At 43.2% G+C, this 277028-nt stretch overlaps 2 protein-coding genes, 2 long non-coding RNA genes and 1 other non-coding gene across 28 annotated transcripts; 4 read left to right on the top strand and 1 right to left on the bottom strand.

Moving 5' to 3' along the window:
- Positions 1–869: 869 nt before the first annotated feature.
- LOC146354432 (uncharacterized) lies at positions 870–38530 on the top strand. Of its 2 annotated transcripts, none has more exons than XR_014788389.1 (3): positions 870–1171; positions 2825–2887; positions 3550–4803. It is a non-coding gene; the product is annotated as an uncharacterized LOC146354432 (long non-coding RNA). The 2 variants fall into 2 exon arrangements; XR_014788390.1 differs by lacking the exon at positions 3550–4803 and adding an exon at positions 36401–38530 and having other exon boundaries at positions 882–1171.
- Positions 38531–66291: 27761 nt separating this feature from the next.
- Positions 66292–66590, top strand: LOC146354433 (signal recognition particle RNA). Its single transcript, XR_014788683.1, has one exon.
- Positions 66591–94882: 28292 nt separating this feature from the next.
- Positions 94883–109236, bottom strand: LOC146354434 (uncharacterized). Its single transcript, XR_014788388.1, has 4 exons — positions 108258–109236; positions 103709–103853; positions 99598–99924; positions 94883–95567 (listed from the first exon to the last, which is right to left on the bottom strand). It is a non-coding gene; the product is annotated as an uncharacterized LOC146354434 (long non-coding RNA).
- On the top strand, positions 108396–225610 carry ACSL6 (acyl-CoA synthetase long chain family member 6). Of its 14 annotated transcripts, none has more exons than XM_084838875.1 (22): positions 108922–109011; positions 126853–127072; positions 168921–169141; positions 175263–175377; positions 178144–178208; positions 179088–179189; positions 179287–179386; positions 180897–181075; positions 183139–183171; positions 185501–185552; positions 189306–189379; positions 191630–191707; positions 196018–196152; positions 197913–198047; positions 202768–202863; positions 203765–203837; positions 204410–204498; positions 207248–207364; positions 208237–208380; positions 209957–210058; positions 212433–212504; positions 216564–225610. In XM_084838875.1, the coding sequence occupies exons 2-22, from the start codon at positions 126997–126999 to the stop codon at positions 216702–216704; spliced, it is 2199 nt and encodes a 732-aa protein (XP_084695001.1). In that variant the 5' UTR covers positions 108922–109011; positions 126853–126996; the 3' UTR covers positions 216705–225610. The 14 variants fall into 14 exon arrangements, with proteins under 14 accessions (XP_084694999.1, XP_084695002.1, XP_084695010.1 ...); XM_084838874.1 differs by lacking the exon at positions 191630–191707 and adding an exon at positions 191771–191848; XM_084838879.1 differs by lacking the exons at positions 126853–127072; positions 191630–191707 and adding exons at positions 135444–135561; positions 191771–191848.
- Positions 225611–236631: 11021 nt separating this feature from the next.
- Positions 236632–262171, top strand: MEIKIN (meiotic kinetochore factor). 10 transcript variants are annotated; one of them, XM_084838857.1, is made up of 15 exons: positions 236632–236935; positions 237833–238046; positions 241717–241807; positions 242115–242190; positions 245210–245270; positions 246722–246862; positions 247425–247550; positions 248959–248983; positions 249928–249989; positions 252690–252784; positions 254875–255057; positions 257567–257650; positions 259256–259381; positions 259817–259940; positions 260785–262171. In XM_084838857.1, the coding sequence occupies exons 2-15, from the start codon at positions 237872–237874 to the stop codon at positions 260829–260831; spliced, it is 1416 nt and encodes a 471-aa protein (XP_084694983.1). In that variant the 5' UTR covers positions 236632–236935; positions 237833–237871; the 3' UTR covers positions 260832–262171. The 10 variants fall into 10 exon arrangements, with proteins under 10 accessions (XP_084694983.1, XP_084694988.1, XP_084694989.1 ...); XM_084838862.1 differs by having other exon boundaries at positions 236632–237232; positions 260785–262144; XM_084838863.1 differs by having other exon boundaries at positions 236632–236901; positions 260785–262144.
- Positions 262172–277028: the final 14857 nt, after the last annotated feature.

The raw sequence follows: 277028 nt of genomic DNA on the forward strand, positions 1-277028 counted from the left end.
CTGAGTGTGTGCTCTCTAATTATCTAGTCCAACTGCCTGATGAATGCAGGATTTGCAATGCAGGATGCAACCACAACATATTCTGACCTTCCTTATAATGCTCGCTAAATTCATCTAAAAAATTTGCCACCATAATTGTACCCCTACATTAGGTCAATAACATATTACATGGTAAAATATTTAAAGCTATTAAGATGACAAAGAAGGCAATTACAAATGCCAACTCCTAAACTCATAAGAGCTTTATAATGAACCTACTTGTCAGAGAGATGTGCAGCATTGTGTAGCTTCTCCCGTTACAGCAACATCATGGTAGAAGCCATATTGGCAAGCTATCATCCAACTGTATGCAGCAGTTCAAAGAACAGCTACCTTTTTTCTTTTTTAGGATAGGAGCCAATAAACCTTCTGGTGTCTCCAGTGATTGAGAAAGGGGAAATCAGCAGTTTGGATGTTGGGGTTATTTGCTTTTAATCTAGACTAGATTTAATCTAAACTAGCCTCCAGTGAGAGACTTTTTTCAAACCTAATTGCCACACAGGGGGCATTTTCAGGAGAGTCACTGCATGTGAGAATGTGTGGGGAGGTAACCCTTCTATCTCCAGCTGTAAGTTCCCCCCAATCAGCTGTGGGGGTGCAGTGTTGACCAGCGGGCCTTGGGCTGGTTGGGGTCACCAGTATCCCACCCATATCTTAAGTAATGACCATGGAAACTTTGTTTAGAAATTTCATCTTGAGAGCCTGTTTACAATATAGGCCTGCCACAAAATGTGAGTGATTTTGCAGATGAAACAGAACTCACAATAGGTCCGTCAGCTGTCATGGGATCCTGGTTTCTTCCTGGTAATAAGAAAACACAACTTCATAACAACAATTATTCAATAAAAGTGAGCAGGAAGCAACGACAAGCAGCTATGACCACTTCTGTAACCTTCTCTTTGATTGTTACTTCCCTTCCCAGCCACAATTTTATTTCAAATTGGTATCTGAGGCAGGGTTGTAACAACACATCACATTGGTTTTAGTTTTGTGTTCTGTTTCAGACACACACACAGTTCACTTTTCAGATTCAACATGTTGGTTGAATTAACATGAAAGCAAGTTTAATTCACAAAAGATACAATAACGAAAGAGGCTGCATTTGTCTTGACACCTTTACCGTGATCACTAGGTAAGTTTGTTTCTATCTTTAATAGTACATGCAAATGCAATGCTTTTTTTTTTATTAGGAAGTGCAAGTTGAGCTTTCAATTGAAGCTTACATCAAGCCTGAATGGCAGTCATATAAAATACAGGCAACTGGTTTACTTGGTTTTTGCAGTTATATATGTGCATATATCCTGCTTGTGCTGTTAACTGGGGTGGGGTGGGGGGCTTTTGAAAAAGACACACATTTCAGATAAGATACCCACATGGGGGGTGGGGGCTGTCTGTTGACTTCAGCCTAACTTAAGTACCGCAAGAGTGGAGAAACAGCAGAGATGAATAATGTCTGGCATTTCAGAGTAGAAATCAAACCAGAGAATTCTTGAAGGACAAATGGGGGATCCAAGTATAAAAGGGAGGGCAGCGCTCTTGGCTAAGAAGTGAGGGCATTTATGTGTTTGCTCTGACGCACTTAAAAGCTGTTCAGTCGAAAGGAAGTTGACTTTGTTCAGGTGGAGTCGTGTCAAAAACTGGAAGATGTTGTGGATCAAACTGGCAGTTTTGGAGGCACTTTGAAAGAAATGGGAAACTACAGTTCCCATCATCCTTCACCATTGGCTATGTTGGCTAGGGCTGAAGTGAGCTGCACTCCCATAACATCTGGAAGGCCACAAGTTCCCCACCCCTGGCTTAGAGAGATCAACTTAATACTCCTGCATGTTTGGGAATTGGACTTTGATAATTGGATGAGTTCTTACATAGTTGTTTCCCTATCCTATCCTATCCTATCCTATCCTATCCTATCCTATCCTATCCTTAGCCACTACTTTCAAAGAAGCTAACAGCAGATCCATCAATAGGAATAAATCTATCTCTTCAGTGATGGTACAGTGCATATATTGTTTAATACTCCCCCTTCCCTCAGCAGTTGAAACTTCAGGGCAGTCTTTACAGCAGGGATGGGTAACCTTTTTATCCCTGAGGGCCACATTCCCTCAGTGGTAATCTTCCAGAAACTGCATGGGTAGGGGTTGCTACTGCTAGGCACTTAAAAAATTCAGGACCCAGGCCCAAAGGGTACAAATCTGCATAAAATCTGCATATGCTAAGTTATATCTACATACGCAAATTTAGAAATAATTACTAGAATTTATTTACATTTCACAGGTGGCAAAGCCAGCCAATCATCCAAGTATCTCAGATTAAATAAACGCTTCAATTATTTTGTACCCTGACCCAGATTGCCTCAAACCAACGGAGTCCCCCCCCCCGCCCCCCGTAAGCTCAATTATCATGAAAGGAACTATTTAGGGGCAGGGGCAGCATTTGGAAAGGTGAGAGTTGACTCTTCCCTCACCAGCTCCCCCTCTCCTCAAACATTGCCCCCTGTATGGCAATTAAGGCTTAAGCTGAGAAAAAAACTTTATTAGCACCAGTGAACACCCAGGGCTCTGTGGAATAGTTTTGGAGCCCTGGGAAACAGATTTGGGGCCAGGGGCCTATGCGCCCAGGCCTAGCAATACCACTGGGTGGGGCCAAGGTCCCCCTCTGCCCACATTCTCCCCACACTCACATATACCTCCACTAACTTTTTTCCACTCACACTTCCCCTCCCACTCACTCATCCATCCCCTGCGCATACTTACAGGTTTAACCCTTCCCTTCCCCACACAAACAGGATGAAGATTGTCCCAATCGGTTTCTTTTGGTCCCTAGAAGGGCTGCAGAAACAAGCACACAGGTATGCAGTACTGATTCCAATAGATGTGAATGCAGGAACTGTTCAGGTTGCTGACAGCCAAACTGCTGCTATTCAGCTCTCCCTTCACATACAGGAGTCAAAACAGCTTTCTTTTCTCTAGGGATATTTGCAAGTATACAGGATAGGTGCTAATGGCTAATCCTACATTCTTGGGGGCGGGGGGGGGGAACCCCACCTTCCACTTTGCCACATATAGGCCCTAGAGAGGACCTTACTTCCCTACCCCTATTCTGTTTCCAGCAGGGCAGCACAGGTAAACAGCTCTTATGGCCGCCTATGCCATGTGCATTGGATGATAAGGGCCAACCAACACACCTCAGTGCCAATGGTTGCTGCTAGTACAGCAGTGGAAGAGCTAAGTCCCAATGCCAGGGTATAGCAGTGGTGACCTTCCGCTCTAGTCACAACCCTAATGTACAGGATCAGAGGCTGAGCTGGCACAATGGTTTGCAGGATCAGGGCAGCAGGCTGACTTTGTCCTAGCTGATTTTGAAGTGATTAGGATTACAATCTATTGTAAACTGCCTTGAGGGTTTTTCAGTCCAATCTTCTACCAGTCTTCTAAACAAAGAAATAAGCGAGTAAGCTGTGATGTGAACCTTGCTGCTACAGTTTCTTTTCTTACTGCTTTTGAAAAACAGGTAAACAGGTAAACGGAAGGCTGAAATTAGTTAAACTACAAAAAAAGATGAAGATGAAGACGAAGAAGAAAGAACACCTTTGTGGGTTGAGAGAAACTAACAATGTTAACCACATAATATTGACTTCATAAGTAAAAGAAAAAAATTGTGGAGTCCAGGCTGTTGTGCTTGCGAACTTTTGATACTTGGAAATTTTGTTTTCGTAAAGCGAGTATTCTAAGAGAGCAGAAACACATCATTGCTATACTCATCACCGGAAGTCATGGAAATGTGTGTGTGTGTGTGTGTGTGTCTGTGTTTAACTGACTTCTAATTATAAATAATTCCATTCACTTTTACTCCTCTCGTGTGTTTAAATAAATGTAACAGGTTGGATCGCTGCCTTTGAAGAGTTTATACATCTTTTAAATAAATAAGTTAAATTAACTAAACTGTTAAACTTGCTTTAGTGACACTGAAAACAGTAGAACACCTTAGTCATAACTGCAGTCCCATTGATTTCAATGGGACTAAAGTGCCATTAACTTACAGAGCATCAGAACTCAACGGGATATTTTCAGAGTAGACATATACAGGATTGCATCATTACGCTGCAATCATATACCCATTTATCTGGGATTTAGGACACAATCCTATGCATGTTTAGACAGAAGAAAGTCCTACAACTCCCAGCATTCCCCAGCCAGCCAATAGCTGGCCAGGGAATGCTGGTAGTTGTAGGACTTTTTTTCGGTCTAAACATGCACAGGATTGCACCCTAAGTCTCAATGTACTCAGTGCAACTTACTTCTGAGTAGACATGCATAGGATTTTGTGGTTAGTCCGACTCCAATATCTTTACTTTTCTATTTTTTAAAATTAACATAAGTTTAAAATATGCTTTGTCAAACAAAACATAACTAATACTTGTACTATCTTTAGACATGTTTATGTGAACTGTATGAAGGCAAGGAAAACAAGACATGTTTAACATCATTATTCAACTTTATATTAGGTGAGAAAGCTATATTACAATTGATTAAAAAGAAAGAAAGAAATTTAGCAGGATACCTTCTTCAAGATATGTGATCTAAGAGTTGTCCAAAACACATGGAGGGCAACAGCAACAGTTGTGAGACTTTAAAAAATAATAGTCAAAGTCTTCATCACCCCCTGGTATCGTTGGCAGTGAAACAAAGCAAAACTCAATATAATCCTATGAACTCACAGAGTTCAATGGGACTTACCCCCAGGTAAGTGTTTATATGATTACAGCTTCAGGGCACAATCTATGCATGTTTATGCAGAAAAATGTCCTACAGCTTATGCTGGCTAAGGAATGCTGGGAGTTGTTGGATTTTTTTTGGTCCAAACATGCATGGGATTGCGTCCTTAGACATTCTGACTTGTCTTTAAACTGAGCTACTTTTTCAGCATGCCTTTTGTTTTCTCTTCTAAGGCCCCGTGTTCAGTCCGAGATAAAATCAAAGGCAGCTAACATGAAACAGAACAGAATAGCATAGAAGCCACACTGAAAAAAATGTCTGTTCTAAAAGTGGTTTATTTCCTGGCAGATGTTTTTGTCACCTTGTAGAAATAGAAAGGAGTGGTAGGTCACTGAGTCTGACGAAATCCAGGAATGGGTCAGTAAAGGAGAGTGATGGATTGCTCAGTGGTAGGCCACATGGAAAACATCCCAGATTCAACCCCATCGTCTCCAGGTAGGGCTGGAAATAACCCTGTTTGTGATCCTGATGAGCAGCTGCCAGTCAGTGTCGATCAGCCTTTCCCAACCTAGTGTTCTCCAGATGTGTTGTACAAATGTCAGCTTCCCAGCCAGCATGGTGGTTGTAGTCCAACACACTTGGAGGCACCAGGTTAGGGAAGACTGGTATCGACAATACTGAATTAGATGAAACAATGGTCTAAGTCTGTATAAGGCAGCGTCATACATGAATCAATGTGTCTATAGTGCAGAAGAAAGCACTTAAAGGCATTTCAGTTTCAATGAAGTTTAAAAACGTATTTGAATTTGTTTACAATCCAGTGATAATCGTATACCACCTGGAGGGTGCATGGAGGCCTACATATACATGTTTTGAGTAAGGCTCAAATGGTAAATGATCAGAGCAAGAGAAAATAAGACAAAGCATGTGTTTCTGTATAAATAGCATTTCTATTAAATTGTATGATAGGAGTTGTAAATATTGTTTAGCCAGCTAATACATAATATAAAGCCTTTTAAAAAACAAATGGGACTGGATCCAGATTTGGAGGGCACTTGGGGAGTGCAGTGGAAAGGAGAGGATGTAGAAGTCCCCTTCCTTTAGCGGTATCCTTCCACTGGTGTAACACCAGATCTGGATCCAACCCATGAGACGTTCCTATGGGAAGGCATAAGGAGAGGTTATGAGTGAAGGCAGAAAGGGGTGGTAGAAAAGGTGGGGAAAAGAAAAAAAACAACTAGCAAGGGTGTAAAAGGGAATCTTTCCTAAAGGCAGAGGGTTGTCATCACTCAGAGTCATCAGTACCTCTACTCACTATGATGCTCTTATAGTTCTGTCATCACTACCCACATCACATAGTTTGAAGGAAGTTCCTTTGCTCGCTAATGGGAAAGAAATACACATTTTCAAATAATCTTACCTTTTCACTTGTGAAGGCTAATTATGAAAAAGTTCCAGAACCCCTTGGTTACAGGAAATGGTTATCTATAATTATGGCCTCATGACAGCCGAGTAGTATTTAGTAGTATGTGTATGTTTTGTCCATTTTTCTTGGATTTTATCATGTGCTGCTGTCTGCCAGCAATAACAAAAATCTCCCCCCCCCCCCGAATATATATTCAAATATTTTCTGTCACATTATGTCAGGATGAGATTGGTGGTTGTGCTGGTGGTTATTTTTCTAATTAAAAAAGAGAAAATAACATGCATTTTTATATATAAACTAAAAAAAGCTTCACATCAAAACCTGAATATTCAAGCTCACACATTTAGAATTTCCCAGGTGATCAATTGTCAGAGACTCCCAGGGCCTGAAGAGAACTTTATAACCTGGGACTGTGTGTGCTGAGGCCTCATAGCTCTATTCTGGTACAGGCATGAAAAGCTGAGTGCAGTACAACCAATTGGCAGGCAACATGAAAACTGTAGCTTCGTCAGGCTTGCAAGAAAACTTGAATTAGGACTGAGCCAAAATGGCCCTGGCAAGAAGGATTATGGGCAAAAAAAGAGCACCCCTCCCCTAGCAACGTGAGGCTGTCTCCTTTTTCGCCCGTAATGCCTCTCAGAATGTCTCTAAATGACGGCATAGCTTGTAGCCCTGTTCAGGCCTTCAAAAAACAGTTAACAGCAATGCGTGCAGAGAGGGAGTATTTCAGCCCCGCCAGAATGCAGATTTTTCAGCGTTCCGGCTCGCATAGAGAACCCCCACAAATACATGAGGTGTCAGGAGCGCCCTAGCGGCCTCTTTCAGTCTACTCCAATAGCCAACTCAAGACACAGACAAAAGGATTCTTTTCAAGGCTTTAATCCTTTTACAACTTAATGACTCTTTCAGATGCTAATCACCAGTGACTAAGCAAGGAACAGCAGAGTAGCCTATGCTCCAGGTTAGGCAGTTGGTCCACATTTGAAGGAGAATCACTTTCAGACCCTGAACTTATGGGCTAGGGAGAGATCCTCCCTCTTTCCCTTGGGTCCACGGGACGCGACCATTGCTTGCGCGCCAAACAAGCACTACGCCTCCTTTCCGTGCCCCCCAGCTGTCATCGCTTCCGGCATCGGCGTTGAGTGTCCAGCAAGCCCCCCTCCAGCGCTCTCTCACTGCCAGGGTCACTATCTACCTCAGGAATGCCGGCAGGAGGAATCTCTGCCAGCTGCTGTGCCTGTGAGGGATGAGTGCTCCTCTCCCATGGATTGCTGTTCCTCCTCAGAATCAGAACTGCTCTGGGGTTCTATGGGCTCAGTTTCCACCCTGACATGAGGCTCCATGCTGCAGACAAGTCACTCTCCACAAGTACAGAGTGACAAACACAATAGAGGAGTGGGGCAGGGCTGGAGTGCTCCTCCTCATGCATTAACCCTTTTTTGAAGGCCTCAATAGAGCTTCTGTTGGAGCGCATTATGGCAAACAAAAATGGTGCCTGCTGGTCTGTTACTGTGGTTGCAAAAAAAGTGGTGGTGGTGGTGATGGTGGTGGTGGTGGCGACTAACGGGAGTGGCAATGACCTAAGTGATAGGCCAATTCCACCCCTCTTACTGGCCACACACAGAACACTTTGGCAAGATATATTCTGAACTGTGTGGTTCGAGTACTAAAACCATAAATGAATTGTATTGATCCCAATGAACTGTCTATTGCCTACTCTGTTTATTGGTTCTTGTAATATTTTTAATTAAAAATTAATAAAATCATTATTTAAAAAACCCACCCCTCTTTTAGCTTTGGTAAAACCATTAAGACAAATACACATAATATACATAGTGCAAAGAAATGGGGTTTTTTGAGTGCCAATCATTTTTATGTTAATCAACTGATGGATATGTACTCAAAAATGCTAATTTTGGCAACTGCTAACCTTTCCACGCTCTCCCCCTATCCCCACTTCCCTAAGCGGAATCCCCAACAGCTTTGCTGTTGGAAAGAAGGCGGTTAGAGATGGCGGAAAGCCTCTTCAACACAGGGGTGGGGCTGCGGTGCTTCTCATCAGCAGGAAGTGATGTTTGCACAGTCTTTTCCTGCTGGGGATTATGGAGCTTGACTACAAGCCCCATGATACCTGGCAAGAAATGGCACATAGGAGTCTCCATTGTGCTGCTCCCAACCATACTGTCTCCCAGGCTATGCCACTCCAGTAACTCATGCACAGGACAGTTTTCTGTTTTCATCTGTGAAATTTGAGAGGGAATTCTGGGCTGTGTTAGCCATATCCAAATCTAGGACTAAAGGGCCTGGAGAAACTGGAACTAGGAGCAGAAGCAGTGCGAAACCAGAGCCTGAAAGGCAGCAGGCTTCTAGTATTTATTCCAGGCCGGGCCAATCCAGAAGTTTCATGTTGTCTCCCAATGGTCAATGCTCATAAAAGAAGAGGGTAATGCCTTGTTCTCTGCTAAACCAGAGGGCATGACTAGATTTCATGGGCTTAAGTTAACAAGAGTAGATTTCAGATGAGCATCAGGAGAACCCTCTTGACATTAAGAGCAGTTTGACAATGGAACCAATTATCTAGAGAGGTGTTGGGCTCTCCCTCATGACAGCTCTTCAAGCAGAGGCATCTGCTGGGGATGCTTTTTAGCTCTAGAAATCTTGCATCGAGCTGAGAGTTGAACTAGATGGCCTACAAGGCCTGCTCCAACCATATGATTCTGTGTTCCGCACCCCTTTTAGTTTCTGTGCCAGAAGAGAGCTATGAGGCCTGAGCGCACACAGTCCCAAGTAGCCCATCAGGCCTAAGACTTTCAAGCCCTGAGAATCCCTGACATATCCACAGAGTACTGGAGGAAACCTCTGTACATCAGTTGCTGCTAAGCAGAGGCCTTACAGCTCCTTCACAGCCTGCTACCATCTTCCCTGAGCATCTCTGACATATCCACAGCGTATTCTGTACATAATTTGCTGCTAAGGAGCCTTCATAGCCTGCTACCATTTTCCCTCTTGCCCACAGTAAGGCTGTTTTGGCTTTGGGGAGTAGGAGGGAAGGCAGAGATGAGGAGCAATACCTAATTTGAGAAAGGGCCTACTCATGGGGGGGGGGGCAGAGTGCCCACCTCAAATTGAGACCATTTTATGTTAAGCAGGCATGTTTGCATATTTCAGCAGACTTTTGAAAAATCGCCCCTTTCTGAATTATAGCTGGTCAAGTATCCTGCTGCATTTTGGACTTCACATGGCCCACGCAGAGCTTATTCCATGTGGGAGCCTTTTTGTAGGAAGTGGCCCTGCAGGCAGTTGTGCCAATGTCAGCTATGGTAGCCTTCCCCAACCTGGTGCCATCCACACTTAACTCCCATCAGTCCCAGCCAGCGTGGCCAATTGTCAGGAATGCTGAGAATTGTAGTCCAAAACCGCTGGAAGGTTCCAGGTTGGGGAGGGCTGAGCTGTGGGATTGCAACAACCCCCTCCCCCAAAAAAGAGAAAGTTTACAGTGACATAGTGAAAGCTGCTGCTGCAGGCAGCATGGAGAGCTGCTTTACACAAATGCTTCATCATATACAGAAGCCTGTATGTGGTCACATTACAAGTGGTCACACCACCCACATCTGTGGTTTCATGTGTCAGGGGGCCTTCAGGCTGTTCATACTGCCATTTTTTTTCCACCAATGATATCATAGCTGTAGGAAAAAGTCTACACACAGTAGTAGATGAAAGATGTCTATTTTTCCACTTGTACACATTAGGGAAGATTCTTCACCCATGGCAGCATACATACCTCATGCGCACTTTCTCCTACCGAAAACGCCCAGTACTCAGAAACAGCTGCTCAGGCGGTTAACCTTCACTGTTAACTCTTCAAATTGCAGGTGGAGTGTTCCCCCACAAAAGATCTTTTCTTCCTACAGAAAAATAACATATCAAAAGACTAGGCTAAAATCTCTCTCCTTGACTTCTGGTTTTCTATGTGCAAGTGAGTTTTCTTTTAATAGAACAGTCAGTTCCTGAGTCAAAATGTCCTTTCCCCTCTCCCAGCTGCTATTAGCTCGGGTGGGTTAAAAAAAAAAAGCCAGTTATCCTTATTGTTTTTGTCAATTTCCCCCATTAGGACAAATGGCAGCTTGTTTTGCAGTGTGTGTGTGTGTGGGGGGGATGATTTTGATTGTGGAAATTGTGTGGGGAAAGATATCTTTCACCAGAACTGCTTCCCAGATCTAATGAGCCTCCTCTCTCTTCACCACCACCCCGCTGGCCCTGCCTCCAGCTGTTCTGAAGTAATGTCAGGAGATCTGATAGCCTGCATCTTGGCTAGTTTGATCTTGGTTAAAGTTTATTCAGGGAAACAACGCTTTTTTTAAAGAAAAGGCAAACTGCATCCATACTTTTCTACTTCTTAGCAACAGAGTTCTCAAATTACGAACCATCTATTAAAAGTATGGATGGATGGCTTGTCTATATGTGTACTTGTGTTCACTGCCCTCTGTTGGGAGGGATCAGAACTATTCAGGAATCCTTCAGGCCAAACTGCACATACATAGGGGATTTTTTATTAGATCTTTTAAAAAATACTTAAAAGCAGCCGTGTGGTGCAGGGAATTGGATTGGGGCCATGATGCTGAGTGACAAGGGTTTTCTCCCCTTTGCACAATTTCCCCCTCCCTAGTGGAAAAATGTGACTGTCTTTAACCCCTTTGCCCTGCCAATCTAGTTTGCCTCCCCCCACCTCCCACCCCCATGGCTGCTTTTTAAATCTTAATTTTTTAAAAAGATAGGAGATCAAATTACTTATCTCCCCATAAAGTGTAGTTTGGCCCTTCAATCCCTGTAACAGGAATAGATTTTGTCTATTTTACTGGTGGAAGTGTCTTTCGTATTTTAGCTGCGCTATAGTTATGAAACTGATCCATTATTATACATGGAGGGATGCAAAGGAATGAGCTCACATATCCGCTGAGTCCACTAAAATGAATGTGGTAGTCTTAACAAGTAAGGAAGCACTGAATGTTCCAGTGTGCACCGAAGTTCCAACTGTCATTGGATCTAGGAGTTTTACTCATAGGCTCCAACATTTCTTTGGCAATAAAATAATAGAATTAGAAGGTACCTCAAAAGCAGTGGTTCTGAACCTCAGGCCTGGAGGCCATACCTGGCCCTCCTGGTGTCCTAATCTGGCTCCCCAGGCTTCCCCAAATGGCCATGCCCCCTTTCCCCTGACCACAAATTGTTTGGTTGCTTCCTGGCTTTTGTGCAATCCCTCTGTTCATGCTAAAAAGTTGAAATGCCTCTTCTAGGATTTAGCTACTGGCAGGAAGAGCTTTAAGTGACAATATGCTGGTATTTTCGGCATTTTGGCCCTGCCTGTTTTGCCTTTGGCTCCGCCAAAGTGCATAAGAAGATAACATGAGCTCCAACTATTCTTCTCCCTAGTATCAATATAACCTATAACTTATAATCAATATAAAAATATAATACAAACCACAGAAAATATGGTGAGGAAAATAAATGCCTCAAACATGTAGAGATATAGAAGAGTAAGCCACAAGGTACAAGTATATTTATAGTAGACATATTCTTAAAAATCACCCTAAAAATGTATCTCACAATCAAGATAAAACTCCAGACTTGTACAAAATAATTTATTCAAAAACAGGTGTGTTAATTAGTTACAAAAGTTTCATAAATACATTATTTGTTGTTCTGTTTTGCCAATAACAAGCACCACTATATAAATAATCATTATTAATCATATAAATAATAACAACAGCAACAATAACTTATGTAAGTCCTTATCACTTTGAGTACATTTTTCAAAGTATTCAAATTCTAATCCTCAACATGAGACTTTCGTTGAAAGGTAAATATGTGATTAAAATATACATTAAACGTAGCGTGTTACATAAATATGTTCCTCTCAATCTTTTCCTCTCTCCCCACCCCCGCATAATATTTTTATAAGTCATGATTCACAAATGAGGCTCTGGGGTTTGAGTGCTTGTTATCAGGCTCCCTCAGACACCAGGGCAGTTGTGTACTAGGGGGACAGCATAGTGGCTTGGACCCAGGATCTGCCTTCCACAAGTGGAAAGGACCTTCTGTGAGAGAAAGGGCTTCAGTCACAGAAAGGGCTCCAGTCCTTCCACTCAGTCTTTGAGGAACCTCCCCTCGTCCTCACACCACAGCTCAGCCCATCCACCAGGGTCTCCTGACTCTCTATGTAGCTTTTTCAGGGAGCTGGAGGGACTGCCATGGAAGCCGGGGATGAGGGAGTCCACTTCTGCCAGCACAGTCGATCCAGCGTAAATCTGGAAACAACCCTACCAGGAGATTTTTAAAATACCATATTTTCTTTCCCTTGTCCCTTGTGATGAGGAAAAGAAGCCCTTGAGAAGGGTAGGATCCCAAAAGGGAGCCAAATATTTGCCTGGAACTGGCTCCACCCTTCTGTACCTTCTTTAGTGGTTTAGCAGGACAGAAGAGGAACAATTCTTTTCTCTTAGATTGTGACCCTGGGGAAGTACTTGCTATCCAGCAGCAGGGGGTGGGGGGTGTCCATGTCGAGTGTGATAAGAGGTTCCCAAACTCAAGGCTTTACCGTGGCCCCAAAGTATCTCTCTGGTGCCCATTTGAAAGAAATGCCAAACTTATGCTGAGTGTTAACTTCAGGAGAGGTTGTAGCCATAAAGGGCAATAGAGAACCAGGTTCAAAATGTGAAGACTTGAGTAGTAAGATTTCCTGAATGACTACACACACCTCATTTCCTTGGCAGAAATAAATATGTATTTATGATAAAAAGAAGTAAAATAAATAGATTATATTAAATAAATAATAGATAAATAAATAAATAAGTCCCATCTACACACATTTTTTAAAGTGTAGCTGGATCCTATACGTGTTTACTTAGAAGCGTGTCCCACTTTATTGAATGGGATTTACATCCAGGTAAGCATGCATAGGATTGCAGCCTTGAGTTGCATTAAAAAAAACAACAACAACACCACATTGTACTATTATAAGTTACAGAAGCGTCCTTTTTTGATAATAGGGTCCACAGGCATTCAGGTTTCTTCGCAACATGTGATCCAGTAAAAAGATAGCATGATCCTCTTGAGCATAGAGCCTTTGTGACAGTAGAAACTCACTGCCTTGCGTTGTTGCTTCCCAAATAGTTATGAACTTCGTTCAGAAAGTGGTTAAACTCTTCCAGGAGTTTGTTGGGGTTCATTGTTGCTATCGTACAATCCTTTTATGAAAAAGAAGAGGTTGTGCTGAAAAACCAAATTGTTTACAGTCTCTCACATCCTCTCTACCAAAAGAAACTGTATGGGCATATTCTCTTCTACAAAACACAGAAGCTGAGTGCAGTGGTGCCCCAGGTTTCTTGATTAGGTGGTTGCTGGAGCCTCTAAGAGCCAAAACAGACATTCCTTGAAATCTCTGTCTAGCAGCTGTGTCTTCTTTTTTAAAATTTTTTACCCAAGAGTAGGTACAGGGTCCCGATCTGGATTGGAACCATAGCTTGGAGGGTAGGGGAGTCCCTGCACTTACTGTAGACTCTAGTATAGAGTAAAATGAAAAAAATGATGTAGCTGCTAAACACAGATTTCAAGTAATGTCTGTTTTGATCCTAACATAGCCAACCTATAAGACTATAGTCTTGATCATTCATTTGAATAGCATAATGCACCTATCATTTAAAGAAATGTTTAAAAATGTACTTATTAGTCAAAAAACCACCTCCATCACAGCATATTGATATACCTTTTAATCAAGCTGATCTCCAAAAACCAGAACTTCATTTAAGCTCAGTAAACATGCATAAGATTGCTCTGTTAGCCATGGTAGCTGACTAACAGTAAAAAGGAAATGACAGCACATTCAAAAGGCATTTCTGTGGCCTTTAGGTTTTAATTAATACGAGTGGAACGTAACAGATGTAACTCCAGTAAAGTGATGTTTACTTTCAAAGATGGACATTGAAATCATTACACTGTGAGTTACGTGCTTGACGTGCAAAGCCAACTGCATCTCCCTCACCGTCCTCTCTTTGCACACAGATACTGATGCTAATCCTTTATCAGTGTTTTGCTTTATCATTTACCCAAACAATAAAGAAGTACACTTTATTAGTGTATTTCTTTGTCATTTACCAAAAGAGATGGAGTAAGCTCTACTGCATAATACGTTATGTGTCCCAATCCATCAAAGGAGGTCCACATGCAGAATTAGGTTTCTGCGCATGTGTCCGCTGTGAATGCACATATGGATCTGGAACCCAGGATGCACATCTCTATCCACATTGTATTGGTCACCCAGGCCTATGGAAAGATGCAGGATGCATCTTTAGATACAGTTGTGAATGTGTGTCTCCATCGTCTGGGACTACTGTTTGTTGCATATGACTACAGCTGAACCAGGACCATTATCATAAACATATATACCAGGGAACTAACAGGTTTTCCACTTTACAATAATCTTCCTGTCTGGTGCTGCTGTGCTTATTACTAAAATCCAATAGCAAAGAGCAGAAGCTGGATCCCAGGATAACACCAAGAGACAACTCATCCATAGTGTCCGTGATGGGACCAGGCCCTAATGGGACCTGGTCTAGCGATGAAGATGGCTGCATCAGTAACCCCCCAGCCCCTGTGCAGCTCAGATGTTCACACAAGTTTGGGGTTGGGATTTACAGAGCAACACACGAAAGCGGTGAATCTGTGGCATTCTCGGAGTTCCACTAGAGTTCCTGTGAACTATTGGAGAGGTTCCAGAGTCCCAGTGCTAGCACAAAATTGCAGCCAGTTTTTATTATTATTTAAGGTGGGGTGAGGGAAGTGCTAATAGAAATTCAGAGAAATTCAGTGTCTTTTCTTATAATAGTTCACTGATAAAGAGAGCTGAGTCGGTCAGCTCTGACTCACTTGCTCTGCTTAGGATGTTGAATTGCTGAAGCTGTGCAAACGCAGCTTCACAGTCACTGTAAATAGAGCAGCTCTTCATGATCAGATCGCCTTTTACGGAAGGCTTCACAATGCCAAATTGCAACAACTGAATGTGTGTGAATGATCATAGCTACGGTTCTGGATTTTGTGGCAATACAGCGATCCGCTAGTAGCTGCCATTGGGTTAAAGCTGATGACAGCTCTGTAAGCGAAAAGCTTAAATCTGTTTTATAATATCCTATTATTTAAAAGCAAACTAAAATATATCTACTTACTTTCTGGTCATGGAAGTAATGTTTTTCAGCAAATGTTTTCAGGTTTGCAAGCAGGGTTTCATACTCATGGGCCACAGATGTGGGAGCTTCGACATTCACTAAATCCAATGCCTTGATAAATTTATCCAAGTTATATTTTGCACACTCTTTCTGAAATGAGAATTTATTCAAGGTCACTTGTCAGATTTAGTATACATGTGAAAATGTACCGTGCTACACAATTCAGAGGCTACTGTAGAGTAACATGGTATTATATGCCACGGTTATTTAAGACAAGACACAATCTGGTATTCTTGCACAGCTTACATTCATTTCAACGGGGCTCCCACAGAAGAACTTTCAGGAAAGTCATACCTGCTGTTTTTACAAATCATATACATTCTTCCATAGGTATTCATATTTTTTTTTCTGACCCAGGTTCAATATGGCTTTTTAATACTCATCCATAAATGATGGACATCCACTCCCTGATCTATGCTGGAATTAATGGTGGGGGGTCTTCCATTGGCTCCAATGGGAGGCTTTATCTGTGTTTATTCATCTCCAAGGGCATGGTAGATGATACAGCAGATTTCCCCAACCTGGTGCCTTCCAGATGGGTTGGACTGCAATGCCCATAATTCCAAACCATTGTCCCTGCTGGCTGGGAATGATAGGAGTTGCAATCTAACACATCTGGAGGGCATCCGGTTAAGGAAGGCTGTAATGGAAGGTGTTTTGCATGCATTGGCATGAATGCTTCTCTTGTGAATAAAAAAGAAGTGAGACCTTAAAGGCACTTTCACCACATGGGAATAATTGTCCCTCTTTTCCCATCCCTGAACTGCCAAGTGGTGACAGGAATGAAATGGAGTTGCCAGGCCCTACATTTTAAAGCACAAATACCAAAAAGGAACTATCATATTTATTATATGAGTTTTATTGTTGTATGCCATCTTGGGAGGGCTCCTGCCCTGAAAGGCAGCCTAGGAATATTTTAAATAAATAAAATAAATACCAGCACAATCCTAATCCGTTGTCTGGAGGCTCAAAGGTTGGGCCCTTCAGCTACTGCAGCTGGAGCTGGTGTAGCTAATCCTCTGGGGCTTGGGGGGGGGCGGCATATAGAAAGCCTACTAAAAGCCATCTCCCAGTTTGGCTGGCCTGAGCTGGCAGGACTTCAGAAGTGGTGGATGATCCACCATTTCACACACCCTATTAGGATTATTCTCGATGATCTCAAATCGAAGACTGTAAGAGACTTACACAAAGACATGTGTGTAGAATTTATGATAGTCCTTGTGTACACATATACATATATGTGATTCACAGTTCATGGCAAATATAACACAGCACACAAAACAGTGTGCACTCTCTTAAACACTAAATTGCTTGATCTCTTTCATTAATGTTCAACATGCTATGGACTACAGTTGTTCCAGTTATTAGATGCTATGCTCTATGTATATATACGTAATAATGTATGTGATTCCCCCAATTAAATGCTGACACCAGTAGTCTGCTACACTCATCAGTGATATTATACCAGGCAAGTACATGCTGTTCAATTTTGTCATAACCTACACATAATAAAGATCCCTGATAAATGCTGTACTTGAAATTGTACAGAAAGCTCAAAAAATTGTCTGGAGATAATGTATAATATAATACCAGGTATACTGGGGGCTTAGTCCAGCACTTTGAAGACCCCTTGAAATAAGTTGGGCTTAACTTTGGTTGGATCATGTCTTATGTTTTTAAGGAAAATCTATTATTTTCAAGGATATGTTCCTAGTTCAAAACAACCCACTTCCAGAGATATCTCTTACATCAGGACATCCTAATGACATACCAGTGTTCTTCTCTTTCTCCCCACCAATTCCCTTTCAAGGTAAGAGTACTTCCCCTAGCATCCCAAACTCAGTTACTAGTAACTGTTTACATTTTTAATCAGGAAAGGCTGGTTTTGACGTCTTACCTCTATTATTTCAGGGATTTCTACTAATGTCTGCAAAGAGCAAATAACAAAATGTAGTTAGGTAGCAGAAATGCAAAAGTAGAAGATGAATCAGCAAAGGTTTGACATGTCCTGCTAGGTTTAGCTAACATCTTCAAGCGTTGTCTCCTCCATAAGAACACATCAGGTCCATGGATTCCAGCAGCCTCAGTGACTGCATGTTACTTGACAGGAATCCATTCATGAAAGCAGAAGGAGAGCTTTGCAGACACACAGCTCCATTTACCCAAGTATTACTGTCCTCGGCAAGCCCCTTGGCCTTATAGAATGATTTTCAGCACCCATTATTTCAGAACACAGCAGCTTTGAAGTGTCTCTGAATTTATTAAATTTTAACTAGAGAGATCAACTGAATATAGGTTCTATCGGAGAATAAACTTCGGGGTTCCACAGATCCATTTCTATGTATAAATCTTAGATGGTTTCCTTTACTCTCTCATGCCTTTCACTATTGCAATTTTTTCATAAAAGACAAAAGTTTTACAGCCTGAGTATGCATGTTTGCTCAAAAGCTGCAAATTCCACTGAATGCCATGGAGCCTAGGAGTGTCTTCCTGGTTATAAGTGTGCAAAGGACTGCAGCTTTAGTTTCTTACCATGTTGACATATCTGGGTATCACTTTATCAGCCTGCAAATAACAAAATACAGGTTGAAATTAGAAAATAGCAATCGAAATGTTTAAAGAAAGTAGTTAAAAGGTTAGAGAAACATGATTAGCTTCACATTATAGTTATGGCATACCTCTTTTTGTATGTGTTCCAAATGTTTCTGGATTTCATTCAGGACTGTCTGTTTTTTTGTTGGCATACAACTGGCATACACTCCAATGCAAAGGAAAATCAAACTGTGAGATAGCATTGTGGTGATAGTAAGGAGCGTCAACTTTCTTGTTCTGAACCTGGTAATACTTTGATGCTGTTATATTGCTCTTATATATACACATGATGCTAAAGGAAATGATTAATATCTCACCACAAAGTCAAGCAGCCCCACAGAGGTGGAGGGGGTGGGAAATTACCTTGAATAATGGAATCTCCTAGTAGCTTATCTGATGCTGAGATACATATGATTTTATATGAAGACTTTTAATTTTGAAGGAAAATGTAGACATATATGGGCACAATCCAGATAAAGATAAGCATTTTTCAGTTCCATTTATTTCATTGGGAGAATTAAACCTCCCCCTACAGTAATGAGGTTTAAAGTGATTAAATTCTACTTTTAGAATAATTTCCTTAATTGCCCAACATTTTATTAGCTAATAAGAAAAAAATAAACAACAAAATGAGAGGATTTGAGATTGTGAGGTCGCCTCTAATCAATGCCCAATGGTGGAACTCTTTCTAAGGAAGCAGTTTGCATTATTGGCTCATAGAGATATGAACTGGAGATGTGACATGTAGGCATAGTCCTATCTCATACTAGATAATTATAGGCATAATTATGGACATTTACACAGAAATGCCACTAACTCTGTTGCCCCAGATATCCCTTTAAGCACACACCAGAACATGTTGACAAGCCATATGGTGGCACATCTTGATCTTTCACCTTCACAATTTCCGACATTGTTTCTAAGAAGTCATAACTGGTTCAGGAGGTGTTTACTGTAGACTCTGTGTTGGATCCAGATTTAGTCAGAATAGGCCCATTGAAATCCTGTTGATGTCCCATTTATTTCAATAGGTCTACTATAAGGATGACTAAATCTGAATCTGATGACCTCTTTGTGCAGGAAATTTCCTGCAGCTGTGTTGCATTTCTTGAGACCAACCAGTATCTTCTATGTCTTTGATTGAATTAAATAGTAAATGCAGTACTAGCGATCTAACTTCATCATAGGGTCAGGGTTGGTTCACATGATCCAAGGCACTTCCATTCAATGGGGCCTGAGCTGTGTGTGTGCTCCCAATTGCATGGAGAATGTAACTTGTTACTCAATGCATCCTTAGGCACAGCTCCCATCAGTGATTCCCATGAGCAAAACAGCTTAAAAAGGTGCTTTTGTAAGGAGAAGTCTTAATTAGCTAAATGTCTGACAAATTAAATGTTGGGAATAATCACTCTTTTAGATAAATAACATTTTAGCATGGCTTACACTCTGATATTATACTTTGGCAACAACTAAGAGAGCAGTACTGTGGGCTAGATGCTCAAAGGACGGAGGCCTCTGTCCATCCTATGCGCCGCCAGGCTCTTGTCGGTAGGGTGTGAGGAGCAACAGAGGCTCTTCTTGCCTCTCCGTCCTCCTGTTACAAAAATTGTGTTCTTACCATGTTGGACCAGACCTCTGCCTCCTCTGGTTCTTGGTAAACAAATTGGATGAGTCTACCAGGGAAAGAACACAATTTTTGTAACACTCCGTTTGAGCATTTTTCATTAGATGGGCCTCTGAGCCCATTTAACTTGCTCTCACCTCTGAGGATGGGCACAAGAGCTGAGATGCCACTGGATTCAGCAGATCCACATCCTCTCTTCTCCCTGCCCACTGGCCTACCCCCAACACACCTATTTCCTCCCTTTCCAAGGTCAGGACTCTTTCTGTGGTGACTGGGAGGTGCTTTGGGACCCAGAGTCAGATCTCCTCCTCAAAGGTCAAAGCTCTGACTCCAGCTTCAGAAGGGGAGATGCTGTCTAGGAGCCATCGGATTGCTGTCTAAGAAACCTGTCTATGACTGCAGATGAATTTTCTACTTACTCCAACAATATTATTTTTAATTTATTTTTTAAACATTCTAACCAGTTCTTCACCCTGAGAGGGAGGCATACAATGAAAGTGCAATATACTAGGGATGTACGAAAGTGACTTACCTTTCACAGATTATGTTGATGGGGGGGGGAGGCGTTCCGTCCCTCCCCCCGGAATCCTGGCTGGGGGGGGAGGCGCTCCGTTCCTCCCCCTGGAATCCTTGAACGGCCGGCTGTGCTCCGTGGCAGCTCTGCGGAGCAGCCGGCCAGGCCTGGCCTGGCCTGGCCTGGCCAGGCCAGAGCTGTCCGCAGCCGGATTTCCAGCCATGGAGGGCTCTGGGTAAAAAAACAAAACAAAACAACCACGTACACAAATGGCGGCAGCTATGGCCGCCGCCATTTGCGTTCCTTCTTTTTGGCCGTCTTAATCTACATAAATATTTACGTAGACTATGACGGCAAAAATCAAGGGGAACACAAATAGCGTAGCGGGCGCTATTTGCATCCCTTTTTCATTCCCCGTTTTAGCCTACGTAAATCTTTACGTAGGCTAAAACGGCGAATCAAAAGGGGATGCATATAGCGCCCGCCTACACTATTTGCGTTCCCCTTGATTTTTGCCGTCATAGTCTACGTAAATATTTGCATAGATTAAGATGGTAAAAAGAAGGAATGCAAATGGCGGCTGTAGCCGACATTTGCATACGCTTTTTTTTTTTTTAAACCCACCCCCAACCATGATAGGCTACGTAAAGATTTACGTTGCCTATCACGTCTTTTTTTTCTTTTTTTTTAAACCTAGCCATGATAGGCTACGTAAATCTTTACGTTGTCTATCACGTCTCCCCCCCCCCCCTTTCACAAGCCTGGAAATGGCGGTGGCAGCAGCTGGTCGGAAGACCACCCACCGCCGAAGCCACCGCCGGAGCCGCCGCCGGAAGATCTGCCCCAGGTAAGCCTCGTCCCGGGGGGGATCCGCGGGGGGGCCAGGGGGGGCAGGCCATTCCGCCACGGATTTCAGGGGGCCAAAAATCGGATCTCACCGAGATCCGTGGCGGAATTCTCTGACATCCCTACAATATACTAAAACAATATAACACATCCACCTTCAAACAACAATAAGACTAAAATGTAACAAGACCATAAAACTACCAAGCAATAGTTCTGTATACTTAAGCGTGACTGCTCCAGAATTGATTGTTTGAGGACTGAAACCACAGTGAGTGAGTTTGTAGCATTTATGTTCAAATTATTTTTCTACAAAAGGAGGTGGTGATACGATTGAACCATAAAAGGAATAATTTCTAAAGGAAACATTGCTGGAGTGTGGATGAGTAGGATATATGTACTTTTGTCAATAGGTAAGGATAATCCAGTAGTTAAGAGTGCTTTGTTTCTCTATGCCTTGGATCTCCACATATAAAATAGCAACACTGTTCTTCACAATGGCCAGGACTGGCGTCAAGGGTAGGTATGGTTGAGTATCTGCTGTGGGCCCACGTCCCAGCAGGGGCCTACTGACAAGAGCCCCCTGGACTTGCTGCTCCTCTTCACCCTTGCAACCTTCATGCTCACCTGCCTCTTACTCTGACCTAGACAATGGTGGTTGTGAGGAGGAGGAATAGATGTTACTGCCTACTTGCTCACTAGCTTGCTGCCTGTCAAGCAAGCAAGCAAATGGTAGCAATGATGAGGAAGATGATGATAAGCTATAGCAGCTGGTGACAATGGTGGTGATAAGGTAGACTCACTGAGGGAGGGGACCCATTGAAGGTGTCTTGCCTAAGCATCTTCAAAAACTTTGAGGTGGTGCTAACAACAGCATAGGGAGCACTCCATCACTCAAAATTATAGTTGTTGGGTCTGCCATGGACAAATAGCCTTTTTACCTCCTGTGCAGTTTGGGTTCATGCTGCTTTCAGTATATCTGCTGTCTTCAATGTGTCCAGACTGAATGTACATTTTCTTTGTCCCTTTTTCTTCACTTGTTGGATTTTGCCAAGATAACTTGGGTGGCAGGGGTGTTTCCACCAGCAATTTACTCTGAGCCAGCTGCATGCTGAGGTTGTTAGGGATACATGACGCTGTGGCCATCCAGCAGCCACCCAGAGCTTATCGGAAAAACCGGATTGCCTGAGTCTGCTTAAAGTCTGATTCTTTTCCTCAAGTCATGTTCTCCCCGGAATAGTTGTTTTATGCCCCAACCCCTGCATTGACCTCGAGTATGCTAGCCCTGCCCAGGGGTGTGCCATTCACTGTGACCCTGGTCAAGGGGTGTTTCCTCACATTGTGCTGAACGAGGCTTGCCCTCTGTATGAACACAGAAATTACCTCAATTGACATGGAACATTTTAAAGCCCAATTCCTTAAGTGCAATCTCCATTTTGAGGCTCCAGTTCTTGCCTTAGGATGTAAGTACATCACAGCTTTCTTATAGAGATCCTGTGTGTTAAAATGGGGGCTGGTTTCTGTCTCTTTCCCACAACAAACACATTAGTGTGTCCTCAGAAGTAACTGCCATTGTGCTGAATGAGGTTTGTCTTTGAAGGCCAATGTCGGAACTTACAGAGATTCCCCCTCAATTGAAATGGCACATTTTAAAGCCTAATTCCTTAACTGTGGTTAAGTGCGATCTTAGGCTCTGATTCATTGCCTTAGGAAGTAAGTACTTCACAGCTTCATTATAGATATCCTGCGGGTTACAATAGGGGCTGGTTTCTGTCTTTGTGTTTACTGCTCACTTTCCCACAACAAACCCAGTACTTTCTACTCAGAAGTAACTCCCATTGTGGTCAGTGAGGTCCTGCAGGTTAAAATGGGGGCTGGTTTCTGTCTTTGTGTTCTCCCCCCCCTTTCCCAGCATAAGCATATGTGTGTCTACTCAGAAGTAACTCCCATTGTGCTCAATGAGGTTTTTTCAGGGGAAAGGAGAAGGAGGGAGAGGGGGGAAGCCCCTCTTATTGGCTGAGCAGCCCCTGCTGGTCAGATGAAGTTCACTCCAACCCCCACCCCACCAGGAAGTATGTTCTGTGAAGCAATTTTTACTGCTGTGGAGAACCTGCTCGTGGAACCCTGCTCACAGTAAAGCCGATTCCTTTTTAAAAAATCCAGTACTCCTCCATAAGCGTCTCCTTCTGTTGTTGTGGAAACATGGCCGAGGGCTGCATGGGTGGGATTTGCTTGCCTGTTGTCACCTATCTAGATCCCCATGAAATCGTGCACTCTCATGTTACTGAAACAATGCAATCTGCAGGAAAAGCAGTTTAAAATTATCTCAATAAAGCTGCAAGGCAGGACTCAGCTGGCCATGATAGATAGGGCAATCCTATGCATGTCTACTCAGAAGTAAGTCCCTTTATTTTCAATGCAGCTTACTCCCAAGTGGATGTATATTATTATTATAAACAGATTGGAAAATGACTAAAGCAAATTATAAATCCAGGAGAGTTTATCAGTCAGTGTATGAAATATGTTAAGACGATTATGATGACACACGCTGCATATACCATGCACACAGCATCCATGAGTGGAGGGAACCACATCGAGCACAACAGAGCCCTCTTTCCCCCCCTACCCCCTTGACATTTGGACCTGAGCACTCAGTGTGCCAGGCCTTCATAGGAAATGGAAGTGCTGTACATGAACGTCCCCATCCAGTTCTTCCCACTCTACACAATGATGAGTCATGTATTTTATTTGTTTAAAATAACATAACAAAACTCCCAGGGTGATTTATAATTAGGTAAGAAAAAAAAAGCACAGCAAATGAACAAGAAAGAGTTAAAACAACTGTAACATTCAGTGGAATGAATAAAAGAGACTCTGTTGCCAGATTACACTAGATGTTAAGCCCAGGCAAATAAAAATGCCTTTGTCTGGCACCCAGTTGGTGCCAGGTAAGCCTCCCTCTGGAGGGCACCCCCCAGAGTGGGTGCTATGACTGAGAAGGCCCCAATCACCAGCCACCAAACATCTGAAGGCTAGGGGACAAGGAGGAGGATCTCTGAAGATAACCACAGTAGGCAGGTTGTGGGGGCAGATGTCCTACTTTACAGAGAGCAGACCTCTGTTTTGGAGAGCTGGTAGTGGACAGTTCTCTGCTTGGAGGTGTCCTCCATTTAATGGGCTGTCCAGTCGGAGTCTGGTTTAAGGTCAATGAGAGAGAGCAGGCAGGGTCTTTGCCCATCAGCAGTTGTGACCTGGGCAGTGGACTGAGCAGACACACAGGTTATCTGGTCAGTCTTCTTGACTATGATGAGATGTATTGTATTTCTATTTAAATCACAATTATTATTTCTAAACTTGCACCTATACATATCAATTTGCATATGCAAATGTTATGCAAATTGGTGTCCTCCTTTGTCCTCTTTTTTGATGATGCATAAGTGGGCAGGTTAATTTACTGAATGGAAGGGTGGTCTGGATAAGGACGTGGAGGCATGCACAGGCCTTCCATTCTCCACAACAGTTAGGTGAGGCTTGTGCGCATACATGCTGAGAAGGGAATACAGGGCTGTGTTATGACTTGTGGCAATCTCTCATCATGCAATCAGTGCCCCCACAGTGGACTGGATAGAGGCCAATATGCTTAACAATGATATAGAACAATGCTTGTACATACAAATATTTTCAGCCTGAGGTAGTGGGAGATTTGATCATGAGACACCTAGAGAGCTGGGTTTGTGATGGGCGTGTAGAATTGCCTGCCTGGTGCAAAGGTTGCGCATATCACATGCCATCTAGATAGCTTGTATATAGTGCTGGGGTGAAGTCAATGGTGATGGTGCATGTTGGTACCAATTACATGGATAAATGTAGTCATGAAGTCCTGGAAGCAAAATTTAGGTTGTTAGGTAGGAGGTTGAAATCTAGGACCACCAAGGTAGTTTTCGCTCAAGTGCTACCTATTTAGGGATGTCAAAGAATTCTGCCATGGATCTCGGTGAGGCCGAATGCCAGTGCATTCGGCCCCCCAAAATCCATGGCGGAACGAAGCCCCCACACCCACACCCCGTGAAAGGCATGCGAAACGGGACACCTACCTGCTGCCGTTTGCGCTGACTTGCAAATGGTGGCTGCGTCCGCGGCCGCCATTCGCTTCATCACTATAGCCGTGATAGGCTACGTAAATACTTACGTAGCCTATCACAGCTAATGCAGGGACACCATTTGCATCCCTGCGGAAGCCGTGATAGGCTGTCTAAGTATTTACGTAGCCTATCACGGCAAAAAAAAAAGGGAACGCTAATGGCAGCTACGGCAGCTGCCATTTGCGTTCCCTTTTTTTTTCTTCTGCCGTAATAGGCTACGTAAATATTTACGTAACCTATCATGGCAAAAAAACAAAGGGAACGCAAATGGCAGCCGCCGTAGCCGCCGCCATTTGCGTTCGCTGGTTTTTTGTTTTGTTTTTTTGCCGTGATAGGCTACGTAAATATTTACATAGCCTATCATGGTAAAATACAGGGACGCAAATGGCGGTGGCTACAGCAGCTGCCATTTGCATCCCTGCAGGCTGCCCAGCGGCCGGATGTCCGGCTGCAGGCGGCCCTGGCCGGCGGCTCTGCGGAATCTCCGCAGAGCGGAGCCGGCTGGAGAGAATTTCGGGGGGAGGGACAGAGCGCCTCCCCCCCCCACTGCGAATGTCACCCTTCGAAAAGGTAAGTGACTTTCGTACATCCCTATACCTATTCCATGCACAAGGCTAGCTAGACAGGCAAAGATGAGGCGTATGACTCTCAATGCGTGGCTGAGAGTGTGGTGTAGAGGAGGAGTTCAGATTTGTTAGTCACTAGGGAACTAGGGAAGCCGAGCCTGTGCAAGAGGGGCAGCCTCCATTTGAAGCAAAATGGGACCAGACTACTGGTGCTTAACATTAAAATGGTGGCAGAGCAGCTTTTAAACTGAACCCTGGGGAAAAGCTGACAGGAACTGGGAAGCATCCAGTTCAGGTTGAATCACTCTTAGGAGAGGGAGGTGAAGATGTTTCAATTGCTCAAATGGGAACAGGGAGGAAATAAGCCATGATCATATGGTGAAACATGATAGCCTATCAAAGAGGCCTAAGGGCCATAGCAGAAGATGCACACACCAGAGACATCTGGGGAGAGACAAAATGCTAATGCTAGAAGCTTCTGAGCCACAATGGGAGAGTTGGAGTGCCTGATTTTAAAGGAGAACTTAGAATCTTAGGTATAGTGGGCTCAATGGAAACCTGGTGGAATAAAGAGAACCAGTGGCATACAGTTATCTCTGGATATAAACCCAATAGGAAAGACAGGGAAGAGGTACTGGAGAAGGTGTTGCTCTGTCTGTCGAAGAGGACATAGTGTAAAGTAGAGTAGAAAACCTAAAGGGGGCAGACTCCTCCACAGAAGCGCTGGGGGTGACAATACCAGGCTCCAAAGTAATGTAGTACTGGGGACATACTACTGTCCCCCAGAGCAGAATGGTGATCTTGAGATGGAAAATGAAATCATGGAAGCGTTCAAACGAGGAAATGTTTAATAATGGGTGACTTCAATTACCTCCACACTGAGTGGATAAATGCCTGTTCCAGTCCCAACAAAGGGGTTAAATTTCTCTAAGCCCTAAATCACTGTGCCCTAGAACAGTTAGTCATGGAACCAACCAGAGGGGAGGCGACCCTAGATTTAATCTTCAGTGGTGCCAACCAGGACCTAGTGTGAGATGTGAGTGTTGTTGAACCAACTGGAAACAGTGAGCACACACACAGCGCTATCAGCTTGAATAGATATTTAAATGGAAAACTGCCAAGGAAGTCCAACACAGTCACATTTGACTTCAAAAGAGGAAACTTTTCTACAATGGAGGAACTGGTGAAGAGGAAATTGAAAGGGAGAGTCAAGGGGGCTAAATCTCTTCAAAATGCTTGGAGGATACTCAAAACCACAATAGTAGAAAGAGAAGCTGAGCTGGAATATATACCATGGGTCAGAAACAATAGCACCAAGGGCCAATCTTCACATGCAGTTTAGTGAGGAGGGAAAGCAGTTCGAGGTTGTTTGCGACACATGATGTCATCAAGAATGTGCAGCAATGCCGCTGCTTCCTTCTGTAAACTCATTTTTGCAGAGTAGTTTTACTGCTTTTTTTTTTTTTAATGCAGCTCCTAAGCAGTTCAGCTGCAGTGTGCCTCATTCCTCTGGATTAAATCTGTCCTAATGGGTGTGTGAGGGGTGTGTTTTTCCTTGGCTATGACCTCGTTCAAGGGGTGGTGCCCTCCCCTTTTTCCACCATTGTTCTGATTTGCTGCCATTTCACAGTAACGTGTGGAGGAGACAGGCCTGGTTCCTTGCCCTGCAGAAGTTAATTGCTCTACCGGTGTTTCCTCCTCTCAGTAGTGCTCTCTGCTTTGCCATTCACTGTACTTCATGTCATCTTTCTTTGGTAGTAGACTGCAGTCCCAAGATAGCATGGCTTTGAAGTAACAACCCCTTTATTCCTTTTTTCCCCACTATCTCGCTATATCACATCTCCAACAGCTCAGCGTGGAGGCTCCATTCTCTGCACCGTCCTTAAACTATTCACCCCCCACCCCTCAAAACTGGTTGATCATTTTTTACTCTACAATCCCCCGAAATCCTGGAAAATCGCTAAATCACCAATGTTGAAATTGCTCTAGTACTCTTTATTGGGAACTTGCTGTCTGTATTCCTCCTTTCCTTTTGCATTTTCCTGGGCTTTGGTATGTTGTTTAGTGATCAAGTCCAGTGGGGCTTTCTCCTTCAGCTTTATTCTCTGCTGTTCCTTTCTATCCTGCAGTCTTTTCCAGCTTAATCCCCCCCAAATCTCCTGAAAGTGTTGAACCGGTAAATCACCCCTTGTGTCATAGCTAGATGTACGAAAGTCACTTACCTTTTCGCGGATTCTGTTCGTGGGGGGGGGAGGCGCTCCATCCCTCCCCCTGGAATCCTTGACGGGAGGGGAGGCGATCTGGTCCTCCCCCCCGGAATCCTCGACGGCCGGCTCTGCTTTGCGGCGGCTCCACAGAGCAGCCAGCCAGGGCCATCCACAGCCGGATTTCTGGCCGCAGACTGGCTGATGCGGACGCAAATGGTGGCTGCCGTAGTGGCCACCATTTGCGTCCAGCCAGGCAGCCATGATAGGCTACTTAAGTCTTTACGTAGCCTATCATGGCTGGGCAAAACAACAACAACAGCGTATGCAAATGGTGGCGGCTACGGCAGCCGCCATTTGCATTCCTTATTTTTCACCGTTTTAGCCTACGTAAATATTTACGTAGGCTAGAATGGCGAAAAATAAAGGAACGCAAATAGCGCCCTCTACGCTATTTGCGTTCCCCTTTTTTTCGCCATTTTATCTTATGTAAATATTTACGTAAGATAAATCAGTGGAAAATAGGGAACGCAAATGGTGGCCGCCATAGCCACCGCCATTTGTGTACGCTGTTTTTTTTTGGTTTTTTGGGGGGGGTTAGCCGTGATAGGCTACGTAAATTCTTATGTAGCCTATCACCGCTGCAAGGATGCTAATGGCGGTGGCAGCAGCCCAACCATGGCCAGCCAGGAGACCAGCTGCTGCCGCCACCGCCAGAACCGCTGCCGCCGCCACCAAATCCACCACATCCGCCCCAGGTAAGTGCCATCCCAAGGGGATTCTGTGGGGGGGGGGCAGGAGGCTGTTCTGCCACGGATTCTGGGGGGCTGGATTCTAAAGAATCCGGCCTCACTGGAATCCGTGGTGGAATTCTCTGCCATCCCTAGTCATAGCACGATGTTAAAATCAGACTATTTTAGGATCTCATTACAGTGTGCTTTGGATCAGAACAGCTGGTCCTTTCTCTATCCCACCACTTTTCATTTGAAATGCTTAAGAAAGTGGAGAACCAAAGGCAGAGAAAAATGGGAAACATCGAAGCACAACTGTACAAAATACTAGTGAAACCCTAAAGACAACCAAATTTGCAGTTCCGAAGCCCCTTGATAGTGATTTTACGCATAGGAATAGGTATGCGTATAGCGCTATAGTGATTTAGAGTATTCCATATGGGCGATATAGCAGTATAGCTCTATCTAGCTGTGGAAGTCTTGTGTGCAGAAAGAAGGCAGGCAAGTTGACCACTTGGTGACACACTTACATTGGGTGGGAATGTAGGAAATTTTGGGGTCAGAATGCTCTGCCGCTTCTTCTGGATGTGCCCAGGGAGCAAGGGGAGTGGGTAACATACCTCTCACAGGTGGTTGATGACATCATTTCAACTGGTGGGACTCTGCCCCCAAGCTAAGGTGGATAAAAGTGCAGTATGACCTACAAAAGCAGTTTTGTGGGAGGTGTATGGTCCACTTTTTCTTGGTTTGTGTGCCCCTGATGGAGCTAAGTCGATTTCAGGAAAAAGTGGATAGAAGCTGAAAACACATCTCAATATGTTCCCGTAAAGACTGGCCCCTAGCCAAGAAAGCTATTAGAGAAAAGAAGGTTTCCTTCAGAAAATGGAAGTCTTGTCCAAATGAGAACAAAAAGGAACACATACTTGCACAAAGGAAATGCAAGCAGACAATAAGAATTTTGAAATGCAAAAAAGAACTTTGAGAAGCATATTGCTAACAACATCAAGGTCAACAATAAATAATTATTTAAATATATCAGAAGCAGGAAACCAGCTAGGGAGGCAGTTGGACCATTAGATAACAACTAGGGATGTCAGAGAAATCCACAATGGAACCAAATGAGTTTGGCTTTTCATGAATCTGTCCTACAGATTCCACAGTGGACCAGCTTCTCCCCCTGTCGAGCGGATTCCACGGACTTGCAGATTGGTTTTCTATCCCAAATTTTGCGCATATTTTCTCATTGAAAAAATGCAAAATTAAAAAAAAACCCAGCCAAAATGCGCATTTCCTCCATAGGCCAAGGCATGTAAATGCAAATTTGGGGGCAATTTGCTCATTTTTGCATGTGCACAACTTCGGAAAACAAAACAAAACATCAGATTCTGTCAATGGGTGGGCGATGGAATGAAAGACACCTGAAAATCCACGAAACACAGACAGAATGGATTTTACACAATCCGTACATTCCTAGAATGGAGTTAAAGGAGTACTGAAAGAGGATAAGGAGATTGTAGAAAAGTTAAATGCATTATTTTCATCTGTCATCACTGCAACAGATGTAGGACAGATACGTGTGTCTGAACTGATATTTTCAGGAAGGGAGTCTGAGGAACTAAGACAAATAGTGGTAACAAAAGATGTTCTTGACCTTACTGAAAGCTCATAGATCATCAGGTCCAGATGAATTCAAATGTGAAACTGCTGGTCTTCTAACAAAAACATGTAACAAGTCCTCAAGATCAGCCTCTGTACCAGAGGACTGGAGAATGGCCAATGTAATGCCAATTTTTAAAAAGGGGGGATCTGAAAAAAATTACAAGCTGGTTAGCTTAACATCTGCTCCAGGTAAATTGATGGAAAGCATAAAGCATAAAGCATAAAGATAAAATTAGTAAGTGTATAGAAAGACAAGCCCTGCTGAAAAAGAGTCAATGTGTGTAGGGATGTACGAAAGTCACTTACCTTTTACGAAATTTGATTGGCGGTGGGGGGGAGGCGCTCCGTCCCTCCCCCCGAAATTCTGGCCGGGGGGGGAGCCGTCCCATCCCTCCCCCCTGAAGTTCTGGCTGGGGGGGAGGCGCCCCGTCCCTCCCGCCACGAATCCTGGCCGGCTGGGTCTGCAAATGGCGGCGGCCGTAGCTGCCGCCATTTGCGTCCCTGCAGTCAGCCGTGATAGGCTACGTAAATGTTTACGTAGCCTATCACGGCTGAGTTTAAAAAACAACAACAACAACACACGTACACAAATGGCGGCGCCCATGGGCGCCGCCATTTGCGTTCCTTATTTTGGTACATCTAGTCTACGTAAACATTTACGTAGACTACGGCGAAAATAAGGGGAACGCAAATAGCGTAGACGCTACGCTATTTGCGTTCCCCTTATTTTTGACGTAGTCTACGTAAATGTTTACGTAGACTAGACATGCCAAAATAAGGAACGCAAATGGCGGCATCCATGGGCGCCGCCATTTGCGTACGCGCGGGTTTTTGTGTTTTTTTTTAACTCAGCCATGATAGGCTATGTAAACATTTACGTAGCCTATCACGGTATTTTTTAAAAATCTAGCTGTGATAGGCTACGTAAATGTTTACATAGCCTATCACATGTTTTGTTTTGTTTTTTTTAACTTGGAAATTGCGGTGGCGGCAGCCAGTCGGAAGACCGGCCACTGCAGCCACCGCCGCTGAACCGCCGCCGAACCGCTGCTGCCAGGGAGATTCGCCCAAGGTAAGTCCCGTCCCGGGAGGGGGCGGGGGGGCAGACCGTTTCGCCACCAATTTTGGGGGCGTGAGATTTCATTTCATTTTCACTGAGATTCGTGGTGAAATGCTCTGACATCCCTAGGCTTCTGCAAAGTTAGGTCCTGCCTCACTAACCTTTTAGAGTTCTTTGAGACTGTCAGTAAACATGCGGACGGGGGTGATCAGTAGACATTGTTTACTTGGACTTCCAAAAGGCTTTTGACAAAGTCCCTCACCAAAGACTCCTGAGACAACTTAGCAGTCATGGAATAAGAGGAGAGGTCCTCTTATGGATTAGTAACTGCTGAAATAACAGAAATCAGAAAGTAGGAATAAATCATAAATTCTCCCACTGGAGGAATGTAAACCATGGGGTCCCACAAGGATTTGTCTTGGGACCAATGCTTTCAATTTGTTCATAAATGATCTGGAATTAGGAGTGAGCAGTGAGGTGGGCAACTTTGCTGATTACACCAAACTATTTAGGGTGGTTAAAAGGAATTGCGAAGAGCTCCAAAAGGATCTCTCCAAACTGGGAGAATGGGCATCAAAATGGCAAATGTGGTTCAATGTAAACAAGTTTAAGTGATGCACATTGAGCCAAAACATTGCAACCTCACATATACAGTGATGGGTTCTGAGCTAGCAGTGACTGACCAAGAAAGAAATTTTGGGATTGTGGTGGACAGCTTGATGAAAATGTTGACTCAGTGTGCAATTCCTGTGAAAAAGGCAAATTACCTGTTAGGAATAATTAGGAAAGGAATCAAAAAATAAAACTGCCGATATCATACTGCCCTTCTACAAAACTATGGTGTGACCACACTTGGAATACTGTGTACAGTACTGGTCAGGATACTGTAGAGTTGGAAATAGTGCAGAAAATGATCAAGAGGCTGGAGCAACTCCCCTATGAGGATAGGTTACAATGTCTGCGACTGTTTAGCTTAGAAAAAAAGGTGAGTAAGGGGAGATGTGATAGAGGTGTTCAGAGTTATGCATGGTGTGGAGAAAGTGGATAGGCTTTCTCTCACAAGAATACTAGAACCTCTCTCATAATACTAGAACCCAGGGTCATGCCACGAAGTTGATTGGTGGGAGATTCAGGATAGATAAAAGGAAGTACTATCAATGCCTACTAGTCTTGATGGCTATATGCTGCCTCCAGTATCAGAGGCAGTTTGCCATGTGCACCAGCTGCTTGGGAATAGGAGTGGGAAGATGCTGCTGCAGTCATGTCCTGCTGTGGGTTTCCAGGCATCTGGTTGGCTACTTTGTGAACAGAATGTTGGACTAGATGGATCTTTGGTCTGATCCAACATGGTTCTTCTTATGTTTTTATGGTGATATCTCTTATAAACAGCATTGCCTAATGGGAAAGGATCTTTCAGGTCAAAATAATGCCTACAAGGGGAGTGAAGAGAGAAAAACATTTTCAAAGGAACTGGTTCCTTTCCCCTTCTTCAGCAGGTTACATTCCAATGTTGGCAGATATAATTGTATTATAAACTCTGCAGTATTTGAGTTCAAATCTATTAAGCCAGGCTACTGGTGTTCTGGACAATGTAATCTCATAGGGCTTAATAGACTAGCACTGCAATGCTGTATATGTTTTCTCAGTAGTGAGCCCCACTGCTTTACTTCTGAGTGAACATGTATGACATCAGGCTGCCTGCCAATTTAAGAACAGGTTCCATTATATTCATGGTGTGTGGGTTTAACCAAATGCTTTCTATAATCCTTGAGTTTGATGACAAAATTAAATTCCTTGTTTGATACTAACAATGATCATGAATCCAATGATGGGAGGTGAATAAAGAAAGAAGTCACAGGAGTCACCGTTGGAAAAAACATAATGATTAAGTCATCATCTTTGGCAGTCAAATTTCCTTGAAGTGCTACTTATGGCAGCGTTATATTCCAGCCTCTACTGGAGGTTGGGGTGGAAGGAGACAGAGGGCGTGTGAGACAGTTTGATAAAATCAAGCAGTGGCATGGAACTTGTGATCTCATGAGATAGGCACAGCATGCCACAGAGTATCCTCTACCATCTTATTCATTGACTCATGAATCTACTTTCTACCATTCTTTCTCCTCACAATCAAGGCATGTTTGATCCAAGAGCATATTTGGATATTTGCACAGACCCCCTCCCTGCATATTGTACCCACCTTTTTAGGGAACCCAGTCCAGGGTTGTGCAAATTTTATGAATCTGTTTCATCATCCCTTTGGTGAAACACTGGGTTCACCGAACAGAATTTGTCTGCTCGGGGCAGGGTGGAGGAGTAGCTTTGGTTATTATTTTTTTTAAAGGCTAATTTTTAGACCTCATGACTGCAGAGAAAAACTTCAGTATGCTCCATGAAGTCTCAGAAAACAAGGGGAGGGTCTCAGATGGTTCTATGACTCTTTCACCTAGCACTTACTGCCGATCTGACCCTTGTGTGCCTGGCTGCTCATCTTCTGTGCTTTCTGGTCTCATGGTGCTGTTATTAGATGCCAGGTCAGTTTGGAATAAAACCATGCTCATCCATGATTTACTTGCAGACGAGGGAGTCGACCTGGCGTGCATTGCCGAGACCTGGCGTATGAGCTGGGTGGGATGGTGATTTGGTGAATTCAGCATCCTCAGCAAGGCTGCCTCTGCTCTGGCTTGAGACTTCATGGCCTCTATGACAACCATCAGGCTCTCTCAAGTTGTCATCATTCTAATGCACACAGAAGAACATGCCCTCTATTTAGCCTTTGTTCCAAGTAATATGATAGGTGGTCTGGTGGCAGGGAGGGGTAGGAGTGACCCCATTGTCATGATCAGAACACTTCCTGGTGAAGTTTGTACCCAGCAGCACCATAAGCGCGATCACTGGTAGGAAAATAGAACAGCCTTATGCCAGGTCAGACTATTTGTCCATCTGTTCTAGTCTTTCCCACCAGAAGCTACTTGATCCTTTTAGCTGGAGTTGTTAGGATACCATATTGAACCTTGTAACATCTGCATGCAAACCATTTTCTCTGCCATTGAGCAATGGGCTTTCCCACGATAAGTGGGGCGAACACTTTGCCCCCAAACATCGCTGTGAGAGGGGAAGTCCTTCTTTGTAGCCTGTAAACGGAGTGGTGAAGGGTGGGCTTAGCCCTGCTAAGCAAATCATTTGGTCTGGAATATGACATAGTGCAAGTTGTTACGGTGGGGGAAGAAAACAGAAAAGAACCATTCATAAATCAACCTCCATTTCAGCTAATATATGTTTTAAATTTGAAAGGCATACATGAAATGAAAACTCTGACAGCCTGGTCAGTCCTGTCCTTGCTCTTGGAAAGCTACAAAGTCTGCACCTTCGAGATATCCAGGCTCATGCAGATAGGGCCTTTTTGTTTTCTTCTGCACTTTCTAGCTGGGTTTTTGTCTTCCTTTTGCTGACTCCCTCCCATTGGAACCAATGGAAAAGTTTTAATCTAAGCCAACTCCAGGTCTGGCATAGGTTTCGTCTGGTTTGTGGGGGTGTCTGGGGGGCCAAGATAGCTACAAGGGGGCAGGGGGAGTAGCCTGAGGTTAGGTCTGCTCTTCCAAGAGGAGACCTTTCTTTTTAGAGGGAGAGATTCGATCAGTCCTATGGCTACTGAGACAGCATCCCAGGGACTGTAGGGTTGCAGCCTTACATTACTTAGGAAAATTATTTTAAACACTGAGTTGATATTTTAATTTGATTTGTCTTGGTTGCATCTATCTCTATAATGCAAAAGGGAGAGGCTATAATATTTTAACACAAGCACCCCTGCGTTCCCAAGGCCTCCAGTCATGACTCTTTGAGAAAATGACTGTGTGTGATCAGTATACAAACAGATCTATGTTGATAAATATAGCATTGGTGAGTCACTATTATTTTTGTTCTTCCCAGTTCCTCATGAGATTAGGAGGAACAGATCTGGAGTTATTTATAGCATTTTGGAACTGTGCCCCATAATCCAGGGAACAAAAGATTACTTCTCATCTAAGTTTATTTGTATAAACCATAGGTTATTACAAATAAAGATTACTTGGATTCCATTTAATAGTAATTTACTGAATTATTTTATACATGTATTGAAGCAAGCCTTTGTTATGCCTTTTACTATTTCTTATTATTCTGATATCTTCCCTTGATGTTTATTGTTAATTGATATACTCTGTTATTAAATTACATCACACATCAGGCTGTCCAGTGAATAATATAACAAAATTTTCTAAAGTAAAGGGTATACATAAATAAATTCAGCATAGAGCTAAGGCCCCCCCACTCCCACCATTTTCCTGCAATGCTTACTCCTTACAGAAGAATATGTTTTGAAAAACATTTAAATGTTTAAATATTTTTTAAAATCTCATCAAATTTCTTTTCCAGAAACATACTATTGAATAAATGCAAAAATAAAATAATTAGAACCTATAGATAAAAGAAGCCAGAAATAAAAAAAAAAGTTTCAAATCTCTACTTTTGATAATAGAAAAAATAGAATGTTTAAGGTTAGACTACATACTTCAGCTGAAGCATAAGCGGGGGGGGATCTGTGACCCCCCAGATGTTGTTGGATCTCAATTCCCATCAGAAAGTATAGCCAGTTAAATGTACGTATCATCAGTATTAAAGATTTAGCTACTGATGTAAATTTGTCTACTTTTATAGATAAGCTTTTGCATAAGATACTCCCTGATTACTCACTTGATATTGAGCAGGCATTCCATGTGTCAAATGCCAAAGGGACTGGTTATATGATTATAGTCCAATTTGCAAGAATCTCCACAAAAAATTATATCCTGCGTTTGGCAAGAGGGGGCGGAAATCTTTTTTGGAAACAAGATAAAGTTATGCTATTTCCGGATTACACCAAAGAAGTTGCTGATAAAAGAAGGCAATTTAGCAAGGCAAAAAATCTGGCAAAACAAATGAACTTGCAATATCACTTAAAATATCCTGCTACATTTTTCATTTTTTCTGAAGGTCAGATGAAGAAGTTTCTGAATCACAAAATGGCGGAGGCGTTGCTAAATGGAAAATTGCGTGAGATTTCTGTTCCAGTCCCATGAAGTGGAATCTACAAACATGTTTTGTTAACTGCGTATATTTAGTCTGTAAGATTCAGGCTAGGCCAGAGATCATATATATATATATCCGTCCTTTTTTTCTTCTCTCATTTTTTTTCTTTCTCTCTTTTCTTTAAATCCTTTCTTTTTAAAATGGATATGATATACTATTTTACTGTACTTAAATCTACTGTTTGAGGGTGTATAGAAATGTGCACACTCATTTATATATCTAGTACAAAATAGATTAGTGATTGTTGTAAGGTTGCTTTTAAGCTTTATTATTATATAACATTATAAAATTTATTATGATTTGTTATTATTATTATTTATCCTTTTTAATCTCCTTTCTTTTTTCTTACTGTTATTATCATTATTATGAGACTATGAGTTAGTAAAATTTTTGGGTGGTTAAATTGTTAAGCTTCACTATTATATGTTAACTGAAGAGCAATATATGGTTACTGGAAATGAATTGCAGGCCTGCTTCCTTGCTATAAGACTGATGATATGATATTGAAATGTAAGGTTGATTATTTATGCTGTACTGAATTATAATATTGCCAATGTTATAGATATAAGTTTTAAGTAGAATGGGATTTGAAGTTTCTGTGTAATGGAATTTAAATTTAATCCTTTTAAATAACTTTTAATATTTTTTCTTTTTTTTCATGCTTTCTTCTTCCTTCTTCTTCTGTTTTCTGTTTTCTTTCTTTTTTTCTTTTTCGTTATTGCTGTGTCCTCCTAAGAATACTGTATTGCTGGGAAACTGTAGTTACTGATTAGGTTGTTGGTACTGTTTATTTCATTTATAAAGATAAAAAATAGAATAAAAAGTATTTTAAAAGAAAAGAAAAGAAAGCATAGCCAGTTGTCAGGGATGATAGGAATTGTAGACTGTAGTGTCTTATGTTTTAAACTTAAGAACTCTTATATTATTCTTTATTATGATGTTATATTGTTTTAAGTTTTGTTTTGGAACTGCCCAGAGAGCTTTGTCTATTGGGAAGTATAGGTATGAATAAATAGTCCAACAACATCTGGAGATCTACAGAGTGAGTTAGCGTCTAGGTCTCTTTTATAGACAATGCTACCAGAAGACCTTTGTGTCTTCTTTACTGGAAGTCACTAAGGGCCAAACTAAACATTTTTGTAAACATGCATAACATGATTTTAACCTGAGGGGGGTAAAACAACAACAACACTTCTACTGATTCCAATGGAGGCATTTTTTTTCTTTTTTTATCCCCCCTCACCAGTTGTGTGTGTGGGGAAATTCAGGACAAAAATGGATGGGGGTAAGCTTAAACTGTCCCACCCACCCTCCTGGGCACCACATTCCTGAACCAAATTAGGGCTGTGCATGCTTAGACTAGAGTTTGTTTGTTTGTTTGCTTGTTTGTTTATTACATTTCTATACCACCCAGTAACCGATGCTCTCTGGGCAGTTCACAACATTTTATCACAGTCCCGATCTGAATCAGGGCCCACACATGCTTACCTTGGAATAAATAAGACAGGTTACAATAATATGTTTAATCCTAAGATTATTCCTTTGCAATATATCCCAAAAAAGCTAACAAGGCAGACAGTTCGAACAGATTGTTTGGATGACTCACTGACTGATTATCTACTCTGCTAAGCTTACTTTTCCAATTGGAAAACCCTTGACTGATAGATATTTAAAGCGATGCACCTGCCTTTCTTGTTTTGTTTTTGGGCTGAACATAATGTGGTGTTTGCCACATAGTTTTGCGTTACGTAGCTGATTTTTGCAAAATGGACACGCGGGTAAAGTGTGGAGTGAAGTAATTTAGCACTGATGACAAACTTACCAAGATGTGCTGAAGGATTATGAAATACTTTTCTTCTTGATAAACACTAATTGTTGGAAGGAAATGCATTCCTTTGTATTCCCTTTTTCATTCTCTGTTACAATCCTACATTAGAATGAAAATGGACTCAAAGGTAAACACAGATGTCCTTAACTCTTAGGCTTTCATCACACAAAGCTTTCATCCTGCGATTGCAATTGCTCCTTCACGGACGTTTGCGGGCTCTTTACATGACGCTGTGAACCTCCAGGGTGTCTCCTGCACTAAATGCCCTTTGTTCCATTTTTAAATAGGTTGCAGATAATGAGCTATCAAATACCCCGTTGTGTTCTGCTTGAGTTCCCTCCGTGAAAAAGAGGAAAAGTGGCAGAAAGAGGAACGAGATTAATGAAAGATAATGGAAGACTCAGATACAGGGAGAAGGGGGGGGAGGGGAAGGGAGAAAGGAAGCAGGTGAAAAAGGGAGTCGTTGTAATCCTGCATTTCAAATGGAAGCAGAAAGCCCCGTTTTAAATGCAGAATTTTAGGCTGGTGTAGCGATGCCTTTAGTCCTAGTGGGTTAACATTCAGCCACACTGTTTAAAATAGGTCCCACCAATTAAACAATTACACCATTGACTAATTACTCTATAAAATAAATAAACAGAATCCTGGAGCCCTAAAAATGTTTAGGCCTTTTAAAAATTGCAATGATTTTTATTTATTTTGAAAGGAAACTTTAGCTAGGCGAATTTCTTTCTGCTCCTATGCATTTTTTTTTTTAACATTTCTATGCCATACTCTCCTCTAAGGGGCTAAACAATGTTGTAGCCTCTCAGAAATCCCTTGATGTAGTAAGTTAGGCTGAGCAGGGGTTTTCCATGCCCAGCAGTCAAACAATTGTTCCACGCTGGCCCTAAAATGGGGGACGAGAGGAATCGAGGAATCTGATTCACCAATGTTGCCAGTAGAAGAATTTCTTTGTAAGCCCTGTTTTCCTAGAAAGCAGAAAACATTACATCCGCTTCTTGCATGATTACTGCCTTCCATTATAATACTGCATGGAGCTTATTTTTTAAAAAAAATAAGGCATGTATTCCATTAAATGACCTGCAATACAATAGCATAAAAGATAACTGGGTTGTGGATGCTCTGGGAGACAGTTGCTACAGTTCGGAGTTGTGGCAATCCTCTTCTGCTGCTCTGTCAGTTATACAAGGAAGAAGCGGTAAATGATGTCCCTTCAACTCTACACCCTGATGTGGCTGTTCAAAGTGTATGTATGGTATGGCCAGCTGTTAGAAGGGGCGATTCAAAGGTTATATGATGTATGAAGAGCGTTTCATCATACTGTGCACAAGGATCTTCAGGCTGCTCAAGAGAAAATGTAAGACCAAGGTTGGTTCCTGGGTGTAGCTTCCTATGTTCCTCGTTTATGGTGGCCACTTATGCATTGCTCACTATCCAAATTTCTCACTGACTTAATACAATTAAGGGTGCAATCCTATGCAAGTTTAGACAGAAAAAAAGCCCTAAAACTCCCAGTGCGAGTTTCTTCTGTCTACACATGCATAGGACTGTGACCCTCATAATTTTAGACATATTAGACTAGGGTGGCCACTTACATACATCATTTAAAAAGAAGAAATGCATCACCAAAAAAGGGGGTGCTGATTTGCATAAAAAGTGCATGTGTTAATGTATATGTTCAGATACAAATTTAGAAAAAAAAATGCATCTCATCATAGTGGAGAAGACAGTCACCAGATGACTTGTGTTCCTGCTCAGTCTGTTTTCCAGGTGCTAACAGATGATGGGCAGCTTGACGGCCCCTGTTCTCTCTTCTGATAGTTTCTTATGGTCCTTCACCTTTAACCCTGACTTGGACAGGACAGCTCTTCCAACAAAGGATGCCTACAAACAGAGGGCTGTCCTGTGACATTCCTTCAAATAGAGGACATGCTATTTGAGACCCAGCCACCATTGCAAACTGTGCAAGAAACAGGGAAGGAGCTACAAAGGACCAGCATCCCCGATAGATGAGGGAGGGAGTCACTCAGTGATTTCAGTTCAGGATAAATTCAGTATCTGGGCACTGGACAAGATGAGATGGCCTAATCAGGGGAGCAACATAATGTGGTACAGAAAGGAGTTCCAATTTTCCAGGAGCAAAGGCACAGCTTAAATACCATTTTGGACAATGGTGTCTTGATATGGTAACTTACAATTGCACACAAAGAACAATATTTTGTTTGCACTTGTATCTTGATCTTGATCCATTGTGACCATTGCATGTGGACTAATTCAAGTGACAAGAGAATTGCAGACCTTGACTGTCAAACGTAGATGTAGGGCTAAGTGTATTTCCAGCTCTAGGAGTTGAGAAGGCTAAAGCTGAGAAGAAGGCTAAAGCTGAGAACGAGCGGAGGTTAGCAAGGGATGCTAAAAGCAACAAAAAGGCTTTCTACAGATGTGTGCATAGTAAAAGACAGAAGAAGGAAATGGTTGTTCAGCTATTAAATAAGGATGGCAAAATGATAACAGATGACAAAGAAAAGGCAGAGGTGCTCAATTCCTACTTTGGCTCAGTCTTCTCCCAAAAGAGGGTCTATGAGCCCCCTGGCAAAAGTAAAGTACAGGCTGAAGGGGCAGGATTGCAGCTTGAGATCGATAGGCATGTGGTCAAGGAACACCTAATTACTTTGAATGAGTTCAAATCTCCAGGGCCAGATGAACTGCATCCTAGAGTAATAAAGGAACTGGAGGAAGAACTCTCAGAATGACTGTCTATTCTCTTTGAGAAATCATGGAGGACGGGGCAAGTGCCAGATGACTGGAGGAGGGCTAACATTGTCCCTATCTTCAAAAAGGGTAAAAAGGAGGAACCTGGGAACTACAGACCAGTCAGTCTGACATCAATCCCTGGGAAAATTCTGGAGCAGATGATAAAGGAATCCATCTGGAAGCACCTTGACAACAATGCCGTGATTACTCGAAGCCAACATGGATTTGTCAAGAACAAATCCTGCCAGACAAATCTGATCTCATTTTTTGATCACGTAACCTCCCTTGTGGACTGTGGGAGTGCTGTGGACATAATATACCTTGACTTCAGCAAAGCTTTCAACAAAGTGCCCCATGATATCCTGATTAGCAAACTAAAAGTGGGCTACACGAAACAACTATCAGGTGGATCCACAGTTGGCTACAGAATCAGACTCAAAAAGTACTTCTCAAACTGGGGAGAGGTAACGGGTGGGGTACCGCAGGGCTCAGTCCTGGGCCCAGTGCTCTTCTACATTTTTATTAATGACTTGGAGGAGGAGGTCCAGGGAATGCTTATCAAATTTGCAGATGACACAAAATTGGGTGGGATAGCTAATACCTTGGAAGACAGAAACAAAATTCAAAGTGATCTGGTTAGACTGGATTTCTGGGCAGAAGACAACAGAATGACATTTCATAGGGATAAATGCCAAGTTCTGCACCTAGGAAAAAGAAACCAAATGCACAGTTACAAGATGGGGAATATTTGGCTCAAAAATACTACAAGTGAGAAGGATCTTGGAATTGTTGTAGATCACAAGCTGAATATGAGCCCACAATGTGATGTGGCTGCAAAAAAGGCCAATGCTATTTTGGGCTGCATTAATAGAAGCATAGCTTCCAAATCCTGAGAAGTACTAGTTCCCCTCTACTCAGCACTGGTTAGGCCTCATCTGGAGTACTGTGTCCAGTTCTGGGCACCACACTTGAAGAAGGATGCGGACAAGTTGGAGAGGGTTCAGAGGAAGGCAACAAAGATGACCAGGGGACTGGAAACAAAGCCCTATGAAGAGAGACTGAAAGAACTGGGCATGTTTAGCTTGAGAAGAGAAGACTGAAGGGAGATATGATAGCGCTCTTCAAGTACTTGAAAGGCTATCACAGAGAAGAAGGCCAGGATCTCTTCTCCATCATCCCAGAGTGCAGGACATGGAATCATGCGCTCAAGTTACAGGAAGCCAGATTCCAGCTGAAAAACTTCCTGACTGTTAGAGCAATACGACAGTGGAACCAATGACCTAGGGAGGTAGTGGGCTGTCCCACACTGGAGACATTCAAGATGAAGCTGGACAGCCACCTGTCAGGGATGCTCTGACTTGGAGTCCTGCACTAAGCAGTGGGTTGGACTCGATGGTCTTGTAGGCCCCTTCCAACCCTACTATTCTATGAGAAGGTTTTAATGGTTCCTTTCTGGAAGGGGTCATTCATTTATGAGAACATTTGTGTTCTTGCTTTGCACACTTTGAAAACATTGCCCAAAGCAAAACACCTGCCTGGGGTTTACACCAGCCATGCAGTTCTCTACAGGCTTACTTGTCTGGGGGAAGTAGCAATAGCCATGGGTGAAGAATCAAATAGCACACACCAACATAATTTATATTTCTTCTAAGTGTACAACTTGCTTTGACCATAAGCATTTCATTCCTTTTGTATCTGTGCAAGTACTTGAGTCTAGAGATCTTACAGAAGAGAAAACAGAATGGGTCCAGAATTGCTAGGAAGTGAGTTGAAAAAGTCTTCCCCTCTTTTCTGGCACTTTGTATTTAAATAGCCAGATTTGTTTTAAAACATGGATAACGTATCACAAGGCTAAAAGAGATGACGCCGGAAGATGAGCCCCTCAGGTCGGAAGGTGTCCAATATGCTACTGGGGAAGAGCAGAGGGTATTTCCAAGTAGTGCCAGAAAGAGTGAAGTGGCTGGGCCAAACCCGAAAGGACACTCAGCTGTGGATGTGTCTGGCGGTGAAAAGAAAATCCGATGCTGTAAAGAACAATACTGTTTAGGAACCTGGAATGTCAGATCAATGAATCAAGGTAAGCTGGAGGTGGTCAAACATGAGATGGCAAGATTGAACATCGACATCTTGGGAATCAGCGAACTAAAATGGACAGGCATGGGCGAATTTAATTCAGGTGACCATCATATCTACTATTGTGGCCAAGAATCCCTTAGAAGAAATGGAGTAGCACTCATAGTCAACAAAAGGGTGGGAAAAGCAGTACTGGGGTACAATCTTAAAAATGATAGAATGATCTCAGTACGAATCCAAGGCAAACCATTCAACATCACAGTAATTCAAGTCTATGCCCCAACCACTGAGGCCGAAGAAGCTGAGGTTGATCGGTTCTATGAAGACCTACAACACCTTCTAGAACTAACACCAAAAAAAGATGTCCTCTTCATCATAGGGGATTGGAATGCTAAAGTAGGAAGTCAAGAAATCACCGGGATAACAGGCAGGCATGGCCTTGGTGTACAAAATGAAGCAGGACAAAAGCTAATAGAGTTTTGCCAAGAGAACATGCTGATCATAGCAAACACTCTTTTCCAACAGCACAAGAGGCGACTCTACACATGGACGTCACCAGATGGTCAATATCGAAATCAGATTGATTATGTCCTTTGCAGCCAAAGATGGAGAAGCTCCATACGGTCAGTAAAAACAAGACCTGGAGCTGACTGTGGCTCAGATCATGAGCTGCTTCTTGCAAAATTTCGGCTTAAATTGAAGAACGTCGGGAAAGCCACTAAACCGTTCAGGTATGACCTAAATCATATCCCTGATGAATATACAGTGGAGGTGAGGAATAGATTTCAGGGATTAGACCTGATAGACAGAGTGCCTGAGGAACTATGGACGGAGGTCCGTAACATTGTTCAGGAGGCAGCAACGAAATCCGTCCCAAAGAAAAAGAAATGCAAGAAAGCCAAGTGGCTGTCTGATGAGGCTTTACAAGTAGCTCACGAAAGAAGGGAAGCAAAAAGCAAGGGAGAAAGGGGAAGATATACCCAACTGAATGCAGAGTTCCAGAGAATAGCAAGGAGAGACAAGAAGGCCTTCTTCAATGAACAATGCAAAGAAATCGAGGAAAACAACAGAATGGGAAAGACTAGAGATCTCTTCAAGAAAATTGGAGATCTCAAGGGAACGTTTTGTGCAAAGACGGGCATGATAAAGGACAAAGAAGGCAGGGACCTAACAGAAGCAGATGAGATTAAGAAGAGGTGGCAAGAATACACAGAAGAACTATACAGGAAAGATCTGAATGTCCCTGATAGCCATGATAGTGCGGTCACTGAACTTGAGCCGGACATCCTAGAGAGTGAAGTCAAGTGGGCCTTAGGAAGCATTAGTAACAACAAAGCTAGCGGAGATGACAGTATTCCAGCCGAGCTATTTAAAATCCTAAAAGATGATGCTGTTAAAGTGCTGCATTCAATATGCCAACAAATCTGGAACACTCAACAGTGGCCACAAGACTGGAAAAGGTCAGTTTACATTCCAATTCCAAAGAAGGGCAACGCCAAAGAGTGTTCAAACTACCGCACAATTGTGCTCATTTCACATGCCAGCAAGGTGATGCTCAAAATCCTACAAGCTAGGCTTCAGCAGTATGCGAACCGAGAACTACCGGAAGTACAAGCTGGGTTTAGAAGAGGCAGAGGAACTAGAGATCAAATCGCCAACATTCGCTGCATCATGGAGAAAGCAAGAGAATTCCAGAAAAACGTCTATTTCTGCTTCATTGACTACGCTAAAGCCTTTGATTGTGTGGATCACAACAAACTGTGGCAAATTCTTAAAGTGATGGGAGTACCAGACCACCTTACCTGTCTCCTGAGAAACCTGTATGAGGGTCAAGAAGCAACAGTAAGAACCAGAGATGGAACAACCGATTGGTTCAAAATTGGGAAAGGAGTACGACAAGGCTGCATATTGTCACCCTGCTTATTTAACTTATATGCAGAATACATCATGAGAAATGCCGGGTTGGATGAATCAGAGGTCGGAATTAAGATTGCCGGGAGAATTATCAACAACCTTCGATATGCAGACGATACCACCCTAATGGCAGAAAGCGAAGAGGATCTCAAGAGCCTCTTGTTGAGGGTGAAAGAGGAGAGTGCAAAAGCTGGTTTGAAACTCAACATTAAAAAAACTAAGATCATGTCATCTGGCCCTATCACTTCCTGGCATATAGAAGGGGAAGAAATGGAAGCAGTGACAGATTTTACTTTCTTGGGCTCCAAGATCACCACAGACGGTGACTGTAGCCATGAAATTAAAAGACGCTTGCTCCTTGGGAGGAAAGCTATGGCAAACCTAGACAGCATAGTAAGAAGCAGAGACATCACCTTGCCGACAAAGGTCCGTCTAATCAAAGCTATGGTTTTCCCAGTAGTAATGTATGGCTGTGAGAGCTGGACTATAAGGAAGGCTGAGCGCCGAAGAATTGATGCTTTCGAGCTGTGGTGCTGGAGAAGACTCTTACGAGTCCCCTGGACTGCAAGGAGGTCAAATCAGTCCATCCTAAAGGAAATCAACCCTGAGTGCTCATTGGAAGGACAGATACTGAAGCTGAAGCTCCAATATTTTGGCCACCTAATGCGAAGAGAAAACTCCCTGGAAAAGACCCTGATGCTGGGAAAGACTGAAGGCAAAAGGAGAAGGGGACGGCAGAGGATGAGATGGCTAGATAGCATCACCGATGCAATGAATATGAACTTGAGCACGCTCCGGGAAAGAGCGCAGGACAGGAAGGCCTGGCGTGCTATGGTCCATGGGGTCACGAAGAGTCGGACACGACTGAACGACTGAACAACAACAAATCCTCTTGAGTCACAGTTTTTTTTCCAAAGTGCCAGGTTTCCTTAATAAAACTTTAAAAATGAAATAGAAATAAAACCTGGAACAGGAACCATGTCCAGTGGATGTGTGAACTAAGGAAATCTGTGTTCTCTGACGGCCACACTACTGAAATTAGATGTGACAGGTGCAGTGAAGTTTGTTCATTCACGGTCCCTGCGCCCTGCCTTGCCTTACTGCCTAATCCTCTATAGCTTCAGGCACTTTACTTCCCAGTCTGGCTTACTTCTGGGATCAAAGCGAAGATGGGCAAAAGTAGGGTTGCTACCTGAAGAACTGCAAAATGAGGAACACATTGAGAAACCATCATATGTGTACATTGCACATCTCAAAACATTAACAGGCCTTCACTAGAATATACCTTTCTTGTAGTTGCTTTTTACGAACTTAAGACTATAACATAGGAAAAGCTGTGCGAGATAAGCCCAAAGGCCTGTCTAGTCCAGCATCTGTTCCCAAAGTAGCCCATGGGAAGCCCACAAGCAGGACATGAGGGCATTAGCATCCTCTTGCTCGTGTTCCCCAGCAACTGGCATACAGATCAGAGACTCATGTTCCCCAGCAACTGGTACTGAGAAGCAAACTGCCTTCGATACTGGAGGTAATGTACATACAGCCTTTGTGACTAGTAGTATTGTCTATGCATTTGTCTAATCCCCGTTTAAAGCCATCCAAGTTGGTGGTCATCACTAAATCTTGTGGTAGCAAATTCCATAGTTTAGCTAGGTGCTGTGTGAAGCAGTCCTTCCTTTTATCTGTCCTGAATCTCTTACGATTCAGCTTCATGGGATGAACCCAGTTTCTAGTATTACGAGAGAGGGAGAAAAAGCTCGCCCTATTTACCATGCATAACTTTGTACTCTTCTATCATGTCCCCCCTTACTTGCCCCCCCTTTTTGGTAAGTTAAAGCGCCCCAGGCTTTGTAACCTTATACGGAAGTTGCTCCAGCACCATGATCATTTTAGTTGCCCTTTCATGCATTTTTCCCAGCTCTACAATATCCTTTTTGAGGTGTGCTGACCAGGACTGCACACAGTATTCAAAGTGGGGTTGTACCATAGATGTGTAGAAAGGCATTACAGTGCTGGCAGTTTCATTTATAACTAATGAACTTGGCTTTGCATGGGTGGGAATAGCCCTTATGCAGATGATGGCCATCTCTACACCAGCCTAAAATCCTGCATTTAAAATGGGGCTTTCTGCTTCCATTTTAAATGCAGAATCACAACGACTCCCTTTTTCACATGCTTCCTTTCCCCCTTCTCCTTTCCCCCTCCTTCTCCCCGTATCTGAGTCTTCCATGATCTTTCCTTGATCTCACTCCTCTTGCTGCTTTTCCTCTTTTCATGGAGGAAACTAACAGTAATTTGATAGCTCATTATCTGCGATCTATTTAAAAACGGAACAAAGGGCAGTTAGTGCAGGAGGATCATGGCAGGGTCACTGCAGCATGTAAAGATTCCGTAGACATCCATGAAGGAGCAATCTCAATTGCAGGATAAAAGCCCAGTGTGAAAGAGCCCTCAGTGAAGGCTGCAAGCAAAGGTACACAGCTGTCAGAGCTGGATACATTGTTGGTATCCTGCTGGCATCCTAAGGCACAGTCCCTTCCATGGTGCAGCTCCATATCCCCCTCAGGAAGAGGTCTTCCCACTCCATTCCCTTGAGGTCAATTGCTCCGCAGCAGTGGGGAGGAAACAGGCATGTAACTCTGCCCCTTAGCCTGCTAAAAAGTCCTTAATTTGATACAGCGAAGCCTTCAAGCAAACCTACACAGCTGTCAGAGATCTGGGCACATTGTGTCCACCCCATCTGAGTGAAGCCACACCCACTAGCAGCCCTGGGTATGTTCCCTGCCATATGTTGCACCCATATAGCCCACTATGGGAGGGGTCGTTCCACTCTCCCTTCCCTGGTGTTTTCCTTGAGTGGAGAGCCTGGGGCGAAACATATCAGATTATCCTGTGTCTCTTCAAATACTGAACCTTCACAAGTGTTCAGATTTGGTCCATTTTGGAGGAGTCCTGCTTTGATTTGGACATCTCCCGCATCTGTCCAAATCAGCCTGGATTAGCCCAATTCGGTTCAGGGCTTGCCCAAATCTGAAGTGTATCCCTCATTTGAAGTATGGAGGTAATTCCGTGGATGCCTTTATTGGGGATGGCATGATGTTTTATTGGGTGTGGGGGAAACTAACAGAGTGCTGCTGGTACCTTCTTCTCGGACTCCCCTAGCCCCACTCTTTGGTTCACTGGCAAGCTGGGCTACGTGAAGCTGGTTGGCAAATAGCTAGAGTGAAAGTGGCAGAAAAGCCATGGCAAATCCGTTTAAGCTTCCACAGAGCCTGTTTGCAGGCCGATGAGGTGATGGTAGGTGGTGAAGAGATCAGGCTGTGGAGCTCCTGCCATGGGAAGCTAGACTGGCTCCCTCTCTGTTGTACTTCGCCAGTAGGCAGAGACATTTGTATTCAAGCTGGCCTTTGGCACCTAAACTGGCCTGTTGACTTGGGCATGGATTTTGTTCTGTGATTGTTGTGGTTTTAATTGCATTTTTACTGTACTTGCTTTATTATTGTCTTAAGTTTTTATTTTAGTTTTTTTCAATAGTTCCTGTGATTGTAAGCTGCCTTGAGTGCCATTTTCTTGACAGAAAGATGGGGTACTAAGCAAATCCATCCATCACTACTCTTTTTACTCTCTGCTGTCATTGCATCAATGGGAGTGATCCAAAAGAGCAATTTGATAATGAGTTGTCTTGTGGCTCTATGGACCCTTGGTCTTATCCAGCAGGGCTCTTCTCATGCATTGGGAGAAGCAACTGGCTTAGGATTGGGTCCAGACTTAGTTATACTTAGAATAACTTGAGTGTATTGATTTCATAGTCCAAATATGACTAAGTATGGATCCAACCCATAGACTCTATTGCCATTGTTTCTAGCAGGATCAGGGACAATATTGCCCATGTTAAGCTTGTCCACAGCCCTTCTGAAAATGTATCCATGGATGGGATACAATTTCAAAACACCCAAATCTGTCTGCTCAGTATGGGAGTGCAGTTATTATCTGGATTTTAGCAGAATCAGTAAGGTTGCTAAGCAAGTGTGACACCAGTGTTTAATCTAGAAAATGAAAAGTGCTGGAAGTCAGTCTGAGAAATCCATCCTACTAATCCCAGGATGTGTGGAGACTCCTTGTAGTGGCATACAAAAGACAAACTCTGCACATAATAAAATTTGTAGTTATAGTTTATAACCAAACTATTTTTCTTCATCAGTAGTTTGCATGTTCTAGACTGAGGCTAAAGCTTAAATTTTAATTGAAATGAAACTGGAGTAAGACCCCTATTTAATAGTGAATGCACAGTGTGTTCTTTTGTGTTATATGTATTCCTACAATTCATTCTCTTTGCAACAAATTGTTAATGTTTGTCATTTTCAATGCTGTTTGAATTCCACCTATATCAGGGGAGGGTTATTTGTGGCCCTTCAGATGTTATCCTGCAGCAACTCCCATCATCCCTCACTATTGGCTATGTTGGCTAGGGCTGATGAGAGTTGCTGTCCAACAACATCTGGAGGGCCACAAGTTCCCCACCCCTGACCTATATCATTAATAAATGCATATCAGCAAAGGCAGATCAATTAGATGAGCTGCATTTTCATTCTACCATAAAATGCCTTCTATCCTCTTTGTCTCCCCTGTCTCTTGATGCTGTTGGCTGATGTGCTCTGAGGTTATATTTAGCTGGGGCAAACAGAGGTATAACAACTCTTCTGGCTGCCATTGGCTTAGCTGCTGTGATGTCACAGAACAGCAAGTAAATATGACTAGGCATCTATCTGAGCACTAAGTGGGGGATGGAAAGTTATAGAATTTGGATTCCAAGGCCTATGAACATTTTTTGTTAGAAGGTTACATTCCTATGCACACTTTCCTGGGTGTAAATCCAGTTGGGACATATTTCTGAGTAAACTTGCACAGGTTGCGCTGTACGCTACTTAGTTTATGGCAGCATGCCGTCGGCCCTTAAATGCTAATGCCAATTTTATTATTTTATTTTTTTAATTTCATTTCTATACCGCCCAGTAGCCGGAGCATTTGGCTTGAAACACAGATGTCACTTCCTGCTTTTTAGAAAGAGAAATAACGTAATCCAAAAGAGATTACACAAAGCAATCATTTTCCCCCTTATTAGCTACCTTGCCTCAGGAAGGATATTGCTGATTAGAGCTTCTGGAAAGGAACCTCAACCTGGTGCCTAGCCAGAACTGAGGACAATGAGAATTGGAGAAAGAATTGGGGAAAGCTGAACTAAATTTGTCTTAATTCAGCTTCTAAATTCATCTTAATTCAGCTACTAAATTCAGTACAGAAAAGGGCAACTAAAACGATCAAGGGGCTGGAGCATCTACCCTGTGAAGGAAGGCTACAACAGCTGGGATTGTTTAGCATGGAAAAAAGAGGGTAAGGGGAGACATGATAGAGGTGTACAAAATCATGCATGGTGTGGAGAATGTGGATAGCGAGACATTTTTCTCCCTCTCTCAAAATACTACAACCCAGGGTCATCCCATGAAGCTGATCAGTGGAAGATTCAGGACAGATAAAAGGAAGAACTTCTTCACATAGTGCATAGTCAAACTATGGAATTCACTACCACAAGGTGTGTGATGGCCACCAACTTGGATGGCTTTAAAAGGGGGACAAATTCATGGAGGAGAAGGCCATTGATGGTTACTAGTCTTGATGGCTATGTGCTACCTCCATTACCAGAGGCAGTACACCAGTTGCTGGGGAACATGGGTGGAAGGGTACTGTTGCACTCATGCCCTGCTTGTGGGTTCCTGGTCGACAGCTGGTTGGCCACTGTGCAAACAGAATGCTGGGTTAGATGGACCCTTGGTCTGATCCAGCATGGCTCTTCTTATGTTCTTAAATTGTCAAAGGCATGGCAGACAAATTATTTTAGAGTGTTACTGAAAAGCTGGCAATGATCTACTCTTTCTTTTGCAACACAGAAAGAAAAACGTAACCAAAAGTTTTACATTTTAAAGAGATAGTTTTTGCTCAGCATATCATCTATGCTGCAGGATGTGGTTGATGAAATCAAGATCATGGGGACATTAATAGAAAGAGCGCACACACGGAGTGATGCAACAACTGAATTATCTTGGAAAAAATACATTGCAAATTGGATAGACTTAGAAACAAGAATCCCATATAAGAGCAGCAGTCAAAGAAAACTGCAGGTGTGATGTCAGAATGACCCCTACGCTGAGAAATTTTCAAATGGGCATGCTTTGTAACTGGAAATAAGCTGCTACCCACAGACTGGGCACAGATTTAAAGGATGTTTTAGTAATATGTCATGGTGGTAACATTGGAAGCTACTTCATGCCAACTTGATCTAATAGTCCACCTGGCCAGCTTGATCTAATAGTCCACTCTGAGAAACAGCAGCTCCCCAGGATTTCAAGCAAAGGTCTTTCCCATCCTCTGGTCCTTTTAAACTGGAGATGCCCACAGATTGGACCTGGGACCTTCTGATGCAAAGCAGGTGCTCCACCACTGAACCACAATCCCTTCCCTCACGTCAGGGATCTGGGGCTTGATTCAGAAACTTCAGGCACAATTCCTATGTGTGTTTGGAAAGAAAATAGTCTTATTTTCCTAGTGAACCACTTAATCCCAAAAGAAACAGGAATCTGTAGCATCTGCATGCAGTATGATGTGTTCAGATTGGCCAAGCCTAGGAGGCTGACTTTCTGAGTCAGCAAGGCCATACTTCCTCCGAGAGTTCCCTCCAGTTCTTGGCTGGCTGGATCTTTATTATTTTATTTTGTCTTTGGTCAGAGAAGGCATATTCCCAGTTTGTTTCCTGGTCCAACTGCCCATGCCCCTAGCTGGGTCTTCTATCTGATACAAGTCATCTAGTCCAGGGGTGGGCAACTTGTGGCCCTCCAGATATTGATCGGGTGCAACTCCCATCAGCTCTAGCCAACATAGCCCATGGTGAGGGCTGATGGGAGTTGCAGTCCAACAACATCTGGAAGCCACCCGTTGCCCACCCGTGATCTAGCCTCAGGAAACAGGACTTCCCTGCTTTACATTACGTGTCCCTCTTCCTGACCTTTGCTTATGAAGTTGAATCATCTCTTGGAATGTCCCAGTTATTTATTTATTTATTTATTTATTTATTTATTTAATAAACCATGTATATACCATTTCCCTAATTAATGATCACAAACCAGTTAAAATAAAACTTTATCATATAAAGAGGGGAACACCATTTAAAATTTCAACCATAGCAGCAGCAAGAACAGTCTAAATTCAAATTAAAAATCTGTATCATACTCAGGGACGGCCAACATCTTTAGTCTTGTGGATCACTTAATTCTTCAGACAATAGCTTGACACTGGAAGTGCATTTTGCTGAACAACCGCATCCCTTCACCTGTGGTCAGATTCTACAGAAAGGTTGCCACCATATATCAAAACAATACATCATTATTTTGGATCATGCATCTAAACATGACAGAAGCATTGCATGCAAGCCGCCCAGAGAGTACCTTGACGTATGGAATATTTGTACATCACAATATTAAGACAGATGGGCAGCATGGGCAGACAGTATCTGGGGAGCCATAGGATGGTGCAAATCTCCTCCTCTGTGCCTGGAGACAGAGCTATGACTTAAGAGGAGGAGATACAACTGTGGGTCTTCCTCCCTTCCCTCCCCCCCGCCCGCGCCACCACTGCGAAAAGCTTATTTTACAAGCTTGCAAATCAACAATGGAAGAGACATCAGAGAGGGAGAAAAGGGGGAGTGCTGGTGGGCAGAGAAGGGAGGGAGGAGGAAAGGCCAGGATCTGCAGGATCCTAAAGCCTCTGTATTGCCCATCCCACCCACAAAGAAGTAAGTCAGCTAAACAAGCCAAGAGGCTCATCTAGCTGCAAATGTACAGAAAAGGAGGAAAGGGAAGCTCCTGCCAGCAGAGCACAGGATAGACAAAGGCTCCAATCTCCGGTCTATTGAGCGGCAATCCCTTCGGATTGTGCTCTTAGTTATAGCTGAAACTGTGGACAACATTTTAACAAAACCTTGATCAACATTTCAGAGGACACCAGATGTAGGATAAAATTATATCATGGGACAGATCCAGCTCATGGGTCACTCATGGGTTTTCCATCCTTTTCCTAAATACTAAATTCATTCATTCATTCATTTCATTTCTATACCGCCCAATAGCCGAAGCTCTCTGATGATATCTCATGATATGACGGAGGAGGAGAAAATACCCAAACGTACCGTGCTACTACAATAAAATATCCAAATTAACAACATTTGTGAACATGTTGGATGGTTGGATGAATGAAGGTTACCAAGCTGAAATCAAATGTGGACAAGATGGAGGTTCTATTGGTCAGCAGATCTACTGGTCCAGGGATAGGATGTCAGCCTTTTCTGGATGGGGTCCACTCCCCTTGAAAGATCAGGTTCATGCCTTGGAGATACTTTTGGACCCACCTTGCTACTAGATGCTCAGGTGATGGCTGTGGCCAGGAGTGCTTCTGCCTAACTTAGACTGGCGCGGCAAGTTGTGCCCATTCCTGGCAAGGTCAGATCTCGCCATAGTCATACATGCATTAGTTACACTGAAATGGGATTACTGCAAAACAGTCTGCGTGGGACTGCCTATGAAAACCAGCTGGAAACTTCAGCTGGAACAGAATGCCACTGGGGCCATTTCTGACTGGGGCCAAGTGCTGGGATGATGTAACCCCATTATCAGCTACTCTGGTTTCCAAGTGCAATTCAAGGTGCCGATTATTTTAAAGCCCTTTATAGCTTTGGACCAAGAGGCTTGACAGATTGTCTCCTCCCATATGAATCTGCTCATCAGTTAAAGCAGGTGAATCAGGTGAGGTATCCAGAGCACAGTCTTGTCCAGTTTTGTTAGATGAGTTTCAGTTGGTACAGCTTGAGGACATTGACAAAGTCCTTGGACACATTCATGCAACTGCTTCCATATCGGATCTTTGCCCCCCTTGGCTTATAAAATATGGCAGGGAGGGAACAGCTGGCTGGGCCAGGGAGGTGATTAATGCCTCTTTGCAATAGGGGATGGTCCTGGACCACCTCAAAGAGGCGGTGGTGAGACCACTCCTGAAGAAATCCTCCTTGGACCCAGAGGATCTCAGCAACTTTAGGGCTGTGGCAAATGTTACTTTCCTGGGCAAGGTCCTTCAGTGGGTGGTTGCCAACTAGGTCCAGATGCTCATGGATGAGACCAATTATCTGGAACCATTTTAGTTGGTTCAGGCCAGGTTTTGGCACAGAAACAGGCTTGGTCACCTTGTATGATGACCCATGTTGGGAGAGGTGCAGTGAGAGTGTGTCCCTGTTGATTCTACTTGATCTCTCACTGCCTTTCATTACCATCAACCATGGTATCCTTCTGAGGCAACTGTCTGTGTTGGGAGTGGGAGATACTGCATTGAAATGGTTTTGCTCCTATTTGGATCCTATTTTGCTCCAGAAGGTGGTGCTTGGAGATATTGCTCAGCCCCAGAATTCTCCAGTATGGGGTTCCTCAAAGGTTGGTTCAGTTTCCCATACTGTTTAACATCTACATGAAACTGTTGAGTGGGGTCATCAGGAGGTTTGAAGTGTGTTATCACCAGTATGCTGATGACACACAGTTCTATTTCTCCTTTTCATCATTATCAGGTGAGGGTATGGATATGCTAGATCAGTGCTTGGCTGTGACAATGGATGGGATGAGGACTAATAAACTGACAATCCAGACAAGATCGAGATGCTGTTAGTGGGTGGTTCTTCTGATCAGATGGAGGGTGTTCAACCTGTTATGGATGGGGTTGCACTCCCCCTGAAAGATCAGGTTCACAGCTTGGGGGTTCTCCTGGAGTATTTTATTTATTCGTGTTGGAAGCATCACAATTGAAAACATACTATAACACATAACATTTAAAGTATAAAATGTAGAAGCTAAAATATATAAAAATTAGACAACTCTTGCCCCCAGACTAGCAACATTAACTGTGTTCTGTCCTCATGTGTGCATTGGTCAGGGCACAAAGGGCAAGTGTACAGATGTGTTGTTGTCTGCAAGTCTCCGCAGTCGCATAGGGCAGAGATCTCCGGATAGCCCCATTTAGTCAAAGTATCTCTAGATCTTGTTGCGCCCATGCGCAGCCTATTCAATGATTTCCAAACTTCCCAGCTTTCATCGGAACCGGGTGCCAGCTCCTCTGCTGGTTCCATCCGGTGTTGATTCTTTGTAGCTTTCCATAAGTCCATTCTACTTTTGAATTCATCAAAGTCTTCCATCGATCTGAGGAAGCTTTTCCTGGATTTTAATCTCTGAGGAGCTGGTTGTAGGCCGTAAAGAGGATGTTGTTGGATATTGAGGATTTAAGCCTCTCTTTGTGTGCTGCTGCTTCTCTACGAACAGCAGGCGGGGCAATGCCAGCTATATGGTAGATCTTATCTAGAGAAGTAGGTTTTAGACATCCGGTAATTATTCTACTTGTTCCATTCAAAGCGACATCAACTTGCCCAGCATGTACTGATTTGTACCAAACTGGGCAGGCATATTCGCCGGCCGAGTGGCAGAGGGCTAATGCTGTAGTCTTAAGAATCCTTGGTTTAGAACCCCAAGTAGTGCTCGTTAATTTCCTAATGATGTTATTTCTTCTGCTGACCTTCAGTTCAGTGTTGATGCAGTGCTGTTTTTATGTTAAGGCCCTATCCAAAGTAACCCCTAAATATTTAGGGTTAGTGCAATGCTGAAATAACACTCCTTTCCATGTAATTTGCAGCTTCCTAGCAGCCTGCCTATTGCATAGATGGAAGGCACATGCCTGAGTTTTTGCTGGATTTGGCCTTAGCTGATTTTCACAGTAATATCGGTCCAGCTCTTCCAGAGCTTCCATTAATCATTGTTCTGCCTCCTCGAATGTTTTTCCTTGTGTGGCCACTGCCCGATCGTCAGTGTATATGTAATTATTAGTGCCTGCGGGAAGCGGTTGATCGTTAGTGTAGATATTGAAGAGAGTTGGAGCTAATACACTTCCCTGTGGTAGACCATTCCTATGATTCCTCCACCTACTTCGTCTTCCCTGGAATTCCATGAAAAACCTACAGTTCTGAAGCAGATTCCTAATAATGTTTGTAAGTTTAAAGTCTTTAGTTATATCGTATAACTAAAATGGAGTCATCTTTATCACTGGAGGCTCAGGTGGCCTCAGGGGCACAGAGCTGGTTACAAGCTTTGGTTGGTGGCCCAGCTACACCCCTATCTGGGCAGTAGTCTGGCCTCATTAGTTTATGCTGTGGTAACTTCCAAGTTGGATTACTACAACGCACTGTATGTGGGGCTGCCCTTGAAGATGGTTCAGAAGCTGCAGCTTGTGCAAAATGTAGCAGCCATATTGATTGTGGGGACCAAAAGATCTGCACATATAACACCAATTCTAGCCTGCTTGCACAGGCTGCCACTATGTTTCTGGGCCCAATTCAAGGTGCTGCTTTTGACCTATAAAGCCCGACACGGCTCAGGACTGAAATACCTGATGGAGCGCCTCTCCCGGTATGAACCTACCTCTACACTACAATAGTTGTCTGAGGCGCTCCTCCAGGGCCCTCCTCTGAGGGAAGTTCAGAGAGTGGCAGCAAGGGAGAGGGCCTTCTTGGTGGTGGTTCCCCCAGCTGTGGAATGCTCTCGCCACAGAGCCTGGTGCCAACATTGTCGTCCTTTCGGCACCAGGTTAAGACTTTCCTCTACTCTCAGGTATTTGACAACATATGATAAGGTTTTAACTGGTCCTGGGATTTTTATTGTTGAGTGTTTTAAATTGTTTTGTATGTAAATGGTTTTTATACTATGTTTTATATTGTATTTTTAAGGTTTTAATCTTTTGTAAACTACCCAGAGATTGGGTGGTATAGAAATGTAAATAATAATATTAACAATAATATATAGGCTACATCTTGTGTGTGCCATTGCTGTCTACTCTATGGTTGGTGGCAATGCATGAGAGGGCTTTTTCTGTGGTGGCACGCCCTATGTGGAACTCATCACTACAAGAGCCTAGATTTGTTCCTTCCTTACTTGTGTTACTCTGGCAGTTGAAGCTCGTTTTTTCTTCAGCAAGCCTTTGATTCTGCTGCTGTCTATGTTATATGCAGGGATGTGCAAGTGAGCAAAACTTGAGTTTACCAAAGTTCTCCAAATTCCATCTCGAAGCTCATTCCAAGATTGTGAGCTTTTTTTCTTTTTGCACTAAACTCTGTGTATAGTTTTGTGTGTTTTTTCAAATGTACACATCGATTTTGCACATCTTTGAAATGTACACATGCTTCTCCCATTGATTAAAGTGTATTTGCATGCATTTTTCAAAATTACACATTTTTAATGCTTGTTTTTAAATGTATGTATGCTGTCGAACACATTCTTTTTGGTCTACGAATCACATTGCGAGCTCGGAACTGTATGGACCTCTCAGATTGCTTCTGAGTCTGTGTTCTTTCCAGAAGGTAAATCCTGATCAAAAATGAACTGAAACTAATCTTCCATACAATTTCCCTAGTTTTATGTTTGCTCTGGGTTTCTGGGTTTTAAATTTTTCATTTGCTGATTTTCTGTTTGTTATTATTTTGGTTCTATTGGGCTTTTATTGTTTTAAAATAACATATTTGGACTTGTTATATTGTGAGCCACTCTATGAAGGCTTGGACCTTGAAGTGCAGAGTAAAAATGTTAGAGCGCAGTGCTATGCACGTTTAGACAGAATAAAGTCTTACTTGCAGCATGCCCAAGCCAGGACTTTTTCTGTCTAAATATGCATAGGATTGCGCCTTTAGAGAACTACATAAAATAAATCTTCATGAGGGATATGTGCACATATTTATAATACTTTGGATTTTCAGTTCATAAAATGTTAGTGTAGACTTCCTGACCCCATGGTCAGAGATTGCTTCCCACTGGAATTGTAAGTGTATCTAACGATGCAAATAGATCTCATTATAAGACTGTAGCTGTTTTTTCTAACAGGTTCCAAATCTGCAGACTGGCAGGATATGGCCACAATATTTCCCACAGCAGAGATTGTGAAATTTCTGCATAGAATCCATAGACCTCAGGTTTCTCAAGAAAAACACTTTAAGTGGCACACGGTACATTCCTGTTATTTGCCTGTGCCGGAAACCCAGATTTTGCAAGAAGGAGTGATAAGGTGGCATGGTCAAGGGGCAGCAAGAAGATTTTGCAAGAAGGAGTGATAAGGTGGCATGGGCAAGGGGCAGCGTAAACCACAACAGCAAGGTTACAAGAGGTGATGCTGTGACCTGTCTGGTTGCTTGGAACAATGTAATGGGAAACATGAAAAACACAGCATGGTTATGTAAATGACTCCAAAATGGGACTTAATGAGGAATAGGCATTTCTTCCACTTCTTTAACAACTATCTAGTTTTCAGATATTCCCTTTCCTCTCTAACACCGTCCTGTCCAGATAGGAGAGGACTTGAGCTAATTGATGTATCTGGAGTACACCTGAAAAAACTGTGGGTTTCAGAGCACAAGTCGCTAGTGAATTTTAGTAGGAGACATTATTTCAGGAATTTCTGCAGACATTTTTATAAGTATGCACAGGCCTCTTTGCAGTGTGCAATGATTTAAATGTTTTGTCTTTCTATGCTAGAATTCTATGTTATTTTAGTAATGTGCTGTCTTGTCTTGTATTATTTTACAGTCCCTTGAAGAAGGCCTTAAAATAAAAATGGGCTGAAACACATTGGGCTTTTTTTTACAAATAAAATCTTTGTTCCAGCATCTTGAGACTTTTCCATTCATGGCTGCTATGGGGAACCAACTTCATATCTGCCTCTCCCTCAAAGTGTAATGGGTTACAATCCATCAGGTGTAGCAGGGTTGAGCTTAGTGATGCCAGGGGGGCACCATGCCAGTCTCCTGGAGCATCTCTTTATAAGGAGTTAGAACTATCCCTTTAAAATGGTCTTAGCCGAGGCATGCATGCCATGTTCTTTCAATAAAGTTGTAGTCTCTTTCACCCCATTTATTAGGCCTGCCTCTTTCTTCCTGCCCTCCAGCAGGAACCAAGCAGAACCTGGTTCCTGCTGACAACAACGACTGTAATAGGGGTAAAAACAGCTGGATTTGAATGCAGAACTCCCATACCAAAGGCAACACCACCACAGAATCAGAGAAAACAGTATGCAGTTGAACCTCTGCTGTCCCTAGGGCTATAGCCCATGACACGCCTCCATCCTTCACTTGAAAAGGAACACCACATCTTAACCTTAAGAAGGGACAGTCTCCCTGACCTAAGGAACAAGCGGCAGGCCAACTCTGCATTCCCATTTTGCTTTTGGGCGAGTTTGGACATCACAATAAGCCATCCTGAAAATGTGTGATGCCGTGTTGGTTGTTCGCTCGCTCATCCACGTTACTCCTGACAGACAATCAGGCGCTCTGCAGCTTGGCGTGGCTTGCTTCCCCCTTAGTCCTTCTGCCCACCAGGGATGTACGAACTTGCTTGGGCTCACCGAGGGCAGGCGCTCGCAGAGTTCCTGCTGCTACCTACCCCCACAAGCTGGGCTGCACGAGACCTGGAGGGCTTGGTGAGCAGTCCAGGAATGTCGCACGGCTCCCGCTCTTTGAGGTGAACGCCATTTTTACACAAGATGGCAGCTCACATTGAGGTATGGGTACCTGCAGGGGTGTCTCTGCTGCTGCTGCCACCACTGTAGTGGACGGGGAAGGAGAGGATAGGTGCTCCCTTCTTCTCCCCCCATCCCTGCTGCAGCAGTGGTGGAGGCAGCGAGGGACAGGCTGGTCATTTTATGTAAGTGTAAAAGACATACGTGAGACAACCAGCCTGTCCTTCGCCGCTGCCCCTGCCATCACTGTAGTGGGAGGGGGGAGAAGAAAATAGGTGCTTCCGTCTTCCCTCCGCCACCACCTGCTAGAGCGGCGGCGGCGGCAAGGGACAAGCTGGTCATTTTATGTAAGTCTCTAACCCCTACATAAAATCACCAGCCTGTCCAGTGCCGCTGCTGCTGTAACAAGTAGGGGAGAAGTGCTCCCTTCTTTCTCGGCGACAGGCGGTTCGCTGAGGGGCTGGGTGCACGCATGCTTGCCTAACTCAGCACGTGGCGAGTCGGGCAAGAGCTCGGGGTCTCCAGACTAGCGTCCACGGGACCAAACCAGCAATTTTGCGCCAGGCTTGAGCTGCAACCGGACACCCGCGCCATCCCTACTGCCCACTTCCAGCACATGTCCCATGGGCCTTTGCAGCCCAACCTCAGCAGCCTGCTCTACTACTCCAGTAGTGAGTGTATTTGCAGAGTAGAGGTTTTTCTGTAACATTTTGTAGAATTTTACGGCGCTAAAGTGGAACAGTTACTGTGCTTTAGCAGATTTGCACAAATCTCCCCAAAAGTTAATAATAATTAAATAATGCAGTTAAATTTGCACAAATCTCCCTGAAGGTGAAAAAACCCACATGTTAAACTTGCACAAATTTTTCCTAAGATGGGAAAAAATGATGTTACTGTCTAGGGAATTGACAAAGTAAAGGCGTAAATTGACTATTGTCATTTCAAGATGTAATACAGAGGGGATATTGTTAGCGAGATCACAAGGAGTGGCCAGCAGGGTTTTTTGCTGCTCTTGCCAGGTGGCTCTCTCGGCATTTTAAACAACCCACACTGAAGTGATTGCCAGGTTCAGACATCACGACAAGCCACCCTGAGAACAAGCCACCCTAAACAACCGTACTACAAGCCATGGGTTCTCAGGGTGGCTTGGTTGTGGAAAACAACCCACGCCAGAAAAGCTGCACCTGATTTGGATGTCACATTAAGCCACCCTGCAACCACCTATGGTGACAACCCACCATGGCTTAGCATGATGTGCAAACCAGGTCATGGTTTCCCTTTCCTCTTCCTCACTATTTCAGAGAGTTGTGCCACTAGGTGATTTGAGACCCTGGACTTCATGGTTTTATGGGGGCAGGGGTGGTTTGGAGAGCCCTTGTCTATTACTTCAGTTAGGAGGCACACAATTAACATTTGTCTTTGCGCCCCGACCAACTACCATTCCATGCTTTACAATTGCTTCTAGATTCTTCTAGAACAACAACAGCAAAACTGTTTGCCAACCCTGATTTAAAATACTCTTGACCAGACTGGGCAATGGGAGAGTATTCACAGCTGAGTCTTTAAGGGTGGGATCCTACAAACATGTAGACTTTTTTCTGTCTAAATGTGCATAGGATTGGACCCTAAACGGCTGTATCAGCCTTTTTTTTTTTGTATGTATGTATGATTAACCTATGGTGATCTGACCAGAGCTGCCAAAAATAACAGTAATAATTACGGAACAAGTTGATGGGGATATAATCGTGTTCAGTTCAGCTGACCATGTCAAAACTCTCTGTCAGAAGAAAAAGGAATATCAATCTTTACTGAAAGTGAAGAATCGCTATTTGTTCATTATGAAGACTTGTATCCTGCCCTTCAGTAAAATTATCAGGGTGGTGCAGCAATGTCGCTGTTAAAATCAGAATATCCCTTCATACCCACACACCCCTTGTTATATGTGCTTCAGGCAGTTTCAGGTGCAAGTAGGTAATTTTAGACTCTGGACCAAATGGTCTTACGGGGGCCCCTTAGATGGCCGTGCGTATAACTTCAGCTGTGAAGCCCACACTGAGCATTTCTCTTCTTCCTCCTTCCTCACTGCCATTCCATGCTTTGCAAGTGAGTCTACGTTCCTCATACTACAGCAAACATGAAGATGCCAAACTGTTTGCCAAACCTGATTAAAAATAACAACAACAACAACAACACCACTCTGAGCATGTGCAGTTTCCCATTTCAAACTCATTTAAATCATAGCACCATCATGATGCAGGAACAAAATGGAATTTGCTTCTGCTGCCCTGATATCCTTATCCTCTACTGATCTCTAGGAGCTCATTTGGCAGCGGGCGAGGGAGGACTTGGCGACAGGGCCCTGGACTTTGCTCCAAGGTCCAGTCCTACCTGCACCACTGTCTATAGGTTTCTTTGCACCCTCACCTCTCTGTCCCCTCTTTTTTTCATGGAATCTCTACTTTTTACTCCGCTTCTGTCCCCTTCCCCACACTCAGGATCAATCTTTTGCAGAAAACATATCACTTTCAGTCAGCAACTGTATATTACAGGCGAGAGTTGTATCCAAACGGAAATGTGCAGATTAGCCAGGCAACACACTCTTATGCAGCCCACATGGCTCAGGTAAGATGTACTATGATCAGTGGTACTACTCATGAGCACATTTGTATTTTCATTGTCAAACTATCCCTCAAACTTGGGATATTTATCAAATCTATTGTTGTTTTCCAAGTCTGTACATGCTAGCCACACACACCTTTCAAATGGAAGCATAATGTCTTGGTCAGCTTTAGCCACATAGGCACCTAGGATGAATATTTGCACCAGTACTGAGGGTTGACGTGCACACTAGTTTTTCCTTGTTATCTCCCTCCTCACAAAAGTTGGATTCAGAGACATTCATCATCAAAAGAACCAGTCAGAAAGAATAATTGCTCATATTCATCCTGGGCCTTCATCTGGATAAAGTTGGCCAACTCACTCATGCTCGTCTTCTGCATGCTTCCTTATGCTGCCTCCATGCTGTCCTCGAAGGGCAGGGAGCAGCAATGCATATATGGAATGGAACAATTATTCAGATTCTGCATCTGACTAATTCTTCCATTCCTGCTACTCCTTCCCCAATCAATCCACCGCGATCATTGTAATCTTGCTGCCATCTAACAACAACCAAAAAAATTCCGGCAATACCTGACAGCAAAAGATTAAAAAAATAATTACAGCTATTCTTCCTACGTCATGTTCTTAATCTTCATCTATAGTATAAACTCTGATTTTCTCTCTCAGTATATGGTCTCTGTAGCTGAAATTCTAGTAATAGGGCTTGTGTTTTTCATTCAAGGAACAGAAGGAGTCATGACCACAATCCACCATGCCCTCTTCCCACACGACCTTGTTTGAGAATAGCACTCTATTGTACCACCTGCATGAGCATTAGAAAAATTTCCACTTTCATATGAGTCATGACCTGAATTTACCCAATCTGAGGTTGGTCATTCCTGATGATTAAAATTCTCTGCTTTGGCAGGTTCCTTACTGTCTTTTTGTATATTAAGAATTTTGGTTGGGGAAAAAGGTACCAAATACAATATTGTTTTTGGGGCCCAGAATTTCTACCTGTTTTGATTCTGTGAATATATATTTCTCTTTTAAGATTTCTTATATAGAACAGTCTGCCTCTTCTTTGACAGTATGACCCATTCTGTATTGTCTCCAGACTTTTAAACTGAGGTAAAATGCTGTCAGACAGGAGAAACTAGAACTGAGTCTATCCATTTAGTACCACTCAAGTGGAAGATTTACGTCTGCTGAGGAGGACATGACCATGAAGAAGGGCAGAGTCTTACGTTACAGCAGAAACATTTTGCTTGCATTTTTGTAAATAAGTTCTCTATGAGAAAAGAAGGGTAAAATATGTTGCAAAAATAAATATAAGTACCCCTCTAACAGCAATTTTGTAAATAAATGCCTTCTGCGGATTTATAGACAGTGTGCTCCTGGCCTCCAAACCTGGGCTTGGATCCAGAAACCTTGTTCTGCCAGGGGAAGGACACCAGTAGTGGAACGGGATTTCCACATCATCTCCTCCCCCCTGCAGCTCCCCCCCCGCACCCTCCAAATCTCCTCCTTTTCACGTACTTTGTTTAATTTTAAGAAGATGTCTGTAAAGTGAGCTTCTCTCCTGCACAGTTTTCTCCACATCCAATGTGAGATGCTTCCAAAGAAACTTTACATAGGGCAGAATCCAATGGGGCGCTTATATGCCTGCCCCACCAACCCCTGTCCACAAGTGGTGCCCACCACTTGTGGAATGGAGATTTAGTGCTTCCAGGGGCAACCAGAAATGAGCCAAAATGCTTGTTTCTGGAATGGGGCAGGTTGGTGGAGCTCACATCAGGGACTTCCGCTCACCCGTCCTGATCCAGAGACAAGCATTTCTGCTCATTTCTGGGCTTCCTCTGGGAAGTGTTAAATATCTGTTGCACAAGCAGCGGGTCCCACTTGTGCAACGGAATTGGCGGGATCCACCACATGTGCAACAAAACCTGCAGGGTGCAAAAGAATCGGTAGGGGCATAAGGGCCCCCCACTGGCTTATGCCCAAATTGCTGACCAGCTACTGGAGTGGGAACTGAGTTTCAGTTCCCCTACCCTGTGTCCTGCCTAACAGATTACTGGGTTTGGGCATGCCCCATTCCGGGCCAAACTAGATGTGACATTAAACATGTCTGCGTATTTAACATGTGTGGGGGGGTTGTTTTTTAAAAATGCAAATCGCATCAGCTGGGGACCGGGGAATTGCTGGGCTGGGCTGGGTCCCTGGCCCTGGATCTGTTTCTCAAAGCCCTCGAACTGTTTGATAGAGTCCTGAGCGGTTTCTTTCTCATCTTAATTGACGTGCAGGGAGTGAGGTGAGGGGATTTTCAGGATTTTACAGCTGGGAAGGGAAGGGTTAACTCTCCCCAGCAACAAACACACACACACACACACACACACACACACACACACTGAAATCTTCTTCTGCATGGCAATTAAGCTTTTTTTAAAAATCCAAATTAATCCCCTCCAAAAGCAAATTAATTAAATAATTTATTTCATTTGAGATTGTTTGGATGAGAAAGTAATTGGCTGGCTTTGCCTCCTGTGGAATGTAGATAAATCCTAGTAATTATTTCTAAATTTGCATATATATACACACACACGCATCCAGATTGTGCACAGGTTTGTCTCCTATGGACCTGGGCCCCAAACTTTTAAGAGTCTAGCAACAACACTGGCTGGAGGTATTATTTGTTTTGGGGGAAAACCCTCTGAGGGATTTCCTTCTAATGCAAATACTAACTTCAGAGGAGGGTTTTTCCTCAGGATTGCCACAGTGGAAGAAGCGATTTGGCTCAGATTCCAGAACTGCCTCCACACCTACTGCAATCCCAGTAATTTCCCCTGGCTGATGAAATCGGCTTTGAAGAAAACATGCATGTTAAATGCAAATACACCTTTCAGATGCAATCCTATGATCTCTGGGCCAGTAATATATATCAAATCTCCACGCAAGGGCAGAGGGGGGTCTGCCCTCAGGGGAGGAGATCTGACTTTGTGTCCCCCCTCCCAGCCCCCGTGGAAACATCTTGGCCCTTACCTCTCTGACATTGACACTGATGTCGGGGCCGGGGGGGGGGGAGCGGGCATGCTGGATATGTGTTAGCAGGAGGCCTGGGAGAAGCTGTGATCTAAAGGATCTATAGGTCTCCTAGCCCCTGGCCATGACCCCAAACCAGCCAGTAAATGACACCATCCCAGTGCCTGCATGGATTAATTCTGGTTTCAGTGGCAGGGAATTGGTAAAATGACAGGAAAACCCTGACCAGGGAGAGGGGGAAAGGAATAAAAACACTGTTCCTCCCTCAGTTCCCTCATGCTGGCATGAACCTCGCAAGGCTTTGGATATTTCTGACGCTCTGACGTTAGAGTACTCTGAGGTAAGGGTAGGATTGCACTGGCCATGGGGTGTCTCCACAAGAGACTTACTCCAAGCTGGCTGCGTTTGAATGTCTTTAGGGATACATGACGTTGTGGCCATCTCACAACCATGCTGGAGTTTCGCAGAGAAAAAAATGGTTCTTCTGAGACCACTTTTAGTCCGATTGCTTTCCTTAATTCAGCAGGCTTGCCTGCACTTCTGTTGTGGTGTGCATCACCCTCCACATTTATTCCAGCATGATAGCCCTGCCCAAAAGTGTGCCTTTCACCTCACTGACCCCAGTCAAGGGGTGCTTCCCTAGTCTTTTCCCCGCCTGTTTCCCTGCTGCTTCTGCCATTTCAGCGCTGGCCATCAGAGTTCTGCGCTACCTCATGACATTTACCTCACCTTGCCTTCCGCTAAACTGGTGGACATCCCCACAAAGTATAGGTGTGTTCCAGGCAGCTTCTACCTTCTTTTTAAAAATTTAAATGTTAAACCTAAATAGCACTTTTGTCAGCAGTACCTACACACACACCCCCATCTCACTACCTCACAATGCCACTATTTGTGGGCATAGCTATTGCTGGACAAATGTGTGATAGTGACCTAGTGACATCAAAAACCCCTTTGTAGAGCTGGGCACGGTGGCGCGAGCCTGTAATCCAGCTACTCGGGAGACTGAGGCCAGCGGATCGCTTGAGCTCAGGAGTTCTGGGCTGCAGTGGGCTATGCTGATCAGGTGTCCACACTAAGTTCGGCATCAATATGGTGATCCCCGGGGAGCCGGGAGCCACCAGGTTGCCTAAGGAGGGGTGAACTGGCCCAGGTCGGAGATGGAGCAGGTCAAAACTCCCCTGCTGATCAGTAGTGGGACAGCGCCTGTGAATAGCCACTGCAGCATAGCCTGAGCAAGACAGCGAGACCCGGGCTCTAAAAAAAACCCCAAACCTTTGTAGGTGTGATTTTTTTAACTTCTTCCTTTCTGGATGGGTGATTTCTTTCATGTCTCTATGCCTCTATCACACATTTGCTCTATCATGCAAGTGCTCTATCATGCAATTACGCTATCACGCGATAGTGCAATTGCGTGATAGAGCACTTGCATGATAGAGCAAATGCGTGATAGAGGCATAGAGACATAAAAAAAATCACCCATCCAGAAAGGAAGAAGTTCAAAAATCACGCCTACAAAAGTGTTTTCAATGTCACTAGGTCACTATCACACATTTGTCTAGCAACAGCTATACCCCCTATCTCTCACTATGTCACTATCGTGCATTAGCGCTATCACACAGTAGTGATAAAGTGAGATAGTGGTTTTAGAAGGGGAGAAATAAAAAGCAATTGGTGAAATAGGGCATTGCTTGGGGAAGGGGGCTTCCCAGAAGTAACTCCCACTGTGGTCAATGAGACTAAGCTTCCATTCATCGCTTTATGGGAGTATCAGGAAAAAGGAGATCTTGGACGGGGGGAGGCATTCTTATTGATTGAGCAGCCCCTGCCAGCCTGATGACGTTTACTCCAATCCCCCCCACCCCACCTGGACATTTATTCTGTGAAGCGGCTTATACTGGAGCAGTGCACTCGCTTGTGGAGTCCTGTGCGTACCAAAGTGCACCAAAGCCGATTCCTTGAAAAAATCTGGGTAAGCCTCCTTTTGCTTCTCCTTCCATTGTCGTGGAGACAGGGTCCACGTCACATCTCATTTCCAGGCTGCAGGGTGGTCTAGCAATGTTTTAAACAAATAAATAAGTAATCTAATTTGGGCAAAATTTTATTGGACTGGAGGGGAGAGAGGTCAGTGTAGCTACTTCCTACTGACCTTTTGCCCTTGCTTCCACTCTCCAGCCCCAATGACTCATTGAGAATACAAGTGCATCAGTTTGGAGAAAGGGGGTTGGACAAATTCCTGGAGAAAAAGGCTAATGACGGCTACTAGTCCTCATGGCTATGTGCTACCTCCAGTACCAGAGGCAGTATGTCTATGTGCACGAGTTGCTGGGGAATATGGGCAGAAGGGTGGTGATGCAGTTGTGTCCTGCTTGTGGGTCTCCCCATCGATAGCTGGTTGGCCACTGTGTGAACAGAATGCTGGACTAGATGGACCCTTGGTCTGATCCAGCATGGCTCTTCTTAAGTTCTTAAAGCACTTTCATGGGTCTGTGTTTGGATATAACAGTTTGGGAACTATATATGGACTTTAAAGAGGTGAACACAGTTCATGGCTTGGTTTGTTATGCTGAGGCTCACCCAGGCTCAACACCTGTTTTCAATGCCAGAATATTTGGGGAAAGTGCATTTCCCCTACCCACGGAGTAGCTACAGAGTGCTCTACTCTCAGAGCAACTTGAGCCTTGGCAGTGGTGGGCTCTCCCACACTGGAAGCATTCAAGATGAAGCTGGGCAGCCATCTGTCAGGGATGCTTTGACTAGCAATCCTGCACTGAGCAGGGGGTTGGACTCGATGGTCTTATAGGCCCCTTCCAACCCTACTCTTCTATGATTCTATGATCTCCAGTGCCAGCCAATGGGGCAGTTATGGCTGGGCCTTGGGGCCGAAGTCCAGCCCCCCTCCCCCACCACAGGTCCTGTGAGGATTGCAACTAAGCTCACAAGGAACAGGGAAGTCTGAAGATGGTGGCTGAGGATGAGACCATCCCTGTTAATAAAAAAAGTGCTGGTGCTACATCCCTGGGAGCCCTGGGTCCACTGCACTGTTATGAGTAAATGTGCTTTGCATCAAGGCAGCAGAAGCAAACTCCATTTTATTCCTGTAGTCATGATGGTGGTTTGATCTCAGTGAGTTTGAAATGCAAAACTACACATGCTCAGAATATTTCTTCAGTAAAAAAACCAAAAAAACACATGGTTAGCAAATGTATTGCTGTAACATATCAGGAATGTATGTATTGCTGTAACATATATGGAATGTAGAAGCAGCTGAAAAGCATGGAATGGCAGTAGGGGCATGTGGAGAAGATAAATATTAGCTTCACAGCTGAAGTAATTAATACACATGGCTATCGAAAGTGAAGCCCCCATAAGGGCCTAAAATTACCTAGCTGCACCACTGGGGCCAGCCCTAACATTAGGCAGTGTGAGGTGGGCACCTCAGGCAGGTGATTTTGGTTGTTATGAAAGGTTACAAAATGGGTCATTTTTAATTTTATTATTGTTTAAATTTTATTCCCAGTGAGAGATGTTTATGGGCTTTTCTGCCTCAGATGCCAGAAACATGCACCTTGATGTGTATGTGCGTGTTGGAGGGGGAGGGGGGAATTTGCCATTCTTTTTCAGCTTGGGTCTACCCCGGGCATCTCTTTTTCTAGAATTGACCAACACTTTTGACCACTCCATTATATCATTCTCTTGAAGTGCTGCTCCCATCATAGTCTGGGGATTGCCACACACTAATTGCTTATGTCCATATATGCGTAAGCACATTCATTCAGGCAGAGATTCAAGCAAATTATAAGAAAAACATCCTGTCAGCAGCATAACTTGGAAAGTACCTATGAGTGGCAATGTTGAGAAATATATGACATAGGACCAACCTAGATATGATTCTTATCATATAGTTTGATGTTCATACCCAGTCTCCCCCACCCCCAGCAAAATAGCCCATGTGATGGGTCCTGAGCTGGATCGGCACTGTTATTGGGCATGTCTTAACCTTTTGTTCCCACTGTGATCTTGACTGGATGTACCCCACACCTGCTATTCAGGACCTTGCTGAAGAGAGCTAAGCAAACCTGTGCCTGGATGGGATGCTGCCAGGGGCACCAGGAACGCTGTCTTGAGTTCCATGATGGAAGAAAGGCAGGATGTAACTATAATCAATCAATCAATAAAAGTATGGTCTTTGTTATCTTATTATTCACTCTATTGAGTTTACATTGTGGACACAAGAAAGCAGGAACGATGTTTAGGATGATGATTAGTCATAATTTGTTTGGGCTGCATTAATAGATCGTTTTCGGCTGCATTAATAGAAGCATAGCTTCCAAATCCCAGGAAGTACTAGTTCCCCTCTACTCAGCACTGGTTAGGCCTCATCCTGGGCACCACACTTTAAGAAGGATGCAGACAAACTGGAGAAGGTTCAGAGGAGGGCAATGAAGATGATCAGGGGACTGGAAACAAAGCCCTATGAGGAGAGACTGAAAGAACTGGGCATGTTTAGCCTTGAGAAGAGAAGACTGAGGGGAGATAGGATAGAGCTCTTCAAGTACTTGAAAGGTTGTCACAGAGAGGAAGGCCAGCATCTCTTCTTGATCATCCCAGAGTGCAGGACACAGAATCATGGGCTCAAGTTACAGGAAGCCAGATTCCAGCTGAACATCAGGAAAAACGTCCTGACTGTTAGAGCAATATGACAATGTGACCAATTACCTAGGGAGGTGGTGGGCTCTCCCACACTGGAGGCGTTCAAGATGAAGCTGGATAGCCATCTGTCAGGGATGCTCTGACCTGGATTCTTGCACTGAACAGGGGTTTGGACTCGATGGCCTTGTAGGCCCCTTCCAACCCTACTATTCTATGATTCTAATTATGACTAATTATGATTAGTCTCTTCATCTGGCTATTTTACAGTGTTTACATGGAATGATATGGATCCAGACGATGGTATGATATGGGATACAAGTCTTGAAGAGTAAAATGTGTGCTTAATAATGCATGGCTTGAGCAAATGCTTACAAAAGTTGCAGTAAGTTTGAGGGTGCAATCCTATGTATGTTTAGGTTGAAAAAAGTCCTACAACTTCCAGCATTCCCCAGCCAGACATGCTAGAGCTGGGGAATGCTGGGAGCTGTAGGACATTTTTCAGTCTAAACATGCATAGGATTGTGCCCTAAAATGTTTAAAACAACCTGGACATTTTCAGCCCTCATTCATGCCATGATGCAGGAGAATAATTATGACTAATCATCATTCTAATCATTATTCCTGTTTTTTCATATGTCCACAATGTAAATTTGACAGAGTGAATAATAAGACAAGAAAGACCATAATTTTATTTATTTATTTAGTATATTTGCATCCTGCTATTCTTCCATCATGGAACTCAAGACAGCGTCCCTGGTGCCTCTGTAGAATGTCTCACTGAAGAGCTGTAAACAGTAATTTCTAGGTAAAAGGTAAAGGTATCCCCAGCCAGTCGTGTCCGACTCTAGGGGGTGGTGCTCATCTCCATTTCTAAGCTGAAGAGCCAGCGCTATCCAAAGACGCTTCCGTGGTCATGTGGCCAGCATGACTAAACACCGAGGTGCACGGAACGCTGTTACCTTTCCCGCCGAAGCGGTACCTATTTATCTACATGCAATTTCTTGCTTTCAAACTGCTAGGTTGGCAGGAGCTGGGACTGAAGACGGGAGTTCATTCCGTCACGCAGCACTCGGATCTTGAACTGCTGTCTGCAGTTCAGTGTCTTAACCACTGAGCCACCGCGGCCCCATAATTTCTAGGAGGGTTATATAACTGCTCTTGCAATATGATTTCAATTACCACATTCCCCTGCTATGTGCATTTATCGTATTTGCAGGGACCACACAGTGCATCAAAGTAGTTTTGCATGCCATGGATGTTATGCAGGTTTGGTCCCTGAGGGTTACTGCCCCATGCTGCAGTTGAGGTTGAGATGCCTCTGTTTGCACCTCTGTGTTACGACTGCTCATCCCACCTAGTTCTCCTGAGTGGCATGTTAAATAAGAGTTGAGAGTTGGGGCCTGCTCTGATTAATCTTTATGTCACATTCTAATTTTTTACTTTGAGATTTTTTTAAAAAAATTCAGTACCATAGAATTTGTTGTAAAATATATTTCAATGCTATAATGGCACTACTTATTGAGATTGTCTTCTGTGGTTGTCTTGGCACCTCATGAAACTTTGCTTGTCATTGTCTTTTTTTAGAATAGAATAGCATAGCATAGCATAGCATAGCATAGCATAGCATAGCATAGCATAGAATAGTAGTAGGGTTGGAAGGGGCCTACAAGGCCATCGAGTCCAACCCCCTGCTCAATGCAGGAATCCAAGTCAGAGCATCCCTGACAAATGGCTGTCCAGCCTCGTCTTGGAGGCCTCCAGTGTGGGAGAGCCCACCACCTCCCCAGGTAATTGGTTCCATTGTCGTATTGCTCTTACCGTCAGGAAGTTTTTCCTGATGTTCAGCCAGAATCTGGCTTCCTGTCACTTGAGCCCATTATTCCGTGTCCTGCACTCTGGGATGATGGAGAAGAGATCCTGGCCTTCTTTTCTGTGACAACCTTTCAAGTACTTGAAGAGTGCTATCATCTCTCCCCTCAGTCTTCTCTTCTCAAGGCTAAACATGCCCAGTTCTTTCAGTCTCTCTTCATAGGGCTTTGTTTCCAGTCCCCTGATCATCTTCGTTGCCCTCCTCTGAACCCTCTCCAGTGTGTCTGCATCCTTCTTAAAGTGTGGTGCCCAGAACTGGATACAGTACTCCAGATGAGGCCTAACCAGTGCTAAGTAGAGGGGAACTAGTACTTCCCGGGATTTGGAAGCTATGCTTCTATTAATGCAGCCCAAAAGAGCATTGGCCTTTTTTGCAGCCACATCACATTATTGGCTCATATTTAGCTTGTGATCGACAACAATTCCAAGATCCTTCTCGCTTGTAGTGTGGTTGAGCCATGTATCCCCCATCTTGTAACTGTGCATTTGGTTCCTTTTTCCTAGGTGTAGAACTTGGCATTTATCCCTATTAAATGTCATTCTGTTGGTTTCTGTCCAGCGCTCCAGTCTATCCAGATCACTTTGAATTTTGTTTCTGTCTTCCAAAGTATTAGCTATCCTGCTGTTATAGAAATTTCAGTTGTAGTATGTCTGTTATCCCATGATTTTATAAGCTAGGCTATGTCTATTTTACCTCAGTGTGAGACTGCCATGCTAAACAAAGACACAGCGCCTTATCAGAGACTCAGGAATGCCAAGAATGTGTTTACTGGAGTACAAGGCTACCTCTCTGTGCGTGCCTAGATATGTCAAAGGTGCTGCCTGTCTTCTGTTTCCCTCTCAGCTAGACAAAGAGATTAATACAGCGCAAGCGTAAGACAGCCCCCAAAGGTCTTGCCTATATAAACTTTTGGATCACATCACTTGATTGTAACCTTTGTTGGAGCATTAGCCCCAAGGGTTGCCTTATTCTGCAGAATAAAATCGTGTTGGACCAGATCTCTGCCTCCTCTCATTCTTGGTAAACAAATTGGAAAGTCTACCAGGGAAAAGAACACAATTTTTGTAACACCGCCCAATTTTCTGTCATCTGCAAATTTGATCAGCATTCCCTGCACCTCCTCCTCCAAGTCATTAATGAAAATGTTGAAGAGCACTGGGCCCAGGACTGAGCCCTGCGGTACCCCACTCGTTACCTCTCCCCAGTTTGAGAAGGTCCCATTGATAAGCACTCTTTGAGTCCGATTCTGTAGCCAACTGTGGATCCACCGGATCGTTGTTTCATCTAGCCCACTTTGAGCTAGTTTGCTCATCAGGATATCATGGGGCACTTTGTCGAAAGCTTTGCTGAAGTCGAGGTATATGATGTCTACAGCATTCCCACAGTCTACAAGGGAGGTTACTTGATCAAAAAATGAGATCAGATTTGTCTGGCAGGACTTGTTTTTGACAAATCCATGTTGGCTTCGAGTAATCACTACATTGTTGTCAAGGTGCTTCCAGATGGATTCCTTTATCATCTGCTCCAGAATTTTCCCAGGGATTGATGTCAGACTAACTGGTCTGTAGTTCCCAGGTTCCTCCTTTTTACCCTTTTTGAAGATAGGGACAATGTTAGCCCTCCTCCAGTCATCTGGCACTTCCCCCGTCCTCCATGATTTCTCAAAGAGAATAGACAGTGGTTCTTTCTTCTGCCAGTTCCTTTATTACTCTAGGATGCAGTTCATCTGGCCCTGGAGATTTGAACTCATTCAAAGTCATTAGGTGTTCCTTGACCATATGCCTGTCGATCTCAAGCTGCAATCCTGCCCCTTCAGCCTGTACTTCGCCTTTGCCAGGGGGGGTCATAGACCCTCTTTTGGGAGAAGACTGAGCCAAAGTAGGAATTGAGCACCTCTGCCTTTTCTTTGTCATCTGTTATCATTTTGCCATCCTTATTTAATAGCTGAACCACCATTTCTTTCCTCTGCCTTTTACTATGCACGTAGCTGAAGAAAGCCTTTAGTTGTTTTTAGCATCCCTTGCTAACCTCAGCTCATTCTCAGCTTTAGCCTTCCTGACGCCATCCCTGCAATTCTGTGCTATCTGCCTGTACTCTTCCTTTGTTACTTGGCCTTCTTTCCACTTCCTATATGTGTCCTTTTTTGTTTTCAGGTCATCCCTAAGCTTTTTGTGAAGCCACATTGGCTTCTTCTGTTGTCTTCCACCTTTTCTTCTTGTTGGAATTGTTTGTGATTGTGCCTTGAGAATTTCCTTTTTTAAAAGCTCCCACCCATCTTGGACTCCTTTTCTCGTTAGCGTCGCTTGACATGGGACCTTACTGATCATTGTTCTGAGTTTATTAAAATCAGCTTTCCTAAAATCCAGGGTACGCGTTTGACTACACTCAGCTTTTGCTTCCCTTAGAACCAAGAACTCAAGTACAACATGGTCGCTTTCCCCCAGAGTTCCTGTAACTGCTACTTGATTACTAAGTCATCTCTGTTGGTTAGGATCAAGTCAAGGATAGCCGATCCTCTAGTTCCTTCCTCTACTTTCTGTAGGAGGAAGTTATCCGCCACACAAGTCAGGAATTTCCTGGAGTGGCCATGTTTTGCAGAATTTGTCTCCCAACAAATATCGGGGAAATTGAAGTCCCCCATTACTACTACATCATGCTTCCTTAAAATATTGGCTATTTGCTTTTCAAAAGTTTCATCCTTGTCTTCTCCTTGATTGGGTGGCCGGTAGTAGACTCCGACCACCAGGTTCCTTTTATTCTTTGCTCCATTTATTTCAACCCAGATGCTCTCGGTGGGGCTACCAAGCTCCTCCTGCTGTATTTTTGTGCAGAGAGTTGTGTTCACTTACAGTGCAACCCCACCACCCTTTCTGTTCCTCCTGTTCTTTTTGAACAAGCTATATCCTTCAATTGCTGTATTCCAGTCATGAGAGTCATCCCACCAAGTCTCAGTTATACCTATCAGGTCATAATTTCCCTCTTGTATTAAGAGTTCAAGTTCGTTCTGTTTGTTTCCCATACTCTGGGCATTAGTATATAGACATCGAAGACCATGTGTTTCATAGTCTGGCTTTCTTCCTACATGTGTCTGAAGACTATTACTGGGCGCTATCAGAGCTGTTCTCTCTGTTGCAGTGCATGCGCCTATGTCCATAGTTACCCCCAACATTACATCTCCCTTCCCCGTAGGATTCAGTTTAAAGCCCTCCTGATAAAGTTCTTCATGCTGTGGCCAAACACATTCTTCCCATCCTTTGTGAGGTGCAACCCGTCCCTAGCCAACAGCCCATCTTCCAGGAAGTATAGCCCGTGGTCCCAGAATCCAAATCTCTCTCGTCGGCACCACCTTCGTAGCCAGTCATTCACCCAGAGTATTTTTCGTTCCCTTTCTATCCCTCTTCTAACTACTGGAAGTATGGATGAGAAAACTATCTGGGCCCCAAAGTTCTTGAGTTTCCTTCCCAAAGCTTCAAAGTCTGACGTGATCACTTCGTAGCTCCGCTTGGCAGTATCATTTGTTCCCACATGGATGAGAAGAAAGGGATACCTGTCAGTGGGCTTTATGAGTGCAGGCAACCTTTCAGTCACGTTTTCTGGTAGATAAAATCTATACCAGTGGTATGTTGTGAGACTTCTCTTCATTTCAAGACCACAAACCTGAATTAAGCTGCAAATATGTAGTTTGTGGACAGCACCATGAAAATGGCCGATATTATTATGACGACTGTGATGCTGCTCACATAACCTAGAAAATATGTGGATATTCTGTTTGCTTTGGGAAGCAGGAGACATGTGTGGATCGTAAGCTGATCCACAGGTTAGGGGACTGATCTTCTTGTACTCTGTAAAGCATTATGCACACTAATATACTACAAATAATAATAATAATAATAAACATTACCATCATTGCTCAATTATCATTCACTTTTCTAACAAATATATAATAGTAATATGAATAAATATTTTACAGTGCAATCCTATGCATGTCTACTCAGAAGCAGGTCCCATTGAGTTCAATGAGACTTACTCCCAGGGAAGTGTGTTTCGGATTACGGCCTTAGAGTGCAATCCTATACATGTCTGCCAGAAGTAAGTGCCATTAAGTTCAATGGGCTTGCTCCAGGAAAGTGGGTATAGGATTGTGCTATTAATGTCTTAATTTAAAACATAAAATAAAGAAAATGTCTTGTCTGGGGCTTGCCTTTGGAGAAAGACACCATTGATTGCACATAGACACATACGAGCCCCTCACCCCCAGAAACCCCCATGCGGATGGGGGGGGGTGCTCAACAGATGCCTCTTTTGCGTGCCATTACTTCAGGTGAGCCCTTGGGTAGTGGGAGGGGCGCATATGTGTGTGTGGTGAATGTGGCAGGAGCAGGCAACTGTGTTTGAAGCTTATTCCTCCCGTTGCCTGTTGAGCAGCATGCCCTTCCTGTTTAATAAGAACACCAAGCCTTTTTAACCACCAACGTGCATACATTTACCACACACTGAAACATTAGTATTCATTTGATCTTTCCACTGCTTTTAGCCTGTTCAGACTGTTTTTCATTCCTGCCACCTCACATCCTCATGCCAGGTTTTCAGGTGATAACACTTTTATAAACAAGCTTCCCTACCTCTTATGCTGTGTCCCCTCTCTCCAATGTATTCATTTTTAAATTGCGGGGGGTAGGGAATCTGAAGTCAGCTTGGCATTTCAAAACTGACATCATTAAAGGCCAAACTAGACATTACACAAGGGATGGCCATTGATTCCCCTTCCTCTCCTAGTGATGCTTACGGTTGCTCAGCAGTGCTGGGAAATCTGCAACAGGGCCTCACAGGTGGGGGCCTCCTGTTCTGCCCTGCCACGTGCCTGCAGATTCTGCCTCCATGCAGGCACTAGGTTGCTGATACACTCCTCACAAAGAAAGCCCTGTATCTTTTAGCATGAGAAGTCCACAAGTGTAACTCCTCACTGGAAAGAGGAGGAATTTGTGCTGACTTCGCAAAGGCCTGCACTTGGCCAGCCCTACCATTAGGTAGAGTGAGGCGACCGCCTCAGGCAGCAGATGCTGAGAGGCAGCAGGGGCTCCCTTCTGGCTGTTCTCGTGGACTTTCTGGCTATTCCCCTCTGCCAGAGAAAAGAGCGGTATATGCCATACAACCTGTTCTGGACCCCGAGCCTACCAAGCAACTGGCTTTGGATTCCTGGTCTGCTGCATGCAAAGCCAGATCCAAGTTTTCAGAGTCCTTCAGCAAGACACCTTGGAAAAATAAAAGGGTTTCTACATGGTGCTGAGAGAACATCAGAATAAACCTGTACACCAATGCTCAAAAGCACCAGAATCAAACATTCCATAACCTGGGGCTTTTCTACATGAGGCTTTTAAGCCACACCTTTACTGAGGCTTCTGCTTCCAGATTCTTTGCGGGAGTAAGATTGGATCTTTTACACGTGATTTTTTTTCTGGGTTTTTCTGTCTTTGTCTTTCTGTATGTTTCATTACACAACCACTAGATGGTGCTGTGGCATAGCGGCATTGTGCAATTACACGAGTGTCTGATTCCGCCGTTTCTAAATAACAGCAAACTTTCCTTGATCTAAAAACAGCTGGGGAAATGGTTGCAAAAAGTGGGGTAGGCCCTGGAGGATGAGGATGTCATGTAAAGGACCGGCAAGCTACCATGAATGAGCAATCACAAGCACACTATAAAAGCCTCGTCTAGAAAGACTCCTACTCAAAGGGGAATGTTAACCTCAAGCAACCTTTGCATAAGAGCTTTGGTATAAAGCTTCCTGTAAAAGTAAAGGCACAGGAAAGCCACACTGTCAGGCACAGTAGTGAAAGCCTCACTGGTCGTACCCAACCTATTCGTACATTCTTCCAACACTGTGGAGCCCTGTATCAGCAGGTCATCCTGAGGTGCTGCTGGTTTGGATGCAGCCCACTGGCCTCACCTTATGTACCCATGACACACAGAGCACTTCTTACTGGACGCACTGTGACTCATTTCCTCTGGAGGTCTTCTTGTATTTTTGTCCCCCAAATTGTATGACTTAAAGAATGAAGCAAGCATTGGGGAGGTTTGCTTTTCATTTATTCTTTTAGACTGTTTGGGATTTTATGCACATTTGCAACATATTCTGTTTGCTACCTTTTCCAGGACATGGAATAGAGCAGGCTAGGAATCTAAACAAATAATATTATTTGTTTATATAATAATAATAAATAATATTAGGTGTAATATGGCAAAAGGTTATTTAGGTGTCATATGGCCTGCTCAAGTATTTAAACTTTTAAGTGAGAAGATTGAAAACCAAAGAGGTGTGCAAATGATGGGTTGGATCCAGGCTTAGTCATGCTTCGAGTAGAATTACTGAAATTATTGAGGCTCAAGTTATTTATTTATTTATTTCATTTCTATACCGCCCAATAGCCGAAGCTCTCTGGGCGGTTCACAAAAATTAAAACAAACAACACACAATAAGACAATTTAAAATATATAGAACATTAAAACCACAATATAACAATACAACCACAATAAAACCTAGCAGCAGTGCAGGAGTTTAAAATACAGATTTAAAACAGCAAAGATAAAAATTTAGAAAGCTAAAATGCTAAAATGCCTGGGAAAATATAAAGGTCTTCACCTGGCGCCGAAAGGAATACAATGTACAAGGAATACAAGGCACCAGGCGAACCTCACTAGGGAGCTCATTCCAGAGCCGGGGTGCCACAACAGAAAAAGCCCTCCTCCTAGTAGCCACCTTCCTCACTTCCTTTGGCAGGGGCTCACGGAGAAGGGCTGCTGCTGATGATCTTAAGATCCGGACAGGCACATATGGGAGGAGGCGATCCTTCAGGTAACCTGGCCCCAAGCCATTAAGGGCTTTGAATGTTAACACCAGCACTTTGAATCGGGCCTGGAAATGGACTGGCAGCCAGTGCAGCTGGAAAAGTACTGGCATAATATGAGCTCGCAGGCCAGTCCCTGTTAACAATCTTGCTGTCCTATTTTGGACCAGCTGAAGTTTCCAGACCGTTTTAAAGGCAGCCCCACGTATAACGCATTGCAGTAATCCAGATGAGAAGTTATCAGAGCATGGATCACTGTAGCTAGGCTATCTCTGTCCAGATAAGGGCGTAGTTGGTATACCAGCCTAAGCTGATAAAAAGTGCTCCGTGCCACTGAGTTCACCTGTGCCTCAAGTGACAGTTCTGGATCCAAGAGCACCCCCAAACTACGAACGTGATCCTTTAGGGAGAGTGCAACCCCCTCCAGAACAGGTTGAATATCACCTAGCCGGGCAGACGAACCACACACTAACAGTACCTCCGTCTTGTCTGGATTGAGTTTCAGTTTATTGGCCCTCATCCAGTCCATTACCATGCCCAGGAACTGATTCAGAACAGCCACTGCCTCACCTGGTTTTGATGAGAGAGAGAGGTAGAGCTGGGTGTCATCTGCGTATTGATGGCACCTCAGCCCACACCTCTGGATAACCTCCCCCAGCCAGTGGTTTCATGTAGATGTTAAACAGCATGGGGGATAAAATAGAGCCCTGTGGAACCCCATGGCACAATTGCCATGGCACAGAGCACTAATCCCCCAGCACCACCTTCTGGAATCGGCCATCTAAGTAGGAGCGGAACCACTGTAGTGCAGTGCCTCCAACTCCTAACCCAGACAACCTATCCAGAAGGATACCATGGTCAATGGTATCGAAAACCGCTGAGAGGTCCAGGAGAATCAACAGGGTCGCACTCCCCCTGTCCCTCTTCCGGCAGAGGTCATCATCCCACAGGGCAACCAAGGCAGTTTCCGTTCCAAAACCAGGCCTGAAGCCAGATTGAAATGGATCTAGATAATCCGTTTAATTCAAGAGTGCCTGGAGCTGTCCTACAACCACCCGCTCAAGCACCTTGCCCAGGAAGGGGATGTTGGCCACTGGCCTATAATTGTTAACATCCTCTGGGTCCAGGTTAGGCTTTTTCAGGAGTGGTCTAATTACTGCCTCTTTTAAAGCGGCAGGCACCACTCCCTCTCTCAAAGAGGAATTTACAACCTCCTGGACCCAGCCGGACAACCCCTCCTTGTTTGATTTAATAAGCCATGAAGGGCAAGGGTCAAGCACACAAGTGGTCGATCGGACTTGGCCAAGCACCTTGTCCGCATCCTCAGGCCTCAGTAACTGAAACTCATCCAATAAAACTGGACCAGACGGTGCTCTGAACGCCTCTACCAATGGAACTGCATTAATGGTGGTGTCCAATTCATGACGAATCTGAGCGACTTTATCCTCAAAGTGCCGTGCAAACTTGTCACAGCGTGCTACCGAGGGTTCCACCATCTCTCTCCCTGGCCCAGAATGTAACAGGCCGCGAACCACTCGGAAAAGCTCCGCTGGACGACACTGAGAAGATGCAATGCTGGTGGAAAAGAACTGTCTCTTTGCCACCCTCACAGCCACAGAGTTGGCTCATTTGTGGGCTCTTACCTGTGTTCGGTCAGACTCAGCACGAGTTTTCCTCCACCTGCGTTCTAGCCGTCTCCCCTCTTGCTTCATTGCCCTCAGCTCAGGTGTATACCAAGGAGCTGGCTGGGCTCTGCTCAGAGGGAGAGGGCGCTTGGGCGCAATCGTGTCAACCGCCCAAGTCATCTCTGCATTCCACAGAGCGACCTGGGCTTCGACAGGAGCACCAGCCATACCAGTAGGAAAATCCCCCAGAGCCCTCTGGAATCCATCGGAATCCATTGATCTCCAGGGGCGGACCATTTTAATAGGTCCCCCACCCTTGCAGAGGGGAAAGGCCGCCAGAAGTCTAAACCTCAGCAGGAAGTGATGTGACCATGACAAAGGGACAGATGTTAATTCCTCCACTTTCAGATCACCATCCTCCTGCCCAGTCGAGAAAACCAGATCAAGCGTGTGTCCTTTTATATGCGTTGGGCCGATGACATGTTGGGACAGCCCCATGGTCGTCATGGCGGCCATGAAGACCTGAGCTGCCCCAGATACAGCGGCCTCGGCATGGAAGTTGAGATCCCCCAGGACCATCATCCTGGGGGTCCTCAACACCAACTCCGAGACCACCTCCGTCAGCTCAGGCAGGGAGTCTGATGGGCAGCGGGGTGGGCGGTACACCAACAGAATCCCCAATCGGTCCCGGGTACCCAACACAAGGTACAAACACTCAAGATTTGCACTCGAATGAGCAGGAAGCCTGGAGAGGGAGATTGAATTCCTATAGACCACGGCACCCCCCCCCCCAACCCTCAAGTCGGTGTTGGTGCTGCACCGAGTACCCAGGAGGGCACAGCTGGGAGAGAGTGACCCCTCCCAGTTCCCCCACCCAGGTCTCAGTAATACATACCAGGTCAGCCTCCTCATCCACAATCAAATCATGGATGAGGGAGATTTTATTTTGGGCCGACCTGGCATTCAGCAGCAGCACCACCAGACCCGAGGGCAGACTGGTAAGGCTGCCAGGAACCATCAGGTTGGGGGAAGAACCAGAAGAGGGGACAGCTGTAAGGTGTCTAGCCCCTCTTCTCCTCAGCTGGCCTGTTAATCCCCCAACACCATACCTCCCCCTGCCCGTGACCACAGTTATGGTGGCACCTCCCCGACCCCCTGAGTTGCCCAATAGTCCTCCCAGGCACATATTAAAATGTTAGGATATAAAATGCACAACAGTTTAAAAGAATATAAAAGATAAAAGAGATAAAAGAGAACAGCAGCTAAGAAGGAGCAGATAAAGTCCACGTTTGCCCCTTTCCCCTTGTCTTTAAAGCTGCTGCCCTCTGCTGCTGCTATTTGCTGCTGGTATTGTGGCTGCTGGTGTCTCTGGAGAGGCAGATGGGTGGGTCTTCAGATCCTACGCGACTCCAAGTGTGACGCTAAGTGCACACTTAGCTTCGCACTTGGCGCAATGCCAAGGCGCTGCCTCTGGCAGCCCCGCCTTAAGTACTTGTTGGCGGGGGCAAAAGCAGGCTCAGGCTCAGGATCCACCTGGTGCAGCTGCTGGCTGGTCCTCCTTCCCCAGGCTCCTTCCTACTCATGACTAACTTAAATCCCACTGATTTCAGTGGGTCTGTTGGAAGCATGGCTAAGTGTGGATCCATCCTAATGATTTTAGAGGCTGTTGGGAGTGGAGTTTAGAATAAGGAGCACTATTAATTGGTAGGCAATTGGTAGACTTCTAATTAGTGCTTGGCCAAACTTCTGAAGTTCCAAAAGTGGGCATTCTGGGAAAAATGCCATTTTAGGCAGCCATCAGTGGGGCTGCCATTTCCCCCCAGAATGCCCCTCTTCATGACTTTGTGTTTGGGGCATTATGAGGAACTGAATATGTTGGCCAACAGGAGCAAGCAGCTGGAAGGAGCACTGCTGAGTTTCATCCTTCCTGGCCTCAAGACCCACCCCTCCCAAAAATGGCCCCTGGCTTTCACAGCCTGAGGATGGAGCTGTGAACATGGTGGCATTAGCTCAGCCCTACTTCCAAAAGCTGTTCATTGGCAGCCTAAGCTTGGCCCTGTTGCTGTGCCTTTAACAGCACCTTGCTTCAAAGAAATGTAGACAGCTGGAGGGAATGAGCCAAGGAGAGACTGAGCCGAAGAACTTGTGATCTAGCGCCACTGTGGTGTTCCAAAATGCAAATGTAGAAACTGCAGTCTAAAGCAGAAACCTGTCACAGGGGAAGGGGATTCATATCCCTTTCACCTCCCACTGTTTTCCCAATAAAAACAATCCTTCCACCTGCAGAAAGAATCAGGGTGATATTGAGTGAGAAAAGGGCAGGAGGGAAAGGATGAAGAACCCTCTCCCCTTGTGCTGGGTTTCTGCTATAGCTTACAACAGCCATCCCAAACCAGGTGCCCTCCAGATGTTTTGGTCAACATCTCCCAGCATTCTTAACCATTGGCCATGCTGGCTGAGGATGAAGGGAGCTGAAGTTCAAAACATTGGGAGGGCACCAAGTTGGGGAAGGCTGGTTTACATCTTCCACAACTACATTTTGGGAAACAGAAGAATGCTGGAGACAATTATTCACTACCGAGTGTCATGAGTAATTTTCCCCAAAGAAATGGAGAAGCATCACACATTTTGTTAAATCAGTTCATCCAAACTCATCTGAACCCATTGTAGATTTCTCCAACATCCCTATCCACAACACACATGTTTTCTTTCTATCAGGCTATTAATGAGAGCAGGAGCAGAGCTGGAAAGAAGAAAAAGGCCAGCTTGGGGTGATGTCTAATGAGGATCCCAGCAACCACAGCAACAAAAGGAAGGATGGCACCCAACATCAACACACAGAACAAAGATTAAAAATGCAAGGGTGCCATATATACAGATTTGGATACAGATATCAACATCTAACATACATATTTACTAGCCTAAAGTTTCCTCAAGGAAACTTTATCTACTGTCTGCTAGAAGGCAGGAAAGGGCCCCGATCTCACCAAGGTGATAAGCCTGTGCCTGGGCTCTATCACTTCAGACTGAACATGGGAACTCACCTTGCTGAATGCTTCTCCATACAACAAAATCCTTACACATGGGTTGCATTCGTATGACACACACTAAATCATGGTTTAGCAAGATGTGCACTAACAGGAATGAGCTGCCATGTGCCTTGGGCTCATGGGCTCCCGCATTCCCCCTGCCCCCCATTAGCCTTGAGCTTGCACACTTCCCCTCTCCCTCCCCACTCCTTTACTTGTGAGGAGAAGAAATTTAAAGCTTCCAGTTGTGGTTTGGAACAAAGCTCAGTTTCCCATTTTGCCCAAATGCTGCGATTTGTTCTGACGTCTGAACTGAGTCAACCCAAGATGGTTTCTGATGTGTAAAAAGAGAATGAACCGCCAAGTTCCTCCATGTTTAGCACTTAGGATCCTTGAGTCATACTTCATGTTCTTAAAAGTCACAATAGTCCTGGGAGGCTGCAAACCACTTAATGGGACATGTCACATTCCTATAATTACATTAATTCTTTCTGGTGTTGAATTTAGGTCCCATTGAAATAAATGGGATGTCAGTCGTGACTTAAGTCCCACTGATTGCAATGGGAACGAAGTGCCATAGGTGGCACATGGCTCTGCCACCCTCAGTGCCTGACGCTGTGGGGATGTTGTGGATGAGGTGGCCATAGAGGCTGCTTGTGTTGCATTTGCCTCACCAGGAAAGTGATTGGCTGGACTCTTTGGCGTGCGTTCCCAGTGCCTCACTCTGAGGAGTCATTCCTTTCTCGGAGTAAGGCACTGGGCCTGCTGACTATTCCAGAGAGCCACCCACTTTCCTACCCAGGGCCTCACTTTGAGGAAGGATTGCTCAGCAATCAGCGTGAGGCACTGGGCCTGCCTGCCAGTCACTGTGGAAAGCAGCCAGCGGGCTCTCTGGAGGGCAGTCCTGCCCAAGGCCTCACTCTCTGGGGTCCTTCCTCAAAGCGAGGCACTGTGCCTAGCTGGGGGCAGCACCCTGCAGTGGGCAGGTGGTGGCAACAGGTGGCCCTCCTGGTGGTGAATTCTGGAGGCACAGAATCGTGCCCCTCCTGGTCACCACCTAAGGTGAGGGTCTCGCCACACCTCCTGCAGGCTGGACCTGCTAAATGCAACCAGCTTGTTCTGGATCCAGCCCAGTGTCTCGAATGTTGGGTGATAACCTGTGATGGAAGCCAAAAGGCTACTGCGCTCTAAATGCCACTATATGTATGTATGTATGTATGTATCTATCTATCTGAGAAGAGTGTTTGCCATTTTTGTGCTTAAGTTTTGGTCACACAAGCATCTATGGGAATCACCGACATCTTCAAACTTCTAAGGCTGCAAACCATTATGGCTAAGTTATTTTTCAGTTGAAAACACATTTCCTATGAAATGTGAATAGGAAGGAAACAGACATTATTAGGGGAGAAGGGAAGGAGCCAGAAGAGATAGAAGAAGGTCAAAGACTACAGGTGCTATTACTGTGTGGGAGAAAATCAGAACAACGGAAGCGGTGGAGCCATGAGCATCCGCTCACAGGGGCAGGGGGTGCAACTGCCCTGCCCCCTGGATCCCAGCCATGACATCCTTGTGAGAGAGGCGCAATGGCTGTTCCTGCTGCACTTGCCCCATCTATCTTTACTTTCAGTGTCCAGCCACACAGGCAGGGCTCAGGACAGGACAGGAGATGAAACACGGGAGCGGGGGATGCCCCCAAGTTTGGGGGGCGCCTCCTCATAAGGCAAAGAGGTAGTAGCAGGTAGCATCCGACCAGGCTCCTCCGTGCCAAGGTAGCTCCATTCTGAGAGCAGCAGCAGCACTTTGTGCTGTGCATGCCTCTGCCCCATGGGCTATCTCTAGTCTCCAGTTCCCTGCAACACGGGCAAGCGAGGCCCAGCCAGGGGAGGACAGTAAATTAAACCTGGGGTGGGGTTCCATTGAGCTCAGTTGAGAGTGGCTGCAATGCGAATGGTAGAACGTGGACCTGGAAGCGGAAGTGGGGCTGGCTTTCCGGCAGGCCCAACCGGGCAGCACTGCAGCCTGTTCGACCTTCATTTTAGTAGCCTGCAGGCACCACACTGGGGACCCTTTTGCGGGCAGCACTGGAGGTGCTCGCATGTGCCAGGCTGCCTGTAGGAGCCACATTGGGGACCCCTGTTCTAGAGATTGTTAACCGATGTTGCCAAGATGAAGAAAATCATTCTAGGATGAGTCATGTGAAGTTGTCGGTGTTACGATATATTCTTAAGCCAGCTGTATTTTGTTGTGCATTTGGTGGTGGTGGTTTTTCTCTTGTTCCTAGATGAGCTTTTTTATTCCTCACTCCAAATAGTTTTGTTGGAGTTCATAATGGTTCTGGAATGTAACACTCTTCTGCATTAGTTTCCCAAGACCTTGTACTACTCTGTGTAGGCTTCTAAGGAGGCAATACTATGGCTGCTAGTAAGTGGCTAGATGGCCATAGGATATCTTGTTTTCCAGGAACCAACCTCAGAGCCCGCGCTCTGAGATCAGTTCCTGGAGAACTGACCTTCCCCCCTTCTGCTTTGCCTTGCAGGCAGCGTGGAGAAGCCCTGTGCTCCGTGCTCAGAAGAGGAGTGCGGAGTGGCTGAAACGGGGCGTTACTGGGGGCATTCTGGGACATGGAAGGTGGAAATGCCAGTACAACACATCCAATGTGTCATCTGGCAGCCTCCTCCCCTGCTATGCCATCCCATGGCTAGACAGCTGAAAGCAGCTGTCTAGCCGAAAATGCAGGGCAGGAGGAGCGTGGAGGGCACGATCCCCTCCATGCTTCTCCTGCCCTGCATTGGATAGGCAGTCACCTCCAAGTTTGGAGGTGGCCACCTATCTGCATAGGATTGCACCCTAAATGTTATAGAATGAGATGCTAAGCAACAAAGAGTACATACAAGGAAAGCGCCCTATGCATGTGAATTACAACTACGAACTGCTGTACAGCTTTGCCTTCCCCCCAAAAAAATTCCCGTGGATGCTAAAAGGAGGGGTATGACTGGGTCTGGAGATAAGGAGGCCCAGACTGTATTTCAAAAAGAAAAAGTGAGAATGTATCTTTTGTACACTTCCAAATGCCACACACACACACACATTATCTGCTTCTGTTTGCAACTCAGCAGTTCCACCGTTTTAAATGGTATAGCCTATGCAAACTAATCAGTCTTACTTTCACTTAAATACTGAGGACATTTTCCCCTACCTCAGGGGACAAGGGACTGCATTTAATAACAGACTCACCTACATTGTGGTCTTTTCAGCACCAGGTGAACCACTTTTTATTTTCCCAGGCTTTTTAGCCCTTCTATTTTTAAAATTGTGCTAGTGCATTTTTAGATCTTTGCCGTGAGGCTGGCTTTTATCTTGGTTGCTACTTTGGCTTTATTCTGTTTTAAATGTATGGTTTTTACATTATGTTCTACTGTGTTATTGTACTCTATGGTTTTAACCTTTGTCTTGTAACCTTCGGCCACTGGGCAGTATAGAAAGCTAAATAAATAAAGTCATTACCTGAGTCTGAAAGCATAAATCATAAACTGAGCCCATTCTGAATCAAGAGAGAGTTTTGCCCATCATTTAGATAAGATGGAGCTATTGTTGCTCCTATGCGGCTATAGAAATTCCGTTTCTCCTGCCACAGTGTGGTCTGAGGCAAAACAAGATTTACAGATTTTTATTATATCAAAATAATTATGAGAGTTATTTTAAAAGACCTGGGATAATTGGTGTGTGTGTGTGCGCGCACGCGCGCTCACATTCCCATAAATTTAAAGCCGCTTTCCCTATGCGTTAATCCTGCACTGCAAATTGCACCCTCAGCAGTTGTGTTGTATAAAAATCAAACATGTCTCCAAAAAAAAGATACCAGAGCTACATGTGATATGATGTTTAGCCCTTCTACAAGACTTCAGAGCAAAAGAAGAAGAGGATTGACCAGGAACGTATCATGGCTTCAGAAATAGTCTACGCTAGGCTTGGGATCCCAATGTGGCTGCAAGTGGAGAGAGAAAGCGCAAAGGGGAAAGGTCTGTGTTGACGGAAGAAGATTGGGCAGGGCAGGAAGCAATTCTTTCCCTTTCCCCTCCCTCCCAGCCTCGCTATTTCTCTCCCCACCACCACACCACAACACACAAACTTCCTGAGTAGACACGCCCCCATGGCAGCCATTATGTGACTAGCCACATCCTCTATGGGAGCCATTTTGTGAACCTGAGAAACAGTGGTTTCTCCAATTCCCAGATGTGCCTACGGTTCCAAAAAGTTTGGCTCTGCACTAGGCACTGAAACTGAGTTTGATACCAGGATAGAGCATTTCATGAAGGCTGCGCAAGTGGGGAAACATCAAGGTGAGTTTGCGCAATGGAAAAATCAATTCATATAAGACATGCTCAAAAATGGAGCAGGGGAGAGATGACTAGGCTGCTTTACTGTTTATCATCTTATATTCTATTTCTGATTCAGTTCTCTGAATGCTGTTGCTTATGTAGCCAAAGCACCAATAGTCACACACAACTGGGAGGTATCAGCAGACAGGAGGTAACTCCAAGATTTGTAGAGGTACAAATAAATCATAGGGGGAAACAGTTCAATGTGAACTGAGCGTGCCCAGTACCCATCGAATGCTGACGGACAGTGGAGAGGGAGGAGGAGGATGAAAACCGGCTGGGAGGAAGCATCTGCTGGAGTGGCTGGAAAAGGGGGACAGAGGAGGAGACACATAGATATCATTCCCTCAGTCTCTCCCCTGCCAGCACTGCTCACACATTCCCCCTTGCTCTCTTGCAGGCTTGCTGTGGGCAGCCTCCTGCCTAGGAAAGAAAACACACATGTAGGGGTGTTGCTCGGCATGTAAAAGATCCGGGCCCCAGGCTCATAGGACACAAACCTGCATAAGATTTGCATATGCTAACTTTATATGTATATATGCAAATTCAAAAAATTACTAGGATTCATTTGAATTTCACAGAAGGCAAAGCCAACCCATTAATTTCTCATCCAAATAATCTCCAATAAAATACAGTCTTCAATTTGCACCTAGTCCAGATAATACCAAATCAGTGATTCCTCTTCTTCAGTTACAATCACTTTGCAAATTCTCACTATCCCTTGCCCCAGTTTTCTCTTTTCTCCCCCCCCCCCGCCATCTCTTTCCCTCCTGTAAAAAAACTGGCCCTACTCCCATGCAATTTAGCTTAGAAGGAAAGCTTCCCTTGATGCCAAATGGAAGGATTTTTCCAAGCTTCCTTGTCAAGTGGGGAGGGAGACTGAGGGTGTCACAATAAGCAGGGAAGGGAGGGTTAACCCTTCTCAACTGGGATCCCCCCTGGAAATCTCCTCTGCATGCTGATTAAGCTCGGCGGGGGTGGAGGGATCCCATTTGGCATCAATGGAAGATTTTTTCTTATGAGCTTAATTGGCGTGCAAGGGAAGGGGGTTGTGGGGTGTTCCAGCATGTGGGGAGGGGAGGGTTAACCCTTCCTTCCCCAGGTTCAATCCCCTTGAAAATTGCCTCCCTGCATGGCAATTAAGCTAAGAAAAAGATCTTCCATTGGCATCAAAGGACATTTAGGTTCTGGGGAACAGATCGGGACCCTGGGAAATGGATTTGAGGCTGGGGCCCAGGACACAAGCCTAGCAATTCCCCTGCCCACATGCAACGTTTTGCTACAGGCCCCCCACTGTATGCACTAATTGCAATCTCAGTTCCCTGAGTGTCAGTCTTTACGCAGCAGAAGCATCAGCAACCACACACAAGTCAGTGGGCTCGGGGAAACCCCAAGGTGTGGAGAAATACAAAGAACTTTCTACAAACACACAGACACACGGGGAGGGAAGGGGAAGTCCCCCAAATATCCCAGTCAGCACTGGCAATACGCAGTGCCACGGAAGGCTGACTCACGGGGGGGGGGGGCAGAAAATGAGAGAGGGGAGAGACGCTTGTTGCTTAAATAGCATCATACTGAAACGACAAATATACGTCTAAAATGTTTTGGAAGGTGATGAGCACCAGGGGTTATTAATTTTTTTTTGCCCTCGAGTACCATCAAGTCCATTAAATAAACAAGACCATGAAAAACATGCTCTGCTACAGACGATAGTGGGACAGAAAAGAATAGCTATATTATATGCCCTTCAGATCTCTGAAAAACGATTTTCTGAACACATGCATGTAGCCAAAGACTGCCCTCTGGAGGGAACTATGTGCCAAGTAAAAGAAAGCAGAGGAAGCTGTCTAGGACGGTTTGAAACTTTTCACAATTCTTTTCTCAGTGAATGTCCAAAAGTAGGCGTCACTCACATCTTTTGGAATCAACACAAGACTTTTTATCTGGACCAGACTGGGCAATGGGAGAGTATTCACAGCTGAGTCTTTAAGGGTGGGATCCTACGAACATGTAGACTTTTTTCTGTCTAAATGTGCATAGGATTGGACCCTAAACGGCTGTATCAGCCTTTTTGTGTGTGTATGTATGATTACTCTATGGTGATCTGACCAGAGCTGCCAAAAATAACAGTAATAATTGCGGAACAAGTTGATGGGGATATAATCGTGTTCAGTTCAGCTGACCATGTCAAAACTCCGTCAGAAGAAAAAGGAATATCAATCTTTACTGAAAGTGAAGAATCGCTATTTGTTCATTATGAAGACTTGTATCCTGCTCTTCAGTAAAATTATCAGGGTGGTGTGGCAATGTCGCTGTTAAAATCAGAATATCCCTTCATACCCACACACCCCTTGTTATATGTGCTTCAGGCAGTTTCAGGTGCAAGTAGGTAATTTTAGACTCTGGACCAAATGGTCTTACGGGGGCCCCTTAGATGGCCGTGCGTATAACTTCAGCTGTGAAGCCCACACTGAGCATTTCTCTTCTTCCTCCTTCCCCACTGCCATTCCATGCTTTGCAAGTGAGTCTACGTTCCTCATACTACAGCAAACACGAAGATGCCAAACTGTTTGCCAAACCTGATTAAAAACAACAACAACAACACTCTGAGCATGTGCAGTTTCCCATTTCAAACTCATTTAAATCATAGCACCATCATGATGCAGGAACAAAATGGAATTTGCTTCTGCTGCCCTGATATCCTTATCCTCTACTGCTGTCTAGGAGCTCATTTGGCAGCGGGCGAGGGAGGACTTGGCGACAGGGCCCTGGACTTTGCTCCAAGGTCCAGTCCTACCTGCACCACTGTCTATAGGTTTCTTTGCAAAACTATTTGCCAACCCTGATTAAGGGCTCAATCCTATCAGGATAGACGGCCGCCTCTGAACTCGGAGGCAACCACCTATCCAATGCAGGGCAGGAGCAGCACTTTAGCTGCCCTGCATTCATGGCTAGACAGCCGATTTTGGCTATCTAGCCAGGGGAAGGCAGAGCGGGCAGGAGGGCCACGCCAGATGATGCATAGGAAGTGTCGGAAAGGCACGTCCACCCGCACTGCCCCCAGGAGTGCCCCATTTTTGCTGCTCCGTGCACCTCTTATGAGCCCAGAGTGTGGAGCTGATCCGCGCTACCTACGAGGCAGCACAGGAGTGGGTGGAACCTATCTGATGGCTGTCTAGCCACTGACTAGCAGCCATAGGATTGCACCCGGAAAATAAGAACAACACTCTGAGCATGTGCAGTTTTCCATTTTAAACTCACTTAAATCATAGCACCGTTATGACGGAGGAATAAAATGGGTTTTGCTTCTGCTGCCCTGATGTTAAACTCATTTACTTGGCTATAAGCACCTTTTTATATATAGAAAAGGATGTTGTTGTTGTTGTTCAGTCGTTCAGTCGTGTCCGACTCTTCGTGACCCCATGGACCATAGCACGCCAGGCCTTCCTGTCCTGCGCTCTCTCCCGGAGCGTGCTCAAGTTCATATTCATTGCATCCGTGATGCATACCATCTCATCCTCTGCCGTCCCCTTCTCCTTTTGCCTTCAGTCTTTCCCAGCATCAGGGTCTTTTCCAGGGAGTTTTCTCTTCGCATTAGGTGGCCAAAATATTGGAGCTTCAGCTTCATTATCTGTCCTTCCAATGAGCACTCAGGGTTGATTTCCTTTAGGATGGACTGATTTGACCTCCTTGCAGTCCAGGGGACTCGTAAGAGTCTTCTCCAGCACCACAGTTCGAAAGCATCAATTCTTCGGCGCTCAGCCTTCCTTATAGTCCAGCTCTCACAGCCATACATTACTACTGGGAAAACCATAGCTTTGATTAGACGGACCTTTGTCGGCAAAGTGATGTCTCTGCTTCTTACTATGCTGTCTAGGTTGGCCATAGCTTTCCTCCCAAGGAGCAAGCAACTTTTAATTTCATGGCTACAGTCACCGTCTGCGGTGATCTTGGAGCCCAAGAAAGTAAAATCTGTCACTGCTTCCATTTCTTCCCCTTCTATATGCCAGGAAGTGATGGGGCCAGATGCCATGATCTTCGTTTTTGTAATGTTGAGTTTCAAACCAGCTTTTGCACTCTCCTCTTTCACCCTCAACAAGAGGCTCTTGAGATCCTCTTCGCTTTCTGCCATTAGGGTGGTATCGTCTGCATATCAGAGGTTGTTGATAATTCTCCCAGCAATCTTAATTCCGACCTCTGATTCATCCAACCCGGCATTTCTCATGATGTACTCTGCATATAAGTTAAATAAGCAGGGTGACAATATGCAGCCTTGTCATACTCCTTTCCCAATTTTGAACCAATCGGTTGTTCCATGTCTGGTTCTTACTGTTGCTTCTTGTCCCTCGTACAGGTTTCTCAGGAGACAGGTAAGGTGGTCTGGTACTCCCATCACTTTAAGAATTTGCCACAGTTTGTTGTGATCCACACAATCAAAGGCGTAGTCATTGAAGCAGAAATAGACGTTTTTCTGGAATTCTCTTGCTTTCTCCATGATGCAGCGAATGTTGGCAATTTGATCTCTAGTTCCTCTGCCTCTTCTAAACCCAGCTTGTACTTCCGGTAGTTCTCGGTTCGCATACTGCTGAAGCCTAGCTTGTAGGATTTTGAGCATCACCTTGCTGGCATGTGAAATGAGCGCAATTGTGCGGTAGTTTGAACACTCTTTGGCGTTGCCCTTCTTTGGAATTGGAATGTAAACTGACCTTTTCCAGTCTTGTGGCCACTGTTGAGTGTTCCAGATTTGTTGGCATATTGAATGCAGCACTTTAACAGCATCATCTTTTAGGATTTTAAATAGCTCGGCTGGAATACTGTCATCTCCGCTAGCTTTGTTGTTACTAATGCTTCCTAAGGCCCGCTTGACTTCACTCTCTAGGATGTCCGGCTCAAGTTCAGTGACCGCACTATCATGGCTATCAGGGACATTCAGATCTTTCCTGTATAGTTCTTCTGTGTATTCTTGCCACCTCTTCTTAATCTCATCTGCTTCTGTTAGGTCCCTGCCTTCTTTGTCCTTTATCATGCCCATCTTTGCACAAAACATTCCCTTGAGATCTCCAATTTTCTTGAAGAGATCTCTAGTCTTTCCCATTCTGTTGTTTTCCTCGATTTCTTTGCATTGTTCATTGAAGAAGGCCTTCTTGTCTCTCCTTGCTATTCTCTGGAACTCTGCATTCAGTTGGGTATATCTTCCCCTTTCTCCCTTGCTTTTCGCTTCCCTTCTTTCGTGAGCTACTTGTAAAGCCTCATCAGACAGCCACTTGGCTTTCTTGCATTTCTTTTTCTTTGGGATGGATTTTGTTGCTGCCTCCTGAACAATGTTACGGACCTCCGTCCATAGTTCCTCAGGCACTCTGTCTATCAGGTCTAATCCCTGAAATCTATTCCTCACCTCCACTGTATATTCATCAGGGATATGATTTAGGTCATACCTGAACGGTTTAGTGGTTTTCGCGACATTCTTCAATTTAAGCCGAAATTTTGCAAGAAGCAGCTCATGATCTGAGCCACAGTCAGCTCCAGGTCTTGTTTTTACTGACTGTATGGAGCTTCTCCATCTTTGGCTGCAAAGGACATAATCAATCTGATTTCGATATTGACCATCTGGTGACGTCCATGTGTAGAGTCGCCTCTTGTGCTGTTGGAAAAGAGTGTTTGCTATGATCAGCATGTTCTCTTGGCAAAACTCTATTAGCTTTTGTCCTGCTTCATTTTGTACACCAAGGCCATGCCTGCCTGTTATCCCGGTGATTTCTTGACTTCCTACTTTAGCATTCCAATCCCCTATGATGAAGAGGACATCTTTTTTTGGTGTTAGTTCTAGAAGGTGTTGTAGGTCTTCATAGAACCGATCAACCTCAGCTTCTTCGGCCTCAGTGGTTGGGGCATAGACTTGAATTACTGTGATGTTGAATGGTTTGCCTTGGATTCGTACTGAGATCATTCTATCATTTTTAAGATTGTACCCCAGTACTGCTTTTCCCACCCTTTTGTTGACTATGAGTGCTACTCCATTTCTTCTAAGGGATTCTTGCCCACAATAGTAGATATGATGGTCACCTGAATTAAATTCACCCATGCCTGTCCATTTTAGTTTGCTGATTCCCAAGATGTCGATGTTCAATCTTGCCATCTCATGTTTGACCACCTCCAGCTTACCTTGATTCATTGATCTGACATTCCAGGTTCCTAAACAATATTGTTCTTTACAGCATCGGATTTTCTTTTCACCACCAGACACATCCACAGCTGAGTGTCCTTTCGGGTTTGGCCCAGCCGCTTCACTCTTTCTGGCGCTACTTGGAAATACCCTCTGCTCTTCCCCAGTAGCATATTGGACACCTTCCGACCTGAGGGGCTAATCTTCCGGCGTCATCTCTTTTAGCCTTGTGATACGTTCCATGGGGTTTTCTTGGCAAGAATACTGGAGTGGGTTGCCATTTCCTTCTCCAGTGGACCACATTTTGTCAGAACTCTCTGCCATGACCTGTCCGTCTTGGGTGGCCCTGCACGGCATAGCTTATGGCTTCACTGAGTTACGCAAGCCCCTTCGCCACAACAAGACAGTGATCCATGAAGGGGATAGAAAAGGATACTATCTTTTAAAAGAAATAAAATAATGAAATGAGCCATTGTGACTGTGTGCATGCCCAGCTGCCCACCCCCTGAGTAGAAGATGCTTTTAAAACTAAGGAGAAAGAATCCTGCAGCCAGCAGCATCAGTCCTGGGGGGTTCCAGCCTGCCCAGGCCAGCCCAGGTGCTGAGGCCAGGCCTGTTTGTTGCTGCTCGAATCACCTGTCGCTCTCTCGGTGGTCATTTGGTCCTGCCCTGGGCTGTGAATCCTTGGACTTTATCCCTGAGGTGCAGCCATAACTGCACCACTGTTGATGTTTAAACACAGGGAACTGTATCTGGTCTGCTCCAGTGGATGCTTCCAGGCTGGCCTTTTATTGTGCAATTGCCCTCCTCAAAGATGTAATTTTACAAGGGATACAGGCGATGATATCTCCCATTTGTAACCTTCCCATGTCCCCCCACTGCTTCTTCTGTTAGGGCGCAATCCTATGTGTGTTTAAACCGAAATAAGCCCTGAAACCCCCAGCATTCTGGGAGTTGTAGAACTTTTTTTCTGTCTAAACATGCATAGGATTGCGCCCTTAAGCAGGGAAACACGGAATGGCCCCTAGGAGCTGTCCATATGGAAGTACCTAGAGACTCCCATACGGTTTAGTTGTACTTCTGGTTTCAAACAGTAGGTGTCGCCTTCCCCATATGCATAGAACAGAACCAGTCCAGAAACTAGGAAAGAAGAATCCCAGCACCATATAATTATTTTGTCAAATTCCAATTTAAACCTTTGGGGTTTCACTCTGTGTAGCTTGATAACATGACCAGGGACTAGATAAATCTGAATTCCTAAATAAGTGTTTTTTTTGTCCCACAATATGGATGACGACCATAGCTTTGCATATTGCTGCTATTGTGAAGGAATGCAGAAAAAGGGCAGAATGTGGTACAGGGTACAGAATCCAGTATCAGTTCCTTTAGGTGCTTGGTTTTCATTTAAACACACACACACACACACACACACACACACTATAAAGTTCTACCACTGAATATCCATATCCCTGCTCAAGACTAGCAAAACCAGAACAAATCATGCAAATTCGTGAAGACTGCAGAAGAAATCAAATTGGTGCAAATTTGCCTACTTTAGATGCTCTTGTTGGAGCAGAATTGTCAGGGATTTTCTTTTATTTTTAGTATACAAATACAGATGTGAAGATCTCTTGGTAAGATTAACTGGACCAGAATCAGTTGCTGCCATTCCACTGTGAAAAGAAAAGAAGACTGTATCAACTTTATAGCAGCAGCAGCAGATCTACAATTTCTAGGCACTGTATATAAACAGCCTATATCACAGGTTTACAATCTAGGATAAAGACAAGACACACTGCAGAGGAAGGGAAGTAAAAGGGGAAGAGTGTCAATTGGGATAAGCCAGGGTGAAGAAATGTGTTTTAAGGAGACACTTGAATGTAAAACAGTTGAAAGAGTCAAATTTCTGGTGTTGGGACAGTTCTTTGATAGAGAGCTATATGGAAAAAGGGAGGGGACTGAAGCAAGGAATAGAAGGAGTAATCTTAGACTGGATAAGAATATTGGTACCTGTGTAGAGCGAAGGACCTTAAAGAAATATACAGGGCTGCATTCAACTGTGTCCCTCTCTCCCAGAAGGTTCTTTGATCCAGCAGGTTGAAGGGTGAGAGAAGGTGATTTTTGCTGATCCCCCTTCCCTCGACACCCCCCCCCCCCAATTTGCTCCAGAGGGCTGGGCAAACAGCATGGGAGGCATTGTGGCAGGTGCCGAAGAACAGAGAAATTTGTGAAAAATTGCTTCCCTCCCGTTTCTGTTCATGGAAGCCTCTGCTGGATCAAAGAGCCACCCATGGATGGAGGGACACAACTGGATACAACCCACAGATACGGAGAAAGAAAAGAAGATATAGAGGAACAAGTCCATGGGGCCATTTGAAAGAAGCTTACAAGAAGTTTAAAGTGAAGAGGAAAAGTCAGGGGAAGCAAAGAAGTAATTTGATTGAAATTACATTTGCAGAACACATGATCAGAGTTCAGCAAAAAGATAAAAGTGGCAGTGATGCAGTATAATTTTGTATCTCTCACCCAGGAGATATATTCTGGGGGAAGTCAAAAGATGCTGATTGAAATTGCAATCTGGCACTTAGGGGTAGGTGATCCAACTTGTGCCTTTAAAACAGGGGTGGGGGACCACTTTCAGCCAGAGAGCCAAATTCCATTTCGGAGAAGTTCTTGGGGGCACCAGCAGTGGGCAGGGCCAAAGGTAAAGGGGGCAGGGCCAAAAATATAAAACATGCCAGTGTATTGTAGCTACAGTTCTTACTGCCAGGAACTAAGCCTTAGGAGAGGCATTTCAACCTTTTGGAAACACAAGTGTCCCTACTTGTGAGTAAATTTAATGGTAGAAATGCATGTCATTTGCTGTTCTATGCAACAACATTGAAGGTTGAGATTTATAGCTTAATGATATATTGGCTACCCTAGGATGGATGTGGATCCCTAATCTGGGACACCACTAGGATAAAGTACAGGTTCTACTGGCTGTTCCTATTCTGTCTCGTATTTTCGGAGAAAAGGAATTAGCCAAGAAAAAAACAACTCTGAGCAAGCTGATCAGAGTTGATCCAAGTAAAAGGGGAATTATTGTTGTTCATACTAAAGTCCCATGCATGATGACAGTATTTCTCAAACATTTTACATAGAGAAATATTTTCAGTAGTGGGTCCTGATCCACATGTGGGAACCATCTCCTGACACTGAGAGTTAAGTCCTTCCCTCACTCCTTTTGCTCCCACTGTTGGAAGTTTGGTGACCTAGACAACTTGACTATTTGTTCTGCTAGCTCCTGATCTACCACAGAGGAATCATAGCTTTGTAAGGAAAACTCACTTTGTCTATTCTCAGCTTTTCTAAGACCACAGTGGCTAATTCCTAAAACCTCCGATTTATCATAAAATGCTCCCTTTATCTCAAATCCTCCCAGAGTGCATTTCTTAGTGAATCTATATTGTTTCAGCCTAAACAGCTGAGAATCTATCTTGTCATAACAATGCTAAAAATATACTGAAAAGAGAAAATCCCCAAGTCATCCAGTTCCTTATTGGCATTTGTGAAATGCCTTATTGGCATTCTGAATGTAGCATACAGCACTTAAATTTGCCATAGTGCTTATAGTTCAAATGCTGTGCTATAAAATAATCTCAAAATATGTAGATATCTGCAATTCTGCTAGGACATTATATACACGTATTGAACATTAAAAAAAATAATAATTGGATGTCATAGTGGACTTCAAAATTGCAATCTAGTCTTTTATACTCCTTCCTGCCCAGGAAGAACCAATAGCCAGCCTGGTGGGTAGAGCCCAACCAGATCTAGAATGTTCTTTCTTGAGAGGCTACAGATAGTGGTCAGTAGCTCTTGAAAGAAGGTTCTTTCCTGAGAGCCTTCAGGTATACAACTCACCAGATGGGATAGTGGTCAGCAGTGTCTGACAAACCAATAGCTAAAGATACTGGTTCACACAATCCCCACAGCCCACCATGGTTTAAATAAGCCACGGTGGGTTGTAATGTGTGCCAGTGGCCACTGTGAATATTCAAACCATGGTGGGCATGTGCCACGGCTTATCATGATGCGTGAACCTGGTGAGGGTGGGTTGTTGCTGTGGTTAACAAATACCCAATACCCATGGGCTGTTTTTGGGTTGTGGGTGGTTTGTTAACCACAGCAACAAACCACTCTGCACCAGGTTCAGACATCACAATAAGCTGTGGCAACTGCCCACCTAGGCTTGAATATTCACAATGGCTGCTGGCATGCACCGCCAACCACTATGGCTTAAATATGCCACAATGGTCTCCAGCGATCATGCAAACTGGACTTTGTTGGTGGGCACTGATAGCTAGATGTTTATTACTTAAATGAACACCACTGATGGCTTTAGGTGGTTAGTGGCTAATAGTTCCTGGGCACCACACCTATTCAAGCAAAGGATGGAGAACAACAGTTTGGCAGTTAATATGTAATCAGATAAGGAGACAGAAGTCTGAAAACTCTGAGTTTTGCAGCTGGATGATAAGAAGCAGGGGGAAGGAGGGGAAGCTGTTTGCTTTTGGCTAACAATTCAGTATTTCTCAATAAGGACACTGTATCAGAGCACTTCTCCACACCACACAGGAAGCTTCATATGACGAGATTCTGAAACAATTGTAAGAGGCTGTTTCTGCTTTGTCTTCAGAATAATATGGAACAGCAGTCATCCCATAGCAACTTGTAGGGCCAATTGGTTATTTCTTTATTTCTTTATTTAATAAACATCATAGTAAAATTCTCAAAACAGCTTACCAGAGTAAAAAATATACTATATAATAAACAAAACAGTCTAAAAACAGCCCAAAAACAGCCCGTAAAACAAGACAGTAAAACTGCAGCCAAGAAGTATAATTCGTGCCTGCAGAGAACAGTCCAATGTCTTTCTCATGCGAGAGAGAGAGGAAAAAACCTCTTTAAAAGCCCAGTTTTTACTAAATGACAAACTGAGTTGTGATGGTTTCATGTGAAAACACAGTCTGTGGCTAATGGTATTTAATACTGGAATTCTGCGACATGCAACCCATTCTATGAAAAATAGCATATTTGCTGAATTCCAGCTATTTTCAATTCTGCCTTTTCCTTCTCTAAGGGAGAAATCCTATGGCTGCTAGTCAGCAACTAGACGGCCATAGGATATCTGGTTTTCTGGGAACTGACCTCGGAGCCCACGCTCCAAGGTTGGTTCCCAAAGAACCGACCTTCTCCCCTTTTCACGCTGCCTTGCAGGCAGTGCGGAACAGCCCCAAGTTTGTGCTCAGAAGAGGAGCATGGAGCAGCCAAAACAGGGCATTCCAGGGGGCGTTCCGGGGCAGGGAAGGTGGAAATGCTGGTACAACACATCCTATGTGCTTTCTGGCAGCTTCCTCCCCTGCTCCCACAGCTAGACAGCTGAAATTGGCTGTCTAGCCACAAATGCAGGGCAGGAGAAGTGTGGAGGGAACGATCCCCTCTGTGCTTCTCCTGCCCTGCACTGGATAGGTGGTTGCCTCTGAGTTCGGAGGTGGCCGCCTATCCCCATAGGATTGCGCCCTAAGTAATACAACTTTATATGAAAAATAGAATATTTGCCAAATCTCAGCTATTCTCTACTTTGCCTTTTATTTCTTTAAGTAATACAGCTTTATCAACACAAGCTAGGCTAGGCATTTGAAAAACATTTGGTCCTACCTAGTTCTGGCTGAAAGCAAGTCAAGTGGCTTAAGATATAAAGCCCTTCAAGCTCCGAAGTCCATACTAACTATACTGAGTGAAGGCCACATCCTGTGAAATGCTGAGTAAGCGTGAGCCTTGCTCTGTGTTAGGAGTGCATGCTTGGCATATATAAGGTCAAAGTTCAATTCCTTATGTCTCAAGTAAAAAAGAATAGCAGACAGCAGAGATTCAAAAAGCTTCTGCTTGAGAGCTTGGTGTTTTCTGCAGCCAGTCGGAGAAGGAAGTACTGGGTGAGATGGATCGACAATATGCTCAGCATAAGCAAAATTCTTGGATCAGCTCCTGCAAATAGAGAAATTTTACTCTAATGAAAGTATTGTGAGCAAGTGCACCGGACACTTCCTTTACAAACCTCAGTGGATGTGATTAGCAAGCCACTTCCTGCAAGAACTGCTGTTCATTTAGCTATACCAAAAAGCAAGCTAGGAGTGAAAGGACAACACATATACAGACTATTTTCTTTTCAATGTTGATCTGCATTTCGATATGTAAATGGGTACGATTTCTTGGATAGAGTTCACCAGGAGCATATTTGGAATAAAATAAATAAATAAATAAATAAATAAATCTAAGTTTGACCTCTAAGCCATGGAAGATTATACAGATTTTCCTTTGCACTGTACAAGATCTGTATGAAATGTTACTGGATTAGACGGCTATTCTGTCCTGTTTTGATCTCTCATCTTAATTTGTCTAAGAACTGCTTTAGAGGGTTACTTATTTCCCCCCTACTATTCCGTCCAAGGGGAATGGGAAGAATCTGTTTGCCCCAGTGATATCAAAAAGCTATCAGTCCTGTGAAATCAAAAGCTCTTATGGTATCAAAAAGCAAAAAGTTCCCATGCAGTGTCTTGCCTTGTCCTAAAATCCAAGCCAGCTACTTAAGCAGAGTCTAAATACTTTGGTACAGAAAACCTTAAAAGTAGCAGCTTTTGGCTTCATGTTACCCTGCTCTGCAGGTTTTGGGGGCCACTACAGAAATTGAAATGAAAGAACAAAACATTGGAGTGGTTTTAATTTTGTACTAAGCAGTGAATGATTAGCTATTAGGCCCTGGCCAAACTGGAGAGCCCTGCTGCATGTCAGTGGTCTGAGTGCTACAGTACAGAGAGCGAATTCTGTCCTGCCGGGCCCTGAGCACCTGCAACTGGGTAGGCTGGGCCTGGCTCAGCTGAGTCAAACTTTAAATGATGGCACAAGGAGAGTGCTCCTGGGTATTAGAATCCCTCTTCTCTCCGCATGCTGTGACCCCTCCCAAATCCCCCCCCACAGCTTTCCCCCCTAAGCTTAATTCCCACTCGGGGTGAGGTGATTTTCAAAGAGGTCACAGCTGGGGAGAGAAGGGTTAAGCCCCTCCCTCCACACTGCAACCCACTTGAAAATGATTACTACCACCACCACACACACACAGCCATTAAGCTTAAAAAAAAAAAAAAACTTTTCTGTTTTTGCCAATTGAAGCTCGAGCTAGAAGGGGAGAGAGAAAATGGGGTGGCAGAGCCAGAGCAAGAAGGGGTTGTTAGGAAAAGAGAAGAGGGAGTGACCTTACCCACTACTGGCTCTGGCCCCGCCCACTTTTGGCTTCAGCCCACCCCGGCAAAAAGTCTCCTAGAAACGATCCACAAGGATCATCTTTTTTTTCCCTGCCTAAATCTGATTATGAATATGAGAAGATTGACTCTCTCGTTAGTAACTAAGATATATGAAGCCTTTTATATAAAGCCAATATATAAATGCTAAGTGTTGTCTAAAGCCAATATGTGAATGCTAAGTGTTGTTATTATTTGTTAGTATTAGCAAACATAATTAAAGCTTGAGAGTCAGTTCCAATGTCTCCTCCAGCACCAAGGACAGAGATTTGAGAGCACTGGGGGATGAGGGGAGTCCTAGTTCTTCAATATACATTTGGAATGTGTCGTGACCAGGTTAACAGTGTACAACTGGATGTACAATGGCACTAGCCTTTGGCTGAAGGGAACCCCGTGAAAACATTGATTTAAGAAACATTTCTAAAAGGTAAGCCTTTTAATTAAATAAATTAATTAAATATTAAATAATTTTAGTTGACCAATTGTCTGCTTTTTAATTTTTGATTGATTACATGTAAATACATTTTCCTAGTGCCTCAAAATACATGTGATATGAGAGAAATCTGAGATATTTTATGGTATTTATATAAAACATTTGCACACCACCCTTCATCTAATAGATTCCAGGATAATGAACAGCAAATATCTCATAAAACACATTCATAATTTTATCTTTATAGAAATTATATCCCACCATTTTAGTGGCTGTGCATCACACAGAGCAGCTGATAATAATTTAAAACCACAATATAAAATAAAATCATATGTTCAATTAAAAAATGTGATACAGATATGGAGAAAGACGTTGCCATGGTCCTGTAGCCACTCCATGATTTTCCCCAGCTTTGCCTGTGTTTTTTCACAAGGAAAATCTGTTAATGTTTTCTGCACGCAATAGTATCACAAAGAACCACTGGCATGATCCCTGTTCTACCACTGAACTACGGTCCTAACCTGATGTGGATAGGTAGAATCAGGCTGCCATTTTCCTGCTGCATAGCAAGTTTGCACAACACTTTTCTCTGCTTTGTAAGAAGGTTGTCACCCAGGAGGTTTGAGATGGAAAAAAAAGAAATCCCCAGCATAGGTAATACAGTTTGTAGTCAAGGTAGGAATTCTGAATATCATCTAATATATGAGCTGAGCTGATGCCTCTCAATGGGAGCAAATTGCTTCCACAATGTGTTTCCCTTTTGGCTTCAGAGTCCTACTGAGAATGCATTAATTTTCATCAACCATAGTTCTGCCAACCTCATGTTAATAACTCTTTCAAAGTGACTTGTACCACTAATACCGTTTTAGGGGTCTCTTTCAGCATCTTTGCCATAATCTTATGAAAGACATGCCTAGCAGGTAGAAAAGAACCGACTGTCTCCAACTGGGCAGCCACTTGTTTTTCTTCATGATTTGCAACAAAAGAGCAATATGGAGAACCTTTTAGAAGTCTCTGTGTGTGTGCTCCCAGCAAAGGAAGGCTCTGCCAAACAGAAACAGGGCACAACTCAAAATGCCTTGGCACCTTGTTGGCAATTAAATTATACTTCAGTCAAAATTTATGAGCCTTCCCCAAATGCTTTATAGCTAAGATACGCTGGGAGCTTCAAAGTTTCCCTTGATTTAAGTAAAACTAACTGATGACATCGTTAATTGCATTTATTTGTTTATTGTCATTTATGCTGCAGTCCTCTACACCAGCCTCCCCAACCTGGTGTCCTCCAGATGTTTTGGACTACAATGCCCAGCATCCTCAGCCAGGCATCTGGATGGCACCAGGTTGAGGCTGCTATACACACTTGCTAGGGTGTAAGAAAGAAGTGGGACTTCTTTCTGTGTAAACAAATATAGGATTGCAGTGTTAAAGATATTATTCTCTGGCCTTGGGAAAAAATCCCACTCCATCCTAATTTTAATTGTTTTCCGAAAATTGTTCAAACATCAGGCTGCTTTTAAGCAATAATAAGCAATCTAACTAATGGGGGGTATGCACTCTTCTCATTAGAACAGGGGTGGGCAATTTGTGGCCCTCGAGATGTTTGACAACTCCCATCATTTCTTGCAATTGACTATGCTGATTATGGCTTATGGGTGTCACAGGGCAAAACACATGGAGGGCCACAAATTGCCTACCCCTGAATTAGAGGCAGCATACAATCTGCTGGCAATCAGGTCCAGCCATCTTGATGCATTGTACCCAGTGCTTGTGTGTGTGTGTGTGTGTGTGTGTGTGTGTGTAGCTGCTCATGGTTCAAAAGCCCAATGCCACACTCTTAGGGTACAATCCTATGCATATTTAGACAGAAAAAAGGCCTACATCTCCCAGCATTCCCCAGCCAGCCACGCACAGAATTGTACCCTTGAAGTTTCACACAGAGACAAGCCATAGAGTAGGTAAAGAACATCCTACTCAATTTCCAAACTGGACAGCACCTGTGGATGCACCTCAAAGGCTCTGTAAGCTTGGGTTTCTGCATGCTTACTTTCCTATGGATAAAACGGGAGTATCCTCCTTCTGAGAGATGTTTGGTCCCTTACGTATCCAGGCAGAGTGTCTCACTTGACCAAAGCCTCACTAGACGCTCAAGAGAGAAGAAGCAGGACGCCTCAGACCTGGGGTCTTGACTCCTAAGGCAAAATGGAATGTGGTAAGAAGGGGACCCCCATATATAGGACCCAGAAAATTCTGCTGGCAATATGTGCAGCACAGATTGGCCTCTACAATTTATTTGAAAAGTGAGAATGGAATTGAAATGTTTGTGAAATAAACCTTCCAGAATTCAAATAAAAAACAAAACACATTATTGTCCTGCTGTCAAAAGATATGAAGTTGTGGAACAGGACTATTATCTCTACTCTCTTGTATTCCAAATGAGGGGGAACCTTTTAAATGAAAAACTTCTGACAATCTTAGATGGCAATGGGTTTATAATAATGCACTGCACAATAATACTACTTATATTAATTTGACCAGCAGCATCTGTTCTATTATATTCTTGGTATACATGGATCACTTTTTGGCAATGAAAATTATAGGCCCCCATTCCCATCTAGATCAGGACAACAGTGGGGGAGGGGGGCAAAGTGATAAAGCCCCTCTATTCTCCACCCTACATACCTATCCAGATCAGCCCCTCTGTACTTAAGAGTAACAAAGAAAGAAAGATGTAGCTGCTAGCTATGTCTTCAAATGTGTAGCTTGGCCCTTAGAGTAACGTATTCAGAAATATTTAGTGGTTCAGTCTTCCCAAAACTGTACCACTTCAGAATACAGGAGGGAAAGTTCCTCCACATTAAAACAAAAACAAAAAAAACCCCACACAGCAAGCACCACCTAGAAATCTTGCATTTCAGATAGCTGGGTTAAATACATGCATGCACACACGAATACATTATTATATTCATATGCCATTTAACTTCCATGATGGAACTCAAGTCAGTATACACAGAATTCCTAGATAGTCCCCCATCCACACACTGACCAGAAACAAAGCTGCTTAGCTCCAGCAAAGTGCCTGTATCATGTACCTTCAAGCTACATTCTTCTTGTTGAAGTATTAGTTTTATAAATGCTGGTTTTGTTTTTTGTTTTTCATATTGGGAAACATTCAAACATACAGTGTTTCACTTGTGTTTTGAAGTAGTGCAGTCTGAAAAGGGGATGACATCTCTGAAGGCGGAATTTGGCTTGAACACCTTATGTGCGTGACATCTGTTTAACCTTCATAGAGAAGAGACTTCTGTGATATTCTGGCTTGAATAATAATGTTGTTTCCCATCCCTAGAGGGTAAGGGCATCTTTTCCATTCATGACACTAACAATGCCTTTGAGCCTCTCTTGTGCTATTTCTGGACATGTGACAATGTTTTTTTAAAAGCAGGATTAGAAAACAAAAGATAAATGGACATTCTAGTCACTATGGATTTCATATTCAGGCAGGCATTTGGGGTGGGTTAGGGTATTTTTTTAAAAAAAAAATTATGGTAAAATTTTATTGTTTTAAATTGTTTTATGGTGGGTTGTACATCGCCCAGAGTGGCTGGGTGACCAGTCAGATGGGCGATTAATAAATTTAATAAATAAATATTTTCATAAAAGATATGGAGTAAAAGCATTTTGAGCATCATATGCACAATATTTATTTACTTATTACACTTGTATCCCACCTTTCCTCCAATGGGCTCAAGGTAGTGTACATGGTTCTACCCCAACATCATTTTATCCTCACAGCAGCCCTGCAAAGTTGGTAGGTAGTTGGTGACTGCCCCAAGGTAACCCAGTGAGCTTTCTGGCTGGGTGGGGATATTGAACCAGGTCTCCGTAGTCCTACTCCTGCACACTAGCCACTACGCTACAAGAAATACTGTAAATGGCTTTATTTTGGTACATGCTTATAATGGGGAATTTTACAAATCAGAATTACAGAGTACTCTCAGGGATAAAAGAGAAACAGGAGGCCACCACACCACCACATGGATAGAATCACAACAGTAACATCCCGCACTGCAGTTGTCTTGTTTGGTTGCTGGTACAATCTTGTAATGGCAAGCAACTACCTTCTCTAGGCGACAATGGTCACCCCATTCCTTGTAAGCTTCACTGTGCCCTTTCTCTGCAGCTTTTGTTGTGTGCAGTCAAACCTTGAGAGATTAACCTCCAGAAAAACTTTCGGGATTACTTAAAATTAATTATCAATAACCTAAATTTGCTTTCTCCAAATGCTGCCCAAAGAAGAACACAAACAATAAACTGGATTCTTTTCTCCCTCAACTGTCTCGGTACCTAAAAGGGCATATTCCCAGGTTCAGGGCTGCTGACAGGCCCTTCTGACTCAGATGCTAGGGGAATCCCATACAAGGGGCTATGATTCCTTGGCGTCTGACAGCCCCTCTGAGCTGAAGGCCCCATACAATGGGCTTACTGGTAACCTTGCCCAGGTTGATTCCATGGGCGCAATTAGATACAAGTATCTGTGAATGTTCACATAGGTTACTAGCAAAGGGTTCTTTGGGCTGGGGTGCTGAATAATAATATAATAATAATAATGCCTGTGAACATTTGGCAAATGCTTTCCTATCACTGCTTTGGAACCACAAGACCCCCCACACATCTGGGGCTCCCGGAGGAGAGCACAAGGAGGAATGGGAAGGAATCACACACAAAGTTCACACACATACCACTAAACTATGGTTTTACATTACGTGCAAGCCGGACTAGTGACTCACTGGCCCTCACTGAGCTTTCATAGCTGATAGGGGATTTGAACCAGAGTCTCCAGAGTCTTAATCCGACACTCTAATATGCCACACTGGCTCTCTGAAACATGAACTTACATTCTGCTTAGTATGCAGCTATTAAAACACAGAAGATATGCCAGAAAAAGGGACAATCCTACATGTGCCATTGGGCACCTTTCATTTTAGAAATTAGATGAAATGGCTAGCATGCAGGGCATGGATATAAAATCCCAAGTGCAAGGCCAGCCCTCCCATTAGGCAGAGTGAGATGGCTGCCTCAGGCAGCAGATCCTGGGGGCAGGGACCGGTGCCGAGATGTTGAAGGACCCAGCTGTATGTGCTCCGTGACTTGCCATGCAGCCGCTATGCTAGCCTGTTGCTCTCAGTTGTGGTGGAGGATGCTGTCCTATCCCCAGTGTCCAAGTAAGATTCAATTGCCAGTCCAGTAGCATGCACATGAAATGGGGTGGAGGTGAGGGGGTGGGGAGAAACTATCTTGTCCTTCACATCAGGCAGCAAAAAGTCTTGAGCTGGCCCTGTCCAGGTGTAATCCCCTCCCAGCAACCAAGACAGCAGAGGTCTGTTGGTATCCAACCCAGTGCCTCTGCACCTTGGATAGCGCCTCTAGAGTTCTGGCTGAAACCCGGAGCGGATTAACCACCCCACTGACATCGGAGCCCCAACCTCCACTGATAAAAAGTGATGCATTCTGGAGAAGAATTCTACTCCTGTGACTTCAGAGGCTGACAATTCCTCTGCACTGTGCTAGTTGGGTACTGACAGTTCTTGTTTACTTTTTATCACTTTTGGTTTGTAGTGGAATATCTGAGGTGCGCTGCGGCTTGTGTTATGCAACTGCATCTTTTTTATTACTGGGGAAATGTGTGCTTTTTGTTTTAAGTGCACACCTAAACATGTAAAGTGTGTATGTGCCAGACAGATCTATCACATGGGTACATATGCCAAGAGGATGGGATTGGCTGACTCTGTAGCAACAGACGTGGCTTTCTAATGTGTGTACTGCAGTCGCAAAAACGAAGAACATAAGAAGAGCTGTGCTGGAATAGACCAAAAACTACTCCAGCATTCTGCTCCCAAAGTGGCCAATCAGATGTCCCAATAGGAAGCCCACAAGCATGAGGGCAATAGCACCCTCCTGCCTGTATACCCTGGTAACTGGTATACAGATCTGATACTGAAGGTAATATGAAATGTATTATTACATTTCTATCCCACCTTTTTTCCTCCTTAAGGAACCCAAGGCAGAGTACATGGTCGTCCTCCTCCATTTTATCCTCACAACAACAACCCTGTGAGGTGGGTTGGGCTGAGAGTCTGTGACTGGCCCAAAGTCACCCAGTGAGCTTCATGGCTGAGTGGGACTAGAACCCAGTTCTCCTGGCTCCCAGCCCAACACTCTAGCCACTACACCACACTGGCTCTCACTGACAGCTATAGAGCTGTCGTGACTAGTAGCCATTGCTCGCTTTATCTTCCGTGGATTTGTCTAACCCCCTTTTAAAGTCGCCCAAGTTGCTGGATATCACTCCATCTTTTTGGAAGCAAATTCCATAGTTTCACTGTGCGCTGTGGCTGCCTTGTCTGTCCTGATACTATCTACCACTCAGCTTCATGAGACTGGATTTTAGTATTATGAGAGAGGGAGAAACATGCGCCGTAGCCACTCGCTCCACATCATGCATATTTTTATACACATATATATAATTGTATACACACACACACACACATACAAATTTCATACACCTATACTTTATACACCCATGCCCTGCTCGCCTTTTCTCTACGCGAAAAAGCCCCAGACGTTGCCACCTCTCCACACAGAGGCGCTGGCTGCTCCAGCCTTTGGTCCTCTTGGCTTGCCTTCCACGCCCTTCTCCCAGCTCTGCGATGCCCTTCCGGAGGCGCGGAACCTTGCGCTAAGGCCGGGCATTTGACCGCTGCAATCCTACGCCGCGTTGGACGCGCCGGCCTACCCTACTGCGTAGGATCGGGCTGGAAAGCGGCGCCTTCTCTTCGAACGCGGCAGCGGCGGATCCCTGGGAAGCCCTCCGCGCCCCCTGCTCTTTCCGCCGCTCCGCGCGCGCGCGCCCGGCCGCGCGCTCCCCGTCTCCCTGCGCCGCGGCGGGCCTTCTAAGTGGGCGGGGGGGCGCGCGCGTGCGCGCGCGGGGGACCCTGGAGCCCTATTATGTCTGCATGCACGGGGGCGGCACGCGCGCGCCTCCATCCCCTGCGCCTCGGCGGCAGGCTCGACGCTTCGCCTCCTGTCGGAGGAGCCGGCGCAGCAGGGGCGGGCGGCTGAAGATAAGCGCCTCTGCCGCGGGAGCGCCTCGAGCGGCGCCCTTGCGCCTTGGAGCAGGGAGCGCCAGCCAGTCCGCGCCGCCGCCGCCACCTCAGTCACTGCAGTGAGTTTGCTGCAGTCCCCCCCTCAAGCTGCCCTCTCGCTTCAGGCCGCCCATGCTGCAGCCGGCTCCGGCAGGCATGCTCACCTTTTTCCTCGTGTCTGGTGGCTCCCTCTGGCTCCTCTCGGGTAAGTCGCCCGCTTCCTCCCCTCCCGCCCCAGATGCTGCTCCCTCAGTTTCCTGCCACCCCTTTTTGCAAATCGTGCTTTCCATAGCCGTGCTGCATTTCGAGTCTTTTCCTGTCTTTCTTTTGAAAGCTTTGGTTGGAGGCATTATTTATGTATGCAAGGGGCTCTTTTCGACATGACCTCAACGCAACCCCCCCCCCCCGCCGCCATTTCAGCACACTCGCTGCTTCTCTTGGATTCCTCCCCCCCCCCTTCTTCTTCTTCTTCTTCTCCTTCTTCTTCCTGGAATTAGCACAACAAGGTCGTTTGAACTACCTTTCAAGAAGAAGCAGGACAAAAAGGAAAGGAAAGCCCAAGCAAGGGGCTGGGATGTTTTTAAAAGGAGGCAGGCATTGTTGATGTGATCTCTTTGCAATGTTGGGCCCTCTGTAGAGGAATTTTGAAACGCTCTGCACTGCTATGCGAAGATGAGCTGCCTTTTAAAAGACTGAGAGGCAGGCACTGAAATGAAAAGATTACATAATTTTTCTCCAGAGATTTTGCTGACTTATTCATTTGGACTGGACGCTGCTGATGCTTAGTTCGGTCAAGATACTCTCCCCTTTGATGCTAAACTAAGAATGTGTATGGAGGATATGGATGTGTATGGGGGGGGGGGGGAATCTGCTCCGTATTGCTATTGCATGCCGTAATGATGGTCAATTAAAGATTATTGGGACCATTTCGGTTTTAAATGGTGTAAACTACTGTAATGATTTGAAATAGAACACTTTGGAGGTGGGGGAAGGAAAGGGAGACCCTTATGAATCTATAAGTAGTGTCGTTCATTTGTAGGTTTAGATCAGCTTTTGGGGGTGAGGGGAAGATCTTGGAGAAAGATGTACCAGCTGTGTATTTTGTCATGAACAGAGAAGCATCTATCATTCGCAGGGACTGGATTCATTTTCCTGCGCTAAAATAAATAGATGGCTTCTAATACTAAGTTCACGCTCCTCTTGAAATATGTAGGAGGCAGCTCCCTGTTACAACACTGGGGACACCCGCTGTCTCTGATGCATGCAAAGCTAGAGAAAGGCTCTGGGTATGCCAGTATATTCCTTGTTGGCTGGCCTTGTCAGAGGTGTGAACCATATCATTGGCTATCAAATGTCCTTTGTCATGGCAGACATCCAGTGGCACTATAAAAATAGAAAAATAAGTAGGGTGGGTGGAGGAAAAGGTGAAAATAGTGCATTATTTCTTTAAAAAGAGTAAATGGGGGGCATGTGCATTCCTGGAGTTCTGCCATCTGCCCTGGAAGTTCTGTTGTTTAATCCTAAATGTGTGGGTCTAGCATTGATCCCGCTCATGGCTGAAGCACTTTGCAGGCACTCAAAGGCATATTTCTTTTACTTTACGCATTCCAGTTCTAGTAAAAACAGAGTCTAGGACTGAACCCTGACCACCAGGCCCTCTTGTGGAGTCTGTAGGGAGAAGACTCTGTTTCATATAGCTGAACTATTGATGTGGGAGAAAGAGCTGCAAATCCAGTCAAAAGAGACTCACCCCACCTCCTTCACCATCTGTGCAGAGTTCTTTCACTTGGCCTACCTGTATTGGTCACATCAGGTGGTGGAAGGAGCAAAGCGTCAAGAGTAGGGCCTGAAACCAATGCACTAAGGCAGGATAGCTTTAAGAAGAGGATTATTACTGAGAAGAAAAAAGTTTTCAGAAGCATATTATTGCTTTTGTTTCATATAGAATTTTTCAGGAAATAAAGTATTTGCTTTCATCCCATTTACTCTCATAGAGTGATCAGGGATATCCCTCACAATGCGAGACACTTGAAATACATGCTTGAGAACGTGAACCCTACTTCATGACTATGTGATGAGGCACCAGCAAGGAGGAAATAAAATACAGCTTCTAGATCAAATCATTATTACTTCAAGGGATGGGATGGATGAGAGCTGCATGTTTATCTATAGAAATGAGTCTGTGATGTCAGTACCCCCAATGTATTCTGGTTTTATGCATGTGCAGGCACACATCCAGAGATCTAAAACTATCCGATTATCCTAAAGTAAATGTTTGCCCAGTCATGCTATGCCATATTCACTTTCTGAACAGCGTAGTCAGGCTTTCTAAGTCCTCAATAATTGATCATCTGTAGTTAAGCAGAGAGCAGTTCTTGGACTCCTTCCTTCCTTTCTTTTAACATGGTTGCATGAACATTTCCCCTTTTTCCATTTCATGGGTAGCCAACTTGTATAACTGATCCTGAACTGTTTTGTTTGTGTTGTCTGTTATTTTGTAATTTTTGTTATACTTTTACAGATAGTTGTTAGGTTTAGATGTGTTTTATTTTTAAGAGATTATAAGCCACCTTGAGCCATTTGTTTTAAAATGGGAAGGCAGGACAAAAAGAATATTTTTAATAAATAATAAAAGCAGTCCATACAAGAGTAGAAGATCCTGTCACCATAGAATAATACTAGGTTAAAACCTCTGCCTCCATTTCCAGCACTAGTGTTCTGCTTACAGGCTTGCATAATGTATGACTGCCAGCCCACCAAACATCCCAGCCTCATACTTATGCCAACCTTCCCCAATGTGTTGCCCTCCAGATGTGTTGGACTGCAACTACCATAATTATGGGACTTGCAGACCATGCTATCCGGAGGGCAACATATTGGAGAAGGGTGCTATAGGCTGCCAAGTGCTTGGCAAACCACCCCCCATTTTTCCATTCCTCAAAAGGCCACAAAACCAGGTATTTACAGAGCCCAGTACACGTTCAATTTAGTTGGCCACAAACTGTACAGGCCTAGATGAGGTCGAAACCATGTTGAGGCACAGGGCACGACATATATACTATAGTATATTTTAAGTATGCCACCTGTCACCCACAAAAGGGGGCTCCAGGGTGGTATAGAAAGATAAGAGGATACAACAATACAAGACAATAAAATTTCACTGATAAAAAGGGAGGGATAAATGCCCCAAACAGAAGGAGAAAACAACTCCTCTTCAACCAGCAAAAACCATACCACAGATTTAAAGAACCCAGTAACATGGCCAGACAAATACAAATGTTCTCACCTGGCACCTAAAAGAATACAATATTGGCACTGGGCAAATTTGACCCTCCAGAGAGCATTCCAGAGTGGAACGCAACCACAGAAAAAGCCTTCTCCTTGAACTTACATTTCTCTTACTGAAGGGCTTGAGTACTATGGGCTTGAGTTGTGGCACACATGCCAAAAAGGCTAGTCACAATCTGTCCAAAGCAGCTTTGTGTTTAGCAATGTTTTCATTTATAGAACTCTGATGCCTAAAAGCCTGCCTGAGCACCAGGGTAGGCCCAAGACATTTTGCTGACTGAGGCAAAGAATAAGGTAATACCGCCATTCCCATTCCATGTACAAAAGCCAACCAGACTGGTAGTTGAATATCACTGGCAACAGGACAGTGTCCTCCACTGCACCTGAAGGCAGCAGGCTAGCGTACTGGGTGCAGGGCAAGCTGCTTAGCACACAGCTCTCTCCTCCAGCAACTTGCTGCCGCCTCCCAGCATATGCCGCCTGAGGCGAGTGCCTCACTCTGCCTAATGGTAGAGCTTCCCCTGTTGAACATCATGCTACTTGAGCTAGAAGACCATTGGCCTAAATGTTGTGTATAACATAGGTCTGCCACCCAAAGAGGCAGCTCCGCCTTAACTTCTCCCCAACTTCGCCACTGACTGCACTGTGTCCTGATGTCATTACATTGTGTTTTTCCAAACCAACACCAGGAGTAGCTAATGATTTGGAATGGGCAAGAGAACACCTAGTGTAATGACATCAGAAGCTGGAGTAACATTATGTTATGGGTGGACAGCCCAGGGTTTCTTATCAAGCATAGTTCTGCCAACAGATGTGATGAAGCTGGTTATAAATTCCTCAGTGGTGAAGGGAAAGCACTGCACAGATGATCACAGTTCCTCTCATCTTTATTATTTCATGTAGTACAGCTCTGGAAAAGAGATTGTTTCATGGATTGGCCCTGGCTTGAATTAAGCCCTGGAGTTTAGCTAGAGTGCTAATAACTTGGTCTGATTTTTATGATATCTGAAACTGGCCCCAGAGAGGGGAAAATACAGCAGCATTAAGGGAACTACTTACATTAAATATTCTTGCTCCCCCTTTTCTTTTTTCTTTTTTTTACCATTTAGCTTTTAGTTCTATTGAAGATTTTGTTCTAAAGCTGAAGAATTGAGTGCCCTTGGGAAAAGGATGATACAGTTTCAGTGTTCCTTTATAGCTGTTATAATGAAAGGAAAAAATAAACTGGAGATTTGTAATATTCCTGTCATAACTTGTGGAGCAATCCTTTGGCTGCTAGACAGTGGCTAGAGGCCACAGGATATCTGGTTTTCCGGGAATTGACCTCCCCTCACTTCTGCGCTGCCTCACAGGCAGCGTGGAACAGCCCCATCATCCGTGCTCACAAGAGGAGTACGGAGTGGCCAAAAAGGGGCATTTCGGGGCAGGGAGGGCGGAAATGCCCAACACATCCAATATGTCATACAGCAGCCTCCTCCCCTGCTCTGCACTCCCATGGCTAGACAGCCGCAGTCGCCTGTCTAGCCAAAAATGCAGGGCCGGAGAAGCGTGGAGGGAACGATCCCCTCTGTGCTTCTCCTGCCCTGCATTGGATAGGTGGTCACCTCCGAGTTCAGAGGCGGCTGCCTATCTGAATAGGATTGTGCCCTAATTAAAAACGTGGCCAAGGATATCTGTTGAGTCTTAACTAGGTTACAATCATATAACTACTTACCTGAGTAAGTATTTATTTGGAAAATAACCTACTGTGCATAGTTTGTAAGCCATCATGGATTAACGTGATGTGTAAACAGGCCCAGTATCTGCATGATCAGAGTCCTAAGATGAAGTGGCGGAGGAGGGATCTGCAGACATTCAAATTAGGTTCAGGTCATGTGATAGTTACAAGATTGGACCTGGAGCTGTCCCTAAGGTTGCTGGGAGCAAGAAAGGGAGAAATGTTGGAACCTTCAGTTTGGAAATACAAATTCAGACTGTTGCTCAGGTGTGTTTCCATCTTGGACGAAGCACACAGCCTCAAAGAATACCATGAGTGATGGTACTGAAATCTGCTGAGAGGTCCAGGAAAATCAAAAGGGTCACAAATCCCCATCTCCATCTATCTTCCAGTGTACGTCATCCACCAGGGAAACCAAGGCAGTTTCAGTCCCCAAACCTGGTTGCAAACCAGACTTGAATAAATTAGACAGAAATTTTCCTGTGTCAAAAGGGCAGGCTTAGTGGTTTGTTGATTCTTTTAAAAATGCATGAAGATGCATAGGAGTTTCCATTCCAGACTGAAATATACATTCTATTTTCCATCAAACTTCCAGTTGTGTTTACAATAATTGTCTTCATTTGGCTGTCAGATCTGTTTATTACTGTATGCTCCTTGACATGAAATGTGCTGTTTACAGGATCAAGTGTGTGAACTTAAACATAAAGTCATTCTTACAGCATAAGAAGTGATACGAGTAAGACTGTGATGTTCATCTTTAAGATATGGGTTCCTATAATTAGTTCAGATGTTCTTATATCTTCAAGGCTTATTGTAGGAAAAGGATTTCCATAGTTCTAGAAAAGGGCTGTTAATGGAAATGTCCTTTATGTTGTGTAAAATCCAATGAACTACAGAACAGAGCAAGGATTTACTTGTGTTTGTTTTCTTGAAGCGCAGTCATTTACCTACTGCACCACATTATATATAATGTGTGTGCATGTTTATGTATGTGTGTTTGATGTATAGTTTCAAGCTACCATAATGTGAGGAACTTCTTACAGTAGTCTTATTACTTAATGTAATGAAGCATCTATTTCTATATCTAGAATGAGATGTATTTGTATAATAAGGATTGTAGTTACTACATCCTTATTATAGCACATTGTCCTTACTTATTTAATCCCTACTTATTTGTCCTTACTTATTTAATTGTCTAGCCTGATCCATCCTAAAGATAATAATATGCTAAAAACATAAGGATAAATATCCAATTAAAATATACCCTACCCACCAAAACTCAGATACATTATTTTACATTGTTTGTAGAAAATACTAAGACTTCAATTCTATATCCACTTCCCTGGGAGTAAGTCCTACTCAACTCAATGAGACTTGCTCCTGAATAGACATGCATAGAATTGTACTATTAGGCTCAGATTTGAAAAGTTCTATGGGAAGAGCACTGGTTTAGAATGCAGTTCCATCTGACCTTGTGGCTTGTATTTATTATATGGGTTTGGATACTGTAGGGGAACCTTTGCACTGTAATCCTCAAGATTACAATCATTTCTAAATTTGCAGTCAACCTTTTTAGTGCTTTACTCAGACAAAACTTGATATTCTGATATGTGGATAGAATGGAGAATTAATGTTCACTGGGGGATTAGCATTGTTGGCCACAGTGGTCCCTTCTTCACTAATGGATGAATAATAGGGATTTACCATATTTCTGAGAATGGCTTAACACTGAACCTTGATTAATGTTTGTTTCCACTAGGGGGAACTGCTTTCTGTAAATTGGTGGTCCAGACCTCTCTTCTCTCAGCTTTAGTAGACTTTACCTAAACTGCCCATCTCATTTCCCTGAATGCTGGTTTACAGGGCCAGTCCAATTAAGCGGGTTGCTAATATGGTACATATTACAGGGATTCATTGTAGGAATGTTTTTGGTAGGATCGTATTCCTTTGCTACGAGTCTTAAGATTGTAAAAATAACTGCCTCCCTGTTACTACTATCAACTCCTGATCTGCTCTGAGGTTTCCAAGGAAGACCGAGACAACAACATTAGTAGTACTGATTATAATTGTAAAATAATGTAAATACAATAATAGTAACTCCAACCACTCCTTGTCATGGGCAGAATAGCACCTTTATCCTCTGTCAGATTCACATACATCCAGTTTGGATTACATCTTCCAAATACCTACATTCCTCTAAAAAGAATGTTATCTGGACACCATGAATTTAGCCTTGTTACTTGGTTTTTAACTGCAAAGCTTAAGAAATATTTCCCTCAGAACATCAAGATGATTTCCAAATGTCATTAGTACTACAACCCCACCACAAGAACAAAGTCCTGTGAGGTTCCATCTATTACCTTAAATTCCCAAACCTTGCATCTCTGGATGTTCTTTGAAGCTGGGCCAGTGTCACGATTAGGCAAAGTGAGTCACTTTCCTCAAGTGTGAAATGACAGAGGGCAGAGTCATGCCACACCATGTCTTCTCCTTCCCTTCCTCTCTGAGCCCTAGTAACTCACTAGCTCTGGGGAAAATGTTTTCCCCCACTTGCTGTTGGTTCTCTGGCTAGTTAGAGAAAGCATGGAGGCTTTGGAACACCAAAAATGGTTTTTGCTGGAGGGCTTCTCAACCTTCAAACAGACTGTCAAAGCTACAAGGCAGAGAGGAGAACAAGCAACCACTTATTTAAAGCAGGAGCAAAGTTTACTATTTAATTGTACCAAATTAGTTGTGGAATTAAGGGCCGCGGTGGCTTAGTGGTTAAGACGCTGAACTGCAGACTGGAAGGTCGGCAGGTCAGCAGTTCGAAACCCGAGTGATGCGTGACGGAGTGAGCTCCCGTCTTCAGCTCCTGCCAACCTAGCAGTTCGAAAGCAAGAAATTGCAAGTAGATAAATAGGTACCGCTTCGGCGGGAAAGGTAACAGCGTTCCGTGCACCTCGGTGTTCAGTCATGCCAGCCACATGACCACGGAAGTGTCTTCGGACAGCGCTGGCTCTTCGGCTTAGAAACGGGGATGAGCACTGCACCCTAGAGTCGGACACGACTGGTTGGGGACACCTTTACCTTTTACCTTTTTAGTTGTGGAATTAGAATGGTCAACCACCATGTCGCTTTTAAAATGCATTTGAATTTTTCAGGTGATTAGTACAATCATGAAGTACAGAAAAAATGCACTGAAAGGACTGCAGATCCCTTGGCTTCTGTCTCAGTGTTTACTTCTTGTTTTGTTTCATTTTAGAACACCAGCGCAAAAAATTGGATGGAGGGAAAGAGTAGATTATTTGGAGATGAGGAGATTTGACTCATCAATGGTCTCTTGAGTTCCACCTCCTCCTCCTGGCAATCTTTCCATTCCCCACCTTTTTTTTAATTACCCCCTCAACCAACAAAGGTCCACCGAAGGCTAGAAGATTATTTATTTATTTATTTATTTATTTATTTATTTGCTGTTGTATAAAGTTCATCTGATGGGTACTTGTACTGGAGTGAAGGAAGAGGGAGACATGAGGCAACCTAGGAAAGTGTGGTGTGTTGTTGCTGATAGATGGAAGAAATGTGGGGAGAAGCAGGGGCCACCCTGCATTAGGCATAGTGAGTTGGCTGCTATAGGAGGTGGATATTGCGGGGCGGGGGTGGTGGCTGCAGCCCCCTCCTGCTGTTTTTAATTGTTGATTTAATTAATTTATATCCTGCCTTTCCAGCAAAGAAGGTGCTCAAGGCAGCTGTTCCTGCTAAGCTAGCCTGCTGTCCTCAGTTGTGGTTGCCATTACTGTTGTATTGCCATTACTAAAGTAAGATTCAGTTGTCCATCTGGTCAGATTCTGTACATGGAATGGGGATGGAGCATTTTGTCCTTTGCCTCAGGCAGCAAAATGTCTTGAGCTGGCCCTGGGGAGTAGTTGAATTGAACAAATACATACCTTCAGTCCTACCCACTCTTTTCTTCTCTGGAAGCATGTTGTTGTTTTTAATTAATTCCTTGAACAGTTCTATTTCTACCATTTTGCCGTTTGTATGTGGAAAGGGCTAAGTATGCTTGGGTCTCTTTCTGCAATCATCCTCGATTTGATTTCAACACCTTTTGAAAGTAAAATGTATTTTATTAGTTTATTTATTGTATACCCTGCCTTTCTGTCAAAAAATGCACGCAAGGCAGCTTTTTTGTAACAATTCATCCCAACCATCATGGTAAAACAAACTGTTATATAGCATTTAGGAGACCAACATATATAAAGAGGGTTGTGTTGTTTTTTTTAGTTTAGGGGAAACAAAGAAATGTGCTTGTCTCAACTCACAATGAAGAGAAAAATAGAAAGGGCTTGTGAGTGCTCAGCCCTAGAATCCATTTTCTGTACTTGGCTAGAGAACTTGCAAAAGTGAAATAATATAGACAATGCCTCTGAGCATGTGCAGAGTTCAGACTACAGATGTGCCACACACAAAAAGCAGGAAGTTATGGTATAAGTTCTGCGTAAACAACAGCAACATCCATGGGACCAGGCTGCTCAAATAATTCCTCATGGTTAAATGCATCAAAAAAGGGTGGGGCCTGCATAAACCCATAGGATATTCTGTTGCTTATGGCACATATTTAAGTCTGGCCCTGGCCCTCCTCAGTTTTGGGGGGTTGGGGGGCATGTTTTTAGACCTACGTGAAGAGGAGGCAATAGCTTGGATAACGTCTGGTCTACCTACTGATCTGAAATAAAATGTGTGTGTTCAGGGGGTTACTGTGTACCTTGACTTGGAGGAGGGGATGCCATTTGCTGTTCTGCTCTCCACTGCAGGTGTACATTGCAGAAGATTAGTAGTGGTGGTCTTTCAGAGAAGCTCGCCTGCCCTTACTGATGTTCTAATTGAATCCCTTCTGACAAGTTTCTAGGTGACCCCAAGGTTCCCCAGAGAACACAGTTTTAATACCTTGGTTAAAGAAACACCTTTGTGCTGGGGGCTAATTTGCACTTTCTTTTCTTTTTAACCTTGCAGCCTCAAGACATTTGCTTCCCTGTTTGCTTGGCTTTACTAAAAAGCTTCATGTGCCGGGAACTCCTGTCAATATGTTTGCTAATCTGCATGCTTGTCCTCCCCCGCCCCAACTCTTCTATCATTACTACAGCTAGGCTTGAGTAATGAAAATGGAGACAAAGCTTAAGAGACAGATGGCAAAACTGAATTAACTGGACATCCATGGAAAGAGTAGCATTGATTTGTACTTATGTCAAAGACAAGGAATTCAGCAACATTACTGTAGGAGCAGTTTTAGTGTATTTATTATTCCTTCACCCTCAAAACATGCTGAACTCCTGGAAGCAAGCTCCCCACCCCCCACGCAAATTGCTCCCTATGCAAATTGCTGAGTGACTACATGAAGGTGAAGGAATTTAATTGAAATTGAAAAACAATGTCATTTAAAGCCACATGGAAGCCGAAGTGTCTGCTTTTTGAATGCATTCAGATTTTACTATTTTAGTTGGTTTACATTCATTTGAGTTGGAAAAGGCTACAGTGGCACTTTGGATTTTTAAATTCTCCATTTTTACATCCCGAGAGCTTGCATACTCGAGGTTTGCTTAAGTCTCACATTCCTGATTGTCTTAGGTTTCTTCTGTTCACGCTCCCTTAGTTCATAGCCTAGTTCCAAGTATCATGCTGTCTCTGGGAGTGCTCCTGCTTATGCTGCGTCTCCACTAGAGCTGTAAAGCTAAATCCATAGGATAAGGGTTCCATTTGCAGGAGACAGACCTCTGCAAAGTGAAAACTTGATGCAGGAGTTGTAACCAGCAGAGACTAGAGTCTGATGCATGGATGGAGGAAAACCTAAGCAGGTGCTTAAGCAGAACCCTTTTGCACATTAATATTAAGATGTTTGAGGGATTTATGGATTTAGGGCAGGGATGGGCAACTTGTAGGCCAGAACATCTGCAGGAAACAGCAAGAGGGCTGCAGCTTTCACATCCCTCACCATTGGCTTTGGTAGCTATTGCTAATGGGAGTTGTAAGCCAAAACATTGGAAGGGCCACAAATTGCCCACCCCTGATCTACACCAGCCTAAAATCCTGCATTTAAAATGGGGCTTTCTGCTTCCATTTTAAATGCAGGATTACTACAACTCCCTTTTTCACGTGCTTCCTTTTCCCTCACCCTCTTCCCTCTCCTTCTCCCCGTATCTGAGTCTTTCATTATCTTTCATTGATCTCGCTCCTCTTCTTACTGCTTTTCCTCTTTTCATGGAGGGAACTCAAGCAGAACACAAGGAGGGGAGGTAATTTGATAGCTCATTATCTGCAATCTATTTAAAAACTGAACAAAGGGCATTCAGTGCAGGAGATGCCATGAATGATCATGGCATCATGTAAAGAGCCCGCAAACTCTTTACATGATGCCATGAAGGAGCAATCTCAATTGCAGGATAAAAGCTCCATGTGAAGAAAGCCTTAGTCACAGCCTTAAAACTGAGTATAGGAGATACATGTAAATGTTCTCTGCCTCTTTCAGAATAAACACACACATAACACACTCACTTGCATATAACCAAATAGTAAGCCAGACGGATAGACCCATTAAGCTATTTCTACAGCAGTAGTTTTAAGCTGATTACTTTAAGTGCCTGGCAGACCTCTCTTCCATGATGGGGATATCTCCATGAACACCTTCAGAGATCTAACAATATAGCTGTTGCTACTGGGAGGATGCCATTGAAAGAGCTGTCCACTCACTCATGCCCTGCAATCTACAGCTACTCCTATTTCAACAGCACTGTTGGATTTATGTTAATTGTGCCAAAACCTAAGAAGGAATATAAAGGCTCTTGCATTATTGTCACTGTAAGGCAGCATTCCCCAACCTGGTTCCCTTCAGATGTGTTAGACTGTGGATGATGGGAGTTGTAGCCTGATGCATCTAGAGGACACTGGGTTGGGGATGGATGCTGTAAGGGATGGGAGGGTCCCTTGGGGTCAGTGGCTCACACTTCTCTTAACACATGGCAGCTTTCTTCCCTCCAATTCTTCCGTATGAAAGCAGCCTTCCTCCAAGTTCTCCAATATGCCAGACCTAGTGCCCTTCTATTCATATAAACTGGACTGCTAATCTGCAGATATGCCTGCTGCTACAGGGCTTTAGCTGTTGAATGTGTTAGAGATGTATTTTTAAACACTCGGGATTAAATTTGCCCCTTGCACTAATGCTGATGATCTGAAGACAGTGAGAAAGTGTGTAAATTAGTTCTCTGCCCCCCCCCCCCACATTTCTCTTGTGTTCAGGGGGAAATATACTTCATTCGGGTGAGGGTCCAGCCATTGGGTGGTCTTGTCCTGTTTGATGAGAGGCGAGGTCGCACCCTTACCACAGAGCAGTCTGTTTAGACTTGAGAGCAAAGATGCATGTTAAAGGGCTGTGTTCAGATGATCAAATATTTTAACCACACTGGATTTCTGCCTAAGCATTTAAAGGTCCCCTTCTGTCTCCCACATGGATGTGCAACCTCCATGAGTACCTTCCATGATTTTTTTCCCATTACTGAAAGTCAAGAACTGCTCCTCTTTAAAAATAAATAAAAATCAATACTTTATAGACCACAGGTCCCCACCGTGCCTATGGGCACCTCCAGTGGCACCCGCAGAAGGGATCCTAACAGGGTGCCCATGGGCACCTGAATTATTTTGTTTTAATTTTTTTTGTTTTTAATATAGATACATGGCTTTGTATGAAATCCATACATCTGTCTAGCAATTGAACCTACACTTCAACACAAATGGACCAAACATCCAAATAAGTATCCATTTGAAGGTGGCACCTATATGCCACCCATTCAAATACTGAAAGCTTTGTACGGTCTTCATTCAGTTATAGGAGGTGAGAGTTTATCCTTTCAGTGTTGTAATATCAGTCTTCTAGCTGTCCAAAGAATGCAGAGAATTCATTTATGTTGACTATTCATTAATTTTCTTGAAGCAGGTAAATAATTTAAAAGAGCATGTACATCAATGAATAATAAAGACTGTTCCAGTACAAAATGTATCTGTACATACAAGGTAATAACCTCCCCCCCCCAAAAAAGAAGCAACTGCTGGATATTCCAAAAGAATATGTTTAAAAGAAGCATTATCTGCATTGTACCACCCACAATTAGCTGAATTAGACAATCCCTTATTAAAGAGACATTGTGGTGTCCAGTAGACATGAAACAAAAGTTTTTGCTGAATAAGACGCAGCCTAAGATCCGTGGAAGCAACAGGTAGACATCAAAGCAGCGATCCACTGATTAGGTATTTTGTAGTGGTTCCCGCAGCTGTTTTTCAAATTCCCAAATGCACCCATGACTCCAAAATAGTTGGGGACCCCTGTTGTAGACCAATAAGTTCTACTTGGCAGCGCTTCATGCACTGTGTTCCTTCAGAAATAGTCACAGAAATAGTCCTTGTATAAGAGCTTGTATTTTCCATGTCTGTGTCATTAACTGGCCTCCATCCTTCAGAGCTCCACATGAATCAAGCCCATCATGTAATGGTGTTCTTTCTCCCCTGTTCCACATCACTGGTGGCTGCCAGCAGTGCAGGCAAACTCATGTAATAGGAGTCACATGCAGACTCCTACCAACAGTGTAATCCTCTACATCTCAGAAGTAAGCCCCATTGCGTTCAATGGGACTTATTCACAGGTAAGTGTGTATAGGATTCCAGCCTCAAGGATATGTTCAGGGAGGCTGGGAGATGTTTTCTTAGCATGGGGTGGGGAAGGCAATCCCAGGGATGGGAAAGGGCATTATCTAAGCCAGCTCTAAAATGATATAATTATTAATTTACCAAGAGCACCATCCTAGCTATGAAAGAATTTTAGTCTCAAGCATCTTGCCTGGGAAATTCCATACTGTATATATGGATGCACTGGAAATTTTTTATGAATAATCATAATAAAGAGTTAGACTGGGACTTTGGCCTGAATTATGTAAGAATTCCATCGGGTACAGCATTGTGAAGCCCTACTAAGGTATCCTTCAGTAATGCAGTGGACCGAGATGCATTGGGATTGGGATTAATTCCATGTAACATCTCAAAACCATTACAGTTGTCATCAGAGACTTATGGCAATATTTGTTGTTTATATTTGGTGATGGATTAGAATGAAATTGCTTCTAACACGACATAGCTGGACAGGCCTGCCCCACTTTGCTCATATTTGACGACAAATCCAAGAAAGGAAGGCTAAGGGTGAACTAAGTTCTTCCTGGCTATTTCTGGAGTAGCGGTTCTTAACAAAGCATAGTATCCATAGCACCATAGAAAACTATGGATATTACATTATACAAAGTCAGACCGTTGGCCATCTAGCCCAGTATTGTCAATAGTGACTGGCAGTAGCTCTCCAGGGTTTCAGGCAGGATTCTTTCCCAGCCCTACCTGGAGATGTCAGCGATTGAACCTGGGACCTTCTGCATGCCAAGCATGCGCTCTGCCACGGAGCTACAGTTCTGTGCTCCAGCATTAGCGCTAACGACGTTGCGCCATCGTAAACAAATGGTTGCACAATGTAACTAGTGTTTGTTAGGACAATAACGATCACTAGCCAAATTTCAGTGGCAAATCACTGCTTTCTCTCATTGTCTTAGCAGGTGCTAATTATTTTGCGCAAGCATTGATTTACGCTAGCGCAACAACATTAGCACTAGTGCTGGGGCACAATTGGATCCTACCCAAGGGTTAGTGGATTCAATATATTTCAGTGTACCCACCTCTGTCTCTGAGGCTGGGCTTGCTGTTCCTCCACCAGGATGCCATGGGTCCTCCATGATATCCCCTCAGTGGATGCATAGCACATTTCTTAGACTGAAACACAAAACTGGACTTCAAAAACTTACAAGACTTTTATTTAAAATATTTTAATATATTTAATTTTAAAAAACAGTATTTACAAATATTATAAATATTTGTTTACCAATCTAGTTTACCAGATTTGCAGTAATCTAGTAAAAGAGAGATCTTTGTGTATACTGTGTGTTTTATCTTTCCAAAATTCTTCTGGGGAATTTTATGTAAGCTAGGTTTTTTAATTGTAGATTGTGGGGTGGGAGACATAAACGATTTGTTGCATTTCTGTAGGTATTAAAATGTAGAGTTTCAAAATTGGCCTTCCTCGTTTGCTTGCTAGGAGGGAAAAGGGCTAAAGAAGATCTTGGAACAACCTTGAAGTTAAAACACACACAGCTGAAAACCATGAACCTCCTGACTGACTGAACGAAAATAACCTCTTTGCTGCACTTGAGTGTAATGCTTAAGTCCTAATTTTATTTTGTTCTGAAAGGATTTTTTGTTGTCCATTGACAGCGGCTTTATTCTGGCAGGGTTTTTCAGCCAACTATCTGAATAATAATAATAATGTTTAAAAAGATCCTTTCAGTTCACAGGCTGCTGAGGGTGGTGTGATACTCTGATCTGCCAACACCGATTCAGGCTTGTGTTTCATTCAGGGAAGTTATTTGCATATTCTCTGTTCACCCTATTTGCTCAAACACGTCTGAGAAGGCAAAGTTCTCAGCCACTAAGGTTGAAGAATGAGCTGTCTGGTAACATAGTTGAGCTTTAATACTTCCCATACTTATTACCTGCTTTGTCACAGAGTGGAGTTCTGAGGTACCAAGAAAAGTAATCATATATCTGAAGACATTGTTTTGAGAAAGAAAGAAAAAACCGAAAGAAAAAAATGAAAGAAAAAACGAAGGAAAGAGCAGCATTCAGCAGCCAGGAAAAAAGAAGACATTTCACTTCTGTCTAATCTAAAGGCCAGTTAATTGGCAATCCATTCAGACAAACTAAAATTCTGTAGAATATAAATTTGGCACCATATTAGCATTAATTTGTAAAGTGCCATTGATTGACAGTTCAAGATAATCAAAGGAGATGCTTTTTCACACAGTGTAAATTAATGTATAGAATTCACTAAGATAATAGTGATGACCACTAGCTGGTTTTATGCAAATTCATACTTAGGGCTATAAGTTGCTATAACCATAGACAGCTAAATAGAACCTCCATGTTCAGCGTTCATATACATCTGATTTGGGGACGAACCAATGTTATTCTGTGAACATTTTAGGCACAAACAGGGACTTTGAGGAGGGCCAAAAAGTTTCCTCAGAAACCCTCCAAAGCTTTCCTTTCCCACTCCTGTTAGTATTCACAGCCCTGATAGGCTATTGCTTCAGCAGTGGTTTTTGTTGTAATCTCGCCAGCCTTCTTTCAGGTAACAATGACATTGGCATTTAACCAATCAGCTTTGGCTATGCAATGAGATCACTGGAGGTACACAAAGCTAATTCAGACCAAGGGCAATACTTCCTGACCTTTTTCTCTTGTTCAAAAATTTGAATGGCAAAATTGGATATGTTTCTGAATTTTGAGTATTTGTGATATTCAGTTCAGCTGTAGACTACTCCATCCTGTTATGTGGCTTGTCAGCTGTAATATGAATGCAATGGCTTGTTACTACAACACCAGATACATAGTATACACTGGCTCTGTGGTTGCTCAAAGGTGCTTAGTCTCTTGTGTGAATTTTCTCTACTCCTGCTGTGTCTTTATCATGCTTCTCCGCCACCTCTTTTTGTACTATACTGGGGTGGGATTTTTTGTGTGGGGGGGTTGTATATTACCTGGGGAGGTGGTGGGCTCTCCCACACTGGAGGCATTCAAGACAAAGCTGGACAGCCACCTGTCAGGGATGCTTTGACTTGGATTCCTGCATTGAGCAGGGGGTTGGACTCGATGGCCTTGTAGGCCCCTTCCAGCCCTACAATTCTATGATTCTATATCTAATCAGACAAAGGTGGCTGCTGATCAGCCTTATAATACTGACTCATGTTGCTGCACTAGCTCAGCATCCTACAGCGGCTTGTAAAATCACAGGCTGAAGTCCATTAATCTGGTCCTGCACCATTATTTTGCTGTTCAGCAGATAACAGAATCAAGTTGTGTTGAAGACCCTTGAAATTGGGCCTCCTGCCCCCCACATCTGCCCCCAACATACAGTGTTCATAGAAATTATGAGGCGACTTATTTGTTATCTCATTCCAGGAGATTTATGTTATCCAGAGGGTCAATGTTGTGTTCTTGGGGTCCTGAAATATTTCACGGAAAAAAATATTATTGCTGAGAATGTTCACCTTTTGTCATGCCTGTTTCCTGCTATTGTTCCCATGATAACTGCTGCTGCAGCAACTCCACTTTCCCCCCATGTTTCATTCATAGGATTGCATCTTTTTTCCTTCACTGAGTGATCTCAACCAGTCAGGAATAGCATTGCACAATGAACATCTTATGACATGACACCATGTTGTAGCCGAACAATTATGTCTACACACTAACATCCTGAGGGCAAATACAGCTGATACTACTGGACTAGTCAAATAGGTGATCTGAGTTAGCAATCCTATACCCACTTACCTGGGAGCAGACTTGAAAGGGGCCATTTAGGCCATCGAGTCCAACCCCCTGCTCAGTGCAGGAATCCACTAAAGCTCCCTGAGAGATGGCTGTCCAGTCTTTGCTTGAATACCTCCAGCAACAGAGAGCCTACAAACTTCCTAGGCAGTTGATTCCGTTGTCTGACTGCTCTGACCATTAGGAAGTTTTTCCTGATTTTCAACTGAGATCTGCCTTCCTGTAACTTAAGCCTGTTGTTTCATGTCTTACAGTCTTGGATGACAGAGAACAGGTTGCGGCCCTCTTCTGTGTGACAGACCTTTAGGTACTTGAAATGTGCTATCATATCCCCTCCCAAGGTTCTCTTCTCAAGGCTAAACAAACCCAGTTCCTTCAATCTTTCCCCCTAGGACTTAATTTCTAGTCTTCTGATCATCTTTGTTGCTCTTCTCTGAACTTGTTCCGATTTATCTGAATCCCTCTTGAAGTATTGTGTCCAGACTGGACACAGTATTCAAGATGAGGTCTGACCAGAGTAGAGTGGAACTGTTATTTCCCGTGATTTAGAAATTATACTTCTGTTGATGCAGCCTAAAATTGCATTTGTGTCTTTTGCAGCCACATCACACTGTTGAATCATATTCAGCTTGTGATTGACTACAACACTAAGATCCTTTTCACACGTACTATTGTTAAGCCCCAATGCAAGGAATATGAACTTGAGCACGCTCCGGGAGAGAGCGGAGGACAGGAAGGCCTGGCATGCTATGGTCCATGGGGTCACGAAGAGTCGGGCATGACTTAACGACTGAACAACAACAACAAATTGTTAAGCCAGGTACCCCATCTTCTACCTGTGCATTTGATTTCTCTTTCCTAACTAAAGAACTTTAACTCTGTTAAATTTTATTCTGTTGTTTTCTGTCCAGTATTCTAACCTATCAAGATCATTTTGAATTTCATTTCTGTCTTCTAAGTTATTAGCTGTCCCACCCAATTTTGTGTCATATGCAGATTTGATAAGCATTTTCCCCCAACTCTTCCTCCAAATCATTAATAAAACTTTGAAGAATACAGGGCCCAGGACTGAACCCTGAGGCATGCCACTCAATACTTCTCTCCAGTTTGATGAAGAACCATTGACGAGCCCACTTTGAGTATGATTGTCCAGCCAACTCCAGAGTAAGTTCCATTGAACTGAGTGGGACTTACTTCTGAGTAAACATGTATACGATCGTACTGTAAGTCATTCAAGAACGTCAGGGCAACTGAAGCCTGTTCAAAGTCAGTGCTTTCTGCAGAAGCAAAGACTTTAGTGCCTTTTCAAGCAGTCCCTGGAAATTGTTCATAAATATCACTCACCCTTTTAGTTCAGCCCTAGCCATAGAAAAGAGGATTAGAAACTGAAAGCAAAAGAAAGAAATCACAGGCAGGGAATTTTAACAGCCTAGTTCTAGAGCAGCCTTTCCCAACCTGGTGCCTTCCAGATGTGTTGGCCTACAACTCCTGTTATCCCCAACCAGCTCAGCCAGCTGCCAAGTTGGTTGGGGATGATGGGAGTTGTAGTCCACATCTGGAGCACACAAAGCTGAGGGCGGCTTCTCTAGGGAAAGTATATGGTTTCAGCCCCCTTGTGCACCACAAGCTATAAGCACTGATGTTCATTGTCTATAATATATTGCTACATTATCCTCAACAATCCTACAAGCCATACAGATGACATAGGCATGGTGTGTTTTTTTAATGAAATTGTAATTCTACCTTGGGCCTGGTATTATCTCTCTGGTGCAGCTACCTGTGCTTGGTTACCATGTTGCCTTGGTAATATGTGAAAGTGCAGGTCATATGACTTGTCCAGATCATGAAGTTATATCCCAGTCTTGGGCTACACCGCTGTCAGGGCTGTTTATGCTGTTATGGGAACCATACCATTGACCCAGGTAACGTACATCATCAGTGCTTTTACACATTACTAATGCACCATATGAGTCAACCACAGACCAGCAGCAACCATTCCTTAGAGGTACGATGTAAACAGAGCCATTGGAACTGTTGCCCAGGCAATAAATCTAATAAGATTGAATGCTACCCTTGTATCCTAGGGCAGTGCCATGCCTTCTGGGGCTATATGAGGCGAAAACTGGCTGTAGGTTGGGCACTGATGTAGGACAAGATTTCTCCTGTCAGGTACAACTCAGTGAGACTTGAATGCAGTGAGGTACAACAGAGTCTTGAAAATTACTGTACCTATTAGAATGCAAGCAACATGGAGAAAATGCACTCACTAGTATACTGTTCTATTCTAAAGGCTTTCAGTTGTTGGGGGTGGGGGGGCAGTATCAGATAGCACAAGTATACAGCAAGTGGTGTGTACAGAAGTTGCAGAGACTTGCTAGCCAGGTTTGAGTTGTTCAGATATATCATGATGATCACACTGTTAGTAAACAGATTATTTTTGTAATGTAATTTTACAAAAGGTATAATACAGGAATTGCTCAGCGAGATTTATACCAAGTAATTACAACTACTTTGCCGAGGAATTCTTTTTAACAGGACTACAAGAGCAATTAGCAGGGCCTATTGAAACTCAGCGTACTAGTTCAAGTGTTTTACATAGGGAATACATAATGGAATAAAAACCACAGCAAATAACACTAAACTCCAATGCACGTTTAGTCAACAATCTCTTATAAGGCATAATTTTTGAAAGAGGTTGTTACGCTCTTGATATTACCCCTTCATAATGTATTATTTTCTAGCAAAAGGTTGATATATTCAAGCACCACAGCTGATAGTGCTGCCACCTTTTCCCGGTTTTCCTTTTAAATTTAATGTATTATTCAATGTATATCCCATAACTTCGGTAGTGATGCTTTCAGGGTAGCTAACAAACAGCTAAAAACAACATTTTTAGTTAAAAACACTAAAAACAGAAACAACAGTAATACAGCGTAATCAGTCAATACTAGATGAGAGTTAAAATTTTATAGTGTCTTAGAGAGCAATCCTATGGCCGCTAGACAGTGTCGAGATGGCCATAGGAGTTTTTGGTTTGTGGAAACCATGCTCCCCGCCCTCTCCCCTGCCACTTTGTAGCGTGAAGCGTCGTTACAATGTTTCCTATGCATCATCTTGCCTTCCCCCCACTCACTGCAAAGCCCCCAGTTAGACAGCCAAAATCAGCTGTCTAGTCACAAATGCAGGGTGGCCAGGGCGCACAGAAGATCCCCGCTGTGCTCTGCCCACCTTGCATTGGATAGTTGGCTGCCTCTGAGTTTGGAGGTAGCCGACTATCCCCATAGGATTGTGTCCCTAAAAGTTTTTTTAAAAGCCTAGCGCTGGATGAGGGCCAGTGAACTTAAGCCTGGTATTGAAAAGATAGTGCTAGCCTTGAGGAAGTCCTTCCATAGATACACAGCTGAAAAGGCCCTCTCTCTGGTCGCCCCCCCCCCCTTGCCTTAGAAAGTCAGAGTCCTCGGAAAAGAGCTTCGCAAGAAGGCCTGAGTGATCAAGTGGACTAATGCTAGGCAAGACTAACAAGTATCTGGTTCCTAGGCTGTGAAGGAACTTAAAGGTAGGCGCCAGCACTTGGAATTGAGGTCAGAAACAGACAGGGAATGAATGCATCAGTTTGAACTCAGGCTGCTTGTGATTCCACTGCCTGAACTCAGAAGCCTGGCAGCTGTCTTCTGAACTGCAGTTTCCAAGATGTCTTCAAAGGGGTCTTCCTATACAGTGCATTGCAGCAGTCCAGACTTGAGGTTACCAAAGCATGAATAACCACAGTCAGACTCTCTGAGCTTGTTCGCGTGATCGTGGCAAAACAACCCTCACGTAAGCCTAAAACACCCCACTGGTTATGCGAGGGTTGTTTAACCCCCGCAATAAGATACCCTCACCAGGCTCGCACAACGCGATAAGCCATGGCAACTGCCCATCGTGGTTTGAATATTCAAAATGGCTACTGACATGTGCTGCAACCCACCATGGCTTAAATAAGCCACAGTGGGCAGCAGTGATTGTGAGAACCCAGTCGCTCTACCCAAGAGGAGCTGCAGTTTGTGCAGTAGCTTGAGATGGTGAAATGTGCTTTGTGCCACTGAGATTACTTGGGACTCCAGTGCCAGAGGTGGATCTACAAGTACTTCCAAATTATGAACCTGATCCTTTAGGGAGAGTGAACTCTGCCTAAAACAGGAGGAACGCCTCCGCCTTTGGAAAACTACCCACCAATAGCATCTTTGTCTTGTCCATTACTGCTCAGAGACACTGGTTTAGCACTTCCTTCTTCTCATCTGATTGAAACGTAAACTGAGAAGTAGAGCTGGGTGTATTATTCATCAGCATACTGATGACACCTCACTCCAGGATGACCTCACTCAGAGGTTTCATGTAGATTTAACAAAGCACAGAGAATAAGATAGAATCTTGTGAGACACCATAACATAAGTGTCACCGGGTGAGCTGTGAGCCACCAACACCATCTTCTGGAATCAGCTCTTCACGTAGACACAGAACCACTGACACACTGTGCCTCCAATTCCTAACCCAGAGAGCTATCCAAAAGGATACTGTAATAGATGGAATAAAACATCTTTTTTATAAAACAGTTTTAGGAAAGCCTTATTTACTTATTTATTTGGTTGATACCTCATCTGTCTACCAAAAATGGCACTCAAGGCAGCTTACAGTCACTGGGGAAAACAACAATAAGCAAGTATGTTAAAACACAATAAAAAACAATAAAAAAGCAACATGGTTGTTTTTGGCTGTCCGCAGCATGGTGCACTCCAGCCAGCATGGGCAATGATCAGGGATGATAGGAGTTGTAGTCCATGACATCTGGAGGGCACCATGTTAGGGAAGGCTGATCTAGGAGAACTAACGGTGTTGCACGCCATTGTTGTCTCCCAGCATAAGTCATCTATCAAGTCAATTTTCACACAGAACCAAGTTAGAAACTAGACTGAAATGGATTCAGATGATTAATCTCATCCAGGAATGTCTGGATCTGCACTGTGATCATCTGCACCTTGGCCCAGGAAGGGCATATTCATGACTGGCTGATAAGTGTTACAATCCTCAGGATCCCGGGAGGTTTTCTTCAGGACTGGCCTCACAATCCCATCTTTAAAAGGCAGATTGGACCCTCTCCTCCCAAACAGAGGCATTTCTAATCTCCTGGACTGCAACTGTCTGCACAGACATTCAGCAAATGAAGCTTTTCCCTCCACCTGTCTCCACTGCAGGAAAGACTTCACCTGTCAAACATCTATGTGTGTGCTGCAATGATAGGCATAAGAGCAAGACCATTAAAAAAAGTGGCAAACGTAATGGCAATTGTTGCAACTATCTGCGCTTTAACAATAGCCTGATCTACAGATATCAGCAGCTGATAATCTTTATTTCTATGCTGTGAAAAGCACAATTGCTGGACATTTTTCTGGACATCAAATAGCTGTTAAATGACAAGGCTTTGGGGGGAATCAGTTGGCAACCCTAAATGAAAATTACGAGCTCTTGTAATTACAAATTACATTAGTAATATGTAACCATTACATGTAAATCATGTGGTGCCCCTGGTCATTTCAGGGTTCTGCAGCCAGAACCTTAAAGTACTCTTTCTGGCCATATTCAGCATGCCTCAGGGATAAGGTGACCTGATGTAATGGAGGACAGGCCTGTACCTTTGAATAGTTGTGCTGAAGCTGGAATTTTGCAGGTGCAGTATCTCTCTCCCCTGCATGATCTCTGTCCTTGTTGGCATTTGGGGGCCCTGATAAGGGCAGGTATGTGCGGTTGCCGATTGCCCATGAAAAAAAAAAACACAGCAGCAGCAGGAGGGCACTTTATTGGTTAAGGCTGGGTTAGAGTGCTGGTCTAGGAGTAGTGAGACTCAGGTTCCGATTCCCACCCAGCCATGAAGCTCACTGGATGATCTTGGGCTGGTCACTACCTCTCAGCCTAATCCCCCTCACAGGGTTGTTGTGAGGATAAATGGGGAGAGGGCCATGTATGCTGCCATAATCTCCTTGGAGGAATGGCAGGATATAAATGTAATAATGAAAAAATTGTAATTCAGGAATCCTTCCTTTATGTCAATATCAGTGTACTCCCAAATATGCTAATAAGAAAATCTAACAAAGCATCTCAGTGTTTCACTGAATTGTCTTGGTGGATCTGACCAAAGTCCATGTTTTATACAGCAGTTAGCTGTACCTAGATCTAAATTTGAAATTTCAAGTTTACCAAACATATAAAGCATCCATTTTTTCTCCATAATTCATTTCAGCTCCACTGGTTACCACTGATGTTCTAATGAGTGTATTTCATTTTTCTCACATACTAGCTACTTTTCAGTGTGCATCTGTGTGCTCTCTGCCTGCTGTAATTACCTTCTATTTGCATTTGTGTGGTTTTTTGTTTTGGTTTTGGGGGCTGGAAGTAGCACTCCTATTATCTCACCCAGTTATCTCATCCAGTGAGTAAGGAAGTATGAAAAATGCTTATACAAGATGGAGTCTTTGAAGCCAGACCAACTAAATGGGGCCCTCTTCCTAACAGAAAAATCCCGTTATTAAAGGGCATTATGATCTTATGAATTACTATTCATCAGGTAGCGTTAAAAAGCCTTTGTTTTAACTATGTTTTTTTTATTGCACGGGGATTTAACTGAAAATCTTTATTAGCACCTTTAAAAACTCTATGCTTCTATACTAGCTGGTTTTATATTGAAGCTGGTGGAGAGTTCTGTGTAATGTGGAATTTCCTGTATTCTTTTACCAGCAGAATGGACACTTTAAAAGATGCAGGATTACCACTTCCTGCCCTCTTGCTTATCCTTAGGTTTTTGGTACCTCCAGATGTTGTGCGACAGGCAGAAAGTCTCCTAGGATGAAGATTATTACTAGCGATGTGTGCAGATGAAGCTGTTGTTAAAGGCACAGAAGTGATAGCCAATGAAAAAGTTAGCAGCCAACCCGAATTATATGGCAGTGTCTCCACATCGAGCTACTAAAATGCTACTTGTTGAAGGGTGGGGTATAAACATATAGAATAAACTAATGGAAGCAAATGGGATCTCAGATATAGCAACTCTTACTTAGCGAGCACTGGCACTTTAATATCTGCTAATCGCACATTGGGGCCGCGGTGGCTTAGTGGTTAAGACGCTGAACTGCAGACTGGAAGGTTGGCAGGTCAGCAGTTCGAGACCCGAGTGCTGCGTGACGGAGTGAGCTCCCGTCTTCAGTCCCAGCTTCTGCCAACCTAGCAGTTCGAAAGCAAGAAATTGCAAGTAGATAAATAGGTACCGCCTTGGCGGGAAAGGTAACAGCGTTCTGTGCACCTCGGTGTTCAGTCATGCCGGCCACATGACCACGGAAGCGTCTTCGGACAGCGCTGGCTCTTCGGCTTAGAAACGGGGATGAGCACCGCACGCTAGAGTTGGACACGACTGGTTGGGGACACCTTTACCTTTACCTTTAATCGCACATTGGCCTAAGTACTTTCCTGTTGTTTGGAAATGGAGGTGGTTGTTGTATCTTTATGTTGTTGTTGATGAGTCATTAAGTCGTGTCCGGCTCTTCATGACCCCATGGACCATAGCACGCCAGGCCTTCCTGTCCTCTGCTGTCTCCCAGACTGTGCTCAAATTCATATTCATTGCATCGGTGATACTATCTAGCCATCTCAACCTCTAGTTCTCGGTTCACATACTGCTGAAGCCTAGCTTGTAGTTCTCGGTTCACATACCGCTGAAGCCTAGCTTGTAGGATTTTGAGCATAACCTTGCTGGCATGTGAAATGAGCACAATTGTACAGTAGTTTGAACACTCTTTGGCATTGCCCTTCTTTGGAACTGGAATATAAACTGACCTTTTCCAATCTTGTGGCCACTGTTGAGTGTTCCAAATTTGTTGGCATATTGAGTGCAGCACTTTAACAGCATCATCTTTTAGGATTTTAAATAGCTCAGCTGGAATACTGTCATCTCCGCGGGCTTTGTTGTTACTAATGCTTCCTAAGGCCCATTTGACTTCACTCCCTAGGATGTCTGGCTCAAGTTCAGTGCCTGCACTATCATGGCTGTCAGGGACATTAAGATCTTTCCTCTATAGTTCTTCTGTGTATTCTTTCCACCTCTTCTTAATCTCATCTGCTTCTGTTAGGTCCCTGCCTTCTTTGTCCGTTATCATGCCCGTCTTTGCACAAAACGTTCCCTTGAGATCTCCGATTTTCTTGAAGAGATCTCTAGTCTTTCCCATTCTATTGTTTTCCTCGATTTCTTTGCATTGTTCATTTAAGAAGGCCTTCTTGTCTCTCTTTGCTATTCTCTGGAAATCTGCATTCATTTGGGTATATCTTCCCCTTTCTCCCTTGCTTTTTGCTTCCCTTCTTTCCTCAGCTACTTGTAAAGCCTCCTCAGACAGCCACTTTGCTTTCTTGCATTTCTTTTTCTTTGGGATGGATTGAGTTGCTGCCTCCTGAACAATGTGACGGACCTCCGTCCATAGTTCCTCGGGCACTCTGTCTATCAGGTCTAATCCCTTAAATCTATTCCTCACCTCCACTGTATATTCATAAGGGATATGTTTTAGGTCATACCTGAATGATTTAGTGGTTTTCCCTACGTTCTTCAATTTAAGCTGAAATTTTGCAAGAAGAAGCTCATGATCTGAGCCACAGTCAGCTCTAGGTCTTGTTTTTACTGACTGTATAGAGCTTCTCCATCTTTAGTATTTCCTACTTTTGAGTGGTGCAGAGGTTTGTCCCTAGAGGCACCCAGTAGACAAAGGGGGCCCGTAGGAGAAGAGAGAGAGGGAGAAGGAAGGAAGGAAGGAAGGAAGGAAGGGGGGGGGAACATTGTAAATAAGATTTTAGAAATAAAGTGAAGACCTGTTTGCATTCAAGCCCTGTTTGTGGGTCCTCCCTACTGGGAAGAAAATACAGAAGAGGCAGGCATTGTGATTGTCTGCTGTAAGCAGTTTCTTTTGCAGATTTCTGTCCATATTCCTGGGACATAGCTTCTGATTGGACCAGGGCAAAAATTCCCTAAAAACAACCCCTTAAAAACCTAATTCACCCCATAAATGTAAGCCAATTGCAGCCATTTATCTTAGATTTGCACTTGGTGGGGATTAGAAAGAATTTATCTGCTGGCCTGGTTCCTTCATTACTGAGATATGGTCATTTGTGTTCCTGTGCAGAATGTTCCCAAGGCTGTTTGAAGTGGCTGTAGGTATTTGGCAAGTAGGAAGAACATTTTAGCACCTGGCTGACAATGCAGTCTCAGATGCTGCAGGGTTCCTAAACCACTCTGCAAAGGTAGGGCATGAATTTAACCATTTTCTAGGCATGATGTTGAAGTTTAGGGAAAGTAAATCAGCTGGGGGTTGGGTTGGAACTAAGCTACAAAAGTAACCAAAGATCATGTAAAAATGTTGTCAGCAGGAATTTTTAATAGAAAACCCCTATATAAATGTTCTGTTTCAACACTTAAATACAGAGCTTAACTTGAGCCAGAATTCAACAAACTTAATCCAGAACTTGTTTTCTGAGTGCTAGGGCTCAGACCTGAAACATGCAACATGGAGCTCCTTTGAGTATATGCAGAGTGCTTTTCTTTTGCCACTGAATATCTAACAGCAGCCCCTACGTGTATACTGAGGCATAGGTCAGGCAACTTAAAATCCAGCAACTCTCATACTGAACAATTAAATTCCCTCACGCCCCGTCTCAGACATTCTTTTGTGTGCATGTGTGGCTGTGCTTTATTTCATATGGACTTAATAGTCTTTAAACCAACAATACTGGGACACCTGCTACTATTGAAGGGTTGAATTTCTTGAAGCAGGAACTCCCCAGGTGGCCTGCTGTGTGTGAATAGATGAGCGCAAAGGGCAACATGTTCATCTTTGGAAACAATGGACACTTTATCAAATTGAAAGCTTTTGCTCTTTCGGTGATGACTTGGCTTGTTGTAATTTTAATGTCCTGCTGCATTGAGCACTCGATGATCTGGGATACCTATATTTAAGGCAGCCTTGACTCAGTGACGGAGATGAACAAGATAAAAGAACATAGTTAGCCCTAAAATTTACAATTTTTCTTTAAAAATGCAGTGGATCGCTCCTCTTCTGCCCAAACAACCTAACCCTAAATTTGTTTATTTAGAAGTCCTATTGAATTCAGTGTGTGTGGGGGGGGGGATCCATTTGGGGTTTACTTCCAACTGTATATTTAGGCTTGCAGCCTAAAGATTGTGGTAGAAGCGTCATATATGTAGTGTGCCCCAGGATAGTTGAATAGTTCCAGTTCCACAATGCTAATTAATACACTTGAGCTACAATTGATACTCCCAATGAGTGGCCTGCATGGTGTGCATGCCAGAATCGTAGCACAGAAGAAATGCAAGGTTTTCAGCAAACAACCCTAAGAATATTTATCTCCTCAAACAGATGTTCTGGTTTCTCTTCCCATCTGTGTCCTCATGTAATAAAGATGTCTCTCTAACTTGCACTGGAGGCAGATAGAAGCGGAAAAGCAATTGCACCCAGGACTGCAGTGTAATGTAAGCAATTAATTTGAATGGAAGCACCCAGAAAAACAACGGCACACAAATAAACCAACAAGCTCTGCCTCTTAATTCTAGCTTTTGAAAATGGAAGGCTGCATTCTTATACCTAGATATCTGGAACTCAGCCCCATTGAACTCAGTGCGACTTCCTTCTGAGTAGACATGGATAAGGTTGCGTTGTCGATATATCTATAGCCAAAGTATTTACAGCAGGACTGTGCCTTGCTTTGAATGCTAAGCTCTTGCAGCAAATGAGGCTCCTGTCTGTCCTCCAACTGTTCTGTTGTCCTGGAGTTTTAATATTCTAGATGTTCAAGCTCTAGATTCCTTTTTCATGGTCATCATCTTATTCTTCTCTGTTTCACAATTCTGCTTGCTTCCAGCTACCACTGCCACCAGCAATGGGTCTTTTTCTCCTCCCTCCTTAGCCCCACCCTTCACACATTGCATGACTATGTGCAAAAGACAAACACAGCCTGGGCTGCTGGCATTACACTAATACATCTGGTGGTTATTTTATTTAATTATTTCATGGATTGAATACTCTGCCCTATAGAGTGCCTATCCTAAAGAATCTTCAGATGAATGTGTCATGCTGCAGTCAGAGGTTGAAAAGATCATTCCTAGTTTTGAATAGCAAGGAACTGCTGAATTCCTCCGAGTAATCTTTCAGAGGAGGGAATTCATAAGAGGATTTAGGTGGGAGGAAAGTTTATTGCAATCCTATATACACTTCCTTGGGAATCCCATTGATTCAGTGGGACTTGCTTCTGAGTAGGCATGCATAGCATTGATTACACTATAGACCATGTTGGGAGAGGAGCAGGTAACAGTTTCTCTGTCAGGGTTGCTCTTGCCTGCTATACAGTTCTTCCCACAGACAGACATCGTAGGAGTAAAGCGGAAACTACAGTGTATACACTTCCTTCCTCATAGGCCTGTCCTAGTCTAAAAGGAGATCATTTTATACTTTGGGAGGAAAGTGGTCCCAGTACTCATTCAGGCATCATCCCTTTCCCTGCAATGGATCACTACCGCTGAGGACCAGCTCTCATGACATGGCTGGCTCATCGTTGGTTATTTAGCAATGATTATTTACCCAAGATGAGCCGTGGTGCAGGTAGCCACTATTTTGAATATGCAACTGGAGATTGGGTGTTGTACCATGTTGTGTGAAGCTGGCTGTTGTGAGTTGTTTGAGGTTAAACAACCCTCACATACCCCTGCTACAAATCAAGGGTTATGTGAGGATTGTTTAACCCTTGAATAACCCACGATAGCCGGGCTCACGTGACATGGCATAACCAACGATTGCCCCGATCGGGGGTTGCATATTTAAAACAGTGTCCACACACACCTGGCACACATGATAACCCACAATGACCCATCCGTGTTGTGTGAACCAGGTCAATAACACTGCCTATTCTGCAGGGGCGGATGGATGAAGGGAGCTGTAGCTGCCTAGCTTCAAGCAGAGCAGAATGGGGTTTAAGCCTCTCCCTTATGCACTTCTAGAGGAAAGAACTGGAGTGGATACTTAGCCCCCATCCTGTTCAGGACAGAACTTAGGTGTCCTGAGCTCCTGCCTCAACACACCACATATTGATGTCAGGAGCCTCTCATTATGGTATATTTGGGTGTATGCAACTTGGGAAATAAACTATGCTGTAACTGGTAATGGAGTACATGCAGTCTGTCTACCCATGCCTATGTACTCAGAAGTAAGACCTGTTGTGGGGGCAGCCATCTCTTTTCCCTCAAGAGTGCTCCTAGGAATGAGGATGCATCATGGCACTGTAATTCGCATGGGGCATTCTGTTCTAATTTAGAAGGGGATGCCATTGGGCTACTGAGGTCAGCTTGGCTACAGCTTGAAGCAGCACCAGCAATGTGTTTTTTCTAGGAAAAAAGGAGAAACCCTCAGCTACCTTTTCATGAATGGTAAGTCCACCGAAACCCCCTAGATTCTGAGAATCCCCCCCAAAGTAATCTAAAATCACTCTACCTTTGTGGGGGATTGTATGGTCCTGCAAAAGTGTGTGTGTGTGTGTGTGTGTGTGTGTGTGTGAGGGGGGGGCTGTGGGGGTGGGGGGATATTTGATCTGGTCATAGACAAAATCCCACAGGAAGGGAGATCATTGTATATTTTGTTTACTATATAATATTTTGTTAGCAACATGTAGACATAATCACTAAGAAAGGCATCTGAAAATGTACTGTGACAAATAGTTAGAAGGTCACTAGTTTCCTAATTAGCCTTGTTGCCTAATTATGAAACACTTGCTGCAATTAAAGGTACAATTACCCATACTGGATCATTATAGATATATTATTTCTGAAGCCTCCCATTTGTTATGTCAGTGTATGGATACAACATTGCTGCTTTGCAGGTTCCAAAGAATTAAGGTTCATTCCCATAGCCCACTTGAGGGATCGATTTTGGGAGGACTTTCTCACCATCAACCTGGAATGAATGTGTGCATTGTGAACTAGTTGTCTGCATAGTTCATAAGAAGTCAGAAGACCTATGTCAGTTGTTGTTTCATTGGCTATTAAAAATATTTATATCCCACTTTTCCAACTCACAAAGAGATACTAAAGGAGCCTTGAAACAATGTAACTTCAAATCAGTCATACGGTCTGTCTGGGGGATGCTGAGAGTTGTAGCCCAACACATCCGGAGGGCATGAGGTTGGGGGAAGGCTGCATATGATAAACTAAGGGAGCAATCCTATCTGGATCGACGGTCGCCTCCGATTTCAGGGGCGACTGCCTATCCAGTGCAGGATGAGAGGAGTAGCAAGGAGCAGATGTCCTCCACGCTTCCGTGGCCCTGCCTTTGTGGCTAGACCGCAGGACCTCAGAATGTGGGAAGAGGTGGCCAAATGACACATAGGAAGTATCATACCGGCACTTCTGACCGCCCTGCCCCCGGGAACACCCCGTTTTCCCCGCTCCGCACTGCTCTTCCGTGCATGGAGCATGGGGTCGATCTGCTCTGCCTACGAGGTGGTGCAGGAGGGAGTGGAGGTTGGTTTTCCAGGAACCAACCTCGGAGTGTGGACTCTGAGGTTGGTTCCCAGGAACCGACCAATCCTATGGCTGTTAAGCCACTGACTAGCGGCCATAGGATTGCGCCCTTAAACAACAAACCCAAGTAGCAGAGATAGGCAAACAGCAGGAGAACATCCAGCAGCAAAATTAAAAGCCACTCCAATTGTAGACTGCCTGAACAAAAACATTTTGGTCATGGGTCCAAAGGCCATGAGGGAAGGGGCCAATCTGATCTCCCAGGGCAAGGTGTGGTACTGCCTTGGCCGCACTACGGAGAGGGGTCTTTTCTGCCTCTGTGCCAACTGTACCTCTGATAGTGGGAGAACATGGAGCAGACCTCCCCTCAAGGATCTGAGTGGACAGACAGGATCAGAGGTGGTCCTCCGAAGTTGTCTGACTCTTTACTTGCAGTAATATATGGGGATGGTGAGGACTGGGAGAGCAGGTCCTCCACTGTGGATGTGTGCCAGCAGCATCTGGGATGTTAAGTGCATGAAGCCCCACCACGCCAGACTATTAAAAAGCTATGTTAGAGCCAGGACAGAAATGAATCAGCCTGAAGACTTTGCTGTGCTTTTACAGAAAATGTGTCTTAGTAGGGGTGTTGAACCTCAGGCCTTCAGGCCAAATGTGGCCTTCTTGGGCCCCAGTCTGGCCTTCTGGGTTTCCTCAGGTGACCATGTCCCCTTTCCCCTGAGCGGAGATTGTTTGGTGGTTTTCTGGCTTTTGCACAGCTTCCCCCCATTCTAAAAAGTTGAAATGCCTCCCATAGGGTTTAGTTACCAGCCATAAGAGCTTTAAGATAAAATGTGCTGATATTTTTGGCCCCACCCACCCCTGGAATGGCCCCCGGAGTGTCTCCAAAATTGAACATTGAATTTGGCCCTCCGGCTGAAAGAGATTCGACCCTCCCACCCCATGTATAATACTGTTATGTGCTTGGGGTCAGTCTAAAATACCTCCAGGGGTAACTTACAACTCACTCCCTCTGATTACAAAGAGATTGAGGATTTCCCCCCAATTCTGTAATTCTTTCATTGGTAGCCTTTGTTCTACTAGGGGAGGGGCAGAGTGAGGCCTGAGGGAGTAGCGTGAAGTGAGGCTGGGGGAAGGGTGGACCTAAGACAAAGGGAGCGCTGCTGCTTTGGTCTCAGGAGAAGGAGATCCCTAGGCAGATGAGGGGGAGCAGGGATCTTTTGGACCACTAATGTTGTGGGTCCTCATCTGGAGCACAGTATAAATAAACCTTTTATAAAAAAAACACTAGAAGTGTCCCATGCCTTCCTTCTAGGAAACAGGAGTCTAAGTAAGTGCTGAAGCTCCTGCATCTTCTCCCCTCTCAGGAGTGGGGTGCAGGAGCGTAACAGTACTGACTATTTTTAAAGATGTCTGGTTGATGTGCTCTGTGCAGCGGGCTAGTCAACATGCAGCTAGAAAGCCTGAGGGTGATGGGTAGTTGGTGTGATTAATTTGGTTCCAGTTTACAAGGTATGGCTACCACATGGTATCTGCTTTAAATTCTTGCCTGGGAACACATTTGGGTTCCTGATTCACTACACAGACTCCCCCTTCCCAACCAAAAATAAAAACCCTACTTGTTGCTCATCGTGCTTGATGTTTATTTGCTAAACATGGAATGAAACATCCAGTCTGGGGCCAGGTGTGTGATTGTACAAAAGTGTATGTTTACGTGTAAACGGCCTTTCTTCATAAGAGAGTTATATAGATGTCATTACGGAAGTCCATGATGAATATCTGAGGCAGCCTTCCCCAATGTGGTATCCTCCGGATGTGCTGGACCACAACTTCCAGGGGCTGCGGAATGCTGGGAGTTGTAGTTCAACACATCTGGAGAGCACCAGGTTGGGAAAGGCTGGTCTGAAGTTTCACAGCTCTCATTAATTCAGTTTCAAACTCCAGTGGAGAATGCTTGCTAGCTACCTTTGTAGGTAAAGAAAGTCCTTGTTTCATTTAACATCATATGTCAACTAGTTTAAACATATGTAGTTTGAAAGTTACTCAGGGACTTGTTTTCAAAATGATATTGTAAAAATTGACTTGGAGGCAAAACAAAGAATGGTTTTTCTAGATAAGAAAGTATCTGGAATTAATTTGAGCCAAGATTCCCCAGCTTCGGTACCTGTTTTCAGTGCCAGGGCTCAAGGATGAGATACAGTCAGGGCCAGAAATATTGGAACAAGGATAACTGTTTTGGCAGTTGGCCTCTGCATACCACCACATTGAAGTTGAAAGAAAACACTCCCAGATGGGAGCAAAGTCAGGACTTTCAGCTGTAATTCAAGGGGCTTGACAAAAGTGGGGCACTAACCATTCAGGAAGTACAGCCAGTGGCATACAACCCCCCCATAGTTGGTGGCTCATAAGTAATGGAACGAATAGCTGACAAGCAGCTGCATGGCCAGGTGTGGCCTGTTCCCTGGGTACCCCATGACCAATCAAGCAGAGAAAAGGCCTGGTGGTGGTTCTGAGTGTTACATTTGCATTTGGTAGCTGTTCACTGGAACTCCCAACTTGAGGTCAAAGAGGTGTCCATGCGAGTGAAGGAGGCCATCATTAGGCTGAGGAAACAAAATAAACCCATCAGAGAGATAGCAAAAACAGTGGGAGTGGCCAATACAACAGTTTGGAACATCCTGAAAAAGAAGGGATTAACTGGCAAGCTCAGCAACAGCAAAAGGCCTGGAAGACCACGGAAGACAACTAATGTGGATGACCGCAGAGTTCTGCTCATGGTGAAGAGGAACCCTTTCACAACATCTAGCCAGGTCAACAAGAACGCTCTTGCGGAGGTAGGCATGTCATTGTCAACATCTACAGTCAAGAGACAGCTTTATGAATGTAAATACAGAGGCTTCACAACAAGGTGCAAACCACTGGTAACACTCAAGAACAGATAGGCCAGATTAGCCTTTGCCAGCAAACACCTAAAAAAGCCTGCGCAGTTCTAGAATAAGATTCTTTGGACTGATGAAACCAAAATTAACTTGTACCAGAATGATGGGAAGAGAAAAGTATGGAGAAGGAAAGGAACAGCTTGTGATCCAAAGCATACCACATCATCTGTCAAACATGGTGGAGGCAGTGTTATGGTATGGGCATGTATGGCTGCCAATGGAACCAGGTCACCGGTGTTTATTGATGACCTGACTGCTGATAAAAGCCGCAGGACGAATTCTGAAGTGTATACGGCTATACTTTCTGCTCAGATTCAGCTGAATGCTGCCAAACTGATAGGACGCCACTTCATATTGCAAATGGATAATGACCCAAAACATATAGCAAAAGCTACCCAAGAGTTTCTGAAGGCAAAGAAGTGGGATGTTCTTCAATGGCCAAGTCAGTCACCTGATCTCCACCCAATAGAGCATGCTTTTCACTTACTGAAGACAAGAGTGAAGGCAGAAAGACCCACAAACAAGCAGCAGCTGAAGGCAGCTGCAGTAAAGGCCTGGCAAAGCATCTCAAGGGAGGAAACTCAGCATTTGGTCATGTCCATGGGTTCCAGACTTCAGGCAGTCATTGACTGCAAAGGATTTTCATCCAGGTATTAAAGGCGACTTTTAAGTTTGAAATGATGTTGGTTTGTTCCATTACTTATGAGCCACCAACAGTGGGTGTGTGTGTATGCCACTGGCTGTCCTTCCTAAATGGTTAGTGCCCCGCTTTTGTCAAGCCCCTTGAATTACAGCTGAAAGTCCTGACTTCGCTCCCATCTGGGAGTGTTTCCTTTCAACTTCAATGTGGTGGTGTACAGAGGCCAACTGTCAAAACAGTTATCCTTGTTCCAATATTTCTGGCCCTGACTGTATGTGATAAAATAACATAGTGGAATAGAGCATGTTCAGAATGCCTTTCTTCACCCCCAAGTAAGCTCAGCCGGCCACTAAATATCTAGGAGTAGTCCATTCTCCTTCTCATTTTAGAAGTTAAGTACTAAGGGCAACTTTCAGTGCAAGAAGTGATGTAGTGGAGCCAGAACAGGGGAAGCAGAGCTCTTGAACGTTTTTTGAGGCAGGGGTGATGATGTCTTCTGCTGAACAGGTATTTGTCAATCCAAAGAGTTCTGCTCCTGCCACCTGCCAGCAGTTGCGTCCAACACCCCCACCCCATGTCTTTCCTAAGGAATGGTCTGGCAAGGAGAGTGGCCAGTTGGCACTGCTCCTGGAAGATGTTCTAAGCACCTTCCAGTTTTCCCATTCTGGAGTAGCAAAGGCCAGTAACGGGGGGTTGTTGTTTTTCTGGTTTGGCTCTGTGTGGCCAAGGCTGTCCTGGCGCTTTGGCCATACAGCTGCCAAAGAACCTGAAGCCTTCCTTTCAACCTTGGAGCTGGGGTGGAGATTTCCAGGCTACCCCAGGACAATCTCTGCAGCTTCAAAGTCAGGAGGATGGATGGCTGCTCATCATGCTTACCAGAGAGACCATGCTTACTGAGTAGAAAAGTAGAACTTAGTTTCTCTGTCATCATCTGGAGTGCATGAGATCATGGGTGCATACCTAATAAACATTAAAGTTGACCTGCAGGAAGTGGAAGATGTGTTTGGTAAATCTCAGTGATCTGATCTCAGTTTGGGGTTACAAGTGAACCAAATCAACTGACCAAAGATTGACCGAAGTGTGTCTTCTATGTCCCATGGGTCATTGCTGCAGTTATTTACTTGGAAAGCAGTAAGGTTGGCAGATATTCATGAGTTAGAAATGGGAAGAAAAGTTGTTTGTTTCCTTGCAAGGACTGAGTAAGCCTAGCTTTAAGTTTCAAGAAGTTAGTAACAAGGACTTCTGCACAGGTGAGCCATCTCTCACAAAAGGGGAAAAATGTATTTATTCAAGTTTATTATATAAATTGCCACTGTGGCTCAATACAGATGTTACATTACCAGTCTCTTAACATGGTTAACAGAGCAATCCTATATTTGTTTACTCAGAAGTAAGCCCCATTGAATTCAAATTGCAGCCTAAGGGAATGGAAGAGTACACAAGTTCTTCTGCTTCCTCCTCCTGCATAAATCCCCCTTTCTCTTGTTAGCATTTCACCATAGTATGGGTGCACATTATGTCTGCACTAGTGTTGATTGTGGTTAGCTTTCATCATGGTTTGCAAACAAGCAAAGTCTAGTTAATTAAAAGCTAACCATAATTAGTGGCAGTTCAAACATAAAATGCACTATGTTGATGCCAAGAAGGAAAGAGAATTCACATGGAACAGAAAAGAGTTTGTGAGCCTGTGACACACAATATTGGGGGTGTTTCCACCAGCAATTTACTCCGAGCTGGCTGTGTATTGAGGTCATTACATGGTGCTGTGGCCATCCAGCAGCCACCCCAGAGCTTATCAGGGAAAAAACAGATTTCCAGAGATTGCTTAAAGTCCAGTTCTTTTCCTCAAGTCAGGTTCTCCTCAGTATAGTTGCTGTGTGCCCTAACCCCTGCATTGACCTCAGGTATGCTAGCCCTGCCCAGGGGTGTGCCTTTCACTGTGACCGTAGTCAAGGGGTGTTTCCTATGCATTTCCCATCCCTGCACAAACCAGTTAGTGTCTCCTCAGAAGTAACTCCCCTTGTGCTCAATGAGGCTTCTCCCCTGAATGCACACACCATCATTTACAGAGATCCCCCACAATTGACATGGCACAGTTTAAAGCCCAATTCCCTAAGTGCCATCTTGAGGCTCCGATTCTCCTTTGGTTTAACCGAGATCCTGTGGGTTCCAATGGAGGCTGGTTTCCATCTTTGTATTTACTGCTCTCTTTCCCACAACAATCCCATTAGTGTCTCCTCAGAAGTAACTCCCCTTGTGGTCAGTGAGGTTTGCCTTCTGAATGCCCACATCAGTACTTACAGAGATTCCCTCAATTGACATGGCACAATTTAAAGCCCAATTCCCTAAGTGTGGTAAAGCGTGATCTCGAGACTCCGATTTTCTCTTTTTCTGTTTACTGCATTAGGAACTAACTGGTTCACCATCTTTGTCATAGAGATCCTTTGGGTTAAAATAGGGGCTAGTTTCCCGTCTTTGTGTTCTCCCCTCCACTTTCCCAGCACAAGCATATGTGTGTCTACACGGACATAACTCCCATTGTGCTCAGTGAGGCTTGCTCCTGAAATGCAGGTGCATCTGGACTTTCAGGGGAAAGGAGAAAGGAAGGAGAGGGGGAGAAGCCTCTCTTATTGGTTGAGCAGCCCCTGCCAGTCAGATGACATTCACCCCAACTCCCACCCCCACCAGGAAGTATGTTCTGTGAAGTGATTTTTACTGGTGCGGAGAACCTGCTCCTAGAGCCCTGTATGGACCAAAGCTCAGCAAAGCTGATTCATTTTAAAAAATCCAGTACTCTTCCATTTGCTTCTCCTTCCATTGTCGTGGAAACACAGCCCTTATGTCTTCACCAGGTCTGTGAGATAGCCTGCTGTGGATAAATGTAATCTGGCTCCCCTTCTCTCCTAAGATGCTTATCTGAACAGCTGCCGTTTATCAGTACTGTATAGTATAAAATTCCCAAAGATTTATTTACATATGTAGCAAAGGGTTTTTTTTTAAAATTAATTTTCTTCTGCAATTCAAATAGCTCTGTTTAGTCATTTTGATCCATGAATAACTAGTTTCCATGGTTACAGCTATCATAAATTTATACCAGAATAAATTTTCAAGCTGTAACCCAACAGTTGTCCTTTCCTCCTTGAAACAAGGGTCAATAGAGAAAAAAAAAAAAAAGGCAATGCTGATAATGCAGTGAAGGGAGCTTTGGGACAAGGATTGGAGGAGGGGGGAAGCTGTATTTCACAAGAGCTTTATTTCCTGAGTTCCAAACATTCAGTTCAAGATATGTTCAACTGAGAACTAGTACAGCAGAGAATCAGGCTTGCATACCATTGAGACTTCCTTTAACAGATCTCTAGGCCTGTGGCCAGTTTAAGAGATTGAGCACTTTAGATTTCCTAAAGAGAAAGAGAGAATTTGCATTGTAATGTACTTGATGAGAAATGCAAATTGTGCAGGCCTGAGGTACAGTTTTCTAAGTTTTCAAGATGTTTTAGAAGAAATAAGGATACTAGTCATCTGTACATTCTTATCATGTTACCATTTTCCAAGGGGATGATTTTGTAAAGAGTTTATATTACAAAGAAGTCCTCATTTAACTTCAGTTTAGTTGCCTCTAATGACAGTGGTTGCCAACCTGCACAACTTTTGATCTACCAAGCCAAACGCAGCTCACCCATGAAGGGAAGATACTCCTGATCTTTTGTTTTGCATGCCCCAGCAGGAAGGCAACACATGCGAAGGTTTGTTAATATAGTTGCACAAAAAACAAAGGTAGCCATGTTGGCCATAAGAAAAATTCCAAAATCCATATTAGCCTTTATTAGCCTAACTCAAACACACAGATTTTATATTTTCAAAAATTGGGGATAAACCACAGTTTTGTTTGGTCCTTCATCTCAGTAGGGGTGGACGAAAGTCCCTTACCTGTCCTCGAAGGACGTTCGCGGTGGGGGGGAGGCGCTTCGCTGCTCCCCCCGCGAAGTTCAGGCCGGGGGGGGGAGGCTTCCCGCCTCGCCCCGGCCGAAATTCAGGCCGGGGGGGAGGCTTCCCGCCTCGCCCCGGCCGCGAACGCAAAAGTTTTTTTTTTAAAAAAAAACGCCCCCTGATAGGCTACATGACGATTAACGTAGCCTATCATGGCTAGATCTGCAAAGTCAGCCGTGATGGGCTACGTCAATCGTCACGTAGCCTATCACGGGTGACTTTAAAAAAAAAAAAAAGTGTGTACGGATAATGGCGGCCCCCATAGGGAGCCGCCATTCGCGTTCCTTATTTAGTCGCTGTAGTCTACGTAAATGTTTACGTAGACTATGGCGAAAATAAGGGCAACGCAAATAGCGTTGCCCTTATTTTCGCAGTAGTCTACGTAAATCTTTACGTAGACTACAGCGACCAAATAAGGTCAAAAGACTGGCTGCCGCTCCCGCCCCGCTCAAACACCCGCCGAACCGCCGGTCGGACCCGCCGCCGGGAGGGACATTCGGCGAAGGTAAGTCCCGTCCCGGGGGGGGGTGCGGGGTGCGGGGGGGTTCGGAGGATTTCTCCCCAAAACTTGTTCGGGGGGCTGAACACGTTGGCGCTCGGCCCCCCAAAGTTTCGGGGGGAAATTCTCCGCCAACCCTACATCTCAGCAGTCCTAGGGCCAGTCCCAGGTGCAACCTGAAACCATCACATCACCAGGTGGAGCCTAATTTGAATGTCTGCACCTCCTTCCATATTTCATCTTAAGACTGTGCAGACTTCATCATCAAGTCATCCTTTTTCTGTCCTCCCTATTTCCCCACACCTGCTTTTTGCAACATCTGGCCTCATGAGATCTCAAGAGCTTGCACATTTTTTTGTGACCTGTGAGTTGGCCTAATAAAGCTGTTGCCTTAATATGGATTTTCATATGTAGTTGACTGACTACAGCCTGGCGTACTTTTCAGTAGCTCAACTGGTACAGCAGAGGACCATTATGAGTATTTGAAGGCATCCTTAGGTGTCTGGTTCAACTCTGGCTCAAAGTAGCTTCTTCCCCTTGAGGCCACTCGTGCAGTCTATGTTGAGGCTGCCAGGTTCACCCCGCATCTTCAGTTACAAGAATTTCTGATTGCAGGTCATGGGAAAGACTTCTGCCTAAGGCAGGAGCGGGGAACATTTTTTCTGACAAGGACAGCATTCCCTGGGCGTAAGCTAACGGGGGCCCATGCTTGTAGTGGCCAGGGCTCATGCCAGTGGTGGATGTGGCCAGTGCAGAAGTGGGTGGGGACAGTTGTGAATTAACAGCTGGATTTTATCTTTTTTTTTTAAGGGAGGATCAACTATTGTCTGGTACTTTCTTCTTCCCTAGTGATCCTAGGGGCATTGAAACCATCACATCACCTGGTAGAGCCCCATTTGAATGTCTACAAACCCTCCCCAATATCATATTAAGACTCTGACTATGCAGACATCCTGGCTACAACATCAGTTAGCCTTCCTCCCCATCTTTCTCTGTTCTGCACACACACCACCAGCAACAACCACCTGTGTTTTGTAACATCTTTCCAGATAAAGAGATCTCAAGATTTTGAAAGCTTGCACATTGTTTGTGATCTTGGAGTTGGCCTAATAACAGTATTATACAATATGGCTTTTAGAACTTTTTTACTGGCTCCTGCTTCTGTGTCTTTAGCAACAGCTTCATCTGCACACATTGCAAGTAACAATCTTCATGCTGGGAGAAGCTCACCTGTTGAATTTATGCCTGTCATTTGAAGGTACAAAAAGCCTAAGCCTCAGGGGAAGGGCAGGAGGTGGTAACCCTGTATATTTTGTATGTGCCCATTCTACTAGTAAAGGACTACAGAAACTTCCAGATTACACAGAACTCTTCATCAATTTCAATGTAAAACCAGCTAGTACAAAAGCATAGAGTGTTAATAAAGAGTTGCAGTTAAATCACTATCTAGCTGAACTAAAAAAAATCTGTGTACTTACAAAAGAAATATAGTTAACAGAATGCTTTGTCTTGTCCTAATAAATGTATTATACTGTATGGATTTTGGTACATTTCTTAAGTTGGCTGAAAAGTCCTCAAAAGCTACTAGGAGCCTTTTAGTTCTGTGTGCTGCAGAGAATTTTCTCTGGGTGGGGATTCGGTGTATTTCCAGAAGGTAGTGGTGGAGTCAGAGATCTCAGGACATCTGTTCCAAGGGAGGACTGGATGTGTTAAAGAGGTGATCCTGTCAGCCTTTCAGGAACTCGGAGAGGGCGGAGCTTCCATTGTTCTTTTGAATCTTGGTAACGGTGGAGTGATGTTGCAGTCTTGGAGGCACTTGCTTGTCCATTTCTCTTGCTGCTGCTGTTACTGCAGCTACTGCTATGTTATAGGAATGTGGAAGAGTAGCTCTGAGTCAAAGGATATGTTTGGGTGTGGGAATCTTAGAAGACCTGTTTGGACCAAGTAAGTAACTGCATTTTGGTGGGTTTGTATTCTTCTGTATGTACAGCCTTGAGCAAAGAAACTTGTGCACATGAGTGGCAAAGCCACTGCAAAATGAAAAACATATCTTACCTGTGTTATTAAGTGGGGGCAGGGGGAGAAAGAAGGCAAATTCCTTTTTGTTTTTTCTCCTGAGAATAAACTTTGGTTCATAGAAAGATTGTTAATCCCTAGCAGTAGCTGGTACATAAATCTGGCCTCTAAATGCATCCAGTGTTAGTACCGAGCACGGTGTGCCAGGGACACACATTGAAATACAATGCTTGCGAGGATGGGTGTTATTTGGGTGTTATTTAGTGTAGAAAGCGCTGGAGGTCTGTTGAAGCAGTATGATACTCCGCATATTGGCTGTTAGTGTTCCTTTGTAAGGAAGAGAATAGAATCCATAGATGAAGATCCTGAGATTTGCGAGCATTAAAAGTAAGTGTTCTTTAATAAATGGCTACATATTTTTCACGAATTTAACAGGATGCAAACCAATAGCTGTATGGCATTTGCCCCACTTTTGGAAAATGTAAGGTCAAATGAATTAAAATGAACCCAGAACGTCTTACTAACCTACATCTTTGTTTCCCAGCCACATGCTGAGAGCTGGATACGTATAACAATAACTCGAAGGAGAGAAGCTGGAAGCAGACTGAATTTATAATAATTGAGCAGAGCAAATAATCATATGGGCAATGCAAGCAGTAGCTGCACAGTTCGTTTTCCATAATACCTATTGGTGCTATTTGGGTTTTTTCTAAAAGAGCAACACAGCACGGTTGTGTGTGTCTTTATTTGTGTGTGCTTATGTGTGTATACATGCCTATATATTGTTGCCTTAGAAGTGTTGAAGAAATCATACTAAGTGGCAGCAATGTTGCAACTAACGCAATGTTTTGCTAATTACTCTTAACTCAGCTGAGTGGTATCGGGCTGCAACCTTTAAGGATTTGAAAAGTGTGTAGGTGAACATTTCAGCAAACGGAGGGCTTCTGGCCTTGAGCACTTAGTCTTAGATATTTTGGAGGTAATAAACACTTTGTGCCCTAAGTTCCAGTCTAGTCAAACACAGTTGAACTAATGGCATTGTAGACTGGCACAGCCTTTTCATGTTCATGCCACCCAGTGGACTTCGACTTCTTATGGCTCTTTCTGTAATGCACAGTGAAGCCAGAGTTGGAAATCTTTGGCAGTATAGAGGATTTTGTTGTTTTAAAAAAGTATTTATCCTTAGGGAGGACCTCATTCTAAATAAGATGTTAGTTACAGTTGCTAGTTCAGCATTGCCCTGATAAACACTGATTTACAATGGGGAACGTTGGTGTCGCTGTACTTTTTCTGTAGGTAGCAACAAAGGCAAATTGCGACGGGTGGGCTCTGAATTGCAGATGTAATAATGTTGGAGGTTCATTTAGCATGAAAATTCAGCTTCCTCAGTCGTATGAGGTCTTTAAAATGGCAATGGATACTGCATATTTGAGGAGGGCATTTTGGAAATGATGGCTTTGTTCTAATAGATTTTTGCAATAACATATCGCTTAGACTAAAAGAAACCTCTCCAGACTTTCTGATTCTGTTTGCAGTTGTTTCCCAACTCTGTTGGCTATGCTGTGGTTCTTTCTCAATCATGACAGACAGCTGCACCCAGGGCTCCTGATACCATTTTACGGAAGAGGATGGCTTGGCTGCAATGCGAGATAAAAACTGCTCCCCAGCCATTGTCTCCTTGATTGGTCTTAGAATTACAGGCTGTTTTTGGAGCCAGCACAGACTGCTCCCTGCCCTCTTCCCCATAGCTCTTATTGAACTTCCCTTCCTGCTTTGTCATAGGACAGATAGGAGAACCATCTCTCGTGGTGTTGTGCTAGTAGGTTGTTGCACGTTATATGTCCATGGGCAATCTCAGCTAAAGTTAAATACTTTTAGGTCCCATTAATTTCCATGCAAAAGGTTTAAAAACATGCTTGCTTCTCCCATCAAAATGTATGGGATATAAAGAAGCTCAGTTTTGGCTGCATCATGTCCCCAAACTGCCATCTAAGTTTGGAACACCCAAACCCATTGGTGTTATACCCATTGAAGTCAACAGGACTGTTGTGAACATGTTTAGAATTGGGATGCAAGTTAATGGAGATATTCCATGTGAACTTAAAATGTCTCCACTGTGTCCTTTGCTGTATAGTTTGTTGTTGTCCAGCCCGGTCCAATGTTTGCTCGAAGATAACTCTATTGGATTCAGTAGGACTTGCTTCTGCTAGGATTGTGGTCTTCATATACAACAAAAAGACCTTTCTAAATTATAGTGATGGTAATCATATGGAAGAACTAGAAGGCAACTGCCATGTGGTAATATGTCAGAGGTCCTCCACCATGACAGCCATTTTGTAAAATGGCTGCCATGGGAGAGGGCTTAACCATTCACAAAATGGCTGTGATGGTGGATGTGGCCAATCACAAAACACCCATTTCCCAGAAGGGAAACTGGTGAGGCTAAAAGAAAAGAAACTTTTACAAGGACAAGGAAGAGGTGGGGTCTGTGTTCAAAACACAACTTTACTTTTCAGCCCCATTTCGCAGAAGGCAAACTGATGAGCCCAAAAACAAGTAACTGGCCAAGCAACAGAATATAGGGAAGAAGTGCTGCATGAGCCCTCAATGCCAAATTACATATTTGCCCCCACAAACCAAAATAAAATACCCATTTCACAGAAGGCAAACTGGTGATCCCCAGAGAAACACCCACTCACACCACAGGCCCCAGGTAAAATATACACGGACACCAGGTATGCAGAACACACACACACACATGCACGCACGCACAAACCACCACCACCAGTGGCTGCAGCCACCCACCTTTGTATTTTCTAAGTATGCCTCTGGGACCCACATGGGGAATAAAGATGACACTGGAGAGTGGCATTTTGCTTTGCAGCATGCCAGCCTCCTAGTTAAAAAAACCATTTTTTTTTTTAAACTACCCCAAAATCAAGAGGGGTAGGGAGCCTGGCAGATGCCAATGGAGGTATCTATGGCAGACTCCAGCAATATGCTATGTAACAATAGCGTAGTCAATTACAGTGTGTATTACAAGCTAATGCATTGCAGCCATGTTTTGAATTTACAAGCAGCCAACAGTTGGCAATATGGGTGCAGAAAGTCCTGAGAACAACTGTTGTATACTCGGTATACTATGTGTTTGTGCCATTTTGTAGAAGACTTTCATTTCTGTTTGTAGAAAATTAGTGTAAAGCATACATGGGTATTTGTCCTAATAATTGTTAGATAATACAGTGATGTCTCCATGATTTTTAAATATTTAAAACCTTTGTCCATAGCTCTGATGTTGGAAAGTGCTTAGGTACCTTTTAGACAGAATAACTGGGGAATAATTCACACATCTCTAAAACTGGTCAGTTGCATGAAAGTAACGAAATCCTCCCAGTGAAGTGTACTTACCTTGGTATTTTTCAGTTAGTGCAGCAAAACTGTATTAGGTGTAGTCTTCACTTCTTTCGCTGCGAGAGTATAAAAAACCTGCAGATGACACACAATCATTCATTGGGCAGAATGGAAGAGTGTTCCCGAAAAGAACAGTGCCAGGGAAGTACAGAAAATGGAGTGCTTGAGTCTTGAAAAGTTGCATTATCTTAGTAGAGTAGTAGATTAAATAAATGGCACCATATTATCTACTTGTTGATGTCAAAAGAGAAGCTGACAGGTACTAATGGCAATTCTGTTCCAATCCCATCTAAGAGAATTGGCTTCATCTTTCCCATTAGCTAAAGCAAACTCACTTCTCTGCTCTGCCCTGCTGGATGCTGCTGCTCCCTTGACTCAGAAGGAGGTCATTGTAAGTGTTGGGCCATGTTCCAAAACAGGGCTGCTGACTCCAGTCTAACTAAGGCACAGCAACTGTCAAGTCACTTTTGGATATAAAATCAAGATTAACTTTTCAAAGTGCCAAGCCAGATAATGCATGAAATGAAGAAATCAAGTTTGTATTGGAGGTAATGGTAGTGACTGCAAGTTGTTTAAAATTAAAATTAAAAGCAACACTTCTAAAGATTGCAGTGATGGGAAAGAGAGAATCACAAGGACTCCCCTGCCCTCCCAAGTATTGTTTTTATTTTATTCCTAATGTACTCTAAGGCTTATTTGCAATGCCCCTCTCTCAACTGTGAGAGGATCTACTTCTAGTATTACTTAATGGTGTGCTTTCTGTATGGATTCTTTGTCAAAATATGCATGTATATGATTCAATATATAAATATATTAATCTGTGCAGTTGTTCAGGCAAGCTTCATTTGTCCAGGTGTTTCATTATTTTTCTTAGAAAGGAGACAGGCAGCCATCATAGGTACTGAGGTATTCCGAGCCTCTTGTGAAAATCTGAGTGATTCTTCAGTACAGTGATATCTTCACCTAAGGAGCTTGGAGCGTAGTTTTTCTTCTCACATTTTACCAGTATCACACAAGAATGCCTTTTTTCCTGCAAAAGTTTTAAGAAGTGTGTGGTAATGAACTGATTTCTTGCAGTTAAGAAGAGGTTACCTGTCCAGGGACCGATAGGCACTAAACTGTCTTGTGCTAATCATTTATTGACTTGGACAACCTAACAACCCACGATTTAAACAAACTGTGGATTGTAGTGAATGAGTGAGTGAGTATGCTGGCTCCCTACCACTCCCACTTTGCTAAACAACCCAGGGATGCTGGGTTAGTGTGATGTGTGAACCTGGAGTTGTAGTTCCAAGTTTGGGTTGTTCCTCCCCCAACGACCCACAATGCAGTGGGAATGGGCAAAGGGTTGGAAGCCAGCACATTTGCTCGTACCTGAACACAACCCACAGTTTGTTTAACCATAGATTGCTGTGTTGTCCGTGGTGTCCACACTGATATGAATATGAATTGGAAAATCTTCTGGAAATTTTTCAAATGTAAATTACATTTACATTTAATTTAGTTAATTTGTATAGAGTCATTTGCATAGGAATTTTTTCAGTTTGCATTAGAAAATGCCCTAGAGAGATCTAATTTAGCATGTTTTATTTTACCTGTATTTAGTAAATAATAAAGCTAGAAAAAAGAGTAACCCATGGTAATTTCCCCCCCATACACCACAGGTATTTGACCTGAACTATTTGAGGGGAAAAAATAAAGCACCCTTAATATGATTTTAATGTTAATGTTTAAATGTTTTCCATGGAAAAATAAAGCACGGGAAATCACTGGTCATCTGAACCAGTCCATAGAATCCTCTGCTGCTACATTTATATTGAGTTGCTAATAGTTGAATTCACTTCAGAGTCTTTAAAAACGTTTCAAAGAAATGAAGAATTAAACCTGTTACTGCTTGGGAGAGGGAGAGGAAGTGCTTAGCAGTACATAGTAGTATGTGTCATAATTTCAGTCAGGAGTAGATAATGGTTTGTGTGCCTGTCCATCAGTTTTATTTTTGGATCTAATCTCCCTAAGGTACCGATTAACAGTAGCACCTGTGTGTTTCCTGTCACCGAATGCAATAGGAAGCAGAAAGCAATTGCCTAAACTGTAAATTAGGTTATGTGCTAAAGTTCATGGCTAAGTAACGGTTGATCACAGGTGGTCAGGAAAATAACAGAACTTCATAAGTTCATCTTTGTATTTTGAATGTCCCCTGTGGTATGGATTCTAGCAGACTATTCCAATTAAAAAGAAACCCTCCTGTGGGCCATTCTGATCTTCATTTTATAACACATCATTTGTCAACAGATAGTGCATATACTTTCCATTTCTTGTCTGCATTAATATTTTTTATATAATAAGAATGTGCTCTATGGAATAATAAACAGCTTCTCTGTCATTCACTTTTGTATTGGCCATTCCTTTAACTGTCACTATAAATCTTTAAACAGCCTACCTTTTTAGTGGGTAAAAGCTACCTAGTAGTTGGGCAAGAATGCAGTTGGTGGAAAACTCATTGCAAGCATGATAAAAGAGAGGTGAGACCCATTTATGGATTTACTCTGTGTCGGTGATAGCAGTGAAGAAATGTCACTTGGCTGCCACTGTTGCATTCACAGAGGTGCTATTTAAGGTGTTTAATGGTTTCTTTCATAGAGGCCTGGTGGAGCAGGTTGTGGAGTTTTCAAGAGCCTGCTGTGATCAATTTGTTTTATATTTTTGTGGATAAAATTGCTCTCAACTGCACTGACCTGGATGCCTTTTTTTTTAATGGAGTCTGAGATGGACACTGTCTGGTCATGTTGTTAAGGCTAGGACACTGTCTGGTCATGTTGTTAAGGATACATTTCAGCCAGTGCAACTTGAGCATCTGGACAAACGGCTTAGAAGTTGAGGCCTACCACTTGTTCTCTGGTTCCATGCCCTTCATAGGTATGGATTCAGGTCAGGCTTGGGGGCCTGTATTTCAGAAGTATTTAATGCCTCCTTGAGGAAGCAGTGGTGTGACCTCTGCTAAATAAATCAAGCATGGACCTGATGATCTATGGCAATTATCATCTTGTGTCTATCCTGCCAAGGTCAGGAGCTTGAAAGAGGGAGTACAACCTGGTTGGTTCTCTTGGATCTCTTAGTGGCTTTCACTACCATCAACAATGGTATCCTTCTGGGCTATCTTGTTGGGTCGGGCTTGGGGAGCATGATATTTTGGTGGCTCTGGTCCCAGAAGGCCTTTGCCTTATGGGCCACATCAAATTTCCACCTTGTCTCCCCCCCCCCCCCCGGCACGCTATTCAGTATCTATATGAAACTGCTGGGAGAAGTCATGCAGAGAGTTTAGGCTACTGTTGCAAGGATGAAACCCCACCATACCTCTCTTTTCCATTTACAAGCCCCAGGAAGGCTTTAGAACTCTTGAAGAGGTGTTTGGAGATGGTTTTAGGATGGATGAGGGTGAACAAGCTGACATTGAATCCAGATAAGATGGAGGTACTGTGGATTGGGAATTCAGTTGACCTGAATGGAGGGATGCAACTGGTCTTGGATGGGGTTACAATCCCCCTGAAAGAGCATTTTGTAGCTCTGGGGTAGTTGGGCTTAACTCTGTCTGTAGAGGTGGAGGTGACCTCAGTGACACATCAGCTATGACCCTGTCTACAGAGAAAAGATCTCACCCCAATTAGCCATGCACTAGTCACATGGCTATATCCCTTTGAAGACAGTTGGGAAACTTCAGCTGGTGTAGATTACAGCCAGCTGGATGTTGGTGGAGGTCAGGTGATTGAAACTTGTGACATGAATGCTGTATAGAATGGCTACTGCCATTCTGTGTAGTTGCACTGGTTGCTAGTACGTTTCTGGGCCACCGTGTGAGAAATTGTGATTGTGATTTTATTAGATCACTGAAGAAGACCAGTTTATGGCTGAAACATGTTTGATGGCTGTTGTATAACAGCATTTTCATGCTATTTATTTTAAAGATTCATCAAGTTATTTAATTTTTGAACCTATAAATGTTTTTACATGTATTTGTATATTATTTGTTGAATTTATTTATACATTTATTTGATATTATATATCTGAAATTGATAGTTGATATTTTTGTTGTTTTGGTCGTTAGGATTAACTTACTTTTGTGTCTTCTTCCTGCTTTTGTAAGCCCACCTTAAAGATTGGCTTGCTTGGCAGGTACAAAAGGTAAGAGTTTTTTTATTGAAAAAATGGTTCTGGAACTCCCTGTCTGTTATGGTGTGTATGGTCTCATCTTTACCAGTGTTCAAATAGATTTTTTAAAACTGATCTAATTTGAGTTGCTTTGTGTGAATTAGGTCTTTTATTTTTGCAGTTTTATTAATGAGTTGTTTGAAGGATTTGTATTTTTATTTGTTAGGTGTGTTGCTTGTGATATTTTATCTGACCTATGTTAAAAAAAAGTTGCACTGCTGTTAGGTTTTATTTTGATTCAGTTTTACTGTATTTGATGTTTTATTTTTAAGTGAGCTGCCTTGTAAGGACTGTGTCCTATGTATTTATATATAAACTAACAATTTGACTAATTTATTTTACTGAAATTGTTACCTTTTGGTGAGGGAAATGGGACAAGAGTGCTTTTTGATGACTCAAAAGCATATTTTTATTAATATCTATGTCATCTATATACCCAGCACTTTGCAAATAACAGATTTGACAGGTTCCTGCCCCCAAGGAATTTATAATCTAAAAACAGACACAAGGGACACAACAGAGGAAGGGGAGGAAAATGGAGATGGACTAAACAGGAGAAGAATATGAGTATTTCAATTTCATGTTCTTTGGCTAAGTTACAGTAGAGCATTAGGTTTAGGATGTTATACAGTTTTCATGGAAAAGGTGAGTTTTGAGGAGGGATTTGAAAGAATTAAGCTGGTGTCGTAGGAGGCTTTCTAGGTTATAGTTTAAGGAATAAAGGTCAGCAAGGGAAAGTAGAGTCGTTTCAGGGAGCAGGAGACCTTCAGATGGCTGAGAGTTAACACATACGTTCAGTATTCTGATATGCTATTCCTTATAACCTGAGATGTGACTGGGATACTTGTTAACTCACTTATTACTACACATTTTGTACCTGAGCTCCGATACCAGGTACAAAATATACATACCCTGTGTCGGTTAAGAAAGATGCAAATGTGTATAATTTGACATTTCTCCCTTTAAAACGCTTGGAAGTAGCAACTGGGGAAGGACTGGCTCATTTGAAGTACTTGGAAAGGGGAGAAAGAGAACCCTGTAGAGCCAACATGGGACATATTTTGATTTCTTATTATGAAATCTTTATGCTCTTGTCTTTCTCTACTCTGTGCTACACTCTGTGTAAACATTTGGTTTATGAGCAAGGAAATAGGCTGTGGTCATGCTTAAATTTGTGATGGAAAACAAAATCAGGGAGGCCTCCAAAGGAGGAGGATAAGAAGACTGCTGGGAAGGTGAATGAATTCTGTCTTCAAGGCAGAAGATATAGGACTGATACTTGTGCCTGAACGGATGTTTTCAGGAAGGAAGTCTGAGGAACTGAGGCAAATAGTGGTGACAAAAAATGATGTTCTCAACCTTATTGACAAATAGAAAGTTAATAAATCAACAAGCTCAGATGGTATCCATCTTAGAGTCCTTAAAGAACTCAAAAATGGAATTACTGAACTTCTAACAAAAATATGCAACATGTCCCTCAGATCAACCTCTGTACCAGAGGACTGGAAGACTGCCAAGTGTAACACCAGTTTTTAAAAAGGGATCCAGGGGAGATCTGGGAAATTACAGGGACATCAGCTTAACATCTGTTCCGGGTAAATTGGTTGAAAGCATTATTAAAGATAAAATTAGTAAGTGTATAGAAGCACAAGCTCTGCTGAAAAAGAATCAGCATGGCTTCTGCAAAGGTAAGTCCTGTCTCACTAACCTTTTAGAGTTCTTCGAGGCTGTCAGTAAACATCTAGACAGGGGTGATCCGGTAGAGATTGTTTACTTGGACTTCCAAAAGGCTTTTGGTGAAGTCCCTCACCAAAGACTCCTCTGAGCCAACTTAGCAGTCATGGAATAAGAGGAGAGGCCCTCTTATGGATCAGTAACAGGTTAAAGAACAGAAAGCAGAGAGTAGGAATAAATGGCCTCCCAGTGGCGGGATGTAAACAAGTGGGGTCCCACAGGGATCTGTATTAGGACCAATGCTTTTCAACTTATTCATAAATGAAGGAGTGAGTAGTGAAGTGGCCACGTTTGCTGATGACACCAAATTATTTAGGGGAGTTAAAAACAGTCAAATTGTAAGGAGCTCCAAAAGGATCTCTCCAAAGTGGGAGAATGGGCAACAAAATGGCAAATGTGGTTCAATATAAGCAAGTGTAAAGTAATGCACATTGGGGCAAAAAATCCCAAATTCAAATATAAGCTGATGGGATCTGAGTGAGCAGTGACTGACCAAGAAAAAGATCTTGGAGTTGTGGTGGCCAGCTTAATGAAAATGTCAACCCAGTTGTGAAAAAGGCAAATTCCATGTTAGGTATAATTAGAAAAGGAATTGAAAATACCACTGCCAAGATCATACTCCCCTTATACAAATCTATAGTATGACCACACTTAAACTACTGTGTACAGTTGTGGTCACTGCACCTAGAAAAATTGTAGAGTTGGAAATAGTGCAGAAAAGGGCAACTAAAATGATCAAGGGGCTGGAGTGATTCCTCTTATGACAAAAGGTTTCAACACGTGGGATTGTTTAGTTTGGGAAAAAGGGTGAGTAAGGGGAGACATGATAGAGGTGTATAAAGTTATGCATGGTGTGGAGAATGTGAATATGGAAACATTTTTCTCCCTCTCTCATAATACTAGAACCCGGGGTCATTCCATGAAGCTGATTTCTGGGATATTCAGGACAGATAAAAGGAAGGACTTCTTCACACAGCGCATAGTCAAACTATGGAATTCGCTGCCACAAGATGTAGTGACGGCCACTACGTTAGATGGCTTTAAAAAGGGGTTGGACAAATTCCTGGAGGAGAAGGCTATCAGTGGCTACTAGTCGATATTTCCTAACTCTAACAACAATCCTGTGAACCTGATGTGTCTCTTTTCCTGTTGGCTGTTCCAGATTGTGTCTTTAATATGACCTGGAAGAGGAAATTAGCAGAATAATATGATAGCAACCTGTTCTTCATTTCATATTTCAAGAAACAAGATTATTTTGTGATGTAGACACAGTTCTAAGTTAGTCTCAAAAATCTTCTGGTTTTATGCATTGATTTTGAAATCAAGGCAGGTATGATACTGAAGCTGTAAAAGGATAAAGGGATACACTTTTCTGGAGCATAACCTCTATGTACTGTATAATAGCATGTGTTGTTTAATAGCATTAGCAATAGCTGTAATGCTTTGCTAAGATGTATTTGCTAATAAAAAGGTAAAGGTGTCCCCAACCAGTCGTGTCCGACTCTAGGGTGCAGTGCTCATCCCCGTTTCTAAGCCAAAGAGCCAGCGCTGTCCGAAGACGCTTCCGTGGTCATGTGGCCGGCATGACTGAACACCGAGGTGCACGGAACGCTGTTACCTTTCCTACCGAAGCGGTACCTATTTATCTACTTGCAATTTCTTGCTTTCGAACTGCTAGGTTGGCAGAAGCTGGGACTGAAGACGGGAGCTCACTCCGTCATGCAGCACTCAGGTCTCAAACTGCTGTCCTGCCGACCTTCCAGTCTGCAGTTCAGTGTCTTAACCACTAAGCCACCGCAGCCCCTGTATTTGCTAATACAAGTACATTTAATTGATATATAAAATATCTATGGCAAGACTACTGGCATTAATAAATAGACTGATACAGCCATAAATGATCAGTTCATCTGATATTTATTTTGGTTGGCTGCAGTCCTAAATGTAATTGAACCAGAAGCATTAGTGAGAAATTGTTGCAGCAAGTATATTTTATACTGCCTGGGTTAATTGATGACTGCTTTATTATGGGTGACATTTTTGGACATTAGTGTGATAAGTGACTCCATTTTAACTTATTTTATTTTAGATCTTATAAAAGGCATGCTTTACTAAATATATAGCTCCGTGGAACAGCCATGAAACCACCATGTTATTCTGCTTCATATTCAGTGTTAAAATAATAGTGTCAGTAATACCTCCAGACTCTTTATCCATCTAAGCTATGTATGAACAATCTGTCTAGGCTTGATAAACGTAAAGTTTTGCTATCTACTTGGAACTTCCAAACCGGGGGGGGGGGAGGGGGGGTTTGTAAAGCAGGCCAAGCTTTTAAGCTTGGTGTATCACAAGCCGGGTCGCAAGTACGAATTGCTTAAAAAAGAGGAAATGCATCACCAAAAAAGAAGACAAAAGAAGGTAGCAATTTGTTTAGAAGAACATTCAGAAATAATGATGATAATTTAAATAAAAATATAGTACATCTCACCATAGGGTGGAAGACTGGGACCAGGTCACCTGTGTGCCTTGCTCAGTCTGCTGTCCAGGTGCTGCTGTTGTGCAACTTCGAGGGCCAGCTCTGCCTTCAGATAGTTCTTTATCTTTGTACTGGACGTGGACTGGACAGCTGTTCAAGCAGAGGACATCTTCAAAATAGAGAGCAGCCCTTCACGTAGAGGATTATTGTCTGTAAAGGAGGACACATGGCCACCCAATTACAGGTTGTGTGGGCCTGATATAAAATGGAACAGCTCTCTGCATCACAAAATGAGGAATAACAAAGTGGACACACATCCCAATCACCACTAGATGAGCGGTGCATGCCTGAACCTGTATCAAACTGCATGCCTGAACTAGCAAAACCCAATACTTGATGCACCTGCAGTGACGTGGGTTTTCCAGAACATTTTAAATTGGAAATTAGGCTAATTTGCATAGAGTTGTTTGTGCAGGAAAATTCTACTTTGGCATAGGAATATTTTGGATGCCCTAGAGAGTGATCTAATGTAGTATGTTTATTTTACTTGTATTTAGTAATCAACAAAGAACCCCACGTTATTTTTTTTGTCCCAATAAAGAGGTGTCCCCAACCAGTCGTGTCCGACTCTAGGGTGTGGTGCTCATCCCCGTTTCTAAGCCGAAGAGCCAGCGCTGTCCGAAGACGCTTCCGTGGTCATGTGGCCGGCATGACTGAACACCAAGGTGCACGGAACGCTGTTACCTTTCCCGCTGAGGCGGTACCTATTTATCTACTTGCAATTTCTTGCTTTCTAACTGCTAGGTTGGCAGAAGCTGGGACTGAAGACAGGAGCTCATTCCGTCACGCAGCACTCGGGTCTCGAACTGCTGTCCTGCCGACCTTCCAGTCTGCAGTTCAGCATCTTAACCACTGAGCCACCGCGGCCCATTTGTCCCAATACACCCCAAGTATTTGATCTGAAATACTTAAAGCACACAATGTCATTTAAATGTTATATTATGTAGAGTTTTTATTAGAATACTTGTAAAATTTTAAAGACAAAAGCATATACTTCTCTTCCATTGTTAAAAGGTCAGAAAGAAACAAAAGAACTGAAAACTGTTGACACACTAATACGCTGTGCATGATATGCTGACAACCACCCATCATTTCAACAAAGTTCGACTCTCTTTGACTAAGGTTGTTGGGACATCTTCAGTTTCGCTGACACTACCTATTAGCTCTATTTCACACTGAGACGTATACTTATTTCAATAAAATATATGCATTCTTTCAAATACTTGCTAAGGATAATCAGTTGTAAAACTTTAATTACAGCTTTGAAACTGCCAAGCTTGCCTAATACTGTATTTACAATTTGCTCCATTCAGTGTTAGTAATGAGCTTATGTAATGGAAAATTTTCTTCAGAAAAATTAAGCACTGGAAATTTTTCCAGACAATTTTCTATTTTGGAAAATTTTCTGCCTCAGATCACTGTGCACCTGGGCCATTTAAAAGTTTGATCACATTTCAGAATGCTTTTGTTTTTGTTTTCAAGTAAGCTTCTTCGCATCACAGTTGTAACAGATATCTTGAAAGTGTGATCACAGGATGTATCCTACACAGTGTTTCTGAAAAGCATCAGTGTGGGTGCCTCTGAATACAAGGGGATGCTGTCATGGCAACAGGGTGTTACTTCACAAGCTTCCACTTTGTTCAGCCAAACAGGGAAAGGTTTTGAATATAGAAGAGAGTTACACAGAGTGAAAGCTGCCTGAGGGTGCATGGCTGCCTGCACTGGCTACAAAAGGATAGGTTGCCAAAAGGGTCTGACCTTGGAATCCGTCCTGGAGGATAGGTAGGGAAAGAGGAGAGGAAAGGGTGGTTGCAGCAGTGACTCGAGGGGGAAACACAGGAGCACAGGAAGCAAAGAAACAAAGAGGCTATGGACTGCACAGATACATGAAAAGCAAAGAAGGGATGAGGTATCTGTGTGAAGCAAGGCACATAAAAGGAAGTATTGGAAGCTGAAAGACAATTAAAGTGGAAAGGACGGGAGATTTCTTCAGTTTTGCAGTGATGCTGGCTTTTGCACAACATATTGGGTTAAAGTCCACGAGGACTCTGTAAAAGGATACTGCTTCACCATGACCTTTCTTAACATGCAAAGCTCCTCAGATATGTGAAGGCTTATTCAAGCAATCACATAGGGAGGATTTTTAACCTTTATTGCTGCAAAAACATTTTATATTTTAAAAGCCACCATGGCTGGGTGGTGGTTTAAAAAATACACCAATCCTACTCCTACAGAGTTCCTCAGTTAGCAAGTCAAGTTCATATTCATGCTGTGCCACCATTTGGTTTTCTCTATAGAGATTACTCCTCCTCTCCAGAACAAGAGAAGGCATTTTGTTTTTGTAAAGGTGTAAATAGGCTTTTCACCCCTTGTGTAGCAATGATGTCCCCACTGGACGCAAGGCTTTACTTCTTCTTTGATTCATCAGCTCCTAAAGCAGGATTGAGAATAGGGCCACCAGAGTAGTAAGGACGACAATTACTGCTTTCATTTGATAATTTAGATGTTGGGGAAAGTGCCTCATCCTCCTTGTCCCCACCCTTCTTTGAAATGGCCAAAGTACAACTTTTGCACCCGTCTTCCAGTGATCCCTGGAAGGGGGTGTGAGCAAAATGGAGGACATTTCTCTTCCTTTACACTACCTCATGAAATAAAGAGAAACATGGTTGGCTTAAGCTGAATTGTACATTTTTCAATTCAATAGCTTGTGAGGGGCATCAGCATAGAGAGAAAGAGTTAACCCCCCTCCTCTCTCCATGCCACCCCACTACCACAGCAGCTGCTTTTTGAAGGAAAAAAAAGTCCAGAGTTTCATTCATGAACCTCCACATAACGTGTATTTGGCCCATTTGATAGTAGGCTTTCATTTTTCCAGGGTCTGGTACCCAGTGTAGCAGAAGCAAACAGAAAACTAACTTCCTTCTTGTGTGTAGCTAAAGGAGAGGAAATGTGCAGTTCTTGGCTGCAGGATAGCTCTTTGCCAAACCACGGCAAGCACTAGGACTCGATTCAGGATGCTTTCTGTTAACAATTTATGGAGGGGTAGCCATGTTAATGTCTTGCAGCAAAAACTACGAAGAGACTTTTGGCACCTCAAAGATGAATACATTTATTATGATCTAAACTTTTCTGGACTATAGCCCACTTCATCAGATACACAGATTGTTACTCTGAGTCTTGAGTATGTATACAAACATGAGGGGGGCGGGAATTGCAAACTGAGGTTAGAGGGAGCTCTAAGGTTCAGTACATGGCATCTCCAATTAAAAAAAGGATTAGGTAGCAATTGATGAGCTGCTGCCAATCAGAAGTACTGGACTAGGTTGATCAAGGGTCTGACTTCTTAAGGATCTTATCTTAAGGATAAGACAGCTTCGTATTACCCCCTCTGCACATTAATTCCTACATAGAAAGATACATCTGAACAGGGCTAAAGCATAGTAGCTGCAAGGTAAGACCTGAGGAGTCGTTACATTAATGTAGCTGGGTCTATAGCAGCCCCCTTGCTTACCACACGTAGTACTTCTGTTTTGTGTAATGCGGTGCTTATGCAGTGGGAGCTGTTGGCTATAGAGGCTCAGTAGTGACATCAACTGAAGGCTGGCCGAGGTTCAAAGTAATGCAACAAACAACAAGAAAAGTCTTTATCACAGACAAGAATTAATTGTCATACACTTAGGGGTTACACGTACATCCAGAAGCAATAAATATAACTCATTCTGTGGCTCAGTGATAAATCTACAGCAACTAATTAAAGATGCATTTCCTGAGTGCTCATAATATAATGCATAGACTTCACTGTGTCACTATCTCTACTTAGATAAAATAGGAATCATCTTGTGTCTGAATTTGTGCCAGTAAATGGTTCTGGGTCACTATTTAAATTGAGACAGATCATTTGGTCTCTTCTATATATTGTGATTCAAATTGCACAGGTATTGACTTGGATCCTAGGATAAATGAAAGGAAGGAAGTTCACAAAAGTTTCTAGCCTCCCCCTTTAAACCTACTTGTGCCTCCACCCCCAAGCATCTCCAGTGGGTCCAGTGTGCCTAGTGAACAATGTGGCATGGATCCACCTAATTTGGGGCAATTCCTCCCTTCTCCAGCAGCCTCCCATGCTCCATCCCACATTGTTCAGGAGGCATCCCTGACTCTGAAGAGGCTTTCCATGTGACTGCAAGGAGGAGAAAGGAGGGGAAACTTTCCTTCCTCGAACTTCTTTCCATTCACTTATCTTAGGATCCAAGCGGTTATATTGCATGTTTGCTCTTTCTGAATCAAATTTCAAATCCAAATGATGTCCCATGGCTGTTGCCTGATGTGGCCATATGTCTTTAAAAAATAATTCATTGTACAGTTGGATAACTGACAGAATATAAAAATATTTGAATGCATTTCTCAGCTCCTGTTCACCCATGTCTGTGGTGTTTAACTCTTTCCCCATTGTGCTCTGGAAGTTATTAGCTCTGATATGTACCCTTCTTGGCCCCAGTCACATATATAATGAATATAGACCTTTGTTATAGGATGGCTTATAAATACAGATAATAAATATTATGTCCCCTCTTAACCAGAGTTCTGGGGAATCTCCAGTTCCAAACACATCCAGTTAGTTGGACATCTAGTTAGTTCCCAAAACAGACTCTATGGCATGTTTCCTTATCTTACATGCATTTACTCTTTGCAAACAGCTGTTTGCATTCAGTCATTTTTAATCGAGAAGGAGAATCAAGCACAGACAAAGCTAAAGCGGTTACAACCTGAACTCTTGCTGCCTGTTCACTCTCCTACCCTTGCTCCACTGGGCCTTTGCATGTTAGCTGCACACTTGGTGCATGGTGTTGATATTATAGTTATATGCACTGATTTTTCTATTCTACTGACTGCCATTCTGCTCCTCCCTTTGAGACCAATCCTAACCTGGGGCAGATGGGAGTTAACAATTGTTCTCTTTGCAGCTAATTCCAGAAATACCATTAATTCCAATCCTGCCACTATTACCAGCCCAAATTTATGGTTAAACTGAAAGAAATGCTGTCTCCTAAAATATTAGCAACCTGAACTGAGGTTGTTGCTTACAAGTTTTATTTTCACCCAAGCACAACTCTGGAAGCTTGGGTAATGTGGAAAATAACCCATTTTACTTTTTAAAATCAATCAATCAATCCTGAACCTAGTTTTCACAACAAGCAGATGAGAAATAAATCTGAATCTCAGTTAGTCTACCTCAGACTGCAGCTGCTTGTACACATGACTGAATGCTTCTTGGTAGAAAAATAATTTCTACACACACAACTCGCATATCAAGAAGAAGACTATATATTTATTTATTCATTACATTTCTATACTGCCCAGTAGCTGAAGTTCTCTGGGCAGTTCACAACAAGGCTAGTTTTCTATATGCGGAGATTTTGTTTTACCTGTGGAGGAGCATTTAATCATGAGAGCCCCACCTGCAGCCTGAAATGTCTTAATGCAGTCACAGGGTTGCTTCCTCATGTGCTGTGGGAGTATGACCTGCAGTGCTCATGCTTCCACCCCCACCCAGGAACCTCCTACCCTGTACCTCAGAATGCTATCCACACAGTAGAATGAATTCCTGACTTCTAGGCTGGATTATTTACAAATCATTACACAGAGGAATGAAGCCAAAGAGCTTGGAAAATCCCCAGATATATAAAATGGAGCACTGTCCATCAGCTTAATAACCCACAGGGAATATAGGTGCATCCTCTCATCAAAGATACACAAGACAATCCTTGTGGCTGGCCAACCCCTCACATCGTTATCTCTGTTTCATACCTAAAAAATTGAACCAGTGAGCCACTGGAAAAATGTATCATTTCGGGAACACAGTATTTACCAGAGCCGGCCTTGAGGGGATAAGCACTGGGGAGCTTGTGGCCCATGCTGTAAAATGTCGCAACATAGGATGGATCTCTGTGTGTTTATGTTGGGTGCATTTTACTTATGCGTCCTCTGAGTAACGTTCTGCCATGCTACCTTATTTATTCTGTACAATAAATTTACTGTGGTGATAGAAACTCTGTCATATAGCTGTCTGGTGAACTGTCAACATGTGTTGTCTAAAGGATCTGAGTAGTGGTTGTCTGTAACCTAATGCCACCTAAGTTTTGCGTTATGCTACCATATTATTCACTCCACTAAAGAAAACTATAAACATCCCATATTGTTATGCCTCTGGGTAAGGAACAAAACTAAAACTTTATTAATATTTCTTTCTTATAATACTTAAGGAGTGCTCACCGTGGAGCCAAGTAAACAAGCAGAATTACCACCAACTAGAATTTTTAAGTAACCTCAGAGATACACTTGAAAAACTAAAATTGAAAGTGGCAGGTCTTAGGTATGCTCTATTTTTTCTTTGTAATTGCTTCCATAACTATGAAATCTGTTGTCTTTCACAGAAATGATATCTGCTTTCATGTTGAATGTGGTATTGCAGCATGCTACCATGTGGTTGTCACAAGGGCTTAATGATATTTAAAATGAAAAACAAGTAATGTCAAAAAAGGAGAAAATGTCAAATTTCTCTTTTTGGAGGATGCTATTCAATGGGTTTGACAGTTTCTTCTCTTAATAACATTGTGTTGTCACAATGGAGGCATTAACAGCTCAGGCACAACAGCCTTCAGTTGGTCTATATATTACTTTGGCCACAGGGATTGGCATTTCAGTGGCAAATGTCCAATCTCGCCATATCTTTGGAAGTATTGTGAAGTAGAAAGCAACTATAAGAGTCAGCAAATCACAGTGAACCACCCCCCAACCCTACTACTGGTAAGACACCCACGATAAGATAGCCCCAACTTGTATAGTAAGTTTTGCTTCATGGCACTACCACAGTTATGGCAAACCTAAGCAAACTTGCAGGGATTAGTACCCCGGTGGTGAATGTAATGTATAGATTGGCCCCTCAAATTCTGTTTTGCTACTGCTAATTTAACTCTCAGTAGTCCTGGACCTTTATAAATTTGTACTAAGATTTATTGCTCTGAGATGGTGTCTGGCTTACAAGTTAGCATAACAGTACAGTCTGTCTTCCACTGTTGTTAGATAATTTATTATTTCTCCATTGGGTCCTCCAGAGGTTGCCATTTCAATCTTTGAAAAAATGCAAGCACAAGAGATCCTAAGGAACCTGCGGCTCCCAGAGTTTGAAGACTTCAGCCAGTTCTTCCGAAGTTTGCCAGCTACCACCTTGGTAGGCATTGGTGCCTTTGCAGCTGTCGTTGCATACTGGCTGGCTAGCAGGCCCAGAGCAGTGAAACCACCATGTGACCTCCTGATCCAATCAGAAGAAATTGAGGTGAGGTCATTGCTCTTTATGAAGAACAGAATTAAATTTAGGAACAGTAAAAATTTTTGTTGTGCTTTTTTCAGCAGTAGGCAGTGCAGTTCTTATTGCATTGATCTTTTACAATATTCATAAGCAATCACCTAAAAATTACAACTGACTGTTAACATAATGGCTTGCCCAGAGAAAAACTGGACCCTAATGGTGAAAGACAAGCTATTTTTCAAAGCTGAAAGTTGATTCAGTACGTGGATCTTGCTCGGAGATTTTGTGAGTGAGTCATAGTCGGTGTTTTATGGGATGCAGTTTTCTAAATCTGTGATTACAGTATGAAATGATACATTAGTCTCTTAAGATTTGACTGGATAATCTTGCCATACACTGCCACAATGAGATATCCAGAGGATGGGTGAAAGTTGAAGCTAAGGTGAAGGGAATGTAAACTTTTAAAATTTTGTTTGGTGATGGGTGGAGATTTAAACCAGGGACAACATGCCTAGAGCAATGTGCTGCAGGGAAATGGGATCCTGGCTTTTGTGTTAAGGTATGAATCAAGACAGAATGGGTGGCTTATCCATAAAGGACTTCCACATGTACGCCCTCATCATTTGCTTATTAGTAGCAACCACATAATATTTATTTCTGCAGTAAAAGCACCATAGTACAAATAATAACTAAGTAGTTAAATTGATTTGATGTCTTATATTTAAATATGCCTGCTCACGAGCAACAAATGCTTTCAAAGAATAACATGCTGAATTGAACACTAATTTAGTAGAGCAAAGTAATTTTTGGTCTAGTCCCTCATGTTTTTGTATTATCCACACATACACAAAGGAGGAAAAAGATAACCCAGGACTGGATATTAATGACATTTTTACAATGTTGGTTTTCTGAATAACATAAATGATGCAATAAAATCTCCTTGTGACTGTTCTTGTTTGTAACATGCTTTGTAATCCTTGGAGGCATATTTGTAAAAGCATAGACAAAGTGAACTAATTATACTATTGAGATTCCCTTTGTGGTACGCAAAAAACCTCATTATTACTTTATTTAAAATGTATATACAAAACTTTCCCTATGGGAATGGTGCACTTCCATCCTTGATGATGCTTTGGGGGTTACATGTTGTTGTTGTTCAGTCGTTAAGTCGTGTCCGACTCTTTGTGACCCCATGGACCATAGCACGCCAGGCCTTCCTGTCCTCCGCTCTTTCCCAGAGTGTGCTCAAATTCATATTCATTGCATCGGTGATGCTATCTAGCCATCTCATCCTCTGCTATCCCCTTCTCCTTTTGCTTTCAATCTTTCCCGGCATCAGGGTCTTTTCCAGGGAGTTTTCTCTTCGCATTAGGTGGCCAGAATATTTGAGCTTCAGCTTCAGTATCTGTCCTTCCAATGAGCACTCAGGGTTGATTTCCTTTAGAATGGACTGATTGGACCTCCTTGCAGTCCAGGGGACTCGTAAGAGTCTTCTCCAGCACCACAGTTCAAAAGCATCAATTCTTCGGTGCTCAGCCTTCCTTATAGTCCAGTTCTCACAGCCATATGTTGCTACTGGGAAAACCATAGCTTTGATTATACGAATCTTTGTCAGCAAGGTGATGTCTCTGCTTCTTACTATGCTGTCTAGGTTTGCCATAGCTTTCCTCCCAAGGAGCAAGCGTCTTTTAATTTCATGGCTACAGTCACTGTCTGCGGTGATCTTGGAGCCCAAGAAAATAAAATCTGTCACTGCTTCCATTTCTTCCCCTTCTATATGCCAGGAAGTGATGGGGCCAGATGCCATGATCTTAGTTTTTGTAATGTTGAGTTTCAAACCAGCTTTTGCACTCTCCACTTTCACCCTCAACAAGAAGCTCTTTAGATCCTCTTCACTTTCTGCCATTAGGGTGGTATCATCTGCGTATCTGAGGTTGTTGAGAATTCTCCCGGCAATCTTAATTCCGACCTGTGATCCATCCAACCCAGCGTTTCTCATGATGTACTCTGCATATAAATTAAATAAGCAGGGTGACAGTATACAGCCTTGTCGTACTCCTTTCCCAATTTTGAACCAATCGGTTGTTCCATGTCCAGTTCTTACTGTTGCTTCTTGTCCCTCGTACAGGTTTCTCAGGAGACAGGTAAGGTGGTCTGGTACTCCCATCTCTTTAAGAATTTGCCAGAGTTTGTTGTGATCCACACAATCAAAGGCTTTAGCGTAGTCAATGAAGCAGAAATAGACGTTTTTCTGGAATTATCTTGCTTTCTCCATGATCAGGTGAATGTTGGCAATTTGATCTCTAGTTCCTCTGCCTCTTCGAAACCCAGCTTGTACTTCCGGTTGTTCTCGGTTCACATGCTGCTGAAGCCTAGCTTGTAGGGTTTTGAGCATCACCTTGCTGGCATGTGAAATGAGCGCAATTGTACGGTAGTTTGAACACTCTTTGGCATTGCCCTTCTTTGGAATTGGAATGTCAACTGACCTTTTCCAGTCTTGTGGCTACTGTTGAGTGTTCCAAATTTGTTGGCATATTGAGTGCAGCATTTTAACAGCATCATCTTTTAGGATTTTAAATAGCTCAGCTGGAATACTGTCATCTCCGCTAGCTTTGTTATTAGTAATGCTTCCTAAGGCCCACTTGATTTCACGCTGTAGGATGTCCGGCTGAAGTTCAGTGACCACACTCTCATGGCTATCAGGGACATTAAGATCTTCCCTGTATAGTTCTTCTGTGTATTCTTTCCACCTCTTCTTAATCTCATCTGCTTCTGTTAGGTCCCTGCCTTCTTTGTCCTTTATCATGTCCGTCTATGCACAAAACGTTCCCTTGAGATCTCCGATTTTCTTGAAAAGATCTCTAGTCTTTCTTGGGGTTTACTTAGTGTTATCCAAATATATCATTTCAAGATGAACCAAAGCAAACTTCTTTGAAGTGATCATGGCTTATGTTAAGCTTATTGCCGAGTCAAAAAGAGTAATTAATCCATGATACGTCAGGCATTTTTCTTTACCAAGAGAAATTACTAAGCATCCGCACAGCAGGCCTAGAAAGACCAACACCCAGAGAGAGGGGTTCAAGAAGAAAATACTGAAGAACAAAAGTGCACACACTGGAATATTTTCAGAATAAATTATCTCTGAAATAAGATACCTAGTTTATTCATGTCCACTAACACAAATTGATTGGCCACTATGAGAACAGAATGCTGGACTAGTTAAGTCTGGCCTGATCCTGGTCTGATCCAGCATGTTCTTACAAGGATCAGCTACGCCAAAACAGGGGACTTCCTTCAACTAACCTAGAGAAGCAGGATCATACTTTTAAAAAAAATCCTGGCTGCTCAGTGGGATTAGCTTTAAGAACATGGTCAGCCCAGTTGGATTATTAAAATCACACAATTCCCACAAGATCTGAAATGCCTGTATTTGAAAGCTCTCCTCTCCCATTCTGCCTTGTCATCTACCACTCCATTCCTAATCTGCACCTTCCATTGTTGGGATCTTTGGCCTGTCCCCCATATTATTCTGTGGATTGTCTTTAGATTGTTGTGTCTTTGCTATCTTTGGCAATTAATCTCTTCCATAAAATGAGGAAGAAATGTTTGGGATAGTACATTTTGCTATGTCTGGAAGAGCCTTCACAATCTGCCACAAATCGTATATGAAAGCAAGCCTATACTGTTTCCAGATTAGATAGGATGTGTATTGTGTAGGAAGCCAGTATTCCACTGGAAAACATGTGTGACCTATGATACAAGGACATACATCCCTGGCCAGGCATGGTGTAAGCTAGAGTATCCTCAACCCACTCCATCATTTGGACCTGAGCAGGTTCAAGAAACATAGCATATTACTGGTTTACCTTGTTTTGTCTCTGTTGTGCAAAACTGGAAGTGAGGGGTGGGGTGGGGTAGGCAGTAAGAAATAAGAACTGCAGTGGGAGAATCCGCTTTGCAGCCATGCACATGCCATTTTTTCTTATGCTCCTCATATTGAACAGTTTTTGAGAAAACAATTCAGCTTAGGCTGTGACTTCAGCATTAATTCAGGCACTGTTCACTTCAGTAGGGTGGACTTCACCTTAACATGGCGCCTTTATTTTGTTAAGGTTTGTCTCCTTCCTTGTAGTCCAAAGAACTATCAGAATAGCACACAAATAAATTAAATCCATGCAATAAAAGACATGTACTCATCACAGCCCACGAAAACCCACATTAACTAAAGCCAGTTCTTAGCTGCTTATCTTAAGTGGCAAATGCCTAAACAGTCAAATCTTTACCAGCTTTTAAAAAGATCAGTAGAAAGTGAGCCTGGCAGGCTTCCTTGGCAAGTGAATTCCATGATGAAGGAGGTAACCACCAAGAAGGCCCTATTTCTGGTAGCTGCTCACTGTTCAGAAGTTGGGACCACTTTGAGCAGGCTTCCTTGGAAGATCTTAAAGAGTGTGATGGTATATATGGATGTTCATGCCCAGTTGCTTCCCTGGAACATATATGGAAGTGTATATACAAGCAAAAGAGGGTTTGCTTACATAAATTCATTAACATCAGTGGGATCACTCAAAGGTAAAATATTAAGCAGTGTCTGTTTTTAGGAGTTTTGAAAAGTGTGTGGATGGATGTACAAAGCTTTACCATGAAAGCTAAACATTTTGGCAGAATTATATGATAATTGCTTGCTAAAGGTTTCTATATATACGCAAGATTATAGAAGATTTCAAACCTGCAGTTTTACTGTATTGATTTTTCTGAACACTTTGTTTTGTACCTTGTGCTTTCAAAATATTTTCATTGCTGGCTGCAGAGAAATGTTCCCTATGGACACTGGTATGGAATTAAATGTATATTTCATGAGTCTTCCTGCATCATTCATGTTATCCTCAAAGCAAGTCAACGGTGGGAGTGGGGGGAGATAAATTGTTCTCTACACAGCTGCATACCTTAACCTTCTGTTAATTTTTCCTTCTGCCCCTGACTATGTCTCTTTATATAGCTGAACGTTTGCACAAGATGAATTCTGTGGACCTATTATCACCATTCCAATCTAGTGGATAAGTTTTAATGGTCTTCTTATTTTATAATCTAAGATTAGCCTACAGTTTCAATCAACATTTTTCTGAACGTCCCTATTTCACAGAACTTAAATATAGATAGGAAGATTGGATTATCCTTGGATTTTTAAGTTGGGGAGAGACTTGTTTTGCTTAAATAAAGCAAGGGAGAATAGAGACTGATCTGCTTAACAACATCTCATACCTGTTTACCAAATGCGTTCTATGCATTAAAATGAGGAGGGTCAGTGACTTGTTGATGCACCTGTATTCCATTCATATTTGAAGTTTGGAAATGAATGTGTTGTTAATCAGGGGAGGTGACCAGTGTATTGTCATGTCAGTTGTTGATATGAAGACAGGAACTTTGGTTAACAAACTATAGCTGGTTGTAAACATAATTTCATCAATCAAAATGGCACTTTACAGAGCCATATAAACACAAAGCCAGGTCCCCAAGGAGCTTACAATCTACATTTTGACAGTGGGACAGATATGAAGGGGTTAGGAAAAAACAGGGTAACAAGGGATGAATCTGAACAACTGAATTTACATGTAGTTGAGGCTTCACTTCTGTTTGTATGAGAACTAAGGAGTGCTTACAGTAGATTTATTATATTGTCATTGGCCGGGTTTGCACGATTGTGAGGGTAAAAGAAGCAATTGTGGCTTCTCCCCCTCCCCTGCTGTACATGTGCTGGTTGTTTACATAATTACCCACGCTACAGCATGTCATCCAAACCCAGTGCGCAGCAGAGGTGGCTTCATACCCACCCTACAACCCACAACGTGCAGTAGGTGTTGTGGGGTGGTTACAAAGCTACCCCTGCCCTGCTGTGCTGGGTTTGGACAACACGCCAACCCGTGCTGCAGCGCAGGTAATTATGTAAACAACAAGCATGGGGGCAGGGGAATTAGCCACGATGGCTTCTTTTACCCCTGCGATCATGCGAACCCACTCATTGAGTCTGCAGTTTAATAGCTTTTATAACTCTGAGAGACTGGAATGAGGCTCCAAGAGCCCATGTCCAATGTAGAGTTGCTCCTACCCAAACGCCTGATCTCCCATTGTTGTCTGTATTATTTCATTATAGGGCTGGGATGGTGCACGGAGATCTGTAATTGGTGATTGCTCACAGCTGCTAACTCACTACTATGATGATGCAAGGACCATGTATGAGGTTTTTAGAAGGGGTTTTAATATATCCGGTAAGTCGTTGAAAGTCTTAGTGTCTCATAGCATCATGTTAATCTTTACTGCTTAAATTCCCCACTCGCCCCACATAGGATGTTGCCTCATTTTCTGTAAGAGGACATTGTGGGTTCATTGCCAAAAGTGATTGTAGTTGGTTGGTGGTTCTTTTGTGCTGTGAACTCAGTTGACCATGATTGGGCCAGTCCTACGTTCATTTTGAGGGACAGTTCCATGAAAATGCAATGGACCGAAGGTAGTTGGGTGCTGTTTTTATTTTTCTCATTGTGTTTTTTTATTGTGTTTCATTTTTATGATTGTTTTAACTAAGTTTATTTTAATCTTGTTTTTATTAGTTAGTAATTACTGCCTTGACCACCTTTTTTGTGGAAAGGTGGGGTGACCACACATGAGAGGGCTTTCTCTGCAGTGGCCCCACACCTTTGGAATAAGTTGTCATTGGAGGTCGCCATGTTCTATCATTGCAGGCTTTTAAGAAGGCCTTGAAAACTTATTATTTTACTGTGGCCTTCTCTTGATATGATTGCTGTTATTGCCATTGTTGTGTTTCTGGTTTTATTGTTGGCTTTTATTGTTTTTATTGCTATTTTATTGTGTTTATAATATTTTAACTGTTTTTATGTATTTTATTGTAAGCTGCTGTGGGAGGGCTTCTGCCCTGAAAGGCAGCCAAGAAATATTGTAAATAAATAAATATCAAATAAAGAAATAGTTTCATATATAGAAGACTACATTTTATTGACATAGAAGCATAAAAAGGCAATGGAATACATTTTTTGTGGGGAAATACTTAGAAAATGACCCACTCCTATGTCCACAGTGCTATATTATTATAATACTGCCACCACACCTATCTCCTCTACACCCACAGCTCTTTTCTAGCTGTCCTCTTGCAATTGCAGTGGACTATTTATTTACAAAATTTATATCGAAACCAATACAAAAAGTTTCTCTGGGCAGGTTACAATCAAAGAAAAACAATTACATAAAATATAAAACAATAGCTATATAAAAAAAAACAGCAGCAAAAATAAGACAAATATAACAAACTCAAAGCATCATCGAAAGCTTCAGATCTTAAAATGTCAACAGCTCTATCACTCCTCCAGCTCCTTCTAAGAGTCCCATGTGAAACTATGTCAATTGGGATAGGGGTATACTTCTTATAGCTGACTTCAAAAAAGAGAGGAGGAAGAACTTAAGACAGGGGTGCACAACCTTTTTGGTCCCAAGGGTCACATCAGGTATGGTAGGGACTGCACCATTGGGTATGGTGAGGGGTGTGTGCAGTGTATATGTGAGCATGTGCATATGTGCACACACTCACACATACACTACACACACCCCTTACTCACACACGCAGGGGTTGCTCTGTGGGGGCTGCTGGGGAAGGGAGGCCGCTGCAGCCTGCTCCCAAACTGGTCTGTGGTTTACTGACGCTGCTTCAAGTGGGAAATGCCAGCTGTTTCCTGGGTTCTTTTAGGCAGAACACAGCTTACCTCCAGGCTCTATGAATAGGGTTCTATGCTTTCTACTCTATGGTTCCTGCCATTGAAGCCCTGTTCCTAGAGCATCCCTGGAGTATCCTAGGAAGCAGGCCAGAACCTTTCAGCACTACTCCATTGGATGCTTCAGGATGCTTTAGGACTGAGGCGTCTGCAGCAGGAATCATAGAGCCCGTTCCTAGAGCAGTTTTTTTTTTTAAGTGGCACTGGAGTGTTTCAGCAGTGGTGGATGCTGGGGGTCTGGAGGGCAGCCGGACAGGGCTTGTGGGGGCCACCAGCAGCCCAGGGCTAAAACCAGCCAGAGCTATGACTTTGCCCTGGATTTACCAAGTACCTCACCTCCTGCTGCAAACCAGATTTCCTCTGGTTCCCTCCCCCATCTTACCCTGGAAGCTCTGACTTTGCCCTGGAAGCTCTGTCCCCGAATGGCAGATGTTGCGGGCTGACTGTGGTGGTGAGGAAAAGCACTCTATACATATACAAACATTGACCCTGGTGTTAAAAACAGGTGATGTGCTATGATGAAATAGGTCACATATATATGAAATACGAAAATTGGTTCAAACTACTCTTAACAATGTCTAGCAGTCTGAACTGTGTGTGCTTTTTGGCAACCCTTTCTTGAGCCTATAAATCAAGGTAACACTTGGGTGAAAAATAGTCAGATTACAGCAAGTTATAATAATTCTAACAACTTTGGGGGTACATCTGATAGTATAATTGCATCTCACATCCTTCTCTATTCCTCCATAGAGGAGAAAGCTGATGTTATAAAGGCTGCATAGAGCTTATATTTGTCTCCCATTCCTCTTGAAAACAAATACAATGTTACTGTTACATTTATTTGTTTATTTATGTATTTATTATGGTTTTCTTAAGCTTCCAAACCAATGGGAGGTAGCATTAGACTGGAAGTACTGATTGGATAATGCATTCTAGAGAAAAGGTATGTTAATAAGGATGTGCTTAATGTCAGTCACCCTCTCCTTTTTAAATAAAAGCTCTGAACGGTCTTTGATGGAGCTTCTAGAATGCGACATTGCATTAAGCAAGATAGCTTCCCTGTGCATTTGATGGTCCTCTGTACGAACCCTTGGATCGCTGGCACTGCACACTGACCTTGATAAATAACAGTGGTTTATTTTTAAGCATACTGTTCTGCTAAGGGAGTACTCAGGGTACCAGGAAATGCATTATTAACTATCTTTTGGGAAAGGATTATAGTACTTACAGCTCCTGTCATCTGTTTTTCTTTAGAAAATGGTCCCTGCTTAGGATTCAGGAAACCCAAACAGCCTTACCAGTGGTTATCCTATAAGGAGGTGAGGTTCATGTTGTATTTTTCTTAATGACCCAAAAAACTTTAGAACAGAGTTTTGGAATAGTTGTTCTAAGGTAGCCTCCCCCAACCTGGCGTCCTTCAGATGTGTTGGACTACAACTCCCATCATCCCCAGGGGAGGGCACCAGGTCAGGGGACGCTGATCTAAGTGAATGAACAGTATAAGAGCTGTTTGTGTACCTCCCACCACATGCTCAATCCACACAAAGGAAGCCCAAATTCTTCACTCAGAATGAATTATACAAATTTGGCAAATCTGCATCTATATTCTTCTTTATATTATGGTTTTACTTCTTGACACAGGCCTGTGATACAGTGCAGGTTGCTATTCTCTGCCACTATTGCTGAGCAGCATTTCAGAAGGAGAGGAGGGTCCATGCCCTACCGTCTTCTGCCAGGAGGAGTAGAAACTGATGCTCTTGTAACCTTTACTGTATCACAGTGTCACTCACTGATTCATGCCAGTGCAGAATATTAAAGGCACTTTTTGAACCGGGCCCACTGACTAAGTCTTCTCTTGCAAGTGAGACTAGCTGAATGTGCTATTGCATGGTCCACTTCTGTTTAATTCAGCTTTTTGAAGAATTTGGAATTCTTTCGGCAAAGGCAGGGAAAGGGGAAAAAGAAGTGAAGGATATAGGGTTATATCCAATGTTAATCCTACTTAGAGCAGATCCATTGAAATGAATGGGACTAAAGTCAGACTAACATTGGATGCAGCCCATAATAATTAGAGGTACATGGGGCAGAACTGCCATAATAGGCCATAGCTTCATATTGAGGAAGCCTGGATTTGCCTCAAGATAATGTGTGAAATGGCCCTATGCTCATTATTTTTAAGTGTTTTCTTTCACTTTGAGGTTGCTGAAAGAGCAGAAGCATTGGGATCAGGCTTACTCCAAAAAGGATGCAAACCGTCCACAAGTCAATTTATTGGGGTCTTTGCACAAAACCGGCCAGAGGTGAGATTTAAGAAAACAGGAGTCTTATCTCCATCTTCCATGTTTTAGTCATATTTATTGCAAACTGTAATTTATACCTTTCATCATCTCCTTCTAGTGGATCATTTCTGAGCTGGCTTGCTATACCTATTCCATGGTTGTGGTTCCCCTTTACGATACATTAGGTCCTGGATCCATTCGTTATATTATCAACACAGGTAAAAAATTAAAAGTTGATTCATTTGTGTAAATAGCTTCTTAGGATGCTGTTTTTTTGCTGTGTACTTGGAACAACAGCTGTTCAAAAGAAGAATTATTTCAGAAGTGAGAGTCATTTCAGTTCTGAATCCTCACTTCTAATAAATCCCCACTTCTAGTAAAATGTTAGAAGAGGGAACCAATACATTTTTATCGACTGGGTGGTTACAGTTGGCCCTTTTACCACAAAACTGCATCTGCATCTGAAACTCCCCAGGGCAGTTTTGTTGTCTGTATGTGCGTAGTGTAGTTTCTCAAGCCAAAATCCAGATAGATAACATTTGATATTTGACAGACGCTTTAAGTGGTAATATTGAAAAATATTTTTAAGACACTTTTCCATCTACTAATTATGACTGTTGAGGTAGTAAAACACACACACACTCTTAGAATTTCAGCAGGGGAATCAGACCCAAACTGTTAAATGTATACCTCAGAAACTACTTCAGATAATATCCAAGATGGAATTTAAATATTAAAAAGTAGAGTCTAGCTGTAGCTCTATTGTGGTTTTGGGGAGTTTCAGAGTAACACTTGATCATTCCTGTAATCATCCACTGGCAATATGGTACCAGAACTGCTTACATTTTCATTCTACAATTTGGCTTTTTGCTGTCGATAGTCATTTTACATCAGATAAGACCACTTTTTCTTCTTTTTATAAATGCTAAAGTAATTGAATCTGTGAACCAGTATTTCTGAGGGGTAACCCTCATGAACTATTGTGTTACTTTTTTTTATTTTGAGTTTTGTATTCCTCTTTGACTAAAGACCCCACAGTTGTTCTTGACGTTCATAAAGTACAGCAGTTCAATTCTAAACATTTCATTTCATTTATTATATTTCTGTACCGCCCCAGAGCCAAAGCTCTCTGGGCAGTTCACAAAAATTAAAAACCATTAAAATGCATTATATAAAATATTAAAACCGTTCACATAATAACATAAAAGAAATAACACACACAAAAACAACATATATCTAAAACAATTTAAAACAATCAGCCAGAGACAATCGAGAGACTCATTATACGCTGCCAGATGCCTGAGAGAAGAGGGCAGTTTTAACCTGGTGCCGAAAAGATGACAGTGTTGGCACCAGCTGGGCCTCGTCAGGGAGATTATTCCATAAATGGGGAGCCACCACCAAGATTTGTAAAAACATTACAAATTAAAAATTGAAACCATAAAACAACTGGACCAATGTGGAGAGTCGGGGAAAAAGAAAGAAGAGGAGAACAGGTTAAAAACCAGAATTAAAAAATTCTGAACTTAGCATAAACAAAAGAAAAAAGTGTGATTCCTGTGGTGGAGGAAGTAAGCAGTGTTAAAATTCAGGAATTAATATTTATTCCTGTATGTCTTTCTATAATTGTCACACAAATGTCAATAGAGGATTCTGATTTATTTAAAAGATAAATATGTTGGTATTTCACTATAATTGTCTAAAACATCATTTTATTTTTTTGTTCAGCTGATATTTCTATAGTAGTTTGTGATAAGCCTGAAAAAGCCAGAGTCCTGTTAGAACACGTAGAGAAAAAAGAAACTCCAGGCTTGAAATGTATTATTTTAATGGACCCTTTTGAGAAAGACCTTAAAGAAAGAGGACAAAAGTGTGGAGTTCATATCCAGGCTATGCAGGAAGTAGAGGTGAGGTTCTTTGCTTTATTTTGTTATGTTATATCTTTTATGAAATTAAGCAACTGTTGCAAAAAATAAGAACAAATTAATATGGGTATAATTTTTCTTCTTATTCGGTCACACTTTCCCCTCTAAAAGACAAGTCTTTTAAAAGAGGCGGTAATCAGGCCATTCCTGAAAAAGCCTAACCTGGGCCCAGACGATGTTAACAGCTATAAGCTGGGCTTCCTGGGCAAGGTGCTTGAGTGGGCAGTTGTAGGACAACTCCAGGCACTCTTGAATGAAACGGATTATCTAGATCCATTTCAATCAGGCTTCAGGCCTGGTTTTGGAAAGGAAACTGGCTTGGTCACTCTGTGAGATGACCTTTGCCAGGAGAGGGACAGGGGAAGTGCGACCCTGTTGATTCTCCTGGACGTCTCAGCAGCTTTTGATACCATTGACTATGGTATCCTTCTGGATAGGTTGTCTTGGTTGGGAGTTGGAGGCACTGCACTGCAGTGGTTCCACTCCTATTTGGATGGCTGATTCCAGAAGGTGGTGCTGGGGGATTATTGCTCTGTGCCTTAGCAGTTATGCCATGGGGTTCCATAGGGCTCTATTTTATCCCTTATGCTTTTCAACATCTACATGAAACCACTAGGGGAGGTTATCCAGATGTGTGGGCTGAGGTGCCATCAATATGCGGATGACACCCAGCTCTACCTCTCTTTCTCATCAAACTCAGGTGAGGCAGTGGCTGTTCTGAATCAGTGCCTGGGCACAGTAATGGACTGGAAAAGGGCCAATAAACTGAAACTCAATCCAGACAAGATGGAGGTACTGTTAGTGGATGGTTCATCTGCCTGGCTAGGTGATGTTCAACCTGTTCTGGAGGGGGTTGCACTCCCCCTAAAGGATCACGTTCATAGTTTGGGGGTGCTCTTGAATCCAGAACTATCACTTGAAGCATAGGTGGACTCAGTGGCACGGAGTACCTTTTATCAGCTTAGGCTAATTTACCAACTATGCCCTTATCTGGACAGAGATAGCCTAGCTACAATTATCCATGCTCTGATAACCTCTTGTTTGGATTACTGCAATGTGTTGTATGTGGGGCTGCCTTTGAAAACGGTCCGGAAACTTCAGCTAGTCCAAAATAGGGCAGCAACATCGTTAACAGGGACATTGTTAACAAGATCATATTGCGCCAATACTTTTCCAGCTGCACTGGCTGGCAGTCCATTTCCAGGCCTGATTCTAAGTGCATTAACATTCAAAGCTCTAAACGGCTTGGGGCCAGGTTATCTGAAGGATTGCCTCCTCCCATATGACCCTAAGATCATCCTCAGGGATCCTTTTCCATGAGCCCCCACCAAATGAAGTGGGGCGGGTGGCTACCAGGAGGAGGGCCTTTTGTGCTGTGGCCCTCTGGCTGTGGAATGAGCTCTCTAGAGAGGTTTGCCTGGTGCCTACATTGTTCTCCTTCTGGCTCCAGGTGAAGACCTTTTTATTCTCCCAGTATTTTAGCGTTTTAGCTTCTTAATCTTTTAGCTCTGGTGTTTTAAATTTGTATTTAAATCGCTGCATTGCTGCTAGGTTTTATTCTGGTTGTATTGTTGTATTGTGGTTTTAAGCGTTCATATTTTATATTGTTTTATGTTGCACTTTGTGGTTTTAATTTTTGTGAACCACCCAGAGAGCTTCAGCTATTGGGTGGTATAGAAATGGAATGAAATGAATGAATGAATGAATAAGTCAAGGCAAGTACAAGTACAAATACTATAAAATATAACTGGTTCCACCAAGCCAATAATGGGCAAAGATGGCTAATAATAGAAATAATAATAACAGATGAGAATTTTAATTTCTCAACTTCTCATTGCAAAAACTGTTTTATAATTCTCTTATTTATCCTCATTTGATATTATAACATGGCATAAGTAAAGAAGAGAGACACTGCAGAAAAGTATCTGCAGAGAGAATCGTTTCAGATGAATTGAGCAAGAGAACCAAGCGACATGTAACACAGGGACAGGACCATGGCTAATTCACAGATATTAAATCGTTACATTTTTATTAAATTATTTCAGGACTGTGGTCGAGAATGCTGGCATGTCCCTGTGGTGAGTATAACCTGTCCCTTTCCACCCCTTCGTATTTGTTCAGAAAAAACTGGGCCCAATCCACCATTAATATCGTCCGTTTGAGCCTCATTGATATTAATGAGAGCTGCACAAGAGCCAGTGGCCTTATGCTTGTCCCATTTGCTTTAAGGGAATTTGATGCAGGGTTAAAGCGTTATCTATATAGACTCTGTCTTTGGAAGACAACCTTACTTGGTCACGAGTGATCGCCATGATGATGATGACGCAGCAGGGATCTTTGCGGATGGTCACCATATTTAAGAAAATGGCCATTTTAAATAGTTTCTAATCCAAGTTACTTGTGTATAGCATAATTTGTCATAATCCAACATAGTGCATATCAGACGTTGTGTGTGTGCGTGCGTGCGTGCGCACCTGGGCTCCTTCATTTGTTTTCTGAATATTTAGATTAATGGACAAGGCATGAGGGAGTTAAAGTGGGAGCAAGAAGTGGGAGGGAAACAGAGGAAGTCTGGTTTGGAGAAGGAGGTAAGTTACTTGGTCAATCCAGGGACAAACTCAACCTTCTTTAATTACTTCAGTGTAAGCGTGTGCAACTCCTATTTGGTTTGAAACCATGGCACTGTGGGAGGGGGGATTTGAGCTTTTCCCCTCCTGTTTTTGTCCCAAAATTTCACCCCCAATCCCTGCAGGTAGGGTTTTTAAAAAAAAACACTTTACTTTCCAAAGGAAACTTTTTTCCTTTTTTTAACCCCAGGAAACTTTTTTCCCTTTTTTTAATCCCAGGGAGTGGGCGGTGAGGGTGGAATTTCAGGATGAACATGGGAGGGGAGGGGTTAAATTCCCACCCCCCAGAGCACCAAGCTGGGGCCAGGTATGCTTATGCTGAAGTAAATCATCCAAAAACATTTAGTTTGGCTCCCAGTCTAGTACAGAAAAGCGCAGGGCTAAACTATGCATTGTATGCAGCCACCTGTAATTTTACTATGAAGTGTTCTTTTCCATTGTAAGGCACCGTGGGTAGGGGGAATGGAGTACTTAGCCCTTCCCCTGGGGAGAAGCATGGAGAATAAACTAGAGGATTGGAGGATAGAGTGAAATTTAATTAATCACATTTCTATACTGCTCAATACCCAAAGTTATTAATAAGAGCTGTCAAGACTTGCCAGACCTGCAAGAATCCTCAGTTTCATGCAAGAATCAAGGGCCTCCTCCATATGAGTTACGAAACCTTTCACACGCTCTGGACAAATATATCCGAAGAATAATTCTTTGGTGCTGAATGTTCCAGAGGCCTGCACAGTAGCAGTTCCTAGCATGGCTGACGAGTCTTAAATGCAAGGAGGAGTGTGAGATTGTGGTGAAGAAATCTTTCTCTTTTGATCTTGTTGCCCAACCAGAGGTTGCTGTCTGTGCAAATGTTGAGGCTCTGGGATGACAATTCCAAAGTGATAACTCTGAAAGACGCAGAGCTATAGATAAGAGTGACTGCCTTGCTTCATCTAAAAAACCTCTATTGTTTGGGACTTCAAATACAGCTGAGTGTGATAAAGTGAACCATTGAGGCCTAAGAACCTATTTGATTTTTTTTTTCCACACAGAGTATCAGCTGAGAAATACAAACTGCAAAAACCATGAACTCCAAGTAAATTACTGTGCTGGAGATCTAGTGCTTGACCAATATTAGCTCTGTCTAGAAGTTGCCTTTACACCTTGGTCCAACACATGAGGAGGGAGCAGGGGCATGCCAGTTAGCCCCATCCCCTCACATCATGGGCATCATGTAGCCCCACCCCCTGGCATCTGCGTGTACAGTGTGGAGACCTGCAGGGAGGGTGCCTTGTGTGAAGGCTCCCCCGCAGAAGTCAGCACTGTGCATGTGGTCTGCAGGGGGCAGGGCTACTCAGTGTACAAAATGCCAAGGGAGGGGATGGATGGTGAAGCTCTGCTCCCTCCTTGTATGGGTGCATGAGGGAGACTTCTGAATAAGGTTGTTGTTATAATTCAGATAGTCATAATAGAGCTGCTTGGAGGCTGGGATTTAACTTCATTAGGGAATAGCATCAGTTAAACTAACAGCACAGTCTGTACATGTTTACTCAGAAGTAAGTCCTGTTTTGTCCAGTGGGGTTTAGCCTAGGAGGCCTGCATGATAAACTATTCACACAAAAGTATCTTCATATATTTGGAGCAAAACCTTAGGAAAAATGAAGGATCAACTCTAGACAAGGTAATTTACTATGGAAAAGCATCATAATTTCTTGCAAACCTGCATTAGGAAGTTAAAAATAGATAAGCCCAGTGTACAAATGAACAAAGACATTCATTCTTCTTACAATTTTTCTAGCCTCCTCGACCAGAAGATCTATCAATTGTCTGTTTTACTAGTGGCACTACAGGTAAACTGTACCACTTTTATAACACTTTTCTCAGACCTAACAATGTACATTGCTGACACTGTACAAAATACCATTTAACTCCATTAAAATAATATATATCAAATGTATGTATATGGAAATTGTAATGTATGCATGTGATTTTTTATATATTTAATATGTACCAGAAAGAGTACAAAAGCATAATGATATAGCAATTAAGAACTGTGGTACATTGTTATATATAAAAATATGGACTACTGATGTGTCGGTTACTTACATTTATTCAGTATATTTTGAAAAGTAATAGAAATATTTATAATGAGTACTCTGGGAACATCTCTACTTTGGTTTAAACAAATATGTGGAATGGCTCATTAATAAATTCAACTCTTGATTTTTAAGGATTCAGCCCAGCTGAACCATTACTGTTAACAACACAATTTTTTTTAAGCTTTCCACTTAAAATGATCACTGATTTACAATAGTGAAACAGTTTCAGTAGCGAACTGGTGTTTGCGGTCTGATTGTTTCAGCCAGGAAGTCCAATCTCCTCCCTCCTTTCCGGCCTGGTAGAATGAGCACAACAATTGTATGGTCCAACAAAGATGACTGCCACTTCACATTGTCGGGATCCAGTGTCCGTTAGCAGCAAGTTATTTTTAAAGCTGTAGAAAACTTGGAAACAGTAACAGCCACAGCTATTATGTGGTCCTCATGTAACAGCAGTTTGTGTGTTATTTCATAGAATAGTCATAGAATAGTAGGGTTGGAAGGGGCCTACAAGGCCATCGAGTCCAACCCCCTGCTCAGTGCAGGAAATTTAACCCACAAATTGGCAAAATCTAGCAGGAGTGAGAAACCATGCTGCCTCCACCACAGTTGTCTCTTCCGTTTTCAGTTAATAACCTATAATTGCCCCGTTCATAGGTTGCTCTTGTGACGTCCGAACCCAGACACGCTGGGTTGTTTAGGGGTTGAACAACGCAGAGTTAATCCAGGAACAAACAGCTCATCCCCAACAATCCATAGGTTAAACAACCCATAGGTTGTCATGACCTGTGGTCCATTGAGATCTTGCCAATTATGTTACCACCGCCACCAATCATAGTTACCAATGATGTTCCTACTTTAGCCAGTGTCATGAAGTAATGGTAGGACAATTGAGATGACATTACTTCATTTGTTCCATACCCTTTCCCACACAAAGTGCAGAAGCATGTTGCATCCTAGGTTTCCATGCCCTAATGTTCAGGAAGCTTGCATTTACACCCTGTAGGTTACAGGCTTCCTAGGAAAATAATCTTGAGTTCCACTATGGTACCAGTGTTTCCTACAGCCATTGTTTATAGCACTGAACATAACAGGACTATGACTGTTTCATTTGGTCTTTCTTAGAATGGCTAGCAAATCGAGACAACCCCCGACCCCCATACACCCTCCCTGAGTACCTCACCTCAGATGTCTTCCTAATGGGAGGAGGCAGTCAGTTGTCTACCACAACAACCAAGTAGATTATCTTAGGGATGTTGACCTTGCCTTTCATATAAAGCAAGGACTTTCATACAAAACATATAATCTGATGATACTGGCATAATAATTATTGTTTCAAAAACTGTGCAGATGTTCCTCATGATATTGAATGTACAGTAAGAACTCCTACTGTAGGAGAATGGATACATCCACGTGATTAAATAAAAAACTATCCTCTCATTTCCATGATGTTAATTCTGGCCGGGTCCTGAATGGACATCAGTGATTCCACTAAGATGAGAAAGAATAAAGTTACATGGTATTCAGTGGTGGTAAGATATAGTTACTCTTCATCCAGTCATGGGTAGGACCTCCCTACCCTTCCAAAAGTACTTCCTGTAGAAAGGAATCTTACAAGTGGATCCAATCCTTATAAATAGCCATGACTGATGAAGCTGGCATTTTCTTGTTCTTTTTGATAAGGCATGAAGTATCACACAGATAATTTTTACATCTTTATTTAATCCTTTGTTTTTTCATTTAAACTCATTTTGTGCTATCTTCATTAAGCTGCAACTCTAACAAAGATTATTTATATATTAAAACATATCTACACACTATAAAGTGTGATGTAGTGGTTAAGGTATTGGACTGGAACTTAGGAGACCTGGGTTCTAGTCCACACTCGGCCATGAAGCTCACTGGGTGACTTTGAGCCAGTCACTGACTCTCAGCCTAACCTACCTCACAGGGTTGTTGTGAGGATAAAACATAGAAAACTATGTATACCATCTTGGGCTCCATGGAGGAAGGACAGAATATAAATGTAACAAATAAATAAAAAAATCATTGACAATACATCTGGGTAACTCTTAGGCACTCCCCAAAATACTGAAACAGTTGCTGGTGATAAGGAGGATCAGTTACCTTGGTGATATTTAACTGTAGATTGGAACTTCATGTTTTGTGTATTGCATAGGGTTTTTTAATTTAAAATACTCCTAGGATTTGATCCAGGATCTGCCTCTTGTTGACAGAATGGCTCTGCCCATGAGAAGTGCCTCTGCCCAATTTTTGTCCTGTAGATGTGTTAGACTACAATTCCCATTTCATCAGCCAGCATGGTCCAATACATCTAGAAGCACTAAGCTGGGGCAGGCTCCAATAGGATGTTGTTCACTCACAAATACAGGTTTTCAACATTCCTCCATTATTTCTTTTCCACATTCTACCTGCCATCATGACTTTTGGATGTGTTCCACACTCCCTGCTCTGTATTAATAAATTATGCCTCTACGGAACAGTCCTTTTGACTCTTGTGACCCATCTAACAACATCTTGGAGTTTGACCCCATTCCATCAACTTGATCTTCAGTTAGTTGCAGCAAAAATGTATTGATGGAGGGAATGAAAAAGAAGCGCAACACTCCCCATTTGATTGCATATTCTTTCAAATGGTGTTACTTCCCTATTGGAGAGAGAATCCTTTGTTAGGGGAAAAAAAACCCATTTTTCTTCCATGTTTGTACATTCCCCTATCAAATATTCCCTTTTGTTTTAGATAAAATGATTGCTGCTAGTTCAAACAGCAGTTGGGGACTATCTGTAGTGCTAGACACTGTCCAGATCAAAGTCTGCGTTAAGCAAGACTGCAGTAATGCTTTGAGTTATGTATAAAGTTGTAACACAAATCAACTTTTGAAAGCATTTAAAAGCTGTTTTTCAAGACAGTCTAGGAACAAGCATGTTGATTTACTGTGTGCTTTAAGTATAGTTGCTGGAGACTTCAAAATGAGGCTCCTCAAAGGACAGCCTTATTGTGCCATTTTTCAAAGCCAGGTAGAACACTTTTCCACCAGGTATGGAAAGTATCTGGTTTGTGCTGTTCCCTGAAGATGCTTTTTGTGGTTTACATGAGCGTTTTTTTAACCCACCCTTTCAGTGAGATTATTTCCATGAAAGCATTTACATTGTTAAATGCTAGACAAACCTGTTACAAATGTACATCCTTTCATGGATCATTACATACTAGCTAATCAAGAGCCTGTTCCTGAGAGAGTCAAGTGTTGTTGCTGTCTTCTGCATTGAAATTATTATATCCTAAATAGAGCACTACATTTATATGCATGCAAGCATGCTGGTGTGGGATTTCAGGTGTTGGTGAGAGCCCAGGGTTTGAGGTTCCTGGGGTTCTACTATGTTGTAGTCCAGAAAAGAAAACAGAAAGGGATTTCCATGGACATAGCTTTAGAAACTCTTGCGCGTTTCTTTTATATATTTTTTTCTTCTTCTTCCATCCTTCAGGTAACCCTAAAGGTGCTATGCTGACACATGGGAATGTGGTTGCTGATTTTTCAGGTTTTTTGAAAGTGACAGAGGTGAATATTTTATTTATTTATGTGGCAAACATTGACAGCAGAATGAGCTGTGTAAATTAATTTGATGTGGAAACACAGGATGTAAAACTGTCTCTTCTAGGGGTCAGCCTCACCACGGTGAATCTGGTGGTACATTTTCAATCAGAGTGGTATCGAGCCTTTTCTGTGGGATACAGAACCTCCAGATAAACCAAAATAATTCAAGTCATCCTTAACAGCAGCACTAGCCTGTGATGATCAGGGAGCCAAAGAGATATATTTCTCTATCCAGACAGGTTTTCAAAATTTCATTTCTCTCCCATAAGAGGATGACATCCCAACTTGAAGCTAATGGGCTGGATCCAGACTTAGTCATGCTTAGAGTACACCCACTGTAGTCAATGAGGGCAAGTTAGGAATAAATCAAGTCCCATTAATTTCAGGGGTGGGGGGTGGGACGGACTGCTCTAAGCATGATTAAGTCTGGATCCAACCCAATGTTAGAAACATTTTGGAAAGAAAACGAATCAGGTTTGGGACCACAGGCATTAAATATTTAGTTCTTCAGCTTCAAAATTGGATAGCAGTCCTGGTTATCTAAAACAGGTTAGGCAACTTCGAATGCTACCCATCCTGTCACACCAACTCCATCATCTACATGACTTGGAATGGCTCTTTCCCCGTTTCTCCTTGTGTGCCTCAGACGGCAGTATATATACATGACCATACATGTGAGTTCTGCACAGACGCTTACATGGGTATAATCCCATTTAAATCTAAAATGTGAGGAATGATCTCCCTAATATAACAAGGAAATGTAACTGTGAAATGGAAGTATTTCTGTTTCATCGTTGTTCTTGGTTTCAATCGGAATAGTGCTTTGGGAAGATGCAGGAGAACTTAGAATCAAGCATTCCTAATATAAACAGGACCACATTATAAATCATACCTCATCAAGGGATTGCCAAAACCCATTTGTTTTATCCATGTTTACCTGCACCAAGAAAGGATCAGTCTGTTAATGAAAATTTGGTACAATAAGCAACTCTCTCTGATTCTCTCTGTTTCTGGGTTAATGCATCCAGAAGAAAATAATTTTATACTCCTGTTCTTAAACCACTAAAGAAGAATAGAATCCTAGTGTCTTTAACAGCTGCCTGATAAACAGAATTTAATTGATTTAAACTTATCCTATCACATCATATGCAGACCACTCTGAAAGCAGCACCCCATGTTCTCTGTAGGAAGCTGTCTCATACAGTTCATTGGTCCATTTAACTCAATATCCTTTACACCAGGAGTAGGGAACGTGGTGCCCTCCAGATGTTTTTGACCATAACTCCCATAAGCCCCAACTAACATGACCAGTGGTCAGGGATTATGGGAGTTGTAGTCCAAAACATCTGGAGGGCACCATGGTTGCCTACCCTTGCTTTACACTAACTAGCAGTAGTTCTCCAGGGTTTCAGATAGGAGTGTTTCCTATCCCTATCAGGATATGCCAAGGAAGGAACCTTTTGCATATCAGGCAGCTCTTTATCAAGGCACTACAACCCTGCCAGGAGGGCAGTGAGGAAGCTAGCAACATGATGATCTAATCTTATGATCTTGACTGAAATGAGTACTTGGAAATCAGGGTTAAGCCATTTGCAACAGGAAAGGGCTGCAGCTCACTGGCAGAACTCTGCATGCCAAGGGTCCCAGGTTCAATCCCTGGCATCCCCAGGTAAGGCTGGGGAAGACTGCTGTCTGAGCTGCTGCAAGTCAGTGGAGACCAATGGTCTGGCCCAACAAACGACAGCTTCCTGTGCTCCTTATCCACATGGATATAGGCAGTTGGCTTTGTTGCTTAATAACCGGGCACGCCTTAAAATACAGAGATGTGCCTTACTTCAGAACATCTCAGGGCTAACAGAAGTGTCAAGGACAGTCAACACAGTGTTCTCTGGGTGGACGTTTTGATCTGGCAGCCCAAGCACTTTGGTGGAAGGGCATGTTCACAGACCAGCTCTCGGAAGACACATGCTCCTTATAGCGGAGAGAGCTCTCTGGACGCATCCTTGTGTTCGTCACCACTCCTGCTAACATAGTTCCATTGGTGTTGTGGCCTAACACATTACTTCAAACACTGTTCTCTTTTCTCGCTTAATAAACTTTACTCCCTTTGCTCCTCTTGGTGCCATTTTTCTTTTTTATTGTTTTATGACTTTCTTGTTGTGTCTTCCTGTCAGTGTTTCTTTCCTTTCTGTCTCCCATGCCCTTCATCTGCAGAAAGTGATCTTTCCGAAACAGGACGATGTGCTCATCTCTTTCCTGCCTTTGGCTCACATGTTTGAAAGAGTGATACAGGTAAGAAACCTGTCTAGACTGACCCGAGCCTTGTGGGGCTCCTTGTTGTGTTTTTTTTTCCAGAGTCAGTGGTCTCCTACATATGAGGATGTACACATTTCCTATTTGCCTTTAGCACACATGTTTGAGAGAATGGTACAGGTAAGGTCTTAGAGTCGGCGGAAGTCAACTTTCCCCCCTCTGATCAATATATCTATGACTAAACAGGAGGCTGATTCAGATGTAATGCTAAACCATAGTTTAACATTAGAAGAAGGTTCCTTGTTCCACAGTCACATGCTCCCCCTCTACTCTCTGATGAAGCTGCAAGGAAGAGATGGAAAGCTTTTGCTTTTGTTTTAAGTCTTGCTGTGTTACCCAAACGTGGACAAACTGTGATTAATCTTAATTAAGGTTGGTGGAAATAAGCCAACTTCAAACCATAGTTTATGAAGCTGGCTTGTTTACACTAATATTTATTTATTTATTTATTTCATTTCATTTCTATACCGCCCAATAGCCGAATCTGTCTGGGTGGTTCACAAAAATTAAAACCAAACGGCACACAATAAAACAATTTAAAATACATAGAACATGAAGACCACAATATAACAATACAATCACAATAAAACCTAGCAGCAGTGCAGGAGTTTAAAATACAGATTTAAAACAGCAAAGCTAAAAGTCTAGAAAGCTAAAATGCTAAAATGCCTGGGAAAATAAAAAGGTCTTCACCTGGCGCCGAAAGGAATACAATGTAGGTGCCAGGCGAACCTCACTAGGGAGCTCATTCCAGAGCCGGGGTGCCACAGTAGAAAAAGCCCTCCTCCTAGTAGCCACCTGCCTCACTTCCTTTGGCAGGGGCTCATGGAGAAGGGCCGCTGATGATGATCTTAAGGTCTGGGCAGGCACATATGGGAGGAGGCGATCCTTCAGGTAACCTGGCCCCAAGCCGTTAAGGGCTTTAAATGTTAATACCAGCACTTTGAATCTGGCCCGGAAATGGACTGGCAGCCAGTGCAGCTGAAAACGTACTGGCGTAATATGAGCTCACAGGCCAGTCCCTGTTAACGATCTTGCTGCCCTGTTTTGGACCAGCTAAAGTTTCTGGACCATTTTCAAAGGCAGCCCCACATATAACTCATTGCATTCATCCAGACGAGAAGTTATCAGAGCATGGATAACTGTAGCTAGGCTATCTATCCAGATAAGGGTGTGGTTGGTATATCAGCCGAAGCTGATAAAAAGTGCTCTGTGCCACTGAGTTCACCTGTGCCTCAAGTGACAGTTCTGGATCCAAGAGCACCCCCAAACTATGAACGTGATCCTTTAGGGGGAGTGCAACCCCCTCCAGAACAGGTTGAATATCACCTAGCCGGGCAGATGAACCATCCACTAACAGTACCTCCATCTTGTCTGGATTGAGTTTCAGTTTATTGGCCCTCATCCAGTCCATTACCGTGCCCAGGCCCTGATTCAGAACAGCCACTGCCTCACCTGAGTTTGATGAGAAAGAGAGGTAGAGCTGGGTGTCATCCGCATATTGATGGCACCTCAGCCCACACCTCCGGATAACCTCCCCCAGCAGTTTCATGTAGATGTTAAACAGCATAGGGGATAAGATAGAGCCCTGTGGAACCCCATGGCACAATTGCCATGGCACAGAGCAATAATCCCCCAGCACCACCTTCTGGAATCGGCCATCCAAGTAGGAGTGGAACCACTGCAGTGCAGTGCCTCCAAGTCCTAACCCAGACAACTTATCCAGAAGGAAACCATGGTCGATGGTATCAAAAGCCGCTGAGACGTCCAGGAGAATCAACAGGGTCGCACTCCCCCTGTCCCTCCCAGCAGAGGTCATCCCACAGGGCGACCAAGGCAGTTTCCGTTCCAAAACCAGGCCTGAAGCCCGATTGTAATGGATCTAGATAATCCATTTCATTCAACGGTGCCTGGAACGGTGCCTACAACCACCCGTCAAGCACCTTGCCCAGGAAGGGGATGTTGGCCACTGGCCTATAATTGTTAACATCCTCTGGGTCCAGGTTAGGCTGTTTCAGGAGTGGTCTAATTACCACCTCTTTTAAAGCGGCAGGCACCACTCCCTCTCTCAAGGAGGAATTTACAACCTCCTGGACCCAGCCGGACATCCCCTCCTTGTTTGATTTAATAAGCCATGAAGGGCAAGGGTCAAGCACACAAGTGGTCGATTGGACTTGGCCAAGCACCTTGTCTGCATCCTCAGGCCTCAGTAACTGAAACTCATCCAATAAAACTGGACCAGACGGTGCTCTGAATGCCTCTACCAATGGAACTGCATTAATCATGGTGTCCAATTCATGACGAATCTGAGTGACTTTATCTTCAAAGTGCCTTGCAAACTTATCACAGCGTTCCACCGCGGGTTTCACCGTCTCTCTCCCTGGCCCAGAATGTAACAGGCTGCAAACCACTCGGAAAATCATACTTAAGGTTAATCACAATTTAGGGTTTGAGCAATATGATAAATATCAGTTTACCTCAGATTAAAGCAGAAGCTTCTGATCTTCTGGTGGCTTTGTTGGAGGAGGAGAGGGGAGGTGGGAGTATGCAAACCCGGGGGAGGCTAGACTCATTCTCCATAGTTTAACTACGATTTCACATTACATCCAAATGCTGCCAGTGAGTCTGTTGTAAAACCAAAGTCACTTGAAGTCCAAAAGTATTATGGGCTTTTGTTTCTCCACATGGGAAGGCAGATTTTCAAGCCTCAATCCTTGTAACATAAAAATCTCAAGCATATGGTCTCTTTTTAACGTTGAAACAAGGCACCTACCTGCCAAATACTGTCATCCCTAGTCACTACAGCCACTGCCAACTTGCACCAGCTTCTGCATGGCCCATTAAATGTCGCATAACTAGATATATGTGCCCTAAAACTAGTTCTGAAATTCCTAGTAGAATTATACATCTGAATAATTCCCTAATTTAGGGATTTATACTTTCCTTAATTTTAGGACCCAAGGTGGTTCTCATGTTGTGCCTACCACATGGAACATGGCCAAGACTGTTGGATCAGACCTGTCTGTGAAATGTTGCTTGATAGTGGGCATCACATGAATCACACACAGATTGGTCAAATAATATAGTAATGGCATGCACACAGCTTTTTAGGTGAAATAGCATTCCACATTTGATGATATTACTTGGATTTTTTTTTTTAATCCTTTCCGTTGTATCCTTTCCAACAGTTAGCAGAGGAAACAGCCCTATAGACTGCAGACTTGAAAATAATGCCAATAAAGCATATTGGTCTGGATCCAGGAATTAGGTCTATCTGGATGTATTCCAAGTAGGGATGTCAGACACATCCACTGCGGATTGAAATTCTTTGGGATGTCCAAAGAATCCGGCCTCCGGAATCCACAGCGAAATGGCCCCACTTACCTCCGCTCCAGGAGGATTCTGGCTGGAACAGCACTCAGCTGCTTGAGGCGTAACTGGAGCCGTTCGCTTCCATGCTGATCGCTATTTTTCTTTAAAAAATGGCGATCGGCAGGATGTACCCATAGACTTATACGCAAAATAGAGCTGTGAATCTTGCGTATAAGTCTATGTGTCCATAGACTTATACGCAAGATACGTTCCAGTCTCCCCTTCCCATTCCAGGCCAGCTAAGTGGGGGCAGCAGCTTGACAAGACTCTTGACTCTAGATTCATGGCTCTATTTTGCATATAAGTCTATGGGCACATCTTGCTGATCGCCATTTTTAAAAGAATTTTTTTAATTAATTTAATAAAATTAATTAATAATTTTAAAGAAAAATGGCGACCGGTGCAGAGGTGAATGGGTCTAGGTAAGCCTCCCTCAAGCCAGGCAGCTCTGCAGAATCCTCACGGAGTGGAGCCGCTCCAGAGGATTCGGGGTGGGGGGAAGGAATGGATCACCCCACCCCCAGCGGATTCCCCACTGGAACGGAAGGTGGGAATCCATACATCCCTAATTCCAAGTACATTTCCTTCTAATGAACTTGTCACATAAGATGTTTTGCTGGATGTGCAAGCAGCCCCAGCTGGGCATGCATGTGAATTAATGTAATTTGTGAACTATGCAACAGATGATAAAGACAATATCAACACAACCATAGGGGTGCTTTTTGTAGACACCACACTGAGAGCAGTTCATGCAAATGCGGGAGGAAATCGTGTGAACTGACCCATAGTGTTGCCCACATCAAAGAATGCCTTTCATAAATATCCAAATCCTTAAGAAAGCATCCTTTAAAATGGGAAAGAGGATTAGGAGTTCAACTAAGGAAATTAATTGTTTTTCTTCGTTTTCCCGATCACAGTCCGTAGTGTATTGCCATGGGGGCCGAATTGGGTTCTTCCAAGGGGACATTCGCCTGTTGTCTGATGATATGAAAGCTCTGCGTCCAACCATCTTTCCTGTTGTGCCAAGACTGCTGAACAGGATGTATGACAAGGTAAGCTTAACATTCATAGCAGTGATTAAAAGAATCAATGGTGGTTTCCGATCTTATTATCCTGCATATGTACTGGACTTCCTGGATAATTCTTTTTGCTTCTTAAATTCCTTGGCTGCTGCACTTTGCCATAAACTAGCAATATTTGTTCAGAGTGTCATATCTGAAATGCAAAGCAAACGGAGAAATTGTACCTAATTTTCATGTACTCATTACATGTAGACAATATAACGTGTATATCCTTTTTGTTAACAAAGGATATGCCAAACTAAACCTGGTGTTTGGAACTTGATTGCTTAAATGTGAAATTATGAGACTTGGCTGTAGAAAACCCTGGCAAATGGGCTCTGGAATCGTGAGAGAGAGAAAAACCCAATGAATACTTATAACACGGTATCCTGGGCTGAATCATCTGCCAGTTGCTAAGGCAGAATTGATCAAGCATCAGGTTCACATGTGTGGTAGAATATGTGGTCAAACGTTTGTCTCAGTTCATCCTCTTCCAGACTTCCAGGACTGCGCTTATGCCTTGTTTGTTGGAGGTCTGTGCGGGAGGGTGATGTCATCATGTTGTCACCGTTTAATGATTGGTGTTTTCAGTGCATGTATGATGTGGAACTGTCAGAGAGTGAGATTGTGAAAGGTACATGGTGATGGAGATGCCCGAGGTGTTTTGGAAATGTCTGTTAGTGTTGCTGTGTTATCTTTTTATTCTAATAGTATTGTGTTGTTGACTTTTGGCTGGAAGTGCCTAGGCTTGTTTGTGTTTGTTATTTAAAGTAATTCTATCCTGCTCCTTAGCCAAAAAGGCTTCCGGAGCAACTTAACAATCAGTTAAACAAGACGGTCCCTGCCCGCAGGCTTACAGTCTAAAAAGGCTACCTACAAGGAAAAAGGGATGGGTAGAGAAGAGGAAAAAATTAAGTATTTTAAAAGGGCTGGTGGAATATCTTTGCTTCCCCTCTAATCTCCCTCTGTACAGCCTGCTGGTAATGCTGGTGGTGGTGATAGTTGAGGGAGGAGAAGCCCTCATGAGGGATGAATTTCAGCAAGGCTGTTGGAAAGGCCCTACTCCCCTCTCATGACTATATTACATTGGCATTACTCAGTACTCAGCATAGCAAGAACGTAGGATTGGTAACACTGGGTTGAATACTCGAGTATAGATTTCTAAGTAGGAAAAAGAAGATGTGAATTGCTGTAATCTAATGTGAATGAAGTCTGACTTCTACTGTTTTTGGATGTGGAACTGTTTATAAAATAGCTGTTGATGAGTATTAGCTTGGTTTGACTAGCGAATTTGTCACAATTGTCTCTGAAGAAAAGATTAATAAAAATAATGACTAGCCACAATTAGCTCATTAAAGAGCTGGGAACTTCTTCTTTGCAGCTACCAGATGTTTTTATTCTGTTGCCACAATATCCCAAAGAATTCTACATAACTATGCTAATCTAATTACACAATAGAAGCCCTCAGGGTACCTTAATCTCTAAATATTTTTCAATGGTTTTGTTTTCTTAGTTCCTTTTCCCTTAGGAGAGAAGAAAAGAGAAAGCATAATTCAAAATGAATTCCATCAGAAGAGCTTTTGTTAACTTTTAGCAATGGCGAAGTTATGATTAATTCAAACCGTTAGTTATACTGCTGGCATCTGTGCAGCTATGTCTGCTTTGGCCAGGGATAAATTTTGTCCTTCATCCTTTTTTATCCATGTAATCTTTTCATTCTGCCCCCTCCTTGCCTTTCTGTATTCCCTCAGATTTTCAGTCAAGCAGACACCCCACTGAAACGCTGGCTTCTGGAATTTGCTGCCAAGCGTAAAAAGGCAGAAGTCCGAAGTGGGATAATTAGAAATGACAGTCTGTGGGATAAATTGTTCTTTAACAAAATACAGGTAAGGATCTGGAAAAACTGGCTATTGTATGAATAACTAACTTGTGATGCAGATGAAATTGACTTGGGACATTTACAAAGGGTAGATTAAGTTTAGAGATGGGTGAGTTTGGCTTATGTTGGGTTGGGATGGGAAAACTGGGAAGTGGCTTTGCTCATTTCTAAACCAATCTAATTTTCCCCAGGTGTAGCCTCTGAAAGCAGCTTTTAAAGGGGGTGGGGGTAATTACTGATGGATGTTCCCTGTGCGCGGGATGGGCTTTTCCCCAGCATCAGTTTTTATAAGGGAGGCCCTTGAATGCAGTCCCTACGGAAATAGAGACATGTTTGGGGCAAGAAGGTCCCCTGCATGGGGTAGGTGTTTGCCCCCCAGCAACAGTTTTTTGTGGGGTGTAGCCTTTTAGAAGCCCCAGATTTCTTCTTTGACTCAGATTAAAATCCAAACTGGAGGAGCCTTCCTGGGTTACTCTCACCTTTGAAGGACAGAGGGTCTGAGGCAAGCATTACCATGCTATCAGAGCTCATTCTTGGACTCGACCCCCAGGCCTGAGCCTGCTATACATCAAGGAGCCGTGTCCTGCTTCAGGCAGCACTGCTGGGGTTGGGGTGGGGATGAGAGGCAGATGAGGGTGTCTGAATAGGCGCCAAGACTTAAATACTGGCCCTAGCCTGGTGGGGGTTGCCATTTGGGTCCTGCTTTAGGCAGCTCTTCAGAGCCTGATGGACTCTGGTTGTATTTCTAACTGAGCTCCTGTGAAAAATATGTGCAGGGCTATTATTTCTTTGTCACAGCATGACATGCTAAGAGTGCCTTTCTTCTGTATGTGATTAGGAATGTATCTTATTTACTTACATGGAGCGTACTGTCAAGTAAAATATTGCTTAAGATTGCAACTGAAGTGTTATTGGTCTTTCGCCATCTATTGACCGTTTTGTTTTTATACAAACTCACAAGAACCTAAGCTGTGAAACTCACAGAAAATGTTGCCATCAAAGTGAATAACCCAGAATGAAAAAAATACTTTAGAATCTCCAAACAGGTGACATTCTTGTTATGGAATCTGTATTGTCTTATCACGAATACCCTGTTATGTGATGTGCTCTTATTAGACCAGTATACAAATTCACACACGTTCTAACGAGACCTACACACCTGCTTATAAGGAATCTTTATACGTTGGCAAATAGAGTGTGACTAAGAAGGCAATTCTCACCCAAAGAGATCCCTACTCGGGCACTGTGTAGAGGATAACACCACAATAGCACATTTATTGAGGTTTGCAAAGATTCAAATGCACAAGCTGGTTTGGGGGAAGCTAGCTGAGCAAATGGAACTGTTAGCACTTACACCAACTGGGGATGCTCCAGCTTTCACCAAGTTATGCCTTGATGGGAAAATCAGCTACATTCTTGGTGAAGCTGAGCACCAAGCCTAAAAGTAGTTTTCAAGACTGTGGGAAGGAGCCTTTCTGAGGCTTGAAGCACACACACATCCAGAGGATAAAGATGGGGTGAAAGCTACAATTTGTACTAAGAACCTCTGAAAGCAATATACCTTTCCTTGGGCTGAAGCCTTTTATTGCAGACAGGAACTAGTGAGCGTTGCAACTCCTGGTCTCAGGTGAAGAGGAAGGAAAGCAGGAAGCCTGGACTAGGGGAGGCAAAAAACTCACTGATGGCACTTTGCTCTGGCAAGCAAGGAGCCCAGTGATTTTAGCAGGAAGGAGGCGAGTCCTTCGGTGATTTCAGCATGGAGCCTTTCCTCTTAGACTGAGTGATTTCAGCAGCAGTGTGGCCCCTTACCCCTAGGGGGGAAGGCACTGAATGATTTCAGCAGCATGGCCCCATGCCTCTGGGAAGAGGGGGATGCATGGGTGGGAGACCCTGGCTGCCCAAACCTGAGGCTTCTTGTAAAGCTCAGAGAAAAACTGTGACATCACAGCTGTGATGAACCAGGCACCCTCACAGGCACTGGAAATGGTGCTACTTGCTGTGGGATAAAGACTGAGCTGGCCTTTCATCCCTTATAACAAAAGAGGGTGCTTGGGGATGATAGCTCTACTTGCTGGAAACAAAAGTCCTGCTAGGTCCTTCTTACTATCTACATTCTGTTAACAAAAGATGACCTTACTGCTAAGGCATGTCTTAACCACATGTGTCAAGGCTGGGAGCACATTGTAGATAGTTGATGGGGTACCTTACCAGATATCACTCTTTTTATTCAGCACATTCATGTTTTGCTCAGTGTTTACCCCCACCTTTGCCTTTGGGGAAAGCATTTTAGGAAGTACATTAGAAACAACGGAATTGCCTGATCTAGCCTTGCATAATGCTCTCAGTCCCATTCCTGTGCCTTTCTCCCACCTTTGCTGAAACTGGAATGAAGATGCCTGGCTTTTTGGCTGTGTCTCAGAATGGAGTCAGTACTGTTCACTCAAACGAGAGCTGCTTCATAACAATCTCAACAGCAAGCCATGCTGACTTTCTGGTCAGTTTGTGTACATGCACATTTCTAGCATGGATGTGATTTTAATCTGCAAAGAATCTATAGATAGTTAAATTAAATGACTGTTGGGATAAACTCATAGAATAGTAGGGTTGGAAAGGGCCTACCAGGCCATCGAGTCCAACCCCCTGCTCAATGCAGGAATCCAAGTCAGAGCATCCCTGACAGATGGCTGTCCAGCTTCATCTTGAATGCCTCCAGTGTGGGAGAGCCCACCACCTCCCTAGGTCATTGATTCCACTGATACTTCTAGTCATGCAATTCCATTGCCCCTCAAGTAATAACCAAGGAATGACAGTGAAGACTAGTTAAAGCCAATTAAATGTAGCAGACTTTGGTGGGAGTTCCAGTCAGACTAGTTACAAAGCTTGTTCTTGCCTTTTGGTGGCTCCATGACTGTTATCAGATAAGTTAAAAATATTCTTGCCCTCTCACCTGCTGAGATGACATTTTCAATCCATGAAGTGCTGCTCATGCTGCACAATTTCCAGTAATTTCCAAGAAGTTTACATGAAAGCAAAGTCTGATGAATATACAAGATATAATAATTGAGTGTAAATAAAATAAGAGAACAAAGAAAAGTTTTACCATATCTTCAGAAAGAAAATCAGCTATTTTAGAAATAATGTTGCTAATGGCATGATTAGGAAGGATCTGATTCTTCAACAATAATGGCAAAAAGAGTAAAAAATCACACCCCAATCCCTAGCATGTGGGGGTAGTGGAAATAGAAATACAACCAGCAGTTAAATAAATGAAAAGAAACAAAAAAGAAGCTGAAGAAGAAAAATGTTAAAAAAAACTTGTTATGTCTTAGAGAAATTCAACTTAAGAAATAGAGAACGAAAGCAAGACAGTCGGAGAGATTAGTAATTAAAGATGGGTAAGGTCTGGAACCAAAAATATAACTATGTATCATCAACATACAAGTGGTAATTAATACCAAAAGAACATATAAGACTTCCAAGTGGCAACAAAAAATAAAACTAACGTCTCACAACAGAGTAACCAAGGGGACACCAACAGATTGAGGAAATGAAGCCAAGAAAGACCCATTAATAGAAACTCAATAGGAATAGCTGGGCAGATCAGGAGCAAGATCCTCTTCAAAATATATCAAAAGGGCCCGCAGACATCAGTTAGGCTTTACTCAGTAATATTTGTTCCAGCCAACTGTGTTTTCCTCTAGAAAGTGGTAATCAAGAATTAGAAGTAAGGCACTGAACATACCATTTTATTTGACACGAGGAAAGGGATAAACACAATGCCTTATGGCCAGCAATCCTAGCTGATTTTGTGAAAGGTCCCCCGCAGTAAAATAATTTTAGACTATTGAACCACAGTTCTGTTTTAATTTTGCTCAATTGGATGTCACACAGTAACATGTCAGTTTTATTTTTAGCCAGGGAAATCAGTTGTTTGTTTAATCCGTGAACTGCTCACCCTCACTGTATAACTGGCAAGAACTAGAGACTGAACTGTTCCAAGCAGGACGTGGATTCAGGATTTAACAAGGGTATCCTTGACCACCTTCTGAATCTCAAAGAGATGTTTTCTCTGGTTACGACCTGACAAATGAAAATCAAGGTGGCTTGCAATACAATATATTGGTATATTAATAGAATATACGACAAAAAATAAAATCAGCAGGGGCTCCTCAAAGCAGCTGAATGAATGGGAGGATTTGTATAGGCAGCTATGTACGTCTCCAGATATTTAGGAATAATAATTCAAAACTGGCATCTTACCTAGGGCTTGAAAGCAAACTGATGACTAGTATAGTTAACTGCAGAATTGAATCCAACAAGTAGAAACATGCTGGAATTTGCTGTGGCAGAAAAGATACCTTTTATTTCCACCCCCCGCCATGTTGCTCCTGGTAGATTTTTCAGCTACTGTACATGTGTTAGCTGGGGGTGGGGGTTGATTTGCCATTCCCTCATGTTCTCTTTTTACCTGTGTAGCATGGACACAGGTATTAGTGACTCTTCCCAGTGAAAAGAGTTATCTTTATAGTGTAGGGGAGGGCAGAGATTTGTGAATATAGGTAGGAATGATAGGATTAAATCCTGAAGTGGGGTGTATGTATTTGAATCTCCTTTGGGTCTAATAGGTAGGCTGGTCTTCATGTGCTCTCAAACAAGCCTAAACATACTGTGCCACTCTGTACAATACAGGATGACTTTACTATGCTGTATTTCAAAACTCTTAACAGGCGAGCCTTGGTGGTTGTGTTAGGATGATTGTAACAGGAGCTGCTCCCGCGTCTCCCACTGTCCTGGGTTTCCTTAGAGCAGCCCTAGGATGTCAGGTATGTTGCACCTATACTGTTATGCAGATGCAAAAAACATTTTCTATCTAAAAATTCTGCTAAAAAAAGACAGGTTGCTACATGTCCGCCTGTCTGTCTGTCTGACAATTCTATAAGGACCAGACATGTACATAATGAAAATGGGCTCAATATATACATATTAGAACCCTATAAAGAGGTGTTTTATGTTAAAAATATCAGTCCCTTGTAAACATAATATGCTAATAGCAAAGACCAAATCAGAATTTGTGCCTGGATATTTACCACGTTGGCAGGGAGAGGGCAGAAAGGGCCAAATTATTAAAGGGGACTACCTCAGTGATTTATTGGGGGGCAGGACCCCTGACAGCCGTCTTCAATGCACTTGTGTTCCCAAGATGGTGCCATCCAAGAGCCACCACTCTAAGCTTGACTACATCCACTCTTCTTAATTCTGTCAGTAATCAGGCAGTCAAGCTGGCAGAAGCATGGAAGCAGAATGGGCTAAGGCTTGCCATATCCTACCCTCTGCCTTGGCACTAGCCACTAACAGGCCTCCCTAGGATTGGTAGAGACCTGTAGCGCTAGCCTAGACTAACGGTATCATTGGCCAATGTCAGTAATTCAAGTCTCAGCCAGCCTCCATTGTTCTTCCTGACCTGGGGTACAGAACCTGAAAACGTGTCCTCACCACCCCCACCTTCCCAAGGAGTTCGTACAAAGGAAGAAATTCTTCTCCATCTCCACCTGTTTTCTCCTTCTCTAATTTCAGGAATCAGAAGTTTGATTTGTACAAAGTTGTAATGTGGATTATACATAGTGATATAAATGTGCCTCCTGAGCACAGTGCTGCAAAGCAAAGAACTTTATTGCTTGTTTCACTTTCTAGTCTTAAAATAAAATGCTAAAATTAATATTACAGGTTTACGAAGGCTATGGTCAAACAGAGTGCACAGCTGGTTGTACCTTTACTACTCCAGGAGACTGGACATCAGGTACTAGATAGGAGATCTAATTCTATTTTAAAGTACAAATTAACTTGGTCATTTAAGCTTGAAAGTAGGCCAGAATTGGCTAAGATGTCATGTATTTACAATCACAGTGTATTCTTGCTGTCTTTGGCTCAGCAGTTTTCCCTGCCAAAGAGGCAAGCAGTTTTTCAAACCAAACAGTGGTTTGCCTCTTCTGCAGTGGGAACTACAGTTGTGATAACGTCAAACAAAATTCAATCCAACTGTATGCTACTTAAATCTATACACACATATCCCTTCTTTGGATCCCAGCTTCAGTACTTATGATACATTGTGGCCCTGTTTGGATCTTGTTTTCCCCCTGGGATTGTCCTCAGGGAGAGGTGGGCCTCATGTATATATGCTCCTTTCTCCACTCCTCTCACTGCAGGGAACAGTAATTTTGCCATTTCTTTTTCACTAGATTAGCAATAAAACATGCATATTACTACTTCAGCAATGTTGAGATAGTTATGTAATAATAATCTGGTGAGTTCGTTTTACTTTTTTTTTAACACTTAAAAAAAAAGACAAATATCTTTCGATGTAATTTGCAGGTCATGTAGGAGCACCCTTACCCTGTAATTTAATCAGGCTGGTGGATGTTGAAGAACTGAATTACTTTTCTTCCAAGGGAGAAGGAGAGGTAACATGTATATTATTAAACTCATTACTGCTTCATTTGTAGTTTAAAAACCCTGTGAACAATTTCTTGGGGGCAAGATCTGTGGCTCACCTACACCAGGTAAGATGGACAACAAAGTACATTGCTCCAGGGAATTATCAATAAGCCCAGAACTAGCAGGGGTTTGCTCTGGTACTCAAGATGGTACTCGGCCAATGGTACTCAACCATTTAGTCTCATTCTTTTGAGTAGTGGTGGTCCAGCTCCAATGCTTGGTAGTGGCAAGAGTGCCTGAAAATGATATGGGGGGGTGATTGTTTTATGGCACCTTATGATGCATTCCTGTGGTACTGAGTAGGTATCCCAAGGACCATAGAATGGTGCAGATCTCCCACTCTGCCTACAGAGAGGGAGTTCCACCCATGAAAGCTCTCTCCTTCCTGGGACAGAAACTTCCATTGCCCTTGCTGCTTCACCATTGGTGCTTTAACAGTAGTACTAAAAGTCCCTGTATCTGGTGTACTGATATCCTCTCCAGCCATTCCCCTACCTTCTTCCTTGCCAGTGTGACCAGGGCTGGGCTTGGATTTGGGGTTCCTCCACCATGGATTCTCCCTCCCCCACCCTCTTTGGATTGCTCTGTTAGTACCTTTTTAGGCTCAAAAGGCAGAGGAAACCAGGCACAACCCTATACACAGACCTGGTTCACACAATCGCAGAGGGGAAATAAGACACAGTAGCTTATTTGGCTTGGCTTGATCCCATGCCAAGGGAATTGAAGGATTTCTAGATCACAGTTTGGGGTTTGAAAAAAGAGTGTTGTGGGCCAGAATGACTGCCTTATGATCCTTAATAGTGAATGTCTCTTTATGGGAGCTAATTGTTAAAAGAGGCTACTGAGACCGCTCTTGAATGTTCTGAAGAAGGAAACACACCTTTCCTATTCTCCCACCCAACCACCCCAGCTAAGGATTATTGACTGATTGATTGATTGATTGATTGATTGATTGATTGCATTTCTATACCACCCCATAGCTGAAGCTCTAAGTAAGGTGTGCGTGCGTGCGTGTGAGAGAGAGAAAGAGAGAGAGAGAGAAGAGAGGCTTCCATTTTGGAGACAGATCTAGGCGATGTATGCCAGGAGTGGGCAGAAAGTAGATCTCCAGATGTTTTGGACTTCAACTCCCAGCATTCTTGACTATTGGCTATCCTGTCAGAGGCTTCTGGGAGTTGAAGTCCAAAATGTTTACCTTCTGCACACTCATGCTGTAAGCCACAGCATTTAGGAACGCAGCAGGGCACATTTCTCTGGAGAGCCAAGGTGGGAGCAATGGACTTGGTTTGTTGGAGTATCAAACTATCGCCACCCACGTACAACTTGTACATTTGTTAATTCACATATTACAAAATGCCTTAAGTCACTAATGATCCCACCTGAAACCAAACCTGGGTAAGTGCCCCCCACACACACACACACACACATGCACATAGAACTTCTCACCACTGAAGAAAGTGAGATGTATGTGAGAGTGACTGCGTTCACATAATATGATAACCCACACTTGAGGGTTGAGTGTGGGTTGTCATTGAACCATGGGTTGTTGTTGAACTGTGGGTTATCGTGTTGTCTGAACCCAACCATGATAAATGGTTTGTTAACCACGAACAACCCAGAGTTCACAACACTTTCTTCGCTTTTCTTTTTTGGTGCTTCTGAATTGCACAAATGGGTTCCTCCTTTCTCTTAGTGTTATTTCTTCCCTGCTCTTTGGCAACTGTGTGCAATTTAGCCTATTTGCAGTCTTGTCTTGTCTTGTCAGTTTCCTCGTATGTTATCTACACCACTCTGGAATGCCTTTTGACAACTGAAGCTTACAAGGAAATTGACAAGGTGAGACTACACATATCAGACTGCTGAATCTGTGCTCATGCACACTTGTGAAAGACTGGGAGGAGGGAAAAATGATCCCGTTTGCACAATTCTGAGGCATCAAATTTTTGAGGGTAGGAAAAGAGGTAATGATTGGAGAGGAGACGGGGCCAGGATGAGGAGGTAAGATGGGTTGTGCTGCAAAGGACACTGGGATACATGCAGGGAGCAGGCTGGAGGACTGAAGGGGAAACAAGGCACACTGAGCCACCGTGCACCCAATCTTCTGTCGAGAGTAACATGAGTTGGCGAGTGAACAACCAACCCATGGTTGCTTATCCTCGAGGATGGCGTAGAATTATGTGCGAACCATGTTGTGTTGACTCAAGCTATTCTGGAACACTGCAGTTTAGTGAAGAATGACATTGCTCAGGAGACACTACACACGATCCAGCCCACTCTTAGTATGTACAGAGTCCTCGCAGGTAAACAGATACGCTTCTGAAGCCCAGGTCCAACTCCCTGAAGCTATGTGCCTGTGAAAGTCTTCCCTTCTGCACCACAGCTGTGTCAGTTGTGTATTATGCTGCTGGCCATGGGACAGTAATGGGAGGCCTCCCAGAATGAAAGAAAGAAAGAAAGAAAGAAAGAAAGACAGCCCGCCTGCCCGCCCGCCCTCAGTCTCTTTTTAAAATGTTACGTTCAAGGACAAGTGTTTGTAAAATAAGGGTTTCTTGTGTGTCAGTGATGTGGTCCTTGTCTAACCTCCAGGGTGAAGGTCTTGAGAATTCTTAATGTACCTTTTCATCATTTGTGTGAAATCATGATAGATTAGCATAAGCCTGTTCTCTAAACTGAATTTCACCCCAAAGTTTACCAGCAAATCGACCTCTCTTGCAGATCTGTGTGAAAGGTCCAAACGTTTTTAAGGGCTACCTGAAAGATGGAGAGAGAACCAGGGAAGCATTAGACAAGGAGGGGTGGCTCCATACGGGGGACGTTGGAAAGTGGTTGCCGGTACGTACAGAGCTGCTAACTTTGCATGTAAGAGGGACCAGACTATGATTGCAGTTGACAAGCTGCATCTTCGCACAGAACAGTCCCACTTAACTTTATGGGGACTCTGAAGGAATAAACAAGTTGGGCATCGACATTCATGTAAGTTCATGAGTACAGTGGCAGAGTAAGGCTTGGATCCAGCATCTTTGTTCCGCCAGAGAAAGGATACTGCTGGCAGAATTTGACCTCCACATCCTCTCCCTGGCTCTAAATCTGCTCCAGAGGATTGGGGGACCCTCTGAAGGAAAATTGGAGGGTGTGTGGTGGGGTGAGGGGAGGATGCTGAAGTCCAGTATCCTTCTGCTGGCAGAACAAAGATGCTGGATCCAACCCTAAAAGTATAGGTGGTATGATATTGAAATCTAGGAAAAGCCTGTGTGGTGTAATAGACGGTGTGTCAGACCTGAATCAAGGAGATCTGACTTCAAATCTCTGGGCTGAAAGTTACAGGGTGACTTTGGATCTGTCACTATTTTTCAGGCTAAACTGCCTCTCAGGGTTGTTGTGAGTTCCTTGGAAGAAAGACAGGATATAAATATGATTAAGCAAATTAATCTCTAGGGCTGGGATCCTAAACACACTTATAAGAGAGTAAGTCTCACTGAGCATAGTAGGATTTCCTTCTCAGTAAGCAAATATAGGATTGTTCTGTAGATCAGAAGCCATGCTCATATTGTCAGCTTTAAGAAACCACAGGGGCATGACCTTAGCTTCTCTTGCCAATTCCAGAATTTAAATTCTGCTCCACCTGTTCAGGAGGGCTACAGTATACTAAGGTTGAGTTGCCCTATAATTTTTCTTAGATAATTTCTTGTTGTTTTTACTCATAGAATGGTACATTAAAAATCATTGATCGAAAGAAGCATATATTTAAATTGGCTCAGGGAGAATACATTGCACCAGAAAAAATTGAGAATATCTACATCCGTAGTGAGCCTGTCTCCCAGATATACGTGCATGGAGATAGCTTACAGGTAACACTATTCATTTCTACATGTTCCTTGAAATTTGATCAGTTTGTTACTATTTTGTAATTTGAATGCCTCAGCCATATCTTCCTGGGAGTTCCATTTAAGGACAGGACAGGTGTTATCTTTATTTCATTTAAGGACTGAGTGCTATACTATTTCCAGCAAGCCGTGGGCTGGGTTGTTTCCTCCACAACAACCCGGAATCACACTTGCTTCCTTCTGTGTTGCCTTGACAACCCATGGATTATCATTATGCGCAAACTGGGTTGCTGACGCATATATCCGCTGGCGCAGCTAGGTAATTTTAGACCCTGTATGTAATTGTCTTATGGGGGGCCCCTTTAGATGTCCTTGTGTATAACTTCAGCTGTGAAGCCCACAATGAACATTTTTCTTCTCCTTCCTTCCCCACTGTCATTCCATGCTTTACAGCCAGTTCTATATTGCTTATACATTAGAACAAAAAACAAACTGTTTGTCAACCCCAATAAAAAAGAAAGAAATACGCTGAGCATGTGCAGTTTTGCATTTCAAACTCACTTAAATCATAGCACTATCATGACTACAGGTAAAATATGAAATTTGCCTCTGCTGCCCTGATGCCAAACTCCTTTACTTGGGAAAAAGCACCATTTTGTTGTAGAAAACGATAATATATTTTAAAGTTAAAAATAATAAAATGAGCATTTGTGACCATATACATGCCCAGCTGCCTTCTCTCCGATTACAAGATGTTTTTTTAAAAATTAGAAGAAATAATTCTGTGGTCACTTTCTGGGTGGACATTGGAGGCATCCTGGGCTGTGAGGCCCAGGGAGGGGCCATAGCTCAGTGTGGAAGAGCACCTGCTTGGCATGCAGAAGGCCCCAGGTTCGATCCCCAGCTTCTCCAGGTAGGGCGAGGAAAAGATCCTGCCTGAAACCCTGGAGAGCCACTGCTACCAGTCAGTGTCAACAATACTGGGCTAGATGGACCCAGGGTCTGACTCAGTATAAGGCAGTTTCCTATGTTCTTGTGACTTCATCTGTGAGATCCAGACCTTGCTGCACCACTGAGCAGAGCAGATCATGGCTGCATAGATGCATAAGCAAATCACTGTGTATGCTGAGTCAAACAATGTACGCACGTATATGTATACACACACACACACACACACACACACTTAGATTTTGTCACTGTAATGTCTGAAGCCAGCCTCCTGGTGCATACTGGAAGAGCTGAAGGACTGCGAAGGAGGAATGGTAGTAACCCTTTTACCAAACCATTTGTATGGAAGCTGTTATCAAAAGTTAGCAGAACAGTACATGGCATTCTGCCTTGCTCTGAATCTCCTCCCTGCCCAGATCCATATAGATAACTGATATACACACGTACACACACACACAGTGTGTTCTGGCTTTCGTGATAAGCAGAAACTGCCATAACAGTTTGGGAAAATAGGAGCATGGGAGCAAAAAGCAAAGAAGTTTGACAGCACTCCTCTTCAGAAGCAGATAGAGCTCAGCAAAATACAAGGGTTTGAGCTGGTTATTATGCTGTGTCATGAATGTGGCTCCCAATTTTATCTCTCTCGGTGCAGGCTTTCCTGGTGGGGATTGTTGTACCTGATGCTGAAGTCATGCCAGGCTGGGCTAAGAAAAAGGGCTTTGATGGAACTTTTGCAGATCTTTGTAAAAATGTGGTATGTTCTTTATGGACACACTCGTGTGCGTTACAAGCATGCAAGAATAGCGCTTGTTTGGCAAAATTGTACAATAGATAGACATAGATTAAATTTTTAATTGGTGAATCAGAATTAGCCAGGGTACTAAAATAAAGTTCTGGGAGAGCCCTGAAGCAGCCAGTAATAAAGGCAGTGATGCTTTTATGATAAGCTTAAGGGCCAGACCATATCTTATGTATGAAGTGTTTTAACTAATGTGCTTAGAACTGGCCATGTCTCTTTAGAAAAAGCAGCCATGGGACTGGGGGTGGGCCGCTACTCTGGACCAGAGCATGTTGCTCTGAAACATGTTGGAGGAGGCATAACTGTGTGCCATTTTTCTGCCCCAAATCACCTCCCCCCTATACTGATATTTTCCCCTGAAGGTGGTATTCACAAATAGCGCCGCAGGGGAGAGGCGGTGATTTTCAGTGGGAAAATGGGGCAGAGGGAACAATTGGGCTCATTTACGACAACCCACAATTGGGGGGGGGGGCAAAATGTGGCTTGTTGTGACATAGTTATTTGTTGTTGTTGTTTTAATTATACCGCCTAATAGCTGAAGCTCGCTGGGCAGTTCACAAAAATTAAAACCACAGAGTGCAGCATAAAACAATATAAAATATGAACTATGACATACAGACTGAGCTGTGGTCATTCATAAGCACGTTAGATAAACCCATTTTTAAAGTAGTATGTTGTTTCGCCCTGCGTGGATAGGTGACAGCCATGTTAGAGGCTGAAACATCTCTTAGGGCACAATCCTATGCATGTTTAGACAGAGAAAAGGCCTACAACTCCCAGCATTCCCCAGCCAGCAAGGCTGGCTGGGGAATGCTGGGAGTTGTAGGCCTTTTCTCTGTCTAAACATGCATAGGATTGCGCCCTTAGGAAGATTCCACTAGATAAGCACAGTTATACAATATAGAGTAGCTAGCATAGCGTCTTGGTGTTTTCCACTTTTCTTCATCAGTATTGTTCCATTGCTACAATGGGATATCTCTTGTTTGTTTGTTTGTTTGTTTGTTTTTGTTCTTTGGCTTGGGAATTTCATAGTTGATGCTACATTGTGAGATTTCTTGGCCATTGCCTAGACTAGAGAGAAATGGCAGTAATGTTCCAGAGACAAGACAGCCAAGTTGCTAAAGAGCAGCTTTTAACATCCGCTATGGATGTCCCAGCATTTAGGCTCCACATCAGAAATCTTCAGTGGAAGTTATAGGTGGCCATAGATTAGTGGCGGAACACATGCTTTGCATGCAAAAGGTCCCAGGTTCCATTACTGGCACCTGGGAAAGGCCTGTGCCTAACATCCTGCAGAGCCACTCTCAGTCAGGATAGACAATACTGAGCTAGATAGACAAGTCGTCTGGCTCATGATAAGGCAGCATCCCATGTTCCTAGGTGCTAGGCAGTGAACTGCAATTAGCACTGTAGCTAATATCAGTAACTAGATATTCTTCCCCCATCCATGTGTGCAAAAGCCAGGCAGGGCCAGTGTCACTTGTGGTAAGGAGATGGAAAACAGTGGGGAAGCTTGGATATCAGCTGCGGTGAAGCTGTATCCTGTCAACAACCATTTCTGCATTGTTGGGATGTGGGAGAAATACATTCAGATGCTTGAGGAAGTAGATTTTAAGCACCTTTTGAAAAGATTGTAATCTCCTCAGCGTAAGTTAAACACCATGCACATTGATGGCATTACATAAATAATAAGTAACACTGAAGCTGGCATAACCATGGGGAGTAATGACATTGCAGCTACTGCTTTCCATGGAATGTAAGTTACCCATCATTTCAGAAACTGCATTTTAAAATACAGTTTTTCAGTTTCCGAACCCTTTCATCCTTTTGCAGATCTCAAATAGGAAAGCAGGAGTTTTAGAACGCTGAAAAACAGACCCATTCCAAAATAAGAATTGGAGTCACTGTCTTGCTAACAGATGTGTTCTTTCTTTCTTGGAAAATGTAAACCAAGAAGACTTTTTGGACACTTGTGTACAGAGACTTACAGGGCGAGAATGTTAGCTATTACCCTGCAGCAGGGGTGGGGAGCCATTTTCCTATGAAGGGCTGTTGACCCACCAGAAAAGTCAAGGGCGGGGGGGACAGCCAATCGGGGGCTGAGCCAGAGTTGATGGTGGGTGGAGCTAGAAACAAAAGTGGACAGCATTTTCAGTGTTGCAGAACTCTTTCTCTCTCTGTGGCAGCCCATGCTTTCTCTCTATCCCTCTCTTGAGCATGTATAAACACATATGAAACAGAAGAGTATTTGAATTTTAATAGGCTTATTTTCTTGTTGCTAAATAGAACTTCCTGGCTGTAAATAGATGTTTCATATATCCTTATTTAGGAGCTGAAAAAAGCAATAATGGAAGATATGGTGCAGTTAGGGAAAGAGAGCGGACTTCATTCATTTGAGCAGGTAAAACCTGAATGCTAACAGCTTTCATGATTGCTAGGATCAGATGAACCTCTTCTTTAAGATGATAGGTAGGAATTTCGCCATGCGTTATATAAAAGCCCAAATGCCTCTCTATGCTTTGTGGTTCAGTCAGTCCACTTGTATTTTTATACGTATTAATAATATTAATATCTCTATCTGTTTAAGAATGTCTTTTTAAATTAAAGTCTTGTTGCGATACATAACGTGATAAAACATTTGAAATGCCATTCCACCCAACCAGAGAGCAGTACTGGAAAGTCAGCTCAGGCCCTTAATTACCATTCTTTTAGCTGACCTGGAAAATACAGCTGTTCTATTTGTTCTCCGTGCATAGACTAATCTCCTCCTGACGTGTGCATAGATATTTTTGTAACAGACCTGCAAAGCTCAAATAGAGGAAGTTCACAAATAGGCAACCATATGTCACTCACATCTTTTTTTTCCTGCATAGACTTACACACAAACACAGAGAGAAGTAGATATTAAAACATCCTTTAGGAAGTATAATCTAAAATGTTCTGCTGAAATTCTGCTCTTTTAAAAGGACAAGTATAATAGGTATAAGTAACATTCAAATCATTACTTAAATTTCTTACTAAGGGAGCAATCCTATGGCCGCTAGACAGTGGCTAGACGGCCATAGGAGATCTGGCTCCGAGGTCGGTTCCCAGAGAACCGACCATGCTCTGCGCTCACAAGAGGAGTGTGGAGCGGCCAAAAGGGGGCATTCCCGGAGGGCGTTCCGGGGCGGGGAGGGCAGAAATGCCTGTACGACTCATCCTATGAGTCATCCAGCAGCTTCCTCCCCCACTCTGCCCTCCCGTGGCTAGACAGCCACAATTGGCTGTCTAGCTGCAAATGCAGGGCAGGAAAAGTGTGGAGGGAACAATCCCCTCCATGCTTCTTCTGCTCTGCATCGGATAGGCAGTCGCCTCCGAGTTCGGAGGCGGCCGCCTGTCTGAATAGGATTGCACCCTAAGAACTGTAGAAACACTTGTAAAGCTGATTCTGGATGAATAGTTTTCTTGCTTTTTCAAAAGCTGGGCCATGAAGAAATATGGAGAACTGGCTGTCTGTTAGCCTGGTTTGTTCTTGCTGAAATTGTCATGTAAGGCAATATACTAATCCAGCAATTCATCTGATATCTGGCCCTGCCCCACCCCATGGTTCCTGCAACTACTGGCTGAGTTGGGCAGAGCTGGCTTGAGTGCCATTTTTTGGTAGAAAGACAAGCCACTAACTAACTAACTAACTAATTGGGGGAGGGTGTTGGGGGGTCTATCACTAGTTGGGGGTCTATCAGTACTGTCTGTAGCATTTGAACACTATATAGTTAATAAACAGCAACGTTAGGGAGGAAACACTCTTCAGTACAAAGATTACATTTAAGGGCAAGGGCTTGCCACCTGTAGAGCCAGTTCACACGACTGCAGCTTTTGTTGCGTGCCGCGCATGCCCGGTTGCATACTGGCCCATTTCCCCTAATTACCCTTGGTGGCGCAGCATGCTGTGTCATTTGAGCCCGGGTGGCATGGCTTGTTTGGGTGGGATGGGGCAGCAAATAACCCAACAGCAGCCATGTCAACAAGGGTAAGTAGGGAAATCTGGCTGGCATGCATTCTGGCTTGTTAACCACTGTGGCTTGTTAACCATGCCGCGATCATGTGAACCAGGTCATAGTCTCATAGGAAATATTGTTATTACCAGTTGCTGTATCATATTTCCTAAACATGCCATTTTCTATGTAGATTGGAGCAATTTTAGAACAGGGGTGGGCAATACACAGCCCAAGCTGCCCAAACACCTAGGTGTTTGCCACCAAGTTTTGGCAGTGAACTGCTATGAAGGCTTTAAATGGGCACATAAATGTGTATGTATAAGCTTCTGTAGCAGTTTGCCTCCAGATTTCAACAGTGTGGCTGTGGTAGAAGTGTGGCCTGTGTGGGGCGGGGGGGATCCAGGAGTAGAAAATGGCTGCCAGACTCCCTAAAATTGCCTACTCCTGATTTAGAGCCTAGATTTAGAGCAGGGGCAGAGAACCTTTTTTGGTCCAGCAGCTGAAATGACCCCCTGGAACAATCCAGTAGGCTGGACCACATCAAGGGGGAATGTACCCATCCCCAAAGCCCCTCCCCGTGACATCATCTGGCCCTGCCCCATCCAGTGGTTCCTGCAAGCAGCAGCAGAGTTGGGCATGGCTGGTGTCAAAGGTAGGCATGGTTGGGCACTTGCCAAGGGCCCACAACCCAGCAGGAACGCATTGACAAGAGTCCCCTGGAGTTGCTCTTCCTCCACCTCACCATTGCAACCTGCTTGTTCAACTGCCTCTCGCTCTAGTCCAGAAAATGGTGGTGGTGGGAAGGAGGAGCAGTAGATGCCACTACCTACTTACTCTCTGCTTGTCAAGGCAAGCAAGTGGCAGCAATGATGAGAAAGAGAACAAGGAGGAATAGCAGCTGGTGACAATGGTGGTGAAACTCACTGAATGAGGGAGCCCATGGAGGCTGACTTGCCCAAGGGCCCTCAAAGTCCTGGGGCCAGCACTGGTGTTGGGCACCTCCTTTGTGTACTGGGTGCCATCCCGCTTGGGGTAGTGAGTGGCATGCATAGGGAAGGGATTCAGCTGGCATTTCGAGGAACCACTCCTGCAAGCACCAGCTGAGTGAGTCATGAGCCTTTGCTTGCATGGACACACTTGGTTCTCTCTCTGCTGATGTTGTAGCCACTGAAGTGGAAAGTATAAGAAAACTGGAAAGTATCCAAAATAGATCCAAGGAGACAGAACTAGTATCAAGATGCTGAAAAAAATAGTTATTCTTTATTCTTTATTTATACTTATTCTTTAAGACGCCCAATGCATTCCGGCCCAATATATTATTTGTGGCCTTCCTCGGGGAATTTTTTAAAAGCCTTCAAACAACTCTGTCAGGACTGTCTCACACATTTGAAGATAAGCAGAAAGGTGTTGGGCTTCTTAAAGAATAAAACCATTTCTTCAGCATCTTGAAACTAGCTCTGTCTTCTTGGATGTAGTCACTGAAGTGCCAGTCTGCCCTCTTACAGCTGGAACGTCCACAGATTGGTACCACCATGTTATTTCCGCCCCAGACATGTTTCTTTCCTGCAATGCTAGATGTGCCATGGAGCCACCCTAAAGCTGTGAACTCCACTTTGTGCCCAATACCTCTTGTGACCCAAGTGAGCATCCCTGATAATTAAATGAATACTTCCTTCTTCTTTATGAAAAATGCCCTTTTAGTCATTTTGATCTCTTGCAGTCTCCTCTGTGGTATATATACAGTACAAATTTTTACATTTCAAGAGCAACACATTGTTTAGCAATATTTATATCTATATTTAAAATACCTTCAAGTTACTTCCAAAATAATGCTCTGAAAAAATTTGTTCCTGCCTAGCAGAGGAAAGTTCCCTCTTCATTAAACTATTGGGTAGTGCTAAAGGTAGTAAAGTATTTCAGTATTTCAAATATTTTTCTATGCTGGTTATTTCTCCGGTTTCTGCAGAAGGTGGGGAAATCTTAGCTTGTCCTAATTATGTCATGATCTTAGAAGAATTGAGTCTTTTCATGCTTGTTTTTGATGTTGATACGTATTTCTAAAACTGTTGATTAAAATATACATTGTCCCTGTAATTAAATGTGAAGTGATAACAAGAGCCATATTATTCCCTGCAGTGTGTTCATGGCTTTTCAGACATTTAGAATAATTATTTGAAGGCCTCTAATCAGAGGAGATACATAGTGAAAGAACATACAGCACAATCTTCTGCAAGTCTACTCAATAGCAACCTTCACTGGTTAGATACTCCCAAGAAAATGCACAAAGGATTGTAGCCTAATTTGTTTATATTTAGGCAACTAGTTGAGCAAATAAAAACTCCCCAAACCTTGTAATGTGTTATATTTGGATTGTTGCACTTCTAGATTCCTAGAAGGAATAGAGCTATCAAACTAGCCATTATTTAGCTTTTTGATCTTTTTTATAAATCTGTGGTTTTTACTTTATTTTTCATTTTCAGGTTAAAGGTGTTTACATCCACTCTGAAATGTTCTCCATACAAAATGGCTTGTTGACGCCTACGCTAAAAGCTAGAAGACCAGAGCTGAGAGAATACTTCAAGAAACAGATAGAAGAGCTTTATTCAAGCATCTCCATCTGACAGCATGGGAAGGTTCTTCAGAATAATATACTCTGTAGCAATATTAGGATAATACTGAAAAGTGAACAGGATGCAGTTGAAAAGAATAAGCATCTGATCTTCCACGTGAGCCTTCTTTTGTCTGAAGACACTGTCACTGAGTAATTCCTTTACCATCTCATTCTAGTTCCTCTTGTTGTAATGGATGCTCTAGAACAGTGGTGGGGAAAGTGTGGCCCTCCAGATGTTGTTGGACTGCAACTCCCATCAGCCCTAGCCAGCATAGCCAACAGTGAGATTATGGCAGTTGCAGTCCAACAAAATCTGAAGGGCCTGTCATTCCCTGTCCCTGCCTTAGAAGATTGCTTAAAACATACTGGACAACCATTAAGCTGTTTTAAATTTCACTCCTTCCAAAAGTATTTTATTTTTACCTGCAAAAATCCCTTAGCAAACATGAAGGAAAAGAGGTTTGGATCTGCCTATTTTGTATGACACTCCTCTAACCCTAGATGTTCCAGTAATGTGATCTTAATAGGGTTACCGGATATTTCTCTGGATGGGTACTATTAAGTACTCCTTAGGATCAAGAGGTTCTTGACCTGATTCACAGGTTGTACATCATGTACACACCTTCCTTAGTGTGGTACAGCTTCCTCTTCCAGCTGCCATTGAGTGCACATATAGCCAAGAACAACTCACTGCAACTGAGGTCTTGAAAGTACCAGAGTCCCACTCAGGGAGATATCTGACAAAGACTAGTGGTCTACCTCAAATGTTCGTTGATGCTCAAAGCCACAAATAAATTGGTTACCCTGATCTAAAACGTAAAACTGGAATTGTTTAATTGTTCTTTAAATGGCAGCTTGTAAGAGAACCCCCCTCCCTGAATGTATTTGTGTAATTAATTCACACAAGAACAAGAGTAGGTAGATTTTGGATTTCATATGTACTAGTGGCACATGGTGGATCAATACTAACCTCTAATTGTCAGAAATGTTATAGGCCTTGAAATTCTTTGTATTCCTTGTGTCTATAATGACAAGCACTTTCTTAAGGGCCATGCTGAAGGTTTCTGAAATTAGGAATACTGTAAATTAGGGGGGTGGGATCTGTGGGCTGCACCTTTTGAAGAATTTGATTGCCTTTTGTTTTGGCAGCTCCCCAACAGAAACTTGCAAAATGGAAGGTCAGTTGGTGTAAACAATACTGCATAGTTTTTCTACTTCCACTGTCCCCACTGTGGATCCCAAGTATTTTCTTCCAGCCAGATTAACCAAGAGGTTTTGAGCCCCAGCTTTCCCTTTGTGCCACTTTATAGTGCATTTCAGGAGGACTGAATATTCAGCAGGCTTCAGATAATTTAAAGAGGATGCTGCATCTCAACATACAGCTGATTAGCGGAATGCATCCTCACATTTCAAGGTGCTTGAAGCTAGAGTGCCATCTCCTCCTGTCAGAACTGGGCTCCTCAGCCCCAGCCAGGGTGGCACCAGCTGCTGCTGCTTTTCCTCCCAGGTTCTTACCACGAGGCTTATGTCCAGTCCAAATTCCTATTTTTTTATTCTTTCCCATCACAAGCACTCCAAGACTTGGCTCCTTTGAATAAATCACACTGAACGCTTTCCACCCTTGATGGCTGTTTTACAAAAGGCTAACTTGGCTGAATAAAAGATGCAAAGGCAAGAAGGAGGCCTGCCCCATATCTTAAGGCCTCATTTCTGCCCCCAGCTTTAGAACACGTCATCTGATTTTAGTGGAGAAACTGAACACTCACGCCAGAGAACCTGCCCACGTCTTCATGTGGTGCTCAGGAATGACCATGTGGATCAGCCTGCCCCAACCTGGTGCCCTCCATATGTTTTGGACTTTCATTCCCATGTAGCATGGTCAATGGTTAGGAATGTTGGGGGTTGTCGTCCAAAACATCTAGATGGCACTCAGTTGGAGAAGGCTGATGTAGATGTGATATAGTCATTGCCTGTTCTGAAATAGTTTGAATCAAGACCTAAGTGTAGGAGATACGACTATTCCTCAGTGTTAGGCATCATGTGAATGTTTGTGCTAAAAGGCCGCAGCTGTATGAGCCTAGCCATAGAATCCACTGATAAAGAGTTTATGGCTTCTCCCGCAAGCCTAGTTCAGATTCACTAAAATCATCCATGCATACCACCCTGCATAGAAATGTAGTTTATGACCATGTTAATAGGTGCTGTTTCTAATGCATGAGAAATTTGCATGAGTCAGGGCCACCATGCTTTATGTACACTAATGTAAGGGAGTGTTGCCTGGCTGACATGGCTCATGTGTTACTTCTTCCATGAGATTGCATCCACATGGAAGATTTTGGAGCACCTGAACTTGTCCCAAGGCATCAAGAAATAAGTAATCCTGCGATTGATTCAACTGACCAGGACCAACAAACATCTCCAAAACATCTTATTAATAAATACAGTGTACAATAATGTATCCATATAAAGCTGCTAGATCAGTCAGTTTGAAGAGCAATAGAGGCAAACTCTTTTCTTTTTTACACTACACCCTAAAAGACTGCTGAACTAAAACTACTGATCTAAATTTGCCCCGTATTTTTCCTGGAATGTCATATCTGAAATGCAACAGAAAAATTAAAACAAATGAGAGACAATGAATTAATGAGCAAGTTTATATGCAGAGCCTGGTTTATTAATGTCTGTTCTAAACAAACTGTTTAGATTTCAAAAGGGACTGCACGTTTGATGCAGTACTTCTGGTATGAAATAGTTTTCTTTGTATTTTTCAAACACCTATCCTGGCTTCTTGATTGCCTGACTACAAGTTTCAATTTATACTTACAAGAAGTTATTCTCAAGCTTCTTTTTCACATCAGTGCAGAACAGTGAAGAATAGTATGGCTTAGTGCAGCCTTCCACAATCTGGTGGCATTGGCCATGCTGGCTGGGGATTATGGGACTTGTAGTCCAATACATCTGGAGGGCTTCAGACTGGGGAAGGCTGGTTTAGCATCTTCATTCTAACTTTAAACAAACACCAGTAACTTAGATCCAAACTTGAATACTAAGCTGTAGTACAGCAGATAATGAAAATAGCTAATACTCATATTTATTGGATAGGGAAGATGTAGGGTTGTGTCATATGCATATTCTTTCTAACTAGATTGATATATTGCTCAGGAAGGTTTATTTTAATACTCATGTCCCACAGCTATAAACACTGGAGAAATTGGCACATACATTAATCTAGGTCCATATGATTTTGTCGGTGCATAGTTGGCACTGGCCTGAAAGCTCATCATGGCCTCATTTACTTAGACTTGAATTTGAAGTCAGATATTTATTAAACTTTTATTTAAAGCAGTATATAAGGACATTTTGGGTGTGATCCAGCCAAAATTAAGCACTTTTAAGTTTGATTTTAATGAGAGAATTAAACATATTCTTAAATCTTTCTCATTAAAATTTTGAAGACTGCTGCTTAACACTGACTGCATCATGCCTATTTTTCTAAGTAGCAAGGTTTTGGTTTTAGTTGTACATTTTCCCCCTCGAGTAATTGCAGTTGTTGGAAGGAGCAGTCCTGTGGCCCCTAGACAGTGTCTGAGGGGGCATAGGATAGTGGGAATTCTCCCCATGTCAGAGATCCCCCCTCACAATCCCTTCGCAGCCATCACGGAAAGAACCACACCGACTGAGGTCAGAAAAGTGACCTCAGAGAGGGGGAAAGGGGGTGTTTCGGCGGGAGGGGAGTTGGCTGGAGATGCCAGGATACAAGTGATCCCAAGGCCTCTCCAGCCTCCTTCCCTCCCCTTCAGAAGCACCGTCACTGGACGGACAAAACCTGTCCAGTCAAAAATGCAAGGTGGGAGGATGGGGAGGCAAAGGTCACTGCTGCTCGTCCCGCCCTGCCTTCGATGATCAGAAGCTTCTGGGTTCAGGAGCTTCCAATTCTCAAGGGCACAATCAACAGGATTGTGTCCTAAACCACTGTAAGGAAAATCCCAATAATCTTCCTAATCTCATGATGGAGTTGTGCATGCTGTTCTGTGCACACAAACTCACACTAGGTCCTGTTGTTTGAAGCATAAAAAGGACTCAAACTAGAGCTTGGCCACTACATACATGTTAAACTTTGCAAGATGCATGCCACTGTGCTTAGGCAAATGGGAGGAACACTGTGGCTTGGAGAATGATTATTACTACCTCTACTGTAATTTGAAATAGATATCTGTCCCTGGATTCAGAAAGTACCTGGGGTTAAGTATCGTTGAACTTTATGCACCCTTTATATATTATGGCAGTAGCATGGAAGCCACTTTATGCCACACTGTTGCCATTACATTTAAGGGTCTGGCAGCAATGACACAGGTACTTCCCACCTGAACATCACTCTTGATCCCAGCTGGCCAAAAAGTGCATTGGAAGGCCCCATGTTATCCTCTCTGCCTACAGGGGGCAGTATCCATTCTAGTGCAAATGACATTGCACTAGCGGAAATTAGGTTCTGAACAACGCGCAAAAAGATAATCCAACTAAAGTTACGTTTGTGCAATGGAACGATTCAGCAGATCTCCGCTAGTGATATTTGAGTTTCAGGAATGACACGGTTGGATAATCTGCATCATCAAATAAGTGCATATGATAGGATGTACATCCTTGCACTAGTGTAACATCACAGATTATGACATTGCACCACTCTGAATGCTTCTACTTATGATGGAGATATTTTGGATCAGAATGTTGGTACTAGTGCTAATAATCCAGTTATAAAAGTTACTAATATGCATTTGTGCTACAATACATCAATGTCTGTGCCCAGCACAACAGCAGAAGCTATGGGGTTTTGCCAGCAGGCAGGATCCACGTACCAGTCAACTAAAACAGGGTCGATGCCATTATGAAATCCTAGTCAAAAGAAAGTCAGTAATACTTGGCTAGTGGAGCCAGCATTTCATATATATATTTTGATTTGTAACCCAAATGATAGTGAAAAATAATAGGTTAATTTGGCATCAAATTTGCTGGAATTAAACTGATACAAATTCAGCATAAGACTTGTAGAATTTCACAGAGATGCACTCTCATTACACATCCATTATTAGCAATCAGTTCCTGATCTACTACTTGTTTCAATATCTGACTAGTAAATGAAGCTGCTCTGGAACTGCACCTCATCCTTATTTCAGCAGCGCTATGATGCTTTTTTGGCTCCTTCCTCCAGAATCCCATCAAGCATCATAGTTCTGCTGCTGAGTTTTAGAGCTTGATGAGATAAAATTAAGCAAGCTGTTTCTAGACTCTAACAAGAAATTCACAGTATTTCAGGATGAATTCTATGTCCTTAAGGTGTTATAATTTATCTGGGAGATCATTTGTACATGCATATTCATCACTTGATGACTTGCAGTTGTATATGTGAAGTGTGTCCATTGGAAAAGACTATTATTTCAGTGAGGTAACATAAGGCAATATGAAAATTCTGTCTCTAGTGTTTGATCTGTGGTAGCTATTTGCCACATGCAAGTCCGGTCCCATTGAGTGATGAACGTGCATGTGTGAATCTGGCATAGGACTGAACCAGGGTCCATCTAAGTAAATTGTAAGATAATGGAGACTTATCTATAACAAGAAAATTCAATTATTCCTACAGATTTAGAAAATGTTGCATAGTTTTGCATTGTGAATATGTACTGCTAAAACCATAGTTTTCCCCATATCCAAGTAAAATGAAAAACAAAACAAAACCATTAGGACCTAATCATATTTTAAAAAAATAGCCCTGCATTCAGACATGAATTTTCAGGGTTTTTACATGAAAAAGAGACAGGAATCCCTTTACAAATATTTTTACATTGCACGATTGGTAATGATCAAAGTAAAATCCTGTTTCTTTGGATTTGATTGTTACTGAGCATATCAGAAAACAGCTTCTGTCTCTTCTAACACTTTTCTTGGAATGAAACAAATTAACTTGAGGTGATAATCTTTGGTTTTCTATGTGTGAAAAGCACAAGCCAGTGATCTATATGTAAATAAACTTCTATGAAATGAATGTAAACTTAAAAAGAATATACTATTTTTGCATGAAATCTAACAACTTACAAGATGTGCTGATGTCTCACTAAAACCTATGGGAAATATTTTGTTTAGAGATGGCTACTACAGTAGTTGTTCCTTGTTTTCTCCTCTTTTTGTATAATATAAACGAACTTGTGCTAAAAACAGGATTTTTGTTGTAGAATTCACCTGAACGAGGGCTGGAGCGGCCAACATACTAACACTATATAAGCACTGTCAGTGTCTCAATTTGAGGTCCCAACACAATGGATCTGGGATAGCGATGCTGTGAAAATTTCACCCATCCCTCCCCCCTGAACTAGAGTACCCACCACCTCCACTGCTGTTGGAGAATTTTGCCTGAGCTCTCTTTTCCCATAAGAGTTCCTGGACCATTATTGTTGCTGCTCTGCAAAAAACCAACATGAAATTGATAAGGAAGTTGTCCGTTGAAAGTTTTATTTTTATTTTTGGTCTTGAAAGTACACCAGTAATAAAGGTAAAGGGAGGAAAGCCTCTGGATTTAAATTTTTGCCCACCCAAAACAGTGTTTACATACCAGCACTACTTTTTTTTAAGCTACTTTTTTAAAAAAAACACCTACATCTTTTGACCTTGACAATCCAACTAGGTTTCAAAACAAAAATTGGGTAAGGGTTGATAGCCCCCCTGTCAATTTCACCTCTTTTTTTCCTTGAATGTGTAAGCATGACTTGCTGAAATTTTACCTCCAGGAACTCCACAGCAAAGGGAGTGTGTTTTAGAAAGAGATCATGGTGGTAGGGTGGCCAGGTAATGACGGTGGGGTTACACACCATCACCAAGCACATCACATGCCATGCCTTGAAACCAGGTAAGACAATAGGGCTACATCAGTTCACACTTGAAAGGACTGCAGTACTCATTGAAAGGGAAGCTCCCCAAAATGGCTACAGCTACCACTTGGGAAAAGATGGAAATGAGTGGTTGTGGAGAAACAAAATCAAATCTCAGGAATAAAATGAGTGAGCTAATGGTGTCCATGCTTGAGAAAAGGACTATGGTGGGATCATGTACTGATTATTAATTCTGCAGTTCAATGGAAACAACTTCCTAATTTCTGCTACAGTCCTGATCTACTACTGGTAGCTAGATAACTGCACTATCATACTAAACTGGGGCAGCAACATTGCTGGGGGGGGGGGCAGTGAGCATATTCATTCTCTTTTCCTAATTATAGCACTTTCTCTAATTAAGCTCCCTACAGATCAATCAAGTAGTGAAACTGAGTGGATCAGAACAAATGCAGCTCCTGACAAAGTCAATTCTGCACGTACAGAAACCTGTTTTGTTTTATTTAAGGGCTGCATGAACTCATACGTGGATATGTCCCCATTCTTGCATATGTATATATGTCTTAAAGCCCTTTTTAAAACAGTTCCTAAAGTACACCAGGTTTTCTGGAAGATGATAATCATTGATTAAGGATCCTACCAAGATACGACATTAGCTAGAAATCTGTGTAGTAAATGTAATTTTACTTTGATGGAATTTCCAAAGGGCATTGGCATTTGGCATTAATAATCACTAGAAGAAACAGGCAAAACAATCCTAAGTGGGGTGGGAGAGGTTCTGTTACAGAGAACACCCCAATTATGTCCAGATGGTTTATCTATTCCCCTCGCCCTTACAACCAGTGGGTGATGAAATTCCTACACCAGCTCTGGGTTAGCACAGTGTAGGGGCACGAGGAGGCTTTGCATCTAGTAGATCCACGGCCACCTCTGGAACTCTCTGTTTTGGCCTCTACCACCAGCAATACATCACACCCATGGAACTTTTTGTAGGGCCTCTGGTGTACCAGCCTGCCAGACGTACTATCCCCCCAGCAGAGGAGAATGTCTGCCCCATCCAAAGACCATTCAGCAGGACGTTGTCTACACTCAAGGATTGCTCTCTTAAGTACCTAAACCTTGTTGTTTTTTTTTAAAGTGCAACAGGTTCAATATATCACAATAAGAGCCGGTTTGGGCCTCTGGAGTAAAATTCTTTTTTTATTTCCATGGGATTTACTTACATGTAGGTTTTTGATCTTTTTTTATTATTGGAGTGCATATGGGGAGGAAGGTTATTTAGGTTGCAATCTATAACCCACTGAATTCAGTGGGGCTTATTTTTGAGTAAACATAAGATTGCACTGTTAGACTGTGAACTTGATAGGTGATGAGAAGTTACGCAATAAATGGCGTGCTTTTAGAGTGTCCAGTTGCAAAGGATAACAGGGTTCCTCTCCTTTTAGCACTGTTGTAACGGGAAATGTCACCAAGCGCAGCTTTCCTTAATCCTACATGATGAGCTGAACATGCTAAAATGTCATCTACAGAAACATCAGAAGGTACAGGAGCTCTGTGCTGTTTTGTGCATCAGGTCACACTATCAGCTTAGAACAAAAGCTTTTCATTGTCAGGAAAGAAAAAGGAAATCACAAATATATCAGCCACAATCATTGTTTCCATTCAGGATTTTTCTGTGAGACAACAGCACTTCTGTGCAACTTTCACATCCTTTCTGTCATGCAATAGAACAATGTACCCACATTCAAATAAGAGTAACACAGCATATTTGCAAGCAAAACAGCCATTTTTTCCTACATGCTGCTTATTCTATTTTCAACTACAGAAAAGTGAAGGGATAAAAATACAATGACCTATACATATGTGTTTAAAAAGATCTTAACTGTAATTAAAGAACTTTTTCAGTTTTGGTATATCCGCATGTATATCTAAGAAGAGGCAAATGTGAAATTTTTGTTATGTAAAGAACTGAAAAACTGTCAAGTTTCCCAAACTTGTTAATATTCCTCTTGACTGACAAATAAAATATTTTATAAAATCCTGTTTTATTCCAATATTCTGTCTATGTGATCAATAACTAGTCATTCAGAAATGAGTGTCTATACTAAGTAATGCTGATTTTGGGGTTTTAAATAACCAAAGGTATATTGGAATCTGAGGTACATTTCAGAAAACGTCAGTGAACTTAGTGGCTACAATGTCTTTGAAGATGAAGACAGTTATTTCAGAGCTGTTTGTAATGGTTTGAACTTATAAAATTGGCAGGAATAGCAAAGGATAAAGTGGAGAGGAGAAGGACTATGTAAGCCACCTTAGGTTCCTTGCAAAAGGAAAACAGGTGGGATATAAATGTAATAATAAATATTTATTTATGTATTTTATTTATTTCATTTCTATACTGCCCAATAGCTGAAGCTCTGGGTGGTTCACAAAAATTAAAAACCAAAAAGCACAGGATAAAACAATAATATAACCACAATAACTAAAATCACAATATAACAGTACAACCAGAATAAAACTTAACAGAAATGCAGAGATTTAAAATACCAAAGCTAAAATGCCCGGGAGAATAAAAAAGTTCTCACCTGGTGCCAGAAGAAATACAACATAGGTGCCAGGTGAACCTCTCTAGGGAGCTCATTCCACAGCTGGGGTGCCACAGCAGAAAAGGCCCTCTTCCTGATAGCCACCTGCCTCACTTCCTTTGGCAGGGGCTCACAGAGAAGGATCCTAGGGTCCAGGCAGGCACATATGGGAGTAGGCAATCCTTCAGATAACCTGGCCCCAAGCTGTTAAGGGCTTTGAATGTTAATCCCAACACTTTGAATCAAGCCCAGAAATGGACTGCCAGCCAGTGCTGGAAAAGTACTGGCATAATTTGATCTCATTGGCCAGTCCCCGTTAACAATGTTGCTGCTCTGTTTGGACTAGCTGAAGTTTCTGGACCGTTTTCAAAGGCAGCCGCACATATAATGCATTGCAATAATCCACATGAGAGGGTATCAGAGCATGGATAACTGTAGCTAGGCTATCTCTGTTCAGATAAGGGCGTAGTTGGTATACCAGCCGAAGCTGATAAAAAGTGCTCCATGCCACTGAGTTCACCTATGCCTCAAGTGACAGTTCTGGGCCCAAGATCACCCCCAAACTAAGAAGCTGATCCTTTAGGGGGAGTGCAACCCCCTCCAGAACAGGCTGAATATATGACAATGCAATTTATGAGCTTGTTTAACATGAACTGATAACTAGGAATGCATAGTATATTTTTTCAGTACGTGTTTAAAACAAAGTAGAGAGAATTATTCTGTTTATTTTCCCACTTTGTGTATGAGTGTACAGTCTTCCACTGATAGGGAGTCCCACCTTTTTGACATAGTTTAACACCAAAGGTCAAACCAGAAAGGAGAAGACAACTCCAGAACTGGGTAATGGTAGAAACCTTTAGCGTAGCTCCCTATGTTTTGGAGTAAAAACTCCTCATTTGAGTATTTGAGAGAAAAATGCACTTGTGCCGAGAACAGAGTGGGACCTACCATTGGGCAAAGTGAGGGGGCCACCTCAGGTGGCAGATGCTGGGGAGCAGCATGCAGCCACAAGGTGTTGGAAAGCAGCTATTTGCTTAACCCAACCTTCCCTGCACCCCCAAAGCTAACTTGCTCCCCTCAGGTGAGGTGGAGGATGCTGTCTCATCAGCAGGTTGAAGAAGTAAGGTCAACTGCCAGTCCAGTCAGCTTTTGTGCATGGAAGGGGAGGAAGGGTCTCATGTTCTTCGCCTCAGGCAGCAAAATGTCTTGGGCCAGCCCTGACAGAGAACAGTAAGTTTTGCTCCTTTGGTTTTGTAAGATTTTCTACATACCTAGAAAGCAAGCAAGACTGAGTTGTTGTTGGTTGTTTTGCATTTTTCTCTTACAAGCTTCTGAAAGAGTTATTACTTCAAAATTCATGGAGCTATGTGATGACTTAAGGCCTTTTTGACCACCTCATGATCTTACTTCTAGTCACCAGGTCAGGTGCTTTGGTCAGTGTCTCTCTTCACACTGCCACTTTTAAGCTCTCACCCACAACCTTCTGTTTGTGTATTGTGATGCTTCACCACTCTCTCAATTGCTGCCACCAATAACCCTTTTAGAGCTGCCTTCTTTCTTTTTTGGTACCACAGACCAAGCAGCCAGCACATGGGGGTTATTCCATGAAACCCTTCCTAATAACTAAAAAGGAAACTGTCTTTTAAAGGTTTATTTGGTACAACAGGATTGGAAATAGGAACTGGGTTGGGATGAGGACAGGATATTGGGAATTACGATTAAAATAAGGCAACACTGTAAACTACACAATAAAACTCTTGATTTTAGCTCTATGTTCAAAAACCTCACACTGTCTGACACACTCTCTATCCCACAGACTATCTCACTAGATGTTCTCACTCTTATCTCCCAGTCTCATCTTAGATTTATCTAGCAGTACCTCATCTACCGTACTCCCAGACTGATCTGACTCTCTAGAAGCAATCTCCCCACCTTTTTCTGCACAAGCTCTCCATTCCAGATACATACCAGCCACCATACATATATACAAACCTTTACTATTTACATATTGTGCATGTGGAATTGCCACAAGCTACATTAAGGGATTCTTCCATTACTCAGGTGTCTTTTAAGGGTGCAAAGTTCAAAAGGCCTGATCTTCATCTGTCAGACTTCCAATGCTGTAATGCAAACTTTAATACAGCAAGAGAAATGAATGTCTAAACAATTTCTGTATCATATAATGAAACTGGGGGGCAGAGGGGTTTTTCCAAAGGTACACAAAATCTACCATATAGAGAGGGGGTGTATATTAGATATGTCCTTCTGTATGTTTTATGAACTTGAGCACACTCCGGGAGAGAGTGGAGGACAGGAAGGCCTGGCATGCTATGGTCCATGGGGTCACGAAGAGTCGGACATGACTGAACGACTGAACAACAACAACAACTGTATGTTTTAGCTTGATGTTCCATCAAACATTGAAAGCCAAGCTACACAGTTAGAAATATCACATTGTACCACTCATCCAAGGCTGCTCCTTGTAGAAATGAAGTAGAGCATTGCATGTTTGAATGCTTCTCCCACTTCCCACAGCAAAAACTGCCTGTGGAAAGATAGCATGTAAGCAAGAAGAATTCTGAGTCTTTTCCTTGATGTGCTATTTCAAGGGTCTTCAACTTTTTTGGACCAGTGGGTGCATTTGGGAATATGAGATACTGCTGTGGGCACCACCACAAAATGCCTAATCAGTGGGTAGCCACTTTGACATCTACCTGTCACATGTATGGATGTTTATCTGCGTCTTATTCAGCAAGAACTTGTTTCATGTCTGTTGGATACCGCAACATCTCTTTAACAAGGGATTGTGTAATTCAGCTAATTGCTAGTTGTGCAATACAGCTAATGCATCTTTCAAACATACGTTTTGGCAGTGTCTAGTACTTGCTTCTTTTTGCAAGGAGGTTATCACACAGAAATTTTTTATACTTGAACAGTCTTCAACATTCACTGATGTACATGCTCTTTTAAAATATTTACCTGCTTCATGGAAATTAAGAAATGGTCAGCATAAATGGATTCTCTGCATCCTTTTGACAGCTAAAAGGCTGATATTACAACATTGGAAGGATAAACACTCACCTATAATGCAATGGACTGAGGACCTTATAACACCTTAAATTTTGAAAGGGCCGCATATAGACACCACCTTCAAATCAATACTTATCTGGATATTTGGTCCACTTTGGTTGCAAGCCATGTATAATTGATAGAGTTATATGTGTTTCATATAAATTCATGTATATGTATTAAAACAATGCAATACAAGAAATTAATATTTTTGGCTGCCCGTGGGCACCACGTTGGGACCCCTGTGCTAATTGCTGTGTGTGTGTGTGTGTATGCAGGTAAGGACTTGAGGATGTTCAAGTATGCAGTCAGTCACCTGCAGTCTGAAGTGGTACAGTCCCAGGAGTATGGGAACCAATTTATTTTACTGTGTGGATTGATCTTCATTTGCATAAATATGTCAATCACCTCCAAACACTAAAATGTTCAATGATTTAACAAGTTAAAAACCTGCTGGTTTAAGACCAGAGTTAAGGCTATCTCATGTTGGCTCAAGCTCCACAAAAACAGGGAATAGGAGGCTAAGGCTGATGCCTTCATGGATGTGCCCTGTGATCAGTAATGATGTTACACATCATTACAATGTACTCTCCATGCACCCACCCTTTTCCATGGTTTTTCAGGCCCTAATCCAGATGGAGAGAATGGAGTGCCTGGGACCAGCTAAGGTGAGCATGTTGTCCTGGTCCTCTATTGTCTTATGAGGCATCTGAGCCTTACTATATTGCTCAGATAGGGGTAGACAACTTGTGGTTCCTCCATATTTTTTCACCTACTATTCCCTCACCATTAGTTATGCTGGCTAGGGCTAATGGAAGTTGTAGGCCAAAACATCTGGATGGCAACACGTTGCCAACCCCTGTGCTAGAGAATCCTCCTGTGAGTTGACCCATGCCTATTTGTTGCTTACATGAGTAGCTGACAGGGCAAGTTAAACAGGAGTGTGAAGGATGCTAGAAGAGGGAACAGGTAATCTTCTAGCACCCTTCATAGTCCTTACTCTGGCTCAACACAGAGAAGCTGTCGAACTACATGCTTCTTTAATCAAAAGTAAGCACGATGGCTACTAGTGCTGATGGCTATATGCTCCCTCCAGTATCAGAGGCAGTCAGAACGAAGCTGAGCATGCACAATATAACTTTGCCAGTAGTTGCTGCAATGAACTTCAAGGGGCAGGGAAAATCTAATAAGTTTTGAACCGCTGATCAGAACTTTACCACGTTCTCCTTTACTATCAAGGAGTGCCTTTCTTGAGATGCCTGAATAAAGCATCTCAAGAAGGTTTTTTGTGACTTGCCTTAAATAAATGGGCACTCCCATGCCAATTTAACTGAGGAAATTATTCTCAAAGTGGAATCATGCGAGTGCTTGGTTTGCTATTTAATTTATTAAAATAAAATTTAAAATAAGGGCGTGTCAGTCCCATTGCCTTTAGATTCACTGGCCAGAACCATGGAAACTGGGGCCAGGTGAGATGATCTTTCTTCAGCATGACTAGACTGCCAAACTGGAAACTCACAGAAGATGAACTGCTACTTTCAACAGATGGTTTAGATCGCCACCTACTGATCAAAACAAGCTTCGAAGAACATCCGAACAGAATTCAACAGAATCCAACAGAATTCAAAACCAAGTGAACATTTCATATTGCAATTATTATCTAGTGCTTTCCTTTAAACCCAGCCTGGTGCTTGATATTTATGCCAATTAAGAGCTAGTAGAATAAGTGTAAACATAATGCTTTCATTAGCACCTATTCAAATATGGAATTTGATGACCAAAATTATGCCTATTAAAAGCCCCAAGACAATTTCCTTGTACAATTAAGCTGCCAAAAATAATTAAATTAAAACCCAAAGGTTTACCCTATCTTTCAAAGATGTTCAGCAACACTGCATAAGATGCTGCCGTCATATCGCCCACCCGCTTAATTCTCATCAAAATGCTGTGCAGACAGTGTTGACATTGGGGTATACCCTGCTGCCTGTGTGTGGGGAGACAGGATGGAGAATAGCAGCACTGGGAAAGAAGGTTTGTTTTCCATGAGTGGCGGGGGTTCTTTTGCTGACACACTATTTCTTGTTAGAGATCGTGAGAATGCTCTGGTAAGAAGGGGGTGGGTCAGTTCATTCCTATACTTGTCTACTCAAGTGTAAGCCCCACTGAGTTCAATGGGGCTTACTTCCAGGTAAGTGAATTTACTAGGATTACATGCAGAAGAAGCTGAGCAGCAAAGCACAACTTAACCCTTCACTGTCATCTCCTTCATCTGGCTCCATTAAGTACCCTGATCGAAGGAGCACCTTGGGCAGAGGTTCCTTGCTGCCACAGTGTAGCAGAATAGGGGCGGTGTAATAGCCGGAGTGGCCCCTTTATTTTAAAAAAAGGGGGGGGACAATGGTACGTGTTAGAAACACTTGAGAACAATATTTTAGGACTGAAACCCTTGCAATATTATATTATTACTAACCCCATAATGCCCAGAACCCATCTAGAACGGAACAGAATGGCCTGAAATGGCAACATCCAAGAGAGCCAAGCCAGCCAGATTCACCAGACACGTTTATATATGGGGTGATGTAATAAGCTATAAGCCCTTCATGGATCACTGCCTTGTTGTGGCGAAGGGGCTTGCGTAACTCAGTGAAGCCATAAGCTATGCCGTGCAGGGCCACCCAAGACGGACAGGTCATGGCAGAGAGTTCTGACAAAATGTGGTCCACTGGAGAAGGAAATGGCAACCCACTCCAGGATTCTTGCCAAGAAAACCCCATGGAACGTATCACAAGGCTAAAAGATATGACGCCGGAAGATGAGCCCCTCAGGTCGGAAGGTGTCCAATATGCTACTGGGGAAGAGCAGAGGGTATTTCCAAGTAGCGCCAGAAAGAGTGAAGCGGCTGGGCCAAAGCTGAAAGGACACTCAGCTGTGGATGTGTCTGGCGGTGAAAAGAAAATCCGATGCTGTAAAGAACAATATTGTTTAGGAACCTGGAATGTCAGATCAATGAATCAAGGTAAGCTGGAGGTGGTCAAACATGAGATGGCAAGATTGAACATCGACATCTTGGGAATCAGCGAACTCAAATGGACAGGCATGGGCGAATTTAATTCAGGTGACCATCATATCTACTATTGTGGGCAAGAATCCCTTAGAAGAAATGGAGTAGCACTCATAGTCAACAAAAGGGTGGGAAAAGCAGTACTGGGGTACAATCTTAAAAACGACAGAATGATCTCAGTACGAATCCAAGGCAAACCATTCAACATCACAGTAATTCAAGTCTATGCCCCAACCACTGAGGCCGAAGAAGCTGAGGTTGATCGGTTCTATGAAGACCTACAACACCTTCTAGAACTAACACCAAAAAAAGATGTCCTCTTCATCATAGGGGATTGGAATGCTAAAGTAGGAAGTCAAGAAATCACCGGGACAACAGGCAGGCATGGCCTTGGTGTACAAAATGAAGCAGGGCAAAAGCTAATAGAGTTTTGCCAAGAGAACACGCTGATCATAGCAAACACTCTTTTCCAACAGCACAAGAGGCGACTCTACACATGGACGTCACCAGATGGTCAATATCGAAATCAGATTGATTATGTCCTTTGCAGCCAAAGATGGAGAAGCTCCATACAGTCAGTAAAAACAAGACCTGGAGCTGACTGTGGCTCAGATCATGAGCTGCTTCTTGCAAAATTTCGGCTTAAATTGAAGAACGTAGGGAAAGCCACTAAACCTTTCAGGTATGACCTAAATCATATCCCTGATGAATATACAGTGGAGGTGAGGAATAGATTTCAGGGATTAGACCTGATAGACAGAGTGCCTGAGGAACTATGGACGGAGGTCCATAACATTGTTCAGGAGGCAGCAACGAAATCCGTCCCAAAGAAAAAGGAATGCAAGAAAGCCAAGTGGCTGTCTGATGAGGCTTTACAAGTAGCTCACGAAAGAAGGGAAGCGAAAAGCAAAGGAGAAAGGGGAAGATATACCCAACTGAATGCAGAGTTCCAGAGAATAGCAAGGAGAGACAAGAAGGCCTTCTTAAATGAACAATGCAAAGAAATCGAGGAAAACAACAGAATGGGAAAGACTAGAGATCTCTTCAAGAAAATTGGAGATCTCAAGGGAACGTTTTGTGCAAAGACGGGCATGATAAAGGACAAAGAAGGCAGGGACCTAACAGAAGCAGATGAGATTAAGAAGAGGTGGCAAGAATACACAGAAGAACTATACAGGAAAGATCTGAATGTCCCTGATAGCCATGATAATGCGGTCACTGAACTTGAGCCGGACATCCTAGAGAGTGAAGTCAAGTGGGCCTTAGGAAGCATTAGTAACAACAAAGCTAGCGGAGATGACAGTATTCCAGCCGAGCTATTTAAAATCCTAAAAGATGATGCTGTTAAAGTGCTGCATTCAATATGCCAACAAATCTGGAACACTCAACAGTGGCCACAAGACTGGAAAAGGTCAGTTTACATTCCAATTCCAAAGAAGGGCAACGCCAAAGAGTGTTCAAACTACCGCACCATTGCGCTCATTTCACATGCCAGCAAGGTGATGCTCAAAATCCTACAACCTAGGCTTCAGCAGTATGCGAACTGAGAACTACCGGAAGTACAAGCTGGGTTTCGAAGAGGCAGAGGAACTAGAGATCAAATCGCCAACATTCGCTGCATCATGGAGAAAGCAAGAGAATTCCAGAAAAACGTCTATTTCTGCTTCATTGACTACGCTAAAGCCTTTGATTGTGTGGATCACAACAAACTGTGGCAAATTCTGAAAGTGATGGGAGTACCAGACCACCTTACCTGTCTCCTGAGAAACCTGTACGAGGGTCAAGAAGCAACAGTAAGAACCAGACATGGAACAACCGATTGGTTCAAAATTGGGAAAGGAGTACGACAAGGCTGCATATTGTCACCCTGCTTATTTAACTTATATGCAGAGTACATCATGAGAAATGCCGGGTTGGATGAATCAGAGGTCGGAATTAAGATTGCCGGGAGAATTCTCAACAACCTCCGATATGCAGACGATACCACCCTAATGGCAGAAAGCGAAGAGGATCTCAAGAGCCTCTTGTTGAGGGTGAAAGAGGAGAGTGCAAAAGCTGGTTTGAAACTCAACATTACAAAAACTAAGATCATGTCATCTGGCCCTATCACTTCCTGGCATATAGAAGAGGAAGAAATGGAAGCAGTGACAGATTTTACTTTCTTGGGCTCCAAGATCACCGCAGACGGTGACTGTAGCCATGAAATTAAAAGATGCTTGCTCCTTGGGAGGAAAGCTATGGCCAACCTAGACAGCATAGTAAGAAGCAGAGACATCACCTTGCCGACAAAGGTCCGTCTAATCAAAGCTATGGTTTTCCCAGTAGTAATGTATGGCTGTGAGAGCTGGACTATAAGGAAGGCTGAGCGCCGAAGAATTGATGCTTTCGAACTGTGGTGCTGGAGAAGACTCTTACGAGTCCCCTGGACTGCAAGGAGGTCAAATCAGTCCATCCTAAAGGAAATCAGCCCTGAGTGCTCATTGGAAGGACAGATAATGAAGCTGAAGCTCCAATATTTTGGCCACCTAATGCGAAGAGAAAACTCCCTGGAAAAGACCCTGATGCTGGGAAAGACTGAAGGCAAAAGGAGAAGGGGACGGCAGAGGATGAGATGGCTAGATAGCATCACCGATGCAATGAATATGAACTTGAGCACGCTCCGGGAGAGAGCGCAGGACAGGAAGGCCTGGCGTGCTATGGTCCATGGGGTCACGAAGAGTCGGACACGACTGAACGACTGAACAACAACAACAATAAGCTATAAAACCTTCACAAAACCATACTCTTGTGCCTGGCAACAGTCTGTATTTTATAATATGGCCTGGAACGGGAACTTCCAAGTGAGACCAATCTACCAAAATCTCCTGTCACACGTAACTACCTGGGATGGATGCAATAAGCCACACATCTTCCACAGAAACCATGTTCCAGTATCCATTCCAGGCAATAGTCCATATTCTGGGCAACTTTAAAATAAGCCAAATCAACCAAATGACCTGTCATATACAACGGGATGGGAGTGATGCAATGAGTCACAAAACCACCATGAAAACAATGTTCCAATAACCAGACTTACAGTCTAGTTATTGACATTTGTGGGGGATTTGTGCAAATGTGCACTAGTATGCATTTGTAAATGAATGAAATTCTTGTAGAAAAGATAGAATTCTGTCAATTAGTAGCTTATTATATCAATCTCATCTAGTCATGTGTGACTGGTGAGTTTGGTTAATTTTGGCTCTCTTGGAAGTTGCTGTTCTAGGCCATTTTTCAGGAATGCAGACTATTGTCTTGAACGGGTACCTGAACGTGGTTTTTGTGGAAGTTTTGTGGCTTATTGCATCAGTTTCATGTAGATATGTGTGACTGGTGAATTTGGTTGAATTGGCTTATTTGGAAGTGGCTGTTCCAGGCCATTCCGTTCTGTTCTGGATGTGTTCTGGGTATTAAGAGGTTAATGGTAATATAATTTTTCAAGGGTTTTTGTCCTAAATTATTTTTCTCAGGTGTCTCTAACACATGCCATAGTGTTTGGCATGTTTGTTTCTTCTTCTTCAAAATAAAATGGCGGTTCCGTTCTGGCTTTTACACCATCCCAGCAGAATATACCCTCAAATGAGACAAATCTACTAAAATTTGGCCATAACCCCCCACCCCCCAAAATTGGCTTTTTAAGAGAGAGAGAGAGAGTGAGAGAGAGCGCTAGCGGGAGGTAAAGACATGTAATAAATATAATTCTCTCTCTCTCTCTCTCTTTCTCTCTCTCTCTATATATAATCTGCACACACAGAGTCAGGATATTATCAGCATATAACATTAGTTATTGGCTGTTTTAGAAATGTAATAAATAACTAACACATATTTCAGTAGATCTACTGTGGTTTCTAGCCCTGGTTCAGAAGCTGAGCAAAGAGAGGCACGGAGGGGAAAGAACCTGTAGTCCAGCCCAGTGGAGGCTGGTGGCTCCGATTTCGGTGGGGCTGTTCATCCATTCTGGGCTTCAGTTGGAACCAGCCAGAACTCTAAAGAAGCTGTCCAAGGTGTCGAGCCCTATCTCCCAAACAGGCTCAGCACCTTGGATATCTCCTTTAGAGTTCTGGTTGGGTCTGACTGAAATCCAGAAAGGATCCACAGCCCCACCGAAGCCGGAGCCACCAGCCTCTACTGGTACAGTCACGGAATACAATCCTAGTTGTTCCCGACTGTGAGAGGGCTAATTTGCGAATGGGGCGGGACTAGTGAGTGAGGGGTCGGATGAATGGTCTGCTGGGTTTATTGAACCCGGTCTTGGATTGTGATTGGGCAGCGGCAGCGACCTATCAGAACGCCGCGGAGTCATCACCTTCCAGAAGACGCGGGGCGAGGCGAGCGGGAGGCGCGTTCTTGCCACTGAGGGGCGAACGAACGCTGGAAGCGGGGAGCTGGGGGGCAAATGTCGGGCTCTTCTATGAGGGACTCTTACCTGTGAGAATGTGAACGGGGAGTCACCGAGGCCCCCCCAAAGCCGCAGCTGTCGGGTCGATGGCCACGGCTGCTTCCCCTATACGCTCAGTCAGAGCCTTGGTTGTACACGTGTCGGAAGCCAGGCGAAAGCTTTAACGAAATGGTATTGGGAGGGTAGGAAGAATTACCCGAGTTCAAGCCAAGTCAGGTAGAAATGATAAGGCGCCCTCATTGCACACGGGCATATAACCCGCGTGGCTTTGGGTGACTTGCAATTGGGTTTGAATCCCGGCGCCTTTATTTTTATTTATTTTGTCTCTATACCGCCCCTAGCCGAAGCTCTCTGGGCGGTTCACAGCAATTACAGCCATACGCTACAACGTGATAACATATAATATGAAAATTTAAAGCTACAATATAAAATAAAGGTTTTACTTCCTCCATGCACCGGGTCCTGGCACCTGCTGGTTCTTTGCTGCTACTATCTGAGTTCTCTCAGAATCGGGTAGATTTGCTAATTGATACCGGATCTGGTTCCTATTCCTGTGTAAACATAATTTAAAGGAGCTTATAGCATTTAGCATACTTTTGGGTGTCTGTATAACATACTTACAGTGCAATCCTGTGCATGTCTACTCAGAAGTAAGTAGGTTCAATGGGACTTACTTCCAGGTAAGTTGATAGGATTGCAGCCTTCAATTGGTTTAATAATAATCTCCTAGAATTGTTTGTTATGCATGTTGTCTACGCCTGGCATCCCTCAGAAGAGCAACCTATGAATTTGTTTTTGGACACTGTGAAATCTCTGTTTAGCTACTGCAGTCCATTGGCAGGTTTCCCCCCATGTTTCATTTGTGTAAAGCAGACTTGATGAGTTGCACTTTATTTCTTCTGTGGCAGTTACGCTTGGGGGTTGATTCCCTTAGACCAGCCTTCCTCGGCTTGGTGCCCTCCAGCTGTCTTGGACTTCAACTCCCATCAACCCCAGTTAGTGTGACCAATGGTCAGGAAACCTGGGGGTTGTAGACCAAAATATCTGGAGGGCACCAGGCTGCCATCAACTCTGATCATGTATTCTTACTATTTCTTCTTAATCCCGTTGTAGGCAGCATTGCTGTAGAGGGAGAGAGAGCAAACAAAGAAGATGGACTGGATGAAATTGCGTTCTTATTCCCAGAAGAGGCACACTCAAAGGAATGTACATTGTCCTTCTCCTTTGCCAGGTGTGGCAGCATCTGCTGCTGTGGGCAGAAGGAATGCTAAAGCCAAAGGACCTCAGTGGGGCCAAGATCTGCTTTCCAAGCCTTCTCATATCAAAAGTAATCACTTGTGTCCTATGCAAGTAGCTGGGCCTTCCCAATCGCTTCCCTGTGTGTCTGGGTTAAACGTAATAGTTGTTGGGCCTTTGTGCATGGGTACAAATGGATCCATCCTACCCGCTAACTGCTCTATTATGTGCGAACTGTGTTAGGGGTGAGAAAGTAATCTAATACAATCAAAATAGAAAGTGCTTAACTTGTGAAACTGTTAGTGGAGAAAGAAGGCAGACTGTTTGTGATGGGGACCTTTTAAATTTATTTTCAGGATTTATATACCTTTCTGTGTCTGACAAGATTCCCAAGTGCTGAACAGTAACAAGAGAGAAATGCAGAGCTAAAATATTTAACATCAAATTATGCTAATAAAACAGTGGCTGGTCAGTCAGGGAAGGCTTATGTTCAAACTTTTTAAAAGCAGCTTCATTTAGAGGCAGATACATTTCTGTCTGCATGAGGTGTATTGCAGAAAGCCCTACCGTGGCCTGTTTGTTGCATAACATGGGATGGACTTATATCAGGGGTGTTGAACCTCTTTCACTCTGGGGGATCGAAATCCATTTTGGAGAAGGCCACTGGGGCTGCCTCCCAGTGGTGGGCAGGGTCAGAGGGAAAAGGAGTGGGGAAACCTCCCCGATACTACTATATTTTAGCTTAAAGCTCTTGCTTCCAGTAACCAAGCCTTAGGAGAGGCATTTCCCCTTTTCAGATGGGGGGGAAATGGTGTAAAAGCTGTGAAACCACCAAATGATCCTGGGGAAGGGCCATCTGGGGAGGCTTGGAGGGCCAGATTTGACCCAGAGACCTGAGGTTCTGCACCCCTAGACTACATGGTTCAGTGGGGCAGAGCACACACTTTACATACTGTTCTAATCCCTGGGATTCCTAGGGCAAAGCATCAAGTAGCAGGTGATGGGGAAGATCTGTTTCTGAGGGGCTGGAGAGCTGCTGCCAGTAGCAGCAGTAGTAGACAATACTGGGCTAGATGGACAAATAGCCTGTCTTGGTGTAAGGCATCTTCCTGTGGGTTGGGGGGGGTGGGCATTTGAATCATGAAGCCTCCTCTGTTCTTGACTACTTCTTTCAGTTTTGTCCTTGCCATAACAATGGCTTTTGTATGTGTTTGGTATGCTGCTAATGTTGTGGGTTGGGAAGAGAAGTGATGCAGCTAACGCCTTAGCCATCCTACAGGATGTTTCTCACCTGGTAAACTGAATTGCTGACGTTGCAGTAGAGTCTGCCAGGTACAGTCACAGCGCAGTCCTTTACATATTTACTAGGACTTTGGGAGTGCTATTTTGTATTAAAACAAGACCCTGTGCATCTTGCTGTAAAGCAAGCATGCAGCTTTATTTCTTACTGTTGAATAGCTGAAATTTGGCAGAGGCAATTGCGGCAGGGAGTGAACTCTAGGAGGTGGAAATTGGCCCCCAGAGCCACTGAAGTTGCCCACCCCTGATCTAGGAATTAAGGTAAGGGTGGGGAACCTGGGGCCCTCCTGACGTTGTTGGACTCCAAGTCCTATCAGCCTCAGCCTGAATGGCCATGTGGTCACGAATGAAGGGAGTTGAAATCCAGCAACGTCTGGAGGACCACTGGTTCCCCTACCCCTTGGTTAGGGCTTTGAAAGATATTTGCTTTAAAAATTGTGAATGTCACAGCTGTAATATTGAGGCTAAAATTGTTGATTTATATACTCTTACAGCCCTTGATTATGCATTTTTAAGAGGTATTGGGATGGGAGAATGGTGTGTCCTGACTGTGTCTGAATAAAAGGAATTGAGCCTTCAGATTCATGTTAGCAATGCTACATGTGGCATATAATTATTGTCCTTATACAAACAGGACACTAATGGCATAGTTCAAGACTAGTGATTTACCCAGGAGTGCTCTTCTGGAGATTTCTGGTGGCGTTAAGTATACAAAAGAAGTGTTTTTTCAACCATAGTTGGACGCAACCATTTTTATGAGTTGTGTGTGGGATTCACTGAGAGCAACACCTGTTTTTATCTGTCACCAAAACAAATTGCTTCCCTTCAAATGCAATGAACAGATGGTAAATCTGAATGTAGTTATGCGAACATAAGTCCCATTGTTCTTGGAGGGATATAAGACTCATTCATGCAACTAATTCTGAAGTAGTGACATACACCAATTACTTCACAGTGACATATCCCTCGAGATGATCACATGCTAAAGGGCTCCTTTGAAAATGAACATGGCTAGAGTTTTAGAGGGGCCGCGGTGGCTTATTGGTTAAGACGCTGAACTGCAGACTGGAAGGTCGGCAGGTCAGCAGTTCGAGACCTGAGTGCTGCGTGATGGGAGCTCCCGTCTTCAGTCCCAGCTTCTGCCAACCTAGCAGTTCGAAAGCAAGAAATTGCAAGTAGATAAATAGGTACCGCCTCGGCGGGAAAGGTAACAGCGTTCCGTGCACCTCGGTGTTCAGTCATGCCGGCCACATGACCATGGAAGCGTCTTCGGACAGCGCTGGCTCTTCGGCTTAGAAACGGGGATGAGCACCGCACCCTAGAGTCGGACACGACTGGTTGGGGACAGCTTTACCTTTTTAGAGTTTTACCACATAGGCTATGCTTATGAAATTCTCTCCCCAGAGGGGGAAAGTTGCCTCTTCCACCTCAGGAATGTTCATAGGGTTCAACCTATACAGCTTCTGTAACCGCACACAGTGAAAGTCTTTGCTGTAGCTTGATTATTCACAAAGTGTATTAAACTGATTTGTCAGAAGGGGGAGCATTTCCCCTTTTGAAGTTACAGTAAAGTTGGGGCTTACTGTAACCAGATGCCCTCACTTTTATTTTTGAATAATCTGAGAAAATGATATTGATAGTAAAACCCAATGGCAATTAATGGGTGTAAAGGAGTTGTTCCTTCCTGCACATCTCGAGAAAGAGAGAGTGTATAGATGGCTCTCACAGTTCTATTAAGGTGTTCTTTCAAGTTATGTCCTTCATAGAGTTTTTACTTGCTGAAGTAAAATTCAGTTGTGTTTTTGTTACCTGACTTCTTTTTGCCTATGTCGGAGTAATTACAACCTGCTGAGCTTGAAGAGAATCTGCTAAGGATGGATTAACATGTTGCCCTGGGACTGCAGAGCTAAAGGGCCACTGTCATCAACCAGGGCATCAAGGGCCAGTGGGAGACTGTTCCCCCTGCCCCCAGGAAGATCATGGACAGCAGATGATCAACCTGGCGTAATACATCAGAGAAGGAACAGCTGCAGAGAGATAGCTTCGCCCTTCCCTGCTAGAAAGAACATATATAAAAGAACTCTGTAACTAGTCTCTGAGCTTGCTTTTTTCCTTCTCCCTCCCAATCCTGTTTCCTTTTGTGTCCTGTCTTTCGGATTGTAAACCTGAGCGCAGGGCAGGGGCAGTCTTATGGATTTTTGTAAGCCACTCTGGGAGTCATTTTGGCTGAAGTGTGGGATAAAAATAGCATACAATAATTATGTTACTATTATTAATGTATGTGAGTGTGAGTGGCAGGCAGGCAGGGCATAGATTCTTTTTTAATGTCAAAACAAGTCCTTTGGATGGGTACAGGACTTTCCATTAAGTTCAGTTTATAAGACAGAAGGTCTTAAATGTGCAGTAATTCTTTCTGCATGTTGGTGGTAATTTAGTATTTGTAAATGTTAATTTTTCCATAGGGCAGCTTGGAAATGCCATTACAGCAGCATTACCCAAAATTCAAGAAACCTCTGAGGTTACCCAGATGGACTGCTTTTCAAGTGAACAAAGGTATACTATAGTAGTCATTCCAAATAGTCTGCTATTTGATCTAGGTGAGCGTCTAGACTAGAGACTCATATATGATATTGCCAATCAGTGTGAATTGTATTTAGAGGCATTCTAGCCAGGACAGCAATCACTTGCCCTGTTTTTGCAGCATTTCTTGAGCAACCACAATGAGAGTGTTGAATTGTATTAACCTCCAAATTAAGTGCAGTCCCCATTTGTCTGGACAAAGTTCCAAATATCCAAAAAGATTTCAAATGGCCCGTGGAAAATATAGGCCCCTAATTGTGCTGTATTATTTTCTAAATAGTGTTGAATTAAATTATAATGAAAACAGATGCGTGGAGGAGAATATAGATACCAGTGAAAGAGACACTACATTAAAGGTATGAATATTACTATTAAATCTCTGAAACCCTAATAAACCTGACTGTGGAAACACAGGTGGTGGCAGTAGCCAGAGTTCCTTTTACCAACGTCAGTTGTAACATCAGCTGTAACCCTATCTAGGGAAAGCGGATCTATTCTCAGTGCACTAATTATATCCAGTCTGGACCTCTGTAATGGGGCTGCCTTTGAAAGCTACTTAGAAGCTTCAGCTTGTACAGAATGTGGCTGCTCAAGTCCTTGTTAAGGCTAGATGGTTGGATCATATTACACTAATTCTGTATCACTTGCAATGGTTGCCAGTGCATTTCTGGGCCTCATTCATAGTGCTGGCTTTGACCTTTAAAGCCCTAAAAGGAGCGGGGAGCAGGTCATTTGGATAAATATGATCCAAGTAATGTGGCCCACCTACATCTGTATGAACTTGTCTGTGCTTTAAGAGCATCTTTGCAGGAACTACTCATTATCTGCTATTAAAATCAGTAAAGCAGGTGGGTTCTAGAGTGAGGGCCTTATCAGCGGTGGCCCCTACCCTATGGAATTCCCTCACGAGGGATATATGGCTGGCCTCATATGTGACCGCTTTTAAGAGGACATCAAAAGCATACTTGTTTTCTCTGGCTTTTAATTGAAATGGTTTTATCTTGTTTGCTGTTGTTGGATATTTAAATCTTTTTTATTATAACGGACTGACTTTAAAATTGTTATTTAAATTTAATGTGCTTTTATGATGTGTTTGGGACATTGTATTGTTTTTACATTGTAAGCTGCATTAGGAAACTGGTTTTCAAAGTTGGCTGAGAAATATATTAAATCTTTTATTATATGGGTATTAAGAATGAAAGCTAAGGAAATTGCCGCCTTCAGATTCCATCCTACCAAAATATGTATGCAAAATATGTGATTCTTCAACCTGAAATAAATGTTTGTCACTTAGTCCATTCAGCTTCGCTATAGTGCTCTGTGACTCTGGCTTTAAAGTGGGAATATTGCTGCCCTTGGAGATATATGGAGATCAAGGTGGTTTGCAGTAGTCAACAGAATAGCTAGTGCTGATGAGATATGTCTTATTTTAATTCTGGTCTTGAATCAGAAAGCTGTAATGATCTTCATGAATTCTAAGAGAATCAAAGTGTGGAAGAAAAATGGAAGTTGTAAGAACACAGGAAGAACCATGCTGGGTCATACCGAAGGCAGATCTAGTCCAGTATTCTTTTCCCACGGTGGTTAACCAGATACCTGCAGGAAGCCTACAAACAAGACATGAGTGCGGTAACACCTTCTAGCTTGTGTCCCCCAGCAACTGGTATCAAAAGGCCTATTGCCTCTGATTGGAGGTAGCATATAGCCATTGTGACTGCTGACCATTGATAGCCTTATCCTTCATGACTTTGTCTAATCCACTTTTAAAACCATCCAAACTGGTGACCATCACAACATCTTGTGACAGTGAATTCCATAGTTTAACTATTCACTGTGTGAAGAATTGCTTCCTTTTGTCTGTCCTGAATCTCCTGCCATTCAGCTCCATTGGAAGAGAGGAAGAAAATCTTCTCCCTATGCACCTCTATCATGTCCCCCGTTACTCGCCTTTTTCCCCATTTTTCTAAGCTAGAAGTTGCTGCAGTTCCTTGATCATTTTGGTTGCCCTTTTCTGCACCTTCTCCAGCTCTACAATTTCTTTTTTGAGGTGCAGTGGGCTTCTTCACACGGACCTTTTATCCTGCTATTGAGATTGGTTACTCATGGAAGTTTGCAAGTCCATTAGATGATGTCATGAACCTCCAGGGCGTTTCCTGAAGTAAATGACCTTTACTCCATTTGTTAAAAGATCAGAGATAATGAGCAATCAAATTACAGCTTGAGTTCTGCTTGAGTTCCCCCATGAAAAAGGAAAAGCTGCAATAAGAGGAACTAGACCGCAGCGCCATCTAGCAGCTGTATACTGAAACATATGGAAAACTCAGATAAGGGGGCAGGGGAGGAAGCGCATGTAAAGGTAGCCCGTTGGGATCCTGCATTTAAAATGGAAGCAGGAAGCCCTGTTTTAAATGCCGAATTTTAGCCTGGTGTAGAGATGCTCAGTGAGTGACCATTCGCAGTACTAGTCACAAGGCTTCCAGTGGTTAGTGTGGAATGGATGATTCATTTCAAAAACCTATAAATGTTGTCAAGGCAAGTTGATGATCATGTCCAGGTCAATTTGACCTTTATAGTGGTTGGAAATGAGACTAGATCAGACTTAAATTTGTACAAGCTGACAATACCACTGAGTGATGGCCAGTGCTCAGGAAATAGCTACCATGTGGACTCAGCTTTAAATGAGTCCCCATGATCTCCGACTCCACACAGAACACCACTCCTGTACAGTAGCCCTGCATGTGAGAAATGCTTGGGCTTTGTGGTGAGTGAGAAGCTTCCCCAGTCTCCTTGATGTGTCACTGCAGATGAGCAGCGTACCACTAGAAACAATCTAAAATGGCTTCCATGTAGCCGGTGTCATGTACTAAACCTAATGGTTGCTCTGACCATTGTTGCTTGAGGAATGTTTGGCAATGACAAAACAATAACATAGCTTGAACTGGTGACTGGGCAAAAAGATCCCTTTTGTTAAAAGGATCCTTTCCAGGAAGTTATTCTTGTAGAGGTCCAGCGTCAAGGGTCGGCATGGTTGGGCACCACACCCCTACTGGGGGTCAACTGACAAGAGCCTTGCTCCTCCTCTTCACTATTGCAACTTCCTTCTTCACCTGCCTCTCACTCTGGCCCATACAATGGTGGTGGTGAGAAGGAGGAGCAGTAGATGAGAGGGAAGACGATGAGGAGGAACAATAACAGCTGGTGACAATGGTGGTGAGAAGGTAGACTCATTGACAGAGGGGGCCCATTGAGGATGTCTTGGCCAAAGGCCCTCCAAAACCTGGAGCTGGCACTGTAGATTTTGTATAGTGATAAGGAAAAATGTTGGTTTCATTCACATCATCCTTTGTTATCTGCCTCTTTCACTGTTGGTCTTAGGATTCTTTGCAGTTGAACTCTGTAAGCAAAAAGAGCTCGAGAAATAGTGAAACTACTTCAGGTGAGTGTGCCTAGGTCTCCTGGGATCAAGAACTCTTTACTTCCAAATATGTGTTGAAGTTCTGTTTTCTCTTGGGTGATGAATTATTGTTTGCAGCTGTTGTATACTGCCTTGGTGATTTCTTCAGAAAGGCAGTATAGAAATGGTTAAAATGAAATAAGAATTTTTCTGGGCTCAATGCAAAATGCTGGCTATTACCTTTAGAGCTCTAAATGGCTTGGGACCAGGTTATTTGAAGGATGTCCTGCACTTTTAATGAATCTGGCTGGGCCTTATGATTGGTGACGGAGGCCCTGCTCACATATCCATTGGCTGGCATGAGAAATGGGGTCTTCTTGGTGGTGGCTCTGTCATTATGAAATTCCCTCCCTTGGGAAGTTCATTTGACTCCCTAAGGGCACAAACCTCCCAGGATACCCATCAGCCTCTGAACTCAGAGGCTGACGGGCATTTTATGCAGAGCAGGAGCAGCCCTGCATTTTGCTAGACAGGCTTTTTTGCCCATTTAGCTGGGGCTCTGCAGAGCAGGAGGGAAGGGGGAAGGAGGCTGGAGGATTCTTCATAAGCCAGCCTCCCCAGTCCCCTCCCTTCCCTGTCCACAGAACCGCCCCCTTTCCCTCCTCTCTGAGGTTGCCTTTGTGATCTTGGAGAGGCAGCTAGTGTGGTTCTCTCCGCACCATCTGCAAGGGGGAGGGGGTGGGGATCCAGGAATCCGAACTATCCTATGGCCCCCCAGATGCTGTCTAGGGGCCATAGGATTGCTCTCCTACTAATAACTTTTAAATAGGGTTTTAAGACTTGATGGTTTTGAATATTCTTTTAATTGACTGTTGCTGGTCTGTAGTTTAAAAATGTTTATGGTTGTTGCTATGTTATTACTGGTACTGAATGGTAAATACGGAAATGATTGAAACATGATAAGCAATTTCTTAAAATCTTCTTGAACCTGTTATCTTTGGCTTTTCTCCATCACGTATCCTTCCTCTTGTTTGCAGTTCTGTGTTGCAAAATCTGTTGTGACATACAGTTTCAACTAACTCATGTCTTCTTCCCAGCACAGTGGTCCCAGTGAACCCTCTCCCCCACACCCCTTCGACGCTAATTGCCCCTAGAGGGAAGCTGCCATTGATGCCTATGGAAACATCCCTTTCAGGCCTAATAGCATCTTTGGGTATGGGAATTTTCATTGGCACTGTGGCACAAGGAGGGAAAGTTTAACCACCCACACAGCATGGTCCCGGTCTTGTTTGCCCCTTCCCTCCCATTGTTGCTATTTAAATAACAAAACTGAGAAATGTCAAATCCATGCACGCATTGTCTGGTTTGGTCCTACGTTAGAGATATACATCTTTTGACAAAATTGAATTTGTATGCCTTTACTGGTAGACAGTGTTATGCAAAAGTAGTAATTTCAAGACTGAACAATGTGTTTGTTTTGTCTTTAATTCCAGGAATGACTTTGCCAACAGGTGTTTCAGACTTCCTGCTGGACTGTTTAGATGTAGATTCTACCATGGGCTCTGATGCAGAACCTAGTGATTGTACAAGTAGTTATTCATCCCCTGAAATATTCAGAGATGAAAGAGATTTAGGTATGCACTGTTCGTGTTGTACATGTGGGAGGAATCTGGTTGAGGAAGGATGCGTGGATGCATCTACATATATTTTTGTTTGTGAAAATTAGAACATATGGCATTGATACGTTGTATTTTTATTTGCTCAGCCAGGTCCCTGGTATACTCAAGTCGGCAAAGTTATCCTAATAGACTATTGTTAAATGCCTCTTGATGTGTGTATGAGGGGCGGGGGGAGTGGGGTGCTGCTCCTTTAAACAAAATCATGAGTTCAGAATGCCCTGCCTTCTTTAAATGTTTGAACTGGCAATTCTTGACTTAGACTGAATTTTCTGTTCGCCCAGTTCTGGAGATATGCCAATTCACCCTGGATTGGCAGCCAAACAATTGCTGCAAGAATTGATGTGGGGGTGGGGGTGGGATCTAAAGTCTTTGCATCTTGTTCTCCAGTCATCAACATCCAGCCATTGAAATCCATGGGAGTAGTTCAGAGCCATTTTCTTACAAATGTAATGTTAACCTTGTAGAACTTCATGCATTTCAAAAACAGGAGAGCAACTATATTGTCTTCTGTGTTCAGACAGAAACAGTGCTAGTGCTGAAGGAGGATGCCTTATTAGATGCAAAAATTCCACCCTCTTGGATAGCAGCAAAGCCATCAACATAGACAGGGTGCTACAGCTGCCAAATCTTTCAAAGATATTGGGTAACTTTAAACATTTTAAGTCAGCATTTGATTGTAAATTTGACATCAGTGTTAATCCTACTTAGAGTAGACTTATTGAAATGAATGGGACTTAAGTTAGACTAACTTAAGTTAGACATTGGATACAACCCCGAGTGTCAATTCTATGGAAAGCCGAACTAAATGTCCAGCAGCAAACATGGATCTGGGAACTTGGGTTGCTGTTTCTGCACTGTGGCTGTGGTGGATGATATTCAAGGGAAAAACAAGGGGGTGGGGTTACCAGTCTTCTTTTTCCCTGAGATCTGCTGGGGAGAGTCTTCTCCATACCCCAGAAGAGAGGGCCTCTTCTGAGGAAAACCTTGTCTTGGGAGATTTGTTTGGACGTGGGGGACCTGTGGACCTCCAGATGCTGGAATCCAGCTCCTATCAACCCATTTCTGACCATGGCCAGTGATCAAGGATGATGGGAGTTGTAGTCCAATAACATCTAGAGGGGCACAGGTTCCCCATCCCTGCTGTACCAGAAAAGCTAGTGCCCTTTAAGAAATATTGAGAATATCTTTGCCCAGAGATTTTCTATATGCCAGGAATAGGCAACCTGGTATCCTCCAGATGTTTTTGACTATACCTCCTGTAATCACTGGCCATTGGCCATGGTGACTGGGGCTTATGGGAGTTGCAGCCCAAAACAGATAGAGGGCACCAGATTTCCTAGCCCTGCTCTACACCATTATAGGGGAATGAGTAAGACACGTCCCAAAGTATTTTCCTAGGTGCTAAGTATTGACGTCCTGTGTCTGTCTGGAAATTAAATGGGGTGGGAATTGGATGAGAAAGGCAGTGAGTGGGTGAGAGGTTAAGTACTGCCTCTTGCCACTTCCCACCTCTCTCTCAGCAGAGAAGCAGTGCCGTGGGGTCTCCGATCTGTGTTTGCTGCTGAATGCTTAATTTGACCTAAGGTAGTGGAGGGATTGGGGCCGTGGTGGCTTAGGGGCCGCGGTGGCTTAGTGGTTAAGACGCTGAACTGCAGACTGGAAGGTCGGCAGGTCAGCAGTTCGAGACCTGAGTGCTGCGTGATGGGAGCTCCCGTCTTCAGTCCCAGCTCCTGCCAACCTAGCAGTTCGAAAGCAAGAAATTGCAAGTAGATAAATAGGTACCGCCTCGGCGGGAAAGGTAACAGCGTTCCGTGCACCTCAGTGTTCAGTCATGCCGGCCACATGACCACGGAAGCGTCTTCGGACAGCGCTGGCTCTTCGGCTTAGAAACGGGGATGAGCACCGCACCCTAGAGTCGGACACGACTGGTTGGGGACACCTTTACCTTTAGTGGAGGGATGCCACCTGTACTATGCCATTTTGTACTGTTAGGATCACTGCTTTTTCTTACCTTAATCATACTCCTCTATTGAATTTAATCTCCACTTTAGGAAGTCACGGCCAGAGTGTTACAAGGTAATAGAAGATTTATTTATTTTTTGGTTACTGTTAATGTAAGAATTTGCTTCCCTCATATTGGAAGTTTTTGCCAACATACAACCACAAAATGATGATTTGTATAAATTAAGATATGGTTATAGGCAACCTTACCAGAGTGTAAATGTGTTCCCATGCACACTACAGTCCCAGTCTAATAGTCCTTGCACCCTGCATTGGGCTGTGCATGAACATACTACTTGATCTCTAAGGATTCACCTATTGAATGGGGGTGGGTGGGTAATTTAATCTGCCATCCACAGGTGATTGGTGCTGTCAAAGCTAAGAGGGGTAACTATTCAGCACTGTGTGTGTGGTCCCAACAATTCAGACTACAGTAACCTACATGATTCTGGACGTGATCATGCTCACCTATGAGTGCCTGATGTCAGTGTCCTTTTATATTGCATCCAGTAATTTTCTAAGTAATCAAAGCTTTCAGCGCTTCACATTAGGCCATTCCACATATTCAGTTTTGTCTTCCCACAATCACTCCCTCAGGAGCATTTGTTCAGAGAACATTTCATATGAACCCTGGGTGCTTCCCCCATTACCGCTGCCGGTGCTTGGGAGAAATTCCCTTGATTGTGGCAGTTGCTGCCTCAATTGTGGAAATTGTTGCTGAGATGCAGCAACTGTAGCCATGGAGATCCCCTCTTTCAGAAGGCGTTTTCCACACAAATGCATCCCTTGGGACGCTGGTGGAGCATCAGGTTAGGACAAAATTGACCATATGAATTGGCCTCTTTACTTTGCCAGTATATTTTCACTATATATAAAGTGCTGTTGGTTAATTGGGGAAGAAATACCTTCGATCTTCAGTTGTGGAAACTTTTATGAGCAGCGAAGCCTGTAACTACTTTCTTAGTGTTTGAATGTTTTAAAAAAACAATAGACGCTTAATGCTTTAGTTTTTCCATCAGGGACAGGCCATCCAAGCAGAAACTGCATTCTGGATTGACAAATGCTTCAACTGTAGTAGCAGGTAAATAACACTGTTGAAAATAAGCAAATTGCCATGTGCAAATTAGGGATGTAGCTGACAGATTTGTTTTTGCTATAAGGTATTGAAATAGATTCATATTATAGGGCCTATGGTGATGGCCCCCAGATGTTGCCCTTCCAATAATACTTCAAATAACCCTCTTTGCCTGGGCTTGGAGCTTTTCTAGACGAGGCTTTTATTGTACGCTCGTCATCCCTCACTCATGGTTGTTCACTGGTGCTTTAAATGACATTGTCGCTGTCCAGTTTTGCTTGTTTTTTACAAGCAATTTCACAGGGCTTTTTGGAGTGAGGGAAATCCAGTATTTTTGCCGAAGCAAAACAAAGCTCAAATCCCTACTAGTGTTGCGTTATTCTGCTATACCACAGCACCACCTAGAGGTGATGTAGTGGAAAGTACAGAAAAGCAGGAAAGGAAAATAACTTAATGTAGAGCTCCGATCTTAATTCTGCAATGAAATGAAGTAGAAACCCTGGGTTAAACAGCTTCTTCCAGAAAAGCTCTTGATGACAATCCTGGTGTTGATATTCCCTTAACTTAAAATACCTTCGTTCTCATCTTTTGCATTGCTTCATTGACTTCAGTGAAGCAACGCACACGTTGTGTATTGTGTACACATCCCAAGTTGCTAGTTCTGGTGCAACATTTTTGAGGCTGTGTAATACTTCCCTTCCAAGCCTCCCCTTGATCTTTAAAAAAAAAAAAAATTAGATGATTCCTGAGGCACATTCATACTTGCAAGTATTTTCTGGTCAGGGTTCTACAAATGTTTATCCAGACTTGGTAGCCATTAATAATTTCTATAAGCCAGTGTGAATATTAGTCTAGTAAAGACAGCAAAAAAAAGTGTAGTTTTTAAAGTAATTATAAAATTAATTATTTTTGAGACAGTTGGACGAGCATAAGAAGCAACATTCTAAATGTTGCAGTGTCCACTCAGGCTACATTCCTATGGGAGATTCAAAGGCCCCATGTTGTTGTTGTTGAGGACTCTTCCCAGAATCTGAGAAGAGGAGGGGCCATGCTGTAACCAAACAGGAAGTGGCGCATTGATAGTGCAAGTCGCTGTCACTCGAGTGCGAATAATAACCAGTGTATGTAGGAATGAATAAATAACTGGCAGTGTACACCCCACAATTAGCTTTGGGTGACTCCAAATCATATACCTGCAGTAATCTTTGTTATTTCTAAAAACATTTTCTAGTCGGAGCAGATTGCTGGGTATGTACATGATTTTATTTCTTTCTTGTTAAAAAGATATTCTTTTTGACAACAAAATGGTGCTTATTCCCAAGTAAATGTGTTTAGCATCCAGGCAGCAAAAGCTAACTCCATTTGATTCCCATAGTCATGATTGTGGTGTGATTTAAGTGAGTTTGAAATGGAAAACTGCACATGCTCAGAGTATTTCTTTTTTATCAGGGTTGGTGGAGTGTTTTGTTTGTTTATTTGCTTGCTTGCTCTAACATATGAGTAATGTAGAATCAGTTGTAAAGCATGGAATGGCAGTGGGAAAGGAGGGAGAAGAGAAATGTTCAGTGTGGGCTTCACAGCTGAAGTTATACACAAGACAGTCTAAAGGGGGCCACCATAAGACCATTATGTCCAGAATCTAAAAGTACCTAGCAGCACCACTGATTGTTCCCTTACAAGTCCGACTCCCTGCATGTTTCTAGATAACACAGTTCCCCCCACACTCCCCCCCACCAAAACAGGCTTGCTTTCCCCCCAGCTCCCATTAGCAGATCTTACCAAAAATACTTCCCCCCAACCTCCTCCCGCCACACAATTCTTTTGCCATAGGCAGACACTTCATTCTGTGTACCAACAGAGAATGTAATTTGTGCTAGTGCTAGAAATTTGTTTTTAGCCCTAGGATTATAAAAAAGCTAGTGAACAAAACCTTGTGCTACCCAAACGAAATCCATTCCAGTTTTTTTCTGCCAACTTCTTTCCTTACAGCAGCTATCAAGTTCCTTGTCTCTTCTCCCCCCCCCCCCAACTTTCAATATTTACTCAGTCTTGGGAGGACAACACTGAGGGAGTTTGTGCCAAAATGTGCCCCCCCCCCCTTTCTGGGGTGGAAATGGGAGCTGAGAAAAGCCAACTAGATGTGAAATGAGGAAGGGACTGTCAGGTAACTCTGTAGGGCAGGAGAGAAGGTTAGCATTGAAGCGGAACTAAAGCAGAAGTGGTGTGGGGTGTTTAAAAATGCCACTGCCTCTCCCAGCTCAGTCAAGAAACTGAAGACTGGGGTATTGCTGGATTATTGGCACAGCAGCAGGACCTGGTCTCAGATTGGCTGCTAATAGGACTAATGCTGGCAAAACTGCAAAGTACTGTGGCTTTCTCTGGCTGTTGCGGCCTGCACCCCATCTTTCTTGGTTGCCATGGTGACCATAGCTGTGAAAACTGATTCATCCAGAGTAACGGGCACCTCCCTGACTTCATACTTGCAAGCACAAATACCATTTCAGAATCTCATTCCACCCATGTGGAAAGATTTTGAGTGAAAAAGACAAACCGTGGCATTAAGGGATGGTTCAAAGCTAAGAAAACGGGGCTAAATGAATGACGCTGCATCCCCCAAACTGCAGCTCAAAATGGAGTCTGGCAAATGGCAGGGCCAATCTACTCAGATTACATGAAGTGTAATTTTTTGTTGTTGCTGTTTTGCAGAGGAAAAAGTGTGCAAAATTTTGTCTGCGAAGGAAAAAACACCTGAATCACAATCTTCTGGAGCCTCGTTACTGCCTCCAACACCAAAAAGACAGGTAATAGTTTTAACACCCATAGGCTGCCTTGTGTGAATTGTGGTTACAGTACTTAACCATACTGCCAGTGCTCACCACTCTCTGTATTGACTGGAAGCCCCTTCGTTCTGAACAGATGCTTGGTAGGGATAAATCATGCATCATCCCTGATCATAGCCATGCTTATGAGATTTTTCAGTTGAAGCATTAAACATTTGCTGCCAGGTGGTTAAGAAGGGCTCCCTTCCAGGCCAGGTTTTGACAGTCACAAGCTGTCATGAAGTGACATATCCTACTTCAGATCATGTCTGGACAAGAAGTGGGCAACCATTCCATCATAACAAACTTGATGCTACAATCACAGGGGGAGTGCAGGACTATCTCATGACCCATTGGAATATCATGCCAGTAATGATAGGAGGTTTACTCAGCCAGGGATTATAATTGATCACTTGCCATAATCATCTAGGGCAGGGTCTCTGTTGAGGGCAGAACTGCATGTTATTTCAGCCAAACATGCTTGTCAGTTAATAGTATTATGGGGAAATATTTGCAGGTGGAAATCAACAGGTAGGAGAAGGGAGTACTTCTGCTTGGTGATTTTGCTCACACAGTTCCTCTTCTCAGGACCCCCACCCCACACACACACTAGACTTATTTCCAGTTTTGAAGTTGCCTTGGGTGAAGGAGAATGGGAAAACATTAGTCTTTTGGAGAGGATGCTGAATAGGAATTAGGAAGTGGGGAAAGGGTTGTGTTTCCCCCTACCAGCCACTGATTCTCAGGTATGAATGCCTCCCTCCCATGCAGTAGGTTCACAAGACAAATACAGTGAGCCTGGGCTTACCTCATAAAACGTGGTACTACCTTAAAACTAGTGGTATTGTAACAATGCTTTTCCAAACAAAGTCAGTCTACATCTAGATTTCCATTACAGCAAGAATGAGGAACTGGTGGCCCTCCAGATGTTTTGACCTATAACTCCCATCAGCCCTAGCAGCATAGCCAATTGTGATAGCTCATGGGTGTTGTAGGCCAAAACATCTGGAGGGGGCGCAAGTTGCCCATCTCTGCATTATAGCATTATTTGAATAATTTTTATGGGTAATGATTTCTGCCTTAATCAATTTAAGCATCTTATACTTAAGTTTGAATTTCAGGCGCACTCCATTTAAATAGTGTAAACCCTAAAATAAAATATCAGAATTAAAATTGTCACTCATTTTCTTGACCCTGGCCTAAATGGGCACCTTAATGAAAATGTTTTGCAAGGGTACTGGAAATGATTAGTTTCAACATTTGGGGAGTCCTTGGAGAATAAATTTCCCATAGCACTGAGACATCCTCAAACTTCTCCCTTCATGCCCTTTTGTTACACATTTGGTTCACGTATTATAGTCAAGAAGGTGTTCTCACCTGATCTTGTTGCAAATTATGAAATCTTTCCTATCGAGGGTCTGGTCAGTGTATATTAATAGTTCTGATAATTAGGCACAGTTTATTCCCTCCCCCGCTCCTGTTTTGCTTCTATATGACTCCTTAAATAGTTGACAGTGTGAGCTGACTCAAACAGCCATTTTGGCTCCACACTGGGATTTTGGTGTTGTGGCTGGTCACTATTCTGTGCCAAGATCATTTCATGCACTTGTCGTGTTTCCAAGGAACACAAAATGGGTCAAGCGAGCATGATACTGTGAAGTGTCAAGCCATATTTTTAAACAATTTGGCTGGCCATCTTTTGGTGGCTGTCCCATATCATTCTTTTAAAATATGCACTTAAAAATTGGCTCTCTCTCCTTTTAACTTTTGTTTCACATAATCCAAGAGCAAGTGTAGTGAAGGGCATAAAAGATGATGAAGTGGAAATCCCTTGATTCGGATCTTAACTTTCCTCGCTCATAGATTCACTAGCAAGCTGCTCTCTCTCTCTCTCAATCTCTCTCCCTCATCCCCTACAATTTGGGGGTAATAAACCTGACCTGCCTTAAGCTGTTTGTAAGCATTACTGAGATAACTTATACAAAATGGTTTGATCACTTTCTAAATGCTATAAGAATATTCCTTATGGGTGTTGATTTTGCAATAATGTAGAATTCATCATCTTACTGTAGATTGACGATTGTGAGCCCAGGAAAATGAAGTGCAGGAAAAAAGTAAAGTTCAAAAGCATATTAGAAAGTACAACTTTCTCATCCTCTCCTGTTGTATTGGGTTCACCTGGAAGACGCCAGCCAGCCATATCTTGTGGGGTCTCAGCTGAAGCATTTGTCTCCAAACTGTCAGATGCTGACATGGTAAGTGGCTTAGTTGTGGGCTTCTACTACCAAGCTTAAGACAGTGGAGCCCTATGGCCTGTTTCCACGAGTGATTTACTCCACACTGGCTGCATGTGGAGGTCGTTAGGGATACATGATGTAGCCATCCAGCAGGCACCCTGGAGCTTATCGCGGAAAGAACGGATTTCCTGAGACTGCTTATAGTCTGATTCTTTTCCTTAATTCGGCTTGTTGGCACTTCTGTTGTGGTGTACACCAACCCTCTGCATTTACTCCAATGCGTTAGCCCTGCCCAGAGGTGTGCCTTTCACCATGACCCTGGTCAAGGGGTGTTTCCCCAACGTTTTCCCCGCCTACATTTTCCTGATGCTTCCTCCATTTCCCCACTGGCCACCAGAGTTCTTTTCTTTAAAAGTAAAGGATTAAACCGAAACAGCACTTTAGCACTATGTCATGAACCAGAAGTAAGCACTCTCCATTCACCAGCCACCAACTCTATCGATGCTGGACATTTAAAGCCATTGCTCTATCGGAGCCTAAGGCTTACACTACTAGAAGAGCCATGGGGTGTGGTGTACATATGTTCATGGCCAGGTCGCAGTTAGAGGTAGTTACTGCAGAATCTTCAGTTGCGCATTTAGAAGGCATCACTATCACTCGACAGTGAAAAAAGCCCCAGTTCGCCAGCAGCACCTCTACCCCCTCTCTCGCTATCCCATGATAATACTGTTGCGCATTTATTCCATCAATACACGTACCCCCTATGTCACTAACCCACTATCCCTCTATCACTCAATCATGAAATAGCACTAACTATTTGCGCTATCGCACAATAACACATTAGGTCAGGGGTCCTGCTAACTCCTGTTGTAGTCAATGAGGCTTGTTCCCGAAAGTGCACTATAATGTGTTTGTGCTATTGCGCGATAGCACATTTATTCAGGGGTGCCTGCTAATGCAGAAGCCCGATATTTAGAGGGAAAGGAGAGAAAAAAGGGGCGGAATCGGGCAGAGGTCTAGGAAGTCTGCTCAGAAGTCACTCCTGTTGTGGTCAATGAGGCTTGTTCCCGAATTTACTGAGATTGCCATTAAGCCAAAAACACTAGGTACACCCAGGATACATCATGTATTAATCTAGTGAAAGGCATAGTAACTCCCCTAATGGCTGTGAAGCACTATTTCCAAAGCTGCGTGTCTCTGCTTTTTGGTTCAAGGCTTTTCGGGAGTAATTAATTCCAGCTTCAATCCTTTGCATCATCACCTAACCAGGGGGGCAGGAGAAAGGGGAGTAGAGCCTGGAGGGGGGAGCCTCTCTTATTGGTTGAGGAGCCCCTGCCAGTCTGATGATGTTCACTTCCAGTTCCCCCACCCCACCTGGAAGTATGTTTCTGTCAGCTACTTATAATGGTGCGGTGCAGTCTTTTGTCAAGCCCTGTGCGAAGCCATGCCGATTCCATGAAAAATCCAGTATTCCTTCATTTGCTTCACCCTTCCGTTGTCGTGGAAACACAGCCCTATTCTGGTGTGATACCTGAACAGGGTACATCAGCCTTCCTCAACCTGATGTAGTCCAAAACAGCTGGAGGGCAACTCCCAGCATTCCTGACCATTGGCCATGCTAGCTGGGGTTGATTGTAGTTCAAATCCAAAATATCTGGAGGGCACCTGGTTGCAGAAGACTGAGGTAGACAAATGTGTGTAAAAGCTATGGGGCTGTGTGCATTGGCCCTGCCCACACCGTCCCTGTACACGCAATCCCCAACTTCACTGCATTGAACAGGGAGGTCTGAAGAGGGCTTCTACCACGTTAACTTGAAAGTGTGTGGAAGCCCCACCACCACCAATGCAATTTGAAACCCTGATAAAACACAGAGTTCTATTTGCATTCAAGTGAATGTGAGTAGGTGCTCCCTTCAGACCTTACTGCTCAGCCTGGCAAGGTCAAGAACAGAGAGGACAGGGCCAGCATGTGCAGCCCTCTGCCCCTTCCATGCATTTGTATATCCTGTTCAGGCACTGATTGATAGATTTGATTTAAATCCTGCCTTTCCACCCAAAAATGGTGTTCAAGACATGGTGGCAGCTGTAGTCCCATCATATCTGGAGGGCTCCATGTTGCGGAAGGCTGACTACAGGATTGCACCATCTGTCTCCTCTCTCCTCCTGTCCATTCATCATGTCTGGTTCATCATCTCATAAAGTCCAAGCAAATCCAGGCTAACTTAGTTTGAATTAAGACCCATTCATGAAAACCAGTGTCTTTGTCAAAAACGTCCACTTGACTTTCTACTTTCAAAATGAGTTCAGAGTATCTGATGATAGATGCAAAGTGTGATGTTTGGAGAAGAATCCAATTATCTGTGTCAAAAGGATTTCCTTCCTGTGAAGGAATTCAATTTAGACATAAAAGTAGAAACTGAAATGGAACTGCAGGTAGAGTAATGTTTTTGTATAAAGTAAATGAAATATTTTCAAATTAATAGCAGCTCTAGGAACTCATGTCTGATACAATTATATATCTGTATAGGAGATCAATTCCAGAGCAGTGAACATAGGAAAGACTAAAGCATTGCTAACAAGTACAGCATTTGTACAGCCAGAAGATTTAGAGGTTAGTGAAATATGCGTAGCATAGATATTACCATTAGATTTTGGTATCCATTTTGTGTTTTTCTCCACGCAAATGATAAAATGAAAGAAATACGTTTATATTAAAAACATGAGGATTTCAGTGTTACATTTTTTAATCAGTCCCAAGCAGACTTTTCAAAATCAATTTGAGTAACAGTTAATGTTTCTCAGATGTGGAAACAGCGATGAGGGCCACTTCTGACTATGCCTTTCTTACACAGAGAATACCCCCCACACAGGAAGAAAACGTACCACCAGAGCATGAAAATTGCACATTTGTGTCAGCAAGTGCTAAGGCTCCCAAATGTGTGGCAAAGTAGATACTTGTGCAGGTTTCATGCGTGTTGGTGTACATAATGTAGAAACAATGTTGTATAGCTGAACGTATCTGTTGTTCAAACCACAAACTAATCTCGCTTCCATCTGTTTTTTTTTTTTTAATGTATTAACATTTTATCCACCCTTCCTCTGAGGAGCAAAGGGTGGCAAGCATGGTTGCTCATCCACCATGTTACTCTTACAATAGATCTATGAAAGATATTTAAACAAGAGAGAATTGTTTATTGGTAACTTTGGATTTTGCATAAGAAACATATAATGTATATATAAGTGAGTGTGGAAATGTCCATAACCTTATTCAAGTGATTCAGATAAGGGATATCTTATTGACTGATGTATATAATATGTACTGTATTCTTAGAAAATGTATTGTATTACTCTTATTATATGGTTGGGGGAAACGGTTCAGAATGATTGTACTAGCAGACCAACAACAATAACAAAATATAGCACTGGAAATAGTCCTATGAAGGGAGATTAGATGAGAGAAAGTGTGTGACTGACTCAAGTGGGCTTCATGGTTGAGTGTGGATTTCAGCCAGGGTCTCCCCAAGCTGGGTTTTCTGTAGCCAATGTGTCACACTGGCTCTTCTAATGGGAGCTCAAACAAAACTGAAAATAAGCCTGCTGTCATCTCCCTTATTTGTCATTCTGGTGAACCTGAAGACTGACAGATATATATTCAGGGACTCTCAAATATTGCTATAGTCAGTTTTCACCCAGTTCATAAAAGCAATCATACAATAGTAGAATCCTAGAATAGTGGGGTTGGAAGGGGCCTATAAGACAAATTGAGTCCAACCCTCTTCCAAGTGTCACTTTGTCTGTCTTGTGATGAACTGCAGTTACCCTTGGGGCCACAGGGGTGTATGGGAGACTGATGGAAAGAGCAGCATCCCCAACAAGGAAGAGACTGTTTGTCATTCTTCCTCAAGACCCAGACAAGCTACATGTGTAAAATCTAGGCTGAGAGAGGAGCTTCATTTAGAACAGGGGTGGGCAACATGCAAGCTGCATGTAGGCCCCGTGGCCTCTGGTGCAGCCCCTGCTGCACAGCTGAAATTCAGCAGTGCAGTGCCACCCCCACCCCACCCCGAAAAACCGCATTTCAGTAGCAAAGTGCTGCAGAGACATACAGTGGCAAACTTAGAAGCTTGCTAGAGAAGCTCCCCCCCACACACACATCTTTTAACACTCTTAGATCCACATCAATAACTCCTTGCATGTTTGTTTTGCTTTGGTACAGCTGGATTTGTCATCTGTGCACAAGGTCTCCCTAAGTGAAGACTTCTTCCCAAGCACAAGTAGTCCGTATGTAAATTCAGAAGAAATTGTTCCTGCATCCCTGTCTCCAGAAACTACTGTTTGTCAGGTTATACATCTATTAATTATTTTTCCTCTGTTTCAGTGTTAACCTAAATTACCTTGGGATTGCTCTTGTAATAAAAATAAAATAGGCAGAATGTAACAGCACTGATTTCAAAACTCAAAATTCACTGTCTTTGATGTATGAAGACAGATGTACTATTTAAAGAGATGCCATAGTGTCACAGAATCTTGCCCACTATATTAAAAAAAAATAACAGGGTGATCTAACTGAAGCAGGAGGGCAGGTAAGACTGATGGCTGACCCAGAACATACATCTTTCATGCAAAATATAAAGCCAGAAGAAAGCCGGGCTTAAGACCAGGGCAACCCAACTAGAACTGGGCTGCCTTGAAGCAGCTGCTGTCCTCAAACAGGAGCCTTCCATAGGTGGAATAGTGTTTCTGGATCCAACCCTAGCTTTTCTTCCATTTCTTTCAGTGTTTGCGTAACCCACCAGAAATCTGCTCTATCATTCAAGCTTCGCCAGGATTTAGACCACTGAAAGTTATCCAACATCCACTGAATAGAAAAACATTGTTCTTCCCACCAGGATCAACTGAAGGTAAAGGGATAAGGAAGAGATACAGAATACCTCTTTATTGTGAGAACTCCTTAAATGGGCAAGAGGAATTACTTGGTTTGCGATTTTGTTTTTGTTTTTTTGTAAAAGGTCTATAAAGGTTCCTTCATTGGCTGAAGGAACACATGGAAACGTCGGCAAGACTACAAAACTTAATTCCCTTCTCGGTAATATTCTAAAGTGGAAATTGGTGACACTAGCAAGGGCATTGAATGGGAGCTTGGGTTCAAATCTCTGTTCAGCCATGAACTTTCTGGCGCCACCTTGAGTGCCTTTTCGTAGAAATGTGGGGTATAAATACAATAAAATAAAGATGCGGGATAGTTTGGGGTAAATCATGATCTGTCAATCACCATTTTTAACATTGAAAATGGAGGCTACTGTAAGTTGGCCTGCAAAGTTTACTCAATCTAATTACATTGATTAATCAGCAAGGACACATTTTAATTGGTGATGCTGAGACTGAAAGCCATATTGGTTTGTTTGAAGCCTTTTTGTTGTGTTGGAATAGAGAATAAAAAAGAAAGCACAACTGGTGCCGTTTAGTGTTAACAATAAGTCATAATATATGTATGTTTAAATTCTGATCTTCCTTCAATATTATCAAAAAGGGTATTTTTATGTGTTACATCCTACAAAAGTCTCAGTGATTATAGATAAGGTGCTGCATTCATTGCACCTTATAGTACAGCTTTGATTGAAAATCTGACTCTTCTTTTTTGTAACTATGCAGTTCTAACATGCTCCCAGGTTCAACACAATACTGAAACATTTCTCCAAAGAGTAGAATTGAGAATTAATTCCCAATGCAATTTTTTTTCCCCAGATATTATTACAAGTTCAAAAAACTGGGTCTACAATAATGATAGATGAGCACTTCTACAGGTCTATGGAACATGACAGAAAAGCCTTATGTTAACGGTGTAGGAGAAAAAGAGAAGGGAGCACGTTATGGAACCCTGTACGGTTATAATTGTATGAACAGTAGGTGCAATCAGGAAAAAGTAAGGAATGCCTTAGTCCTAGTTGAATGAATGGAAGTGATGTTCTTAATACTATGCTTATGTCCTATAGTCTTCAGTACTTATTTCTAATGTTTCAATTTATTTCTAATGTTTCAAAGTGCTTGTTTATAAGTTTTGCGTCATAATGTTATAAACCGCATATTTATTAATCTTCCAGAATTTCTAACAGTTGCTTGGGAATGACATAGTTGGATATGAGTTTTAAATCCTTTATTATGTCTGAGCAGAAAAGTATTTTGCTGCTTTAGTAATTGTTTTCTCAAAGCCACAAAAAAACATTTCTTTAGTTGTTAAAAAAAGGAAAAGAATAAAATTGGAAATTGAGAAAGTGAGAAAATGGAAAGGTAGGAAGACACTCAACTGAACATTTGGATTTTGTTAAATTTGAAACGTTAATGATTCTTTTAAAGAAAGTTGTGGACAAATATATTTCAGGATATATGCATTCTGGCAGGTAGGAATAATGTTTAGGAGCTATTAGCTTGACTATGATTTGTCTGGTTCATGTTTTATATATGCCACTATTCTGTATTGCTGCTAAAAACTTGGTATTGCTTTACATGTCCTTATGCTGTTGTCAAATATATACTGAGTATACTTCTGACTCTTGATAATTCTCAGGAAGACTTAGTTGTATGAGCTCAGAAGCCCAGTTAAATTGAAGTGCGTGGATTTAAGTCAGTTTAGGACAACAGAATCTGCTTGTAAATCCTAATACTTCACCTTAACTAGGCTTGTGAAACTCGGTTGAATGTGAGTATGGATTTGAAACATTAAGCTGTAATGCCCTTGTCCTGCAAGCACATATATGTAGAAAAACTAGACTGTTTTCTTTCAGTATCATACTTCTAATAAGCTACTTACATTTTCATCAGCTACTTCCAAGATGAAGTTTTAATCTTTAACATTTGACTTTATAGAGACACTGTTCCTACTAACTGGTTTTGAGAAAGTGGTCTCTGTGATCTGCATTTAAAACAAAACAAATGTCCTATGAAGTTTTGTCAGTGACATGGTGTTTACCGGACATTGCAATGTGTAACTAATGTTTAACATATTAAAACATTGAAGGGTGGTGGGAACTAAAACTGCTCAGGTTTTGTACTGAAAAACAAGGTCTGCAAGTCTGCAGCAGCATAAATAAATGGACAGTGCAGGTAGAGATGCTTTGATCATCTTCACTGGTTTAAAATGGAAGTCCATTTCCACCTGTGTGTTCGGGTCCTGCCTTGGGAACTGCTAGCCATCTCTGGGAATGGGAAGAAGACTAGATGGTCCAAAGCTAATAACTAATTTTCACTCATAATATAAAGGGAAAGAGTGAACATGAGGCCTAAACTGTGGGAAGTATCTCTCTGCCTGAGTTATACCCAGCCTGACCTGCTAATATCTGCATCTACTTCCCCTCACTTATTTTCAGCTGTCATTCAGTAACCTTGGGCTTGCCAATTTTCTAAGTCAGTTACTCTAGTATTGGGGGTTGGATCCAGTATAAGCTGCCCATGGATGGAAGGGCCCCTTCTGTCTGTAGGAGGCTTCTGCTCCAGTTGCTATTAAAGAGACAGCGTTGGATCCACATTTTGTCCCACCAGTGGGAGCAGCCCAACCTCCCCCCCGGTGGAGTTCCATTCAGAAAGCTCCTGCTGGCCGAAGCAGCAGGCGGCTCTCCCCCTTCTCTCTGCAGTCCCCTATGGCCCCTTGAAAATCTGCTCTGGAGAGCTGAGTGATCCTTTGGACTAGTGAGGGAGGTGGCACTGGGGGCTGCAAGGGGAGAGGAAGTCAGTGAAGGTTGCCTCTCTTCTGTTGGTGGGAGTATTTGAGCTCACCCAGGGGCTGCTCCATCTGGCGGGATGAAAGCTAGATCTAACCCTGTGACTTCAATAGCAGTTTGATGCATGTCCATTAACTCGGGGTGGGCAATCTTTTTTTCAGTCCGAGGGCCAAATTCCAATCTGGGCAAGGTCTTGCGGGCTGCATTCCATCTATGCATGAGGCTGAAGGCAAAGTGGGCAGACCCAGACTGTGATTCTTATCAATTTTACACCTACGTAGAAGTAAATAGAGTAAGTCTTGGCATGTCTACTCTGAAGTAATTGGGACTGCAGCACTTTCAGATATAATCCTAAATACCAAGCCTCTGCAGTGTACTCAGAAGTGAGCATGAGCAGCATGTCTACTTGAAAGTAAGCAGGGCAAACTGCATGCCTACTCACATGGAAACAGGATAAGCCTCAGAAGTAAGCATGACTGAACCACTCAGCAGCTTCCTCCTCAGGACTTGCCTCCTCTCCCAGGCAGGGAAAGTCTCTTATTTCTAAGCAGCTGCTGGTGGACTGGATGGGGAACCATATGCTGCCCAAGGGCTAGAGATTTCCCATGCCTCCATTAACTGATAATATTTATTTCCATATTGTCAAAAGTTTTCCCTCTTCAGCTCTGAACATCTGCTAAAGGCAGAAGAGCTTTTTGTGAAGCTATGTGGAGTCAGTTGGCAACCATAAGTAAACTTCCTCCTTCCTGAAAGGCTGAGGTTGGCTGACCTGTTGGTTTCCTATCTTAACAAGGTTTCCAGAAGTTGTTCTGGGACAGATAGATAGGCGCACATATGTATGTATGTTTAGCCCGCCTTTCAACTAAAAAGTGCCACCTTGGTTTACAAGTTTAAAAAATAATAATGATAATGAGGAAACTACAGCAATGCAAAACAATCACAGTTAAGGAGAGAGACTACCAGGTAAACACACCAACTAAGAAGCCAGGGATATTAAAACTAACAGCTTGACAAGCCAAAAGCCTGCTGAAAAAGGAATGTCTGTGCCCAGTGACAGAAGGGGAATCGGGGAAGTGGAAAGCTGGGCCTCTGCTGGAAGAGAGTGCCAGAGTCAGGGCATAGCTACAGCAAAGGTCCTCTCCATGATCCAGCCAAATGTAATTCAGATGTATGTAGGCTACAGAGTAGAGGCCCTGTAAGCAGGTTTGTATAAATGGAGATTTTTTTAATAATCAAGCAAAGTTGAAATACACATGACACTTTAAGAATATAAGGAGAGCCATGTGGGCTCAAACCAAGGGTCCATCTAGTCCAGCATTCTGTTCACACAATGGCCAACCAGCTGCCCACAGGAAACCCACAAACAGGACATTTATTTGTTTGTTTGATTTATTAGCCGCCCATCTGGCCAGCTGGCTGGCCACTCTAGGCGGTGTACAATACTAATAACAAATTTACATGAGTGCAACAGCACCCTCCAGCCCATGTTCCCCAGCAAGAAGTGTACATAGGCATACTGCCTCTGATACTGGAGGCAGCATATAGCCATCAGGACTAGTAGCCATTGATAGCCTTCTCCTGCAGGAATTTGTCTAGCCCCCTTTTAAAGCCAGCTGAATTGGTGGCCATTACTATGTCTTATGGTAGCAAATTCCATAGTTTAACTCTGCACTGTGTGAAGAAGTACTTCCTTTTATCTGTCCTGAATCTCCCATCAATCAGCTTCGTGGAATGACCCTGGGTTCAGGTATGATGAGAGAGAAATGTCTCCCTATCCACATTCTCCACACCATACCTAATTTTGTACACCTCTATCAAGTCTCCCCTTACTTGCCTTTTTTCCAAGCTAAACAATCCCAGCCATGTTAGCCTTCCCTCACCAGGGAGTTGCTCCAGCCCCTTGATAATTTCAGTTGCCCTTTTCTGCACTTTTTCCAGTTCTACAGCATTTTTTTTTTTTTTAGGTGCAGTGACCAGAATGGTACACAATATTCTGAGTGTGACTGCACCATAGAGTTATATAAGGGCAGCATGATATTGGCAGATTTATTCTCCCTTTCCTAATTATGCATAACATGGAGTTTGCCTTGTTTACAGCAGCCACACACTGGGTTGATATTTTCCTCAAGCTGTCCACCACAATCCCAGGATCTCTTGGTCAGTCACCACTAGTTTAGATCCTATTGGGTTATACCTGAAATTGGGATTTTTTGCCCCAAAGTGCATCACTTTACACTTGCGTACGTTGAACTGCATTTTCCATTTGGTTGTCTATTCTCCCAGTTTGGAGAGATCCTTTTGGAGCTCCTCACAATTCCTTTTTGTTTTAACCACCCTAAATTTGGTTTTATCAGCAAACTTGGCCACTGCACTGCTCACTCCTAATTCCAGATCATTTATAAACAAGCTAAAAAGCATTGGTCCCAATAGATTCCTGGGGGACCCCACTATTTACATCCCTCCATTGGGACAATTTACCGTTTATTCCTACTCTCTGCTTTCTGTTCTTTAACTGATCCATAAGAGGTCTTAATCCATGACTGCTAAGGTTGCTTAGGAGTCTTTGGTGAGGAACTTTGTCAAAAGCCTTCTGGAAGTCCAAGTAACTCTCAGTTTCTGTCTTCAGTATTTCATACGCTGTCAAAGTTGTTTGTGAGACTGTTCTAAAACTTAGATTTGGACACATCAACCTGAACAGAACCAGTCTGAAATAAATTCCCGGGTTCATTCCATGTCTTTGTGAAGACAAAGCTGACCAAGAGGCTGTGCATACGTCTGAAGGGGATACTCACAAGGCTGTATGATGACAAAAAAGTGGCAGCTTTGAGTCAAAAAAGGCATAGGGGAGCACGATTCTGCTTCCAAACAAGGCACTCCCTCCCAACTAACCTCGTTTCCAAGCAAAATCACTGCTTTTGGGGGTCTTGCCACTGTGCTGGCAAATTCAGCGTTACCGGTGGTGGCTGCCAAAAAGGCTGGGCGGGCTGTATGTATCCCATGAGCTCTGCGTTGCCCACCCTTGCTGTATGTGTTGCCTGTGAAAATAATGCTACCGGTAGTGGGAGCTGTGAAGCAAATCTTCATTTGCAAAGCAGGTTGGGTGAAAATACCACTCTTGATGCATGTTTTACCATAAAGATGCAATTCTGGAAATGTAGTCATGGGTAGTCCCATTTATGTCAGCAAATTTTACCTGCTTTATATCTACTGTATATGACTGTTTCCTGGGCTCTGTTTCCACAACAACAGAAGGAGAAGGGAGGAGTGGCTCACCTGCATTTTCATAGGAGCTGCTTTTGGTCCAGGCAAGCCTCCTTGAAGGTGTACGTTGCACCTTTCTAAGTGGCCTCATATAACTTACTTACTGAGTGGGGGTGGGGGTGGGGGTGGAGTGAACATCATCTGAGTGGCAGGGGCTGCTCAACCAATAAGAGAGGCTTCTCCCCCCCCCATAAGGAAGGTGCGAAGTAGTTACTTCCCCTTGTGCGCATTTGTAAGACAAGCTTCCCAGCGAGCCCCAAGCCTCATTGAACACAGTGGGAGTTACTTCTGAGGAGACACTAATGGGTTTGTTGTGAGAAAGAGAGCAGTAAACACAAAGATGGAAACCAGCCCCCATTTGAACCCTCAGGATCTCTATAACAAAGGCTCGAAGTAGTTACTTCCTAAGGCAACAGAGCAAACGCTGGAGAATTGGAGCCACGCTTTATAGCACTTAGGCAATTGGGCTTTAAACTGTGCCATTTCAATTGAGGGGAATCTCTGCAAGTACTGATGTGGGCATTCAGGGGACAAGCCTCATTCAGCACAATGGGAGTACTTCTGAGGAGACACTAATGGGTTTGTGAAGGGACAGGAAACACCCCCTTGACCAGGGTCACAGTGAAAGGCACACCCCTGGGCAGGGCTAGCATACCCGAGGTCAATGCAGGGGAGAACCCGACTTGAGGAAAAGAATCAGACTTCATGCAGTCTCAGGAAATCTGGCTTTTCCCTTATAAGCTGCAGGGTGGCTGCTGGATGGCCATGCTGTTATGTAGCCCTAACTACCTCCACACATACCTGGCTCAAGAGTATATCACTGATGGAAACACCCCCCAGGATGATTAGCAAACTTCAATATGCAAGTGACTTCCACCTGAAATACATGGCTAGTAGCCAAAATTGCCCTACTTGGCACTAAAAAAAGGGCCCTCTATGTACATTAATCCAGTGCTTCTTTGAGTGATACATTGTGCTATTGGTGCATAATATAATTGTGTTGAAAACTTGCTCAGGGGTAAAATATCTTTGTTCAATTGTTTTTTGGAGTCAAGTTGTTAAAGCTCAATCAGTACTGGGAGAGGAGTTCATTTTGTTTTCCCAAGGCTGAATTTGCTGAGATAGAATTCTTTTAAAAAGTAATAAAGAAGATGGAGATAATTTTCTCTACTTTGTGAGCATGTTGTTTTTTAACTACCTTCTTCAGACACTGATATTATTGGAAAGGGAGGCTTAATATTCTGTGCATTTTCCTTGATGTTGTTTTCCAAAACATCAAACTGGACAAGGTCACTGTATAATGAAGATTCACCTCTGATGGAAGCCTTCAAAGCTGTTGACACAAACACAGCAACATACTTTGAATGACAACAAGCTTCTGATTCCAGCCAGGAACCATCTGCATGAAGTAGCTCTGCATGGTGTCAGTTTAAACTTCATCTTACGTAAAATAAACCTGGTGAAGGGAGAAAGAATCTGTTCCTGATGAAAGCCCTTGCTTTCAGTTAACTGAAGGTGAGCCCCTTAGTTCTTACTTGGCTGTAAACTTGATTGAAAGCAATGCTTTCACAGACACATATTCATGAGCATGGGACTGATTCATGCAAGCCTGTTCAGTGCTTGATTACTGCCTGTTAAGTTATAACTTGCATATATGAATGGGGACAACAGGGATTAAATAGCACTGATAGAACTTACACCTGAAATCAGTGGGGCAACTAGGGCTGGACCAGGGGGCCACCAAATGGCCATCCAGAGAGTGGCAAGTGATCAGGGCAGCAGAAGCAAACTCCATGTTAGTCTTCTAGTCATGATGATGCTAAGATTTCAGTGAGTTTAAAGTGCAAAACTGCACATGCTCAGAGTATTTTTGTTGTTCTAACCTGTTAGGAATGTAGAAGCAGTTTTAAAGCATGGAATGGTGGTTGAAGGGGGGAAGAGAAATGGTAGTGGTGTGCTTCGCAAGTGGAGCACTTGGCCATCTAAAGGGGGCTCTCATAAGACCAGTCCAGGGTCCGAAATTACCTAGCTACACCACTGCCTGTAACACAAAACGTTTCAGGAGAGTAATTTCACATTCAGCTCTGCGTCACCAAATCTTGAGAGAACATGTCATGTCATGTGCAGTGCAGGCATGATGTGGGCCCTGGAGTTGGGATCCAGTCTTGCCCAATCATTCTCCAGTATTTCATGTATGTTTAAACTGATCTTGCATTTCCTGTGTCTGTTGTAATCCATATGCAATGCCTACTTTGTCTACATTGTACATTTTATTTAAAGATCGCTCTCTTCTGCCCTACATTTAACAACATGTGCATGAATGGTGCATGAGTACCCTAAATGTACATTTAGTGTGAAAATGCACATGAAGTTATGCCTGGTTACTTCCTACAATTTTGGGATTGCCACCTTGCCTACATCTGCAATCCTATGCCAACTGTGGGCCAAAGTAGATGTAATTATGTCAGTATTGCGTTGCTGCTGAATTCTAAAGTGGGGACAGGGACAACAATTTGAAGTACAGACAGGAGCGGGCATAATCTTCATCTGTTTAGATTCCTGCCCTCCCGCCAACTCTGCTGTTGTTCTTCCAGTAGGGCTTCATGACCAGAAATAACTCCCAATGAGACAAAAACTATGGGAGAGTAGCCATTAGAGTAAAAAGGACATGTGGGTGAGGGATCAGCAGCCATATGTGTTTAAAATCATGCTTCCCTCACCCCCTTACCCATGCTTTATAGGAATTCAGCACAACCCAGGTAGATTGTACTACATCGGACCAGTTTGGGCCTTACTTGGGACTACGTTTTCTTGATCCCACTAGAACAGGAGTGGAGGAGCCTGTGGCCCTTCAGTTGCTATTGGACTCCAGCTCCAAAATACCTGTCCATTGGCCATGCTGGCTTGGCTGATGGGAGCTGTAGTCCAACAACATCTAGAGGGCCAATGTTTGTCCACTCCTGCACTAGGACATTTCCAAGGAGACATGCATAGGATCGGGCTGTCTATACGTGTGACATGAATCCTCACGAGTGGGACCAGGAACAAAACACTGTCATTTGGAGTGCTTCCTGTTCAGGATCCCAGCTGTTCTAGTCTCCCCCTGTCCCCAACAGTCAGCATGCCACGATCACTAAATGCATGTAGTCCTCATAGAACTGTTTTCCCTTAGAGGTTTTTTTTCCCTTAAAAAAATAAACACTTCTACAAACCTTGGAGTTTCCCCAAGCTTGTTGATAGCTACCTCTTGGGTGTTGATGATGCTGTTTTGGCTACTTATGCAATGGCACTCACAGCCAGAAAATCAAAAATAGAGGGAATTATGTTAGCCGACACCAGTCTAGGAGCCTTAAGCATTTCTTCCCGATAAACTCGTGGAGGAAGATAATGATTGCACAGTTCTACCCATTTTGAGAATGCAACAATACGTCTTGTTCTCTTTTTTTAATGTCATGAATGAGGCATGTCATGTTGTGCTTTCTCCACTGTTAAATTGGACTGGAAATGGGAAATGGTTCCACAGTATCAAACTCCTTAAAGGTTGCAAGACACAATCGGAGGGTTGTACAGACGGTATCCATCAAAATAGCTGTTCTTCCCTGAAGTCGGGATTGCTCCTTGAGAAACATTGGCCCAAAATAATCCTTTGAAGAATTTTAATGACATCATCTCAGATGAGTCACAGCCCCTCTAATATGACAAGCTAGTGGAAAATGTGCGGTGGTGATTTATAGCCTGGTCGTGAACATAAGAATGCAAACATTCTATGGCAGTATAATTCAAGCGATGTAATGGGTCACCCAGTTGTGCCTGCAGTTCATGGGTCAGTATTTGCAGAATATAAGCCTCTCTGTACATGGCATCTTAAATGTAATAATACTGTACAAAGAGTTTAGAAGGGATGAACATATGAGTGATTTCTTCTTCTGCTACTTAGCAGCACCAGGAAAAAGGAAAGGAAAAAATTATGCTTCTCATTCATCAGAGCACTTTCGGGTTTGTTAACAAATCTTTAACAGTATGTCAATGGACTTCTTTGTTGCTTCATAGTTATTGCTTGTGGAGGCCCAAGTTGGTGCGGCACGAGAAGAAAAGGGAACCCGATTCACACAGAAATCTACTGAAGTTAATGGATGTTTCTCTGCTTAGAGATATACCTCTGTACAACAATCCATCAAGGGCAACATGCATCACCATGTTCTAACGTATTAGGGCGCAATCCTGTGCATGTTTAGACAGAAAAAAAGGCCTACAACTCCCAGCATTCCCCAGCCAGCCATGGCTGAGTGGGGAATACTGGGAGTTATAGGACCTTTTTTTCTGTCTAAACACGCACAGGATTGCGCCATTACACAACTAACTTGCACCAATACCCATGGGACCTTTAGATCAAGGGGCACCTAGAGGAGGGGGCAAAAGTGATCAAGCCCTGCTGCAGACTGCCCCCATTAACGCTCCTCCTCCCTTAGCTGTCTCCACCAGCAGCGGATAAAAGAGGGAGACAGAAAGGGAAGCGTGGCGATTCCACTAGTCCTGCTAAAAGATTACTTCATTTTTTCCCTTCTTCCCTACCACCCTCTTTTCCTTGTGTCCTTTTAGATTGTAAGCCTACAGGCAGGGACCATCTTGTTTAATGGATTGATTGCAAGCTGCTCCAAGAGGCTTTTTGGCTGAGGAGTGAGATAAAAAAACACCTTAAAATAAATAAGGAATGCATGAAACCAGAGCTGGATGCAGAGATCCCTCCCACATGTACACCGAACATGCAGAGGAGGGAGCAGGACTGCAATCCATACAGACAGTATTTGTGTGAAAGAAGCCTGTGCATATATATTTCTCATTCTCATGTTCAGAAACACTGTCTGATTGTCCCAGGGTTCCTGATCACATGGGGCAGCCTTTTGCATGTAGGCCCTTTCACATGAACGCGGAACATGTGGGTGATGGTGACAGGGCCAGCAAGCATGTGGACACAAGCATGTGAATGCGGAACATGTGGGTGAGGCCAGCAGTTTTTGTCCTGCTCCCTGCTTCATGTCTTCAATGGATGCTGAGGGAGGATGTGTAGAAACCTGGCAATATGTTTGGAGTCACAGGACAACATTTGGTCTGCTTTTATGATCAAGCATAAGGCCTGCAAAGGAGGTTTCATGTGGTAAGAAGTCGCTGGGTGACTGTAGCAGCAGTTTTAATAGTGGCTACATAGGAACATAGGAAGCTGCCATATACTGAGCCAGACTGTTGGTCCAACTACCCAGTATTTTTGACACTGACTGGCAGCGGCTCTCCAGGGTTTCAGGCAGGAGTTTTTCCAGCCCTACCTGGAGATGCTGGGGATCAAACCTGGGACCTTCTGCAAGCAAAGCAGATGTTCCACCACTGAGCTACGGTCCCTCCCACGAGGGCTACGGCCCTCCCATCAACCCCCAGAAAGCCTCTTTCCAACCTTCTTTCAGCATTGTTCCTGCTCACCCTCCCTCCGTCAAGGCCTGACTTCTTGAACCTGGAGCAACATCAAAGTGATTTCCTTGCTGTTCTGCTGGTTCAAGGTTAAAAAGTGAGTCACTGTCAGAGGGAGTCTGAACAAGCAAGAAGGTTGGGTGGCACAGAAAGAGGTTGGAGGGGGTCTCTCTGCAGGTGGCCGTAGGAGTTGCTTGAACTGTTAGCCTTTACAGTTATGCCAGGATTTCTCACTTGTGGAGTTTTGTTAATGGACTCCTGTATAACAGTATGAGAGATCTGGCAAAGTATTCAGTCTGCTTGTATTATGTCAGTTGCCCTGAGGCCATACATTAGCAAGCATGCTAATGCTAAATCGAATTCCACTAGCACACAGGGAAGAATAATAGTAGACGTAGTAGTAATAGAGAGCCAGTGTGGTGTAGTGGTTAGAGTGTTGGACTGGGACTCGGGAGTTCTGGTTTCTAGTCCTCAGCCATGAAAATCACTGGGTGACTTTGGACCAGTCACTGACTCTCAGCCTAACCTACCTCACAGGGTCATTGTGAGGATAAAATGGAGGAGGATCATATAAGCTGCCTTGAGTTCCTTACAAGAGGGGGGAAAAGGTGAGATGTAATAATAAATAAAATAACAAAAAATAGTAGCAAATAATAACAGCTACAACATGTATATAGTGCTTTTTTTGAGTGTTCCAATGACATCCCATACATCCTTGCAATAATTCTAACAAGCAATAATATTGGAAAATGGGTCAGTATTATTATTATGCCCATATTTCAAATTGGAGTGATAGTGAGCCAAGAATTAGTGGCTTCCTTAGGGCCACGTAATATATTAATGAAATAGCTAGGAGCTTCTTCTCAAGTTACCTTTGCATTGTGGAAGCCACAGCAGTGAGGCTCCTTCTCAAGCCAGAAAGGTAACATCCAGTGGGAGACACCAATGCCTCAGCTATTCCTCAAAGCAGCAGCCCATATGGAAACTGAGGCAACAATGATAGGAGGAATTGCAACATTTGCTCCTCCCACATGGCTTGTGGTGTACAGTGCTCATGCTGTAAAGCATGCACGGGGAACCTCAGGCTTGAGGGCCAAATCCGGCCCTCCTAGGGTCCCAATCCAGTCCTCTGGAGTTCACCAGATGGCCACACTTCTTTCCCCAAGCCACCAATACTTTGGTGGTTTCCCAGCTTTTGTGCAGTTTTTTCCTCATTCTAAAAGGATGAAATGTCTCTCCAAAGGCTTCGTCCCTGGCAGTAAGTTAAAATATGCTGGTACTGGGGGCATGTTAACCCCATTCCTTCTGCATTCAGCCCCACCCTTGGGTAGAAAGAGGTTCCCCCATTCCCTGCTGTAAAGGTGTTGTGAGAAGGGGACCTTAGCGATTGCACTGTTGTGATTGCCATTTCCCCTGCCCCCTCCCCCCAACAGTCAGCGCTCTGTAGCTGCTGAGCACGCGCTGTCCTCATTGGGTTGTTTTGGAGGCTCCTCCTCCTAGTTCCCCCACCTCCACCTCCAGACAGGAGTCCCCAACTTTTTCAAACCCGTGGGCACATTTGGGAATTGGAGAAGCTGCTGTGGGCACACCACAAAATGGCTCCCACAGAGGATGTGACTAGTCACATAATGGATGCTGTGAGTGCCTGGCTAGTCAAAAGTGAGCTAAAGAGGAGCAGGGGAGAGAAACAGGGGCTCTAGAGGATGGGAGAGAGGGAGGGGAAAACAGCAAGGCAAAGGGGAAGGGAAAGAGCAAGGCTAGGAGGGGGAGAAAGAGTTAAAGAAGAGGGGGGAATAGCAAGGCTAGAGGCTGGGCGGGAAGGGAAAATGGCAAGGCAAAGGGTTAGAGGAAGAGGAAAGCTAGAGGCTAGGAGGGGGAGAAACAGTGAGCTAAAGAGAAGGGGAGAATAGCAAGGCTAGAGGCAGAGAGGGAAGGGGAAATAGTAAGGCAAATGGGGAGAAAGAGCAAGGGCGGAGGCTAGAAAGGGAGAGAAAGTAGACTGCCCTATTCTTTTCCAAGGTTTTTCTTAAAGCCTTTTGAAGGGGGAAAGGAGGGGGAAACTTCGAAGGTGCCACTGGAGGTCCCCACAGGCACCGTGGTGTCAGCAGGCACGACTTTGGGGACCCCTGCCCTAAAGCTTTTTTGTACTTCTACAAAACTTGGGCTTCCCTGGGCCTGCTGATTAATTCCTCCCAAATGGCAACAGGAATGTACTGGATTTCTAAATAGATGGGTTTTTAAAAAAAATGTGAATGCATTAAAGCCACAGTAATTGGCTGATTATCCAGTGTTTTTTAGGGATTACTGGCTATACAGGGATCAGGTGTTGCCCTTCCAAATGGCCACTGAAATGCATTGGAATAGGTTGTGATTCTTCAGCAAGAAGAATCCTTTGCCATTACATTACACCAGCTTACCATGTGAGGAAGGGAAGTACAGACAAGGGCCCTTTGGTGGTAGCTTGCCACAGGCAGATGAGTAAATCTGAACAGATCCTCAGTCACACTCACCATGGGTCATTACAGTGAGAAATCGTGTATAATGCAAACATTCTGGTGGGGCATACTGCATCCCTACGGGCCCCGCATGCAGAGACACATTGCAGCGCCTGCCCCTTGAAACCTTGGGCATGTTTTGCCCTCATTGCAACATAAGTGAATGGCAGCCATTCACCAGTATAAGAGAAACTAAAGGAATGGACTTGGGGATACCATTTGGATGGGGCTGAATCTGTTCCTTGTCTCTGGTGACCTCAGCCCTACAGAATTAAGCTTGCTCTTGCAATCGCCTTTGACCTTAGCCCAGACATGCATTTCAGGCATTTCTAATTTTTTCACCACATATTTGTGTGGTGATAGTGCTAGGTTGTGATCCACTTTTAAGTAGGACTGAATGAGTCTTTCATTGCTCACCATTTGAAGAACAATGTGATACTGTTACATTGTCCAAACCTGGATTTTGTTCCTTGGCAACTCTAAAAGGTGACAGAATTTTGGGAACTGGCTGTTATAAAGATGGATCTTATTCTACGATTGTATCTTTATACTTTTATTGTATCATAGGTAGTAGAAGCCACCATTTTCACAAAACAGTTTGGTTATGCTAGATCCCTAATGCAAAATGGAAAAGCATTTTATTTTGATCTGTGACAAGTCGCTCAGAGTTACTCATTCAATAGTATCTAGGGCCAGATCTATACCTTGTGTCATATCATTATGATCCCATCATGGCGATGCTATACCCCTCTTGTGCATTTATACCTCATAGGACACACAATGACATTTGTTGTGGTATATTGGATAATGTGGAATAAAAAGCAGGAAATAACACTACAGAAGCGGTATATCAAATGTGTAGGGCTTCTTCACACGGAGCTTTTATCCTGCTATTGAGATTGGCTACTCAGGGAAGTTTGCAGGTCCTTTAGATGACATGTCAACCTCCAGGGTGTCTTGGCACTAAATGACCTTTATTCCATTTGGAAGAAGATCAGAGGTAATGAGCTATCAAATTACAACGCTCCAGTTCCCTCCTGAAAAGAGGAAAATGACTGAGCAATAAGAGGCGCTAGCCCACAGCGCCATCTAGTGGCTGTATAATGAAACATATGGAAGACTCAGATAAGGGGGGAAAGGAGGAGAAAAGGGTGGGAGGTAGTGCATGTAAAGGGAGTCCGTCATGATCCTCTTCATGGATCACTACCTTGTTGTGATGAAGGGGCTTGCGTAACTCAGTGAAGCCATAAGCTATGCCGTGCAAGGCCACCCAAGACGGACAGGTCATGGCAGAGAGTTCTGACAAAATGTGGTCCATTGGAGAAGGAAATGGCAACCCACTCCAGGATTCTTGCCAAGAAAACCCCATGGAACGTATCACAAGGCTAAAAGATATGACGCCGGAAGATGAGCCCCTCAGGTCGGAAGGTGTCCAATATACTACTGGGGAAGAGCAGAGGGTATTTCCAAGTAGCGCCAGAAAGAGTGAAGCGGCTGGGCCAAAGCTGAAAAGACACTCAGCTGTGGATGTGTCTGGTGGTGAAAAGAAAATCCGATGCTGTAAAGAACAATATTGTTTAGGAACCTGGAATGTAAGATCAATGAATCAAGGTAAGCTGGAGGTGGTCAAACATGAGATGGCAAGATTTAACATCGACATCTTGGGAATCAGCGAACTAAAATGGACAAGCATGGGTGAATTTAATTCAGGTGACCATCATATCTACTACTGTGGGCAAGAATCCCTTAGAAGAAATGGAGTAGCACTCACAGTCAACAAAAGGGTGGGAAAAGCAGTACTGGGGTACAATCTCAAAAACGATAGAATGATCTCAGTACGAATCCAAGGCAAACCATTCAACATCACAGTAATTCAAGCCTATGCCCCAACCACTGAGGCCGAAGAAGCTGAGGTTGATCGGTTCTATGAAGACCTACAACACCTTCTAGAACTAACACCAAAAAAAGATGTCCTCTTCATCATAGGGGATTGGAATGCTAAAGTAGGAAGTCAAGAAATCACCGGGATAACAGGCAAGCATGGCCTTGGTGTACAAAATGAAGCAGGACAAAGGCTAATCGGGTTTTGCCAAGAGAACACGCTGATCGTAGCAAACACTCTTTTCCAACAGCACAAGAGGCAACTGTACACATGGACATCACCAGATGGTCAATATTGAAACCAGATTGATTATGTCCTTTGCAGCCAAAGATGGAGAAGCTCTATACAGTCAGTCAAAACAAGACCTGGAGCTGACTGTGGCTCAGATCATGAGCTTCTTGTTGCAAAATTTCGGCTTAAATTGAAGAACGCAGGGAAAACCACTAAACCATTCAGGTATGACCTAATCATATCCCTTATGAATATTCAGTGGAGGTGAGGAATAGATTTAAGGGATTAGACCTGATAGACAGAGTGCCTGAGGAACTATGGACGGAGGTCCGTCACATTGTTCAGGAGGCAGCAACTAAATCCATCCAAAAGAAAGGGAAACGCAAGAAAGCCAAGTGGCTGTCTGATGAGGCTTTACAAGTAGCTGAGGAAAGAAGGGAAGCGAAAAGCAAGGGAGAAAGGGGAAGATATATCCAACTGAATGCAGATTTCCAGAGAATAGCAAGGAGAGACAAGAAGGCCTTCTTAAATGAACAATGCAAAGAAATCGAGGAAAACAACAGAATGGGAAAGACTAGAGATCTCTTCAAGAAAATTGGAGATCTCAAGGGAACGTTTTGTGCAAAGACGGACATGATAAAGGACAAAGAAGGCAGGGACCTAACAGAAGCAGGTGAGATTAAGAAGAGGTGGAAAGAATACACAGAAGAACTATACAGGAAAGATCTGAATGTCCTGATAGCCATGACAGTGCGGTCACTGAACTTGAGCTGGACATCCTAGAGAGTGAAGTCAAGCGGGCCTTAGGAAGCATTAGTAACAACAAAGCTAGCAGAGATGACAGTATTCCAGCTGAGCTATTTAAAATCCGAAAAGATGATGCTGTTAAAGTGCTGCACTCAATATGCCAACAAATTTGGAACACTCAACAGTGGCCACAAGACT

The sequence above is a fragment of the Heloderma suspectum genome, chromosome 2, assembly GCF_057233095.1.
Source record: "Heloderma suspectum isolate Gila_16-S chromosome 2, 16-S_ref, whole genome shotgun sequence".
Taxonomy (NCBI): Eukaryota; Metazoa; Chordata; class Lepidosauria; order Squamata; family Helodermatidae; genus Heloderma; species Heloderma suspectum.

What these genes read in the sequence shown, in the direction of transcription:
- MEIKIN (XM_084838855.1), top strand. Translation starts at nt 237,872, where the DNA reads ATGGACTGGATGAAATTGCGTTCTTATTCCCAGAAGAGGCACACTCAA. An exon ending in CTCCAACACCAAAAAGACAG is followed by an intron (nt 252,785 to 254,874) that starts GTAATAGTTTTA and finishes ATCTTACTGTAG; the next exon opens with ATTGACGATTGTGAGCCCAG. An exon ending in TACAGCCAGAAGATTTAGAG is followed by an intron (nt 257,651 to 259,255) that starts GTTAGTGAAATA and finishes GCTTTGGTACAG; the next exon opens with CTGGATTTGTCATCTGTGCA.
- ACSL6 (XM_084838873.1), top strand. Translation starts at nt 108,939, where the DNA reads ATGCTGCAGCCGGCTCCGGCAGGCATGCTCACCTTTTTCCTCGTGTCT. An exon ending in GTTTTTTGAAAGTGACAGAG is followed by an intron (nt 189,380 to 191,629) that starts GTGAATATTTTA and finishes CTTCATCTGCAG; the next exon opens with AAAGTGATCTTTCCGAAACA. An exon ending in TGAACAGGATGTATGACAAG is followed by an intron (nt 196,153 to 197,912) that starts GTAAGCTTAACA and finishes GTATTCCCTCAG; the next exon opens with ATTTTCAGTCAAGCAGACAC.